Source organism: Mesoplodon mirus (genome assembly GCF_964341445.2).
Source record: "Mesoplodon mirus genome assembly, chromosome: 8".
NCBI classification, from domain to species: domain Eukaryota; kingdom Metazoa; phylum Chordata; class Mammalia; order Artiodactyla; family Ziphiidae; genus Mesoplodon; species Mesoplodon mirus.
In genome coordinates, this window is record NC_138984.1 from 124,329,312 (window position 1) to 124,617,669 (window position 288,358).

A 288,358-nucleotide genomic window follows, 5' to 3' on the forward strand; every position below is an offset into this window, starting at 1 on the left:
AGCAATAGCCCCTGAAGCTGTGCCTGACTCCATATTCTCTGCCCCGTCAGCAGTCTCGGGGCTGTGCTGGTGGGAGGCAGTGAGGGGCCACAGCTTTGTTGGTGGCCCGGTGTGAGTGGGGTTCTTCTGGCCTTTCTGCAGGAGTTGCCAGGCTGCCGCCTGTAAAGAAGAGGATGTGTCACCCATACCTTCCGCTGGAATTTCTCTCCGGACAGAGGTGAGGAAGGAAAAAAGCAGTGGGGGCCGGGACAGGAGGGGTATCTCAGGCAGGGCAATGGAAAGCTTCTGGAAGAGCGCCCGGGGCCAAGACCACCCTGGCTGGCCTGCAGGCACCAAGTTGGCCTGCGTGCTGTCGCTGGTGTGGCTCCACGGTCCTTCCTCTAGGCTTTCAAGCCCTTGTACATATTCAGTTTTATACCTGGAAAGGGTGGGAACAGTTCAGCAGCAGCTGGCCAGGGGCTCAGCTCACGTTTACTCACAGATGCCTCGGCACGGTCCCCAAGCTTTGCAATGAGGTCGCTCTTGCGTGGGGGGTGGGTTGATGGCTGTATGGGAGATGCTTCCCCACCTCTGACCAATTTCATAATTGTTTACCACTGGAGCAAGTGCCCTGATAGGGTTCTCCTCTGTATAACTCGTGGGTTCAGGTTTTTTTTTTCTTTTATGGTTCAAGTTAGATTTTATTCCTCTTTTATGTATTTATAGATATAAGCATGGAAATAATTCATTCCTATAAATACATCTGTGTGACGGGAAGAACTTTTTTCTGTTTTATTTTTAAATTTTATTTTTTAAAATTTTGAAATTTAATTTTATTTATTTTTTTATACAGCACATTATTATTAGTTATGTATTTTATGCATATACATGTACACAGTTCAATCCCAAACTCCCAACTCATCCCACCACCACCACCCCATGGCTTCCCACACTTGGTGTCCTTACGTGTGTTCCCTACCTCTGTGTCTCTATTTCTTCCCTGCAAACCAGTTCATCTGTACCATTTTTAGGCTCCACATATATGCATTAATATACAATATTTGTTTTCCTCTTTCTGACTTACTTCATTCTGTATGACAGTCTCTCGATCCATCAATGTCTCTACAAATGACCCAGTTTCATTCCTTTTTATGGCCGAGTAATATTCCATTTCATATATGTACCACATCTTTATCCATTCATCTGTCTGTGGGCATTTAGGATGCTTCCATTACCTGGCTATTGTAAATAGTGCTGCAATGAACATTGTGGTGAATGTGCCTTTTTGATTTACGGTTTTCTCTGGGTATATGCCCAGAAGTGGGATTGCTGGATCAGATGGTAATTGTATTTCTAATTTTTTTAAGGATACTCCATACTGTTCTCCATAGTGACTGTATCAATTTACATTCCCACCAATAGTGGAAGAGGGCTCCTTTTGTCCACACCCTCCCCAGAATTGGTTGTTTGTAGATTTTCTGATGATGCCGATTCTTACAGGTGTGAGGTGAAAACTCATTGTAGTTTTGATTTGTATTTCTCTAATAATTAGTGCTGTTGAGCAGCTTTTCATGTGCGTCTTAGCCATCTCTGTGTCTCCTTTGAAGAAACGTCTCTTTAGATCTTCTGCCCATTTTTTTTGGGTTGTTTGGTTTTTTTAATATTAAGCTGCATGAGCTGTTTATATATATTGGAGATTAAACCTCTGTCCATTGATTCGTCTGCAACGATTTTCTCCCATTCTGAGGGATGCTTTTTTCCATTCCCGCTTTTTTTAACAAAAAAAGGAAAGAAAGGAAAAGAAGCAGAACACTAATGTGCGTAAAATATGCCTTTTGAAATGGTCGTTTTGAAATATGGACGTCCTTTGAATATTTTGGTCGATATGTGACCCCAGGATTTGTTTTCAGGGCAGGTGTCATTTACAGGCCTGCAATGATTTTGAATATCAACTGACCATTAGCGTTGGGATTAAAGCTGCTGTTGTGTGAAACGGCCACAAGGTGGCAGCAGTTCACCCTTACCAAATCTGGTTACTAGGGCAAGAGAGCCTCAGTGGAAGTGGTGTTCTAGATTGGAGTTTAGAATGGAATGTGCCAGGAGAAAGCCCCTCACGTTTGTCTCACTACTTCTTGTTCGTGTTTTTAATTTAATTTTTTATTTTTTATTACAGCAAGTTTGATTACAATGTTTGGCTTGTTGTAGGTGTGGAAGATGTGGTTCTTATACACATATACAGATGTCTGTTCTTCCTGGGATCCTTTTCCCATGTACGTTATGACAGAATGTTGAGTAGTCCTCTCTTGGTATTCTGTAGGTCTTTGGTGATTATATATGTCACCTGTGTTTGTATATGTCTGTTAACCCTGATATCGTAATGAAACCAATCCTCACACCTACCCATTGGTGAACCATAAGTTTGTTTAATGAATCTGTGATTGCCCTTCTCCGTGGAAATATCTGCCCTGGTATCCATTTTTAGGTAACACCTATAACTGATATGATATGATATGTGTCTTTCACTTTCTGACTTACTACAAGTCACGTGATTACTTCTAGACTCATCTACGGTGCTGCAAATGGCATTGTGTCCTTTTTTCCCTTGGCTTCTCTTCTGCCTTAGCGAGGTCCATTTTCAACAATGTGATTCCTTGAGGATTGTGGATTAGCTGACCTGGGCAGCCTTACCCTGCCGGCCCGCCCTCCCCAGGTGTGCCTCGTTGAGGTCAATATAAAGAGCGCTCCAGGCAGCAATAGCCCCTGAAGCTGTGCCTGACTCCATATTCTCTGCCCAGTCAGCAGTCTCGGGGCTGTGCTGGTGGGAGGGAGTGAGGGGCCACAGCTTTGTGGGTGGCCCGGTGTGAGTGGGGTTCTGCTGGCCTTTCTGCAGGAGTTGCCAGGCTGCCGCCTGTAAAGAAGAGGTTGTGTCACCCATACCTTCCGCTGGAATTTCTCTCCGGACAGAGGTGAGGAAGGAAAAAAGCAGTGGGGGCCGGGACAGGAGGGGTTTCTCAGGCAGGGCAATGGAAAGCTTCTGGAAGAGCGCCCGGTGTCAGGACCACCCTGGCTGGCCTGCAGGCACCAAGTTGGCCTGCGTGCTGTCACTGGTGTGGCTCCATGGTCCTTCCTCTAGGCTTTCAAGCCCTTGTACATATTCAGGTGTTTTACCTGGAAAGGGTGGGAACAGTTCAGCAGCAGCTGGCCTGGGGCTCAGCTCACGTTTACTCACAGATGCCTCGGCACGGTCCCCCAGCTTTGCAATGAGGATGCTCCTTGCGTGGGGGTGAGTTGCTGGCTGTATGGGAGATGGTTCCCAACCTCTGACCAATTTCAGAATTGTTTACCGCTTGAGCAAGTGCCGTGATAGGGTTTTCCTCTGTGTAACTCGTGGGTACACTTTTTTTTTCTTTTATGGTTCAAGTTAGATTTTATTCCTCTTTTATGTATTTATAGATATAAGCATGGAAATAATTCATTCCTATAAATACATCTGTGTGACGGGAAGAACTTTTTTCTGTTTTATTTTTAAATTTTATTTTTTAAAATATTGAAATTTAATTTTATTTATTTTTTTTATACAGCACGTTATTATTAGTTATATATTTTATGTATATACATGTATACAGGTCAATCCCAAACTCCCAACTCATCCCACCACCACCACCTCATGGCTTCCCACACTTGGTGTCCATATGTTTGTTCTCTACCTCTGTGTCTCTATTTCTTCCCTGCAACCAGTTCATCTGTATCATTTTTAGGCTCCACATATATGCATTAATATACAATATTTGTTTTCCTCTTTCTGACTTACTTCATTCTGTATGACAGTCTCTCGATCCATCAATGTCTCTACAAATGACCCAGTTTCATTCCTTTTTATGGCCGAGTAATATTCCATTTCATATATGTACCACATCTTTATCCATTCATCTGTCTGTGGGCATTTGGTTTGCTTCCATTACCTGGCTATTGTAAATAGTGCTGCAACGAACATTGTGGTAAATGTGCCTTTTTGAAATACGGTTTTCTCTGGGTATATGCCCAGAAGTGGGATTGCTGGATCAGATGGTAATTCTATTTCTAGTTTTTTTAAGAAAACTCCATACTGTTCTCCATAGTGACTGTATCAATTTACATTACCACCAATAGTGGAAGAGGGCTCCTTTTGTCCACACCCTCCCCAGAATTGGTTGTTTGTAGATTTTCTGATGATGCCGATTCTAACAGGTGTGAGGTGAAATCTCATTGTAGTTTTGATTTGAATTTCTCTGATAATTAGTGCTGTTGAGCAGCTTTTCACGTGCGTCTTGGCCATCTCTGTGTCTCCTTTGAAGAAACGTCTCTTTAGATCTTCTGCCCATTTTTTTGGGTTGTTTGTTTTTTTTAATATTAAGCTGCATGAGCTGTTTATATATATTGGAGATTAAACCTCTGTCCATTGATTCGTTTTCAACGATTTTCGCCCATTCTGAGGGATGCCTTTTTCCATTCCCGTGTTTTTTAACAAAAAAAGGAAAGAAAGGAAAAGAAGCAGAACACTAATGTGCGTAAAATATGCCTTTTGAAACGGTCGTTTTGAAATATGGACGTCCTTTGAAATTTTTGGTCGATATGTGACCCCAGGATTTGTTTTCAGGGCAGGTGTCATTTACAGGCCTGCAATGATTTTGAATATCAACTGACCATTAGCATTGGGATTAAAGCTGCTGTTGTGTGAAACGGCCACAAGGTGGCTGCAGTTCACCCTTACCAAATCTGGTTACTAGAGCAAGAGAGCCTCAGTGGAAGTGGTGTTCTAGATTGGAGTTTAGAATGGAATGTGCCAGGAGAAAGCCCCTCACGTTTGTCTCACTACTTCTTGTTCGTGTTTTTAATTTAATTTCTTATTTTTTATTACAGCAATTTTGATTACAATGTTTGGCTTGTTGTAGGTGTGGAAGATGTGGTTCTTTTACACATATACAGATGTCTGTTCTTCCTGGGATCCTTTTCCCATGTATGTTATGACAGAATATTGAGTAGTCCTCTCTTGGTATTCTGTAGGTCTTTGGTGATTATATAAGTCACCTGTGTTTGTATATGTCTGTTAACCCCGATATCGTAATGAAACCAATCCTCACACCTTTCCATTGGTGAACCATAAGTCTGTTTAATGTATCTGTGATTGCCCTTCTCCGTGGAAATATCTGCCCTGGTATCCATTTTTATGTAACACCTATAAGTGATATGATATGATATGTGTCTTCCATTTTCTGACTTACTACAAGTCATGTGATTACTTCTAGACTCATCTACGGTGCTGCAAATGGCATTGTGTCCTTTTTTCCCTTGGCTTCTCTTCTGCCTTAGCGCGGTCCATTTTCAACAATGTGATTCCCTGAGGGTTGTGGATTAGCTGACCTGGGCAGCCTTACCCTGCCGGCCCGCCCTCCCCAGGTGTGCCTCGTTGAGGTCAATATAAACAGCGCTCCAGGCAGCAATAGCCCCTGAAGTTGTGCCTGACTCCATATTCTCTGCCCCGTCAGCAGTCTCGGGGCTGTGCTGGTGGGAGGCAGTGAGGGGCCACAGCTTTGTTGGTGGCCCGGTGTGAGTGGGGTTCTTCTGGCCTTTCTGCAGGAGTTGCCAGGCTGCCGCCTGTAAAGAAGAGGATGTGTCACCCATACCTTCCGCTGGAATTTCTCTCCGGACAGAGGTGAGGAAGGAAAAAAGCAGTGGGGGCCGGGACAGGAGGGGTATCTCAGGCAGGGCAATGGAAAGCTTCTGGAAGAGCGCCCGGGGCCAAGACCACCCTGGCTGGCCTGCAGGCACCAAGTTGGCCTGCGTGCTGTCGCTGGTGTGGCTCCACGGTCCTTCCTCTAGGCTTTCAAGCCCTTGTACATATTCAGTTTTTTACCTGGAAAGGGTGGGAACAGTTCAGCAGCAGCTGGCCAGGGGCTCAGCTCACGTTTACTCACAGATGCCTCGGCACGGTCCCCAAGCTTTGCAATGAGGTCGCTCTTGCGTGGGGGGTGGGTTGATGGCTGTATGGGAGATGCTTCCCCACCTCTGACCAATTTCATAATTGTTTACCACTGGAGCAAGTGCCCTGATAGGGTTCTCCTCTGTATAACTCGTGGGTTCAGGTTTTTTTTTTCTTTTATGGTTCAAGTTAGATTTTATTCCTCTTTTATGTATTTATAGATATAAGCATGGAAATAATTCATTCCTATAAATACATCTGTGTGACGGGAAGAACTTTTTTCTGTTTTATTTTTAAATTTTATTTTTTAAAATTTTGAAATTTAATTTTATTTATTTTTTTATACAGCACATTATTATTAGTTATGTATTTTATGCATATACATGTACACAGTTCAATCCCAAACTCCCAACTCATCCCACCACCACCACCCCATGGCTTCCCACACTTGGTGTCCTTACGTGTGTTCCCTACCTCTGTGTCTCTATTTCTTCCCTGCAAACCAGTTCATCTGTACCATTTTTAGGCTCCACATATATGCATTAATATACAATATTTGTTTTCCTCTTTCTGACTTACTTCATTCTGTATGACAGTCTCTCGATCCATCAATGTCTCTACAAATGACCCAGTTTCATTCCTTTTTATGGCCGAGTAATATTCCATTTCATATATGTACCACATCTTTATCCATTCATCTGTCTGTGGGCATTTAAGATGCTTCCATTACCTGGCTATTGTAAATAGTGCTGCAATGAACATTGTGGTGAATGTGCCTTTTTGATTTACGGTTTTCTCTGGGTATATGCCCAGAAGTGGGATTGCAGGATCAGATGGTAATTGTATTTCTAGTTTTTTTAAGGATACTCCATACTGTTCTCCATAGTGACTGTATCAATTTACATTCCCACCAATAGTGGAAGAGGGCTCCTTTTGTCCACACCCTCCCCAGAATTGGTTGTTTGTAGATTTTCTGATGATGCCGATTCTTACAGGTGTGAGGTGAAAACTCATTGTAGTTTTGATTTGTATTTCTCTAATAATTAGTGCTGTTGAGCAGCTTTTCATGTGCGTCTTAGCCATCTCTGTGTCTCCTTTGAAGAAACGTCTCTTTAGATCTTCTGCCCATTTTTTTTGGGTTGTTTGTTTTTTTTAATATTAAGCTGCATGAGCTGTTTATATATATTGGAGATTAAACCTCTGTCCATTGATTCGTCTGCAACGATTTTCTCCCATTCTGAGGGATGCTTTTTTCCATTCCCGCTTTTTTTAACAAAAAAAGGAAAGAAAGGAAAAGAAGCAGAACACTAATGTGCGTAAAATATGCCTTTTGAAACGGTCGTTTTGAAATATGGACGTCCTTTGAATATTTTGGTCGATATGTGACCCCAGGATTTGTTTTCAGGGCAGGTGTCATTTACAGGGCTGCAATGATTTTGAATATCAACTGACCATTAGCGTTGGGATTAAAGCTGCTGTTGTGTGAAACGGCCACAAGGTGGCAGCAGTTCACCCTTACCAAATCTGGTTACTAGGGCAAGAGAGCCTCAGTGGAAGTGGTGTTCTAGATTGGAGTTTAGAATGGAATGTGCCAGGAGAAAGCCCCTCACGTTTGTCTCACTACTTCTTGTTCGTGTTTTTAATTTAATTTTTTATTTTTTATTACAGCAAGTTTGATTACAATGTTTGGCTTGTTGTAGGTGTGGAAGATGTGGTTCTTTTACACATATACACATGTCTGTTCTTCCTGGGATCCTTTTCCCATGTACGTTATGACAGAATGTTGAGTAGTCCTCTCTTGGTATTCTGTAGGTCTTTGGTGATTATATATGTCACCTGTGTTTGTATATGTCTGTTAACCCCGATATTGTAATGAAACCAATCCTCACACCTTTCCATTGGTGAACCATAAGTTTGTTTAATCAATCTGTGATTGCCCTTCTCCGTGGAAATATCTGCCCTGGTATCCATTTTTAGGTAACACCTATAAGTGATATGATATGATATGTGTCTTTCACTTTCTGACTTACTACAAGTCACGTGATTACTTCTAGACTCATCTACGGTGCTGCAAATGGCATTGTGTCCTTTTTTCCCTTGGCTTCTCTTCTGCCCTAGCGAGGTCCATTTTCAACAATGTGATTCCTTGAGGGTTGTGGATTAGCTGACCTGGGCAGCCTTACCCTGCCGGCCCGCCCTCCCCAGGTGTGCCTCGTTGAGGTCAATCTAAACAGCGCTCCAGGCAGCAATAGCCCCTGAAGCTGTGCCTGACTCCATATTCTCTGCCCCGTCAGCAGTCTCAGGCTGTGCTGGTGGGAGGGAGTGAGGGGCCACAGCTTTGTGGGTGGCCCGGTGTGAGTGGGGTTCTTCTGGCCTTTCTGCAGGAGTTGCCAGGCCGCCGCCTGTAAAGAAGAGGTTGTGTCACCCATACCTTCCGCTGGAATTTCTCTCCGGACAGAGGTGAGGAAGGAAAAAAGCAGTGGGGGTCGGGACAGGAGGGGTATCTCAGGCAGTGCAGTGGAAAGCTTCTGGAAGAGTGCCCGGGGCCAGGACCACCCTGGGTGGCCTGCAGGCACCAAGTTGCACTGCGTGTTGTCACTGGTGTGGCTCCACGGTCCTTCCCCAAGGCTTTCAAGCCCTTGTACATATTCAGGTGTTTTACCTGGAAAGGGTGGGAACAGTTCAGCAGCAGCTGGCCTGGGGCTCAGCTCACGTTTACTCACAGATGCCTCGGCACGGTCCCCCAGCTTTGCATTGAGGATGCTCATTGCGTGGGGGTCAGTTGCTGGCTGTATGGGAGATGGTTCCCAACCTCTGACCAATTTCAGAATTGTTTACCGCCAGAGCAAGTGCCGTGATAGGGTTTTCCTCTGTGTAACTCTTGGGTTCACTTTTTTTTTCTTTTATGGTTCAAGTTAGATTTTATTCCTCTTTTATGTATTTATAGATATAAGCATGGAAATAATTCATTCCTATAAATACATCTGTGTGACGGGAAGAACTTTTTTCTGTTTTATTTTTAAATTTTATTTTTTAAAATTTTGAAATTTAATTTTATTTATTTTTTTATACACCACGTTATTATTAGTTATATATATTATGCATATACATGTATACAGGTCAATCCCAAACTCCCAACTCATCCCACCACCACCACCCCATGGCTTCCCACACTTGGTGTCCATACGTGTGTTCTCTACCTCTGTGTCTCTATTTCTTCCCTGCAAACCAGTTCATCTGTACCATTTTTAGGCTCCACATATATGCATTAATATACAATATTTGTTTTCCTCTTTCTGACTTACTTCATTCTGTATGACAGTCTCTCGATCCAACAATGTCTCTACAAATGACCCAGTTTCATTCCTTTTTATGGCCGAGTCATATTCCATTTTATATATGTACCATATCTTTATCCATTCATCTGTCTGTGGGCATTTAGGTTGCTTCCATTACCTGGCTATTGTAAATAGTGCTGCAACGAACATTGTGGTGAATGTGCCTTTTTGAAATACGGTTTTCTCTGGGTATATGCCCAGAAGTGGGATTGCTGGATCAGATGGTAATTCTATTTCTAGTTTTTTTAAGGAAAGTCCATACTGTTCTCCATAGTGCCTGTATCAATTTACATTCCCACCAATAGTGGAAGAGGGCTCCTTTTGTCCACACCCTAACCAGAATTGGTTGTTTGTAGATTTTCTGATGATGCCGATTCTTACAGGTGTGAGGTGAAACCTCATTGTAGTTTTGATTTGCATTTCTCTAATAATTAGTGCTGTTGAGCAGCTTTTCATGTGCGTCTTGGCCATCTCTGAGTCTCCTTTGAAGAAACGTCTCTTTAGATCTTCTGCCCATTTTTTTGGGGTTGTTTGTTTTTTTAATATTAAGCTGCATTGGCTGTTTATATATATTGGAGATTAAACCTCTGTCCATTGATTCGTCTGCAACGATTTTCGCCCATTCTGAGGGATGCTTTTTTCCATTCCCGTTTTTTTTTAACGAAAAAGGAAAGAAAGGAAAAGAAGCAGAACACTAATGTGCCTAAAATATGCCTTTTGAAACGGTCGTTTTGACATATGGACGTCCTTTGAATTTTTTGGTCGATATGTGACCCCAGGATTTATTTTCAGGGCAGGTGTCACTTACAGGCCTGCAATGATTTTGAATATCAACTGACCATTAGCGTTGGGATTAAAGATGCTGTTGTGTGAAAAGGACACAAGGTGGCAGCAGTTCACCCTTACCAAATCTGGTTACTAGGGCAAGAGAGCCTAAGTGGAAGTGGTGTTCTAGATTGGAGTTTAGAATGGAATGTACCAGGAGAAAGCCCCTCACGTTTGTCTCACTACTTCTTTTTCGTGTTTTTAATTTAAGTTTTTATTTTTTATTACAGCAAGTTTGATTACAATATTTGGCTTGTTGTAGGTGTGGAAGATGTGGTTCTTTTACACATATACACATGTCTGTTCTTCCTGGGATCCTTTTCCCATGTACGTTATGACAGAATGTTGAGTAGTCCTCTCTTGGTATTCTGTAGGTCTTTGGTGATTATATATGTCACCTGTGTTTGTATATGTCTGTTAACCCCCATATCGTAATGAAACCAATCCTCACACCTTTCCATTGGTGAACCATAAGTTTGTTTACTGAATCTGTGATTGCCCTTCTCCGTGGAAATATCTGCCCTGGTATCCATTTTTAGGTAACACCTATAACTGATATGATATGATATGTGTCTTTCACTTTCTGACTTACTACAAGTCACGTGATTACTTCTAGACTCATCTACGGTGCTGCAAATGGCATTGTGTCCTTTTTTCCATTGGCTTCTCTTCTGCCTTAGCGGGGTCCATTTTCAACAATGTGATTCCCTGAGGGTTGTGGATTAGCTGACCTGGGCAGCCTTACCCTGCTGGCCGGCCCTCCACACGTGTGACTCGTTGAGGTCAATATAAACAGCGCTGCAGGCAGCAATAGCCCCTGAAGCTGTGCCTGACTCCATATTCTCTGCCCCGTCAGCAGTCTCGGTGCTGTGCTGGTGGGAGGGAGTGAGGGGCCAAAGCTTTGTGGGTGGCCCGGTGTGAGTGGGGTTCTGCTGGCCTTTCTGCAGGAGTTGCCAGGCTGCCGCCTGTAAAGAAGAGGTGGTGTCACCCATACCTTCCGCTGGAATTTCTCTCCGGACAGAGGTGAGGAAGGAAAAAAGCAGTGGGGGCCGGGACAGGAGGGGTATCTCAGGAAGGGCAATGGAAAGCTTCTGGAAGAGCGCCAGGGTCCAGGACCACCCTGGCTGGCCTGCAGGCACCAAGTTGGCCTGCGTGCTGTCGCTGGTGTGGCTCCACAGTCCTTCCTCTAGGGTTTCAAGCCCTTGTACATATTCAGGTGTTTTACCTGGAAAGGGTGGGGACAGTTCAGCAGCAGCTGGCCTGGGGCTCAACTCACGTTTACTCAAAGATGCCTCGGCACGGTCCCCCAGCTTTGCAATAAGGACGCTCCTTGCGTGGGGGGTGGGTTGCTGGCTGTATGGGAGAGGGTTCCCCACCTCTGACCAATTTCAGAATTGTTTACCGCTGGAGCAAGTGCCGTGATAGGGTTTTCCTCTGTATAACTAGTGGGTTCACTTTTTTCTTCTTTTATCGTTCAAGTTAGATTTTATTCCTCTTTTATGTATTTATAGATATAAGCATGGAAATAATTCATTCCTATAAATACATCTGTGTGACGGGAAGAACTTTTTTCTGTTTTATTTTTAAATTTTATTTTTTTAAATTTTGAAATTTAATTTTATTTATTTTTTTTATACAGCACATTATTATTAGTTATGTATTTTATGCACATACATGTATACAGGTCAATCCCAAACTCCCAACTCATCCCACCACCACCACCCCATGGCTTCCCACACTTGGTGTCCATACGTTTGTTCTCTACCTCTATGTCTCTATTACTTCCCTGCAAACCAGTTCATCTGTACCATTTTTAGGCTCCACATATATGCATTAATATACAATATTTGTTTTCCTCTTTCTGACTTACTTCATTCTGTATGACAGTCTCTCGATCCATCGATGTCTCTAAAAATGACCCAGTTTCATTCCTTTTTATGGCCGAGTAATATTCCATTTTATATATGTACCACATCTTTATCCATTCATCTGTCTGTGGGCATTTAGGTTGCTTCCATTACCTGGCTATTGTAAATAGTGCTGCAACGAACATTGTGGTGAATGTGCCTTTTTGAAATACGGTTTTCTCTGGGTATATGCCCAGAAGTGCGATTGCTGGATCAGATGGTAATTCTATTTCAAGTTTTTTTAAGGAAACTCCATACTGTTCTCCATAGTGACTGTATCAATTTACATTCCCACCAATAGTGGAAGAGGGCTCCTTTTGTCCACAACCTCCCCAGAATTGGTTGTTTGTAGATTTTCTGATGATGCCGATTCTAACAGGTGTGAGGTGAAACCTCATTGTAGTTTTGATTTGCATTTCTCTAATAATTAGTGCTGTTGAGCAGCTTTTCATGTGCGTCTTGGCCATCTCTGTGTCTCCTTTGAAGAAACGTCTCTTTAGATCTTCTGCCCATTTTTTTGGGGTTGTTTGTTTTTTTTAATATTAAGCTGCATGAGCTGTTTATATATATTGGAGATTAAACCTCTGTCCATTTATTCGTCTGCAACGATTTTCGCCCATTCTGAGGGATGCCTTTTTCCATTCCCGTGTTTTTTAACAAAAAAGGAAAGAAAGGAAAAGAAGCAGAACACTAATGTGCGTAAAATATGCCTTTTGAAACGGTCGTTTTGAAATATGGACGTCCTTTGAATTTTTTGGTCGATATGTGACCCCAGGATTTGTTTTCAGGGCAGGTGTCATTTACAGGCCTGCAATGATTTTGAATATCAACTGACCATTAGCGCTGGGATTAAAGCTGCTGTTGTGTGAAACGGCCACAAGGTGGCAGCAGTTCACCCTTACCAAATCTGGTTACTAGGGCAAGAGAGCCTCAGTGGAAGTGGTGTTCTAGATTGGAGTTTAGAATGGAATGTGCCAGGAGAAAGCCCCTCACGTTTGTCTCACTACTTCTTGTTCGTGTTTTTCAATTAATTTTTTATTTTTTATTACAGCAAGTTTGATTACAATGTTTGGCTTGTTGTAGGTGTGGAAGATGTGGTTCTTTTACACATATACACATGTCTGTTCTTCCTGGGATCCTTCTCCCATGTACGTTATGACAGAATGTTGAGTAGTCCTCTCTTGGTATTTTGTAGGTCTTTGGTGATTATATATGTCACCTGTGTTTGTATATGTCTGTTAACCCCGATATCGTAATGAAACCAATCCTCACACCTTTCCATTGGTGAACCATAAGTTTGTTTAATGAATCTGTGATTGCCCTTCTCCGTGGAAATATCTGCCCTGGTATCCATTTTTAGGTAACACCTATAAGTGATATGATATGATATGTGTCTTTCACTTTCTGACTTACTACAAGTTACGTGATTACTTCTAGACTCATCTACGGTGCTGCAAATGGCATTGTGTCCTTTTTTCCCTTGGCTTCTCTTCTGCCTTAGTGGGGTCCATTTTCATCAATGTGATTCCCTGAGGGTTGTGGATTAGCTGACCTGGGCAGCCTTACACTGCCGGCCCGCCCTCCCCAGGTGTGCCTCGTTGAGGTCAATATAAACAGAGCTCCAGGCAGCAATAGCCCATGAAGCTGTGCCTGACTCCATATTCTCTGCCCCGTCAGCAGTCTCGGGGCTGTGCTGGTGGGAGGGAGTGAGGGGCCACAGCTTTGTGGGTGGCCCGGTGTGAGTGGGGTTCTGCTGGCCTTTCTGCAGGAGTTGCCAGGCTGCCTCCTATAAAGAAGAGGATGTGTCACCCATACCTTCCGCTGGAATTACTCTCCGGACAGAGGTGAGGAAGGAAAAAAGCAGTGGGGGCCGGGACAGGAGGGGTATCTCAGGCAGGGCAATGGAAAGCTTCTGGTAGAGCGCCAGGGTCCAGGACCACCCTGGCTGGCCGGCAGGCACCATGTTGGCCTGCGTGCTGTCGTTGGTGTGGCTCCACGGTGCTTCCTCTAGGCTTTCAAGCCCTTGTACATATTCAGGTGTTTTACCTGGAAAGGGTAGGGACAGTTCAGCAGCAGCTGGCCTGGGGCTCAGGTCACGTTTACTCACAGATGCCTCAGCACGGTCCTGGTCCCCCAGCTTTGCAATGAGGACGCTCCTTGCGTGGGGGGTGGGTTGCTGGCTGTATGGGAGATGGTTCCCCACCTGTGAAGAATTTCAGAATTGTTTACCGCTGGAGCAAGTGCCGTGGTAGGGTTTTCCTCTGTATAACTCGTGGGTTCACTTTTTTTTTCTTTTATCATTCAAGTTAGATTTTATTCTACTTTTATGTATTTATAGATATAAGCATGGAAATAATTCATTCCTATAAATACATCTGTGTGATGGGAAGAACTTTTTTCTGTTTTATTTTTAAATTTTATTTTTTTAAATTTTGAAATTTAAGTTTATTTATATTTTTTATACAGCACGTTATTATTAGTTATGTATTTTATGCATATACATGTATACAGGTCAATCCCAAACTCCCAACTCATCCCACCACCACCACCCCATGGCTTCCCACACTTGGTGTCCATACGTTTGTTCTCTACCTCTGTGTCTCTATTTCTTCCCTGCAAACCAGTTCATCTGTACCATTTTTAGGCTCCACATATATGCATTAATATACAATATTTGTTTTCCTCTTTCTGACTTACTTCATTCTGTATGACAGTCTCTCGATCCATCGATGTCTCTACAAATGACCCAGTTTCATTCCTTTTTATGGCCGAGTAATATTCCATTTTATATATGTACCACATCTTTATCCATTCATCTGTCTGTGGGCATTTAGGTTGCTTCCATTACCTGGCTATTGTAAATAGTGCTGCAACAAACATTGTGGTGAATGTGCCTTTTTGAAATACGGTTTTCTCTGGGTATATGCACAGAAGTGGGATTGCTGGATCAGATGGTAATTCTATTTCTAATTTTTTTAAGGAAACTCCATACTGTTCTCCATAGTGACTGTATCAATTTACATTCCCACCAATAGTGGAAGAGGGCTCCTTTTGTCCACACCCTCCCCAGAATTGGTTGTTTGTAGATTTCCTGATGATGCCGATGCTAACAGGTGTGAGGTGATACCTCATTGTAGTATTGATTTGCATTTCTCTAATAATTAGTGCTGTTGAGCAGCTTTTCACGTGCGTCTTGGCCATCTCTGTGTCTCCTTTGAAGAAACGTCTCTTTAGATATTCTGCCCATTTTTTTGGGTTGTTTGTTTTTTTAATATTAAGCTGCATGAGCTGTTTATATATATTGGAGATTAAACCTCTGTCCATTGATTCGTCTGCAAGGATTTTTGCCCATTCTGAGGGATGCCTTTTTCCATTCCCGTGTTTTTTAACAAAAATGGAAAGAAAGGAAAAGAAGCAGAACACTAATGTGCGTAAAATATGCCTTTTGAAACGGTCGTTTTGAAATATGGACGTCCATTGAATTTTTTGGTCGATATGTGACCCCAGGATTTGTTTTCAGGGCAGGTGTCATTTACAGGCCTGCAATGATTTTGAATATCAACTGACCATTAGCACTGGGATTAAAGCTGCTGTTGTGTGAAACGGCCACAATGTGGCAGCAGTTCTCCCTTACCAAATCTGGTTACTAGGGCATGAGAGCCTCAGTGGAAGTGGTGTTCTAGATTGGAATTTAGAATGGAATGTGCCAGGAGAAAGCCCCTCAAGTTTGTCTCACTACTTCTCGTTCGTGTTTTTAATTTAATTTTTTATTTTTTATTACAGCAAGTTTGATTACAATGTTTGGCTTGTTGTAGGTGTGGAAGATGTGGTTCTTTTACACATATACAGATGTCTGTTCTTCCTGGGATCCTTTTCCCATGTATGTTATGACAGAATATTGAGTAGTCCTCTCTTGGTATTCTGTAGGTCTTTGGTGATTATATATGTCACCTGTGTTTGTAGATGTCTGTTAACCCCGATATCGTAATGAAACCAATCCTCACACCTTCCTTTGGTGAACCATAAGTCTGTTTAATGAATCTGTGATTGCCCATCTCCGTGGAAATATCTGCCATGGTATCCATTTTTAGGTAACACCTATAAGTGATATGATATGATATGTGTCTTCCACTTTCTGACTTACTACAAGTCACGTGATTACTTCTAGACTCATCTACGGTGCTGCAAATGGCATTGTGTCCTTTTTTCCCTTGGCTTCTCTTCTGCCTTAGCGGGGTCCATATTCAACAATGTGATTCCCTGAGGGTTGTGGATTAGCTGACCTGGGCAGCCTTACCCTGCCGGCCCGCCCTCCCCAGGTGTGCCTCGTTGAGGTCAATATAAACAGAGCTCCAGGCAGCAATTACCCCTGAAGCTGTGCCTGATTCCATATTCTCTGCCCCGTCAGCAGTCTCGGGGCTGTGCTGGTGGGAGGGAGTGAGGGGCCACAGCTTTGTTGGTGGCCCGGTGTGAGTGGGGTTCTGCTGGCCTTTCTGCAGGAGTTGCCAGGCTGCCGCCTGTAAAGAAGAGGATGTGTCACACATACCTTCCGCTGGAATTTCTCTCCGGACAGAGGTGAGGAAGGAAAAAAGAAGTGGGGGCCGGGACAGGAGGGGTATCTCAGGCAGGGCAATGGAAAGCTTCTGGAAGAGCGCCCGGGGACAAGACCACCCTGGCTGGCCTGCAGGCACCAAGTTGGCCTGCGTGCTGTCGCTGGTGTGGCTCCACGGTCCTTCCACTAGGCTTTCAAGCCCTTGTACATATTCTGGTGTTTTACCTGGAAAGGGTGGGAACAGTTCAGCAGCAGCTGGCCTGGGGCTCAGCTCACGTTTACTCACAGATGCCTCGGCACGGTCCCCAAGTTTTGCAATGAGGTCGCTCCTTGCGTGGGGGGTGGGTTGATGGCTGTATGGGAGATGCTTCCCCACCTCTGACCAATTTCATAATTGTTTACGACTGGAGCAAGTGCCCTGATAGGGTTTTCCTCTGTATAACTCGTGGGTTCAGGTTTTTTTTTTTTCTTTTATGGTTCAAGTTAGATTTTATTCCTCTTTTATGTATTTATAGATATAAGCATGGAAATAATTCACTCCTATAAATACATCTGTGTGACGGGAAGAAGTTTATTCTGTTTTATTTTTAAATTTTATTTTTTTAAATTTTGAAATTTAATTTTATTTATATTTTTTATACAGCACGTTATTATTAGTTATGTATTTTATGCATATACATGTATACAGGTCAATCCCAAACTCCCAACTCATCCCACCACCACCACCCCATGGCTTCCCACACTTGGTGTCCATACGTTTGTTCTCTACCTCTGTGTCTCTATTTCTTCCCTGCAAACCAGTTCATCTGTACCATTTTTAGGCTCCACATATATGCATTAATATACAATATTTGTTTTCCTCTTTCTGACTTACTTCATTCTGTATGACAGTCTCTCGATCCATCGATGTCTCTACAAATGACCCAGTTTCATTCCTTTTTATGGCCGAGTAATATTCCATTTTATATATGTACCACATCTTTATCCATTCATCTGTCTGTGGGCATTTAGGTTGCTTCCATTACCTGGCTATTGTAAATAGTGCTGCAACAAACATTGTGGTGAATGTGCCTTTTTGAAATACGGTTTTCTCTGGGTATATGCACAGAAGTGGGATTGCTGGATCAGATGGTAATTCTATTTCTAATTTTTTTAAGGAAACTCCATACTGTTCTCCATAGTGACTGTATCAATTTACATTCCCACCAATAGTGGAAGAGGGCTCCTTTTGTCCACACCCTCCCCAGAATTGGTTGTTTGTAGATTTCCTGATGATGCCGATGCTAACAGGTGTGAGGTGATACCTCATTGTAGTATTGATTTGCATTTCTCTAATAATTAGTGCTGTTGAGCAGCTTTTCACGTGCGTCTTGGCCATCTCTGTGTCTCCTTTGAAGAAACGTCTCTTTAGATATTCTGCCCATTTTTTTGGGTTGTTTGTTTTTTTAATATTAAGCTGCATGAGCTGTTTATATATATTGGAGATTAAACCTTTGTCCATTGATTCGTCTGCAAGGATTTTTGCCCATTCTGAGGGATGCCTTTTTCCATTCCCGTGTTTTTTAACAAAAATGGAAAGAAAGGAAAAGAAGCAGAACACTAATGTGCGTAAAATATGCCTTTTGAAACGGTCGTTTTGAAATATGGACGTCCTTTGAATTTTTTGGTCGATATGTGACCCCAGGATTTGTTTTCAGGGCAGGTGTCATTTACAGGCCTGCAATGATTTTGAATATCAACTGACCATTAGCACTGGGATTAAAGCTGCTGTTGTGTGAAACGGCCACAATGTGGCAGCAGTTCTCCCTTACCAAATCTGGTTACTAGGGCAAGAGAGCCTCAGTGGAAGTGGTGTTCTAGATTGGAATTTAGAATGGAATGTGCCAGGAGAAAGCCCCTCAAGTTTGTCTCACTACTTCTCGTTCGTGTTTTTAATTTAATTTTTTATTTTTTATTACAGCAAGTTTGATTACAATGTTTGGCTTGTTGTAGGTGTGGAAGATGTGGTTCTTTTACACATATACAGATGTCTGTTCTTCCTGGGATCCTTTTCCCATGTATGTTATGACAGAATATTGAATAGTCCTCTCTTGGTATTCTGTAGGTCTTTGGTGATTATATATGTCACCTGTGTTTGTAGATGTCTGTTAACCCCGATATCGTAATGAAACCAATCCTCACACCTTCCATTGGTGAACCATAAGTCTGTTTAATGAATCTGTGATTGCCCATCTCCGTGGAAATATCTGCCATGGTATCCATTTTTAGGTAACACCTATAAGTGATATGATATGATATGTGTCTTCCACTTTCTGACTTACTACAAGTCACGTGATTACTTCTAGACTCATCTACGGTGCTGCAAATGGCATTGTGTCCTTTTTTCCCTTGGCTTCTCTTCTGCCTTAGCGGGGTCCATATTCAACAATGTGATTCCCTGAGGGTTGTGGATTAGCTGACCTGGGCAGCCTTACCCTGCCGGCCCGCCCTCCCCAGGTGTGCCTCGTTGAGGTCAATATAAACAGAGCTCCAGGCAGCAATTACCCCTGAAGCTGTGCCTGATTCCATATTCTCTGCCCCGTCAGCAGTCTCGGGGCTGTGCTGGTGGGAGGGAGTGAGGGGCCACAGCTTTGTTGGTGGCCCGGTGTGAGTGGGGTTCTGCTGGCCTTTCTGCAGGAGTTGCCAGGCTGCCGCCTGTAAAGAAGAGGATGTGTCACACATACCTTCCGCTGGAATTTCTCTCCGGACAGAGGTGAGGAAGGAAAAAAGCAGTGGGGGCCGGGACAGGAGGGGTATCTCAGGCAGGGCAATGGAAAGCTTCTGGAAGAGCGCCCGGGGTCAAGACCACCCTGGCTGGCCTGCAGGCACCAAGATGGCCTGCGTGCTGTCGCTGGTGTGGCTCCACGGTCCTTCCACTAGGCTTTCAAGCCCTTGTACATATTCTGGTGTTTTACCTGGAAAGGGTGGGAACAGTTCAGCAGCAGCTGGCCTGGGGCTCAGCTCACGTTTACTCACAGATGCCTCGGCACGGTCCCCAAGTTTTGCAATGAGGTCGCTCCTTGCGTGGGGGGTGGGTTGATGGCTGTATGGGAGATGCTTCCCCACCTCTGACCAATTTCATAATTGTTTACGACTGGAGCAAGTGCCCTGATAGGGTTTTCCTCTGTATAACTCGTGGGTTCAGGTTTTTTTTTTCTTTTATGGTTCAAGTTAGATTTTATTCCTCTTTTATGTATTTATAGATATAAGCATGGAAATAATTCACTCCTATAAATACATCTGTGTGACGGGAAGAAGTTTTTTCTGTTTTATTTTTAAATTTTATTTTTTTAAATTCTGAAATTTAATTTTATTTATTTTTTTATACAGCACATTATTATTAGTTATGTATTTTATGCATATACATGTACACAGGTCAATCCCAAACTCCCAACTCATCCCACCACCACCACCCCATGGCTTCCCACACTTGGTGTCCATACGTTTGTTCTCTACCTCTGTGTCTCTATTTCTTCCCTGCAAACCAGTTCATCTGTACCATATTTTAGGCTCCACATATATGCATTAATATACAATATTTGTTTTCCTCTTTCTGACTTACTTCATTCTGTATGACAGTCTCTCGATCCATCGATGTCTCTACAAATGACCCAGTTTCATTCCTTTTTATGGCCGAGTCATATTCCATTTTATATATGTACCACATCTTTATCCATTCATCTGTCTGTGGGCATTTAGGTTGCTTCCATTACCTGGCTATTGTAAATAGTGCTGCAACGAACATTGTGGTGAATGTGCCTTTTTGAAATTCGGTTTTCTCTGGGTATATGCCCAGAAGTGCGATTGCTGGATCAGATGGTTATTCTATTTCTAATTTTTTTAAGGAAACTCCATACTGTTCTACATAGTGACTGTATCAATTTACATTCCCACCAATAGTGGAAGAGGGCTCCTTTTGTCCACACCCTCCCCAGAATTGGTTGTTTGTAGATTTTCTGATGATGCCGATTCTAACCGGTGTGAGGTGATACCTCATTGTAGTTTTGATTTGCATTTCTCTAATAATTAGTGCTGTTGAGCAGCTTTTCATGTGCGTCTTGGCCATCTCTGTGTCTCCTTTGAAGAAACGTCTCTTTAGATCTTCTGCCCATTTTTTTGGGTTGTTTGTTTTTTTTAATATTAAGCTGCATGAGCTGTTTATATATATTGGAGATTAAACCTCTGTCCATTGATTCGTCTGCAACGATTTTCGCCCATTCTGAGGGATGCCTTTTTCCATTCCCGTGTTTTTTAACAAAAAAGGAAACAAAGGAAAAGAAGCAGAACACTAATGTGCGTAAAATATGCCTTTTGAAACGGTCGTTTTGAAATATGGACGTCCTTTGAATTTTTTGGTCGATATGTGACCCCAGGATTTGTGTTCAGGGCAGGTGTCATTTACAGGCCTGCAATGATTTTGAATATCAACTGACCATTAGCGTTGGGATTAAAGCTGCTGTTGTGTGAAACGGCCACAAGGTGGCAGCAGTTCACCCTTACCAAATCTGGTTACTAGGGCAAGAGAGCCTCAGTGGAAGTGGTGTTCTAGATTGGAGTTTAGAATGGAATGTGCCAGGAGAAAGCCCCTCACGTTTGTCTCACTACTTCTTGTTCGTGTTTTTAATTTAATTTTTTTATATTTTTTATTACAGCAAGTTTGATTACAATGTTTGGCTTGTTGTAGGTGTGGAAGATGTGGTTCTTTTACACATATACAGATGTCTGTTCTTCCTGGGATCCTTTTCCCATGTACGTTATAACAGAATGTTGAGTAGTCCTCTCTTGGTATTCTGTAGGTCTTTGGTGATTATATATGTCACCTGTGTTTGTATATGTCTGTTAACCCCGATATCGTAATGAAACCAATCCTCACACCTTTCCATTGGTGAACCATAAGTTTGTTTAATGAATCTGTGATTGCCCTTCTCCGTGGAAATATCTGCCCTGGTATCCATTTTTAGGTAACACCTATAAGTGATATGATATGATATGTGTCTTTCACTTTCTGACTTACTACAAGTCACGTGATTACTTCTAGACTCATCTACGGTGCTGCAAATTGCATTGTGTCCTTTTTTCCCTTGGCTTCTCTTCTGCCTTAGCGGGGTCCATTTTCAACAATGTGATTCCCTGAGGGTTGTGGATTAGCTGACCTGGGCAGCCTTACCCTGCCGGCCCGCCCTCCCCAGGTGTGCCTCGTTGAGGTCAATATAAACAGCGCTCCAGGCAGCAATAGCCCCTGAAGCTGTGCCTGACACCATATTCTCTGCCTCGTGAGCAGTCTCGGGGTTGTGCTGGTGGGAGGGAGTGAGGGGCCACAGCTTTGTGGGTGGCCCGGTGTGAGTGGGGTTCTGCTGGCCTTTCTGCAGGAGATGCCAGGCTGCCGCCTGTAAAGAAGAGGATGTGTCACCCATACCTTCAGATGGAATTTCTCTCCGGACAGAGGTGAGGAAGGAAAAAAGCAGTGGGGGCCGGGACAGGAGGGGTATCTCAGGCAGGGCAATGGAAAGCTTCTGGAAGAGCGCCAGGGTCCAGGACCACACTGGCTGGCCTGCAGTCACCAAGTTGCCCTGCGTGCTGTCACTGGTGTGGCTCCACAGTCCTTCCTCTAGGCTTTAAAGCCCTTGTACATATTCAGGTGTTTTACCTGGAAAGGTTGGGAACAGTTCAGCAGCAGCTGGCCTGGGGCTCAGCTCACGTTTACTCACAGATACCTCGGCACGGTCCCCCAGCTTTGCAATGAGGACGCTCCTTGCGTGGGGGGTGTGTTGCTGGCTGTATGAGAGATGGTTCCCACCTCTGACCAATTTCAGAATTGTTTACCGCTGGAGCAAGTGCCCAGATAGGGTTTTCCTCTGCAAAACTCGTGAGTTCAGGTTTTTTTTTTTCTTTTATGGTTCAAGTTATATTTTATTCCTCTTTTACGTATTTATAGATATAAGCATTGAAATAATTCATTCCTATAAATACATCTGTGTGACAGAAGAACTTTTTTCTGTTTTATTGTTAAATTCTATTTTTTTTAAATTTTAAAGATAATTTTATTTATGTTTTTATACAGCAGGTTTTTATTAGTTATGTATTTTATGCATATACATGTATACAGGTCAATCCCAATCTCCCAACTCATCCCACCACCACCACCCCATGGTTTCCCACACTTGGTGTCCATACGTTTGTTCTCTACCTCTGTGTCTCTATTTCTTCCCTGCAAACCAGTTCATCTGTACCATTTTTTTAGGTTCCACATTTATGCATTAATATACAATATTTGTTTTCCGCTTTCTGACTTACTTCATTCTGTATGACAGTCTCTCGATCCATCGATGTCTCTACAAATGACCCAGTTTCATTCCTTTTTATGGCCGAGTCATATTCCATTTTATATATGTACCACATCTTTACCCATTCATCTGTCTGTGGGCATTTAGGTTGCTTCCATTACCTGGCTATTGTAAATAGTGCTGCAACGAACATTGTGGTGAATGTGCCTTTTTGAAATACGGTTTTCTCTGGGTATATGCCCAGAAGTGGGATTGCTGGATCAGATGGTAATTCTATTTCTAGTTTTTTTAAGGAAATTCCACACTGTTCTCCATAGTGACTGTATCAATTTACATTCCCACCAATTGTGGAAGAGGGCTGCTTTTGTCCACACCCTCCCCAGAATTGGTTGTTTGTAGATTTTCTGATGATGCTGATTCTAACAGGTGTGAGGTGATACCTCATTGTAGATTGATTTGCATTTCTCTAATAATTAGTGCTGTTGAGCAGCTTTTCATGTGCGTCTTGGCCATCTCTGTGTCTCCTTTGAAGAAACGTCTCTTTAGTTCTTCTGCCCATTTTTGTATTGGGTTGTTTGTTTTTTTAATATTAAGCTGCATGAGCTGTTTATATATATTGGAGATTAAACCTCTGTCCATTGATTCGTTTGCAACGATTTTCGCCCATTCTGAGGGATGCCTTTTTCCATTCCCGTGTTTTTTAACAAAAAAAGGAAAGAAAGGAAAAGAAGCAGAACACTAATGTGCGTAAAATATGCCTTTTGAAACGGTCGTTTTGAAATATGGACGTCCTTTGAATTTTTTGGTCGATATGTGACCCCAGGATTTGTTTTCAGGGCAGGTGTCATTTACAGGCCTGCAATGATTTTGAATATCAACTGACCATTAGCACTGGGATTAAAGCTGCTGTTGTGTGAAACGGCCACAAGGTGGCAGCAGTTCTCCCTTACCAAATCTGGTTACTAGGGCAAGAGAGCCTCAGTGGAAGTGGTGTTCTAGATTGGAATTTAGAATGGAATGTGCCAGGAGAAAGCCCCTCAAGTTTGTCTCACTACTTCTTGTTCGTGTTTTTAATTTAAGTTTTTATATTTTTTATTACAGCAAGTTTGATTACAATGTTTGGCTTGTTGTAGGTGTGGAAGATGTGGTTCTTTTACACATATACAGATGTCTGTTCTTCCTGGGATCCTTTTCCCATGTATTTTATGACAGAGTTAAGTAGTCCTCTCTTGGTATTCTGTAGTTCTTTGGTGATTATATATGTCACCTGTGTTTGTATATGTGTGTTAACGCCGATATCATAATGAAACCAATCCTCACACCTTTCCATTGGTGAACCATAAGATTGTTTAATGAATCTGTGATTGCCCTTCTCCGTGGAAATATCTGCCCTGGTATCCATTTTTAGGTAACACCTATAAGTGATATGATATGATATGTGTCTTTCACTTTCTGACTTACTACAAGTCACGTGATTACTTCTAGACTCATCTACGGGGCTGCAAATGGCATTGTGTCCTTTTTTTCCTTGGCTCCTCTTCTGCCTTAGCGAGGTCCATTTTCAACAATGTGATTCCCTGAGGGTTGTGGATTAGCTGACCTGGGCAGCCTTACCCTGCCGGCCCGCCCTCCCCAGGTGTGCCTCGTTGAGGTCAATATAAACAGCGCTGCAGGCAGCAATAGCCCCTGAAGCTGTTCCTGACTCCATATTCTCTGCCCCATCAGCAGTCTCGGGGCTGTGCTGGTGGGAGGGAGAGAGGTGCCACAGCTTTGTTGGTGGCCCGGTGTGAGTGGGGTTCTGCTGGCCTTTCTGCAGGAGTTGCCAGGCTGCCGCCTGTAAAGAAGAGGTTGTGTCACCCATACCTTCCGCTGGAATTTCTCTCCGGACAGAGATGAGGAAGGAAAAAAGCAGTGGGGGCCGGGACAGGAGGGGTATCACAGGCAGGGCAATGGAAAGCTTCTGGAGGAGCGCCCGGGACCAGGACCAACCTGGCTGGCCTGCAGGCACCAAGTTGGCCTGCGTGCTGTCACTGGTGTGGCTCCACGGTCCTTCCTCGAGGCTTTCAAGCCCTTGTACATATTCAGGTGTTTTACCTGGAAAGGTTGGGAACCGTTCAGCAGCAGCTGGCCTGGGGCTCAGCTCACGTTTACTCACAGATGCCTCGGCACAGTCCCCCAGCTTTGCAATGAGGACGCTCCTTGCGTGGGGGGTGTTTTGCTGACTGTATGGGAGATGGTTCCCCACCTCTGACCAATTTCAGAATTCTTTACCGCTGGAGCAATTGTGCCCTGATAGGGTTTTCCTCTGTATAACTCGTGGGTTCAGGTTTTTTTTTCTTTTATGGTTCAAGTTAGATTTTATTCCTCTTTTATGTATTTATAGATATAAGCATGGAAATAATTCATTCCTATAAATACATCTGTGTGACGGGAAGAACTTTTTTCTGTTTTATTGTTAAATTCTATTTTTTTTAAATTTTGAAATATAATTTTATTTATTTTTTTTATACAGCACGTTATTATTTGTTATGTATTTTATGCATATATATGTATTCAGGTCAATCCCAATCTCCCAACTCATCCCACCACCACCACCCCATGGCTTCCCACACTTGTTGTCCATACGTTTGTTTTCTACCTCTGTGTCTCTATTTCTTCCCTGCAAACCAGTTCATCTGTACCATTTTTTAGGCTCCACATATATGCATTTATATACAATATTTGTTTTCCTCTTTCTGACTTACTTCATTCTGTATGACAGTCTCTCGATCCATCGATGTCTCTACAAATGACCCAGTTTCATTCCTTTTTATGGCCGAGTAATATTCCATTTTATATATGTACCACATCGTTATCCATTCATCTGTCTGTGGGCATTTAGGTTGCTTCCATTACCTGGCTATTGTAAATAGTGCTGCAATGAACATTGTGGTGAATGTGCCTTTTTGAAATAAGGTTTTCTCTGGGTATATGACCAGAAGTGGGATTGCTGGATCAGATGGTAATTCTATTTCTAGTTTTTTTAAGGAAACTCCATACTGTTCTCCATAGTGACTGTATCAAGTTACATTCCCACCAATAGTGGAAGAGGGCTCCTTTTGTCCACACCCTCCCCAGAATTTGTTGTTTGTAGATTTTCTGATGATGCCGATTCTAACAGGTGTGAGGTGATACCTCATTGTAGTTTTGATTTGCATTTCTCTAATAATTAGTGCTGTTGAGCAGCTTTTCATGTGCGTCTTGGCCATCTCTGTGTCTCCTTTGAAGAAACGTCTCTTTAGATCTTCTGCCCATTTTTGTATTGGGTTGTTTGTTTTTTTTAATATTAAGCTGCATGTGCTGTTTATATATATTGGAGATTATACCTGTGTCCATTGATTCGTCTGCAACAATTTTCGCCCATTCTGAGGGATGCCTTTTTCCATTCCCGTGTTTTTTAACAAAAAAGGAAAGAAAGGAAAAGAAGCAGAACACTAATGTGCGTAAAATATGCCTTTTGAAACGGTCGTTTTGAAATATGGACGTCCTTTGAATTTTTTGGTCGATATGTGACCCCAGGATTTGTTTTCAGGGCAGGTGTCATTTACAGGCCTGCAATGATTCTGAATATCAACTGACCATTAGTGCTGGGATTAAAGCTGCTGTTGTGTGAAACGGCCACAAGGTGGCAGCAGTTATCCCTTACCAAATCTGGTTACTAGGGCAAGAGAGCCTCAGTGGAAGTGGTGTTCTAGATTGGAATTTAGAATGGAATGTGCCAGGAGAAAGCCCCTCAAGTTTGTCTCACTACTTCTTGTTTGTGTTTTTAATTTAATTTTTTATTTTTTATTACAGGAAGTTTGATTACAATGTTTGGCTGGTTGTAGGTGTGGAAGATGTGGTTCTTTTACACATATACAGATGTCTGTTCTTCCTGGGATCCTTTTCCCATGTACGTTATGACAGAATGTTGAGTAGTCCTCTCTTGGTATTCTGTAGGTCTTTGGTGATTATATATGTCACCTGTGTTTGTATATGTGTGTTAACGCCGATATCGTAATGAAACCAATCCTCACACCTTTCCATTGGTGAACCATAAGTTTGTTTAATGAATCTGTGATTGCCCATCTCCGTGGAAATATCTGCCCTGGTATCCATTTTTAGGTAACACCTATAAGTGATATGATATGATATGTGTCTTTCACTTTCTGACTTACTACAAGTCACGTGATTATTTCTAGACTCATCTACGGTGCTGCAAATGGCACCGTGTCCTTTTTTCCCTTGGCTTCTCTTCTGCCTTAGCGAGGTCCATTTTCACCAATGTGATTTCCTGAGGGTTGTGGATTAGCTGACCTGGGTAGCCTTACCCTGCCGGCCCGCCCTCCCCTGGTGTGCCTCGTCAGGCTATATGCTGACACACCGGTCAGTGCCAGCGTATGGGTCACGAGTAGGCTATGGCTTGGGGGTAAGCTGTAGGGCTGGTGGTGGTTTTCCGTTCCGGACTAGGGTTAGGGTTAGGGAACGGCAAGGCTTAGGGCACAGGTGAGTGTACGGAAACGAGTGAGGGTCCGGCTACGTGCTGACGCACGGGTCAGTGCCAGCGTATGGGCCAGGATTAGGCTACGGCGTAGTGTAAGGTGTAGGGCTGGTGGTGGGTTTCTGTGATGGGCTAGGGTTAGGGTTAAGGAACGGCAAGGCTTAGGACACAGGTGATGGTACGGAAACGTGGGAGGGTCAGGCTAAGTGCTGACGCATGGCTCAGTGCCAGCGTACGGGCCAGGAGTTGGCTACAGCATAGGGTAGAGTGTAGGGCTGGTGGTGGGTTTCCGTTCGGGGCTAGGGTTAGGATAAGGGAACGGCAAGGCTTAGGGCACAAGTGAGGGTAGAGTAACATGGGAGTATCAGGCTATGTGCTGAAGCACAGGTCAGTGCCCGCGTACGGGCCAGGAGTAGGCTACGGCTTGGGGGTTAGGTATAGGGCTGGTGGTGTGTTTCCATTCAGGGCTAGGGTTAGGGTTAGGGAACGGCAAGGCTTAGGGCACAGGTGATGATATGGAAACGTGGGAGGGTCAGGCTACGTGCTGACGCATGGGTCAGTGCCAGCGTATGGGCAATGAGTAGGCTAAGGCTTGGGGGTAAGTTGTAAGGCTGGTGGTTGGTTTTCGTTCCGGGCTAGTGTTAGGGTTAGGGAACGGCAAGGCTTAGGGCCCACGTGAGGATACGGAAACGTGGGAAGGTCAGGCTCCGTGCTGACGCACGGGTCAGTGCCAGCGTACGGGCCAGGAGTAGGCTACGGCGTAAGGTAAGGTGTAGGGTTGGTGGTGGGTTTCCCTTCTGGGCTAGGGTTAGGGTTAGGGAACCGCAAGGCTTAGGGCACACTTGAGGGTACGGAAACGTGGGAGTTTCATTGCTACGTGGTGACGCACGCATCAGTGCCAGCGTACGGGCCAGGAGTAGGCTATGGCTTGGGGGTAAGGTGTAGGGCTGGTGGTGTGTTTCCGTTCCGGGCTATGGTTAGAGTTGGGGAACGTCAAGTCTTAGGGCACAGGTGAGGCTCCGGAAACGTGGGAGGGTCAGGCTACGTGCTGACGCACGGGTCAGTGCCAGCGTACGGGCCCGGAGTAGGCTACGGTGTAGGGTAAGGTGTAGGGCTGGTGGTGGGTTTCCGTTCCGGGCTAGGGTTAGAGTTAGGGAACCGCAAGGCTTAGGGCACAGGTGAGGGTACGGAAACGTGGGAGGGTCAGGCTATGTGCTGACGCACGGTTCAGTGCCAGCGTACGGGACAGGAATAGGCTACGGCTTGGGGGTAAGTTGTAGGGCTGTTGGTGGGTTTCCGTTCCGGGTTAGGGTTAGTGTTAGGGAACGTCAAGGCTTAGGGCACAGATGAGGGTGCGGAAATGTGGGAAGGTCAGGCTTCGTGCTGACGCACAGGTCAGTGCCAGCGTACGGGACAGGTGTAGGCTACGGCACAGGGTTAGATATAGGGCTGGTGGTGGGTTTCCGTTCCGGGCTAGGGTTAGGGTGAGGGAACTGCAAGGCTTAGGACACTGGTGAGGGTACGGAAACGTGGGAGGGTCAGGCTACGTGCTGATTCACGGGTCAGTGCCAGCGTATGGGCCAGGAGTAGGGTATGGCGTAGGGTATGGTTTAGGGCTGGTCGTGGTTTTCCGTTCCGGGCTAGGGTTAGGGTTAGGGAACTGCAAGGCTTAGGGCCCAGGTGATGGTACGGAAACGTGGGAGGTTCAGGCTACATGCTGACGCACGTGTCAGTGCCAGCGTACGGGCCAGCAGTAGGCTTCAGCTTGGGGTTAATGTTTAGGGCTTGTGGTGTGTTTCTGTCCCGTACTAGGGTTACGGTTAGGGAACGGCAAGGCTTAGGGCACAGGTGACGTTACGGTAACGTGGGAAGGTCAGGCTACATGCTGACGCAGAGGTCAGTGCCAGCGTATGGACCACGAGTAGGCTACGGCTTGGGGGTAAGGTGTAGGGCTTGTGGTGGGTTTCCATTCCGGGCTAGTGTTACGGTTAGGGAACGGCAAGGTTTAGGGCACATGTGAGGGTACGGCAACGTGGCAGGGTCAGGATACATTCTGAAGCACGGGTAAGTGCCAGCGTATGGACCAGGAGTAGGCTACGGCTTGGGGGTAAGTTGTAGGGCTGGTGGTGGGTTTCCGTTCCGGGCTACAGTTAGGGTTAGGGAACGGCAAAGCTTAGGGCACAGGTGATGGTACGGAAACGTGGGAGTGTCAGGCTACGTGCTGAAGCACAAGTCAGTGCCCGCGTATGGGCAAGGTGTAGGCTACGGCATAGGGTAATGTGTAGGGCTGGTGGTGGGTTTCCCTTCCGGGCTAAGGTTAGTGTTAGGGAATGGCAAGGCTTAGGGCCCAGGTGAGGGTACGGAAACGTGGGAGGGTCAAACTACATGCAGACGCACGGGTCAGTGCGAGCGTACGGGCGAGGAGTAGGCTACCCAGTAGGGAAAGGTTTAGGGATGGTGGTGGGTTTCCGTTCCGGGTTAGGGTTAGGGTTAGGGAACGGCAAGGCTTAGGGCACAGGTGAGGGTACGGAAACGTGGGAGGGTCAGGCTACGTGCTGACGCACGGGTCAGTGCCAGCGTACGGGCCAGGAGTAGGCTACGGCGTAGTGTAAGGTGTAGGGCTGGTGGTGGGTTTTCGTTCCGCACTACGGTTACTTTTAGGGAATGGCAAGGCTTAGGGCACATGTGAGGGTACGGAAACGTGGGAGGGTATGGCTATGTGCTGAAGCACGGGTCAGTGCCAGGGTACGGGCAAGGAGTAGGCTACGTCATAGGGTAAGGTGTAGGGCGGGTGGTGGGTTTCCGTTCTGGGCTAGGGTTAGGGTTAGGGAACGGCAAGGCTTAGGGCACAGGTGAGGGTACGGAAAAGTGGGAGGGTCAGGCTACGTGCTGACGCACGGGTCAGTGCCAGCGTACGGGCCAGGAGTAGGCTACGGCTTGTGGCTAAGTTTTAGGGATGGTGGTGGCTTTCCGTTCCAGTCTAGGGTTAGGGTTAGGGAACGGCAAGGCTTAGGGCACAGGTGAGGGTACGGTAATGTGGGAAGTTCAGGCTACGTGCTGACGCACAGGTCATTGCCAGCGTATGGACCAGTAGTAGGCTACGGCTTGGGGGTAAGTTTTAGGGCTGGTGGTGGGTTTCCGTTCAGGGCTAGGGTTAGGGTTAGGGAACGGCAAGGCTTAGGGCACAGGTGAGGGTACGGAAACGTCGGAGGGTCAGGCTACGTGCTGATGAAAGGGTCAGTGCCTGCGTACGGGCCAGGAATAGGCTACGGCGTAGGGAATGGTGTAGGGCTGGTGGTGGGTTTCCGTTCCGGGCTAGGGTTAGGGTTAGGGAATGGCAAGGCTTAGGGCACAGGTGATGGTCCGCAAACGTGGGAGGGTCAGGCTACGTGCTGACGCACGGGTCAGTGCCAGCATAAGGTCCAGGAATAGGCTACGGCTTTGGGGTAAGTTGTAGGGCTGGTGGTGTGTTTCCGTTCCGGGGTAGGGTTAGGGTTAGGGAACGGCAAGGCTTAGGGCACAGGTGAGGGTACGGAAACGTGGGAGGGTCAGGCTATGTGATGATGCACGGTTCAGTGCCAGCGTACTGGCCAGGAGTAAGCTACGGCTTGGGGGTTAGGTGTAGGGCTGGTGGTGGGTTTCCGTTCCGGGCTAGGGTTAGGCTTAGGGAACGGCAAGGCTTAGGGCACAGGTGAGCGTACGGAAACGTGGGAGGGTCAGGCTACATGCTGACGCACGGGTCAGTGCCAGCGTACAGGCCAGGTTTAGGCTACGGCGTAGGGAAAGGTTTAGGGCTAGTGGTGGGTTTCCGTTCCGGGCTAGGGTTAGGGTTAGGGAACGGCAAGGCTTAGGGCACAGGTGAGAGTAAGGAAACGTGGGAGGGTCAGGCTACGTGCTGACGCACGTGTCAGTGCCAGCGTACCGCCCAGGAGTAGGTTTCGGCTTGGTGGTTAGGTGTAGGGCTGATGGTGTGTTTCCGTTCCAGGCTAGGGTTAGTGTTAGGGAACAGCAAGTCTTAGGGCACAGGTGAGTGTACGGAAATGTGGGAGGGTCAGGCTACATGCTGACGCACGGGTCAGTGCCAGCGTACCGGCCAGGAGTAGCATACGGCTTGGGGGTTAGGTGTAGGGCTTGTGGTGTGTTTCCGTTCCGTATTAGGGTTAGTGAACGGAAAGGCTTAGGGCACAGGTGAGGGTACGGTAATGTGGGAAGTTCAGGCTACGTGCTGACGCACAGGTCATTGCCAGCGTATGGACCAGGAGTAGGCTACGGCTTCGGGGTAAGTTTTAGGGCTGGTGGTGGGTCTCCGTTCCGGGCTAGGGTTAGGGTTAGGGAATGGCAAGGCTTAGGGCACAGGTGATGGTCCGCAAACGTGGGAGGGTCAGGCTACGTGCTGACGCACGGGTCAGTGCCAGCATAAGGTCCAGGAATAGGCTATGGCTTTGGGGTAAGTTGTAGGGCTGGTGGTGGGTTTCCGTTCCGGGCTAGGCTTAGGGTTAGGGAACGGCAAGGCTTAGGGCACAGGTGAGGGTCCACAAACGTGGGAGTGTCAGGCTTCGTGCTGACGCACGGGTCGGTGCCAGCGTACGGGCCAGGAGTAGGCTACGGCTTGGGGGTAATGTGTAGGGCTGGTGGTGGGTTTCCGTTCCGGGCTAGGGTTAGGGTTAGGGAATGGCAAGGCTTAGGGCACAGGTGAGGTTACGGAAACGTGGGAGGGTCAGGCTACGTGATGATGCACGGGTCAGTGCCAGCGTACTGGCCAGGAGTAAGCTACGGCTTGGGGGTTAGTTGTAGGGCTGGTGGTGGGTTTCCGTTCTGGGCTAGGGTTAGGGTTAGGAAACGGCAAGTCTTAGGGCACAGGTGAGGGTACGGAAACGTTGGAGTGTCAGGCTACATGCTGACGCACGGGTCAGTGCCAGCGTACGGGCCAGGAATTGGCTATGGCTTGGGGGTAAGCTGTAGGGCTGGTGGTGTGTTTCCTTTCCGGACTAGGGTTAGGGTTAGGGAACGGCAAGTCTTAGGGCACAGGTGAGGGTACGGAAACGTGTGAGGGTCAGGCTACGTGCTGACGCATGTGTCAGTGCCAGCGTACGTGCCAGGAGTAGGCTACGGCGTAGGGCAAGGTGTAGGGCTGGTAGTGCGTTTCCGTTCCGGGCTAGGGTTAGGGTTAGGGAAAGGCAAGGCTTAGGGCCCAGGTGAGGGTACGGAAACGTGGGAGGGTCAGTCTACGTGCTGACGCACGGGTCAGTGCCAACGAACCGGCCAGGAGTAGGCTACGGCTTGGGGGTTAGGAGTAGGGCTGGTGGTGGGTTTCCGTTCCGTACTAGGGTTAGTGTTAGGGAACAGGAAGGCTTAGGGCACAGGTGACATTACGGTAACGTGGGAAGGTCAGGCTACGTGCTGACGCACAGGTCAGTGCCAGCGTATGGACCACGAGTAGGCTACGGCTTGGGGGTAAGGTGTAGGGCTTGTGGTGGTTTTCCGTTCCGGGCTAGGGTTAGGGTTAGGGAACGGCAAGGTTTAGGGCACATGTGAGGGTACGGCAACTTGGCAGGGTCAGGATACGTTCTAAAGCACGGGTCACTGCCAGCGTATGGACCAGGAGTAGGCTACGGCTTGGGGGTAAGTTATAGGGCTGGTGGTGGGTTTCCGTTCCAGGCTACAGTTAGGGTTAGGGAACGGCAAAGCTTAGGGCACAGGTGAGGGTACGGAAACGTGGGAGGGTCAGGCTACGTGATGACGCACGGGTCAGTGCCAGCGTACCGGCCAGGAGTAGGCTACGGCTTGGGGGTAAGGTGTAGGGCTGGTGGTGGGTTTCCGTTCATGGCTAGGGTTAGGGTTAGGGAACGGCAAGGCTTACAGCACAGGTGAGGGTTCCGAAACGTGAGAGGGTTAGGCTACGTTCTGACGCACGGGTCAGTGCCAGCGTACGGGCCAGGAGTATGCTACGGCGTAGGGTAAGGTGTAGGGCTGGTGGTGGGTTTCCTTTCATGGGCTAGGGTTAGGGTTAGGAAACGGCAAGGCTTAGGGCCCAGGTGAGGGTACGGAAACGTGGGAGGGTCAGACAACGTGCTGACGCATGGGTCAGTGCCAGCGTACGGGCCAGGTGTAGGCTACGGCGTAGGGAAAGGTTTAGGGCTAGTGGTGGGTTTCCGTTCCGGGCTAGGGTTAGGGTTAGGGAACGGCAAGGCTTAGGGCACAGGTGAGGGTACGGAAACGTGGGAGGGTCAGGCTACGTGCTGACGCACGGGTCAGTGCCAGCGTACCGGCCAGGAGTAGGCTACGGCTTGGAGGTTAGGTGTAGGGCTGATGGTGTGTTTCCGTTCCAGGCTAGGTTTAGTGTTAGGGAACAGCAAGTCTTAGGGCACAGGTGAGGGTACGGAAACGTGGGAGGTTCAGGCTACGTGCTGACGCACGGGTCAGTGCCAGCGTACCGGCCAGGAGTAGGCTACGGCTTGGGGGTTAGGTGTAGGGCTTGTGGTGTGTTTCCGTTCCGTACTAGGGTTAGGGTTAGGGAACGGCAAGGCTTAGGGCACAGGTGAGGGTACGGTAATGTGGGAAGTTCAGGCTACGTGCTGACGCACTGGTCAGTGCCAGCGTATGGACCAGGAGTAGGCTACGGCTTGGGGGTAAGGTTTAGGGCTGGTGGTGGGTTTCCGTTCCGGGCTAGGGTTAGGGTTAGGGAACGGCAAGGCTTAGGGCACAGGTGAGGGTACGGAAACGTGGGAGGGTCAGGCTACGTGCTGATGAAAGGGTCAGTGCCTGCGTACGGGCCAGGAATAGGCTACGGCGTAGGGAAAGGTGTAGGGCTGGTGGTGGGTTTCCGTTCCGGTCTAGGGTTAGGGTTAGGGAATGGCAAGGCTTAGGGCACAGGTGAGGGTCCGCAAACGTGGGAGGGTCAGACTACGTGCTGACGCACGGGTCAGTGCCAGCATAAGGTCCAGGAATAGGCTACGGCTTTGGGGTAAGTTTTAGGGCTCGTGGTGGGTTTCCGTTCTGGGCTAGGGTTAGGGATAGGGAACGGCAAGGCTTAGGGCACAGGTGAGGGTACGGAAACGTGGGAGTGTCAGGCTACGTGCTGATGAACGGGTCAGTGCCAGCGTACCAGCCAGGAGTAGGCTACGGCTTGGGGGTTACGTGTAGGGCTGGTGGTGGGTTTCCGTTCCGGGCTAGGGTTAGGGTTAGGGAATGGCAAGGCTTAGGGCACAGGTGAGTGTACGGATACGTGGGAGGGTCAGGCTACATGCTGAAGCACGGGTCAGTGCCAGCGTACGGGCCAGGAATAGGCTATGGATCGGGGGTAAGCTGTAGGGCTGGTGGTGGGCTTCCGTTCCGGACTAGGGTTAGGGTTAGGGAACGACAAGGCTTAGGGCACAGGTGAGGGTACGGAAACGTGTGAGGGTCAGGCTACGTGCTGACGCACTGGTCATTGCCACCGTACGGGCCAGGAGTAGGCTATGGTGTAGGGTAAGGTTTAGGGCTGCTGGTGGGTTTCCGTTCTTGGCTAGGGTTAGGGTGTGGGAACGGCAAGGCTTAGGGCACAGGTGAGGGTACGGAAATGTGGGAGGGTCAGTCTACGTGCTGACTCACGGGTCAGTGCCAGCGTACGGGCCAGGAGTAGGCTATGGCGTATGGTAAGGTGTAGGGCTGGTGGAGGGTTTCTGTTCCGGGCTAGGGTTAGGGTTAGGGAACGGCAATGCTTAGGGCACAGGTGAGGTTACGGAAACGTGGGAGGGTCAGGCTACATGCTGACACACGGGTCAGTGCCAGTGTACGGGCCAGGACTAGGCTACGGCATACGATAAGCTGTAGAGCTGGTGGTGAGATTCCGTGCCGGGGTAGGGTTAGGGTTAGGGAACGACAAGGCTTAGGGCACAGGTGAGCGTACGGTAACATGGGAGGGTCAGGCTACGTGCTGAAGCACAGGTCAGTGCCCGCGTACGGGCCAGGTGTAGGCTACGGCATAGAGTAAGGTGTAGGGCTGGTGGTGGGTTTCCATTCCGGGCTAGGGTTAGGGTTAGTGAATGGCAAGTCTTAGGGCACAGGTGAGGGTACGGAAACGTGGGAGGGTCAGTCTACTTGCTGATGAAAGGGTCAGTGCCTGCGTATGAGCCAGGAATAGGCTACGGCGTAGGGAAAGGTGTAGGGCTGGTGGTGGGTTTCGGTTCCTGGCTAGGGTTAGGGTTAGGGAACGGCAAGGCTTAGGGCACAGGTGAGTGTCCGCAAACGTGGGAGGGTCAGGCTTCGTGCTGACGCACGTGTCTGTGCCAGCGTACGGGCCAGGAGTAGGCTACGCCTTGGGGGTAAGTTGTAGGGCTGGTGGTGGGTTTCCGTTCCGGGCTACGGTTAGGGTTAGGGAACGGCAAGGCTTAGGGCACAGGTGAGTGTACGGAAACGTGGGAGGGTCAGGCTACGTGATGATGCACGGGTCAGTGCCAGCGTACTGGCCGGGCGTAAGCTACTGCTTGGGGGTTAGGTGTAGGGCTGGTGGTGTGTTTCCGTTCCGGACTAGTGTTAGGGTTAGGGAACGGCAAGACTTAGGGCACAGGTGAGGGTACGGTAATGTGGGAAGTTCAGGCTACGTGCTGACGCACAGGTCAGTGCCAGCGTATGGACCAGGAGTAGGCTACGGCTTGGGGGTAAGGTTTAGGGCTGGTGGTGGGTTTCCGTTCCGGGCTAGGGTTAGGGTTAGGGAACGGCAAGGCTTAGGGCACAGGTGAGGGTACGGAAACGTGGGAGGGTCAGGCTACGTGCTGATGAAAGTGTCAGTGCCTGCGTACCGGCCAGGAATAGGCTACGGCGTAGGGAAAGGTGTAGGGCTGGTGGTGGGTTTCCGTTCCGGTCTAGGGTTAGGGTTAGGGAATGGCAAGGCTTAGGGCACAGGTGAGGGTCCGCAAACGTGGGAGGGTCAGGCTACGTGCTGACGCACGGGTCAGTGCCAGCATAAGGTCCAGGAATAGGCTACGGCTTTGGGGTAAGTTTTAGGGCTGGTGGTGGGTTTCCGTTCCGGGCTAGGGTTAGGGATAGGGAACGGCAAGGCTTAGGGCACAGGTGAGGGTACGGAAACGTGGGAGGGTCAGGCTACGTGCTGATAAACGGGTCAGTGCCAGCGTACCAGCCAGGAGTAGGCTACGGCTTGGGGGTTAGTTGTAGGGCTGGTGGTGGGTTTCCGTTCCGGGCTAGAGTTAGGGTTAGGGAATGGCAAGGCTTAGGGCACAGGTCAGGGTACGGAAACGTGGGAGGGTCAGGCTACATGCTGAAGCACGGGTCAGTGTCAGCGTACGGGCCAGGAATAGGCTATGGATCGGGGGTAAGCTGTAGGGCTGGTGGTGGGCTTCCGTTCCGGACTAGGGTTAGGGTTAGGGAACGACAAGGCTTAGGGCACAGGTGAGGGTACGGAAACGTGTGAGGGTCAGTCTACGTGCTGACGCACTGGTCAGTGCCACCGTACGGGCCAGGAGTAGGCTATGGTGTAGGGTAAGGTTTAGGGCTGCTGGTGGGTTTCCGTTCTTGGCTAGGGTTAGGGTGAGGGAACCGCAAGGCTTAGGGCACAGGTGAGGGTACGGAAATGTGGGAGGGTCAGTCTACGTGCTGACTCACGGGTCAGTGCCAGCGTACGGGCCAGGAGTAGGCTACGGCGTATGGTAAGGTGTAGGGATTGTGGTGGGTTTCCGTTCCGGGCTAGGGTTAGGGTTAGGGAACGGCAAGGCTTAGGGCACAGGTGAGGGTACGGAAACGTGGGAGGGTCAGTCTATATGTTGACGCACGGTTCAGTGCCAGCGTACGGGCCAGGACTAGGCTACGGCATACGATAAGGTGTAGGGCTGGGGGTGGGATTCCGTGCCAGGCTCGGGTTAGGGTTAGGGTACGGCAAGGCTTAGGGCCCATGTGAGAGTACAGTAACATGGGAGGGTCAGGCTACGTGCTGAAGCACAGGTCAGTGCCCGCGTACGGGCCAGGTGTAGGCTACGGCATAGTGTAAGGTATAGGGCTGGTGGTGGGTTTCCGTTCAGGGCTAGGGTTAAGGTTAGGAAACGGCAAGGCTTAGGGCACAGGTGAGGTTACGGAAACGTGGGAGGGACAGGCTACGTGCTGACGCACGTGTCAGTGCCTGCATATGGGCCAGGAGTAGGCTACGGCGTGGTCGTAAGTTGTAGGGCTGTTGGTGGTTTTCTGTTCCGGGCTAGAGTTAGGGTTAGGGAACCTCAAGGCTTAGGGCACAGGTGAGGGTACGGAAACGTGGGAGGGTCAGGCTACGTGCTGACGCACGGCTCAGTGCCAGTGTACGGGCCAGGAATAGGCTATGGCGTAGGGTAGAGTGTAGGGCTGGTGGTGGGTTTCTGTTCCGGGCTAGGGTTAGGGTTAGGAAACGGCAAGGCTTAGGGCACAGGTGAGGGTACGGAAACGTGTCAGGGTCAGGCTACGTGCTGACGCACGTGTCAGTGCCAGCGTACCGGCCAGGAGTAGGCTACGGCTTGGGGGTAAGTTGTAGGGCTGGTGGTGGGTTTCCGTTCCGGGCTAGGGTTAGGGTTAGTGAACGGCAAGGCTTAGGGCACAGGTGAGTGTACAGAAACCTGGGAGGTTCAGGCTAAGTGCTGATGAAAGTGTCAGTGCCTGCGTACGAGCCAGGCATAGGCTACGTCGTAGGGAAAGGTGTAGGGCTGGTGGTGGGTTTCCGTTCCGGTCTAGGGTTAGGGTTACAGAACGGCAAGGCTTAGGGCACGTGTGAGGGTACAGAAACGTGGGAGGGTCAGGCTACTTGCTGATGCTAGGGTTACTGCCAACGAATGGGCCAGGAGTAGGCTACGGCTTGGGGGTAAGGTGTAGGGCTGGTGGTGGGTTTCCGTTCCGGGCTAGGGTTAGGGTTACAGAACGGCAAGTTTTAGGGCACAGGTGAGGGTACGGAAACGTGGGAGTGTCAGGCTACATGCTGACGCAAGGGTCAGTGCCACCGTACAGGCCAGGAGTAGGCTACGGCGTAGGTTAAGGTGTAGGGCTGGTGGTGGGTTTCCGTTCCGGGCTAGGGTTAGGGTTAGGGAACGGCAAGGCTTAGGGCACAGATGAGGTTACGGAAACGTGGGAGGGTCAGGCTACGTGCTGATGAAAGGGTCAGTGCCTGCGTACGGGCCAGGAATAGGCTACGGCTTGGGGTAAGGTGTAGGGCTGGTGGTGGGTTTCTGTTCCGGTCTAGGGTTAGGGTTAGGGAACGGCAATGCTTAGGGCACAGGTGAGGTTACGGAAACGTGGGTGGGTCAGGCTACATGCTGACACACGGGTCAGTGCCAGCGTACGGGCCAGGACTAGGCTACGGCATACGATAAGCTGTAGAGCTGGTGGTGAGATTCCGTGCCGGGCTAGGGTTAGGGTTAGGGAACGACAAGGCTTAGGGCACAGGTGAGCGTACGGTAACATGGGAGGGTCAGGCTACGTGCTGAAGCACAGGTCAGTGCCCGCGTACGGGCCAGGTGTAGGCTACGGCATAGAGTAAGGTGTAGGGCTGGTGGTGGGTTTCCGTTCCAGGCTAGGTTTAGTGTTAGGGAACAGCAAGTCTTAGGGCACAGGTGAGGGTACGGAAACGTGGGAGGGTCAGGCTACGTGCTGACGCACGGGTCAGTGCCAGCGTACCGGCCAGGAGTAGGCTACGGCTTGGGGGTTAGGTGTAGGGCTTGTGGTGTGTTTCCGTTCCGTACTAGGGTTAGGGTTAGGGAACGGCAAGGCTTAGGGCACAGGTGAGGGTACGGTAATGTGGGAAGTTCAGGCTACGTGCTGACGCACAGGTCAGTGCCAGCGTATGGACCAGGAGTAGGCTACGGCTTGGGGGTAAGGTTTAGGGCTGGTGGTGGGTTTCAGTTCCGGGCTAGGGTTAGGGTTAGGGAACGGCAAGGCTTAGGGCACAGGTGAGGGTACGGAAACGTGGGAGGGTCAGGCTACGTGCTGATGAAAGGGTCAGTGCCTGCGTACGGGCCAGGAATAGGCTACGGCGTAGGGAAAGGTGTAGGGCTGGTGGTGGGTTTCCGTTCCGGTCTAGGGTTAGGGTTAGGGAATGGCAAGGCTTAGGGCACAGGTGAGGGTCCGCAAACGTGGGAGGGTCAGGCTACGTGCTGACGCACTGGTCAGTGCCAGCATAAGGTCCAGGAATAGGCTACGGCTTTGGGGTAAGTTTTAGGGCTGGTGGTGGGTTTCCATTCCGGGCTAGGGTTAGGGATAGGGAACGGCAAGGCTTAGGGCACAGGTGAGGGTACGGAAACGTGGGAGGGTCAGGCTACGTGCTGATGAACGGGTCAGTGCCAGCGTACCAGCCAGGAGTAGGCTACGGCTTGGGGGTTAGGTGTAGGGCTGGTGGTGGGTTTCCATTCCGGGCTAGGGTTAGGGTTAGGGAATGGCAAGGCTTAGGGCACAGGTGAGGGTACGGAAACGTGGGAGGGTCAGGCTACATGCTGAAGCACGGATCAGTGCCAGCGTACGGGCCAGGAATAGGCTATGGATCGGGGGTAAGCTGTAGGGCTGGTGGTGGGCTTCCGTTCCGGACTAGGGTTAGGGTTAGGGAACGACAAGGCTTAGGGCACAGGTGAGGGTACGGAAACGTGTGAGGGTCAGGCTATGTGCTGACGCACTGGTCAGTGCCACCGTACGGGCCAGGAGTAGGCTATGGTGTAGGGTAATGTTTAGGGCTGCTGGTGGATTTCCGTTCTTGGCTAGGGTTAGGGTGAGGGAACGGCAAGGCTTAGGGCACAGGTGAGGGTACGGAAATGTGGGAGGGTCAGTCTACGTGCTGACTCACGGGTCAGTGCCAGCGTACGGGCCAGGAGTAGGCTACGGCGTATGGTAAGGTGTAGGGCTGGTGGTGGGTTTCTGTTCCGGGCTAGGGTTAGGGTTACGGAACGGCAATGCTTAGGGCACAGGTGAGGTTACGGAAACGTGGGAGGGTCAGGCTACATGCTGACACACGGGTCAGTGCCAGCGTACGGGCCAGGACTAGGCTACGGCCTACGATAAGCTGTAGAGCTGGTGGTGAGATTCCGTGCCGGGCTAGGGTTAGGGTTAGGGAACGACAAGGCTTAGGGCACAGGTGAGCGTACGATAACATGGGAGGGTGAGGCTACGTGCTGAAGCACAGGTCAGTGCCCGCGTACGGGCCAGGTGTAGGCTACGGCATAGAGTAAGGTGTAGGGCTGGTGGTGGGTTTCCGTTCCAGGCTAGGTTTAGTGTTAGGGAACAGCAAGTCTTAGGGCACAGGTGAGGGTACGGAAACGTGGGAGGGTCAGGCTACGTGCTGATGAACGGGTCAGTGCCAGCGTACCAGCCAGGAGTAGGCTACGGCTTGGGGGTTAGTTGTAGGGCTTGTGGTGTGTTTCCGTTCCGTACTAGGGTTAGGGTTAGGGAACGGCAAGGCTTAGGGCACAGGTGAGTGTACGGTAATGTGGGAAGTTCAGGCTACGTGCTGATGCACAGGTCAGTGCCAGCGTATGGACCAGGAGTAGGCTACGGCTTGGGGGTAAGGTTTAGGGCTGGTGGTGGGTTTCCGTTCCGGGCTAGGGTTAGGGTTAGGGAACGGCAAGGCTTAGGGCACAGGTGAGGGTACGGAAACGTGGGAGGGTCAGGCTACGTGCTGATGAACGGGTCAGTGCCAGCGTACCAGCCAGGAGTAGGCTACGGCTTGGGGGTTAGGTGTAGTGCTGGTGGTGGGTTTCCGCTCCGGGCTAGGGTTAGGGTTAGGGAATGGCAAGGCTTAGGGCACAGGTGAGGGTACGGAAACGTGGGAGGGTCAGGCTACATGCTGAAGCACGGGTCAGTGCCAGCGTACGGGCCAGGAATAGGCTATGGATCGGGGGTAAGCTCTAGGGCTGGTGGTGGGTTTCCGTTCCGGGCTACGATTAGGGGTAGGGAACGGCAAGGCTTAGGGCACAGGTGAGGGTACGGAAACGTGGGAGGGTCAGGCTACGTGATGATGCACGGGTCAGTGCCAGCGTACGGGCCAGGAGTAGGCTACGGCTTGTGGGTAAGATTTAGGGATGGTGGTGGGTTTCCGTTCAGGGCTAGGGTTAGGGAAATGGAATGGCAAGGCTTAGAGCAGAGGTGAGGGTACGGTAACATGGTAGGGTCAGGCAACGTGCGGAAGCACAGGCTATTACCTGCGTACTGGCCAGGTATAGGCTACGTCATAGGGTAAGGTGTAGGGCTGGTGGTGGGTTTCCGTTCCCGGATAGGGTTAGGTTTAGGGAACGGCAAGGCTTAGGGCACAGGTGAGGTTACGGAAACTTGGGAGGTTCAGGCTATGTGCTGACGCACGTGTCAGTGCCAGCATATGGGCCAGGAGTAGGCTACGGCGTGGTGGTAAGTTGTAGGGCTGGTGGTGGGTTTCTGTTCCAGGCTAGGGTTAGGGTTAGCGAACGTCAAGGATTAGGGCACAGGTGAGGGTACGGAAACTTGGGAGGGTCAGGCTACGTGCTGACGCAAGGATCAGTGCCAGCGTACCGGCCAGGAGTAGGCTACGGCTTGGGGGTTAGATATAGGGCTGGTGGCGGGTTTCCATTCAAGGCTAGGGTTATGGTTAGGGAACGGCAAGGCTTAGGGCAGAGTTGAGGGTACGGAAACGTGGGAGGGTCAGGCTACATGGTGACGCACGGGTCAGTGCCAGCGTACGGTGCAGGAGTAGGCTATGGTTTGGGCGTTAGATTTAGGGCTGGTGGTGGGTTTCCGTTCCGTACTAGGGTTAGGGTTAGGGAACGGCAAGCCTTAGGTCACAGGTGAGGGTACGGAAATGTGGTAAGGTCAGGCTAAGTGCTGACGCACATGTCAGTGCCTGTGTACGGGCCAGGAGTAGGCGACTGCGTAGGGTAAGGTGTAGGGCTGGTGGTGGGTTTGCGTTGCGGTCTAGGGTTAGGGTTAGGGAACGGCAAGGCTTAGGGCACAGGTGAGGGTACGGAAACGTGGGAGGGTCAGGCTACATGCTGACGCACGTGTCAGTGCCAGCATACGGGCCATAAGTAGGATATGGCTTGGAGGTTAGGTTCAGGGCTGGTGGTGGTTTTCCGTTCCGTACTAGGGTTAGGGTTAGGGAACAGCAAGGCTTACGGCACAGGTGTAGTTACGGAAATGTGGGAAGGTCAGGCTACGTGCTGACGCATGGGTCAGTGCCAGCGTTTGGGCCAGGAATAGGCTACGGCATAGGGTATGGTGTAGGGCTTGTGCTGGGTTTCCTTTCCGGGCTAGGGTTAGGGTTAGGGAACGTCAAGGCTTAGGGCACAGGTGAGGGTACGGAAACGTGGGAGGGTCAGGCTACGTGCTGACGCATGTGTCAGTGCCAGCGTAAGGGCCAGGAATAGGCTAAGGCGTAGGGTAGAGTTTAGGGCGGGTGGTGGGTTTCTGTTCTGGGCTAGGGTTAGTGTTAGGGAACGGCAAGGCTTAGGGCACAGGTGAGGGTAAGGAAAACTGTGAGGGTCAGGCTACGTGCTGACGCACGTGTCAGTGCCAGCATACCAGCCAGGATTAGGCTAAGGCTTCGGGGTTAGTTGTAGGGCTGATGGTGGGTTTCCATTCCGGGCTAGGGTTAGGGTTAGGGAACGGTAAGGCTTAGGGCACAGGTGAGTGTACGGAAACGTGGGAGGGTCAGGCTACATGCTGCCGCACGGGTCAGTGACAGCGTATGGGCCAGGAGTAGGCTATTGCTTGGGCGTTAGGTGTAGGGCTGGTGGAGTGTTTCCGTTCCATACTAGGTATAGGGTTAGGGAACAGCAAGGCTTAGGGCACAGGTGAGGGTACGGAAATGTGGGAAGGTCAGGCTACGTGCTGACGCACGGGTCAGTGCCAGCGTACGGGACAGGAGTAGGCTACGGCGTAGGGTAAGGTATAGGGCTGGTGGTGGGTTTCCGTTTCGGGCTAGGGTTAGGGTTAGGGAACGGCAAGGCTTAGGGAACTGGTGAGGGTACGGAAACCTGGGAGGGTCAGGCTACGTGCTGACGCATGGGTCAGTGCCAGCGTACGGGCCAGGAATAGGCTATGGCATACGTTATGGTGTAGGGCTGGTGGTGGGATTCCGTTCCGGGCTTGGGTTAGAGTTAGGGAAGGCCAAGGCTTAGGGCTTAGCTGAGGGTACGGAAAAGTGGGAGGGTCAGGCTACGTGCTGACGCACGGGTCAGTGCCTGTGTACGGGCCAGGAGTAGGCTATGGCATGGGGGTAAGTTTTAGGGCTGGTGGTGGGTTTCCATTCCGGGCTAGGGTTAGTGTTGCGGAACGGCAAGGTTTAGGGCCCAGCTGAGGGTATGGAAACGTGGGGTGTCAGTCTACATGCTGACGCACGGGTCAGTGCCAGCGTATGGGCCAGGAGTAGGCTACGGCGCAGGGAAAGGTTTAGGGCTGGTGGTGGGTTTCCTTTCCGGGCTAGGGTTAGGGTTAGGGAACGGCAAAGCTTAGGGCACAGGTGAGGGTACGGAAACGTGGGAGGGTCAGGCTACATGCTGACGCACGTGTCAGTGTCAGCGTACAGGCCAGGAGTAGGCTACGCCGTAGGGTAAGGTCTAGGGCTGGTGGTGGTTTTCCGTTCAGGGCTAGGGTTATGGTTAGGGAACGTCAAGGCTTAGGGCACAGGTGAGGGTACGGAAACGTGGGAGGGTCAGGCTACGTGCTTACGCATGGGTCATTGCCAGCATACGGGCCAGCAGTAGGCTACAGCGTAGGGTAAGGTATAGGGCTGGAGGTGGGTTTCCGTTCTGTGCTAGGGTTAGGGTTAGGGAATGGCAAGGCATAGGGCACAGGTGAGGGTACGGAAACGTGGGAGGGTCAGGCTACGTGCTGACGCACGGGTCAGTGCCAGCATACGGGCCAGGAGTAGGCTACAGCTTGGGGGTAAGTTGTAGGGCTGGTGGTGGGTTTCCGTTCAGGGCTAGGTTTAGGGTAAGGGAACGTCAAGGCTTAGGGCACAGGTGAGGGTACGGAAACGTGGCCGGGTCAGGCTACGTGCTGACGCACGGGTCAGTGCCAACGTACGGGGTAGGTGTAGGCTACGGCATAGGGTAGGGTGTAGGGCTGGAGGTGGGTTTCCGTTCTGTGCTTGGGTTAGGGTTAGGGAACGGCAAGGCATAGGGCACAGGTGAGGGTACGGAAACGTGGGAGGGTCAGGCTACGTGTTGACGCATGGGTCAGTGCCAGCTTACGGGCCAGGGGTAGGCTACGGTGTAGGGAATGGTCTAGGGCTGGTGGTGGGTTTCCGTTGCGGGCTAGGGTTAGGGTTAGGGAAAGGCAAGGTTTAGGGCACAGGTGAGGGTACGGAAAGGTGGGAGGGTCAGGCTACGTGCTGACGCACAGGTCAGTGCCAGTGTACGGACCAGGAGTAGGCTACGGCTTGGGGGTAAGTTGTAGGGCTGGTGGTGGGTTTCCGTTTCGGGCTACGGTTAGGGTTAGGCAACGGCAAGGCTTAGGGCACAGGTGAGGGTACCGAAACTTGGGAGGGTCAGGCTACGTACTGCCGCATGGGTCAGTGCCAGCGTACGGGCCCGGACTAGGCTATGGCTTGTGCGTTAGTTGTTGGGCTTGTGGTGGGTTTCCGTTCCGAGCTAGGGTTAGGGTTAGGGAACGGCAAGGTTTAGGGCCCAGGTGAGGGTATGGAAACTTGGGGGTGTCTGTCTACATGCTGACGCACGGGTCAGTGCCACCGTACGGGCCAGGAGTAGGCTACGGCGTAGGGAAAGGTTTAGGGCTGGTGGTGGGTTTCCGTTCCGGGCTAGGGTTAGGGTTAGGGAACGGCAAGACTTAGGGCACAGGTGTGGGTACGGAAACGTGGGAGGGTCAGGCTACGTGCTGATGAAAGGGTCAGTGCCTGCGTACGGGCCAGGAATAGGCTACGGCGTAGGGAAAGGTGTAGGGCTGGTGGTGGGTTTCCGTTCCGGGCTAGGGTTAGGGTTAGGTAACGGTAAGGCTTAGGGCACAGGTGAGTGTACGGAAACGTGGGAGGGTCAGGCTACGTGCTGCCGCACGGGTCAGTGCCAGCGTATGGGCCAGGAGTAGGCTATGGCTTGGGCGTTAGTTGTAGGGCTGGTGGAGGGTTTCCGTTCCATACTAGGGATAGGGTTAGGGAACAGCAAGGCTTAGGGCACAGGTGAGGGTACGGAAATTTGGGAGGGTCAGGCTACGTGCTGACGCACGGGTCAGTGCCAGCGTACGGGCCAGGAGTAGGCTATGGCTTGGGGGTTAGGTGTAGGGCTGTTGGTGTGTTTCCGTTCCGTACTAGGGTTAGAGTTAGGGAACGGCAAGGCTTAGGGCACAGGTGAGGGTACGGTAATGTGGGAAGTTCAGGCTACGTGCTGACGCACAGGTCAGTGCCAGCGTATGGACCAGGAGTAGGCTACGGCTTGGGGGTAAGGTGTAGGGCTGGTGGTTGGTTTCCGTTCTGGGCTAGGGTTAGGGATAGTGAACAGTAAGGCTTACGGCACAGGTGAGTGTACGGAAACGTGGGAGGATCAGGCTACGTGCTGAAGAAAGGGTCAGTGCCTGCGTACGGGCCAGGAATATGCTACGGCGTAGGAAAAGGTGTAGGGCTGGTGGTGGGTTTCCGTTCCGGGCTAGGGTTAGGGTTAGGGAATGCCAAGGCTTAGGGCACATGTGAGGGTCCACAAACGTGGGAGGGTCTGGCTACGTGCTGACACACAGGTCAGTGCCAGCGTAAGGTCCAGGAGTAGCCTACGGCTTGGGGGTAAGTTTTAGGGCTGGTGGTGGGTTTCCGTTCCTGGCTAGGATTAGGGTAAGGGAACGGCAAGGCTTAGGGCACAGGTGAGGGTACAGAAACGTGGGAGGGTCAGGCTATGTGCTGATGCATGGGTCAGTGCCAGCGTACCGGCTAGGAGTAGGCTACGGCTTGGGGGTTAGGTGTAGGGCTGGTGGTGGGTTTCCGTTCCGGGCTAGGGTTAGGGTTAGGGGACTGCAAGGCTTAGGGCACAGGTGAGGGTACGGAAACGTGGGAGGGTCAGCCTACATGTTTACGCAAGGGTCAGTGCCAGCGTACGGGCCAGGAATAATCTATGGCTTGGGGGTTAGGTGTAGGGCTGGTGGTGGGTTTCCGTTCCTGGCTAGGATTAGGGTAAGGGAACGGCAAGGCTTAGGGCACAGGTGAGGGTACAGAAACGTGGGAGGGTCAGGCTATGTGCTGATGCATGGGTCAGTGCCAGCGTACCGGCTACGAGTAGGCTACGGCTTGGGGGTTAGGTGTAGGGCTGGTGGTGGGTTTCTGTTCCAGACTAGGGTTAGGGTTAGGGAACGGCAAGGCTTAGGGCACAGGTGAGGGTACGGAAATGTGTGAGGGTCAGGCTACGTGCTGACGCACGGGTCAGTGCCAGCGTACGGGCCAGGTGTAGGCTACTGCGTAGGGTAAGGTGTAGGGCTGCTGGTGGATTTCCGTTCCTGGCTAGGGTTATGGTGAGGGAACGGCAAGGCTTAGGGCACAGGTGAGGGTACGGAAACGTGGGAGGGTCAGGCTACGTGCTGACTCACGGGTCAGTGCCAGCGTACGGGCCAGGATTGGGCTACGGCGTATGGTAAGGTTTAGGGCTTCTGGTGGGTTTCCGTTCCTGGCTAGGGTTAGGGTTAGGGAACGGCAAGGCTTAGGGCACAGGTGAGGGTACGGAAACGTGGGAGGGTCAGGCTACGTGCTGACGCACGTGTCAGTGCCAGCGTACGGGCCAGGAATAGGCTATGGCATACGTTAAGGTGTAGGGCTGGTGGTGGGATTCCGTTCCGGGCTTGGGTTAGAGTTAGGGAAGGCCAAGGCTTAGGGCTTAGCTGAGGGTACGGAAAAGTGGGAGGGTCAGGCTACGTGCTGACGCACGGGTCAGTGCCTGTGTACGGGCCAGGAGTAGGCTATGGCATGGGGGTAAGTTTTAGGGCTGGTGGTGGGTTTCCATTCCGGGCTAGGGTTAGTGTTGGGGAACGGCAAGGTTTAGGGCCCAGGTGAGGGTATGGAAACGTGGGGTGTCAGTCTACATGCTGACGCACGGGTCAGTGCCAGCGTATGGGCCAGGAGTAGGCTACGGCGTAGGGAAGGGTTTAGGGCTGGTGGTGGCTTTCTGTTCCGGGCTAGGGTTAGGGTTAGCTAACGGCAAAGCTTAGGGCACAGGTGAGGGTACGGAAACGTGGGAGGGTCAGGCTACATGCTGACGCACGTGTCAGTGTCAGCGTACAGGCCAGGAGTAGGCTACGCCGTAGGGTAAGGTCTAGGGCTGGTGGTGGTTTTCCGTTCTGGGCTAGGGTTATGGTTAGGGAACGTCAAGGCTTAGGGTACAGGTGAGGGTACGGAAACGTGGGAGGGTCAGGCTACGTGCTTACGCATGGGTCATTGCCAGCATACGGGCCAGCAGTAGGCTACAGCGTAGGGTAAGGTATAGGGCTGGAGGTGGGTTTCCGTTCTGTGCTAGGGTTAGGGTTAGGGAACGGCAAGGCATAGGGCACAGGTGAGGGTACGGAAACGTGGGAGGGTCAGGCTACGTGCTGATGCACGGGTCAGTGCCAGCATACGGGCCAGGAGTAGGCTACAGCTTGGGGGAAAGTTGTAGGGCTGGTGGTGGGTTTCCGTTCCGGGCTAGGGTTAGGGTAAGGGAACGTCAAGGCTTAGGGCACAGGTGAGGGTACGGAAACGTGGCCGGGTCAGGCTACGTGCTGACGCATGGGTCAGTGCCAACGTACGGGGTAGGTGTAGGCTACGGCATAGGGTAGGGTGTAGGGCTGGAGGTGGGTTTCCGTTCTGTGCTAGGGTTAGGGTTAGGGAACGGCAAGGCATAGGGCACAGGTGAGGGTACGGAAACGTGGGAGGGTCAGGCTACGTGCTGACGCATGGGTCAGTGCCAGCTTACGGGCCAGGGGTAGGCTACGGTGTAGGGAATGGTCTAGGGCTGGTGGTGGGTTTCCGTTCCGGGCTAGGGTTAGGGTTAGGGAAAGGCAAGGTTTAGGGCACAGGTGAGGGTACGGAAAGGTGGGAGGGTCAGGCTACGTGCTGACGCACAGGTCAGTGCCAGTGTACGGACCAGGAGTAGGCTACGGCTTGGGGGTAAGTTGTAGGGCTGGTGGTGGGTTTCCGTTTCGGGCTACGGTTAGGGTTAGGCAACGGCAAGGCTTAGGGCACAGGTGAGGGTACGGAAACGTTGGAGGGTTAGGCTACGTACTGCCGCATGGGTCAGTGCCAGGGTACGGGCCCAGACTAGGCTATGGCTTCTGCGTTAGTTGTTGGGCTTGTGGTGGGTTTCCGTTCCGGGCTAGGGTTAGGGTTAGGGAACGGCAAGGTTTAGGGCCCAGGTGAGGGTATGGAAACTTGGGGGTGTCTGTCTACATGCTGACGCACGGGTCAGTGCCACCGTACGGGCCAGGAGTAGGCTACGGCGTAGGGAAAGGTTTAGGGCTGGTGGTGGGTTTCCGTTCCGGGCTAGGGTTAGGGTTAGGGAACGGCAAGACTTAGGGCACAGGTGTGGGTACGGAAACGTGGGAGGGTCAGGCTACGTGCTGATGAAAGGGTCAGTGCCTGCGTACGGGCCAGGAATAGGCTACGGCGTAGGGAAAGGTGTAGGGCTGGTGGTGGGTTTCCGTTCCGGGCTAGGGTTAGGGTTAGGTAACGGTAAGGCTTAGGGCACAGGTGAGTGTACGGAAACGTGGGAGGGTCAGGCTACGTGCTGCCGCACGGGTCAGTGTCAGCGTACGGGCCAGGAGTAGGCTATGGCTTGGGCGTTAGTTGTAGGGCTGGTGGAGGGTTTCCGTTCCATACTAGGGATAGGGTTAGGGAACAGCAAGGCTTAGGGCACAGGTGAGGGTACGGAAATGTGGGAAGGTCAGGCTACGTGCAGACGCACGGGTCAGTGCCAGCGTACGGGACAGGAGTAGGCTACGGAGTAGGGTAAGGTATAGGGCTGGTGGTGGGTTTCCGTTTCGGGCTAGGGTTAGGGTTAGGGAACGGCAAGGCTTAGGGAACAGGTGAGGGTACGGAAACGTGGGTGGGTCAGGCTATGTGCTGACGCATGGGTCAGTGCCAGCGTTTGGGCCAGGAGTAGGCTACGGCGTAGGGTAAGGAGTAGGGCTGGTGGTGGGTTTCCATTCCGGGCTAGGGTTAGGGATACGGAACGGCAAGGCTTAGGGCACAGGTGAGGGTACAGAAACGTGGGAGTGTCAGGCTACCTTCTGACGCATGGGTCAGTGCCAGCGTACAGGCCAGCAATAGGCTACGGCGTAGGGTAAGGTCTAGGGCTCGCGGTGGGTTTCCGTTCCGGGCTAGGGTTAGGGTTAGGGAACGGCAAGGCTTAGGGCACAGGTGAGGATACGGAAACGTGGGAGGGTAAGGCTACGTGCTGACGCATGGTTCAGTGCCAGCGTACGGGCCAGCAGTAGGCTACGGCTTGGTGGTTAGGTGTAGGGCTGGTGGTGGGTTTCCGTTCCAGGCAAGGTTTAGTGTTAGGGAACAGCAAGGCTTAGGGCACAGGTGAGGGTACGGAAACGTGGGAGGGGCAGGCTTCGTGCTGACGCACGGGTCAGTGCCAGCGTACGGGCCAGCATTAGGCTATGGCTTGGGGGTTAGGTGTAGGGCTTGTGGTTTGTTTCCGTTCCACACTAGGGTTAGGGTTAGGGAACGGCAAGGCTTAGGGCACAGGTGAGGGTACGGTAATGTGGGAAGTTCAGGCTACGTGCTGACGCACAGGTCAGTGCCAGCGTAAGGTCCAGGAGTAGCCTACGGCTTGGGGGTAAGGTGTAGGGCTGGTGGTGGGTTTCCGTTCATGGCTAGGGTTAGGGTTAGGGAACGGCAAGGCTTAGGGCACAGGTGAGGGTACGGAAACGTGGGAGGTTCAGGCTACATGCTGACACACGGGTCAGTGCCAGCGTACGGGCCAGGAATAGGCTATGGCTTGGTGGTAAGCTGTAGGGCTGGTGGTGGGTTTCCGTTCCGGACTAGGGTTAGGGTTAGGGAACGGCAACGCTTAGGGCACAGGTGAGGGTACGGAAACGTGTGAGGGTCAGGCTACGTGCTGACGCACGGGTCAGTGCCAGCGTAAGGGCCAGGAGTAGGCTACGGCGTAGGGTAAGGTTTAGGGCTGCTGGTGGGTTTCCGTTCCTGGCTAGGGTTAGGGTGAGGGAACGGCAAGGCTTAGGGCACAGGTGAGGGTACGGTAATGTGGGAAGTTCAGGCTACGTGCTGACGCACAGGTCAGTGCCAGCGTATGGACCAGGAGTAAGCTACGGCTTGGGGGTAAGGTGTAGGGCTGGTGTTGGGTTTCCGTTCCGGGCTAGGGTTAGGGTTAGGGAACGGCAAGGCTTAGGGCACAGGTGAGGGTACGGAAACGTAGGAGGGTCAGGCTACGTGCTGATGAAAGGGTCAGTGCCTGCGTATGGGCCAGGAATTGGCTACGGCGTAGGGAAAGGTGTAGGGCTGGTGCTGGGTTTCCGTTCCGGGCTAGGGTTAGGGATAGGGAATGGCAAGGCTTAGGGCACAGGTGAGGGTCCGCAAACGTGGGAGGGTCAGGCTACGTGCTGACGCACGGGTCAGTGCCAGCGTACGGGCCAGGAGTAGGCTACGGCGTACGGTAAGGTTTAGGGCTGCTGGTGGGGTTCCGTTCCTGGCTAGGGATAGGGTGAGGGAACAGCAAGGCTTAGGGCACAGGTGAGGGTACGGAAACGTGGGAGGGTCAGGCTACGTGCTGACTCACGGGTCAGTGCCAGCGTACGGTCCAGGAGTAGGCTATGGCGTATGGTAAGGTGTAGGGCTTGTGGTGGGTTTCCATTCCGGGCTAGTGTTAGGGTTAGGGAACGGCAAGGCTTAGGGCACAGGTGAGGGTACGGAAACATGTGAGGGTCAGGCTACATGCTGACGCACGTGTCAGTGCCAGCGTACGGGCCAGGAATAGGCTACGGCATACGGTAATGTGTAGGGCTGGTGGTGGGATTCCGTTCCGGCTTGGGTTATGTTTAGGGAACGGCAAGGCTTAGGGCACAGGTGAGGGTACGGAAACGTGGGAGGGTCAGGCTTCATGCTGATGCACGTGTCAGTGCCAGCGTACCGGCCAGGAGTAGGCTACGGCATAGGGTAATGTGTAGGGCTGTTTCCCTTTAGGGCTACAGTTATGGTTAGGGAATGGCAAAGCGTAGGGCACAGGTGAGGTTACGGAAACGTGGGAGGGTCAGGCTACATGCTGATGCACGTGTCAGTGCCAGCGTACTGGCCAGGAGTAGGCTACGGCTTGGTGGTTAGGTTTAGGGTTGGTGGTGTGTTTCCGTTCCAGGCTAGGGTTAGTGTTAGGGAACAGCAAGGCTTAGGGCACAGGTGAGGGTACGGAAATGTGGGAGGGTCAGGCTACGTGCTGACGCATGGGTCAGTGCCAGCGTACGGGCCAGGAGTAGGCTATGGCTTGGGGGTTAGGTGTAGGGCTGGTGGTGTGTTTCCGTTCCGTACTAGGGTTAGCGTTAGGGAACGGCAAGGCTTAGGGCACAGGTGAGGGTACGGTAATGTGGGAAGTTCAGGCTACGTGCTGACGCACAGGTCAGTGCCAGCGTATGGACCAGGAGTAGGCTACGGCTTGGGGGTTAGGTGTAGGGCTGGTGGTTGGTTTCCGTTCCGGGCTAGGGTTAGGGATAGGGAACGGTAAGGCTTAGGGCACAGGTGAGTGTACGGAAACGTGGGAGGATCAGGCTACGTGCTGAAGAAAGGGTCAGTGCCTGCGTACGGGCCAGGAATAGGCTACGGCGTAGGAAAGGGTGTAGGGCTGGTGGTGGGTTTCCGTTCCGGGCTAGGGTTAGGGTTAGGGAATGCCAAGGCTTAGGGCACATGTGAGGGTCCACAAACGTGGGAGGGTCAGGCTACGTGCTGACACACAGGTCAGTGCCAGCGTAAGGTCCAGGAGTAGCCTACGGCTTGGGGGTAAGTTTTAGGGCTGGTGGTGGGTTTCCGTTCCTGGCTAGGATTAGGGTAAGGGAACGGCAAGGCTTAGGGCACAGGTGAGGGTACAGAAACGTGGGAGGGTCAGGCTATGTGCTGATGCATGGGTCAGTGCCAGCGTACCGGCTAGGAGTAGGCTACGGCTTGGGGGTTAGGTGTAGGGCTGGTGGTGGGTTTCCGTTCCGGGCTAGGGTTAGGGTTAGGGGACTGCAAGGCTTAGGGCACAGGTGAGGGTAGGGAAACGTGGGAGGGTCAGGCTACATGTTTACGCACGGGTCAGTGCCAGCGTACGGGCCAGGAATAATCTATGGTTTGGTGGTTAGGTTTAGGGCTGGTGGTGGGTTTCCGTTCCTGGCTAGGATTAGGGTAAGGGAACGGCAAGGCTTAGGGCACAGGTGAGGGTACAGAAACGTGGGAGGGTCAGGCTACATGCTGACGCACGTGTCAGTGTCAGCGTACAGGCCAGGAGTAGGCTACGCCGTAGGGTAAGGTCTAGGGCTGGTGGTGGTTTTCCGTTCTGGGCTAGGGTTATGGTTAGGGAACGTCAAGGCTTAGGGCACAGGTGAGGGTACGGAAACGTGGGAGGGTCAGGCTACGTGCTTACGCATGGGTCATTGCCTGCATACGGGCCAGCAGTAGGCTACAGCGTAGGGTAAGGTATAGGGCTGGAGGTGGGTTTCCGTTCTGTGCTAGGGTTAGGGTTAGGGAACGGCAAGGCATAGGGCACAGGTGAGGGTACGGAAACGTGGGAGGGTCAGGCTACGTGCTGACGCACATGTCAGTGCCAGCATACGGGCCAGGAGTAGGCTACAGCTTGGGGGTAAGTTGTAGGGCTGGTGGTGGGTTTCCGTTCCGGGCTAGGGTTAGGGTAAGGGAACGTCAAGGCTTAGGGCACAGGTGAGGGTACGGAAACGTGGCCGGGTCAGGCTACGTGCTGACGCACGGGTCAGTGCCAACGTACGGGATAGGTGTAGGCTACGGCATAGGGTAAGGTTTAGGGCTGGAGGTGGGTTTCCGTTCTGTGCTAGGGTTAGGGTTAGGGAACGGCAAGGCATAGGGCACAGGTGAGGGTACGGAAACGTGGGAGGGTCAGGCTACGTGCTGACGCATGGGTCAGTGCCAGCTTACGGGCCAGGGGTAGGCTACGGTGTAGGGAATGGTCTAGGGCTGGTGGTGGGTTTCCGTTCCGGGCTAGGGTTAGGGTTAGGGAAAGGCAAGGTTTAGGGCACAGGTGAGGGTACGGAAAGGTGGGAGGGTCAGGCTACGTGCTGACGCACAGGTCAGTGCCAGTGTACGGACCAGGAGTAGGCTACGGCTTGGGGGTAAGTTGTAGGGCTGGTGGTGGGTTTCCGTTTCGGGCTACGGTTAGGGTTAGGCAACGGCAAGGCTTAGGGCACAGGTGAGGGTACGGAAACGTGGGAGGGTCAGGCTACGTACTGCCGCATGGGTCAGTGCCAGCGTACGGGCCCAGACTAGGCTATGGCTTGTGCGTTAGTTGTTGGGCTGGTGGTGGGTTTCCGTTCCGGGCTAGGGTTAGGGTTAGGGAACGGCAAGGTTTAGGGCCCAGGTGAGGGTATGGAAACTTGGGGGTGTCTGTCTACATGCTGACGCACGGGTCAGTGCCACCGTACGGGCCAGGAGTAGGCTACGGCGTAGGGAAAGGTTTAGGGCTGGTGGTGGGTTTCCGTTCCGGGCTAGGGTTAGGGTTAGGGAACGGCAAGACTTAGGGCACAGGTGTGGGTACGGAAACGTGGGAGGGTCAGGCTACGTGCTGATGAAAGGGTCAGTGCCTGCGTACGGGCCAGGAATAGGCTACGGCGTAGGGAAAGGTGTAGGGCTGGTGGTGGGTTTCCGTTCCGGGCTAGGGTTAGGGTTAGGTAACGGTAAGGCTTAGGGCACAGGTGAGTGTACGGAAACGTGGGAGGGTCAGGCTACGTGCTGCCGCACGGGTCAGTGTCAGCGTACGGGCCAGGAGTAGGCTATGGCTTGGGCGTTAGTTGTAGGGCTGGTGGAGGGTTTCCGTTCCATACTAGGGATAGGGTTAGGGAACAGCAAGGCTTAGGGCACAGGTGAGGGTACGGAAATGTGGGAAGGTCAGGCTACGTGCAGACGCACGGGTCAGTGCCAGCGTACGGGACAGGAGTAGGCTACGGAGTAGGGTAAGGTATAGGGCTGGTGGTGGGTTTCCGTTTCGGGCTAGGGTTAGGGTTAGGGAACGGCAAGGCTTAGGGAACAGGTGAGGGTACGGAAACGTGGGTGGGTCAGGCTATGTGCTGACGCATGGGTCAGTGCCAGCGTTTGGGCCAGGAGTAGGCTACGGCGTAGGGTAAGGAGTAGGGCTGGTGGTGGGTTTCCATTCCGGGCTAGGGTTAGGGATACGGAACGGCAAGGCTTAGGGCACAGGTGAGGGTACAGAAACGTGGGAGTGTCAGGCTACCTTCTGACGCATGGGTCAGTGCCAGCGTACAGGCCAGCAATAGGCTACGGCGTAGGGTAAGGTCTAGGGCTCGCGGTGGGTTTCCGTTCCGGGCTAGGGTTAGGGTTAGGGAACGGCAAGGCTTAGGGCACAGGTGAGGATACGGAAACGTGGGAGGGTAAGGCTACGTGCTGACGCACGGGTCAGTGCCAGCGTACGGGCCAGGAGTAGGCTACGGCTTGGTGGTTAGGTGTAGGGCTGGTGGTGGGTTTCCGTTCCAGGCAAGGTTTAGTGTTAGGGAACAGCAAGGCTTAGGGCACAGGTGAGGGTACGGAAACGTGGGAGGGGCAGGCTTCGTGCTGACGCACGGGTCAGTGCCAGCGTACGGGCCAGCATTAGGCTATGGCTTGGGGGTTAGGTGTAGGGCTTGTGGTTTGTTTCCGTTCCACACTAGGGTTAGGGTTAGGGAACGGCAAGGCTTAGGGCACAGGTGAGGGTACGGTAATGTGGGAAGTTCAGGCTACGTGCTGACGCACAGGTCAGTGCCAGCGTAAGGTCCAGGAGTAGCCTACGGCTTGGGGGTAAGGTGTAGGGCTGGTGGTGGGTTTCCGTTCATGGCTAGGGTTAGGGTTAGGGAACGGCAAGGCTTAGGGCACAGGTGAGGGTACGGAAACGGGTGAGGGTCAGGTTATGTGTCGATGCACGGGTCAGTGCCAGCGTACCAGCCAGGAGTAGGCTATGGCTTGGGGGTTAGGTGTAGGTTTGGTGTTGGGTTTCCGTTCGGGGCTAGGGTTAGGGTTAGGGAACGGCAAGGCTTAGGGCACAGGTGAGGGTACGGAAACGTGGGAGGTTCAGGCTACATGCTGACACACGGGTCAGTGCCAGCGTACGGGCCAGGAATAGGCTATGGCTTGGTGGTAAGCTGTAGGGCTGGTGGTGGGTTTCCGTTCCGGACTAGGGTTAGGGTTAGGGAACGGCAACGCTTAGGGCACAGGTGAGGGTACGGAAACGTGTGAGGGTCAGGCTACGTGCTGACGCACGGGTCAGTGCCAGCGTAAGGGCCAGGAGTAGGCTACGGCGTAGGGTAAGGTTTAGGGCTGCTGGTGGGTTTCCGTTCCTGGCTAGGGTTAGGGTGAGGGAACGGCAAGGCTTAGGGCACAGGTGAGGGTACGGAAACGTGGGAGGGTCAGGCTTCATGCTGATGCACGTGTCAGTGCCAGCGTACCGGCCAGGAGTAGGCTACGGCGTAGGGTAATGTGTAGGGCTGTTTCCCTTTCGGGCTACAGTTAGGGTTAGGGGATGGCAAAGCGTAGGGCACAGGTGAGGTTACGGAAACGTGGGAGGGTCAGTCTACATGCTGATGCACGTGTCAGTGCCAGCGTACCGGCCAGGAGTAGGCTACGGCTTGTTGGTTAGGTGTAGGGTTGGTGGTGTGTTTCCGTTCCAGGCTAGGGTTAGTGTTAGGGTACAGCAAGGCTTAGGGCACAGGTGAGGGTACGGAAACGTGGGAGGGTCAGGCTACGTGCTGATGAAAGGGTCAGTGCCTGCGTACGGGCCAGGAATAGGCTATGGCGTAGGGAAAGGTGTAGGGCTGGTGGTGGGTTTCCGTTCCGGGCTAGGGTTAGGGTTAGGGAATGGCAAGGCTTAGGGCACATGTGAGGGTCCACAAACGTGGGAGGGTCAGGTTACGTGCTGACACACAGGTCAGTGCCAGCGTAAGGTCCAGGAGTAGCCTACGGCTTGGGGGTAAGTTGTAGGGCTGGTGGTGGGTTTCCGTTACTGGCTAGGATTAGGGTAAGGGAATGGCAAGTCTTAGGGCACAGGTGAGGGTACAGAAACGTGGGAGGGTCAGGCTATGTGCAGATGCATGGGTCAGTGCCAGCGTACCGTCTAGGAATAGGCTACGGCTTGTGGGTTAGGTGTAGGGCTGGTGGTGGGTTTCCGTTCCGGGCTAGGGTTAGGGTTAGGGAACTGCAAGGCTTAGGGCACAGGTGAGGGTACGGAAACGTGGGAGGGTCAGGCTACGTGCTGACGCACGGGTCAGTGCCAGCGTAAGGGCCAGGAGTAGGCTACGGCGTAGGGTAAGGTTTAGGGCTGCTGGTGGGTTTCCGTTCCTGGCTAGGGTTATGGTGAGGGAATGGCAAGGCTTAGGGCACAGGTGAGGGTACGGAAACATGGGAGGGTCAGGCTACGTGCTGACTCACGGGTCAGTGCCAGCGTACGGGCAATGATTGGGCTCCGGCGTATGGTAAGGTTTAGGGCTTCTGGTGGGTTTCCGTTCCTGGCTAGGGTTAGGGTTAGGGAACGGCAAGGCTTAGGGCACAGGTGAGGGTACGGAAACGTGGGAGGGTCAGGCTACGTGCTGACGCACGTGTCAGTGCCAGCATACGGGCCAGGAATAGGCTACGGCATATGTTAAGGTGTAGGGCTGTTGGTGGGATTCCGTTCCGGGCTTGGGTTAGAGTTAGGGAAGGCCAAGGCTTAGGGCTTAGCTGAGGGTACGGAAAAGTGGGAGGGTCAGGCTACGTGCTGACGCATGGGTCAGTGCCTGTGTATGGGCCAGGAGTAGGCTATGGCATAGGGGTAAGTTTTAGGGCTGGTGGTGGGTTTCCATTCCGGGCTAGGGTTAGTGTTGGGGAACGGCAAGGTTTAGGGCCCAGGTGAGGGTATGGAAACGTGGGGTGTCAGTCTACATGCTGATGCACGGGTCAGTGCCAGCGTACGGGCCAGGAGTAGGCTACGGCGTAGGGAAAGGTTTAGGGCTCTTGGTGGGTTTCCGTTCCGGGCTAGGGTTAGGGTTAGGGAACGGCAAAGCTTAGGGCACAGGTGAGGGTACGGAAACGTGGGAGGGTCAGGCTACATGCTGACGCACGTGTCAGTGTCAGCGTATAGGCCAGGAGTAGGCTAGGCCGTAGGGTAAGGTCTAGGGCTGGTGGTGGTTTTCCGTTCTGGGCTAGGGTTATGGTTAGGGAACGTCAAGGCTTAGGGCACAGGTGAGGGTACGGAAACGTGGGAGGGTCAGGCTACGTGCTTACGCATGGGGCAGTGCCAGCATACGGGCCAGCAGTAGGCTACAGCGTAGGGTAAGGTATAGGGCTGGAGGTGGGTTTCCGTTCTGTGCTAGGGTTAGGGTTAGGGAACGGCAAGGCATAGGGCACAGGTGAGGGTACGGAAACGTGGGAGGGTCAGGCTACGTGCTGACGCACGGGTCAGTGCCAGCATACGGGCCAGGAGTAGGCTACAGCTTGGGGGTAAGGTGTAGGGCTGGTGGTGGGTTTCCGTTCCGGGCTAGGGTTAGGGTAAGGGAACGTCAGGGCTTAGGGCACAGGTGAGGGTACGGAAACTTGGCCGGGTCAGGCTACGTGCTGACGCACGGGTCAGTGCCAAAGTACGGGGTAGGTGTAGGCTACGGCATAGGGTAAGGTGTAGGGCTGGAGGTGGGTTTCCGTTCTGTGCTAGGGTTAGGTTTAGGGAACGGCAAGGCATAGATCACAGGTGAGGGTACGGAAACGTGGGAGGGTCAGGCTACGTGCTGACGCATGGGTCAGTGCCAGCGTACGGGCCAGGTGTAGGCTACGGTGTAGGGAATGGTCTAGGGCTGGTGGTGGGTTTCCGTTGCGGGCTAGGGTTAGGGTTAGGGAAAGGCAAGGTTTAGGGCACAGGTGAGGGTACGGAAAGGTGGGAGGGTCAGGCTACGTGCTGACGCACGGGTCAGTGCCAGTGTACGGACCAGGAGTAGGCTACGTCTTGGGGGTAAGTTGTAGGACTGGTGGTGGTTTTCCGTTTCGGGCTAGGGTTAGGGTTAGGCAACGGCAAGGCTTAGGGCACAGGTGAGGGTACAGAAACGTGGGAGGGTCAGGCTACGTGCTGCCGCATGGGTCAGTGTCAGCGTACGGGCCCGGACTAGGCTATGGCTTGTGCGTTAGTTGTAGGGCTGGTGGTGGGTTTCCGTTCCGGGCTAGGGTTAGGGTTAGGTAACGGCAAGGTTTAGGGCCCAGGTGAGGGTATGGAAACTTGGGGTTGTCTGTCTACCTGCTGACACACGGGTCAGTGCCACTGTACGGGCCAGGAGTAGGCTACGGCGTAGGGAAAGGTTTAGGGCTGGTGGTGGGTTTCCGTTCCGGGCTAGGGTTAGGGTTAGGGAACGGCAAGGCTTAGGGCACAGGTGTGGGTACGGAAACGTGGGAGGGTCAGGCTACGTGCTGATGAAAGGGTCAGTGCCTGCGTACGGGCCAGGAATAGGCTACGGCGTAGGGATAGGTGTAGGGCTGGTGGTGGGTTTCCGTTCCGGGCTAGGGTTAGGGTTAGGGAACGGCAAGGCTTAGGGCACAGGTGAGTGTACGGAAACGTCGGAGGGTCATACTACATGCTGACGCACGTGTCAGTGCGAGCGTACGGGCGAGGAGTAGGCTACCCAGTAGGGAAAGGTTTAGGGCTGGTGGTGGGTTTCTGTTCCGGGCTAGGGTTAGGGTTAGGGAACGTCAAGGCTTAGGGCACAGGTGAGGGTACGGAAACGTGGGAGGTTTAGGCTACGTGCTGACGCACGGGTCAGTGCCAGCATATGGGCCAGGTGTAGGCTACGGCGTAGGTTAAGGTGTATGGCTGGTGGTGGGTTTCTGTTCCAGGCTAGGGTTAGTGTTAGGGAACAGCAAGGCTTAGGGCACAGGTGAGGGTACGGTAATGTTGGAAGGTCAGGCTACGTGCTGACACACAGTTCAGTTCCAGCGTATGGACCAGGAGTAGGCTACGGCTTGGGGGTAAGCTGTAGGGCTTGTGGTGCTTTTCCATTCCGGGCTAGGGTTAGGGTTAGGGAACGGCAAGGCTTAGGGCACAGGTGAGGGTACGGCAACGTGGCAGGGTCAGGATACGTTCTGACGCACGGGTCAGTGCCAGCGTATGGACCAGGAGTAGGCTACGCCTTGGGGGTAAGTTGTAGGGCTGGTGGTGGGTTTCTGTTCTGGGCTAGGGTTAGGGTTAGTGAACGGCAAGGCTTAGGGCACAGGTGAGGGTACGGAAACGTGGGAGTGTCAGGCTACGTGCTGATGAAAGTGTCAGTGCCAACGTACACGCCAGGAGTAGGCTACGGCGTAGGGTAATGTCTAGGGATGGTGGTGGGTTTCCGTTTCGGGCTAGGGTTAGGGTTAGGGAACGTCAAGGCTTGGGCACATGTGCGGGTACGGAAACGTGGGAGGGTCAGGCTACGTACTGATGCATGGGTCAGTGCCAGCGTACGGGCCAGGAGTAGGCTACGGTGTAGGGTAACGTGTAGGGCTGTTGGTGGGTTTTCATTGCGGGGTACGGTTAGGGTTAGGGAACGGCAAGGCTTAGGGCATAGGTGAGGGAACGGAAACGTGGGAGGGTCAGGCTACGTGCTGACGCACGGGTCAGTGCCAGCGTACGGGCAAGGAGTAGGCTACGGGGTAGGGTAAGATCTAGGGCTTGTCATGGGTTTCCGTTCCGGGCTAGGGTTAGTGTTAGGGAACGGCAAGGCTTAGGGCTCAGGTGAGGGTACAGAAAAGTTGGAGGTTCAGGCTACGTGCTAATGCACGTGTCAATGCTAGCGTACGGGCCAGGAGTAGGCTACTTCGTAGAGAAAGGTGTATGGCTGGTGGTGGGTTTCCTTTCTGGGCTAGGGTTAGGGATAGGGAACGGAAAGGCTTAGGGCACAGGTGAGGGTACGGAAACGTGGAAGGGTCAGGCTACGTGCTGACGCACGTGTCAGTGCCAGAATACGGGCCAGGAGTAGGCTACGGCCTGGGGGTAAGTTGTAGGGCTGGTGGGGCATTTCAGTTGGGGGCTAGGGTTAGGGTTAGGGAACGGCAAGGCTTAGGGCACAGGTGAGGGTACGGAAACGTGGGAGCGTCAGGCTACGTGCTGACGGATGGGCCAGTGCCAGCGTACAGGCCAGGAGTAGGCTATGTCGTAGGGTAAGGTCTAGGGCTGGTGGTGGGTTTCCGTTCCGGGCTAGGGTTAGGGTTAGGGAACGGCAAGGCTTTGGGCACAGGTGAGGGTACGGAAACGTGGGAGGGTCAGGCTACGTGCTGACGCACGGGTCAGTGCCAGCGTACCGGCCAGGTGTAGGCCACGGGTTGGGGGTTAGGTGTAGGGCTGGTGGTGGGTTTCCGTTCCGGGCTAGGGTTAGTGTAAGGGAACAGCAAGGCTTAGGGCACAGGTGTCGTTACGGTAATGTGGGAAGGTCAGGCTACGTGCTGACGCACAAATCAGTGCCCTCGTATGGACCAGGAGTAGGCTACGGCTTGGGGGTAAGGTGTAGGTCTTTTGGTGGGTTTCCGTTCCGGGCTAGGGTTAGGGTTAGGGAACGGCAAGGCTTAGGGCACAGGTGAGGGTACGGCAAAATGGCAGGGTCAGGATACGTGCTGATGAAAGTTTCAGTGCCTGCGTACGGGCCAGGAATTGGCTACGGCGTAGGGAATGGTATAGGGCTGGTGGTGGGTTTCCGTTCCGGGCTAGGGTTAGGGTTAGTTAACGGCAAGGCTTAGGAGTTGCCAGGCTGCCACCTGTAAAGAAGAGGATGCGTCACCCATAACGTCTGATGAAATTTCTCTCCGGGCTGAGGTGAGGAAGGAAAAAAAGGAGTGGCGGCCGGGATAGGAGGGGTATCTCAGGCAGGAAAATGGAAAGCTTCCAGAAGAGCGCCTGTGGCCAGGACCATCCTGGCTGGCCTGCAGGCACCAAGTGGGCCTGTGTGCTGTCGCTGGTGTGACTCCACTGCCCTTCCTCTAGGCTTTCAAGCCCTTGTACATATTCAGGTGTTTTACCTGGGAAGGGTGGGAACAGTTCAGCAGCAGCTGGCCTGGGGCTCAGCTCACGTTTACTCACAGAAGCCTCGGCACGGTCCCGCAGCTTTGCAATGAGGACCCTCCTTGCGTGGGGTGGGGCTGCTGGCTGTATTGGAAATGATTCTCCACATCTGACCAATTTCAGAATTGTTTACCGCTGGAGTAAGTGCCTTGATAGGGTTTTCCTCTGTATAACTGTTGGGTTCAGGTTATTTTTTTTTCTCCATTGTTTCAAGTTAAATTTTATTCCTCTTTTATGTATTTATACATATAAGCATGGAAATAAGTCATTCATATAAATACATCTGTGTGAATGCAAGAACATTTTTCTGTTTTATTTTTAAAAATTTTGAAATTTAAATTTATTTTCTTATACAGCAGGTTATTATTAGTTATGTATTTTATGCATTTACATGTATACAGGTCAATCCCAATCTCCCAACTCATCCCACCACCACCACCACCCCATGGCTTCCCCCTATTTGTGTCCATACGTTTGTTCTCTACCTGTGTGTCTCTATTTCTGCCCTGCAAACAAGTTCATCTGTACCACTTTTCTAGGTACCAAATATAGGCATTAATATACAATATTTGTTTTTCTGTTTCTGACTTACTCCACTCTGTATGACAGTCTCTAGATACATCGAGTTCTCTACAAATGACCCAGTTTCATTCCTTTATATGGTTGAGTAATACTCCATTTTATATATGTACCACATCTTTATCCGTTCTTCTGTCTGTGGGCATTTAGGTTGCTTCCATTACCTGGCTATTGTAAATAGTGCTGCAATGAACATTGTGGTGAATGTGCCTTTTTGATTTACGGTTTTCTCTGGGTATATGCCCAGAAGTGGGATTGCTGGATCAGATGGTAATTCTATTTCTAGTTTTTTTAAGGAACCTCCATACTGTTCTCCATAGTGACAGTATCAATTTACATTCCCACCAATAGTGGAAGAGGGTTCCTTTTGTCCACACCCTCCCCAGAATTTTTGTTTGTAGATTTTCTGATGATGCCGACTCTAATGGGTGTGACGTCATACCTTATTGTAGTTTTGATTTGCATTTCTCTAACAATTAGTGATGTTGAGCAGCTTTTCATGTGCGTCTTGGCCATCTCTGTGTCTTCTTTGAAGAAACGTCTATTTAGATCTTCTGCCCATTTTTGTATTGGGTTGTTTGTTTTAGTAATATTAAGCTGCATGTGCTGTTTATATATATTGGAGATTAAACATTTGTCCATTGATTCGTTTGCAACGCTTTTCGCCCATTCTGAGGGATGCCTTTTTCCATTCCCGTTTTTTTTAACAAAAAAGGAAAGAAAGGAAAAGAAACAGAACACTAATGTGCGTAAAATATGCCTTTTGAAATGGTCGTTTTGAAATATGGACGTCCTTTGAATTTTTTGGTCGATATGTGACCCCAGGATTTGTTTTCAGGGCAGGTGTCATTTACAGGCCTGCAATGATTTTGAATATCAACTGACCATTAGCGTTGGGATTAAAGCTGCTGATGTGTGAAACGGCCACAAGGTGGCAGCAGTTCACCCTTACCAAATATGGTTACTAGGGCAAGAGAGCCTCAGTGGAAGTGGTGTTCTAGATTGGAGTTTAGAATGGAATGTACCAGGAGAAAGCCCCTCACGTTTGTCTCACTACTTCTTGTTCGTGTTTTTAATTTAATTATTTTATTTATTATTACAGCAAGTTTGATTACAATGTTTGGCTAGTTGTAGGTGTGGAAGATGTGGTTCTTTTACACATATACAGATGTCTGTTCTTCCTGGGATCCTTTTCCCATGTACGTTATGACAGAATGTTGAGTAGTCCTCTCTTGGTATTCCGTAGGTCTTTGGTGATTATATATGTCACCTGCGTTTGTATATGTCTGTTAACCCCGATATCGTAATGAAACCAGTCCTCACACCTTTCCATTGGTGAACCATAAGTTTGTTTAATGAATCTGTGATTGCCCTTCTCCGTGGAAATATCTGCCCTGGTATCCATTTCTAGGTAACACCTATAAGTGATATGATATGATATGTGTCTTTCACTTTCTGACTTACTACATGTCACGTGATTACTTCTAGACTCATCTACGGTTCTGCAAATGGCATTGTGTCCTTTTTTCACTTGGCTTCTCTTCTGCCTTAGTGGGGTCCATTTTCAACAATGTGATTCCCTGAGGGTTGTAGATTAGCTGACCTGGGCAGCCTTACCCTGCCGGCCCGCCCTCCCCAGGTGTGCCTCGTTGAGGTCAATATAAACAGAGCTCCAGGCAGCAATAGCCCCTGAAGCTGTGCCTGACTCCATATTCTCTGCCCCGTCAGCAGTCTCGGGGCTGTGCTGGTGGGAGGGGGTGAGGGGCCACAGATTTGTGGGTGTCCCGGTGTGAGTGGGGCTCTGCTGGCCTTTCTGCAGGTGTTCCCATGCTGCCACCTGTAAAGAAGAGGATGTGTCACCCATACCTTCCACTGGAATTTCTCTCCGGACAGAGGTGAGGAACGAAAAAAGCATTGGGGGCCAGGACAGGAGGGGTATATCAGGTAGGGCAATGGAAAGCTTCTGGAAGAGGGCCCAGGGCCAGGACCACCCTGGCTGGCCTGCAGGCACCAAGTTGCCCTGCGTGCTGTCGCTGGTGTGTCTCCAAGGCCCTTCCTCTAGGCTTTCAAGCCCTTGTACATATTCAGGTGTTTTACCTGGGAAAGGTGGGAACAGTTCAGCAGCATCTGTACTGGGGCTCAACTCATGTTTCCTCACAGATGCCTCGGCACGTTCCCCCAGCTTTGCAATGAGGACACTCCTTGCGTGGGGGTTTGCTTGCTGGCTTTATGGGAGATGGTTCCCCACCTCTGACCAATTTCAGAATTGTTTACCACTTGAGCAAGTGCCTGATAGGATTTTCCCCTGTATAACTGGTGGGTTCAGGTTCTTTTTTACTTTTATGGTTCAAGTTAGATTTTTTTCCTCTTTTATGTATTTATAGATATAAGCATGGAAATTATGCATTCCTATAAATACATCTGTGTGAAGGGAAGAACATTTTTCTGTTTTATTTTTAAATTTTAGTTTTTAAAATTTTGAAATGTAATTTTATTTATTTTTTTATACAGCAGGTTATTATTAGTTATGTATTTTATGCATATACATGTATACAGGTCAATCCCAATCTCCCAACTCATCCCACCACCACCACCCCATGGCTTCCCACACTTGGTGTCCATACGTTTGTTCTCTACCTCTGTGTCTCTATTTCTTCCCTGCAAACCAGTTCATCTGTACCATTTTTTAGGTTCCACGTATATGCATTAATATACAATATTTGTTTTCCTCTTTCTGACTTACTTCATTCTGTATGACTTTCTCTAGATCCATCGATGTCTCTACAAATGACCCAGTATCATTCCTTTTTATGGCTGAGTAATATTCCATTTTATATATGTACCACATCTTTATCCATTCATCTCTCTGTGGGCATTTAGGTTGCTTCCATAACCTGGCTATTGTAAATAGTGCTGCAATGAACATTGTGGTGAATGTGCCTTTTTGATTTATGGTTTTCTCTGGGTATATGCCCAGAAGTGGGATTGCTGGATCAGATGGTAATTCTATTTCTAGTTTTTTTAAGGAAACTCCATACTGTTCTCCATAGTGACTGTATCAATTTACATTCCCACCAATAGTGGAAGAGGGCTCGTTTTGTCCACACCCTCCCCAGAATTTGTTGTTTGTAGATTTTCTGATGATGCCGATTCTAACAGGTGTGAGGTGATACCTCATTGTAGTTTTGATTTGCATTTCTCTAATAATTAGTGCTGTTGAGCAGCTTTTCATGTGCGTCTTGGCCATCTCTGTGTCTTCTTTGAAGAAACGTCTCTTTAGATCTTCTGCCCATTTTTGTATTGGGTTGTTGGTTTTTTTAATATTAAGATGCATGAGCTGTTTATATATATTGGAGATTAAACCTCTGTCCATTGATTCGTTTGCAACGATTTTCGCCCATTCAAAGGGATTCCTTTTTCAATTCCCGTTTTTTTAACAAAAAAGGAAAGAAAGGAAAAGAAGCAGAACACTAATGTGCGTAAAATATGCCTTTTGAAACGGTCGTTTTGAAATATGGACGTCCTTTGAATATTTTGGTCGATATGTGACCCCAGGATTTGTTTTCAGGGCAGGTGTCATTTACAGGCCTGCAATGATTTTGAATATTAATGGACCATTAGCGCTGGGATTAAAGCTGCTGTTGTGTGAAACGGCCACAAGGCGGCAGCAGTTCTCCCTTACCAAATCTGGTTTGTAGGGCAACAGAGCCTCAATGGATGTCGCGTTCTACATTGTAATTTAGAATGGAATGTGCCAGGAGAAATCCCCTCAAGTTTGTCTCACTACTTCTTGTTCGTGTTTTTAATTTAATATTTTTTTTTATTTTTTATTACAGCAAGTTTGATTACAATATTTGGCTTGTTGTAGGTGTGGAAGATGTGGTTCTTTTACACATATACAGATGTCTTTTCTTCCTGGGATCCTTTTCCCATGTACGTTATGACAGAATGTTGAGTAGTCCTCTCTTGGTATTCTGTAGGTCTTTGGTGATTATATATGTCACCTGTGTTTGTATATGTCTGTTAACCCTGATATCGTAATGAAACCAATCCTCACACCTTTCCATTGGTGAACCATAAGTTTGTTTAATGAATCTGTGATTGCCCTTCTCCGTGGAAATATCTGCCCTGGTATCCATTTTTAGGTAACACCTATAAGTGATATGATATGATATGTGTCTTTCACTTTCTGACTTACTACAAGTCACGTGATTACTTCTAGACTCATCTACTGGGCTGCAAATGGCATTGTGTCCTTTTTTCCCTTGGCTTCTCTTGTGCCTTAGCGGGATCCATTTTCAACAATGTGATTCCCTGAGGGTTGTGGATTAGCTGACCTGGGCAGCCTTACCCTGCCGGCCCGCCCTCCGCAGGTTTGCCTCGTTGAGGTCAATATAAACAGCGCTCCAGGCAGCAATAGCCCATGAAGCTCTGCCTGACTCCATATTCTCTGCCCCGTCAGCAGTCTCGGGGCTGTGCTGTTGGGAGGGAGTGAGGGGCCACAGCTTTGTGGATGGCCCGGTGTGAGTGGGGTTCTGCTGGCCTTTCTGCAGGAGTTGCCAGGCTGCCGCCTGTAAAGAAGAGGATGTGTCACCCATACCTTCCGCTGGAATTTCTCTCCGGACAGAGGTGAGGAAGGAAAAAAGCAGTGGGGTCCGGGACAGGAGGGGTATCTCAGGCAGGGCAATGGAAAGCTTCTGGAAGAGCGCCAGGGTCCAGGACCACCCTGGCTGGCCTGCAGGCACCAAGTTGGCCTGCGTGCTGTCGCTGGTGTGGCTCCACGGTCCTTCTTCTAGGCTTTCAAGCCCTTGTACATATTCAGGTGTTTTACCTGGAAAGGGTGGGAACAGTTCAGCAGCAGCTGGCCTGGGGCTCAGCTCACGTTTACTCACAGATGCCTCGGCACGGTCCCCCAGCTTTTCAATGAGGACGCTCCTTGCGTGGGGGGTGGGTTGCTGGCTGTATGGGAGATGGTTCCCCACCTCTGACCAATTTCAGAATTGTTTACCGCTGGAGCAAGTGCCGTGATAGGGTTTTCCTCTGTATAACTCGTGGGTTCAATTTTTTTTTTTCTTTTATGGTTCAAGTTTGATTTTATTCTTCTTTTATGTATTTATATATATAAGCATGGAAATAATTCATTCCTATAAATACATCTGTGTGACGGGAAGAACATTTTTCTGTTTTATTGTTAAATTTTATTTTTTAAAATTTTGAAATTTAATTTTATTTATTTTTTTATACAGCACGTTATTATTAGTTATGTATTTTATGCATATACATGTATAGAGGTCAATCCCAAACTCCCAACTCATCCCACCACCACCACCCCATGGCTTCCCACACTTGGTGTCCATACGTTTGTTCTCTACCTCTGTGTCTCTATTTCTTCCCTGCAAACCAGTTCATCTGTACCATTTTTAGGCTCCACATATATGCATTAATATACAATATTTGTTTTCCTCTTTCTGACTTACTTCATTCTGTATGACAGTCTCTCGATCCATCGGTGTCTCTACAAATGACCCAGTTTCATTCCTTTTTATGGCCGAGTAATATTCCATTTCATATATGTACCACATCTTTATCCATTCATCTGTCTGTGGGCATTTATGCTGCTTCCATTACCTGGCTATTGTAAATAGTGCTGCAATGAACATTGTGGTGAATGTGCCTTTTTGATTTACGGTTTTCTCTGGGTATATGCCCAGAAGTGGGATTGCTGGATCAGATGGTAATTCTATATCTAGTTTTTTTTAAGGAAACTCCATACTGTTCTCCATAGTGACTGTATCAATTTACATTCCCACCAATAGTGGAAGAGGGCTCCTTTTGTCCACACCCTCCCCAGAATTGGTTGTTTGTAGATTTTCTGATGATGCCGATTCTAAAAGGTGTGAGGTGATACCTCATTGTAGTTTTGATTTGCATTTCTCTAATAATTAGTGCTGTTGAGCAGCTTTTCATGTGCGTCTTGGCCATCTCTCTGTCTCCTTTGAAGAAACGTCTCTTTAGATCTTCTGCCCATTTTTGTATTGGGTTGTTTGTTTTTTTAATATTAAGCTGCATGAGCTGTTTATATATATTGGAGATTAAACCTCTGTCCATTGATTCGTCTGCAACGATTTTCGCCCATTCTGTGGGATGCCTTTTTCCATTCCCGTGTTTTTTAACAAAAAAGGAAAGAAAGGAAAAGAAGCAGAACACTAATGCGCGTAAAATATGCCTTTTGAAACGGTCGTTTTGAAATAAGGACGTCCTTTGAATTTTTTGGTCGATATGTGACCCCAGGATTTGTTTTCAGGGCAGGTGTCATTTACAGGTCTGCAATGATTTTCAATATCAACTGACCATTAGTGTTGGGATTAAAGCTGCTGTTGTGTGAAACGGCCACAAGGTGGCAGCAGTTCACCCTTACCAAATCTGGTTACTAGGGCAAGAGAGCCTCAGTGGAAGTGGTGTTCTAGATTGGAGTTTAGAATGGAATGTGCCAGGAGAAAGCCCCTCACGTTTGTCTCACTACTTCTTGTTCGTGTTTTTAATTTAAGTTTTTTTATTTTTTATTACAGCAAGTTTGATTAAAATGTTTGGCTTGTTGTAGGTATGGAAGATGTGGTTCTTTTACACATATACAGATGTCTGTTCTTCCTGGGATCCTTTTCCCATGTACGTTATGACAGAATGTTGAGTAGTCCTCTCTTGGTATTCTGTAGGTCTTTGGTGATTATATATGTCACCTGTGATTGTATATGTCTGTTAACCCCGATATCGTAATGAAACCAATCCTCACACCTTCCCATTGGTGAACCATAAGTTTGTTTAATGAATCTGTGATTGCCCTTCTCCGTGGAAATATCTGCCCTGGTATCCATTTTTAGGTAACACCAATAAGTGATATGATATGATATGTGTCTTTCACTTTCTGACTTACTACAAGTCACGTGATTACTTCTAGACTCATCTACTGGGCTGCAAATGGCATTGTGTCCTTTTTTCCCTTGGCTTCTCTTCTGCCTTTGCGGGGTCCATTTTCAACAATGTGATTCCCTGAGGGTTGTGGATTAGCTGACCTGGGCAGCCTTACCCTGCCGGCCTGCCCTCCCCAGGTGTGCCTCGTTTAGGTCAATATAAACAGCGCTCCAGGCAGCAGTAGCCTCTGAAGCTGTGCCTGACTCCATATTCTCTGCCCCGTCAGCAGTCTCGGGGCTGTGCTGGTGGGAGGGAGTGAGGGGCCACAGCTTTGTGGGTGGCCCGGTGTGAGTGGGGTTCTGCTGGCCTTTCTGCAGGAGTTGCCAGGCTGCCGCCTGTAAAGAAGAGGATGTGTCACCCATACCTTCCGCTGGAATTTCTCTCCGGACAGAGGTGAGGAAGGAAAAAAGCAGTAGGGGCCGGGACAGGATGGGTATCTCAGGCAGGGCAATGGAAAGCTTCTGGAAGAGTGCCGGGGCCAGGACCACGCTGGCTGGCCTGCAGGCACCAAGTTGGCCTGTGTGCTGTCGCTGGTGTGGCTCCACGGTCCTTCCTGTAGGCTTTCAAGCCCTTGTACATATTCAGGTGTTTTACCTGGAAAGGGTGGGAACAGTTCAGCAGCAGCTGGCCTGGGGCTCAGCTCACGTTTACTCACAGATGCCTCGGCGCGGTCCCCCAGCTTTGCAATGAGGACGCTCCTTGCGTGGGGGGTGGGTTGCTGGCTGTATGGGAGATGGTTCCCCACCTCTGACCAATTTCAGAATTGTTTACCACTGGAGCAAGTGCCCTGATAGGGTTTTCCTCTGTATAACTCCTGGGTTCAGGTTTTTTTTTTTCTTTTTTGGTTCAAGTTAGATTTTATTCCCCTTTTATGTATTTATAGATATAAGCATGGAAATAATTCTTTCCTATAAATACATCTGTGTGATGGGAAGAATTTTTTCTGTTTTATTTTTAAATTTTATTTTTTAAAATTTTGAAATTTAATTTTATTTTTTTTTTATACAGTACGTTATTATTAGTTATGTATTTTATGTATATACACGTATACAGGTCAATCCCAAACTCCCAACTCATCCCAACACCACCACCCCATGGCTTCCCACACTTGGTGTCCATACGTTTGTTCTCTACCTCAGTGTCTCTATTTCTTCCCTGCAAACCAGTTCATCTGTACCATTTTTAGGCTCCACATATATGCATTAATATACAATATTTGTTTTCCTCTTTCTGACTTACTTCATTCTGTATGACAGTCTCTCGATCCATCGATGTCTCTACAAATGACCCAGTTTCATTCCTTTATGTGGTTGAGTAATACTCCATTTTATATATGTACCACATCTTTATCCATTCATTTGTCTGTGGGCATTTAGGTTGCTTCCATTACCTGGCTATTGTAAATAGTGCTGCAACGAACATTGTGGTGAATGTGCCTTTTTGAAATACGGTTTTCTCTGGGTATATGCCCAGAAGTGGGATTGCTGGATCAGATGGTAATTCTATTTCTAGTTTTTTTAAGGAAACTCCATACTGTTCTCCATAGCGACTGTATCAATTTACATTCCCACCAATAGTGGAAGAGGGCTCCTTTTGTCCACACCCTCCCCAGAATTGGTTGTTTGTAGATTTTCTGATGATGCCGATTCTAAAAGGTGTGAGGTGATACCTCATTGTAGTTTTGATTTGCATTTCTCTAATAATTAGTGCTGTTGAGCAGCTTTTCATGTGCGTCTTGGCCATCTCTCTGTCTCCTTTGAAGAAACGTCTCTTTAGATCTTCTGCCCATTTTTGTATTGGGTTGTTTGTTTTTTTAATATTAAGCTGCATGAGCTGTTTATATATATTGGAGATTAAACCTCTCTCCATTGATTCGTCTGCAACGATTTTCGCCCATTCTGTGGGATGCCTTTTTCCATTCCCGTGTTTTTTAACAAAAAAGGAAAGAAAGGAAAAGAAGCAGAACACTAATGCGCGTAAAATATGCCTTTTGAAACGGTCGTTTTGAAATAAGGACGTCCTTTGAATTTTTTGGTCGATATGTGACCCCAGGATTTGTTTTCAGGGCAGGTGTCATTTACAGGTCTGCAATGATTTTCAATATCAACTGACCATTAGTGTTGGGATTAAAGCTGCTGTTGTGTGAAACGGCCACAAGGTGGCAGCAGTTCACCCTTACCAAATCTGGTTACTAGGGCAAGAGAGCCTCAGTGGAAGTGGTGTTCTAGATTGGAGTTTAGAATGGAATGTGCCAGGAGAAAGCCCCTCACGTTTGTCTCACTACTTCTTGTTCGTGTTTTTAATTTAAGTTTTTTTTATTTTTTATTACAGCAAGTTTGATTAAAATGTTTGGCTTGTTGTAGGTATGGAAGATGTGGTTCTTTTACACATATACAGATGTCTGTTCTTCCTGGGATCCTTTTCCCATGTACGTTATGACAGAATGTTGAGTAGTCCTCTCTTGGTATTCTGTAGGTCTTTGGTGATTATATATGTCACCTGTGATTGTATATGTCTGTTAACCCCGATATCGTAATGAAACCAATCCTCACACCTTCCCATTGGTGAACCATAAGTTTGTTTAATGAATCTGTGATTGCCCTTCTCCGTGGAAATATCTGCCCTGGTATCCATTTTTAGGTAACACCAATAAGTGATATGATATGATATGTGTCTTTCACTTTCTGACTTACTACAAGTCACGTGATTACTTCTAGACTCATCTACTGGGCTGCAAATGGCATTGTGTCCTTTTTTCCCTTGGCTTCTCTTCTGCCTTTGCGGGGTCCATTTTCAACAATGTGATTCCCTGAGGGTTGTGGATTAGCTGACCTGGGCAGCCTTACCCTGCCGGCCTGCCCTCCCCAGGTGTGCCTCGTTTAGGTCAATATAAACAGCGCTCCAGGCAGCAATAGCCCCTGAAGCTGTGCCTGACTCCATATTCTCTGCCCCGTCAGCAGTCTCGGGGCTGTGCTGGTGGGAGGGAGTGAGGGGCCACAGCTTTGTGGGTGGCCCGGTGTGAGTGGGGTTCTGCTGGCCTTTCTGCAGGAGTTGCCAGGCTGCCGCCTGTAAAGAAGAGGATGTGTCACCCATACCTTCCGCTGGAATTTCTCTCCGGACAGAGGTGAGGAAGGAAAAAAGCAGTAGGGGCCGGGACAGGATGGGTATCTCAGGCAGGGCAATGGAAAGCTTCTGGAAGAGCGCCGGGGCCAGGACCACGCTGGCTGGCCTGCAGGCACCAAGTTGGCCTGTGTGCTGTCGCTGGTGTGGCTCCACGGTCCTTCCTGTAGGCTTTCAAGCCCTTGTACATATTCAGGTGATTTACCTGGAAAGGGTGGGAACAGTTCAGCAGCAGCTGGCCTGGGGCTCAGCTCACGTTTACTCACAGATGCCTCGGCGCGGTCCCCCAGCTTTGCAATGAGGACGCTCCTTGCGTGGGGGGTGGGTTGCTGGCTGTATGGGAGATGGTTCCCCACCTCTGACCAATTTCAGAATTGTTTACCACTGGAGCAAGTGCCCTGATAGGGTTTTCCTCTGTATAACTCCTGGGTTCAGGTTTTTTTTTTTCTTTTTTGGTTCAAGTTAGATTTTATTCCCCTTTTATGTATTTATAGATATAAGCATGGAAATAATTCTTTCCTATAAATACATCTGTGTGATGGGAAGAATTTTTTCTGTTTTATTTTTAAATTTTATTTTTTAAAATTTTGAAATTTAATTTTATTTATTTTTTTATACAGTACGTTATTATTAGTTATGTATTTTATGTATATACACGTATACAGGTCAATCCCAAACTCCCAACTCATCCCAACACCACCACCCCATGGCTTCCCACACTTGGTGTCCATACGTTTGTTCTCTACCTCAGTGTCTCTATTTCTTCCCTGCAAACCAGTTCATCTGTACCATTTTTAGGCTCCACATATATGCATTAATATACAATATTTGTTTTCCTCTTTCTGACTTACTTCATTCTGTATGACAGTCTCTCGATCCATCGATGTCTCTACAAATGACCCAGTTTCATTCCTTTTTATGGCCGATTAATATTCCATTTTATATATGTACCACATCTTTATCCATTCATCTGTCTGTGGGCATTTAGGTTGCTTCCATTACCTGGCTATTGTAAATAGTGCTGCAACGAACATTGTGGTGAATGTGCCTTTTTGAAATACGGTTTTCTCTGGGTATATGCCCAGAAGTGGGATTGCTGGATCAGATGGTAATTCTATTTCTAGTTTTTTTAAGGAAACTCCATACTGTTCTCCATAGTGACTGTATCAATTTACATTCCCACCAATAGTGGAAGAGGGCTCCTTTTGTCCACACCCTCCCCAGAATTGGTTGTTTGTAGATTTTCTGATGATGCCGATTCTAACAGGTGTGAGGAGATACCTCATTGTAGTTTTGATTTGCATTTCTCTAATAATTATTGCTGTTGAGCAGCTTTTCATGTGCGTCTTGGCCATCTCTGTGTCTCCTTTGAAAAAACGTCTCTTTAGATCTTCTGCCCATTTTTTTGGGGTTGTTTGTTTTTTTAATATTAAGCTGCATGAGCTGTTTATATATATTGGAGATTAAACCTCTCTCCATTGATTCGTCTGCAACGATTTTCGCCCATTCTGAGGGATACCTTTTTCCATTCCCGTTTTTTTTAACAAAAAAGGAAAGAAAGGAAAAGAAGCAGAACACTAATGTGCGTAAAATATGCCTTTTGAAACGGTCGTTTTGAAATATGGACGTCCTTTGAATTTTTTGGTCGATATGTGACCCCAGTATTTGTTTTCAGGGCAGGTGTCATTTACAGGCCTGCAATGATTTTGAATATCAACTGACCATTAGCGTTGGGATTAAAGCTGCTGTTGTGTGAAACGGCCACAAGGTGGCAGCAGTTCACCCTTACCAAATCTGGTTACTAGGGCAAGAGAGCCTCAGTGGAAGTGGTGTTCTAGATTGGAGATTAGAATGGAATGTGCCAGGAGAAAGCCCCTCACGTTTGTCTCACTATTTCTTGTTCGTGTTTTTAATTTAATTTTTTATTTTTTATTACAGCAAGTTTGATTACAATGTTTGGCTTGTTGTAGGTGTGGAAGATGTGGTTCTTTTACACATATACAGATGACTGTTCTTCTTAGGATCCTTTTCCCATGTACGTTATGACAGAATGTTGAGTAGTCCTCTCTTGGTATTCTGTAGGTCTTTGGTGATTATATATGTCACCTGTGTTTGTATATGTCTGTTAACCCCGATATCGTAATGAAACCAATCCTCACACCTTTCCATTGGGGAACCATAAGTTTGTTTAATGAATCTGTGATTGCCCTTCTCCGTGGAAATATCTGCCCTGGTATCCATTTTTAGGTAACACCTACAAGTGATATGATATGATATGTGTCTTTCACTTTCTGACTTACTACAAGTCACGTGATTACTTCTAGACTCATCTACGGTGCTGCAAATGGCATTGTGTCCTTTTTTCCCTTGGCTTCTCTTCTGCCTTAGCGGGGTCCATTTTCAACAATGTGATTCCCTGAGGGTTGTGGATTAGCTGACCTGGGCAGCCTTACCCTGCCGGCCTGCCCTCCCCAGGTATGCCTCGTTGAGATCAATATAAACAGAGCTCCAGGCAGCAATAGCGCCTGAAGCTGTGCCTGACTCCATATTCTCTGCCCCGTCAGCAGTCTCGGGGCTGTGCTGGTGGGAGGGAGTGAGGGGCCACAGCTTTGTGGGTGGCCCGGTGTGAGTGGGGTTCTGCGGGCCTTTCTGCAGGAGTTGCCAGGCTGCCGCCTGTAAAGAAGAGGATGTGTCACCCATACCTTTCGCTGGAATTTCTCTCCGGACAGAGGTGAGGAAGGAAAAAAGCAGTGAGGTCCGGGACAGGAGGGGTATCTCAGGCAGGGCAATGGAAAGCTTCTGGAAGAGCGCCCGGGGCCAGGACCACGCTGGCTGGCCTGCAGGCACCAAGTTGGCCTGCGTGCTGTCGCTGGTGTGGCTCCACGGTCCTTCCTCTAGGCTTTCAAGCCCTTGTACATATTCAGGTGTTTTACCTGGAAAGGGTGGGAACAGATCAGAAGCAGCTGGCCTGGGGCTCAGCTCACGTTTACTCACAGATGCCTCGGCACGGTCCCCCAGCTTTTCAATGAGGACGCTCCTTGTGTGGGGGTTGGGTGGCTGGCTGTATGGGAGATGGTTCCCCACCTCTGACCAATTTCAGAATTGTTTACCGCTGGAGCAAGTGCCGTGATAGGTTTTTCCTCTGTATAACTCGTGGGTTCAATTTTTTTTTCTTTTTTGGTTCAAGTTAGATTTTATTCCTCTTTTATGTATTTATAAATATAAGCATGGAAATAATTCATTCCTATAAATACATCTGTGTGACGGGAAGAATTTTTTCTGTTTTATTTTTAAATTTTATTTTTTAAAATTTTGAAATTTAATTTTATTTATGTTTTTATACAGTACGTTATTATTAGTTATGTATTTTATGCATATACATGTATACAGGTCAATCCCAATCTCCCAAATCATCCCACCACCACCACCCCATGGATTCCCAACCTTGGTGTCCATATGTTTGTTCTCTACCTCTGTGTCTCTATTTCTTCCCTGCAAACCAGTTCATCTGTACCATTTTTAGGCTCCACATATATGCATTAATATACAATATTTGTTTTCCTCTTTCTGACTTACTTCATTCTGTATGACAGTCTCTCGATCCATCGATGTCTCTACAAATGACCCAGTTTCATTCCTTTATGTGGTTGAGTAATACTCCATTTTATATATGTACCACATCTTTATCCATTCATTTGTCTGTGGGCATTTAGGTTGCTTCCATTACCTGGCTATTGTAAATTGTGCTGCAACGAACATTGTGGTGAATGTGCCTTTTTCAAATACGGTTTTCTCTGGGTATATGCCCAGAAGTGGGATTGCTGGATCAGATGGTAATTCTATTTCTAATTTTTTTAAGGAAACTCCATACTGTTCTCCATAGTGACTGTATCAATTTACATTCCCACCAATAGTGGAAGAGGGCTCCTTTTGTCCACACCCTCTCCAGAATTGGTTGTTTGTAGATTTTCTGATGATGCCGATTCTAACAGGTGTGAGGTGATACCTCATTGTAGTTTTGCTTTGCATTTCTCTAATAATTAGTGCTGTTGAGCAGCTTTTTATGTGCGTCTTGGACATCTCTGTGTGTCCTTTGAAGAAACGTCTCTTTAGATCTTCTTACCATTTTTTTTGGGATGTTTGTTTTTTTAATATTAAGCTGCATGAGCTGTTTATATATATTGGAGATTAAACCTGTGTCCATTGATTCGTTTGCAACGATTTTCACCCATCCTGAGGGATGCCTTTTTCCATTCCCGTTTTTTTTAACAAAAAAGGAAAGAAAGGAAAAGAAGCAGAACACTAATGTGCGTAAAATATGCCTTTTGAAACGGTCGTTTTGAAATATGGACGTCCTTTGAATTTTCTGGTCGATATGTGACCCCAGGATTTGTTTTCATGGCAGGTGTCATTTACAGGCCTGCAATGATTTTGAATATCAACTGACCATTAGCGTTGGGATTAAAGCTGCTGTTGTGTGAAACGGCCACAAGGTGGCAGCAGTTCACCCTTACCAAATCTGGTTACTAGGGCAAGAGAGCCTCAGTGGAAGTGGTGTTCTAGATTGGAGTTTAGAATGGAATGTACCAGGAGAAAGCCCCTCACGTTTGTCTCACTACTTCTTGTTCGTGTTTTTAATTTAAGTTTTTATTTTTTATTACAGCAAGTTTGATTACAATGTTTGGCTTGTTGTAGGTGTGGAAGATGTGGTTCTTTTACACATATACAGATGACTGTTCTTCTTGGGATCCTTTTCCCATGTACATTATGACAGAATGTTGAGTAGTCCTCTCTTGGTATTCTGTAGGTCTTTGGTGATTATATATGTCACCTGTGTTTGTATATGTCTGTTAACCCCGATATCGTAATGAAACCAATCCTCACAACTTTCCATTGGTGAACCATAAGTTTGTTTAATGAATCTGTGATTGCCCTTCTCCGTGGAAATATCTGCCCTGGTATCCATTTTTAGGTAACACCTATAAGTGATATGATATGATATGTGTCTTTCACTTTCTGACTTACTACAAGTCACGTGATTACTTCTAGACTCATCTACGGTGCTGCAAATGGCATTGTGTCCTTTTTTCCCTTGGCTTCTCTTCTGCCTTAGCGGGGTCCATTTTCAACAATGTGATTCCCTGAGGGTTGTGGATTAGCTGACCTGGGCAGCCTTACCCTGCCGGCCCGCCCTCCCCAGGTGTGCCTCGTTGAGGTCAATATAAACAGCGCTCCAGGCAGCAATAGCCCCTGAAGCTGTGCCTGACTCCATATTCTCTGCCCCGTCAGCAGTCTCGGGGCTGTGCTGGTGGGAGGGAGTGAGGGGCCACAGCTTTGTGGGTGGCCCGGTGTGAGTGGGGTTCTGCTGGCCTTTCTGCAGGAGTTGCCAGGCTGCCGCCTGTAAAGAAGAGGATTTGTCACCCATACCTTCCGATGGAATTTCTCTCCGGACAGAGGTGAGGAAGGAAAAAAGCAGTGGGGTCCGGGACAGGAGGGGTATCTCAGGCAGGGCAATGGAAAGCTTCTGGAAGAGCACCAGGGTCCAGGACCACGCTGGCTGGCCTGCAGGCACCAAGTTGGCCTGCGTGCTGTCACTTGTGTGGCTCCAAGGTCCTTCCTCTAGGCTTTCAAGCCCTTGTACATATTCAGGTGTTTTACCTGGAAAGGGTGGGAACAGTTCAGCAGCAGCTGGCCTGGGGCTCAGCTCACGTTTACTCACAGATGCCTCGGCACGGTCCCCCAGCTTTGCAATGAGGACGCTCCTTGCGTCGGGGGTGGGTTGCTGGCTGTATGGGAGATGGTTCCCCACCTCTGACCAATTTCAGAATTGTTTACCACTGGAGCAAGTGCCCTGATAGGGTTTTCCTCTGTATAACTCCTGGGTTCAGGTTTTTTTTTTCTTTTATGGTTCAAGTTAGATTTTATTCCCCTTTTATGTATTTATAGATATAAGCATGGAAATAATTCTTTCCTATAAATACATCTGTGTGATGGGAAGAATTTTTTCTGTTTTATTTTTAAATTTTATTTTTTAAAATTTTGAAATTAAATTTTATTTATTTTTTTATACAGCACCTTATTATTAGTTATGTATTTTATCTATATACATGTATACAGGTCAATCCCAAACTCCCAACTCATCCCACCACCACCACCCCATGGCTTCCCACACTTGGTGTCCATACGTTTGTTCTCTACCTCTGTGTCTCTATTTCTTCCCTGCAAACCAGTTCATCTGTACCATTTTTAGGCTCCACATATATGCATTAATATACAATATTTGTTTTCCTCTTTCTGACTTACTTCATTCTGTATGACAGTCTCTCGATCCATCGATGTCTCTACAAATGACCCAGTTTCATTCCTTTTTATGGCCGAGTCATATTCCATTTTATATATGTACCACATCTTTTTCCATTCATCTGTCTGTCGGCATTTAGGTTGCTTCCATTACCTGGCTATTGTAAATAGTGCTGCAACGAACATTGTGGTGAATGTGCCTTTTTGAAATACAGTTTTCTCTGGGTATATGCCCAGAAGTGGGATTGCTGGATCAGATGGTAATTCTATTTCTAGTTTTTTTAAGGAAACTCCATACTGTTCTCCATAGTGACTGTATCAATTTACATTCCCAGCAATAGTGGAAGAGGGCTCCTTTTGTCCACACCCTCCCCAGAATTGGTTGTTTGTAGATTTTCTGATGATGCCGATTCTAACAGGTGTGAGGTGATACCTCATTGTAGTTTTGATTTGCATTTCTCTAATAATTAGTGCTGTTGAGCAGCTTTTCTTGTGCGTCTTGGCCATCTCTGTGTCTCCTTTGAAGAAACGTCTCTTTAGATCTTCTGCCCATTTTTTTTTGGGTGGTTTGTTTTTTTTAATATTAAGGTGCATGAGCTGTTTATATATATTGGAGATTAAACCTGTGTCCATTGATTCGTTTGCAACGATTTTCACCCATCCTGAGGGATGCCTTTTTCCATTCCCGTTTTTTTTAACAAAAAAGGAAAGAAAGGAAAAGAAGCAGAACAATAATGTGCGTAAAATATGCCTTTTGAAACGGTCGTTTTGAAATATGGACATCCTTTGAATTTTTTGGTCGATATGTGACCCCAGGATTTGTTTTCAGGGCAGGTGTCATTTACAGGCCTGCAATGATTTTGAATATCAACTGACCTTTAGCGTTGGGATTAAAGCTGCTGTTGTGTGAAACGGCCACAAGGTGGCAGCTGTTCAACCTTACCAAATCTGGTTACTAGGGCAAGAGAGCCTCAGTGGAAGTGGTGTTCCAGATTGGAGTTTAGAATGGAATGTACCAGGAGAAAGCCCCTCACGTTTGTCTCACTACTTCTTGTTCGTGTTTTTAATTTAAGTTTTTATTTTTTATTACAGCAAGTTTGATTACAATGTTTGGCTTGTTGTAGGTGTGGAAGATGTGGTTCTTTTACACATATACAGATGACTGTTCTTCTTGGGATCCTTTTCCCATGTACGTTATGACAGAATGTTGAGTAGCCCTCTCTTGGTATTCTGTAGGTCTTTGGTGATTATATATGTCACCTGTGTTTGTATATGTCTGTTAACCCCGATATCGTAATGAAACCAATCCTCACACCTTTCCATTGGTGAACCATAAGTTTGTTTAATGAATCTGTGATTGCCCTTCTCCGTGGAAATATCTGCCCGGGTATCCATTTTTAGGTAACACCTATAAGTGATATGATATGATATGTGTCTTTCACTTTCTGACTTACTACAAGTCACGTGATTACTTCTAGACTCATCTACGGTGCTGCAAATGGCATTGTGTCCTTTTATCCCTTGGCTTCTCTTCTGCCTTAGCGGGGTCCATTTTCAACAATGTGATTCCCTGAGGGTTGTGGATTAGCTGACCTGGGCAGCCTTACCCTGCCGGCCCACCCTCCCCAGGTGTGCCTCATTGAGGTCAATATAAACAGCACTCCAGGCAGCAATAGCCCCTGAAGCTGTGCCTGACTCCATATTCTCTGCCCCGTCAGCAGTCTCCGGGCTGTGCTGGTGGGAGGGAGTGAGGGGCCACAGCTTTGTGGGTGGCCCGGTGTGAGTGGGGTTCTGCTGGCCTTTCTGCAGGAGTTGCCAGGCTGCCGCCTGTAAAGAAGAGGATGTGTCACCCATACCTTCTGCTGGAATTTCTCTCCGGACAGAGGTGAGGAAGGAAAAAAGCAGTGAGGTCCGGGACAGGAGGGGTATCTCAGGCAGGGCAATGGAAAGCTTCTGGAAGAGCGCCCGGGGCCAGGACCACGCTGGCTGGCCTGCAGGCACCAAGTTGGCCTGCGTGCTGTCACTGGTGTGGCTCCACGGTCCTTCCTCTAGGCTTTCAAGCCCTTGTACATATTCAGGTGTTTTACCTGGAAAGGGTGGGAACAGATCAGAAGCAGCTGGCCTGGGGCTCAGCTCACGTTTACTCACAGATGCCTCGGCACGGTCCCCCAGCTTTTCAGTGAGGACGCTCCTTGTGTGGGGGGTGGGTGGCTGGCTGTATGGGAGATGGTTCCCCACCTCTGACCAATTTCAGAATTGTTTACCGCTGGAGCAAGTGCCCTGATAGGTTTTTCCTCTGTAAAACTCGTGGGTCAATTTTTTTTTCTTTTTTGGTTCAAGTTAGATTTTATTCCTCTTTTATGTATTTATAAATATAAGCATGGAAATAATTCATTCCTATAAATACATCTGTGTGACGGGAAGAATTTTTTCTGTTTTATTTTTAAATTTTATTTTTTAAAATTTTGAAATTTAATTTTATTTATGTTTTTATACAGCACGTTATTATTAGTTATGTATTTTATGAATATACATGTATACAGGTCAATCCCAATCTCCCAAATCATCCCACCACCACCACCCCATGGATTCCCACACTTGGTGTCCATACGTTTGTTCTCTACCTCTGTGTCTCTATTTCTTCCCTGCAAACCAGTTCATCTGTACCATTTTTAGGCTCCACATATATGCATTAATATACAATATTTGTTTTCCTCTTTCTGACTTACTTCATTCTGTATGACAGTCTCTCGATACATCGATGTCTCTACAAATGACCCAGTTTCATTCCATTTTATGGCCGAGTCATATTCCATTTTATATATGTACCACATCTTTATCCATTCATCTGTCTGTGGGCATTTAGGTTGCTTCCATTACCTGGCTATTGTAAATAGTGCTGCAACGAACATTGTGGTGAATGTGCCTTTTTGAAATACGGTTTTCTCTGGGTATGTGCCCAGAAGTGGGATTGCTGGATCAGATGGTAATTCTATTTCTAGTTTTTTTAAGGAAACTCCATACTGTTCTCCATAGTGACTGTATCAATTTACATTCCCACCAATAGTGGAAGAGGGCTCCGTTTGTCCACACCCTCCCCAGAATTGGTTGTTTGTAGATTTTCTGATGATGCTGATTCTAACAGCTGTGAGGTGATACCTCATTGTAGTTTTGATTTGCATTTCTCTAATAATTAGTGCTGTTGAGCAGCTTTTCATGTGCGTCTTGGCCATCTCTGTGTCTCCTTTGAAGAAACGTCTCTTTAGATCTTCTGCCCATTTTTTTGGGGTTGTTTGTTTTTTTAATATTAAGCTGCATGAGCTGTTTATATATATTGGAGATTAAACCTGTGTCCATTGATTCGTTTGCAACGATTTTCACCCATCCTGAGGGATGCCTTTTTCCATTCCCATTTTTTTTAACAAAAAAGGAAAGAAAGGAAAAGAAGCAGAACACTAATGTGCGTAAAATATGCCTTTTGAAACGGTCGTTTTGAAATATGGACGTCCTTTGAATTTTTTGGTCGATATGTGACCCCAGGATTTGTTTTCAGGGCAGGTGTCATTTACAGGCCTGCAATGATTTTGAATATCAACTGACCATTAGCGTTGGGATTAAAGCTGCTGTTGTGTGAAACGGCCACAAGGTGGCAGCAGTTCACCCTTACCAAATCTGGTTACTAGGGCAAGAGAGCCTCAGTGGAAGTGGTGTTCTACATTGGAGTTTAGAATGGAATGTACCAGGAGAAAGCCCCTCACGTTTGTCTCACTACTTCTTGTTCGTGTTTTTAATTTAAGTTTTTATTTTTTATTACAGCAAGTTTGATTACAATGTTTGGCTTGTTGTAGGTGTGGAAGATGTGGTTCTTTTACACATATACAGATGACTGTTCTTCTTGGGATCCTTTTCCCATGTACGTTATGACCGAATGTTGAGTAGTCCTCTCTTGGTATTCTGTAGGTCTTTGGTGATTATATATGTCACCTGTGTTTGTATATGTCTGTTAACCCCGATATCGTAATGAAACCAATCCTCACACCTTTCCATTGGTGAACCATAAGTTTGTTTAATGAATCTGTGATTGCCCTTCTCCGTGGAAATATCTGCCCTGGTATCCATTTTTAGGTAACACCTACAAGTGATATGATATGATATGTGTCTTTCACTTTCTGACTTACTACAAGTCACGTGATTACTTCTAGACTCATCTACGGTGCTGCAAATGGCATTGTGTCCTTTTTTCCCTTGGCTTCTCTTCTGCCTTAGCGGGGTCCATTTTCAACAATGTGATTCCCTGAGGGTTATGGATTAGCTGACCTGGGCAGCCTTACCCTGCCGGCCCGCCCTCCCCAGGTGTGCCTCGTTGAGGTCAATATAAACAGCGCTCCAGGCAGCAATAGGCCCTGAAGCTGTGCCTGACTCCATATTCGCTGCCCCGTCAGCAGTCTCGGGGCTGTGCTGGTGGGAGGGAGTGAGGGGCCACAGCTTTGTGGGTGGCCCGGTGTGAGTGGTGTTCTGCTGGCCTTTCTGCAGGAGTTACCAGGCTGCCGCCTGTAAAGAAGAGGATGTGTCACCCATACCTTCCGCTGGAATTTCTCTCCGGACAGAGGTGAGGAAGGAAAAAAGCAGTGGGGTCCGGGACAGGAGGGGTATCTCAGGCAGGGCAATGGAAAGCTTCTGGAATAGCACCAGGGTCCAGGACAATGCTGGCTGGCCTGCAGGCACCAAGTTGGCCTGCGTGCTGTCACTGGTGTGGCTCCACGGTCCTTCCTCTAGGCTTTCAAGCCCTTGTACATATTCAGGTGTTTTACCTGGAAAGGGTGGGAACAGTTCAGCAGCAGCTGGCCTGGGGCTCAGCTCACGTTTACTCACAGATGCCTCGGCACGGTCCCCCAGCTTTGCAATGAGGACGCTCCTTGCGTGGGGTGTGGGTTGCTGGCTGTATGGGAGATGGTTCCCCACCTCTGACCAATTTCAGAATTGTTTACCGCTGGAGCAAGTGCCCTGATAGGGTTTTCCTCTGTATAACTCCTGGGTTCAGGTTTTTTTTTTCTTTTTTGGTTCAAGTTAGATTTTATTCCCCTTTTATGTATTTATAGATATAAGCATGGAAATAATTCTTTCCTATAAATACATCTGTGTGATGGGAAGAATTTTTTCTGTTTTATTTTTAAATTTTATTTTTTAAAATTTTGAAATTTAATTTTATTTATTTTTTTATACAGCACGTTATTATTAGTTATGTATTTTATGTATATACATGTATACAGGTCAATCCCAAACTCCCAACTCATCCCACCACCACCACCCCATGGCTTCCCACACTTGGTGTCCATACGTTTGTTCTCTACCTCTGTGTCTCTATTTGTTCCCTGCAAACCAGGTCATCTGTACCATTTTTAGGCTCCACATATATGCATTAATATACAATATTTGTTTTCCTCTTTCTGACTTACTTCATTCTGTATGACAGTCTCTCGATCCATCGATGTCTCTACAAATGACCCAGTTTCATTCCTTTTTATGGCCGAGTCATATTCCATTTTATATATGTACCACATCTTTTTCCATTCATCTGTCTGTGGGCATTTAGGTTGCTTCCATTACCTGGCTATTGTAAATAGTGTTGCAACGAACATTGTGGTGAATGTGCCTTTTTGAAATACGGTTTTCTCTGGGTATATGCCCAGAAGTGGGATTGCTGGATCAGATGGTAATTCTATTTCTAGTTTTTTTAAGGAAACTCCATACTGTTCTCCATAGTGTCTGTATCAATTTACATTCCCACCAATAGTGGAAGAGGGCTCCTTTTGTCCACACCCTCCCCAGAATTGGTTGTTTGTAGATTTTCTGATGATGCCGATTCTAACAGGTGTGAGGTGATACCTCATTGTAGTTTTGATTTGCATTTCTCTAATAATTAGTGCTGTTGAGCAGCTTTTCATGTGCGTCTTGGCCATCTCTGTGTCTCCTTTGAAGAAACGTCTCTTTAGATCTTCTGCCCATTTTTTTTGGGTTGTTTGTTTTTTTAATATTAAGCTGCATGAGCTGTTTATATATATTGGAGATTAAACCTGTGTCCATTGATTCGTTTGCAACGATTTTCACCCATCCTGAGGGATGCCTTTTTCCATTCCCGTTTTTTTTAACAAAAAAGGAAAGAAAGGAAAAGAAGCAGAACACTAATGTGCGTAAAATATGCCTTTTGAAACGGTCGTTTTGAAATATGGACGTCCTTTGAATTTTTTGGTCGATATGTGACCCCAGGATTTGTTTTCAGGGCAGGTGTCATTTACAGGCCTGCAATGATTTTGAATATCAACTGACCATTAGCATTGGGATTAAAGCTGCTGTTGTGTGAAACGGCCACAAGGTGGCAGCAGTTCACCCTTACCAAATCTGGTTACTAGGGCAAGAGAGCCTCAGTGGAAGTGGTGTTCTAGATTGGAGTTTAGAATGGAATGTACCAGGAGAAAGCCCCTCACGTTTGTCTCACTACTTCTTGTTCGTGTTTTTAATTTAAGTTTTTATTTTTTATTACAGCAAGTTTGATTACAATGTTTGGCTTGTTGTAGGTGTGGAAGATGTGGTTCTTTTACACATATACAGATGACTGTTCTTCTTGGGATCCTTTTCCCATGTACGTTATGACAGAATGTTGAGTAGTCCTCTCTTGGTATTCTGTAGGTCTTTGGTGATTATATATGTCACCTGTGTTTGTATATGTCTGTTAACCCCGATATCGTAATGAAACCAATCCTCACACCTTTCCATTGGTGAACCATAAGTTTGTTTAATGAATCTGTGATTGCCCTTCTCCGTGGAAATATCTGCCCTGGTATCCATTTTTAGGTAACACCTATAAGTGATATGATATGATATGTGTCTTTCATTTTCTGACTTACTACAAGTCACGTGATTACTTCTAGACTCATCTACGGTGCTGCAAATGGCATTGTGTCCTTTTTTCCCTTGGCTTCTCTTCTGCCTTAGCGGGGTCCATTTTCAACAATGTGATTCCCTGAGGGTTGTGGATTAGCTGACCTGGGCAGCCTTACCCTGCCGGCCCGCCCTCCCCAGCTGTGCCTCGTTGAGGTCAATATAAACAGAGCTCCAGGCAGCAATAGCCCCTGAAGCTGTGCCTGACTCCATATTCTCTGCCCCGTCAGCAGTCTCGGGGCTGTGCTGGTGGGAGGGAGTGAGGGGCCACAGCTTTGTGGGTGGCCCGGTGTGAGTGGGGTTCTGCTGGCCTTTCTGCAGGAGTTGCCAGGCTGCCGCCTGTAAAGAAGAGGATGTGTCACCCATACCTTCCACTGGAATTTCTCTTCGGACACAGGTGAGGAAGGAAAAAAGCAGTGAGGTCCGGGACAGGAGGGGTATCTCAGGCAGGGCAATGGAAAGCTTCTGGAAGAGCGCCAGGGTCCAGGACCACGCTGGCTGGCCTGCAGGCACCAAGTTGGCCTGCGTGCTGTCGCTGGTGTGGCTCCACGGTCCTTCCTCTAGGCTTTCAAGCCCTTGTACATATTCAGGTGTTTTACCTGGAAAGGGTGGGAACAGATCAGAAGCAGCGGGCCTGGGGCTCAGCTCACGTTTACTCACAGATGCCTCGGCACGGTCCCCCAGCTTTTCAATGAGGACGCTCCTTGTGTGGGGGGTGGGTGGCTGGCTGTATGGGAGATGGTTCCCCACCTCTGACCAATTTCAGAATTGTTTACCGCTGGAGCAAGTGCCGTGATAGGTTTTTCCTCTGTATAACTCGTGGGTTCAATTTTTTTTTCTTTTTTGGTTCAAGTTAGATTTTATTCCTCTTTTATGTATTTATAAATATAAGCATGGAAATAATTCATCCTATAAATACATCTGTGTGACGGGAAGAATTTTTTCTGTTTTATTTTTAAATTTTATTTTTTAAAATTTTGAAATTTAATTTTATTTATGTTTTTATACAGCACGTTATTATTAGTTATGTATTTTATGCATATACATGTATACAGGTCAATGCAAATCTCCCAACTCATCCCACCACCACCACCCCATGGTTTCCCACACTTGGTGTCCATACGTTTGTTCTCTACCTCTGTGTCTCTATTTCTTCCCTGCAAACCAGTTCATCTGTACCATTTTTTTAGGTTCCACATATATGCATTAATATACAATATTTGTTTTCCGCTTTCTGACTTACTTCATTCTGTATGACAGACTCTCGATCCATCGATGTCTCTACAAATGACCCAGTTTCATTCCTTTTTATGGCCGAGTAATATTCCATTTTATATATGTACCACATCTTTATCCATTCATCTGTCTGTGGGCATTAAGGTTGCTTCCATTACATGGCTATTGTAAATAGTGCTGCAACGAACATTGTGGTGAATGTGCCTTTTTGAAATACGGTTTTCTCTGGGTATATGCCCAGAAGTGGGATTCCTGGATCAGATGGTAATTCTATTTCTAATTTTTTTAAGGAAACTCCATACTGTTCTCCATAGTGACTGTATCAATTTACATTCCCACCAATAGTGGAAGAGGGCTCCTTTTGTCCACACCCTCCCCAGAATTGGTTGTTTGTAGATTTTCTGATGATGCCGATTCTAACAGGTGTGAGGTGATACCTCATTGTAGTTTTGATTTGCATTTCTCTAATAATTAGTGCTGTTGAGCAGCTTTTCATGTGCGTCTTGGCCATCTCTGTGTCTCCTTTGAAGAAACGTCTCTTTAGATCTTCTGCCCATTTTTTTTGGGTTGTTTGTTTTTTTAATATTAAGCTGCATGAGCTGTTTATATATATTGGAGATTAAACCTCTGTCCATTGATTCGTCTGCAACGATTTTCGCCCATTCTGAGGGATGCCTTTTTCCATTCCCGTGTTTTTTAACAAAAAAGGAAAGAAAGTAAAAGAAGCAGAACACTGATGTGCGTAAACTATGCCATTTGAAACGGTCGTTTTGAAATATGGACGTCCTTTGAATTTTTTGGTCGATATGTGACCCAGGATTTGTTTTCAGGGCAGGTGTCATTTACAGGCCTGCAATGATTTTGAATATCAACTGACCATTAGCGCTGGGATTAAAGCTGCTGTTGTGTGAAACGGCCACAAGGTGGCAGCAGTTCACCCTTACCAAATCTGGTTACTAGGGCAAGAGAGCCTCAGTGGAAGTGGTGTTCTAGATTGGAGTTTAGAATGGAATGTGCCAGGAGAAAGCCCCTCACGTTTGTCTCACTACTTCTTGTTCGTGTTTTTAATTTAATTTTTTATTTTTTATTACAGCAAGTTTGATTACAATGTTTGGATTGTTGTAGGTGTGGAAGATGTGGTTCTTTTACACATATACAGATGACTGTTCTTCCTGGGATCCTTTTCCCATATACGTTATGACAGAATGTTGAGTAGTCCTCTCTTGGTATTCTGTAGGTCTTTGGTGATTATATATGTCACCTGTGTTTGTATATGTCTGTTAACCCCGATATCGTAATGAAACCAATCCTCACACCTTTCCATTGGTGAACCATAAGTTTGTTTAATGAATCTGTGATTGCCCTTCTCCGTGGAAATATCTGCCCTGGTATCCATTTTTAGGTAACACCTATAAGTGATATGATATGATATGTGTCTTTCACTTTCTGACTTACTACAAGTCACGTGATTACTTCTAGACTCATCTACGGTGCTGCAAATGGCATTGTGTCCTTTTTTTCCTTGGCATCACTTCTGCCTTAGCGGGGTCCATTTTCAACAATGTGATTCCCTGAGGGTTGTGGATTAGCTGACCTGGGCAGCCTTACCCTGCCGGCCCGCCCTCCCCAGCTGTGCCTCGTTGAGGTCAATATAAACAGAGCTCCAGGCAGCAATAGCCCCTGAAGCTGTGCCTGACTCCATATTCTCTGCCCCGTCAGCAGTCTCGGGGCTGTGCTGGGGGGAGGGAGTGAGGGGCCACAGCTTTGTGGGTGGCCCGGTTTGAGTGGGGTTCTGCTGGCCTTTTTGCAGGAGTTGCCAGGCTGCCGCCTGTAAAGAAGAGGATGTGTCACCCATACCTTCCGCTGGAATTTCTCTGCGGACAGAGGTGAGGAAGGAAAAAAGCAGTGGGGGCCGGGACAGGAGGGGAATCTCACGCAGGGCAATGGAAAGCTTCTGGAAGATCGCCAGGGTCCAGGACCACCCTGGCTGGCCTGCAGGCACCAAGTTGGCCTGCGTGCTGTCGCTGGTGTGGCTCCACGGTCCTTCCTCTAGGCTTTCAAGCCCTTGTATATATTCAGGTATTTTACCTGGAAAGGGTGGGGACAGTTCAGCAGCAGCTGGCCTGGGGCTCAGCTCACGTTTACTCACAGATGCCTCGGCACGGTCCCCCAGCTTTTCAATGAGGACGCTCCTTGCGTGTTGGGTGGGTTGCTGGCTGTATGGGAGATGGTTCCCCACCTCTGACCAATTTCAGAATTGTTTACCGCTGGAGCAATTGTGCCCTGATAGGGTTTTCCTCTGTATAACTCGTGGGTTCAGTTTTTTTTTCTTTTATGGTTCAAGTTAGATTTTATTCCTCTTTTATGTATTTATAGATATAAGCATTGTAATAATTCATTCCTATAAATACATCTGTGTGACACAAGAAATTTTTTCTGTTTTATTGTTAAATTCTATTTTTTTTAAATTTTGAAATATAATTTTATTTATGTTTTTATACAGCAGGTTTTTATTAGTTATGTATATTATGCATATATATGTATAAAGGTCAATCCAAATCTCCCAACTCATCCCACCACCACCACCCCATGGTTTCCCACACTTGGTGTCCATACGTTTGTTCTCTACCTCTGTGTCTCTATTTCTTCCCTGCAAACCAGTTCATCTGTACCATTTTTTTAGGTTCCACATATATGCATTAATATACAATATTTGTTTTCCTCTTTCTGACTTACTTCATTCTGTATGACAGACTCTCGATCCATCGATGTCTCTACAAATGACCCAGTTTCATTCCTTTTTATGGCCGAGTAATATTCCATTTTATATATGTACCACATCTTTATCCATTCATCTGTCTGTGGGCATTTAGGTTGCTTCCATTACCTGGCTATTGTAAATAGTGCTGCAATGAACATTGTGGTGAATGTGCCTTTTTGAAATACGGTTTTCTCTGGGTATATGCCCAGAAGTGGGATTGCTGGATCAGATGGTAATTCTATTTCTAGTTTTTTTAAGGAAACTCCATACTGTTCTCCATAGTGACTGTATCAAGTTACATTCCCACCAATAGTGGAAGAGGGCTCCTTTTGTCCACACCCTCCCCAGAATTGGTTGTTTGTAGATTTTCTGATGATGCCGATTCTAACAGGTGTGAGGTGATACCTCATTGTAGTTTTGATTTGCATTTCTCTAATAATTAGTGCTGTTGAGCAGCTTTTCATGTGCGTCTTGGCCATCTCTGTGTCTCCTTTGAAGAAACGTCTCTTTAGATCTTCTGCCCATTTTTGTATTGGGTTGTTTGTTTTTTTAATATTAAGCTGCATGAGCTGTTTATATATATTGGAGATTAAACCTCTGTCCATTGATTCGTTTGCAACGATTTTCGCCCATTCTGAGGGATGCCTTTTTCCATTCCCGTGTTTTTTAACAAAAAAGGAAAGAAAGGAAAAGAAGCAGAACACTAATGTGCCTAAAATATGCCTTTTCAAATGGTCTTTTTGAAATATGGACGTGCTTTGAATTTTTTGGTCGATATGTGACCCCAGGATTTGTTTTCAGGGCAGGTGTCATTTACAGGCCTGCAATGATTTTGAATATCAACTGACCATTAGCACTGGGATTAAAGCTGCTGTTGTGTGAAACGGCCACAAGGTGGCAGCAGTTCTCCCTTACCAAATCTGGTTACTAGGGCAAGAGAGCCTCAGTGGAAGTGGTGTTCTAGATTCGAATTTAGAATGCAATGTGCCAGGAGAAAGCCCCTCAAGTTTGTCTCACTACTTCTTGTTCGTGTTTTTAATTTAATTTTTTATATTTTTTATTACAGCAAGTTTGATTACAATGTTTGGCTTATTGTAGGTGTGGAAGATGTGGTTCTTTTACACATATACAGATGTCTGTTCTTCCTGGGATCCTTTTCCCATGTACGTTATGACAGAGTTGAGTAGTCCTCTCTTGGTATTCTGTAGGTCTTTGGTGATTATATATGTCACCTGTGTTTGTATATGTGTGTTAACGCCGATATCGTAATGAAACCAATCCTCACACCTTCCCATTGGTGAACCATAAGTTTGTTTAATGAATCTGTGATTGCCCTTCTCCGTGGAAATATCTGCCCTGCTATCCATTTTTAGGTAACACCTATAAGTGATATGATATGATATGTGTCTTTCACTTTCTGACTTACTACAGGTCACGTGATTACTTCTAGACTCATCTACGGTGCTGCAAATGGCATATTGTCCTTTTTTTCCTTGGCTCCTCTTCTGCCTTAGCGAGGTCCATTTTCAACAATGTGATTCCCTGAGGGTTGTGGATTAGCTGACCTGGGCAGCCTTACCCTGCCGGCCCGCCCTCCCCAGGTGTGCCTCATTGAGGTCAATATAAACAGAGCTCCAGGCAGCAATAGCCCCTGAAGCTGTGCCTGACTCCATATTCTCTGCCCCATCAGCAGTCTCGGGGCTGTGCTGGTGGGAGGGAGAATGGTGCCACAGCTTTGTGGGTGGCCCGGTGTGAGTGGGGTTCTGCTGGCCTTTCTGCAGGAGTTGCCAGGCTGCCGCCTGTAAAAAAGAGGATGTGTCACCCATACCTTCCGCTGGAATTTCTCTCCGGACAGAGATGAGGAAGGAAAAAAGCAGTGGGGGCCGGGACAGGAGGGGTATCTCAGGCAGGGCAATGGAAAGCTTCTGGAGGAGCGCCCGGGTCCAGGACCACCCTGGCTGGCCTGCAGGCACCAAGTTGGCCTGCGTGCTGTAGCTGGTGTGGCTCCACGGTCCTTCCTCTAGGCTTTCAAGCCCTTGTACATATTCAGGTGTTTTACCTGGAAAGGTTGGGAACAGTTCAGCAGCAGCTGGCCTGGGGCTCAGCTCACGTTTACTCACAGATGCCTCGGCACGGTCCCCCAGCTTTTCAATGAGGACGCTCCTTGTGTGGGGGGTGGGTTGCTGGCTGTATGGGAGATGGTTACCCACCTCTGACCAATTTCAGAATTGTTTACCGCTGGAGCAATTGTGCCCTGATAGGGTTTTCCTCTGTATAACTCGTGGGTTCAGTTTTTTTTTTCTTTTATGGTTCAAGTTAGATTTTATTCCTCTTTTATATATTTATAGATATAAGCATTGTAATAATTCATTCCTATAAATACATCTGTGTGACACAAGAAATTTTTTCTGTTTTATTGTTAAATTCTATGTTTTTTAAATTTTGAAATATAATTTTATTTATGTTTTTATACAGCAGGTTTTTATTAGTTATGTATTTTATTCATATATATGTATACAGGTCAATCCAAATCTCCCAACTCATCCCACCACCACCACCCCATGGTTTCCCACTCTTGGTGTCCATACGTTTGTTCTCTACCTCTGTGTCTCTATTTCTTCCCTGCAAACCAGTTCATCTGTACCATTTTTTTAGGTTCCACATATATGCATTAATATACAATATTTGTTTTCCGCTTTCTGACTTACTTCATTCTGTATGACAGTCTCTCGATCCATCCATGTCTCTACAAATGACCCAGGTTCATTCCTTTTTATGGCCGAGTAATATTCCATTTTATATATGTACCACATCTTTATCCATTCATCTGTCTGTGGGCATTTAGGTTGCTTCCATTACCTGGCTATTGTAAATAGTGCTGCAATGAACATTGTGGTGAATGTGCCTTTTTGATTTACGGTTTTCTCTGGGTATATGCCCAGAAGTGGGATTGCTGGATCAGATGGTAATTCTATTTCTAGTTTTTTTAAGGAAACTCCATACTGTTCTCCATAGTGACTGTATCAATTTACATTCCCACCAATAGTGGAAGAGGGCTCCTTTTGTCCACACCCTCCCTAGAATTTGTTGTTTGTAGATTTTCTGATGATGCCGATTCTAACAGGTGTGAGGTGATACCTCATTGTAGTTTTGATTTGCATTTCTCTAATAATTACTGCTGTTGAGCAGCTTTTCATGTGCGTCTTGGCCATCTCTGTGTCTCCTTTGAAGAAACGTCTCTTTAGATCTTCTGCCCATTTTTGTATTGGGTTGTTTGTTTTTTTTAATATTAAGCTGCATGAGCTGTTTATATATATTGGAGATTAAACCTCTGTCCATTGATTCGTTTGCAACGATTTTCGCCCATTCTGAGGGATGCCTTTTTCCATTCCCGTGTTTTTTAACAAAAAAGGAAAGAAAGGAAAAGAAGCAGAACACTAATGTGCCTAAAATATGCCTTTTCAAATGGTCTTTTTGAAATATGGACGTGCTTTGAATTTTTTGGTCGATATGTGACCCCAGGATTTGTTTTCAGGGCAGGTGTCATTTACAGGCCTGCAATGATTTTGAATATCAACTGACCATTAGCACTGGGATTAAAGCTGCTGTTGTGTGAAACGGCCACAAGGTGGCTGCAGTTCTCCCTTACCAAATCTGGTTACTAGGGCAAGAGAGCCTCAGTGGAAGTGGTGTTCTAGATTGGAGTTTAGAATGGAATGTGCCAGGAGAAAGCCCCTCACGTTTGTCTCACTACTTCTTGTTCGTGTATTTAATTTAATTTAATATTTTTTATTACAGCAAGTTTGATTACAATGTTTGGCTTGTTGTAGGTGTGGAAGATGTGGTTCTTTTACACATATACAGATGACTGTTCTTCCTGGGATCCTTTTCCCATGTACGTTATGACAGAATGTTGAGTAGTCCTCTCTTGGTATTCTGTAGGTCTTTGGTGATTCTATATGTCACCTGTGTTTGTATATGTCTGTTAACCCCGATATCGTAATGAAACCAATCCTCACACCTTTCCATTGGTGAACCATAAGTTTGTTTAATGAATCTGTGATTGCCCTTCTCCGTGGAAATATCTGCCCTGGTATCCATTTTTAGGTAACAACTATAAGTGATATGATATATGTGTCTTTCACTTTCTGACTTACTACATGTCTCGTGATTACTTCTAGACTCATCTTCAGTGCTGCAAATGGCATTGTGTCCTTTTTTTCCTTGGCTTCTATTCTGCCTTAACGAGGTCTATTTTCAACAATGTGATTCCCTGAGGGTTGTGGATTAGCTGACCTGGGCAGCCTTACGCTGCCGGCCCGCCCTCCCCAGGTGTGCCTCGTTGCGGTCAATATAAAGAGCGCTCCAGGCAGCAATAGCCCCTGAAGCTGTGCCTGACTCCATATTCTCTGCCCCGTCAGCAGTCTCGGGGCTGTGCTGGTGGGAGGGAGTGAGGGGCCACAGCTTTGTGAGTGGCCCGGTGTGTGTGGGACTCTGCTGGCCTTTCTGCAGGAGTTGCCAGGCTGCCAACTGTAAAGAAGAGGATGTGTCACCGATACTTCCGCTGGAATTTCTCTCCGGACACAGCTGAGGAAGGAAAAAAGCAGTGTGGGCCGGGACAGGAGGGGTATCTCAGGCAGGGAAATGGAAAGATTCTGGAAGAGCGCCCGGGGCCAAGACCACCATGGCTGGCCTGCAGGCACCATGTTGGCCTGCGTGCTGTCGCTGGTGTGGCTCGACGGCCCTTCCTCTAGGCTTTCAAGCCCTTGTACATATTCAGGTGTTTTACCTGGAAAGGGTGGGAACAGTTCAGCAGCAGCTGGCCTGGGGCTCAGCTCACGTTTACTCACAGATGCCTCGGCACGGTCCCCCAGCTTTGCAATGAGGACGCTCCTTGCGTGGGGGGTGGGTTGCTGGCTGTATGGGAGATTGTTTCCCACCTCTGACCAATTTCAGAATTGTTTACCACTGGAGCAAGTGCGCTGATAGTGTTTTCCTCTGTATAACTCATGGAATCAGGTGTTTTTTCCTTTTATGGTTCAAGTTAGATTTTATTCCTCTTTTATATATTTATAGATATAAGCATGGAAATAATTCATTCCTATAAATACATCTGTGTGACGGGAAGAAGTTTTTTCTCTTTTATTTTTAAATTTTATTTTTTTAAAATTTTGAAATTTTATTTATTTTTTTTATACAGCACGTTATTATTAGTTATGTATTTTATGCATATACATGTATACAGGTCAATCCCAATCTCCCAACTCATCCCACCACCACCACCCCATGTCTTCCCACCCTTGGTGTCCATACGTTTGTTCTCTACCTCTGTGTCTCTATTTCTTCCCTGCAAACCAGTTCATCTGTACCATTTTTTAGGTTCCACATATATGCATTAATATACAGTAGTTGTTTTCCTCTTTCTGACTTACTTCATTCTGTATGACAGTCTCTCGATCCATCAATGTCTCTACAAATGAACCAGTTTCATTCCTTTTTATGGCCGAGTAATATTTCATTTTATATATGTACCACATCTTTATCCATTCATCTGTCTGTGGGCATTTAGGTTGCTTCCATTACCTGGCTATTGTAAATAGTGCTGCAACGAACATTGTGGTGAATGTGCCTTTTTGATTTACGGTTTTCTCTGGGTATATGCCCAGAAGTGGGATTGCTGGATCAGATGGTAATTCTATTTCTAGTTTTTTTAAGGAAACTCCATACTGTTCTCCATAGTGACTGTATCAATTTACATTCCCACCAATAGTGGAAGAGGGCTCCTTTTGTCCACACCCTCCCCAGAATTGGTTGTTTGTAGATTTTCTGATGATGTCGATTCTAACAGGTGTGAGGTGATACCTCATTGTAGTTTTGATTTGCATTTCTCTAATAATTAGTGCTGTTGAGCAGCTTTTCATGTGCGTCTTGGCCATCTCTGTGTCTCCTTTGAAGAAACGTCTCTTTAGATCTTCTGCCCATTTTTTTTGGGTTGTTTGTTTTTTTAATATTAAGCTGCATGAGCTGCTTATATATATTGGAGATTAAACCTGTGTCCATTGATTCGTTTGCAACGATTTTCACCCATCCTGAGGGATGCCTTTTTCCATTCCCGTTTTTTTTAACAAAAAAGGAAAGAAAGGAAAAGAAGCAGAACACTAATGTGCATAAAATATGCCTTTTGAAACGGTCGTTTTGAAATATGGACGTCCTTTGAATTTTTTGGGCGATATGTCACCCCAGGATTTGTTTTCAGGGCAGGTGTCATTTACAGGCCTGCAATGATTTTGAATATCAACTGACCATTAGCGTTGGGATTAAAGCTGCTGTTGTGTGAAACGGTCACAAGGTGGCAGCAGTTCACCCTTACCAAATCTGGTTACTAGGGCAAGAGAGCCTCAGTGGAAGTGGTGTTCTAGATTGGAGTTTAGAATGGAATGTACCAGGAGAAAGCCCCTCACGTTTGTCTCACTACTTCTTGTTCGTGTTTTTAATTTAAGTTTTTATTTTTTATTACAGCATTTTGATTACAATGTTTGGCTTGTTGTAGGTGTGGAAGATGTGGTTATTTTACACATATACAGATGACTGTTCTTCTTGGGATCCTTTTCCCATGTACGTTATGACAGAATGTTGAGTAGTCCTCTCTTGGTATTCTGTAGGTCTTTGGTGATTATATATGTCACCTGTGTTTGTATATGTCTGTTAACCCCGATATCGTAATGAAACCAATCCTCACACCTTTCCATTGGTGAACCATAAGTTTGTTTAATGAATCTGTGATTGCCCTTCTCCGTGGAAATATCTGCCCTGGTATCCATTTTTAGGTAACACCTCTAAGTGATATGATATGATATGTGTCTTTCAATTTCTGACTTACTACATGTCACGTGATTACTTCTAGACTCATCTACGGGGCTGCAAATGGCATTGTGTCCTTTTTTCCCTTAGCTTCTATTCTGCCTTAGTGGGGTCCATTTTCAACAATGTGATTCCCTGAGGGTTGTGGATTAGCTGACCTGGGCAGCCTTACCCTGCCGGCCTGCCCTCCCCAGGTGTGCCTCGTTGAGGTCAATATAAACAGCGCTCCAGGCAGCAATAGCCCCTGAAGCTGTGCCTGACTCCATATTCTCTGCCCCGTCAGCAGTCTCGGGGCTGTGCTGGTGGGAGGGAGTGAGGGGCCACAGCTTTGTGAGTGGCCCGGTGTGAGTGGGATTCTGCTGGCCTTTCTGCAGGAGTTGCCAGGCTTCCAAATGTAAAGAAGAGGATGTGTCACCCATACTTCCGCTGGAATTTCTCTCCGGACAGAGGTGAGGAAGGAAAAAAGCAGTGGGGGCCGGGACAGGAGGGTTATCTCAGGCAGGGCAATGGAAAGCTTCCGGAAGAGCGCCCGGGGACAAGACCACCCTGGCTGGCCTGCAGACACCAAGTTGGCCTGCGTGCTGTCGCTGGTGTGGCTCGACGGCCCTTCCTCTAGGCTTTCAAGCCCTTGTACATATTCAGGTGTTTTACCTGGGAAGGGTGGGAACAGTTCAGCAGCAGCTGGCCTGGGGCTCAGCTCACGTTTACTCACAGATGCCTCGGCAAGGTCCCCCAGCTTTGCAATGAGGACGCTCCTTGCGTGGGGGGTGGGTTGCTGGCTGTATGGGAGATAGTTTCCAACCTCTGACCAATTTCAGAATTGTTTACCGCTGGAGCAAGTGCTCTGATAGGGTTTTCCTCTGTATAACTCATGGGTTCAGGTTTTTTTTTCTTTTATGGTTCAAGTTAGATTTTATTCCTCTTTTATATATTTATAGATATAAGCATGGAAATAATTCATTCCTATAAATACATCTGTGTGACGGGAAGAACTTTTTTCTGTTTTATTTTTAAATTTTATTTTTTAAAATTTTGAAATTTAATTTTATTTTTTTATACAGCACGTTATTATTAGTTATGTATTTTATGCATATACATGTATACAGGTCAATCCCAATCTCCCAACTCATCCCACCACCACCACCCCATGGCTTCCCACCCTTGCTGTACATACGTTTGTTCTCTACCTCTGTGTCTCTATTTCTTCCCTGAAAACCAGTTCATCTGTACCATTTTTTAGGTTCCACATATATGCATTAATATACAGTATTTGGTTTCCTCTTTCTGACTTACTTCATTCTGTATGACAGTCTCTCGATCCATCGACGTCTCTACAAATGACCCAGTTTCATTCCTTTTTATGGCCGAGTAATATTTCATTTTATATATGTACCACATCTTTATCCATTCATCTGTCTGTGGGCATTTAGGTTGCTTCCATTACCTGGCTATTGTAAATAGTGCTGCAACGAACATTGTGGTGAATGTGCCTTTTTGATTTACGGTTTTCTCTGGGTATATGCCCAGAAGTGGGATTGCTGGATCAGATGGTAATTCTATTTCTAGTTTTTTAAGGAAACTCCATACTGTTCTCCATAGTGACTGTATAAATTTACATTCCCACCAATAGTGGAAGAGGGCTCCTTTTGTCCACACCCTCCCCAGAATTGGTTGTTTGTAGATTTTCTGATGATGCTGATTCTAACAGGTGTGAGGTGATACCTCATTGTAGTTTTGATTTGCATTTCTCTAATAATTAGTGCTGTTGAGCAGCTTTTCATGTGCGTCTTGGCCATCTCTGTGTCTTCTTTGAAGAAACGTCTCTTTAGATCTTCTGCCCATTTTTGTATTGGGTTGTTTGTTTTTTTAATGTTAGGCTGCATGAGCTGTTTATATATATTGGAGATTAAACCTCTGTCCATTGATTCGTTTGCAACGATTTTTGCCCATTCTGAGGGATGCCTTTTTCCATTCCCGTTTTTTCTAACAAAAAAGGAAAGAAAGGAAAAGAAGCAGAACACTAATGTGCGTAAAATATGCCTTTTGAAACGGTCGTTTTGAAATATGGACGTCCTTTGAATTTTTTGGTCGATATGTGACCCCAGGATTTGTTTTCAGGGCAGGTGTCATTTACAGGCCTGCAATGATTTTGAATATCAACTGACCATTAGCGTTGGGATTAAAGCTGCTGTTGTGTGAAACGGCCACAAGGTGGCAGCAGTTCACCCTTACCAAATCTGGTTACTAGGGCAAGAGAGCCTCAGTGGAAGTGGTGTTCTAGATTGGAGTTTAGAATGGAATGTGCCAGGAGAAAGCCCCTCACGTTTGTCTCACTACTTCTTGTTCGTATTTTTAATTTAAGTTTTTATTTTTTATTACAGCAAGTTTGATTACAATGTTTGGCTTGTTGTAGGTGTGGAAGATGTGGTTCTTTTACACATATACAGATGACTGTTCTTCTTGGGATCCTTTTCCCATGTACGTTATGACAGAATGTTGAGTAGTCCTCTCTTGGTATTCTGTAGGTCTTTGGTGATTATATATGTCACCTGTGTTTGTATATGTCTGTTAACCCCGATATCGTAATGAAACCAATCCTCACACCTTTCCATTGGTGAACCATAAGTTTGTTTAATGAATCTGTGATTGCCCTTCTCCGTGGAAATATCTGCCCTGGTATCCATTTTTAGGTAACACCTCTAAGTGATATGATATGATATGTGTCTTTCACTTTCTGACTTACTACAAGTCACGTGATTACTTCTAGACTCATCTACGGTGCTGCAAATGGCATTGTGTCCTTTTTTCCCTTGGCTTCTCTTCTGCCTTAGCGGGGTCCATTTTCAACAATGTGATTCCCTGAGGGTTGTGGATTAGCTGACCTGGGCAGCCTTACCCTGCCGGCCCGCCCTCCCCAGGTGTGCCTCGTTGAGGTCAATATAAACAGAGCTCCAGGCAGCAATAGCCCCTGAAGCTGTGCCTGACTCCATATTCTCTGCCCCGTCAGCAGTCTCGGGGCTGTGCTGGTGGGAGGGAGTGAGGGGCCACAGCTTTGTGGGTGGCCCGGTGTGAGTGGGGTTCTGCTGGCCTTTCTGCAGGAGTTGCCAGACTGCCGCCTGTAAAGAAGAGGATGTGTCACCCATACCTTCCGCTGGAATTTCTCTCCGGACAGAGGTGAGGAAGGAAAAAAGCAGTGGGGGCCGGGACAGGAGGGGTATCTCAGGCAGGGCAATGGAAAGCTTCTGGAAGAGCGCCAGGGTCCAAGACCACGCTGGCTGGCCTGCAGGCACCAAGTTGGCCTGCGTGCTGTCGCTGGTGTGGCTCCACGGTCCTTCCTCTAGGCTTTCAAGCCCTTGTACATATTCAGGTGTTTTACCTGGAAAGGGTGGGAACAGTTCAGCAGCAGCTGGCCTGGGGCTCAGCTCACGTTTACTCACAGATGCCTCGGCACGGTCCCCCAGCTTTGCAATGAGGACGCTCCTTGCGTGGGGGTTGGTTTGCTGGCTGTATGGGAGATGGTTCCCCACATCTGACCAATTTCAGAATTGTTTACCACTGGAGCAAGTGCCGTGATAGGGTTTTCCTCTGTATAACTCGTGGGTTCACTTTTTTTTTCTTTTATGTTTCAAGTTAGATGTTATTCCTCTTTTATGTATTTATAGATATAAGCATGGAAATAATTCATTCCTATAAATACATCTGTGTGACGGGAAGAACTTTTTTCTGTTTTATTTTTAAATTTTATTTTTTAAAATTTTGAAATTTTATTTATTTTTTTATACAGCACGTTATTATTAGTTATGTATTTTATGCATATACATGTATACAGGTCAATCCCAAACTCCCAACTCATCCCACCACCACCACCCCATGGCTTCCCACACTTGGTGTCCATACGTTTGTTCTCTACCTCTGTGTCTCTATTTCTTCCCTGCAAACCAGTTCATCTGTACCATTTTTAGGCTCCACATATATGCATTAATATACAATATTTGTTTTCCTCTTTGTGACTTACTTCATTCTGTATGACAGTCTCTCAATCCATCGATGTCTCTACAGATGACCCAGTTTCATTCCTTTTTATGGCCGAGTAATATTCAATTTTATATATGTACCACATCTTTATCCATTCATCTGTCTGTGGGCATTTAGGTTGCTTCCATTACCTGGCTATTGTAAATAGTGCTGCAACGAACATTGTGGTGAATGTGCCTTTTTGAAATACGGTTTTCTCTGGGTATATGCCCAGAAGTGGGATTGCTGGATCAGATGGTAATTCTATTTCTAGTTTTTTAAGGAAACTCCATACTGTTCTCCATAGTGACTGTATCAATTTACATTCCCACCAATAGTGGAAGAGGGCTCCTTTTGTCCACACCCTCCCCAGAATTGGTTGTTTGTAGATTTTCTGATGATGCCGATTCTAACAGGTGTGAGGTGATACCTCATTGTAGTTTTGATTTGCATTTCTCTAATAATTAGTGCTGTTGAGCAGCTTTTCATGTGCGTCTTGGCCATCTCTGTGTCACCTTTGAGGAAACGTCTCTTTAGATCTTCTGCCCATTTTTTTTCGGTTGTTTGTTTTTTTAATATTAAGCTGCATGAGCTGTTTTTATATATTGGAGATTAAACCTGTGTCCATTGATTCGTCTGCAACGATTTTCGCCCATTCTGAGGGATGCCTTTTTCCATTCCCGTGTTTTTTAACAAAAAAGGAAAGAAAGGAAAAGAAGCAGAACACTAATGTGCGTAAAATATGCCTTTTGAAACGGTCGTTTTGAAATATGGACGTGCTTTGAAATTTTTGGTCGATATGTGACCCCAGGATTTGTTTTCAGGGCAGGTGTCATTTACAGGCCTGCAATGATTTTGAATATCAACTGACCATTAGCGTTGGGATTAAAGCTGCTGTTGTGTGAAACGGCCACAAGGTGGCAGCAGTTCACCCTTACCAAATCTGGTTACTAGGGCAAGAGAGCCTCAGTGGAAGTGGTGTTCTAGATTGGAGTTTAGAATGGAATGTACCAGGAGAAAGCCCCTCACGTTTGTCACACTACTTCTTGTTCGTGTTTTTAATTTAAGTTTTTATTTTTTATTACAGCATTTTGATTACAATGTTTGGCTTGTTGTAGGTGTGGAAGATGTGGTTCTTTTACACATATACAGATGACTGTTCTTCTTGGGATCCTTTTCCCATGTAGGTTAAGACAGAATGTTGAGTAGTCCTCTCTTGGTATTCTGTAGGTCTTTGGTGATTATATATGTCACCTGTGTTTGTATATGTCTGTTAACCCCGATATCGTAATGAAACCAATCCTCACACCTTTCCATTGGTGAACCATAAGTTTGTTTAATGAATCTGTGATTGCCCTTCTCCGTGGAAATATCTGCCCTGGTATCCATTTTTAGGTAACACCTATAAGTGATATGATATGATATGTGTCTTTCACTTTCTGACTTACTACAAGTCACGTGATTACTTCTAGACTCATCTACGGTGCTGCAAATGGCATTGTGTCCTTTTTTCCCTTGGCTTCTCTTCTGCCTTAGCGGGGTCCATTTTCAACAATGTGATTCCCTGAGGGTTGTGGATTAGCTGACCTGGGCAGCCTTACCCTGCCGGCCCGCCCTCCCCAGGTGTGCCTCGTTGAGGTCAATATAAACAGAGCTCCAGGCAGCAATAGCCCCTGAAGCTGTGCCTGACTCCATATTCTCTGCCCCGTCAGCAGTCTCGGGGCTGTGCTGGTGGGAGGGAGTGAGGGGCCACAGCTTTGTGGGTGGCCCGGTGTGAGTGGGGTTCTGCTGGCCTTTCTGCAGGAGTTGCCAGACTGCCGCCTGTAAAGAAGAGGATGTGTCACCCATACCTTCCGCTGGAATTTCTCTCCGGACAGAGGTGAGGAAGGAAAAAAGCAGTGGGGGCCGGGACAGGAGGGGTATCTCAGGCAGGGCAATGGAAAGCTTCTGGAAGAGCGCCAGGGTCCAAGACCACGCTGGCTGGCCTGCAGGCACCAAGTTGGCCTGCGTGCTGTCGCTGGTGTGGCTCCACGGTCCTTCCTCTAGGCTTTCAAGCCCTTGTACATATTCAGGTGTTTTACCTGGAAAGGGTGGGAACAGTTCAGCAGCAGCTGGCCTGGGGCTCAGCTCACGTTTACTCACAGATGCCTCGGCACGGTCCCCCAGCTTTGCAATGAGGACGCTCCTTGCGTGGGGGTTGGTTTGCTGGCTGTATGGGAGATGGTTCCCCACATCTGACCAATTTCAGAATTGTTTACCACTGGAGCAAGTGCCGTGATAGGGTTTTCCTCTGTATAACTCGTGGGTTCACTTTTTTTTTCTTTTATGTTTCAAGTTAGATGTTATTCCTCTTTTATGTATTTATAGATATAAGCATGGAAATAATTCATTCCTATAAATACATCTGTGTGACGGGAAGAACTTTTTTCTGTTTTATTTTTAAATTTTATTTTTTAAAATTTTGAAATTTTATTTATTTTTTTATACAGCACGTTATTATTAGTTATGTATTTTATGCATATACATGTATACAGGTCAATCCCAAACTCCCAACTCATCCCACCACCACCACCCCATGGCTTCCCACACTTGGTGTCCATACGTTTGTTCTCTACCTCTGTGTCTCTATTTCTTCCCTGCAAACCAGTTCATCTGTACCATTTTTAGGCTCCACATATATGCATTAATATACAATATTTGTTTTCCTCTTTGTGACTTACTTCATTCTGTATGACAGTCTCTCAATCCATCGATGTCTCTACAGATGACCCAGTTTCATTCCTTTTTATGGCTGAGTAATATTCAATTTTATATATGTACCACATCTTTATCCATTCATCTGTCTGTGGGCATTTAGGTTGCTTCCATTACCTGGCTATTGTAAATAGTGCTGCAACGAACATTGTGGTGAATGTGCCTTTTTGAAATACGGTTTTCTCTGGGTATATGCCCAGAAGTGGGATTGCTGGATCAGATGGTAATTCTATTTCTAGTTTTTTAAGGAAACTCCATACTGTTCTCCATAGTGACTGTATCAATTTACATTCCCACCAATAGTGGAAGAGGGCTCCTTTTGTCCACACCCTCCCCAGAATTGGTTGTTTGTAGATTTTCTGATGATGCCGATTCTAACAGGTGTGAGGTGATACCTCATTGTAGTTTTGATTTGCATTTCTCTAATAATTAGTGCTGTTGAGCAGCTTTTCATGTGCGTCTTGGCCATCTCTGTGTCTCCTTTGAGGAAACGTCTCTTTAGATCTTCTGCCCATTTTTTTTGGGTTGTTTGTTTTTTTAATATTAAGCTGCATGAGCTGTTTTTATATATTGGAGATTAAACCTGTGTCCATTGATTCGTCTGCAACGATTTTCGCCCATTCTGAGGGATGCCTTTTTCCATTCCCGTGTTTTTTAACAAAAAAGGAAAGAAAGGAAAAGAAGCAGAACACTAATGTGCGTAAAATATGCCGTTTGAAACGGTCGTTTTGAAATATGGACGTCCTTTGAAATTTTTGGTCGATATGTGACCCCAGGATTTGTTTTCAGGGCAGGTGTCATTTACAGGCCTGCAATGATTTTGAATATCAACTGACCATTAGCGTTGGGATTAAAGCTGCTGTTGTGTGAAACGGCCACAAGGTGGCAGCAGTTCACCCTTACCAAATCTGGTTACTAGGGCAAGAGAGCCTCAGTGGAAGTGGTGTTCTAGATTGGAGTTTAGAATGGAATGTACCAGGAGAAAGCCCCTCACGTTTGTCACACTACTTCTTGTTCGTGTTTTTAATTTAAGTTTTTATTTTTTATTACAGCATTTTGATTACAATGTTTGGCTTGTTGTAGGTGTGGAAGATGTGGTTCTTTTACACATATACAGATGACTGTTCTTCTTGGGATCCTTTTCCCATGTAGGTTAAGACAGAATGTTGAGTAGTCCTCTCTTGGTATTCTGTAGGTCTTTGGTGATTATATATGTCACCTGTGTTTGTATATGTCTGTTAACCCCGATATCGTAATGAAACCAATCCTCACACCTTTCCATTGGTGAACCATAAGTTTGTTTAATGAATCTGTGATTGCCCTTCTCCGTGGAAATATCTGCCCTGGTATCCATTTTTAGGTAACACCTATAAGTGATATGATATGATATGTGTCTTTCACTTTCTGACTTACTACAAGTCACGTGATTACTTCTAGACTCATCTACGGTGCTGCAAATGGCATTGTGTCCTTTTTTCCCTTGGCTTCTCTTCTGCCTTAGCGGGGTCCATTTTCAACAATGTGATTCCCTGAGGGTTGTGGATTAGCTGACCTGGGCAGCCTTACCCTGCCGGCCCGCCCTCCCCAGGTGTGCCTCGTTGAGGTCAATATAAACAGAGCTCCAGGCAGCAATAGCCCCTGAAGCTGTGCCTGACTCCATATTCTCTGCCCCGTCAGCAGTCTCGGGGCTGTGCTGGTGGGAGGGAGTGAGGGGCCACAGCTTTGTGGGTGGCCCGGTGTGAGTGGGGTTCTGCTGGCCTTTCTGCAGGAGTTGCCAGACTGCCGCCTGTAAAGAAGAGGATGTGTCACCCATACCTTCCGCTGGAATTTCTCTCCGGACAGAGGTGAGGAAGGAAAAAAGCAGTGGGGGCCGGGACAGGAGGGGTATCTCAGGCAGGGCAATGGAAAGCTTCTGGAAGAGCGCCAGGGTCCAAGACCACGCTGGCTGGCCTGCAGGCACCAAGTTGGCCTGCGTGCTGTCGCTGGTGTGGCTCCACGGTCCTTCCTCTAGGCTTTCAAGCCCTTGTACATATTCAGGTGTTTTACCTGGAAAGGGTGGGAACAGTTCAGCAGCAGCTGGCCTGGGGCTCAGCTCACGTTTACTCACAGATGCCTCGGCACGGTCCCCCAGCTTTGCAATGAGGACGCTCCTTGCGTGGGGGTTGGTTTGCTGGCTGTATGGGAGATGGTTCCCCACATCTGACCAATTTCAGAATTGTTTACCACTGGAGCAAGTGCCGTGATAGGGTTTTCCTCTGTATAACTCGTGGGTTCACTTTTTTTTTCTTTTATGTTTCGTTAGATGTTATTCCTCTTTTATGTATTTATAGATATAAGCATGGAAATAATTCATTCCTATAAATACATCTGTGTGACGGGAAGAACTTTTTTCTGTTTTATTTTTAAATTTTATTTTTTAAAATTTTGAAATTTTATTTATTTTTTTATACAGCACGTTATTATTAGTTATGTATTTTATGCATATACATGTATACAGGTCAATCCCAAACTCCCAACTCATCCCACCACCACCACCCCATGGCTTCCCACACTTGGTGTCCATACGTTTGTTCTCTACCTCTGTGTCTCTATTTCTTCCCTGCAAACCAGTTCATCTGTACCATTTTTAGGCTCCACATATATGCATTAATATACAATATTTGTTTTCCTCTTTGTGACTTACTTCATTCTGTATGACAGTCTCTCAATCCATCGATGTCTCTACAGATGACCCAGTTTCATTCCTTTTTATGGCCGAGTAATATTCAATTTTATATATGTACCACATCTTTATCCATTCATCTGTCTGTGGGCATTTAGGTTGCTTCCATTACCTGGCTATTGTAAATAGTGCTGCAACGAACATTGTGGTGAATGTGCCTTTTTGAAATACGGTTTTCTCTGGGTATATGCCCAGAAGTGGGATTGCTGGATCAGATGGTAATTCTATTTCTAGTTTTTTAAGGAAACTCCATACTGTTCTCCATAGTGACTGTATCAATTTACATTCCCACCAATAGTGGAAGAGGGCTCCTTTTGTCCACACCCTCCCCAGAATTGGTTGTTTGTAGATTTTCTGATGATGCCGATTCTAACAGGTGTGAGGTGATACCTCATTGTAGTTTTGATTTGCATTTCTCTAATAATTAGTGCTGTTGAGCAGCTTTTCATGTGCGTCTTGGCCATCTCTGTGTCTCCTTTGAGGAAACGTCTCTTTAGATCTTCTGCCCATTTTTTTTGGGTTGTTTGTTTTTTTAATATTAAGCTGCATGAGCTGTTTTTATATATTGGAGATTAAACCTGTGTCCATTGATTCGTCTGCAACGATTTTCGCCCATTCTGAGGGATGCCTTTTTCCATTCCCGTGTTTTTTAACAAAAAAGGAAAGAAAGGAAAAGAAGCAGAACACTAATGTGCGTAAAATATGCCTTTTGAAACGGTCGTTTTGAAATATGGACGTCCTTTGAAATTTTTGGTCGATATGTGACCCCAGGATTTGTTTTCAGGGCAGGTGTCATTTACAGGCCTGCAATGATTTTGAATATCAACTGACCATTAGCGTTGGGATTAAAGCTGCTGTTGTGTGAAACGGCCACAAGGTGGCAGCAGTTCACCCTTACCAAATCTGGTTACTAGGGCAAGAGAGCCTCAGTGGAAGTGGTGTTCTAGATTGGAGTTTAGAATGGAATGTACCAGGAGAAAGCCCCTCACGTTTGTCACACTACTTCTTGTTCGTGTTTTTAATTTAAGTTTTTATTTTTTATTACAGCATTTTGATTACAATGTTTGGCTTGTTGTAGGTGTGGAAGATGTGGTTCTTTTACACATATACAGATGACTGTTCTTCTTGGGATCCTTTTCCCATGTAGGTTAAGACAGAATGTTGAGTAGTCCTCTCTTGGTATTCTGTAGGTCTTTGGTGATTATATATGTCACCTGTGTTTGTATATGTCTGTTAACCCCGATATCGTAATGAAACCAATCCTCACACCTTTCCATTGGTGAACCATAAGTTTGTTTAATGAATCTGTGATTGCCCTTCTCCGTGGAAATATCTGCCCTGGTATCCATTTTTAGGTAACACCTCTAAGTGATATGATATGATATGTGTCTTTCAATTTCTGACTTACTACATGTCACGTGATTACTTCTAGACTCATCTACGGGGCTGCAAATGGCATTGTGTCCTTTTTTCCCTTAGCTTCTATTCTGCCTTAGTGGGGTCCATTTTCAACAATGTGATTCCCTGAGGGTTGTGGATTAGCTGACCTGGGCAGCCTTACCCTGCCGGCCTGCCCTCCCCAGGTGTGCCTCGTTGAGGTCAATATAAACAGCGCTCCAGGCAGCAATAGCCCCTGAAGCTGTGCCTGACTCCATATTCTCTGCCCCGTCAGCAGTCTCGGGGCTGTGCTGGTGGGAGGGAGTGAGGGGCCATAGCTTTGTGAGTGGCCCGGTGTGAGTGGGATTCTGCTGGCCTTTCTGCAGGAGTTGCCAGGCTGGCAACTGTAAAGAAGAGGATGTGTCACCCATACTTCCGCTGGAATTTCTCTCCGGACAGAGGTGAGGAAGGAAAAAAGCTGTGGGGGCCGGGACAGGAGGGTTATCTCAGGCAGGGCAATGGAAAGCTTCCGGAAGAGCGCCCGGGTACAAGACCACACTGGCTGGCCTGCAGGCACCATGTTGGCCTGCGTGCTGTCGCTGGTGTGGCTCGACGGCCCTTCCTCTAGGCTTTCAAGCCCTTGTACATATTCAGGTGTTTTACCTGGAAAGGGTGGGAACAGTTCAGCAGCAGCTGGCCTGGGGCTCAGCTCACGTTTACTCACAGATGCCTCGGCAAGGTCCCCCAGCTTTGCAATGAGGACGCTCCTTGCGTGGGGGGTGGGTTGCTGGCTGTATGGGAGATGGTTTCCAACCTCTGACCAATTTCAGAATTGTTTACCGCTGGAGCAAGTGCGCTGATAGGGTTTTCCTCTGTATAACTCATGGGTTCAGGTTTTTTTTCTTTTATGGTTCAAGTTAGATTTTATTCCTCTTTTATATATTTATAGATATAAGCATGGAAATAATTCATTCCTATAAATACATCTGTGTGACGGGAAGAACTTTTTTCTGTTTTATTTTTAAATTTTATTTTTTAAAATTTTGAAATTTAATTTTATTTTTTTTATACAGCACGTTATTATTAGTTATGTATTTTATGCATATACATGTGTACAGGTCAATCCCAATCTCCCAACTCATCCCACCACCACCACCCCATGGCTTCCCACCCTTGGTGTACATACGTTTGTTCTCTACCTCTGTGTCTCTATTTCTTCCCTGCAAACCAGTTCATCTATACCATTTTTTAGGTGCCACATATATGCATTAATATACAGTATTTGGTTTCCTCTTTCTGACTTACTTCATTCTGTATGACAGTCTCTCGATCCATCGACGTCTCTACAAATGACCCAGTTTCATTCCTTTTTATGGCCGAGTAATATTTCATTTTATATATGTACCACATCTTTATCCATTCATCTGTCTGTGGGCATTTAGGTTGCTTCCATTACCTGGCTATTGTAAATAGTGCTGCAACGAACATTGTGGTGAATGTGCCTTTTTGATTTACGGTTTTCTCTGGGTATATGCCCAGAAGTGGGATTGCTGGATCAGATGGTAATTCTATTTCTAGTTTTTTAAGGAAACTCCATACTGTTCTCCATAGTGACTGTATAAATTTACATTCCCACCAATAGTGGAAGAGGGCTCCTTTTGTCCACACCCTCCCCAGAATTGGTTGTTTGTAGATTTTCTGATGATGCTGATTCTAACAGGTGTGAGGTGATACCTCATTGTACTTTTGATTTGCATTTCTCTAATAATTAGTGCTGTTGAGCAGCTTTTCATGTGCGTCTTGGCCATCTCTGTGTCTCCTTTGAAGAAACGTCTCTTTAGATCTTCTGCCCATTTTTTTGGGGTTGTTTGTTTTTTTTAATATTAAGCTGCATGAGCTGTTTATATATATTGGAGATTAAACCTGTGTCCATTGATTCGTTTGCAACGATTTTCACCCATCCTGAGGGATGCCTTTTTCCATTCCCGTTTTTTTTAACAAAAAAGGAAAGAAAGGAAAAGAAGCAGAACACTAATGTGCGTAAAATATGCCTTTTGAAATGGTCGTTTTGAAATATGGACGTCCTTTGAACATTTTGGTCGATATGTGACCCCAGGATTTTTTTTCAGGGCAGGTGTCATTTACAGGACTGCAATGATTTTGAATATCAACTGACCATTAGCGTTGGGATTAAAGCTGCTGTTGTGTGAAACGGCCACAAGGTGGCAGCAGTTCACCCTTACCAAATCTGGTTACTAGGGCAAGAGAGCCTCAGTGGAAGTGGTGTTCTAGATTGGAGTTTAGAATGGAATGTACCAGGAGAAAGCCCCTCATGTTTGTCACACTACTTCTTGTTCGTGTTTTTAATTTAAGTTTTTATTTTTTATTACAGCATTTTGATTACAATGTTTGGCTTGTTGTAGGTGTGGAAGATGTGGTTCTTTTACACATATACAGATGACTGTTCTTCTTGGGATCCTTTTCCCATGTACGTTATGACAGAATGTTGAGTAGTCCTCTCTTGGTATTCTGTAGGTCTTTGGTGATTATATATGTCACCTGTGTTTGTATATGTCTGTTAACCCCGATATCGTAATGAAACCAATCCTCACACCTTTCCATTGGTGAACCATAAGTTTGTTTAATGAATCTGTGATTGCCCTTCTCCGTGGAAATATCTGCCCTGGTATCCATTTTTAGGTAACACCTCTAAGTGATATGATATGATATGTGTCTTTCAATTTCTGACTTACTACATGTCACGTGATTACTTCTAGACTCATCTACGGGGCTGCAAATGGCATTGTGTCCTTTTTTCCCTTAGCTTCTATTCTGCCTTAGTGGGGTCCATTTTCAACAATGTGATTCCCTGAGGGTTGTGGATTAGCTGACCTGGGCAGCCTTACCCTGCCGGCCTGCCCTCCCCAGGTGTGCCTCGTTGAGGTCAATATAAACAGCACTCCAGGCAGCAATAGCCCCTGAAGCTGTGCCTGACTCCATATTCTCGGCCCCGTCAGCAGTCTCGGGGCTGTGCTGGTGGGAGGGAGTGAGGGGCCACAGCTTTGTGAGTGGCCCGGTGTGAGTGGGATTCTGCTGGCCTTTCTGCAGGAGTTGCCAGGCTGGCAACTGTAAAGAAGAGGATGTGTCACCCATACTTCCGCTGGAATTTCTCTCCGGACAGAGGTGAGGAAGGAAAAAAGCTGTGGGGGCCGGGACAGGAGGGTTATCTCAGGCAGGGCAATGGAAAGCTTCCGGAAGAGCGCCCGGGTACAAGACCACCCTGGCTGGCCTGCAGGCACCATGTTGGCCTGCGTGCTGTCGCTGGTGTGGCTCGACGGCCCTTCCTCTAGGCTTTCAAGCCCTTGTACATATTCAGGTGTTTTACCTGGAAAGGGTGGGAACAGTTCAGCAGCAGCTGGCCTGGGGCTCAGCTCACGTTTACTCACAGATGCCTCGGCAAGGTCCCCCAGCTTTGCAATGAGGACGCTCCTTGCGTGGGGGGTGGGTTGCTGGCTGTATGGGAGATGGTTTCCAACCTCTGACCAATTTCAGAATTGTTTACCGCTGGAGCAAGTGCGCTGATAGGGTTTTCCTCTGTATAACTCATGGGTTCAGGTTTTTTTTCTTTTATGGTTCAAGTTAGATTTTATTCCTCTTTTATATATTTATAGATATAAGCATGGAAATAATTCATTCCTATAAATACATCTGTGTGACGGGAAGAACTTTTTTCTGTTTTATTTTTAAATTTTATTTTTTAAAATTTTGAAATTTAATTTTATTTTTTTTATACAGCACGTTATTATTAGTTATGTATTTTATGCATATACATGTGTACAGGTCAATCCCAATCTCCCAACTCATCCCACCACCACCACCCCATGGCTTCCCACCCTTGGTGTACATACGTTTGTTCTCTACCTCTGTGTCTCTATTTCTTCCCTGCAAACCAGTTCATCTATACCATTTTTTAGGTGCCACATATATGCATTAATATACAGTATTTGGTTTCCTCTTTCTGACTTACTTCATTCTGTATGACAGTCTCTCGATCCATCGACGTCTCTACAAATGACCCAGTTTCATTCCTTTTTATGGCCGAGTAATATTTCATTTTATATATGTACCACATCTTTATCCATTCATCTGTCTGTGGGCATTTAGGTTGCTTCCAATACCTGGCTATTGTAAATAGTGCTGCAACGAACATTGTGGTGAATGTGCCTTTTTGATTTACGGTTTTCTCTGGGTATATGCCCAGAAGTGGGATTGCTGGATCAGATGGTAATTCTATTTCTAGTTTTTTAAGGAAACTCCATACTGTTCTCCATAGTGACTGTATCAATTTACATTCCCACCAATAGTGGAAGAGGGCTCCTTTTGTCCACACCCTCCCCAGAATTGGTTGTTTGTAGATTTTCTGATGATGCTGATTCTAACAGGTGTGAGGTGATACCTCATTGTAGTTTTGATTTGCATTTCTCTAATAATTAGTGCTGTTGAGCAGCTTTTCATGTGCGTCTTGGCCATCTCTGTGTCTTCTTTGAAGAAACGTCTCTTTAGATCTTCTGCCCATTTTTGTATTGGGTTGTTTGTTTTTTTAATATTAGGCTGCATGAGCTGTTTATATATATTGGAGATTAAACCTCTGTCCATTGATTCGTTTGCAACGATTTTTGCCCATTCTGAGGGATGCCTTTTTCCATTCCCGTTTTTTCTAACAAAAAAGGAAAGAAAGGAAAAGAAGCAGAACACTAATGTGCGTAAAATATGCCGTTTGAAACGGTCGTTTTGAAATATGGACGTCCTTTGAATTTTTTGGTCGATATGTGACCCCAGGATTTGTTTTCAGGGCAGGTGTCATTTACAGGCCTGCAATGATTTTGAATATCAACTGACCATTAGCGCTGGGATTAAAGCTGCTGTTGTGTGAAACGGCCACAAGGTGGCAGCAGTTCACCCTTACCAAATCTGGTTACTAGGGCAAGAGAGCCTCAGTGGAAGTGGTGTTCTAGATTGGAGTTTAGAATGGAATGTGCCAGGAGAAAGCCCCTCACGTTTGTCTCACTACTTCTTGTTCGTATTTTTAATTTAAGTTTTTATTTTTTATTACAGCAAGTTTGATTACAATGTTTGGCTTGTTGTAGGTGTGGAAGATGTGGTTCTTTTACACATATACAGATGACTGTTCTTCTTGGGATCCTTTTCCCATGTACGTTATGACAGAATGTTGAGTAGTCCTCTCTTGGTATTCTGTAGGTCTTTGGTGATTATATATGTCACCTGTGTTTGTATATGTCAACCCCGATATCGTAATGAAACCAATCCTCACACCTTTCCATTGGTGAACCATAAGTTTGTTTAATGAATCTGTGATTGCCCTTCTCCGTGGAAATATCTGCCCTGGTATCCATTTTTAGGTAACACCTATAAGTGATATGATATGATATGTGTCTTTCACTTTCTGACTTACTACAAGTCACGTGATTACTTCTAGACTCATCTACGGTGCTGCAAATGGCATTGTGTCCTTTTTTCCCTTGGCTTCTCTTCTGCCTTAGCGGGGTCCATTTTCAACAATGTGATTCCCTGAGGGTTGTGGATTAGCTGACCTGGGCAGCCTTACCCTGCCGGCCCGCCCTCCCCAGGTGTGCCTCGTTGAGGTCAATATAAACAGAGCTCCAGGCAGCAATAGCCCCTGAAGCTGTGCCTGACTCCATATTCTCTGCCCTGTCAGCAGTCTCGGGGCTGTGCTGGTGGGAGGGCGTGAGGGGCCACAGCTTTGTGGGTGGCCCGGTGTGAGTGGGGTTCTGCTGGCCTTTCTGCAGGAGTTGCCAGACTGCCGCCTGTAAAGAAGAGGATGTGTCACCCATACCTTCCGCTGGAATTTCTCTCCGGACAGAGGTGAGGAAGGAAAAAAGCTGTGGGGGCCGGGACAGGAGGGTTATCTCAGGCAGGGCAATGGAAAGCTTCCGGAAGAGCGCCCGGGGACAAGACCACCCTGGCTGGCCTGCAGGCACCATGTTGGCCTGCGTGCTGTCGCTGGTGTGGCTCGACGGCCCTTCCTCTAGGCTTTCAAGCCCTTGTACATATTCAGGTGTTTTACCTGGAAAGGGTGGGAACAGTTCAGCAGCAGCTGGCCTGGGGCTCAGCTCACGTTTACTCACAGATGCCTCGGCAAGGTCCCCCAGCTTTGCAATGAGGACGCTCCTTGCGTGGGGGGTGGGTTGCTGGCTGTATGGGAGATGGTTTCCAACCTCTGACCAATTTCAGAATTGTTTACCGCTGGAGCAAGTGCGCTGATAGGGTTTTCCTCTGTATAACTCATGGGTTCAGGTTTTTTTTCTTTTATGGTTCAAGTTAGATTTTATTCCTCTTTTATATATTTATAGATATAAGCATGGAAATAATTCATTCCTATAAATACATCTGTGTGACGGGAAGAACTTTTTTCTGTTTTATTTTTAAATTTTATTTTTTAAAATTTTGAAATTTAATTTTATTTTTTTTATACAGCACGTTATTATTAGTTATGTATTTTATGCATATACATGTGTACAGGTCAATCCCAATCTCCCAACTCATCCCACCACCACCACCCCATGGCTTCCCACCCTTGGTGTACATACGTTTGTTCTCTACCTCTGTGTCTCTATTTCGTCCCTGCAAACCAGTTCATCTATACCATTTTTTAGGTGCCACATATATGCATTAATATACAGTATTTGGTTTCCTCTTTCTGACTTACTTCATTCTGTATGACAGTCTCTCGATCCATCGACGTCTCTACAAATGACCCAGTTTCATTCCTTTTTATGGCCGAGTAATATTTCATTTTATATATGTACCACATCTTTATCCATTCATCTGTCTGTGGGCATTTAGGTTGCTTCCATTACCTGGCTATTGTAAATAGTGCTGCAACGAACATTGTGGTGAATGTGCCTTTTTGATTTACGGTTTTCTCTGGGTATATGCCCAGAAGTGGGATTGCTGGATCAGATGGTAATTCTATTTCTAGTTTTTTAAGGAAACTCCATACTGTTCTCCATAGTGACTGTATCAATTTACATTCCCACCAATAATGGAAGAGGGCTCCTTTTGTCCACACCCTCCCCAGAATTGGTTGTTTGTAGATTTTCTGATGATGCTGATTCTAACAGGTGTGAGGTGATACCTCATTGTAGTTTTGATTTGCATTTCTCTAATAATTAGTGCTGTTGAGCAGCTTTTCATGTGCGTCTTGGCCATCTCTGTGTCTTCTTTGAAGAAACGTCTCTTTAGATCTTCTGCCCATTTTTGTATTGGGTTGTTTGTTTTTTTAATATTAGGCTGCATGAGCTGTTTATATATATTGGAGATTAAACCTCTGTCCATTGATTCGTTTGCAACGATTTTTGCCCATTCTGAGGGATGCCTTTTTCCATTCCCGTTTTTTCTAACAAAAAAGGAAAGAAAGGAAAAGAAGCAGAACACTAATGTGCGTAAAATATGCCGTTTGAAACGGTCGTTTTGAAATATGGACGTCCTTTGAATTTTTTGGTCGATATGTGACCCCAGGATTTGTTTTCAGGGCAGGTGTCATTTACAGGCCTGCAATGATTTTGAATATCAACTGACCATTAGCGCTGGGATTAAAGCTGCTGTTGTGTGAAACGGCCACAAGGTGGCAGCAGTTCACCCTTACCAAATCTGGTTACTAGGGCAAGAGAGCCTCAGTGGAAGTGGTGTTCTAGATTGGAGTTTAGAATGGAATGTACCAGGAGAAAGCCCCTCACGTTTGTCTCACTACTTCTTGTTCGTGTTTTTAATTTAAGTTTTTATTTTTTATTACAGCAAGTTTGATTACAATGTTTGGCTTGTTGTAGGTGTGGAAGATGTGGTTCTTTTACACATATACAGATGACTGTTCTTCTTGGGATCCTTTTCCCATGTACGTTATGACAGAATGTTGAGTAGTCCTCTCTTGGTATTCTGTAGGTCTTTGGTGATTATATATGTCACCTGTGTTTGTATATGTCTGTTAACCCCGATATCGTAATGAAACCAATCCTCACACCTTTCCATTGGTGAACCATAAGTTTGTTTAATGAATCTGTGATTGCCCTTCTCCGTGGAAATATCTGCCCTGGTATCCATTTTTAGGTAACACCTATAAGTGATATGATATGATATGTGTCTTTCACTTGCTGACTTACTACAAGTCACGTGATTACTTCTAGACTCATCTACGGTGCTGCAAATGGCATTGTGTCCTTTTTTCCCTTGGCTTCTCTTCTGCCTTAGCGGGGTCCATTTTCAACAATGTGATTCCCTGAGGGTTGTGGATTAGCTGACCTGGGCAGCCTTACCCTGCCGGCCCGCCCTCCCCAGGTGTGCCTCGTTGAGGTCAATATAAACAGAGCTCCAGGCAGCAATAGCCCCTGAAGCTGTGCCTGACTCCATATTCTCTGCCCCGTCAGCAGTCTCGGGGCTGTGCTGGTGGGAGGGAGTGAGGGGCCACAGCTTTGTGGGAGGCCCGGGGTGAGTGGGGTTCTGCTGGCCTTTCTGCAGGAGTTGCCAGACTGCCGCCTGTAAAGAAGAGGATGTGTCACCCATACCTCCTGCTGGAATTTCTCTCCGGACAGAGGTGAGGAAGGAAAAAAGCAGTGGGGGCCGGGACAGGAGGGGTATCTCAGGCAGGGCAATGGAAAGCTTCTGGAAGAGCGCCAGGGTCCAGGACCACGCTGGCTGGCCTGCAGGCACCAAGTTGGACTTCGTGCTGTCGCTAGTGTGGCTCCACGTTCCTTCCTCTAGGCTTTCAAGCCCTTGTACATATTCAGGTGTTTTACCTGGAAAGGGTGGGAACAGTTCAGCAGCAGCTGGCCTGGGGCTCAGCTCACGTTTACTCACAGATGCCTCGGCTCGGTCCCCCAGCTTTGCAATGAGGACGCTCCTTGTGTGGGGGGTGGGTGGCTGGCTGTATGGGAGATGGTTCCCCACCTCTGACCAATTTCAGAATTGTTTACCGCTGGAGCAAGTGCCATGATAGGTTTATCCTCTGTATAACTCGTGGGTTCAATTTTTTTTTTCTTTTTTGGTTCAAGTTAGATTTTATTCCTCTTTTATGTATTTATAAATATGAGCATGGAAATAATTCATTCCTATAAATACATCTGTGTGACGGGAAGAATTTTTTCTGTTTTATTTTTAAATTTTATTTTTTAAAATTTTGAAATTTAATTTTATTTATGTTTTTATACAGCACGTTATTATTAGTTATGTATTTTATGCATATACATGTATACAGGGCAATCCCAATCTCCCAACTCATCCCACCACCACCACCCCATGGATTCCCACCCTTGGTGTCCATACGTTTGTTCTCTACCTCTGTGTCTCTATTTCTTCCCTGCAAACCAGTTCATCTGTACCATTTTTAGGCTCCACATATATGCATGAATATACAATATTTGTTTTCCTCTTTCTGACTTACTTCATTCTGTATGACAGTCTCTCGATCCATCGATGTCTCTACAGATGACCCAGTTTCATTCCTTTTTATGGCCGAGTAATATTCCATTTTATATATGTACCACATCTTTATTCATTCATCTGTCTGTGGGCATTTAGGTTGCTTCCATTACCTGGCTATTGTAAATAGTGCTGCAACGAACATTGTGGTGAATGTGCCTTTTTGAAATACGGTTTTCTCTGGGTATATGCCCAGAAGTGGGATTGCTGGATCAGATGGTAATTCTATTTCTAGTTTTTTTAAGGAAACTCCATACTGTTCTCCATAGTGACTGTATCAATTTACATTCCCACCAATAGTGGAAGAGGGCTCCTTTTGTCCACACCCTCCCCAGAATTGGTTGTTTGTAGATTTTCTGATGATGCCGATTCTAACAGGTGTGAGGTGATACCTCATTGTAGTTTTGATTTGCATTTCTCTAATAATTAGTGCTGTTGAGCAGCTTTTCATGTGCGTCTTGGCCATCTCTGTGTCTCCTTTGAAGAAACGTCTCTTTAGATCTTCTGCCCATTTTTTTTGGGTTGTTTGTTTTTTTAATATTAAGCTGCATGAGCTGTTTTTATATATTGGAGATTAAACCTGTGTCCATTGATTCGTCTGCAACGATTTTCGCCCATTCTGAGGGATGCCTTTTTCCATTCCCGTGTTTTTTAACAAAAAAGGAAAGAAAGGAAAAGAAGCAGAACACTAATGTGCGTAAAATATGCCTTTTGAAACGGTCGTTTTGAAATATGGACGTCCTTTGAAATTTTTGGTCGATATGTGACCCCAGGATTTGTTTTCAGGGCAGGTGTCATTTACAGGCCTGCAATGATTTTGAATATCAACTGACCATTAGCGTTGGGATTAAAGCTGCTGTTGTGTGAAACGGCCACAAGGTGGCAGCAGTTCACCCTTACCAAATCTGGTTACTAGGGCAAGAGAGCCTCAGTGGAAGTGGTGTTCTAGATTGGAGTTTAGAATGGAATGTACCAGGAGAAAGCCCCTCACGTTTGTCTCACTACTTCTTGTTCGTGTTTTTAATTTAAGTTTTTATTTTTTATTACAGCAAGTTTGATTACAATGTTTGGCTTGTTGTAGGTGTGGAAGATGTGGTTCTTTTACACATATACAGATGACTGTTCTTCTTGGGATCCTTTTCCCATGTACGTTATGACAGAATGTTGAGTAGTCCTCTCTTGGTATTCTGTAGGTCTTTGGTGATTATATATGTCACCTGTGTTTGTATATGTCTGTTAACCCCGATATCGTAATGAAACCAATCCTCACACCTTTCCATTGGTGAACCATAAGTTTGTTTAATGAATCTGTGATTGCCCTTCTCCGTGGAAATATCTGCCCTGGTATCCATTTTTAGGTAACACCTATAAGTGATATGATATGATATGTGTCTTTCACTTTCTGACTTACTACAAGTCACGTGATTACTTCTAGACTCATCTACGGTGCTGCAAATGGCATTGTGTCCTTTTTTCCCTTGGCTTCTCTTCTGCCTTAGCGGGGTCCATTTTCAACAATGTGATTCCCTGAGGGTTGTGGATTAGCTGACCTGGGCAGCCTTACCCTGCCGGCCCGCCCTCCCCAGGTGTGCCTCGTTGAGGTCAATATAAACAGAGCTCCAGGCAGCAATAGCCCCTGAAGCTGTGCCTGACTCCATATTCTCTGCCCCGTCAGCAGTCTCGGGGCTGTGCTGGTGGGAGGGAGTGAGGGGCCACAGCTTTGTGGGAGGCCCGGGGTGAGTGGGGTTCTGCTGGCCTTTCTGCAGGAGTTGCCAGACTGCCGCCTGTAAAGAAGAGGATGTGTCACCCATACCTCCTGCTGGAATTTCTCTCCGGACAGAGGTGAGGAAGGAAAAAAGCAGTGGGGGCCGGGACAGGAGGGGTATCTCAGGCAGGGCAATGGAAAGCTTCTGGAAGAGCGCCAGGGTCCAAGACCACGCTGGCTGGCCTGCAGGCACCAAGTTGGACTTCGTGCTGTCGCTAGTGTGGCTCCACGGTCCTTCCTCTAGGCTTTCAAGCCCTTGTACATATTCAGGTGTTTTACCTGGAAAGGGTGGGAACAGTTCAGCAGCAGCTGGCCTGGGGCTCAGCTCACGTTTACTCACAGATGCCTCGGCTCGGTCCCCCAGCTTTGCAATGAGGACGCTCCTTGTGTGGGGGGTGGGTGGCTGGCTGTATGGGAGATGGTTCCCCACATCTGAAAAATTTCAGAATTGTTTACCGCTGGAGCAAGTGCCATGATAGGTTTATCCTCTGTATAACTCGTGGGTTCAATTTTTTTTTCTTTTTTGGTTCAAGTTAGATTTTATTCCTCTTTTATGTATTTATAAATATGAGCATGGAAATAATTCATTCCTATAAATACATCTGTGTGACGGGAAGAATTTTTTCTGTTTTATTTTTAAATTTTATTTTTTAAAATTTTGAAATTTAATTTTATTTATGTTTTTATACAGCACGTTATTATTAGTTATGTATTTTATGCATATACATGTATACAGGGCAATCCCAATCTCCCAACTCATCCCACCACCACCACCCCATGGATTCCCACCCTTGGTGTCCATACGTTTGTTCTCTACCTCTGTGTCTCTATTTCTTCCCTGCAAACCAGTTCATCTGTACCATTTTTAGGCTCCACATATATGCATGAATATACAATATTTGTTTTCCTCTTTCACACTTACTTCATTCTGTATGACAGTCTCTCGATCCATCGATGTCTCTACAAATGACCCAGTTTCATTCCTTTTTATGGCCGAGTAATATTCCATTTTATATATGTACCACATCTTTATCCATTCATCTGTCTGTGGGCATTTAGGTTGCTTCCATTACCTGGCTATTGTAAATAGTGCTGCAACGAACATTGTGGTGAATGTGCCTTTTTGAAATACGGTTTTCTCTGGGTATATGCCCAGAAGTGGGATTGCTGGATCAGATGGTAATTCTATTTCTAGTTTTTTTAAGGAAACTCCATACTGTTCTCCATAGTGACTGTATCAATTTACATTCCCACCAGTAGTGGAAGAGGGCTCCTTTTGTCCACACCCTCCCCAGAATTGGTTGTTTGTAGATTTTCTGATGATGCCGATTCTAACAGGTGTGAGGTGATACCTCATTGTAGTTTTGATTTGCATTTCTCTAATAATTAGTGCTGTTGAGCAGCTTTTCATGTGCGTCTTGGCCATCTCTGTGTCTCCTTTGAAGAAACGTCTCTTTAGATCTTCTGCCCATTTTATTTTGGGTTGTTTGTTTTTTTTAATATTAAGCTGCATGAGCTATTTATATATATTGGAGATTAAACCTGTGTCCATTGATTCGTTTGCAACGATTTTCACCCATCCTGAGGGATGCCTTTTTTCATTCCCGTTTTTTTTAACAAAAAAGGAAAGAAAGGAAAAGAAGCAGAACACTAATGTGCGTAAAATATGCCTTTTGAAACGGTCGTTTTGAAATATGGACGTCCTTTGAAATTTTTGGTCGATATGTGACCCCAGGATTTGTTTTCAGGGCAGGTGTCATTTACAGGCCTGCAATGATTTTGAATATCAACTGACCATTAGCGTTGGGATTAAAGCTGCTGTTGTGTGAAACGGCCACAAGGTGGCAGCAGTTCACCCTTACCAAATCTGGTTACTAGGGCAAGAGAGCCTCAGTGGAAGTGGTGTTCTAGGTTGGAGTTTAGAATGGAATGTACCAGGAGAAAACCCCTCACGTTTGTCTCACTACTTCTTGTTCGTGTTTTTAATTTAAGTTTTTATTTTTTATTACAGCAAGTTTGATTACAATGTTTGGCTTGTTGTAGGTGTGGAAGATGGGGTTCTTTTACACATATACAGATGACTGTTCTTCTTGGGATCCTTTTCCCATGTACGTTATGACAGAATGTTGAGTAGTCCTCTCTTGGTATTCTGTAGGTCTTTGGTGATTATATATGTCACCTGTGTTTGTATATGTCTGTTAACCCCGATATCGTAATGAAACCTATCCTCACACCTTTCCATTGGTGAACCATAAGTTTGTTTAATGAATCTGTGATTGCCCTTCTCCATGGAAATATCTGCCCTGGTATCCATTTTTAGGTAACACCTATAAGTGATATGATATGATATGTGTCTTTCACTTTCTGACTTACTACAAGTCACGTGATTACTTCTAGACTCATCTACGGTGCTGCAAATGGCATTGTGTCCTTTTTTCCCTTGGCTTCTCTTCTGCCTTAGCGGGGTCCATTTTCAACAATGTGATTCCCTGAGGGTTGTGGATTAGCTGACCTGGGCAGCCTTACCCTGCCGGCCCGCCCTCCCCAGGTGTGCCTCGTTGAGGTCAATATAAACAGAGCTCCAGGCAGCAATAGCCCCTGAAGCTGTGCCTGACTCCATATTCTCTGCCCCATCAGCAGTCTCGGGGCTATGCTCGTGGGAGGGAGTGAGGGGCCACAGCTTTGTGGGTGGCCCGGTGTGAGTGGGGTTCTGCTGGCCTTTCTGCAGGAGTTGCCAGGCTGCCGCCTGTAAAGAAGAGGATGTGTCACCCATACCTTCCGCTGGAATTTCTCTCCGGACAGAGGTGAGGAAGGAAAAAATCAGTGGGGGCCGGGACAGCAGGGGTATCTCAGGCAGGGCAATGGAAAGCTTCTGGAAGAGCGCCAGGGTCCAGGACCACGCTGGCTGGCCTGCAGGCACCAAGTTGGCCTGCGTGCTGTCGCTGGTGTGGCTCCACGGTCCTTCCTCTAGGCTTTCAAGCCCTTGTACATATTCAGGTGTTTTACCTGGAAAGGGTGGGAACAGTTCAGCAGCAGCTGGCCTGGGGCTCAGCTCACGTTTACTCACAGAGGCCTCGGCACTGTCCACCAGCTTTGCAATGAGGACGCTCCTTGCGTTGGGGGTGGGTTGCTGGCTGTATGGGAGATGGTTCCCCACCTCTGACCAATTTCAGAATTGTTTACCACTGGAGCAAGTGCCCTGATAGGGTTTTCCTCTGTATAACTCCTGGGTTGAGGTTTTTTTTTTCTTTTATGGTTCAAGTTAGATTTTATTCCCCTTTTATGTATTTATAGATATAAGCATGGAAATAATTCATTCCTATAAATACATCTGTGTGACGGGAAGAATTTTTTCTGTTTTATTTTTAAATTTTATTTTTTAAAATTTTGAAATTTAATATTATTTATGTTTTTATACAGCACGTTATTATTAGTTATGTATTTTATGCATATACATGTATACAGGTCAATCCCAAACTCCCAACTCATCCCACCACCACCACCCCATGGCTTCCCACACTTGGTGTCCATACGTTTGTTCTCTACCTCTGTGTCTCTATTTCTTCCCTGCAAACCCGTTCATCTGTACCATTTTTAGGCTCCACATATATGCATTAATATACAATATTTGTTTTCCTCATTCTGACTTCATTCTGTATGACAGTCTCTCGATCCATCGATGTCTCTACAAATGACCCAGTTTCATTCCTTTTTATGGCCGAGTCATATTCCATTTTATATATGTACCACATCTTTATCCATTCATCTGTCTGTGGGCATTTAGGTTGCTTCCATTACCTGGCTATTGTAAATAGTGCTGCAACGAACATTGTGGTGAATGTGCCTTTTTGAAATACGGTTTTCTCTGGGTATATGCCCAGAAGTGGGATTGCTGGATCAGATGGTAATTCTATTTCTAGTTTTTTTAAGGAAACTCCATACTGTTCTCCATAGTGACTGTATCAATTTACATTCCCACCAATAGTGGAAGAGGGCTCCTTTTGTTCACACCCTCCCCAGAATTGGTTGTTTGTAGATTTTCTGATGATGCCGATTCTAACAGGTGTGAGGTGATACCTCATTGTAGTTTTGATTTGCATTTCTCTAATAATTAGTGCTGTTGAGCAGCTTTTCATGGGCGTCTTGGCCATCTCTGTGTCTCCTTTGAAGAAACGTCTCTTTAGATCTTCTGCCCATTTTATTTTGGGTTGTTTTTTTTTTTAATATTAAGCTGCATGAGCTATTTATATATATTGGAGATTAAACCTGTGTCCATTGATTCGTTTGCAACGATTTTCACCCATCCTGAGGGATGCCTTTTTTCATTCCCGTTTTTTTTAACAAAAAAGGAAAGAAAGGAAAAGAAGCAGAACACTAATGTGCGTAAAATATGCCTTTTGAAACGGTCGTTTTGAAATATGGACGTCCTTTGAAATTTTTGGTCGATATGTGACCCCAGGATTTGTTTTCAGGGCAGGTGTCATTTACAGGACTGCAATGATTTTGAATATCAACTGACCATTAGCGTTGGGATTAAAGCTGCTGTTGTGTGAAACGGCCACAAGGTGGCAGCAGTTCACCCTTACCAAATCTGGTTACTAGGGCAAGAGAGCCTCAGTGGAAGTGGTGTTCTAGGTTGGAGTTTAGAATGGAATGTACCAGGAGAAAACCCCTCACGTTTGTCTCACTACTTCTTGTTCGTGTTTTTAATTTAAGTTTTTATTTTTTATTACAGCAAGTTTGATTACAATGTTTGGCTTGTTGTAGGTGTGGAAGATGGGGTTCTTTTACACATATACAGATGACTGTTCTTCTTGGGATCCTTTTCCCATGTACGTTATGACAGAATGTTGAGTAGTCCTCTCTTGGTATTCTGTAGGTCTTTGGTGATTATATATGTCACCTGTGTTTGTATATGTCTGTTAACCCCGATATCGTAATGAAACCAATCCTCACACCTTTCCATTGGTGAACCATAAGTTTGTTTAATGAATCTGTGATTGCCCTTCTCCGTGGAAATATCTGCCCTGGTATCCATTTTTAGGTAACACCTATAAGTGATATGATATGATATGTGTCTTTCACTTTCTGACTTACTACAAGTCACGTGATTACTTCTAGACTCATCTACGGTGCTGCAAATGGCATTGTGTCCTTTTTTCCCTTGGCTTCTCTTCTGCCTTAGCGGGGTCCATTTTCAACAATGTGATTCCCTGAGGGTTGTGGATTAGCTGACCTGGGCAGCCTTACCCTGCCGGCCCGCCCTCCCCAGGTGTGCCTCGTTGAGGTCAATATAAACAGAGCTCCAGGCAGCAATAGCCCCTGAAGCTGTGCCTGACTCCATATTCTCTGCCCCATCAGCAGTCTCGGGGCTGTCCTCGTGGGAGGGAGTGAGGGGCCACAGCTTTGTGGGTGGCCCGGTGTGAGTGGGGTTCTGCTGGCCTTTCTGCAGGAGTTGCCAGGCTGCCGCCTGTAAAGAAGAGGATGTGTCACCCATACCTTCCGCTGGAATTTCTCTCCGGACAGAGGTGAGGAAGGAAAAAAGCAGTGGGGGCCGGGACAGGAGGGGTATCTCAGGCAGGGCAATGGAAAGCTTCTGGAAGAGCGCCAGGGTCCAGGACCACGCTGGCTGGCCTGCAGGCACCAAGTTGGCCTGCGTGCTGTCGCTGGTGTGGCTCCACGGTCCTTCCTCTAGGCTTTCAAGCCCTTGTACATATTCAGGTGTTTTACCTGGAAAGGGTGGGAACAGTTCAGCAGCAGCTGGCCTGGGGCTCAGCTCACGTTTACTCACAGAGGCCTCGGCACTGTCCACCAGCTTTGCAATGAGGACGCTCCTTGCGTTGGGGGTGGGTTGCTGGCTGTATGGGAGATGGTTTCCCACCTCTGACCAATTTCAGAATTGTTTACCACTGGAGCAAGTGCCCTGATAGGGTTTTCCTCTGTATAACTCCTGGGTTGAGGTTTTTTTTTTCTTTTATGGTTCAAGTTAGATTTTATTCCCCTTTTATGTATTTATAGATATAAGCATGGAAATAATTCTTTCCTATAAATACATCTGTGTGACGGGAAGAATTTTTTCTGTTTTATTTTTAAATTTTATTTTTTAAAATTTTGAAATTTAATATTATTTATGTTTTTATACAGCACGTTATTATTAGTTATGTATTTTATGCATATACATGTATACAGGTCAATCCCAAACTCCCAACTCATCCCACCACCACCACCCCATGGCTTCCCACACTTGGTGTCCATACGTTTGTTCTCTACCTCTGTGTCTCTATTTCTTCCCTGCAAGCCAGTTCATCTGTACCATTTTTAGGCTCCACATATATGCATTAATATACAATATTTGTTTTCCTCATTCTGACTTACTTCATTCTGTATGACAGTCTCTCGATCCATCGATGTCTCTACAAATGACCCAGTTTCATTCCTTTTTATGGCCGAGTCATATTCCATTTTATATATGTACCACATCTTTATCCATTCATCTGTCTGTGGGCATTTAGGTTGCTTCCATTACCTGGCTATTGTAAATAGTGCTGCAACGAACATTGTGGTGAATGTGCCTTTTTGAAATACGGTTTTCTCTGGGTATATGCCCAGAAGTGGGATTGCTGGATCAGATGGTAATTCTATTTCTAGTTTTTTTAAGGAAACTCCATACTGTTCTCCATAGTGACTGTATCAATTTACATTCCCACCAATAGTGGAAGAGGGTTCCTTTTGTCCACACCCTCCCCAGAATTGGTTGTTTGTAGATTTTCTGATGATGCCGATTCTAACAGGTGTGAGGTGATACCTCATTGTAGTTTTGATTTGCATTTCTCTAATAATTAGTGCTGTTGAGCAGCTTTTCATGTGCGTCTTGGCCATCTCTGTGTCTCCTTTGAAGAAACGTCTCTTTAGATCTTCTGCCCAATTTTTGTGGGGTTGTTTGTTTTTTTAATATTAAGCTGCATGAGCTGTTTATATATATTGGAGATTAATCCTGTGTCCATTGATTCGTTTGCAACGATTTTCACCCATCCTGAGGGATGCCTTTTTCCATTCCCGTTTTTTTTAACAAAAAAGGAAAGAAAGGAAAAGAAGCAGAACACTAATGTGCGTAAAATATGCCTTTTGAAACGGTCGTTTTGAAATATGGACGTCCTTTGAATTTTTTGGTCGATATGTGACCCCAGGATTTGTTTTCAGGGCAGGTGTCATTTACAGGCCTGCAATGATTTTGAATATCAACTGACCATTAGCGTTGGGATTAAAGCTGCTGTTGTGTGAAACGGCCACAAGGTGGCAGCAGTTCACCCTTACCAAATCTGGTTACTAGGGCAAGAGAGCCTCAGTGGAAGTGGTGTTCTAGATTCGAATTTAGAATGGAATGTGCCAGGAGAAAGCCCCTCACGTTTGTCTCACTACATCTTGTTCTTGTTTTTAATTTAATTTTTTTTATTTTTTATTAAGGCAAGTTTGATTACAATGTTTGGCTTGTTGTAGGTGTGGAAGATGTGGTTCTTTTACACATATACAGATGACTGTACTTCTTGGGATCCTTTTCCCATGTACGTTATGATAGAATGTTGAGTAGTCCTCTCTTGGTATTCTGTAGGTCTTTGGTGATTATATATGTCACCTGTGTTTGTATATGTCTGTTAACCCCGATATCATAATGAAACCAATCCTCACACCTTTCCATTGGTGAACCATAAGTTTGTTTAATGAATCTGTGATTGCCCTTCTCCGTGGAAATATCTGCCCTGGTATCCATTTTTAGGTAACACCTATAAGTGATATGATATGATATGTGTCTTTCACTTTCTGACTTACTACAAGTCACGTGATTACTTCTAGACTCATCTACGGTGCTGCAAATGGCATTGTGTCCTTTTTTCCCTTGGCTTCTCTTCTGCCTTAGCGGGGTCCATTTTCAACAATGTGATTCCCTGAGGGTTGTGGATTAGGTGACATGGGCAGCCTTACACTGCCGGCCCGCCCTCCCCAGGTGTGCCTCGTTGAGGTCAATATAAACAGAGCCCCAGGCAGCAATAGCCCGTGAAGCTGTGCCTGACTCCATATTCTCTGCCCCGTCAGCAGTCTCGGGGCTGTGCTGGTGGGAGGGAGTGAGGGGCCACAGCTTTGTGGGTGGCCCGGTGTGAGTGGGGTTCTGCTGGCCTTTCTGCAGGAGTTGCCAGGCTGCCGCCTGTAAAGAAGAGGATGTGTCACCCATACCTTCCGCTGGAATTTCTCTCCGGACAGAGGTGAGGAAGGAAAAAAGCAGTGGGGTCCGGGACAGGAGGGGTATCTCAGGCAGGGCAATGGAAAGCTTCTGGAAGAGCTCCAGGGTCCAGGACCACGCTGGCTGGCCTGCAGGCACCAAGTTGGCCTGCGTGCTGTCGCTGGTGTGGCTCCACGGTCCTTCCTCTAGGCTTTCAAGCACTTGTACATATTCAGGTGTTTTACCTGGAAAGGGTGGGAACAGATCAGCAGCAGCTGGCCTGGGGCTCAGCTCACGTTTACTCACAGATGCCTCGGCACGGTCCCCCAGCTGTTCAATGAGGACGCTCCTTGTCTGGGGGGTGGGTGGCTGGCTGTATGGGAGATGGTTCCCCATCTCTGACGAATTTCAGAATTGTTTACCGCTGGAGCAAGTGCCGTGATAGGGTTTTCCTCTGTGTAACTCGTGGGTTCAATTTTTTTTTCTTTTTTGGTTCAAGTTAGATTTTATTCCTCTTTTATGTATTTATAAATATAAGCATGGAAATAATTCATTCCTATAAATACATCTGTGTGACGGGAAGAATTTTTTCTGTTTTATTTTTAAATTTTATTTTTTAAAATTTTGAAATTTAATTTTATTTATGTTTTTATACAGCACGTTATTATTAGTTATGTATTTTATGCATATACATGTATACAGGTCAATCCCAATCTCCCAACTCATCCCACCACCACCACCCCATGGATTCCCACACTTGGTGTCCATACGTTTGTTCTCTACCTCTGTGTCTCTATTTCTTCCCTGCAAACCAGTTCATCTGTACCATTTTTAGGCTCCACATATATGCATTAATATACAATATTTGTTTTCCTCTTTCTGACTTACTTCATTCTGTATGACAGTCTCTCGATCCATCGATGTCTCTACAAATGACTCAGTTTCATTCCTTTTTATGGCCGAGTTATATTCCATTTTATATATGTACCACATCTTTATCCATTCATCTGTCTGTGGGCATTTAGGTTGCTTCCATTACCTGGCTATTGTAAATAGTGCTGCAACGAACATTGTGGTGAATGTGCCTTTTTGAAATACGGTTTTCTCTGGGTATATGCCCAGAAGTGGGATTGCTGGATCAGATGGTAATTCTATTTCTAGTTTTTTTAAGGAAACTCCATACTGTTCTCCATAGTGACTGTATCAATTTACATTCCCACCAATAGTGGAAGAGGGCTCCTTTTGTCCACACCCTCCCCAGAATTGGTTGTTTGTAGATTTTCTGATGATGCCGATTCTAACAGGTGTGAGGTGATACCTCATTGGAGTTTTGATTTGCATTTCTCTAATAATTAGTGCTGTTGAGCAGCTTTTCATGTGCGTCTTGGCCATCTCTGTGTCTCCTTTGAAGAAACGTCTCTTTAGATCTTCTGCCCATTTTTTTTGGGTTGTTTGTTTTTTTAATATTAAGCTGCATGAGCTGTTTTTATATATTGGAGATTAAACCTCTGTCCATTGATTCGTCTGCAACGATTTTCGCCCATTCTGAGGGATGCCTTTTTCCATTCCCGTGTTTTTTAACAAAAAAGGAAAGAAAGGAAAAGAAGCAGAACACTAATGTGCGTAAAATATGCCTTTTGAAACGGTCGTTTTGAAATATGGACGTCCTTTGAAATTTTTGGTCGATATGTGACCCCAGGATTTGTTTTCAGGGCAGGTGTCATTTACAGGCCTGCAATGATTTTGAATATCAACTGACCATTAGCGCTGGGATTAAAGCTGCTGTTGTGTGAAACGGCCACAAGGTGGCAGCAGTTCACCCTTACCAAATCTGGTTACTAGGGCAACAGAGCCTCAGTGGAAGTGGTGTTCTAGATGGGAATTTAGAACGGAATATGCCAGGAGAAAGCCCCTCAAGTTTGTCTCACTACTTCTTTTTCGTGTTTTTAATTTAATTTTTTATTTTTTATTACAGCAAATTTGATTACAATGTATGGCTTGTTGTAGGTGTGGAAGATGTGGTTCTTTTACACATATACAGATGTCTGTTCTTCCTGGGATCCTTTTCCCATGTACGTTATGACAGAATGTTGAGTAGTCCACTCTTGGTATTCTGTAGGTCTTTGGTGATTATATATGTCACCTGTGTTTGTATATGTGTGTTAACCCCGATATCGTAATGAAACCAATCCTCACACCTTTCCATTGGTGAACCATAAGTTTGTTTAGTGAATCTGTGATTGCCCTTCTCCGTGGAAATATCTGCCCGGGTATCCACTTTTAGGTAACACCTATAAGTGATATGATATGATATGTGTCTTTCACTTTCTGACTTACTACAAGTCACGTGATTACTTCTAGACTCATCTACGGTGCTGCAAATGGCATTGTGTCCTTTTTTCCCTTGGCTTCTATTCTGCCTTAGCGAGGTCCATTTTCAACAATGTGATTCCCTGAGGGTTGTGGTTTAGCTGACCTGGGCAGCCTTACCCTGCCGGCCCGCCCTCCCCAGGTGTGCCTCGTTGAGGTCATTATAAACAGAGCTCCAGGCAGCCATAGCCCCTGAAGCTGTGCCTTACTCCATATTATCTGCCCCTTCAACAGTCTCGGGGCTGTGCTGGTGGGAGGGAGTGAGGGGCCACAGCTGTGTGGGTGGCCCGGTGTGAGTGGGGCTCTGCTGGCCTTTCTGCAGGAGTTGCCAGGCTGCCGCTTGTAAAGAAGAGGATGTGTCAAGCAAACCTTCTGCTGGAATTTCTCTCCGGACTGAGTTGAGGAAGGAAAAAAGCAGTGGGTGCCGGGAGAGGAGGGGTATATCAGGCAGGGCAATGGAAAGCTTCCAGAAGAGCGTCCAGGGCCAGGACCATCCTGGCTGGACTGCAGGCACCAAGTTGGCCTGCGTGCTGTTGCTGGTGTGGCTCGACGGCCCTTCCTCTAGGCTTTCAAGCCCTTGTACATATTCAGGTGTTTTACCTGGGAAGGGTGGGAACAGTTCAGCAGCAGCTGGCCTGGGGCTCAGCTCACGTTTACTCACAGATGCCTCGGCACGGTCCCCCAGCTTTGCAATGAGGACGCCCCTTGCGTGGGAGGTGGGTTGCTGGCTGTATGGGAGATGGTTCCCCACCTCTGACCAATTTCAGAATTGTTTACCGCTGGAGCAAGTGCCCTGATAGGTTTTTCCTGTGAATAACTCGTGGGTTCACTTTTTTTTTTCTTGTATGGTTCAAATTACGTTTTATTCCTCTTTTATATATTTATAGATATAAGCATGGAAATAATTCATTCCTATAAATACATCTGTGTGATGGGAAGAACTTTTTTCTTTTATTTTTAAATTTTATTTTTTAAAATTTTGAAATTTAATTTTATTTATATTTTTTATACAGCACGTTATTATTAGTTATGTATTTTATGCATATACATGTATTCAGGTCAATCCCAATCTCCCAACTCATCCCACCACCACCACCCCATGGCTTCCCATACTTGGTGTCCATACGTTTGTTCTCTACCTCTGTGTCTCTATTTCTTCCCTGCAAACCAGTTCATCTGTACCATTTTTTAGGCTCCACATATATGCATTAATATACAATATTTGTTTTCCTCTTTCTGACTTACTTCATTCTGTATGACAGTCTCTCGATCCATCGATGTCTCTACAAATGACCCAGTTTCATTCCTTTTTATGGCCGAGTAATATTCCATTTTATATACGTACCACACTTTATCCATTCATCTGTCTGTGGGCATTTAGGTTGCTTCCATTACCTGGCTATTGTAAATAGTGCTGCAACGAACATTGTGGTGAATGTGCCTTTTTGATTTACGGTTTTCTCTGGGTATATGCACAGAAGTGGGATTGCTGGATCAGATGGTAATTCTATTTCTAGTTTTTTTTAAGGAAACTCCATACTGTTCTCCATAGTGACTGTATCAATTTACATTCCCACCAATAGTGGAAGAGGGCTCCTTTTGTCCACACCCACCCCAGAATTAGTTGTTTGTAGATTTTCTGATGATGCCGATTCTAACAGGTGTGAGGTGATACCTCATTGTAGTTTTGATTTGCATTTCTCTAATAATTAGTGCTGTTGAGCAGCTTTTCATGTGCGTCTTGGCCATGTCTGTGTCTCCTTTGAAGAAACGTCTCTTTAGATCTTCTGCCCATTTTTGTATCGGTTGTTTTTTTTTTAATATTAAGCTGCATGAGCTGTTTAATTATATTGGAGATTAAACCTCTGTCCATTGATTCGTCTGCAACGATTTTTGCCCATTCTGAGGGATGCCTTTTTCCATTCCCGTTTTTTTTTTAACAAAAAAGGAAAGAAAGGAAAAAAAGCAGAACACTAATGTGCGTAAAATATGCCTTTTGAAATGGTCGTTTTGAAATATGGACGTCCTTTGAATTTTTTGGTCGATATGTGACCCCAGGATTTGTTTTCAGGGCAGGTGTCATTTACAGGCCTGCAATGATTTTGAATATCAACTGACCATTAGCACTGGGATTAAAGCTGATGTTGTGTGAAATGGCCACAAGGTGGCAGCAGTTCACCCTTACCAAATCTGGTTACTAGGGCAAGAGAGCCTCAGTGGAAGTGGTGTTCTAGATTGGAGTTTAGAATGGAATGTGTCAGGAGAAAGCCCCTCACGTTTGTCTCACTACTTCTTGTTCGTGTTTTTAATTTAATTTTTTATTTTTTATTACAGCAAGTTTGATTACAATGTTTGGCTTGTTGTAGCTGTGGAAGATGTGGTTCTTTTACACATATACAGATGACTGTTCTTCCTGGGATCCTTTTCCCATGTATGTTATGACAGAATGTTGAGTAGTCCTCTCTTGGTATTCTGTAGGTCTTTGGTGATTATATATGTCACCTGTGTTTGTATATGTGTGTTAACCCCGATATCGTAATGAAACCAATCCTCAAACCTTTCCATTGGTGAACCATAAGTTTGTTTAATGAATCTGTGATTGCCCTTCTCCGTGGAAATATCTGCCCTGGTATCCATTTTTAGGTAACACCTATAAGTGATATGATATGATATGTGTCTTTCACTTTCTGACTTACTACAAGTCACGTGATTACTTCTAGACTCATCTACGTTGCTGCAAATGGCATTGTGTCCTTTTTTCCCTTGGCTTCTCTTCTGCCTTAGCGAGGTCCATTTTCAACAATGTGATTCCCTGAGGGTTGTGGATTAGCTGACCTGGGCAACATTACCCTGCCGGCCCGCCCTCCCCAGGTGTGCCTTGTTGAGGTCAATATAAACAGAGCTCCAGGCAGCAATAGCCCCTGAAGCTGTGCCTGACTCCATATTCTCTGCCCCGTCAGCAGTCTCGGGGCTGTGCTGGTGGGAGGGAGTGAGGGGCCACAGCTTTGTGTGTGGCCTGGTGTGAGTGGGGCTCTGCTGGCCTTTCTGCAGGAGTTGCCAGGCTGCCGCCTGTAAAGAAGAGGATGGGTCACCCATACCTTCCGCTGGAATTTCTCTCCGGACAGAGGTGAGAAAGGAAAAAAGCAGTGGGGGCCAGGACAGGAGGGGTATCTCAGGCAGGGCAATGGAAAGCTTCTGGAAGAGATCCCGGGGCCACGACCACCGTGGCTGGCCTGCAGGCAGCAAGTTGGCCTGCGTGCTGTCGCTGGTGTGGCTCCACGGTCCTTCCTCTAGGCTTTCAAGCCCTTGTACATATTCAGGTGTTTTACCTGGGAATGGTGGGAACAGTTCAGCAGCAGCTGGCCTGGGGCTCAGCTCACGTTTACTCACAGATGCCTCGGCACTGTCCCCCAGCTTTGCAATGAGGACGCTCCTTGCGTGTGGGGTGGGTTGCTGGCTGTATGGGAGATGGTTCCCCACCTCTGACCAATTTCAGAATTGTTTACCGCTGGAGCAAGTGCCCAGATAGGATTTTCCTCTGTAAAACTCGTGAGTTCAGGTTTTTTTTTTTTTTTTCTTTTATGGTTCAAGTTAGATTTTATTCCTCTTTTATGTATTTATAGATATAAGCATGGAAATAATTCATTCCTATAAATACATCTGTGTGACGGGAAGAACTTTTTTCTGTTTTATTTTTAAATTTTATTTTTTAAAATTTTGAAATTTTATTTATTTTTTTATACAGCACGTTATTATTAGTTATGTATTTTATGCATATACATGTATACAGGTCAATCCCAATCTCCCAACTCATCCCACCACCCCATGGCTTCCCACACTTGCTGTCCATACGTTTGTTCTCTACCTCTGTGTCTCTATTTCTTCCCTGCAAACCAGTTCATCTGTACCATTTTTAGGCTCCACATATATGCATTAATATACAATATTTGTTTTCCTCTTTCTGACTTACTTCATTCTGTATGACAGTCTCTCGATCCATCGATGTCTCTACAGATGGCCCAGTTTCATTCCTTTTTATGGCCGAGTAATATTCCATTTTATATATGTACCACATCTTTATCCATTCATCTGTCTGTGGGCATTTAGGTTGCTTCCATTACCTGGCTATTGTAAATAGTGCTGCAACGAACATTGTGGTGAATGTGCCTTTTTGAAATACGGTTTTCTCTGGGTATATGCCCAGAAGTGGGATTGCTGGATCAGATGGTAATTCTATTTCTAGTTTTTTTAAGGAAACTCCATACTGTTCTCCATAGTGACTGTATCAATTTACATTCCCACCAATAGTGGAAGAGGGCTCCTTTTGTCCACACCCTCCCCAGAATTGGTTGTTTGTAGATTTTCTGATGATGCCGATTCTAACAGGTGTGAGGTGATACCTCATTGGAGTTTTGATTTGCATTTCTCTAATAATTAGTGCTGTTGAGCAGCTTTTCATGTGCGTCTTGGCCATCTCTGTGTCTCCTTTGAAGAAACGTCTCTTTAGATCTTCTGCCCATTTTTTTTGGGTTGTTTGTTTTTTTAATATTAAGCTGCATGAGCTGTTTATATATATTGGAGATTAAACCTCTGTCCATTGATTCGTCTGCAACGATTTTCGCCCATTCTGAGGGATGCCTTTTTCCATTCCCGTGTTTTTTAACAAAAAAGGAAAGAAAGGAAAAGAAGCAGAACACTAATGTGCGTAAAATATGCCTTTTGAAACGGTCGTTTTGAAATATGGACGTCCTTTGAAGTTTTTGGTCGATATGTGACCCCAGGATTTGTTTTCAGGGCAGGTGTCATTTACAGGCCTGCAATGATTTTGAATATCAACTGACCATTAGCGCTGGGATTAAAGCTGCTGTTGTGTGAAACGGCCACAAGGTGGCAGCAGTTCACCCTTACCAAATCTGGTTACTAGGGCAAGAGAGCCTCAGTGGAAGTGGTGTTCTAGATTGGAGTTTAGAATGGAATGTGCAAGGAGAAAGCCCCTCACGTTTGTCTCACTACTTCTTGTTCGTGTTTTTAATTTAATTTTTTATTTTTTATTACAGCAAGTTTGATTACAATGTTTGGCTTGTTGTAGGTGTGGAAGATGTGGTTCTTTTACACATATACAGATGACTGTTCTTCTTGGGATCCTTTTCCCATGTACGTTATGACAGAATGTTGAGTAGTCCTCTCTTGGTAGTCTGTAGGTCTTTGGTGATTATATATGTCACCTGTGTTTGTATATGTCTGTTATCCCTGATATCGTAATGAAACCAATCCTCACACCTTTCCATTGGTGAACCATAAGTTTGTTTAATGAATCTGTGATTGCCCTTCTCCGTGGAAATATCTGCCCTGGTATCCATTTTTAGGTAACACCTATAAGTGATATGATATATGTGTCTTTCACTTTCTGAGTTACTACAAGTCACGTGATTACTTCTAGACTCATCTACGGTGCTGCAAATGGCATTGTGTCCTTTTTTCCCTTGGCTTCTCTTCTGCCTTAGCGGGGTCCATTTTCAAAAATGTGATTCCCTGAGGGTTGTGGATTAGCTGACCTGGGCAGCCTTACCCTGCCGGCCCGCCCTCCCCAGGTGTGCCTCGTTGAGGTCAATATAAACAGAGCTCCAGGCAGCAATAGCCCCTGAAGCTGTGCCTGACTCCATATTCTCTGCCCCATCAGCAGTCTCGGGGCTGTGCTGGTGGGAGGGAGTGAGGGGCCACAGCTTTGTGGGTGGCCCGGTGTGAGTGGGGTTCTGGTGGCCTTTCTGCAGGAGTTGCCAGGCTGCCGCCTGTAAAGAAGAGGATGTGTCACCCATACCTTCTGCTGGAATTTCTCTCCGGACAGAGGTGAGGAAGGAAAAAAGCAGTGGGGGCCGGGACAGGAGGGGTATCTCAGGCAGGGCAATGGAAAGCTTCTGGAAGAGCGCCAGGGTCCAGGACCACGCTGGCTGGCCTGCAGGCACCAAGTTGGCCTGCGTGCTGTCGCTGGTGTGGCTCCACGGTCCTTCCTCTAGGCTTTCAAGCCCTTGTACATATTCAGGTGTTTTACCTGGAAAGGGTGGGAACAGTTCAGCAGCAGCTGGCCTGGGGCTCAGCTCACGTTTACTCACAGATGCCTCGGCACAGTCCCCCAGCTTTGCAAAGAGGACGCTCCTTGCGTGGGGGGTGGGTTGCTGGCTGTATGGGAGATGGTTCCCCACATCTGACCAATTTCAGAATTGTTTACCACTGGAGCAAGTGCCGTGATAGGGTTTTCCTCTGTATAACTAGTGGGTTCACTTTTTTTTTGTTTTATGTTTCAAGTTAGATGTTATTCCTCTTTTATGTATTTATAGATATAAGCATGGAAATAATTCATTCCTATAAATACATCTGTGTGACGGGAAGAATTTTTTATGTTTTATTTTTAAATTTTATTTTTTAAAATTTTGAAATTTTAGTTTATTTATGTTTTTATACAGCACGTTATTATTAGTTATGTATTTTATGCATATACATGTATACAGGTCAATCCCAATCTCCCAACTCATCCCACCACCACCACCCCATGGCTTCCCACACTTGGTGTCCATACGTTTGTTCTCTACCTCTGTGTCTCTATTTCTTCCCTGCAAACCAGTTAATCTGTACCATTTTTAGGCTCCACATATATGCATTAATATACAATATTTGTTTTCCTCTTTCTGAATTACTTCATTCTGTATGAGAGTCTCTCGATCCATCGATGTCTCTACAAATGACCCAGTTTCATTCCTTTTTATGGCCGAGTCATATTCCATTTTATATATGTACCACATCTTTATCCATTCATCTGTCTGTGGGCATTTAGGTTGCTTCCATTACCTGGCTATTGTAAATAGTGCTGCAACGAACATTGTGGTGAATGTGCCTTTTTGAAATACGGTTTTCTCTGGGTATATGCCCAGAAGAGGGATTGCCTGATCAGATGGTAATTCTATTTCTAGTTTTTTTAAGGAAACTCCATACTGTTCTCCATAGTGACTGTATCAAATTACATCCCCAGCAATAGTGGAAGAGGGCTCCTTTTGTGCACACCCTCCCCAGAATTGGTTGTTTGTAGATTTTCTGATGATGCCGATTCTAACAGGTGTGAGGTGATACCTCATTGTAGTTTTCTCCTGAATATATTCAGGAGAAAACGCATACGCCCTTTTTGGCCAAGTGCATCATTGTCGAAGTTGTGCCCCTCTTCCTGTGCTTTACAGGCAATTCTAACGTACCTCTTGAAATCTGTTTCCTGCTATTCTGCCTCGCATTCAAGTCCGCCTCGTTGCCTTCCCTCAACAGATTTTTGGACGATAGTTGGCCTTGATTACTCTGCCAGTTTGTGAATTGCTGTGCCCCTGAGCTCCATTTTTCAACTCGTTTTTTTGTGAGCTGAACGCAAGTCCAAACATTTGGTTCAGGACCTATACTGGTTCCCGGTGGGTGGCTGAGACTTTGGTGAATTCTTCTTCCTGCCGGGAAATTAGAGTGACATGTGCCCATCCAAATGCCTAACAGCTACTCTCTCATTGGTTCTCCCTCTTCCCTTTCCTCCTCTGCCAAATGGGCAACCTGTGTGAACCAGGAGCTTAAAGGGGCTGTCTCTCCAAGTTGGGAGATTGATAGTAAAGCTGTTGGAAAGTCAAACCGGAGCACCAGGAGAGGGACTCTTCGTTGAGTTTTAGAAACCTTTCGTATTCACAGTGTGTCCATTCTCTAGGTTTCCTGTACATGTTATAGCTGTAGTAATATTCCCTTCAACCTGGAGAGGTGGGACCCATGGAATGGTTGCCATGCATTATTGCTTTAAAGGGTCTGCATTTGCTCACCCAATCTCACCAATCCTCTCAGTCCCAAGTGTCCAGCCTCATGCCACATCCAGCTGTCATCGTAGATAGGGTCATTCCAGGTTGCATCAGAGACCCTGAAGGAATTGTAAAGAATTTCCCTGTTTCTTTGTTCTGTTTTTGAAATTCCTTTTTAGAGTGGGTTTGAGCTGATTCTCGCTGCCATGTTTATGCCAGTCTAGACACACTTGATTCCCTTACGGAGACATATCAATACATAGGTTTTAAGATTCTTACTAGTCAGATCTATTCCTCTGTGGGAAATATGGGGTTTTGAGTCCCTTTCACTGAGGAAGGTGTAGGTCTTGTCTATTCCATAGTTGGTTTTTGGAACAGTACCTGTGCTTATATCAAACTCTGGTTTGATGCATCACCCCACCTCTCCTTCCCCCTTAAGCAGGCATAAGAGTGTTTTCTAAATGTGAGACTCTGTTCTCTTTCCTAACTCAGTTCATGTGTAGCCATGTTTACAGGATCTTCCTAAGTGATATCTTATGATAAGTTTCTTTTTCTGTGTGACTTCTTTCACTTAGAATCATCGTACCTGAATCCACTCATTTTGCTGCTACTGGTCTTATGACATTGATTTCATGGCGGAGGGATATTCCATCGTATGTAATTTCCACAATGTTTTGAACCCTTTTTATATTTCCTGGGATATTTCAGGTGTACCCAGGTTGAGGTTCTTGTAAGCAGTGCAGCCCTCAATTTGGGGGTGGCTCTGTCTTATGGATTTTCAGTTTTCCCAAGGTATATTCCCTAGACTGGAAGTGCCCTTGGCTCTGTAGCTCTGTTGTTTACTTGTTTTAGGGAGCACAATGCACTCCTCCAGTGAGGCAGTTGGCAACTTACATCCCGCCCATCAGCATAACAAGGCTCCCTGTTCTCCAGGGCCTGTCTTGCCTTTCTGGTTTTTACAAATTTTGTGGATGTCCCTTTTGACCGGTGGGAAGTGATACTTCTTTGTAGTGCAGATTTGCATTGCCCGCTTGCTTGCTTGGCCAAAAAGGGCGTATGCGTTTTCTCCTGAATATATTCAGGAGAAAACGCATACGCCCTTTTTGGCCAAGTGCATCATTGTCGAAGTTGTGCCCCTCTTCCTGTGCTTTACAGGTGATTCCAACGTACCTCTTGAAATCTGTTTCCTGCTATTCTGCCTCGCATTCAAGTCCGCCTCGTTGCCTTCCCTCAACAGATTTTTGGACGATTGTTGGCCTTGATTACTCTGCCTGTTTGTGAATTACTGTGCCCCTGAGCTCCATTTTCAAACTCGTTTTTTGTGAGCTGAACGCAAGTCCAAACTTTTGGTTCAGGACCTATACTGGTTCCCGGTGGGTGGCTGAGACTTTGGTTAATTCTTCTTCCTGCCGGGAAATTAGAGTGACATGTGCCCATCCAAATGCCTAACAGCGACACTCTCATTGGTTCTCCCTCTTCCCTTTCATCCTCTGCCAAATGGGCAACCTGTGTGAACCAGGAGCTTAAAGGGGCTGTCTCTCCAAGTTGGGAGATTGATAGTAAAGCAGTTGGAAAGTCAAACCGGAGCACCAGGAGAGGGACTCTTCGTTGAGTTTTAGAAACCTTTCGTATTCACAGTGTGTCCATTCTCTAGATTTCCCGTACATGTTAAAGCTGTAGTAATATTCCCTTCAACCTGGAGAGTTGGGAATCATGGAATGGGTGCCATGCATTATTGCTATAAAGGGTCTGCATTTGCTCACCCAATGTCTCCAATCCTCTCAGTCCCAAGTGTCCAGCCTCATGCCGCATCCAGCTGTCATTGTAGATAGGGTCATTCCAGGTTGCATCAGAGACCCTGAAGGAATTGTAAAGAATTTCCCTGTTTCTTTGTTCTGTTTTTGAAATTCCTTTTTAGAGTGGGTTTGAGCTGATTCTCGCTGCCATGTTTATGCCAGTCTAGACACACTTGATTCCCTTACGGAGACATATCAATACATAGGTTTTAAGATTCTTACTAGTCAGATCTATTCCTCTGCGGGAAATATGGGGTTTTGAGTCCCTTTCACTGAGGAAGGTGTAGGTCTTGTCTATTCCATAGTTGGTTTTTGGAACAGTACCTGTGCTTATATCAAACTCTGGTTTGATGCATCACCCCACCTCTCCTTCCCCCTTAAGCAGGCATAAGAGTGTTTTCTAAATGTGAGACTCTGTTCTCTTTCCTAACTCAGTTCATGTGTTGCCATGTTTACAGGATCTTCCTAAGTGATATCTTATGATAAGTTTCTTTTTCTGTGTGACTTCTTTCACTTAGAATCATCGTACCTGAATCCACTCATTTTGCTGCTACTGGTCTTATGACATTGATTTCAAGGCTGAGGGATATTCCATCGTACGTAAGTTCCACAATGTTTGGAACCATTTTTATATTTCCTGGGATATTTCAGGTGTACCCAGGTTGAGGTTCTTGTAAGCAGTGCAGCCCTCAATTTGGGGGTGGCTCTGTCTTATGGATTTTCAGTTTTCCCAAGGTATATTCCCTAGACTGGAAGTGCCCTTGGCTCTGTAGCTCTGTTGTTTACTTGTTTTAGGGAACACAATGCACTCCTCCGGTGAGGCAGTTGGCAACTTACATCCCGCCCATCAGCATAACAAGGCTCCCTGTTCTCCAGGGCCTGTCTTGCCTTTCTGGTTTTTACACATTTTGTGGATGTCCCTTTTGACCGTTGGGAAGTGATACTTCTTTGTAGTGCAGATTTGCATTGCCCGCTTGCTTGCTTGGCCAAAAAGGGCGTATGTGTTTTCTCCTGAATATATTCAGGAGAAAACGCATACGCCCTTTTTGGCCAAGTGCATCATTGTCGAAGTTGTGCCCCTCTTCCTGTGCTTTACAGGCGATTCTAACGTACCTCTTGAAATCTGTTTCCTGCTATTCTACCTCGCATTCAAGTCCGCCTCGTTGCCTTCCCTCAACAGATTTTTGGACGATAGTTGGCCTTGATTACTCTGCCAGTTTGTGAATTGCTGTGCCCCTGAGCTCCATTTTTCAACTCGTTTTTTGTGAGCTGAACGCAAGTCCAAACATTTGGTTCAGGACCTATACTGGTTCCCGGTGGGTGGCTGAGACTTTGGTGAATTCTTCTTCCTGCCGGGAAATTAGAGTGACATGTGCCCATCCAAATGCCTAACAGCTACTCTCTCATTGGTTCTCCCTCTTCCCTTTCATCCTCTGCCAAATGGGCAACCTGTGTGAACCAGGAGCTTAAAGGGGCTGTCTCTCCAAGTTGGGAGATTGATAGTAAAGCTGTTGGAAAGTCAAACCGGAGCACCAGGAGAGGGACTCTTCGTTGAGTTTTAGAAACCTTTCGTATTCACAGTGTGTCCATTCTCTAGGTTTCCCGTACATGTTATAGCTGTAGTAATATTCCCTTCAACCTGGAGAGGTGGGACCCATGGAATGGTTGCCATGCATTATTGCTTTAAAGGGTCTGCATTTGCTCACCCAATCTCACCAATCCTCTCAGTCCCAAGTGTCCAGCCTCATGCCACATCCAGCTGTCATCCTAGATAGGGTCATTCCAGGTTGCATCAGAGACCCTGAAGGAATTGTAAAGAATTTCCCTCTTTCTTTGTTCTGTTTTTGAAATGCCTTTTTAGAGTGGGTTTGAGCTGATTCTCGCTGCCATGTTTATGCCAGTCTAGACACACTTGATTCCCTTACGGAGACATATCAATACATAGGTTTTAAGATTCTTACTAGTCAGATCTATTCCTCTGCGGGAAATATGGGGTTTTGAGTCCCTTTCACTGAGGAAGGTGTAGGTCTTGTCTATTCCATAGTTGGTTTTTGGAACAGTACCTGTGCTTATATCAAACTCTGGTTTGATGCATCACCCCACCTCTCCTTCCCCCTTAAGCAGGCATAAGAGTGTTTTCTAAATGTGAGACTCTGTTCTCTTGCCTAACTCAGTTCATGTGTAGCCATGTTTACAGGATCTTCCTAAGTGATATCTTATGATAAGTTTCTTTTCCTATGTGACTTCTTTCCCTTAGAATCATCGTACCTGAATCCACTCATTTTGCTGCTACGGGTCTTATGACATTGATTTCGTGGCTGAGGGATATTCCATCGTACGTAAGTTCCACAATGTTTGGAACCATTTTTATATTTCCTGGGATATTTCAGGTGTACCCAGGTTGAGGTTCTTGTAAGCAGTGCAGCCCTCAATTTGGGGGTGGCTCTGTCTTATGGATTTTCAGTTTTCCCAAGGTATATTCCCTAGACTGGAAGTGCCCTTGGCTCTGTAGCTCTGTTGTTTACTTGTTTTAGGGAACACAATGCACTCCTCCAGTGAGGCAGTTGGCAACTTACATCCCACCCATCAGCATAACAAGGCTCCCTGTTCTCCAGGGCCTGTCTTGCCTTTCTGGTTTTTACACATTTTGTGGATGTCCCTTTTGACCGGTGGGAAGTGATACTTCTTTGTAGTGCAGATTTGCATTGCCCGCTTGCTTGCTTGGCCAAAAAGGGCGTATGCGTTTTCTCCTGAATATATTCAGGAGAAAACGCATACGCCCTTTTTGGCCAAGTGCATCATTGTCGAAGTTGTGCCCCTCTTCCTGTGCTTTACAGGCGATTCTAACGTACCTCTTGAAATCTGTTTCCTGCTATTCTGCCTCGCATTCAAGTCCGCCTCGTTGCCTTCCCTCAACAGATTTTTGGACGATAGTTGGCCTTGATTACTCTGCCAGTTTGTGAATTGCTGTGCCCCTGAGCTCCATTTTTCAACTCGTTTTTTGTGAGCTGAACGCAAGTCCAAACATTTGGTTCAGGACCTATACTGGTTCCCGGTGGGTGGCTGAGACTTTGGTGAATTCTTCTTCCTGCCGGGAAATTAGAGTGACATGTGCCCATCCAAATGCCTAACAGCTACTCTCTCATTGGTTCTCCCTCTTCCCTTTCCTCCTCTGCCAAATGGGCAACCTGTGTGAACCAGGAGCTTAAAGGGGCTGTCTCTCCAAGTTGGGAGATTGATAGTAAAGCTGTTGGAAAGTCAAACCGGAGCACCAGGAGAGGGACTCTTCGTTGAGTTTTAGAAACCTTTCGTATTCACAGTGTGTCCATTCTCTAGGTCTCCCGTACATTTTATAGCTGTAGTAATATTCCCTTCAACCTGGAGAGGTGGGACCCATGGAATGGTTGCCATGCATTATTGCTTTAAAGGGTCTGCATTTGCTCACCCAATCTCACCAATCCTCTCAGTCCCAAGTGTCCAGCCTCATGCCACATCCAGCTGTCATCGTAGATAGGGTCATTCCAGGTTGCATCAGAGACCCTGAAGGAATTGTAAAGAATTTCCCTGTTTCTTTGTTCTGTTTTTGAAATTCCTTTTTAGAGTGGGTTTGAGCTGATTCTCGCTGCCATGTTTATGCCAGTCTAGACACACTTGATTCCCTTACGGAGACATATCAATACATAGGTTTTAAGATTCTTACTAGTCAGATCTATTCCTCTGCGGGAAATATGGGGTTTTGAGTCCCTTTCACTGAGGAAGGTGTAGGTCTTGTCTATTCCATAGTTGGTTTTTGGAACAGTACCTGTGCTTATATCAAACTCTGGTTTGATGCATCACCCCACCTCTCCTTCCCCCTTAAGCAGGCATAAGAGTGTTTTCTAAATGTGAGACTCTGTTCTCTTGCCTAACTCAGTTCATGTGTTGCCATGTTTACAGGATCTTCCTAAGTGATATCTTATGATAAGTTTCTTTTTCTGTGTGACTTCTTTCACTTAGAATCATCGTACCTGAATCCACTCATTTTGCTGCTACTGGTCTTATGACATTGATTTCATGGCTGAGGGATATTCCATCGTACGTAAGTTCCACAATGTTTGGAACCATTTTTATATTTCCTGGGATATTTCAGGTGTACCCAGGTTGAGGTTCTTGTAAGCAGTGCAGCCCTCAATTTGGGGGTGGCTCTGTCTTATGGATTTTCAGTTTTCCCAAGGTATATTCCCTAGACTGGAAGTGCCCTTGGCTCTGTAGCTCTGTTGTTTACTTGTTTTAGGGAACACAATGCACTCCTCCGGTGAGGCAGTTGGCAACTTACATCCCGCCCATCAGCATAACAAGGCTCCCTGTTCTCCAGGGCCTGTCTTGCCTTTCTGGTTTTTACACATTTTGTGGATGTCCCTTTTGACCGTTGGGAAGTGATACTTCTTTGTAGTGCAGATTTGCATTGCCCGCTTGCTTGCTTGGCCAAAAAGGGCGTATGCGTTTTCTCCTGAATATATTCAGGAGAAAACGCATACGCCCTTTTTGGCCAAGTGCATCACTGTCGAAGTTGTGCCCCTCTTCCTGTGCTTTACAGGCGATTCTAACGTACCTCTTGAAATCTGTTTCCTGCTATTCTGCCTCGCATTCAAGTCCGCCTCGTTGCCTTCCCTCAACAGATTTTTGGACGATAGTTGGCCTTGATTACTCTGCCAGTTTGTGAATTGCTGTGCCCCTGAGCTCCATTTTTCAACTCGTTTTTTGTGAGCTGAACGCAAGTCCAAACATTTGGTTCAGGACCTATACTGGTTCCCGGTGGGTGGCTGAGACTTTGGTGAATTCTTCTTCCTGCCGGGAAATTAGAGTGACATGTGCCCATCCAAATGCCTAACAGCTACTCTCTCATTGGTTCTCCCTCTTCCCTTTCCTCCTCTGCCAAATGGGCAACCTGTGTGAACCAGGAGCTTAAAGGGGCTGTCTCTCCAAGTTGGGAGATTGATAGTAAAGCTGTTGGAAAGTCAAACCGGAGCACCAGGAGAGGGACTCTTCGTTGAGTTTTAGAAACCTTTCGTATTCACAGTGTGTCCATTCTCTAGGTTTCCCGTACATGTTATAGCTGTAGTAATATTCCCTTCAACCTGGAGAGGTGGGACCCATGGAATGGTTGCCATGCATTATTGCTTTAAAGGGTCTGCATTTGCTCACCCAATCTCACCAATCCTCTCAGTCCCAAGTGTCCAGCCTCATGCCACATCCAGCTGTCATCGTAGATAGGGTCATTCCAGGTTGCATCAGAGACCCTGAAGGAATTGTAAAGAATTTCCCTGTTTCTTTGTTCTGTTTTTGAAATTCCTTTTTAGAGTGGGTTTGAGCTGATTCTCGCTGCCATGTTTATGCCAGTCTAGACACACTTGATTCCCTTACGGAGACATATCAATACATAGGTTTTAAGATTCTTACTAGTCAGATCTATTCCTCTGCGGGAAATATGGGGTTTTGAGTCCCTTTCACTGAGGAAGGTGTAGGTCTTGTCTATTCCATAGTTGGTTTTTGGAACAGTACCTGTGCTTATATCAAACTCTGGTTTGATGCATCACCCCACCTCTCCTTCCCCCTTAAGCAGGCATAAGAGTGTTTTCTAAATGTGAGACTCTGTTCTCTTGCCTAACTCAGTTCATGTGTTGCCATGTTTACAGGATCTTCCTAAGTGATATCTTATGATAAGTTTCTTTTTCTGTGTGACTTCTTTCACTTAGAATCATCGTACCTGAATCCACTCATTTTGCTGCTACTGGTCTTATGACATTGATTTCATGGCTGAGGGATATTCCATCGTACGTAAGTTCCACAATGTTTGGAACCATTTTTATATTTCCTGGGATATTTCAGGTGTACCCAGGTTGAGGTTCTTGTAAGCAGTGCAGCCCTCAATTTGGGGGTGGCTCTGTCTTATGGATTTTCAGTTTTCCCAAGGTATATTCCCTAGACTGGAAGTGCCCTTGGCTCTGTAGCTCTGTTGTTTACTTGTTTTAGGGAACACAATGCACTCCTCCGGTGAGGCAGTTGGCAACTTACATCCCGCCCATCAGCATAACAAGGCTCCCTGTTCTCCAGGGCCTGTCTTGCCTTTCTGGTTTTTACACATTTTGTGGATGTCCCTTTTGACCGTTGGGAAGTGATACTTCTTTGTAGTGCAGATTTGCATTGCCCGCTTGCTTGCTTGGCCAAAAAGGGCGTATGCGTTTTCTCCTGAATATATTCAGGAGAAAACGCATACGCCCTTTTTGGCCAAGTGCATCATTGTCGAAGTTGTGCCCCTCTTCCTGTGCTTTACAGGCGATTCTAACGTACCTCTTGAAATCTGTTTCCTGCTATTCTGCCTCGCATTCAAGTCCGCCTCGTTGCCTTCCCTCAACAGATTTTTGGACGATAGTTGGCCTTGATTACTCTGCCAGTTTGTGAATTGCTGTGCCCCTGAGCTCCATTTTTCAACTCGTTTTTTGTGAGCTGAACGCAAGTCCAAACATTTGGTTCAGGACCTATACTGGTTCCCGGTGGGTGGCTGAGACTTTGGTGAATTCTTCTTCCTGCCGGGAAATTAGAGTGACATGTGCCCATCCAAATGCCTAACAGCTACTCTCTCATTGGTTCTCCCTCTTCCCTTTCCTCCTCTGCCAAATGGGCAACCTGTGTGAACCAGGAGCTTAAAGGGGCTGTCTCTCCAAGTTGGGAGATTGATAGTAAAGCTGTTGGAAAGTCAAACCGGAGCACCAGGAGAGGGACTCTTCGTTGAGTTTTAGAAACCTTTCGTATTCACAGTGTGTCCATTCTCTAGATTTCCCGTACATGTTAAAGCTGTAGTAATATTCCCTTCAACCTGGAGAGTTGGGAATCATGGAATGGGTGCCATGCATTATTGCTATAAAGGGTCTGCATTTGCTCACCCAATCTCACCAATCCTCTCAGTCCCAAGTGTCCAGCCTCATGCCACATCCAGATGTCATTGTAGATAGGGTCATTCCAGGTTGCATCAGAGACCCTGAAGGAATTGTAAAGAATTTCCCTGTTTCTTTGTTCTGTTTTTGAAATTCCTTTTTAGAGTGGGTTTGAGCTGATTCTCGCTGCCATGTTTATGCCAGTCTAGACACACTTGATTCCCTTACGGAGACATATCAATACATAGGTTTTAAGATTCTTACTAGTTAGATCTATTCCTCTGCGGGAAATATGGGGTTTTGAGTCCCTTTCACTGAGGAAGGTGTAGGTCTTGTCTATTCCATAGTTGGTTTTTGGAACAGTACCTGTGCTTATATCAAACTCTGGTTTGATGCATCACCCCACCTCTCCTTCCCCCTTAAGCAGGCATAAGAGTGTTTTCTAAATGTGAGACTCTGTTCTCTTTCCTAACTCAGTTCATGTGTAGCCATGTTTACAGGATCTTCCTAAGTGATATCTTATGATAAGTTTCTTTTTCTGTGTGACTTCTTTCACTTAGAATCATCGTACCTGAATCCACTCATTTTGCTGCTACTGGTCTTATGACATTGATTTCATGGCTGAGGGATATTCCATCGTACGTAAGTTCCACAATGTTTTGAACCATTTTTATATTTCCTGGGATATTTCAGGTGTACCCAGGTTGAGGTTCTTGTAAGCAGTGCAGCCCTCAATTTGGGGGTGGCTCTGTCTTATGGATTTTCAGTTTTCCAAAGGTATATTCCCTAGACTGGAAGTGCCCTTGGCTCTGTAGCTCTGTTGTTTACTTGTTTTAGGGAGCACAATGCACTCCTCCAGTGAGGCAGTTGGCAACTTACATCCCGCCCATCAGCATAACAAGGCTCCCATTTTGCCACGGCCTGTCTTGCCTTTCTGGTTTTTACACATTGTGTGGATGTCCCTTTTGACTCGTGGGAAGTGATACTTCTTTGTAGTGCAGATTTGCATTGCCCGCTTGCTTGCTTGGCCAAAAGGGCGTATGCGTGTTCTCCTGAATATATTCAGGAGAACACGCATACGCCCTTTTTGGCCAAGTGCATCATTGTCGAAGTTGTGCCCCTCTTCCTGTGCTTTACAGGCGATTCTAACGTACCTCTTGAAATCTGTTTCCTGCTATTCTGCCTCGCATTCAAGTCCGCCTCGTTGCCTTCCCTCAACAGATTTTTGGACGATAGTTGGCCTTGATTACTCTGCCAGTTTGTGAATTGCTGTGCCCCTGAGCTCCATTTTTCAACTCGTTTTTTGTGAGCTGAACGCAAGTCCAAACATTTGGTTCAGGACCTATACTGGTTCCCGGTGGGTGGCTGAGACTTTGGTTAATTCTTCATCCTGCCGGGAAATTAGAGTGACATGTGCCCATCCAAATGCCTAACAGCTACTCTCTCATTGGTTCTCCCTCTTCCCTTTCTTCCTCTGCCAAATGGGCAACCTGTGTGAACCAGGAGCTTAAAGGGGCTGTCTCTCCAAGTTGGGAGATTGATAGTTAAGCTGTTGGAAAGTCAAACCGGAGCACCAGGAGAGGGACTCTTCGTTGAGTTTTAGAAACCTTTCGTATTCACAGTGTGTCCATTCTCTAGGTTTCCCGTACATGTTAAAGCTGTAGTAATATTCCCTTCAACCTGGAGAGTTGGGACCCATGGAATGGTTGCCATGCATTATTGCTTTAAAGGGTCTGCATTTGCTCACCCAATCTCACCAATCCTCTCAGTCCCAAGTGTCCAGCCTCATGCCACATCCAGATGTCATCGTAGATAGTGTCATTCCAGGTTGCATCAGAGACCCTGAAGGAATTGTAAAGAATTTCCCTGTTTCTTTGTTCTGTTTTTGAAATTCCTTTTTAGAGTGGGTTTGAGCTGATTCTCGCTGCCATGTTTATGCCAGTCTAGACACACTTGATTCCCTTACGGAGACATATCAATACATAGGTTTTAAGATTCTTACTAGTCAGATCTATTCCTCTGCGGGAAATATGGGGTTTTGAGTCCCTTTCACTGAGGAAGGTGTAGGTCTTGTCTATTCCATAGTTGGTTTTTGGAACAGTACCTGTGCTTATATCAAACTCTGGTTTGATGCATCACCCCACCTCTCCTTCCCCCTTAAGCAGGCATAAGAGTGTTTTCTAAATGTGAGACTCTGTTCTCTTGCCTAACTCAGTTCATGTGTTGCCATGTTTACAGGATCTTCCTAAGTGATATCTTATGATAAGTTTCTTTTTCTGTGTGACTTCTTTCACTTAGAATCATCGTACCTGAATCCACTCATTTTGCTGCTACTGGTCTTATGACATTGATTTCATGGCTGAGGGATATTCCATCGTACGTAAGTTCCACAATGTTTGGAACCATTTTTATATTTCCTGGGATATTTCAGGTGTACCCAGGTTGAGGTTCTTGTAAGCAGTGCAGCCCTCAATTTGGGGGTGGCTCTGTCTTATGGATTTTCAGTTTTCCCAAGGTATATTCCCTAGACTGGAAGTGCCCTTGGCTCTGTAGCTCTGTTGTTTACTTGTTTTAGGGAACACAATGCACTCCTCCAGTGAGGCAGTTGGCAACTTACATCCCGCCCATCAGCATAACAAGGCTCCCTGTTCTCCAGGGCCTGTCTTGCCTTTCTGGTTTTTACACATTTTGTGGATGTCCCTTTTGACCGTTGGGAAGTGATACTTCTTTGTAGTGCAGATTTGCATTGCCCGCTTGCTTGCTTGGCCAAAAAGGGTGTATGCGTTTTCTCCTGAATATATTCAGGAGAAAACGCATACGCCCTTTTTGGCCAAGCGCATCATTGTCGAAGTTGTGCCCCTCTTCCTGTGCTTTACAGGCGATTCTAACGTACCTCTTGAAATCTGTTTCCTGCTATTCTGCCTCGCATTCAAGTCCGCCTCGTTGCCTTCCCTCAACAGATTTTTGGACGATAGTTGGCCTTGATTACTCTGCCAGTTTGTGAATTGCTGTGCCCCTGAGCTCCATTTTTCAACTCGTTTTTTGTGAGCTGAACGCAAGTCCAAACATTTGGTTCAGGACCTATACTGGTTCCCGGTGGGTGGCTGAGACTTTGGTTAATTCTTCTTCCTGCTGGGAAATTAGAGTGACATGTGCCCATCCAAATGCCTAACAGCTACTCTCTCATTGGTTCTCCCTCTTCCCTTTCCTCCTCTGCCAAATAGGCAACCTGTGTGAACCAGGAGCTTAAAGGGGCTGTCTCTCCAAGTTGGGTGATTGATAGTAAAGCTGTTGGAAAGTCAAACCGGAGCACCAGGAGAGGGACTCTTCGTTGAGTTTTAGAAACCTTTCGTATTCACAGTGTGTCCATTCTCTAGGTTTCCCGTACATGTTATAGCTGTAGTAATATTCCCTTCAACCTGGAGAGTTGGGAATCATGGAATGGGTGCCATGCATTATTGCTTTAAAGGGTCTGCATTTGCTCACCCAATCTCACCAATCCTCTCAGTCCCAAGTGTCCAGCCTCATGCCACATCCAGCTGTCATCGTAGATAGGGTCATTCCAGGTTGCATCAGAGACCCTGAAGGAATTGTAAAGAATTTCCCTGTTTCTTTGTTCTGTTTTTGAAATTCCTTTTTAGAGTGTGTTTGAGCTGATTCTCGCTGCCATGTTTATGCCAGTCTAGACACACTTGATTCCCTTACGGAGACATATCAATACATAGGTTTTAAGATTCTTACTAGTCAGATCTATTCCTCTGCGGGAAATATGGGGTTTTGAGTCCCTTTCACTGAGGAAGGTGTAGGTCTTGTCTATTCCATAGTTGGTTTTTGGAACAGTACCTGTGCTTATATCAAACTCTGGTTTGATGCATCACCCCACCTCTCCTTCCCCCTTAAGCAGGCATAAGAGTGTTTTCTAAATGTGAGACTCTGTTCTCTTTCCTAACTCAGTTCATGTGTTGCCATGTTTACAGGATCTTCCTAAGTGATATCTTATGATAAGTTTCTTTTTCTGTGTGACTTCTTTCACTTAGAATCATCGTACCTGAATCCACTCATTTTGCTGCTACTGGTCTTATGACATTGATTTCATGGCTGAGGGATATTCCATCGTACGTAAGTTCCACAATGTTTTGAACCCTTTTTATATTTCCTGGGATATTTCAGGTGAACCCAGGTTGAGGTTCTTGTAAGCAGTGCAGCCCTCAATTTGGGGGTGGCTCTGTCTTATGGATTTTCAGTTTTCCCAAGGTATATTCCCTAGACTGGAAGTGCCCTTGGCTCTGTAGCTCTGTTGTTTACTTGTTTTAGGGAACACAATGCACTCCTCCAGTGAGGCAGTTGGCAACTTACATCCCGCCCATCAGCATAACAAGGCTCCCTGTTCTCCAGGGCCTGTCTTGCCTTTCTGGTTTTTACACATTTTGTGGATGTCCCTTTTGACCGGTGGGAAGTGATACTTCTTTGTAGTGCAGATTTGCATTGCCCGCTTGCTTGCTTGGCCAAAAAGGGTGTATGCGTTTTCTCCTGAATATATTCAGGAGAAAACGCATACGCCCTTTTTGGCCAAGCGCATCATTGTCGAAGTTGTGCCCCTCTTCCTGTGCTTTACAGGCGATTCTAACGTACCTCTTGAAATCTGTTTCCTGCTATTCTGCCTCGCATTCAAGTCCGCCTCGTTGCCTTCCCTCAACAGATTTTTGGACGATAGTTGGCCTTGATTACTCTGCCAGTTTGTGAATTGCTGTGCCCCTGAGCTCCATTTTTCAACTCGTTTTTTGTGAGCTGAACGCAAGTCCAAACATTTGGTTCAGGACCTATACTGGTTCCCGGTGGGTGGCTGAGACTTTGGTTAATTCTTCTTCCTGCTGGGAAATTAGAGTGACATGTGCCCATCCAAATGCCTAACAGCTACTCTCTCATTGGTTCTCCCTCTTCCCTTTCCTCCTCTGCCAAATAGGCAACCTGTGTGAACCAGGAGCTTAAAGGGGCTGTCTCTCCAAGTTGGGTGATTGATAGTAAAGCTGTTGGAAAGTCAAACCGGAGCACCAGGAGAGGGACTCTTCGTTGAGTTTTAGAAACCTTTCGTATTCACAGTGTGTCCATTCTCTAGGTTTCCCGTACATGTTATAGCTGTAGTAATATTCCCTTCAACCTGGAGAGGTGGGACCCATGGAATGGTTGCCATGCATTATTGCTTTAAAGGGTCTGCATTTGCTCACCCAATCTCACCAATCCTCTCAGTCCCAAGTGTCCAGCCTCATGCCACATCCAGCTGTAATCGTAGATAGGGTCATTCCAGGTTGCATCAGAGACCCTGAAGGAATTGTAAAGAATTTCCCTGTTTCTTTGTTCTGTTTTTGAAATTCCTTTTTAGAGTGGGTTTGAGCTGATTCTCGCTGCCATGTTTATGCCAGTCTAGACACACTTGATTCCCTTACGGAGACATATCAATACATAGGTTTTAAGATTCTTACTAGTCAGATCTATTCCTCTGCGGGAAATATGGGATTTTGAGTCCCTTTCACTGAAGAAGGTGTAGGTCTTGTCTATTCCATAGTTGGTTTTTGGAACAGTACCTGTGCTTATATCAAACTCTGGTTTGATGCATCACCCCACCTCTCCTTCCCCCTTAAGCAGGCATAAGAGTGTTTTCTAAATGTGAGACTCTGTTCTCTTTCCTAACTCAGTTCATGTGTTGCCATGTTTACAGGATCTTCCTAAGTGATATCTTATGATAAGTTTCTTTTTCTGTGTGACTTCTTTCACTTAGAATCATCGTACCTGAATCCACTCATTTTGCTGCTACTGGTCTTATGACATTGATTTCATGGCTGAGGGATATTCCATCGTACGTAAGTTCCACAATGTTTGGAACCATTTTTATATTTCCTGGGATATTTCAGGTGAACCCAGGTTGAGGTTCTTGTAAGCAGTGCAGCCCTCAATTTGGGGGTGGCTCTGTCTTATGGATTTTCAGTTTTCCCAAGGTATATTCCCTAGACTGGAAGTGCCCTTGGCTCTGTAGCTCTGTTGTTTACTTGTTTTAGGGAACACAATGCACTCCTCCAGTGAGGCAGTTGGCAACTTACATCCCGCCCATCAGCATAACAAGGCTCCCTGTTCTCCAGGGCCTGTCTTGCCTTTCTGGTTTTTACACATTTTGTGGATGTCCCTTTTGACCGGTGGGAAGTGATACTTCTTTGTAGTGCAGATTTGCATTGCCCGCTTGCTTGCTTGGCCAAAAAGGGCGTATGCGTTTTCTCCTGAATATATTCAGGAGAAAACGCATACGCCCTTTTTGGCCAAGTGCATCATTGTCGAAGTTGTGCCCCTCTTCCTGTGCTTTACAGGCGATTCTAACGTACCTCTTGAAATCTGTTTCCTGCTATTCTGCCTCGCATTCAAGTCCGCCTCGTTGCCTTCCCTCAACAGATTTTTGGACGATAGTTGGCCTTGATTACTCTGCCAGTTTGTGAATTGCTGTGCCCCTGAGCTCCATTTTTCAACTCGTTTTTTGTGAGCTGAACGCAAGTCCAAACATTTGGTTCAGGACCTATACTGGTTCCCGGTGGGTGGCTGAGACTTTGGTGAATTCTTCTTCCTGCCGGGAAATTAGAGTGACATGTGCCCATCCAAATGCCTAACAGCTACTCTCTCATTGGTTCTCCCTCTTCCCTTTCCTCCTCTGCCAAATGGGCAACCTGTGTGAACCAGGAGCTTAAAGGGGCTGTCTCTCCAAGTTGGGAGATTGATAGTAAACCTGTTGGAAAGTCAAACCGGAGCACCAGGAGAGGGACTCTTCGTTGAGTTTTAGAAACCTTTCGTATTCACAGTGTGTCCATTCTCTAGGTTTCCCGTACATGTTATAGCTGTAGTAATATTCCCTTCAACCTGGAGAGGTGGGACCCATGGAATGGTTGCCATGCATTATTGCTTTAAAGGGTCTGCATTTGCTCACCCAATCTCACCAATCCTCTCAGTCCCAAGTGTCCAGCCTCATGCCACATCCAGCTGTCATCGTAGATAGGGTCATTCCAGGTTGCATCAGAGACCCTGAAGGAATTGTAAAGAATTTCCCTGTTTCTTTGTTCTGTTTTTGAAATTCCTTTTTAGAGTGGGTTTGAGCTGATTCTCGCTGCCATGTTTATGCCAGTCTAGACACACTTGATTCCCTTACGGAGACATATCAATACATAGGTTTTAAGATTCTTACTAGTCAGATCTATTCCTCTGCGGGAAATATGGGGTTTTGAGTCCCTTTCACTGAGGAAGGTGTAGGTCTTGTCTATTCCATAGTTGGTTTTTGGAACAGTACCTGTGCTTATATCAAACTCTGGTTTGATGCATCACCCCACCTCTCCTTCCCCCTTAAGCAGGCATAAGAGTGTTTTCTAAATGTGAGACTCTGTTCTCTTTCCTAACTCAGTTCATGTGTTGCCATGTTTACAGGATCTTCCTAAGTGATATCTTATGATAAGTTTCTTTTTCTGTGTGACTTCTTTCACTTAGAATCATCGTACCTGAATCCACTCATTTTGCTGCTACTGGTCTTATGACATTGATTTCATGGCTGAGGGATATTCCATCGTACGTAAGTTCCACAATGTTTGGAACCCTTTTTATATTTCCTGGGATATTTCAGGTGTACCCAGGTTGAGGTTCTTGTAAGCAGTGCAGCCCTCAATTTGGGGGTGGCTCTGTCTTATGGATTTTCAGTTTTCCCAAGGTATATTCCCTAGACTGGAAGTGCCCTTGGCTCTGTAGCTCTGTTGTTTACTTGTTTTAGGGAACACAATGCACTCCTCCAGTGAGGCAGTTGGCAACTTACATCCCGCCCATCAGCATAACAAGGCTCCCTGTTCTCCAGGGCCTGTCTTGCCTTTCTGGTTTTTACACATTTTGTGGATGTCCCTTTTGACCGGTGGGAAGTGATACTTCTTTGTAGTGCAGATTTGCATTGCCCGCTTGCTTGCTTGGCCAAAAAGGGCGTATGCGTTTTCTCCTGAATATATTCAGGAGAAAACGCATACGCCCTTTTTGGCCAAGTGCATCATTGTCGAAGTTGTGCCCCTCTTCCTGTGCTTTACAGGCGATTCTAACGTACCTCTTGAAATCTGTTTCCTGCTGTTCTGCCTCGCATTCAAGTCCACCTCGTTGCCTTCCCTCAACAGATTTTTGGACGATAGTTGGCCTTGATTACTCTGCCAGTTTGTGAATTGCTGTGCCCCTGAGCTCCATTTTTCAACTCGTTTTTTGTGAGCTGAACGCAAGTCCAAACATTTGGTTCAGGACCTATACTGGTTCCCGGTGGGTGGCTGAGACTTTGGTGAATTCTTCTTCCTGCCGGGAAATTAGAGTGACATGTGCCCATCCAAATGCCTAACAGCTACTCTCTCATTGGTTCTCCCTCTTCCCTTTCCTCCTCTGCCAAATGGGCAACCTGTGTGAACCAGGAGCTTAAAGGGGCTGTCTCTCCAAGTTGGGAGATTGATAGTAAAGCTGTTGGAAAGTCAAACCGGAGCACCAGGAGAGGGACTCTTCGTTGAGTTTTAGAAACCTTTCGTATTCACAGTGTGTCCATTCTCTAGGTTTCCCGTACATGTTATAGCTGTAGTAATATTCCCTTCAACCTGGAGAGGTGGGACCCATGGAATGGTTGCCATGCATTATTGCTTTAAAGGGTCTGCATTTGCTCACCCAATCTCACCAATCCTCTCAGTCCCAAGTGTCCAGCCTCATGCCACATCCAGCTGTCATCGTAGATAGGGTCATTCCAGGTTGCATCAGAGACCCTGAAGGAATTGTAAAGAATTTCCCTCTTTCTTTGTTCTGTTTTTGAAATTCCTTTTTAGAGTGGGTTTGAGCTGATTCTCGCTGCCATGTTTATGCCAGTCTAGACACACTTGATTCCCTTACGGAGACATATCAATACATAGGTTTTAAGATTCTTACTAGTCAGATCTATTCCTCTGCGGGAAATATGGGGTTTTGAGTCCCTTTCACTGAGGAAGGTGTAGGTCTTGTCTATTCCATAGTTGGTTTTTGGAACAGTACCTGTGCTTATATCAAACTCTGGTTTGATGCATCACCCCACCTCTCCTTCCCCCTTAAGCAGGCATAAGAGTGTTTTCTAAATGTGAGACTCTGTTCTCTTGCCTAACTCAGTTCATGTGTTGCCATGTTTACAGGATCTTCCTAAGTGATATCTTATGATAAGTTTCTTTTTCTGTGTGACTTCTTTCACTTAGAATCATCGTACCTGAATCCACTCATTTTGCTGCTACTGGTCTTATGACATTGATTTCATGGCTGAGGGATATTCCATCGTACGTAAGTTCCACAATGTTTGGAACCATTTTTATATTTCCTGGGATATTTCAGGTGTACCCAGGTTGAGGTTCTTGTAAGCAGTGCAGCCCTCAATTTGGGGGTGGCTCTGTCTTATGGATTTTCAGTTTTCCCAAGGTATATTCCCTAGACTGGAAGTGCCCTTGGCTCTGTAGCTCTGTTGTTTACTTGTTTTAGGGAACACAATGCACTCCTCCAGTGAGGCAGTTGGCAACTTACATCCCGCCCATCAGCATAACAAGGCTCCCTGTTCTCCAGGGCCTGTCTTGCCTTTCTGGTTTTTACACATTTTGTGGATGTCCCTTTTGACCGGTGGGAAGTGATACTTCTTTGTAGTGCAGATTTGCATTGCCCGCTTGCTTGCTTGGCCAAAAAGGGCGTATGCGTTTTCTCCTGAATATATTCAGGAGAAAACGCATACGCCCTTTTTGGCCAAGTGCATCATTGTCGAAGTTGTGCCCCTCTTCCTGTGCTTTACAGGCGATTCTAACGTACCTCTTGAAATCTGTTTCCTGCTATTCTGCCTCGCATTCAAGTCCGCCTCGTTGCCTTCCCTCAACAGATTTTTGGACGATAGTTGGCCTTGATTACTCTGCCAGTTTGTGAATTGCTGTGCCCCTGAGCTCCATTTTTCAACTCGTTTTTTGTGAGCTGAACGCAAGTCCAAACATTTGGTTCAGGACCTATACTGGTTCCCGGTGGGTGGCTGAGACTTTGGTGAATTCTTCTTCCTGCCGGGAAATTAGAGTGACATGTGCCCATCCAAATGCCTAACAGCTACTCTCTCATTGGTTCTCCCTCTTCCCTTTCCTCCTCTGCCAAATGGGCAACCTGTGTGAACCAGGAGCTTAAAGGGGCTGTCTCTCCAAGTTGGGAGATTGATAGTAAAGCTGTTGGAAAGTCAAACCGTAGCACCAGGAGAGGGACTCTTCGTTGAGTTTTAGAAACCTTTCGTATTCACAGTGTGTCCATTCTCTAGGTTTCCCGTACATGTTATAGCTGTAGTAATATTCCCTTCAACCTGGAGAGGTGGGACCCATGGAATGGTTGCCATGCATTATTGCTTTAAAGGGTCTGCATTTGCTCACCCAATCTCACCAATCCTCTCAGTCCCAAGTGTCCAGCCTCATGCCACATCCAGCTGTCATCGTAGATAGGGTCATTCCAGGTTGCATCAGAGACCCTGAAGGAATTGTAAAGAATTTCCCTGTTTCTTTGTTCTGTTTTTGAAATTCCTTTTTAGAGTGGGTTTGAGCTGATTCTCGCTGCCATGTTTATGCCAGTCTAGACACACTTGATTCCCTTACGGAGACATATCAATACATAGGTTTTAAGATTCTTACTAGTCAGATCTATTCCTCTGCGGGAAATATGGGGTTTTGAGTCCCTTTCACTGAGGAAGGTGTAGGTCTTGTCTATTCCATAGTTGGTTTTTGGAACAGTACCTGTGCTTATATCAAACTCTGGTTTGATGCATCACCCCACCTCTCCTTCCCCCTTAAGCAGGCATAAGAGTGTTTTCTAAATGTGAGACTCTGTTCTCTTTCCTAACTCAGTTCATGTGTTGCCATGTTTACAGGATCTTCCTAAGTGATATCTTATGATAAGTTTCTTTTTCTGTGTGACTTCTTTCACTTAGAATCATCGTACCTGAATCCACTCATTTTGCTGCTACTGGTCTTATGACATTGATTTCATGGCTGAGGGATATTCCATCGTACGTAAGTTCCACAATGTTTGGAACCATTTTTATATTTCCTGGGATATTTCAGGTGTACCCAGGTTGAGGTTCTTGTAAGCAGTGCAGCCCTCAATTTGGGGGTGGCTCTGTCTTATGGATTTTCAGTTTTCCCAAGGTATATTCCCTAGACTGGAAGTGCCCTTGGCTCTGTAGCTCTGTTGTTTACTTGTTTTAGGGAACACAATGCACTCCTCCAGTGAGGCAGTTGGCAACTTACATCCCGCCCATCAGCATAACAAGGCTCCCTGTTCTCCAGGGCCTGTCTTGCCTTTCTGGTTTTTACACATTTTGTGGATGTCCCTTTTGACCGGTGGGAAGTGATACTTCTTTGTAGTGCAGATTTGCATTGCCCGCTTGCTTGCTTGGCCAAAAAGGGCGTATGCGTTTTCTCCTGAATATATTCAGGAGAAAACGCATACGCCCTTTTTGGCCAAGTGCATCATTGTCGAAGTTGTGCCCCTCTTCCTGTGCTTTACAGGCGATTCTAACGTACCTCTTGAAATCTGTTTCCTGCTATTCTGCCTCGCATTCAAGTCCGCCTCGTTGCCTTCCCTCAACAGATTTTTGGACGATAGTTGGCCTTGATTACTCTGCCAGTTTGTGAATTGCTGTGCCCCTGAGCTCCATTTTTCAACTCGTTTTTTGTGAGCTGAACGCAAGTCCAAACATTTGGTTCCGGACCTATACTGGTTCCCGGTGGGTGGCTGAGACTTTGGTTAATTCTTCTTCCTGCCGGGAAATTAGAGTGACATGTGCCCATCCAAATGCCTAACAGCTACTCTCTCATTGGTTCTCCCTCTTCCCTTTCCTCCTCTGCCAAATGGGCAACCTGTGTGAACCAGGAGCTTAAAGGGGCTGTCTCTCCAAGTTGGGAGATTGATAGTAAAGCTTTTGGAAAGTCAAACCGGAGCACCAGGAGAGGGACTCTTCGTTGAGTTTTAGAAACCTTTCGTATTCACAGTGTGTCCATTCTCTAGGTTTCCCGTACATGTTATAGCTGTAGTAATATTCCCTTCAACCTGGAGAGGTGGGACCCATGGAATGGTTGCCATGCATTATTGCTTTAAAGGGTCTGCATTTGCTCACCCAATCTCACCAATCCTCTCAGTCCCAAGTGTCCAGCCTCATGCCACATCCAGCTGTCATCGTAGATAGGGTCATTCCAGGTTGCATCAGAGACCCTGAAGGAATTGTAAAGAATTTCCCTGTTTCTTTGTTCTGTTTTTGAAATTCCTTTTTAGAGTGGGTTTGAGCTGATTCTCGCTGCCATGTTTAGGCCAGTCTAGACACACTTGATTCCCTTACGGAGACATATCAATACATAGGTTTTAAGATTCTTACTAGTCAGATCTATTCCTCTGCGGGAAATATGGGGTTTTGAGTCCCTTTCACTGAGGAAGGTGTAGGTCTTGTCTATTCCATAGTTGGTTTTTGGAACAGTACCTGTGCTTATATCAAACTCTGGTTTGATGCATCACCCCACCTCTCCTTCCCCCTTAAGCAGGCATAAGAGTGTTTTCTAAATGTGAGACTCTGTTCTCTTTCCTAACTCAGTTCATGTGTTGCCATGTTTACAGGATCTTCCTAAGTGATATCTTATGATAAGTTTCTTTTTCTGTGTGACTTCTTTCCCTTAGAATCATCGTACCTGAATCCACTCATTTTGCTGCTACTGGTCTTATGACATTGATTTCATGGCTGAGGGATATTCCATCGTACGTAAGTTCCACAATGTTTGGAACCCTTTTTATATTTCCTGGGATATTTCAGGTGTACCCAGGTTGAGGTTCTTGTAAGCAGTGCAGCCCTCAATTTGGGGGTGGCTCTGTCTTATGGATTTTCAGTTTTCCCAAGGTATATTCCCTAGACTGGAAGTGCCCTTGGCTCTGTAGCTCTGTTGTTTACTTGTTTTAGGGAACACAATGCACTCCTCCAGTGAGGCAGTTGGCAACTTACATCCCGCCCATCAGCATAACAAGGCTCCCTGTTCTCCAGGGCCTGTCTTGCCTTTCTGGTTTTTACACATTTTGTGGATGTCCCTTTTGACCGGTGGGAAGTGATACTTCTTTGTAGTGCAGATTTGCATTGCCCGCTTGCTTGCTTGGCCAAAAAGGGCGTATGCGTTTTCTCCTGAATATATTCAGGAGAAAACGCATACGCCCTTTTTGGCCAAGTGCATCATTGTCGAAGTTGTGCCCCTCTTCCTGTGCTTTACAGGCGATTCTAACGTACCTCTTGAAATCTGTTTCCTGCTGTTCTGCCTCGCATTCAAGTCCGCCTCGTTGCCTTCCCTCAACAGATTTTTGGACGATAGTTGGCCTTGATTACTCTGCCAGTTTGTGAATTGCTGTGCCCCTGAGCTCCATTTTTCAACTCGTTTTTTGTGAGCTGAACGCAAGTCCAAACATTTGGTTCCGGACCTATACTGGTTCCCGGTGGGTGGCTGAGACTTTGGTGAATTCTTCTTCCTGCCGGGAAATTAGAGTGACATGTGCCCATCCAAATGCCTAACAGCTACTCTCTCATTGGTTCTCCCTCTTCCCTTTCCTCCTCTGCCAAATGGGCAACCTGTGTGAACCAGGAGCTTAAAGGGGCTGTCTCTCCAAGTTGGGAGATTGATAGTAAAGCTGTTGGAAAGTCAAACCGGAGCACCAGGAGAGGGACTCTTCGTTGAGTTTTAGAAACCTTTCGTATTCACAGTGTGTCCATTCTCTAGGTTTCCCGTACATGTTATAGCTGTAGTAATATTCCCTTCAACCTGGAGAGGTGGGACCCATGGAATGGTTGCCATGCATTATTGCTTTAAAGGGTCTGCATTTGCTCACCCAATCTCACCAATCCTCTCAGTCCCAAGTGTCCAGCCTCATGCCACATCCAGCTGTCATCGTAGATAGGGTCATTCCAGGTTGCATCAGAGACCCTGAAGGAATTGTAAAGAATTTCCCTGTTTCTTTGTTCTGTTTTTGAAATTCCTTTTTAGAGTGGGTTTGAGCTGATTCTCGCTGCCATGTTTATGCCAGTCTAGACACACTTGATTCCCTTACGGAGACATATCAATACATAGGTTTTAAGATTCTTACTAGTCAGATCTATTCCTCTGCGGGAAATATGGGGTTTTGAGTCCCTTTCACTGAGGAAGGTGTAGGTCTTGTCTATTCCATAGTTGGTTTTTGGAACAGTACCTGTGCTTATATCAAACTCTGGTTTGATGCATCACCCCACCTCTCCTTCCCCCTTAAGCAGGCATAAGAGTGTTTTCTAAATGTGAGACTCTGTTCTCTTTCCTAACTCAGTTCATGTGTTGCCATGTTTACAGGATCTTCCTAAGTGATATCTTATGATAAGTTTCTTTTTCTGTGTGACTTCTTTCACTTAGAATCATCGTACCTGAATCCACTCATTTTGCTGCTACTGGTCTTATGACATTGATTTCATGGCTGAGGGATATTCCATCGTACGTAAGTTCCACAATGTTTGGAACCATTTTTATATTTCCTGGGATATTTCAGGTGTACCCAGGTTGAGGTTCTTGTAAGCAGTGCAGCCCTCAATTTGGGGGTGGCTCTGTCTTATGGATTTTCAGTTTTCCCAAGGTATATTCCCTAGACTGGAAGTGCCCTTGGCTCTGTAGCTCTGTTGTTTACTTGTTTTAGGGAACACAATGCACTCCTCCAGTGAGGCAGTTGGCAACTTACATCCCGCCCATCAGCATAACAAGGCTCCCTGTTCTCCAGGGCCTGTCTTGCCTTTCTGGTTTTTACACATTTTGTGGATGTCCCTTTTGACCGGTGGGAAGTGATACTTCTTTGTAGTGCAGATTTGCATTGCCCGCTTGCTTGCTTGGCCAAAAAGGGCGTATGCGTTTTCTCCTGAATATATTCAGGAGAAAACGCATACGCCCTTTTTGGCCAAGTGCATCATTGTCGAAGTTGTGCCCCTCTTCCTGTGCTTTACAGGCGATTCTAACGTACCTCTTGAAATCTGTTTCCTGCTATTCTGCCTCGCATTCAAGTCCGCCTCGTTGCCTTCCCTCAACAGATTTTTGGACGATAGTTGGCCTTGATTACTCTGCCAGTTTGTGAATTGCTGTGCCCCTGAGCTCCATTTTTCAACTCGTTTTTTGTGAGCTGAACGCAAGTCCAAACATTTGGTTCCGGACCTATACTGGTTCCCGGTGGGTGGCTGAGACTTTGGTTAATTCTTCTTCCTGCCGGGAAATTAGAGTGACATGTGCCCATCCAAATGCCTAACAGCTACTCTCTCATTGGTTCTCCCTCTTCCCTTTCCTCCTCTGCCAAATGGGCAACCTGTGTGAACCAGGAGCTTAAAGGGGCTGTCTCTCCAAGTTGGGAGATTGATAGTAAAGCTTTTGGAAAGTCAAACCGGAGCACCAGGAGAGGGACTCTTCGTTGAGTTTTAGAAACCTTTCGTATTCACAGTGTGTCCATTCTCTAGGTTTCCCGTACATGTTATAGCTGTAGTAATATTCCCTTCAACCTGGAGAGGTGGGACCCATGGAATGGTTGCCATGCATTATTGCTTTAAAGGGTCTGCATTTGCTCACCCAATCTCACCAATCCTCTCAGTCCCAAGTGTCCAGCCTCATGCCACATCCAGCTGTCATCGTAGATAGGGTCATTCCAGGTTGCATCAGAGACCCTGAAGGAATTGTAAAGAATTTCCCTGTTTCTTTGTTCTGTTTTTGAAATTCCTTTTTAGAGTGGGTTTGAGCTGATTCTCGCTGCCATGTTTAGGCCAGTCTAGACACACTTGATTCCCTTACGGAGACATATCAATACATAGGTTTTAAGATTCTTACTAGTCAGATCTATTCCTCTGCGGGAAATATGGGGTTTTGAGTCCCTTTCACTGAGGAAGGTGTAGGTCTTGTCTATTCCATAGTTGGTTTTTGGAACAGTACCTGTGCTTATATCAAACTCTGGTTTGATGCATCACCCCACCTCTCCTTCCCCCTTAAGCAGGCATAAGAGTGTTTTCTAAATGTGAGACTCTGTTCTCTTTCCTAACTCAGTTCATGTGTTGCCATGTTTACAGGATCTTCCTAAGTGATATCTTATGATAAGTTTCTTTTTCTGTGTGACTTCTTTCCCTTAGAATCATCGTACCTGAATCCACTCATTTTGCTGCTACTGGTCTTATGACATTGATTTCATGGCTGAGGGATATTCCATCGTACGTAAGTTCCACAATGTTTGGAACCCTTTTTATATTTCCTGGGATATTTCAGGTGTACCCAGGTTGAGGTTCTTGTAAGCAGTGCAGCCCTCAATTTGGGGGTGGCTCTGTCTTATGGATTTTCAGTTTTCCCAAGGTATATTCCCTAGACTGGAAGTGCCCTTGGCTCTGTAGCTCTGTTGTTTACTTGTTTTAGGGAACACAATGCACTCCTCCAGTGAGGCAGTTGGCAACTTACATCCCGCCCATCAGCATAACAAGGCTCCCTGTTCTCCAGGGCCTGTCTTGCCTTTCTGGTTTTTACACATTTTGTGGATGTCCCTTTTGACCGGTGGGAAGTGATACTTCTTTGTAGTGCAGATTTGCATTGCCCGCTTGCTTGCTTGGCCAAAAAGGGCGTATGCGTTTTCTCCTGAATATATTCAGGAGAAAACGCATACGCCCTTTTTGGCCAAGTGCATCATTGTCGAAGTTGTGCCCCTCTTCCTGTGCTTTACAGGCGATTCTAACGTACCTCTTGAAATCTGTTTCCTGCTGTTCTGCCTCGCATTCAAGTCCGCCTCGTTGCCTTCCCTCAACAGATTTTTGGACGATAGTTGGCCTTGATTACTCTGCCAGTTTGTGAATTGCTGTGCCCCTGAGCTCCATTTTTCAACTCGTTTTTTGTGAGCTGAACGCAAGTCCAAACATTTGGTTCCGGACCTATACTGGTTCCCGGTGGGTGGCTGAGACTTTGGTGAATTCTTCTTCCTGCCGGGAAATTAGAGTGACATGTGCCCATCCAAATGCCTAACAGCTACTCTCTCATTGGTTCTCCCTCTTCCCTTTCCTCCTCTGCCAAATGGGCAACCTGTGTGAACCAGGAGCTTAAAGGGGCTGTCTCTCCAAGTTGGGAGATTGATAGTAAAGCTGTTGGAAAGTCAAACCGGAGCACCAGGAGAGGGACTCTTCGTTGAGTTTTAGAAACCTTTCGTATTCACAGTGTGTCCATTCTCTAGGTTTCCCGTACATGTTATAGCTGTAGTAATATTCCCTTCAACCTGGAGAGGTGGGACCCATGGAATGGTTGCCATGCATTATTGCTTTAAAGGGTCTGCATTTGCTCACCCAATCTCACCAATCCTCTCAGTCCCAAGTGTCCAGCCTCATGCCACATCCAGCTGTCATCGTAGATAGGGTCATTCCAGGTTGCATCAGAGACCCTGAAGGAATTGTAAAGAATTTCCCTGTTTCTTTGTTCTGTTTTTGAAATTCCTTTTTAGAGTGGGTTTGAGCTGATTCTCGCTGCCATGTTTATGCCAGTCTAGACACACTTGATTCCCTTACGGAGACATATCAATACATAGGTTTTAAGATTCTTACTAGTCAGATCTATTCCTCTGCGGGAAATATGGGGTTTTGAGTCCCTTTCACTGAGGAAGGTGTAGGTCTTGTCTATTCCATAGTTGGTTTTTGGAACAGTACCTGTGCTTATATCAAACTCTGGTTTGATGCATCACCCCACCTCTCCTTCCACCTTAAGCAGGCATAAGAGTGTTTTCTAAATGTGAGACTCTGTTCTCTTTCCTAACTCAGTTCATGTGTTGCCATGTTTACAGGATCTTCCTAAGTGATATCTTATGATAAGTTTCTTTTTCTGTGTGACTTCTTTCCCTTAGAATCATCGTACCTGAATCCACTCATTTTGCTGCTACTGGTCTTATGACATTGATTTCATGGCTGAGGGATATTCCATCGTACGTAAGTTCCACAATGTTTGGAACCCTTTTTATATTTCCTGGGATATTTCAGGTGTACCCAGGTTGAGGTTCTTGTAAGCAGTGCAGCCCTCAATTTGGGGGTGGCTCTGTCTTATGGATTTTCAGTTTTCCCAAGGTATATTCCCTAGACTGGAAGTGCCCTTGGCTCTGTAGCTCTGTTGTTTACTTGTTTTAGGGAACACAATGCACTCCTCCAGTGAGGCAGTTGGCAACTTACATCCCGCCCATCAGCATAACAAGGCTCCCTGTTCTCCAGGGCCTGTCTTGCCTTTCTGGTTTTTACACATTTTGTGGATGTCCCTTTTGACCGTTGGGAAGTGATACTTCTTTGTAGTGCAGATTTGCATTGCCCGCTTGCTTGCTTGGCCAAAAAGGGCGTATGCGTTTTCTCCTGAATATATTCAGGAGAAAACGCATACGCCCTTTTTGGCCAAGTGCATCATTGTCGAAGTTGTGCCCCTCTTCCTGTGCTTTACAGGCGATTCTAACGTACCTCTTGAAATCTGTTTCCTGCTATTCTGCCTCGCATTCAAGTCCGCCTCGTTGCCTTCCCTCAACAGATTTTTGGACGATAGTTGGCCTTGATTACTCTGCCAGTTTGTGAATTGCTGTGCCCCTGAGCTCCATTTTTCAACTCGTTTTTTGTGAGCTGAACGCAAGTCCAAACATTTGGTTCCGGACCTATACTGGTTCCCGGTGGGTGGCTGAGACTTTGGTTAATTCTTCTTCCTGCCGGGAAATTAGAGTGACATGTGCCCATCCAAATGCCTAACAGCTACTCTCTCATTGGTTCTCCCTCTTCCCTTTCCTCCTCTGCCAAATGGGCAACCTGTGTGAACCAGGAGCTTAAAGGGGCTGTCTCTCCAAGTTGGGAGATTGATAGTAAAGCTTTTGGAAAGTCAAACCGGAGCACCAGGAGAGGGACTCTTCGTTGAGTTTTAGAAACCTTTCGTATTCACAGTGTGTCCATTCTCTAGGTTTCCCGTACATGTTATAGCTGTAGTAATATTCCCTTCAACCTGGAGAGGTGGGACCCATGGAATGGTTGCCATGCATTATTGCTTTAAAGGGTCTGCATTTGCTCACCCAATCTCACCAATCCTCTCAGTCCCAAGTGTCCAGCCTCATGCCACATCCAGCTGTCATCGTAGATAGGGTCATTCCAGGTTGCATCAGAGACCCTGAAGGAATTGTAAAGAATTTCCCTGTTTCTTTGTTCTGTTTTTGAAATTCCTTTTTAGAGTGGGTTTGAGCTGATTCTCGCTGCCATGTTTAGGCCAGTCTAGACACACTTGATTCCCTTACGGAGACATATCAATACATAGGTTTTAAGATTCTTACTAGTCAGATCTATTCCTCTGCGGGAAATATGGGGTTTTGAGTCCCTTTCACTGAGGAAGGTGTAGGTCTTGTCTATTCCATAGTTGGTTTTTGGAACAGTACCTGTGCTTATATCAAACTCTGGTTTGATGCATCACCCCACCTCTCCTTCCCCCTTAAGCAGGCATAAGAGTGTTTTCTAAATGTGAGACTCTGTTCTCTTTCCTAACTCAGTTCATGTGTTGCCATGTTTACAGGATCTTCCTAAGTGATATCTTATGATAAGTTTCTTTTTCTGTGTGACTTCTTTCCCTTAGAATCATCGTACCTGAATCCACTCATTTTGCTGCTACTGGTCTTATGACATTGATTTCATGGCTGAGGGATATTCCATCGTACGTAAGTTCCACAATGTTTGGAACCCTTTTTATATTTCCTGGGATATTTCAGGTGTACCCAGGTTGAGGTTCTTGTAAGCAGTGCAGCCCTCAATTTGGGGGTGGCTCTGTCTTATGGATTTTCAGTTTTCCCAAGGTATATTCCCTAGACTGGAAGTGCCCTTGGCTCTGTAGCTCTGTTGTTTACTTGTTTTAGGGAACACAATGCACTCCTCCAGTGAGGCAGTTGGCAACTTACATCCCGCCCATCAGCATAACAAGGCTCCCTGTTCTCCAGGGCCTGTCTTGCCTTTCTGGTTTTTACACATTTTGTGGATGTCCCTTTTGACCGGTGGGAAGTGATACTTCTTTGTAGTGCAGATTTGCATTGCCCGCTTGCTTGCTTGGCCAAAAAGGGCGTATGCGTTTTCTCCTGAATATATTCAGGAGAAAACGCATACGCCCTTTTTGGCCAAGTGCATCATTGTCGAAGTTGTGCCCCTCTTCCTGTGCTTTACAGGCGATTCTAACGTACCTCTTGAAATCTGTTTCCTGCTGTTCTGCCTCGCATTCAAGTCCGCCTCGTTGCCTTCCCTCAACAGATTTTTGGACGATAGTTGGCCTTGATTACTCTGCCAGTTTGTGAATTGCTGTGCCCCTGAGCTCCATTTTTCAACTCGTTTTTTGTGAGCTGAACGCAAGTCCAAACATTTGGTTCCGGACCTATACTGGTTCCCGGTGGGTGGCTGAGACTTTGGTGAATTCTTCTTCCTGCCGGGAAATTAGAGTGACATGTGCCCATCCAAATGCCTAACAGCTACTCTCTCATTGGTTCTCCCTCTTCCCTTTCCTCCTCTGCCAAATGGGCAACCTGTGTGAACCAGGAGCTTAAAGGGGCTGTCTCTCCAAGTTGGGAGATTGATAGTAAAGCTGTTGGAAAGTCAAACCGGAGCACCAGGAGAGGGACTCTTCGTTGAGTTTTAGAAACCTTTCGTATTCACAGTGTGTCCATTCTCTAGGTTTCCCGTACATGTTATAGCTGTAGTAATATTCCCTTCAACCTGGAGAGGTGGGACCCATGGAATGGTTGCCATGCATTATTGCTTTAAAGGGTCTGCATTTGCTCACCCAATCTCACCAATCCTCTCAGTCCCAAGTGTCCAGCCTCATGCCACATCCAGCTGTCATCGTAGATAGGGTCATTCCAGGTTGCATCAGAGACCCTGAAGGAATTGTAAAGAATTTCCCTGTTTCTTTGTTCTGTTTTTGAAATTCCTTTTTAGAGTGGGTTTGAGCTGATTCTCGCTGCCATGTTTATGCCAGTCTAGACACACTTGATTCCCTTACGGAGACATATCAATACATAGGTTTTAAGATTCTTACTAGTCAGATCTATTCCTCTGCGGGAAATATGGGGTTTTGAGTCCCTTTCACTGAGGAAGGTGTAGGTCTTGTCTATTCCATAGTTGGTTTTTGGAACAGTACCTGTGCTTATATCAAACTCTGGTTTGATGCATCACCCCACCTCTCCTTCCACCTTAAGCAGGCATAAGAGTGTTTTCTAAATGTGAGACTCTGTTCTCTTTCCTAACTCAGTTCATGTGTTGCCATGTTTACAGGATCTTCCTAAGTGATATCTTATGATAAGTTTCTTTTTCTGTGTGACTTCTTTCCCTTAGAATCATCGTACCTGAATCCACTCATTTTGCTGCTACTGGTCTTATGACATTGATTTCATGGCTGAGGGATATTCCATCGTACGTAAGTTCCACAATGTTTGGAACCCTTTTTATATTTCCTGGGATATTTCAGGTGTACCCAGGTTGAGGTTCTTGTAAGCAGTGCAGCCCTCAATTTGGGGGTGGCTCTGTCTTATGGATTTTCAGTTTTCCCAAGGTATATTCCCTAGACTGGAAGTGCCCTTGGCTCTGTAGCTCTGTTGTTTACTTGTTTTAGGGAACACAATGCACTCCTCCAGTGAGGCAGTTGGCAACTTACATCCCGCCCATCAGCATAACAAGGCTCCCTGTTCTCCAGGGCCTGTCTTGCCTTTCTGGTTTTTACACATTTTGTGGATGTCCCTTTTGACCGTTGGGAAGTGATACTTCTTTGTAGTGCAGATTTGCATTGCCCGCTTGCTTGCTTGGCCAAAAAGGGCGTATGCGTTTTCTCCTGAATATATTCAGGAGAAAACGCATACGCCCTTTTTGGCCAAGTGCATCATTGTCGAAGTTGTGCCCCTCTTCCTGTGCTTTACAGGCGATTCTAACGTACCTCTTGAAATCTGTTTCCTGCTATTCTGCCTCGCATTCAAGTCCGCCTCGTTGCCTTCCCTCAACAGATTTTTGGACGATAGTTGGCCTTGATTACTCTGCCAGTTTGTGAATTGCTGTGCCCCTGAGCTCCATTTTTCAACTCGTTTTTTGTGAGCTGAACGCAAGTCCAAACATTTGGTTCAGGACCTATACTGGTTCCCGGTGGGTGGCTGAGACTTTGGTGAATTCTTCTTCCTGCCGGGAAATTAGAGTGACATGTGCCCATCCAAATGCCTAACAGCTACTCTCTCATTGGTTCTCCCTCTTCCCTTTCCTCCTCTGCCAAATGGGCAACCTGTGTGAACCAGGAGCTTAAAGGGGCTGTCTCTCCAAGTTGGGAGATTGATAGTAAAGCTGTTGGAAAGTCAAACCGGAGCACCAGGAGAGGGACTCTTCGTTGAGTTTTAGAAACCTTTCGTATTCACAGTGTGTCCATTCTCTAGGTTTCCCGTACATGTTATAGCTGTAGTAATATTCCCTTCAACCTGGAGAGGTGGGACCCATGGAATGGTTGCCATGCATTATTGCTTTAAAGGGTCTGCATTTGCTCACCCAATCTCACCAATCCTCTCAGTCCCAAGTGTCCAGCCTCATGCCACATCCAGCTGTCATCGTAGATAGGGTCATTCCAGGTTGCATCAGAGACCCTGAAGGAATTGTAAAGAATTTCCCTGTTTCTTTGTTCTGTTTTTGAAATTCCTTTTTAGAGTGGGTTTGAGCTGATTCTCGCTGCCATGTTTATGCCAGTCTAGACACACTTGATTCCCTTACGGAGACATATCAATACATAGGTTTTAAGATTCTTACTAGTCAGATCTATTCCTCTGCGGGAAATATGGGGTTTTGAGTCCCTTTCACTGAGGAAGGTGTAGGTCTTGTCTATTCCATAGTTGGTTTTTGGAACAGTACCTGTGCTTATATCAAACTCTGGTTTGATGCATCACCCCACCTCTCCTTCCCCCTTAAGCAGGCATAAGAGTGTTTTCTAAATGTGAGACTCTGTTCTCTTTCCTAACTCAGTTCATGTGTTGCCATGTTTACAGGATCTTCCTAAGTGATATCTTATGATAAGTTTCTTTTTCTGTGTGACTTCTTTCACTTAGAATCATCGTACCTGAATCCACTCATTTTGCTGCTACTGGTCTTATGACATTGATTTCATGGCTGAGGGATATTCCATCGTACGTAAGTTCCACAATGTTTGGAACCATTTTTATATTTCCTGGGATATTTCAGGTGTACCCAGGTTGAGGTTCTTGTAAGCAGTGCAGCCCTCAATTTGGGGGTGGCTCTGTCTTATGGATTTTCAGTTTTCCCAAGGTATATTCCCTAGACTGGAAGTGCCCTTGGCTCTGTAGCTCTGTTGTTTACTTGTTTTAGGGAACACAATGCACTCCTCCAGTGAGGCAGTTGGCAACTTACATCCCGCCCATCAGCATAACAAGGCTCCCTGTTCTCCAGGGCCTGTCTTGCCTTTCTGGTTTTTACACATTTTGTGGATGTCCCTTTTGACCGGTGGGAAGTGATACTTCTTTGTAGTGCAGATTTGCATTGCCCGCTTGCTTGCTTGGCCAAAAAGGGCGTATGCGTTTTCTCCTGAATATATTCAGGAGAAAACGCATACGCCCTTTTTGGCCAAGTGCATCATTGTCGAAGTTGTGCCCCTCTTCCTGTGCTTTACAGGCGATTCTAACGTACCTCTTGAAATCTGTTTCCTGCTATTCTGCCTCGCATTCAAGTCCGCCTCGTTGCCTTCCCTCAACAGATTTTTGGACGATAGTTGGCCTTGATTACTCTGCCAGTTTGTGAATTGCTGTGCCCCTGAGCTCCATTTTTCAACTCGTTTTTTGTGAGCTGAACGCAAGTCCAAACATTTGGTTCAGGACCTATACTGGTTCCCGGTGGGTGGCTGAGACTTTGGTGAATTCTTCTTCCTGCCGGGAAATTAGAGTGACATGTGCCCATCCAAATGCCTAACAGCTACTCTCTCATTGGTTCTCCCTCTTCCCTTTCCTCCTCTGCCAAATGGGCAACCTGTGTGAACCAGGAGCTTAAAGGGGCTGTCTCTCCAAGTTGGGAGATTGATAGTAAAGCTGTTGGAAAGTCAAACCGGAGCACCAGGAGAGGGACTCTTCGTTGAGTTTTAGAAACCTTTCGTATTCACAGTGTGTCCATTCTCTAGGTTTCCCGTACATGTTATAGCTGTAGTAATATTCCCTTCAACCTGGAGAGGTGGGACCCATGGAATGGTTGCCATGCATTATTGCTTTAAAGGGTCTGCATTTGCTCACCCAATCTCACCAATCCTCTCAGTCCCAAGTGTCCAGCCTCATGCCACATCCAGCTGTCATCGTAGATAGGGTCATTCCAGGTTGCATCAGAGACCCTGAAGGAATTGTAAAGAATTTCCCTGTTTCTTTGTTCTGTTTTTGAAATTCCTTTTTAGAGTGGGTTTGAGCTGATTCTCGCTGCCATGTTTATGCCAGTCTAGACACACTTGATTCCCTTACGGAGACATATCAATACATAGGTTTTAAGATTCTTACTAGTCAGATCTATTCCTCTGCGGGAAATATGGGGTTTTGAGTCCCTTTCACTGAGGAAGGTGTAGGTCTTGTCTATTCCATAGTTGGTTTTTGGAACAGTACCTGTGCTTATATCAAACTCTGGTTTGATGCATCACCCCACCTCTCCTTCCCCCTTAAGCAGGCATAAGAGTGTTTTCTAAATGTGAGACTCTGTTCTCTTTCCTAACTCAGTTCATGTGTTGCCATGTTTACAGGATCTTCCTAAGTGATATCTTATGATAAGTTTCTTTTTCTGTGTGACTTCTTTCACTTAGAATCATCGTACCTGAATCCACTCATTTTGCTGCTACTGGTCTTATGACATTGATTTCATGGCTGAGGGATATTCCATCGTACATAAGTTCCACAATGTTTGGAACCATTTTTATATTTCCTGGGATATTTCAGGTGTACCCAGGTTGAGGTTCTTGTAAGCAGTGCAGCCCTCAATTTGGGGGTGGCTCTGTCTTATGGATTTTCAGTTTTCCCAAGGTATATTCCCTAGACTGGAAGTGCCCTTGGCTCTGTAGCTCTGTTGTTTACTTGTTTTAGGGAACACAATGCACTCCTCCAGTGAGGCAGTTGGCAACTTACATCCCGCCCATCAGCATAACAAGGCTCCCTGTTCTCCAGGGCCTGTCTTGCCTTTCTGGTTTTTACACATTTTGTGGATGTCCCTTTTGACCGGTGGGAAGTGATACTTCTTTGTAGTGCAGATTTGCATTGCCCGCTTGCTTGCTTGGCCAAAAAGGGCGTATGCGTTTTCTCCTGAATATATTCAGGAGAAAACGCATACGCCCTTTTTGGCCAAGTGCATCATTGTCGAAGTTGTGCCCCTCTTCCTGTGCTTTACAGGCGATTCTAACGTACCTCTTGAAATCTGTTTCCTGCTATTCTGCCTCGCATTCAAGTCCGCCTCGTTGCCTTCCCTCAACAGATTTTTGGACGATAGTTGGCCTTGATTACTCTGCCAGTTTGTGAATTGCTGTGCCCCTGAGCTCCATTTTTCAACTCGTTTTTTGTGAGCTGAACGCAAGTCCAAACATTTGGTTCAGGACCTATACTGGTTCCCGGTGGGTGGCTGAGACTTTGGTGAATTCTTCTTCCTGCCGGGAAATTAGAGTGACATGTGCCCATCCAAATGCCTAACAGCTACTCTCTCATTGGTTCTCCCTCTTCCCTTTCCTCCTCTGCCAAATGGGCAACCTGTGTGAACCAGGAGCTTAAAGGGGCTGTCTCTCCAAGTTGGGAGATTGATAGTAAAGCTGTTGGAAAGTCAAACCGGAGCACCAGGAGAGGGACTCTTCGTTGAGTTTTAGAAACCTTTCGTATTCACAGTGTGTCCATTCTCTAGGTTTCCCGTACATGTTATAGCTGTAGTAATATTCCCTTCAACCTGGAGAGGTGGGACCCATGGAATGGTTGCCATGCATTATTGCTTTAAAGGGTCTGCATTTGCTCACCCAATCTCACCAATCCTCTCAGTCCCAAGTGTCCAGCCTCATGCCACATCCAGCTGTCATCGTAGATAGGGTCATTCCAGGTTGCATCAGAGACCCTGAAGGAATTGTAAAGAATTTCCCTGTTTCTTTGTTCTGTTTTTGAAATTCCTTTTTAGAGTGGGTTTGAGCTGATTCTCGCTGCCATGTTTATGCCAGTCTAGACACACTTGATTCCCTTACGGAGACATATCAATACATAGGTTTTAAGATTCTTACTAGTCAGATCTATTCCTCTGCGGGAAATATGGGGTTTTGAGTCCCTTTCACTGAGGAAGGTGTAGGTCTTGTCTATTCCATAGTTGGTTTTTGGAACAGTACCTGTGCTTATATCAAACTCTGGTTTGATGCATCACCCCACCTCTCCTTCCCCCTTAAGCAGGCATAAGAGTGTTTTCTAAATGTGAGACTCTGTTCTCTTTCCTAACTCAGTTCATGTGTTGCCATGTTTACAGGATCTTCCTAAGTGATATCTTATGATAAGTTTCTTTTTCTGTGTGACTTCTTTCACTTAGAATCATCGTACCTGAATCCACTCATTTTGCTGCTACTGGTCTTATGACATTGATTTCATGGCTGAGGGATATTCCATCGTACGTAAGTTCCACAATGTTTGGAACCATTTTTATATTTCCTGGGATATTTCAGGTGTACCCAGGTTGAGGTTCTTGTAAGCAGTGCAGCCCTCAATTTGGGGGTGGCTCTGTCTTATGGATTTTCAGTTTTCCCAAGGTATATTCCCTAGACTGGAAGTGCCCTTGGCTCTGTAGCTCTGTTGTTTACTTGTTTTAGGGAACACAATGCACTCCTCCAGTGAGGCAGTTGGCAACTTACATCCCGCCCATCAGCATAACAAGGCTCCCTGTTCTCCAGGGCCTGTCTTGCCTTTCTGGTTTTTACACATTTTGTGGATGTCCCTTTTGACCGGTGGGAAGTGATACTTCTTTGTAGTGCAGATTTGCATTGCCCGCTTGCTTGCTTGGCCAAAAAGGGCGTATGCGTTTTCTCCTGAATATATTCAGGAGAAAACGCATACGCCCTTTTTGGCCAAGTGCATCATTGTCGAAGTTGTGCCCCTCTTCCTGTGCTTTACAGGCGATTCTAACGTACCTCTTGAAATCTGTTTCCTGCGATTCTGCCTCGCATTCAAGTCCGCCTCGTTGCCTTCCCTCAACAGATTTTTGGACGATAGTTGGCCTTGATTACTCTGCCAGTTTGTGAATTGCTGTGCCCCTGAGCTCCATTTTTCAACTCGTTTTTTGTGAGCTGAACGCAAGTCCAAACATTTGGTTCAGGACCTATACTGGTTCCCAGTGGGTGGCTGAGACTTTGGTGAATTCTTCTTCCTGCCGGGAAATTAGAGTGACATGTGCCCATCCAAATGCCTAACAGCTACTCTCTCATTGGTTCTCCCTCTTCCCTTTCCTCCTCTGCCAAATGGGCAACCTGTGTGAACCAGGAGCTTAAAGGGGCTGTCTCTCCAAGTTGGGAGATTGATAGTAAAGCTGTTGGAAAGTCAAACCGGAGCACCAGGAGAGGGACTCTTCGTTGAGTTTTAGAAACCTTTCGTATTCACAGTGTGTCCATTCTCTAGGTTTCCCGTAAATGTTATAGCTGTAGTAATATTCCCTTCAACCTGGAGAGGTGGGACCCATGGAATGGTGGCCATGCATTATTGCTTTAAAGGGTCTGCATTTGCTCACCCAATCTCACCAATCCTCTCAGTCCCAAGTGTCCAGCCTCATGCCACATCCAGCTGTCATCGTAGATAGGGTCATTCCAGGTTGCATCAGAGACCCTGAAGGAATTGTAAAGAATTTCCCTGTTTCTTTGTTCTGTATTTGAAATTCCTTTTTAGAGTGGGTTTGAGCTGATTCTCGCTGCCATGTTTATGCCAGTCTAGACACACTTGATTCCCTTACGGAGACATATCAATACATAGGTTTTAAGATTCTTACTAGTCAGATCTATTCCTCTGCGGGAAATATGGGGTTTTGAGTCCCTTTCACTGAGGAAGGTGTAGGTCTTGTCTATTCCATAGTTGGTTTTTGGAACAGTACCTGTGCTTATATCAAACTCTGGTTTGATGCATCACCCCACCTCTCCTTCCCCCTTAAGCAGGCATAAGAGTGTTTTCTAAATGTGAGACTCTGTTCTCTTTCCTAACTCAGTTCATGTGTTGCCATGTTTACAGGATCTTCCTAAGTGATATCTTATGATAAGTTTCTTTTTCTGTGTGACTTCTTTCACTTAGAATCATCGTACCTGAATCCACTCATTTTGCTGCTACTGGTCTTATGACATTGATTTCATGGCTGAGGGATATTCCATCGTACGTAAGTTCCACAATGTTTTGAACCCTTTTTATATTTCCTGGGATATTTCAGGTGTACCCAGGTTGAGGTTCTTGTAAGCAGTGCAGCCCTCAATTTGGGGGTGGCTCTGTCTTATGGATTTTCAGTTTTCCCAAGGTATATTCCCTAGACTGGAAGTGCCCTTGGCTCTGTAGCTCTGTTGTTTACTTGTTTTAGGGAACACAATGCACTCCTCCAGTGAGGCAGTTGGCAACTTACATCCCGCCCATCAGCATAACAAGGCTCCCTGTTCTCCAGGGCCTGTCTTGCCTTTCTGGTTTTTACACATTTTGTGGATGTCCCTTTTGACCGGTGGGAAGTGATACTTCTTTGTAGTGCAGATTTGCATTGCCCGCTTGCTTGCTTGGCCTAAAAGGGCGTATGCGTTTTCTCCTGAATATATTCAGGAGAAAACGCATACGCCCTTTTTGGCCAAGTGCATCATTGTCGAAGTTGTGCCCCTCTTCCTGTGTTTTACAGGCGATTCTAACGTACCTCTTGAAATCTGTTTCCTGCTATTCTGCCTCGCATTCAAGTCCGCCTCGTTGCCTTCCCTCAACAGATTTTTGGACGATAGTTGGCCTTGATTACTCTGCCAGTTTGTGAATTGCTGTGCCCCTGAGCTCCATTTTTCAACTCGTTTTTTGTGAGCTGAACGCAAGTCCAAACATTTGGTTCAGGACCTATACTGGTTCCCGGTGGGTGGCTGAGACTTTGGTGAATTCTTCTTCCTGCCGGGAAATTAGAGTGACATGTGCCCATCCAAATGCCTAACAGCTACTCTCTCATTGGTTCTCCCTCTTCCCTTTCCTCCTCTGCCAAATGGGCAACCTGTGTGAACCAGGAGCTTAAAGGGGCTGTCTCTCCAAGTTGGGAGATTGATAGTTAAGCTGTTGGAAAGTCAAACCGGAGCACCAGGAGAGGGACTCTTCGTTGAGTTTTAGAAACCTTTCATATTCACAGTGTGTCCATTCTCTAGGTTTCCCGTACATGTTATAGCTGTAGTAATATTCCCTTCAACCTGGAGAGGTGGGACCCATGGAATGGTGGCCATGCATTATTGCTTTAAAGGGTCTGCATTTGCTCACCCAATCTCACCAATCCTCTCAGTCCCAAGTGTCCAGCCTCATGCCACATCCAGCTGTCATCGTAGATAGGGTCATTCCAGGTTGCATCAGAGACCCTGAAGGAATTGTAAAGAATTTCCCTGTTTCTTTGTTCTGTTTTTGAAATTCCTTTTTAGAGTGGGTTTGAGCTGATTCTCGCTGCCATGTTTATGCCAGTCTAGACACACTTGATTCCCTTACGGAGACATATCAATACATAGGTTTTAAGATTCTTACTAGTCAGATCTATTCCTCTGCGGGAAATATGGGGTTTTGAGTCCCTTTCACTGAGGAAGGTGTAGGTCTTGTCTATTCCATAGTTGGTTTTTGGAACAGTACCTGTGCTTATATCAAACTCTGGTTTGATGCATCACCCCACCTCTCCTTCCCCCTTAAGCAGGCATAAGAGTGTTTTCTAAATGTGAGACTCTGTTCTCTTTCCTAACTCAGTTCATGTGTTGCCATGTTTACAGGATCTTCCTAAGTGATATCTTATGATAAGTTTCTTTTTCTGTGTGACTTCTTTCACTTAGAATCATCGTACCTGAATCCACTCATTTTGCTGCTACTGGTCTTATGACATTGATTTCATGGCTGAGGGATATTCCATCGTACGTAAGTTCCACAATGTTTGGAACCATTTTTATATTTCCTGGGATATTTCAGGTGTACCCAGGTTGAGGTTCTTGTAAGCAGTGCAGCCCTCAATTTGGGGGTGGCTCTGTCTTATGGATTTTCAGTTTTCCCAAGGTATATTCCCTAGACTGGAAGTGCCCTTGGCTCTGTAGCTCTGTTGTTTACTTGTTTTAGGGAACACAATGCACTCCTCCAGTGAGGCAGTTGGCAACTTACATCCCGCCCATCAGCATAACAAGGCTCCCTGTTCTCCAGGGCCTGTCTTGCCTTTCTGGTTTTTACACATTTTGTGGATGTCCCTTTTGACCGTTGGGAAGTGATACTTCTTTGTAGTGCAGATTTGCATTGCCCGCTTGCTTGCTTGGCCAAAAAGGGCGTATGCGTTTTCTCCTGAATATATTCAGGAGAAAACGCATACGCCCTTTTTGGCCAAGTGCATCATTGTCGAAGTTGTGCCCCTCTTCCTGTGCTTTACAGGCGATTCTAACGTACCTCTTGAAATCTGTTTCCTGCTATTCTGCCTCGCATTCAAGTCCGCCTCGTTGCCTTCCCTCAACAGATTTTTGGACGATAGTTGGCCTTGATTACTCTGCCAGTTTGTGAATTGCTGTGCCCCTGAGCTCCATTTTTCAACTCGTTTTTTGTGAGCTGAACGCAAGTCCAAACATTTGGTTCAGGACCTATACTGGTTCCCGGTGGGTGGCTGAGACTTTGGTGAATTCTTCTTCCTGCCGGGAAATTAGAGTGACATGTGCCCATCCAAATGCCTAACAGCTACTCTCTCATTGGTTCTCCCTCTTCCCTTTCCTCCTCTGCCAAATGGGCAACCTGTGTGAACCAGGAGCTTAAAGGGGCTGTCTCTCCAAGTTGGGAGATTGATAGTAAAGCTGTTGGAAAGTCAAACCGGAGCACCAGGAGAGGGACTCTTCGTTGAGTTTTAGAAACCTTTCGTATTCACAGTGTGTCCATTCTCTAGGTTTCCCGTACATGTTATAGCTGTAGTAATATTCCCTTCAACCTGGAGAGGTGGGACCCATGGAATGGTTGCCATGCATTATTGCTTTAAAGGGTCTGCATTTGCTCACCCAATCTCACCAATCCTCTCAGTCCCAAGTGTCCAGCCTCATGCCACATCCAGCTGTCATCGTAGATAGGGTCATTCCAGGTTGCATCAGAGACCCTGAAGGAATTGTAAAGAATTTCCCTGTTTCTTTGTTCTGTTTTTGAAATTCCTTTTTAGAGTGTGTTTGAGCTGATTCTCGCTGCCATGTTTATGCCAGTCTAGACACACTTGATTCCCTTACGGAGACATATCAATACATAGGTTTTAAGATTCTTACTAGTCAGATCTATTCCTCTGCGGGAAATATGGGGTTTTGAGTCCCTTTCACTGAGGAAGGTGTAGGTCTTGTCTATTCCATAGTTGGTTTTTGGAACAGTACCTGTGCTTATATCAAACTCTGGTTTGATGCATCACCCCACCTCTCCTTCCCCCTTAAGCAGGCATAAGAGTGTTTTCTAAATGTGAGACTCTGTTCTCTTTCCTAACTCAGTTCATGTGTTGCCATGTTTACAGGATCTTCCTAAGTGATATCTTATGATAAGTTTCTTTTTCTGTGTGACTTCTTTCACTTAGAATCATCGTACCTGAATCCACTCATTTTGCTGCTACTGGTCTTATGACATTGATTTCATGGCTGAGGGATATTCCATCGTACGTAAGTTCCACAATGTTTTGAACCATTTTTACATTTCCTGGGATATTTCAGGTGTACCCAGGTTGAGGTTCTTGTAAGCAGTGCAGCCCTCAATTTGGGGGTGGCTCTGTCTTATGGATTTTCAGTTTTCCCAAGGTATATTCCCTAGACTGGAAGTGCCCTTGGCTCTGTAGCTCTGTTGTTTACTTGTTTTAGGGAACACAATGCACTCCTCCAGTGAGGCAGTTGGCAACTTACATCCCGCCCATCAGCATAACAAGGCTCCCTGTTCTCCAGGGCCTGTCTTGCCTTTCTGGTTTTTACACATTTTGTGGATGTCCCTTTTGACCGGTGGGAAGTGATACTTCTTTGTAGTGCAGATTTGCATTGCCCGCTTGCTTGCTTGGCCAAAAAGGGCGTATGCGTTTTCTCCTGAATATATTCAGGAGAAAACGCATACGCCCTTTTTGGCCAAGTGCATCATTGTCGAAGTTGTGCCCCTCTTCCTGTGCTTTACAGGCGATTCTAACGTACCTCTTGAAATCTGTTTCCTGCGATTCTGCCTCGCATTCAAGTCCGCCTCGTTGCCTTCCCTCAACAGATTTTTGGACGATAGTTGGCCTTGATTACTCTGCCAGTTTGTGAATTGCTGTGCCCCTGAGCTCCATTTTTCAACTCGTTTTTTGTGAGCTGAACGCAAGTCCAAACATTTGGTTCAGGACCTATACTGGTTCCCGGTGGGTGGCTGAGACTTTGGTGAATTCTTCTTCCTGCCGGGAAATTAGAGTGACATGTGCCCATCCAAATGCCTAACAGCTACTCTCTCATTGGTTCTCCCTCTTCCCTTTCCTCCTCTGCCAAATGGGCAACCTGTGTGAACCAGGAGCTTAAAGGGGCTGTCTCTCCAAGTTGGGAGATTGATAGTAAAGCTGTTGGAAAGTCAAACCGGAGCACCAGGAGAGGGACTCTTCGTTGAGTTTTAGAAACCTTTCGTATTCACAGTGTGTCCATTCTCTAGGTTTCCCGTACATGTTATAGCTGTAGTAATATTCCCTTCAACCTGGAGAGGTGGGACCCATGGAATGGTTGCCATGCATTATTGCTTTAAAGGGTCTGCATTTGCTCACCCAATCTCACCAATCCTCTCAGTCCCAAGTGTCCAGCCTCATGCCACATCCAGCTGTCATCGTAGATAGGGTCATTCCAGGTTGCATCAGAGACCCTGAAGGAATTGTAAAGAATTTCCCTGTTTCTTTGTTCTGTTTTTGAAATTCCTTTTTAGAGTGGGTTTGAGCTGATTCTCGCTGCCATGTTTATGCCAGTCTAGACACACTTGATTCCCTTACGGAGACATATCAATACATAGGTTTTAAGATTCTTACTAGTCAGATCTATTCCTCTGCGGGAAATATGGGGTTTTGAGTCCCTTTCACTGAGGAAGGTGTAGGTCTTGTCTATTCCATAGTTGGTTTTTGGAACAGTACCTGTGCTTATATCAAACTCTGGTTTGATGCATCACCCCACCTCTCCTTCCCCCTTAAGCAGGCATAAGAGTGTTTTCTAAATGTGAGACTCTGTTCTCTTTCCTAACTCAGTTCATGTGTTGCCATGTTTACAGGATCTTCCTAAGTGATATCTTATGATAAGTTTCTTTTTCTGTGTGACTTCTTTCACTTAGAATCATCGTACCTGAATCCACTCATTTTGCTGCTACTGGTCTTATGACATTGATTTCATGGCTGAGGGATATTCCATCGTACGTAAGTTCCACAATGTTTTGAACCATTTTTATATTTCCTGGGATATTTCAGGTGTACCCAGGTTGAGGTTCTTGTAAGCAGTGCAGCCCTCAATTTGGGGGTGGCTCTGTCTTATGGATTTTCAGTTTTCCCAAGGTATATTCCCTAGACTGGAAGTGCCCTTGGCTCTGTAGCTCTGTTGTTTACTTGTTTTAGGGAACACAATGCACTCCTCCAGGGAGGCAGTTGGCAGCTTACATCCCGCCCATCAGCATAACAAGGCTCCCTGTTCTCCAGGGCCTGTCTTGCCTTTCTGGTTTTTACACATTTTGTGGATGTCCCTTTTGACCGGTGGGAAGTGATACTTCTTTGTAGTGCAGATTTGCATTGCCCGCTTGCTTGCTTGGCCAAAAAGGGCGTATGCGTTTTCTCCTGAATATATTCAGGAGAAAACGCATACGCCCTTTTTGGCCAAGTGCATCATTGTCGAAGTTGTGCCCCTCTTCCTGTGCTTTACAGGCGATTCTAACATACCTCTTGAAATCTGTTTCCTGCTATTCTGCCTCGCATTCAAGTCCGCCTCGTTGCCTTCCCTCAACAGATTTTTGGACGATAGTTGGCCTTGATTACTCTGCCAGTTTGTGAATTGCTGTGCCCCTGAGCTCCATTTTTCAACTCGTTTTTTGTGAGCTGAACGCAAGTCCAAACATTTGGTTCAGGACCTATACTGGTTCCCGGTGGGTGGCTGAGACTTTGGTGAATTCTTCTTCCTGCCGGGAAATTAGAGTGACATGTGCCCATCCAAATGCCTAACAGCTACTCTCTCATTGGTTCTCCCTCTTCCCTTTCCTCCTCTGCCAAATGGGCAACCTGTGTGAACCAGGAGCTTAAAGGGGCTGTCTCTCCAAGTTGGGAGATTGATAGTAAAGCTGTTGGAAAGTCAAACCGGAGCACCAGGAGAGGGACTCTTCGTTGAGTTTTAGAAACCTTTCGTATTCACAGTGTGTCCATTCTCTAGGTTTCCCGTACATGTTATAGCTGTAGTAATATTCCCTTCAACCTGGAGAGGTGGGACCCATGGAATGGTTGCCATGCATTATTGCTTTAAAGGGTCTGCATTTGCTCACCCAATCTCACCAATCCTCTCAGTCCCAAGTGTCCAGCCTCATGCCACATCCAGCTGTCATCGTAGATAGGGTCATTCCAGGTTGCATCAGAGACCCTGAAGGAATTGTAAAGAATTTCCCTGTTTCTTTGTTCTGTTTTTGAAATTCCTTTTTAGAGTGGGTTTGAGCTGATTCTCGCTGCCATGTTTATGCCAGTCTAGACACACTTGATTCCCTTACGGAGACATATCAATACATAGGTTTTAAGATTCTTACTAGTCAGATCTATTCCTCTGCGGGAAATATGGGGTTTTGAGTCCCTTTCACTGAGGAAGGTGTAGGTCTTGTCTATTCCATAGTTGGTTTTTGGAACAGTACCTGTGCTTATATCAAACTCTGGTTTGATGCATCACCCCACCTCTCCTTCCCCCTTAAGCAGGCATAAGAGTGTTTTCTAAATGTGAGACTCTGTTCTCTTTCCTAACTCAGTTCATGTGTTGCCATTTTTACAGGATCTTCCTAAGTGATATCTTATGATAAGTTTCTTTTTCTGTGTGACTTCTTTCACTTAGAATCATCGTACCTGAATCCACTCATTTTGCTGCTACTGGTCTTATGACATTGATTTCATGGCTGAGGGATATTCCATCGTACGTAAGTTCCACAATGTTTTGAACCCTTTTTATATTTCCTGGGATATTTCAGGTGTACCCAGGTTGAGGTTCTTGTAAGCAGTGCAGCCCTCAATTTGGGGGTGGCTCTGTCTTATGGATTTTCAGTTTTCCCAAGGTATATTCCCTAGACTGGAAGTGCCCTTGGCTCTGTAGCTCTGTTGTTTACTTGTTTTAGGGAACACAATGCACTCCTCCAGTGAGGCAGTTGGCAACTTACATCCCGCCCATCAGCATAACAAGGCTCCCTGTTCTCCAGGGCCTGTCTTGCCTTTCTGGTTTTTACACATTTTGTGGATGTCCCTTTTGACCGGTGGGAAGTGATACTTCTTTGTAGTGCAGATTTGCATTGCCCGCTTGCTTGCTTGGCCAAAAAGGGCGTATGCGTTTTCTCCTGAATATATTCAGGAGAAAACGCATACGCCCTTTTTGGCCAAGTGCATCATTGTCGAAGTTGTGCCCCTCTTCCTGTGCTTTACAGGCGATTCTAACGTACCTCTTGAAATCTGTTTCCTGCTATTCTGCCTCGCATTCAAGTCCGCCTCGTTGCCTTCCCTCAACAGATTTTTGGACGATAGTTGGCCTTGATTACTCTGCCAGTTTGTGAATTGCTGTGCCCCTGAGCTCCATTTTTCAACTCGTTTTTTGTGAGCTGAACGCAAGTCCAAACATTTGGTTCAGGACCTATACTGGTTCCCGGTGGGTGGCTGAGACTTTGGTGAATTCTTCTTCCTGCCGGGAAATTAGAGTGACTTGTGCCCATCCAAATGCCTAACAGCTACTCTCTCATTGGTTCTCCCTCTTCCCTTTCCTCCTCTGCCAAATGGGCAACCTGTGTGAACCAGGAGCTTAAAGGGGCTGTCTCTCCAAGTTGGGAGATTGATAGTAAAGCTGTTGGAAAGTCAAACCGGAGCACCAGGAGAGGGACTCTTCGTTGAGTTTTAGAAACCTTTCGTATTCACAGTGTGTCCATTCTCTAGGTTTCCCGTACATGTTATAGCTGTAGTAATATTCCCTTCAACCTGGAGAGGTGGGACCCATGGAATGGTGGCCATGCATTATTGCTTTAAAGGGTCTGCATTTGCTCACCCAATCTCACCAATCCTCTCAGTCCCAAGTGTCCAGCCTCATGCCACATCCAGCTGTCATCGTAGATAGGGTCATTCCAGGTTGCATCAGAGACCCTGAAGGAATTGTAAAGAATTTCCCTGTTTCTTTGTTCTGTTTTTGAAATTCCTTTTTAGAGTGGGTTTGAGCTGATTCTCGCTGCCATGTTTATGCCAGTCTAGACACACTTGATTCCCTTACGGAGACATATCAATACATAGGTTTTAAGATTCTTACTAGTCAGATCTATTCCTCTGCGGGAAATATGGGGTTTTGAGTCCCTTTCACTGAGGAAGGTGTAGGTCTTGTCTATTCCATAGTTGGTTTTTGGAACAGTACCTGTGCTTATATCAAACTCTGGTTTGATGCATCACCCCACCTCTCCTTCCCCCTTAAGCAGGCATAAGAGTGTTTTCTAAATGTGAGACTCTGTTCTCTTTCCTAACTCAGTTCATGTGTTGCCATGTTTACAGGATCTTCCTAAGTGATATCTTATGATAAGTTTCTTTTTCTGTGTGACTTCTTTCACTTAGAATCATCGTACCTGAATCCACTCATTTTGCTGCTACTGGTCTTATGACATTGATTTCATGGCTGAGGGATATTCCATCGTACGTAAGTTCCACAATGTTTTGAACCCTTTTTACATTTCCTGGGATATTTCAGGTGTACCCAGGTTGAGGTTCTTGTAAGCAGTGCAGCCCTCAATTTGGGGGTGGCTCTGTCTTATGGATTTTCAGTTTTCCCAAGGTATATTCCCTAGACTGGAAGTGCCCTTGGCTCTGTAGCTCTGTTGTTTACTTGTTTTAGGGAACACAATGCACTCCTCCAGTGAGGCAGTTGGCAACTTACATCCCGCCCATCAGCATAACAAGGCTCCCTGTTCTCCAGGGCCTGTCTTGCCTTTCTGGTTTTTACACATTTTGTGGATGTCCCTTTTGACCGGTGGGAAGTGATACTTCTTTGTAGTGCAGATTTGCATTGCCCGCTTGCTTGCTTGGCCAAAAAGGGCGTATGCGTTTTCTCCTGAATATATTCAGGAGAAAACGCATACGCCCTTTTTGGCCAAGTGCATCATTGTCGAAGTTGTGCCCCTCTTCCTGTGCTTTACAGGCGATTCTAACGTACCTCTTGAAATCTGTTTCCTGCGATTCTGCCTCGCATTCAAGTCCGCCTCGTTGCCTTCCCTCAACAGATTTTTGGACGATAGTTGGCCTTGATTACTCTGCCAGTTTGTGAATTGCTGTGCCCCTGAGCTCCATTTTTCAACTCGTTTTTTGTGAGCTGAACGCAAGTCCAAACATTTGGTTCAGGACCTATACTGGTTCCCGGTGGGTGGCTGAGACTTTGGTGAATTCTTCTTCCTGCCGGGAAATTAGAGTGACATGTGCCCATCCAAATGCCTAACAGCTACTCTCTCATTGGTTCTCCCTCTTCCCTTTCCTCCTCTGCCAAATGGGCAACCTGTGTGAACCAGGAGCTTAAAGGGGCTGTCTCTCCAAGTTGGGAGATTGATAGTAAAGCTGTTGGAAAGTCAAACCGGAGCACCAGGAGAGGGTCTCTTCGTTGAGTTTTAGAAACCTTTCGTATTCACAGTGTGTCCATTCTCTAGGTTTCCCGTACATGTTATAGCTGTAGTAATATTCCCTTCAACCTGGAGAGGTGGGACCCATGGAATGGTTGCCATGCATTATTGCTTTAAAGGGTCTGCATTTGCTCACCCAATCTCACCAATCCTCTCAGTCCCAAGTGTCCAGCCTCATGCCACATCCAGCTGTCATCGTAGATAGGGTCATTCCAGGTTGCATCAGAGACCCTGAAGGAATTGTAAAGAATTTCCCTGTTTCTTTGTTCTGTTTTTGAAATGCCTTTTTAGAGTGGGTTTGAGCTGATTCTCGCTGCCATGTTTATGCCAGTCTAGACACACTTGATTCCCTTACGGAGACATATCAATACATAGGTTTTAAGATTCTTACTAGTCAGATCTATTCCTCTGCGGGAAATATGGGGTTTTGAGTCCCTTTCACTGAGGAAGGTGTAGGTCTTGTCTATTCCATAGTTGGTTTTTGGAACAGTACCTGTGCTTATATCAAACTCTGGTTTGATGCATCACCCCACCTCTCCTTCCCCCTTAAGCAGGCATAAGAGTGTTTTCTAAATGTGAGACTCTGTTCTCTTTCCTAACTCAGTTCATGTGTTGCCATGTTTACAGGATCTTCCTAAGTGATATCTTATGATAAGTTTCTTTTTCTGTGTGACTTCTTTCACTTAGAATCATCGTACCTGAATCCACTCATTTTGCTGCTACTGGACTTATGACATTGATTTCATGGCTGAGGGATATTCCATCGTACGTAAGTTCCACAATGTTTTGAACCATTTTTACATTTCCTGGGATATTTCAGGTGTACCCAGGTTGAGGTTCTTGTAAGCAGTGCAGCCCTCAATTTGGGGGTGGCTCTGTCTTATGGATTTTCAGTTTTCCCAAGGTATATTCCCTAGACTGGAAGTGCCCTTGGCTCTGTAGCTCTGTTGTTTACTTGTTTTAGGGAACACAATGCACTCCTCCAGTGAGGCAGTTGGCAACTTACATCCCGCCCATCAGCATAACAAGGCTCCCTGTTCTCCAGGGCCTGTCTTGCCTTTCTGGTTTTTACACATTTTGTGGATGTCCCTTTTGACCGGTGGGAAGTGATACTTCTTTGTAGTGCAGATTTGCATTGCCCGCTTGCTTGCTTGGCCAAAAAGGGCGTATGCGTTTTCTCCTGAATATATTCAGGAGAAAACGCATACGCCCTTTTTGGCCAAGTGCATCATTGTCGAAGTTGTGCCCCTCTTCCTGTGCTTTACAGGCGATTCTAACGTACCTCTTGAAATCTGTTTCCTGCTATTCTGCCTCGCATTCAAGTCCGCCTCGTTGCCTTCCCTCAACAGATTTTTGGACGATAGTTGGCCTTGATTACTCTGCCAGTTTGTGAATTGCTGTGCCCCTGAGCTCCATTTTTCAACTCGTTTTTTGTGAGCTGAACGCAAGTCCAAACATTTGGTTCAGGACCTATACTGGTTCCCGGTGGGTGGCTGAGACTTTGGTGAATTCTTCTTCCTGCCAGGAAATTAGAGTGACATGTGCCCATCCAAATGCCTAACAGCTACTCTCTCATTGGTTCTCCCTCTTCCCTTTCCTCCTCTGCCAAATGGGCAACCTGTGTGAACCAGGAGCTTAAAGGGGCTGTCTCTCCAAGTTGGGAGATTGATAGTAAAGCTGTTGGAAAGTCAAACCGGAGCACCAGGAGAGGGACTCTTCGTTGAGTTTTAGAAACCTTTCGTATTCACAGTGTGTCCATTCTCTAGGTTTCCCGTACATGTTATAGCTGTAGTAATATTCCCTTCAACCTGGAGAGGTGGGACCCATGGAATGGTTGCCATGCATTATTGCTTTAAAGGGTCTGCATTTGCTCACCCAATCTCACCAATCCTCTCAGTCCCAAGTGTCCAGCCTCATGCCACATCCAGCTGTCATCGTAGATAGGGTCATTCCAGGTTGCATCAGAGACCCTGAAGGAATTGTAAAGAATTTCCCTGTTTCTTTGTTCTGTTTTTGAAATTCCTTTTTAGAGTGGGTTTGAGCTGATTCTCGCTGCCATGTTTATGCCAGTCTAGACACACTTGATTCCCTTACAGAGACATATCAATACATAGGTTTTAAGATTCTTACTAGTCAGATCTATTCCTCTGCGGGAAATATGGGGTTTTGAGTCCCTTTCACTGAGGAAGGTGTAGGTCTTGTCTATTCCATAGTTGGTTTTTGGAACAGTACCTGTGCTTATATCAAACTCTGGTTTGATGCATCACCCCACCTCTCCTTCCCCCTTAAGCAGGCATAAGAGTGTTTTCTAAATGTGAGACTCTGTTCTCTTTCCTAACTCAGTTCATGTGTTGCCATGTTTACAGGATCTTCCTAAGTGATATCTTATGATAAGTTTCTTTTTCTGTGTGACTTCTTTCACTTAGAATCATCGTACCTGAATCCACTCATTTTGCTGCTAGTGGTCTTATGACATTGATTTCATGGCTGAGGGATATTCCATCGTACGTAAGTTCCACAATGATTTGAACCATTTTTATATTTCCTGGGATATTTCAGGTGTACCCAGGTTGAGGTTCTTGTAAGCAGTGCAGCCCTCAATTTGGGGGTGGCTCTGTCTTATGGATTTTCAGTTTTCCCAAGGTATATTCCCTAGACTGGAAGTGCCCTTGGCTCTGTAGCTCTGTTGTTTACTTGTTTTAGGGAACACAATGCACTCCTCCAGTGAGGCAGTTGGCAACTTACATCCCGCCCATCAGCATAACAAGGCTCCCTGTTCTCCAGGGCCTGTCTTGCCTTTCTGGTTTTTACACATTTTGTGGATGTCCCTTTTGACTGGTGGGAAGTGATACTTCTTTGTAGTGCAGATTTGCATTGCCCGCTTGCTTGCTTGGCCAAAAAGGGCGTATGCGTTTTCTCCTGAATATATTCAGGAGAAAACGCATACGCCCTTTTTGGCCAAGTGCATCATTGTCGAAGTTGTGCCCCTCTTCCTGTGCTTTACAGGCGATTCTAACGTACCTCTTGAAATCTGTTTCCTGCTATTCTGCCTCGCATTCAAGTCCGCCTCGTTGCCTTCCCTCAACAGATTTTTGGACGATAGTTGGCCTTGATTACTCTGCCAGTTTGTGAATTGCTGTGCCCCTGAGCTCCATTTTTCAACTCGTTTTTTGTGAGCTGAACGCAAGTCCAAACATTTGGTTCAGGACCTATACTGGTTCCCGGTGGGTGGCTGAGACTTTGGTGAATTCTTCTTCCTGCCGGGAAATTAGAGTGACATATGCCCATCCAAATGCCTAACAGCTACTCTCTCATTGGTTCTCCCTCTTCCCTTTCCTCCTCTGCCAAATGGGCAATCTGTGTGAACCAGGAGCTTAAAGGGGCTGTCTCTCCAATTTGGGAGATTGATAGTAAAGCTGTTGGAAAGTCAAACCAGAGCACCAGGAGAGGGACTCTTCGTTGAGTTTTAGAAACCTTTCGTATTCACAGTGTGTCCATTCTCTAGGTTTCCCGTACATGTTATAGCTGTAGTAATATTCCCTTCAATCTGGAGAGGTGGGACCCATGGAATGGTTGCCATGCATTATTGCTTTAAAGGGTCTGCATTTGCTCACCCAATCTCACCAATCCTCTCAGTCCCAAGTGTCCAGCCTCATGCCACATCCAGCTGTCATCGTAGATAGGGTCATTCCAGGTTGCATCAGAGACCCTGAAGGAATTGTAAAGAATTTCCCTGTTTCTTTGTTCTGTTTTTGAAATTCCTTTTTAGAGTGGGTTTGAGCTGATTCTCGCTGCCATGTTTATGCCAGTCTAGACACACTTGATTCCCTTACGGAGACATATCAATACATAGGTTTTAAGATTCTTACTAGTCAGATCTATTCCTCTGCGGGAAATATGGGGTTTTGAGTCCCTTTCACTGAGGAAGGTGTAGGTCTTGTCTATTCCATAGTTGGTTTTTGGAACAGTACCTGTGCTTATATCAAACTCTGGTTTGATGCATCACCCCACCTCTCCTTCCCCCTTAAGCAGGCATAAGAGTGTTTTCTAAATGTGAGACTCTGTTCTCTTTCCTAACTCAGTTCATGTGTTGCCATGTTTACAGGATCTTCCTAAGTGATATCTTATGATAAGTTTCTTTTTCTGTGTGACTTCTTTCACTTAGAATCATCGTACCTGAATCCACTCATTTTGCTGCTACTGGTCTTATGACATTGATTTCATGGCTGAGGGATATTCCATCGTACGTAAGTTCCACAATGTTTTGAACCCTTTTTATATTTCCTGGGATATTTCAGGTGTACCCAGGTTGAGGTTCTTGTAAGCAGTGCAGCCCTCAATTTGGGGGTGGCTCTGTCTTATGGATTTTCAATTTTCCCAAGGTATATTCCCTAGACTGGAAGTGCCCTTGGCTCTGTAGCTCTGTTGTTTACTTGTTTTAGGGAACACAATGCACTCCTCCAGTGAGGCAGTTGGCAACTTACATCCCGCCCATCAGCATAACAAGGCTCCCTGTTCTCCAGGGCCTGTCTTGCCTTTCTGGTTTTTACACATTTTGTGGATGTCCCTTTTGACCGTTGGGAAGTGATACTTCTTTGTAGTGCAGATTTGCATTGCCCGCTTGCTTGCTTGGCCAAAAAGGGCGTATGCGTTTTCTCCTGAATATATTCAGGAGAAAACGCATACGCCCTTTTTGGCCAAGTGCATCATTGGCGAAGTTGTGCCCCTCTTCCTGTGCTTTACAGGCGATTCTAACGTACCTCTTGAAATCTGTTTCCTGCTATTCTGCCTCGCATTCAAGTCCGCCTCGTTGCCTTCCCTCAACAGATTTTTGGACGATAGTTGGCCTTGATTACTCTGCCAGTTTGTGAATTGCTGTGCCCCTGAGCTCCATTTTACAACTCGTTTTTTGTGAGCTGAACGCAAGTCCAAACATTTGGTTCAGGACCTATACTGGTTCCCGGTGGGTGGCTGAGACTCTGGTGAATTCTTCTTCCTGCCGGGAAATTAGAGTGACATGTGCCCATCCAAATGCCTAACAGCTACTCTCTCATTGGTTCTCCCTCTTCCCTTTCCTCCTCTGCCAAATGGGCAACCTGTGTGAACCAGGAGCTTAAAGGGGCTGTCTCTCCAAGTTGGGAGATTGATAGTAAAGCTGTTGGAATGTCAAACCGGAGCACCAGGAGAGGGACTCTTCGTTGAGTTTTAGAAACCTTTCGTATTCACAGTGTGTCCATTCTCTAGGTTTCCCGTACATGTTATAGCTGTAGTAATATTCCCTTCAACCTGGAGAGGTGGGACCCATGGAATGGTTGCCATGCATTATTGCTTTAAAGGGTCTGCATTTGTTCACCCAATCTCACCAATCCTCTCAGTCCCAAGTGTCCAGCCTCATGCCACATCCAGCTGTCATCGTAGATAGGGTCATTCCAGGTTGCATCAGAGACCCTGAAGGAATTGTAAAGAATTTCCCTGTTTCTTTGTTCTGTTTTTGAAATTCCTTTTTAGAGTGGGTTTGAGCTGATTCTCGCTGCCATGTTTATGCCAGTCTAGACACACTTGATTCCCTTACGGAGACATATCAATACATAGGTTTTAAGATTCTTACTAGTCAGATCTATTCCTCTGCGGGAAATATGGGGTTTTGAGTCCCTTTCACTGAGGAAGGTGTAGGTCTTGTCTATTCCATAGTTGGTTTTTGGAACAGTACCTGTGCTTATATCAAACTCTGGTTTGATGCATCACCCCACCTCTCCTTCCCCCTTAAGCAGGCATAAGAGTGTTTTCTAAATGTGAGACTCTGTTCTCTTTCCTAACTCAGTTCATGTGTTGCCATGTTTACAGGATCTTCCTAAGTGATATCTTATGATAAGTTTCTTTTTCTGTGTGACTTCTTTCACTTAGAATCATCGTACCTGAATCCACTCATTTTGCTGCTACTGGTCTTATGACATTGATTTCATGGCTGAGGGATATTCCATCGTACGTAAGTTCCACAATGTTTTGAACCCTTTTTATATTTCCTGGGATATTTCAGGTGTACCCAGGTTGAGGTTCTTGTAAGCAGTGCAGCCCTCAATTTGGGGGTGGCTGTGTCTTATGGATTTTCAGTTTTCCCAAGGTATATTCCCTAGACTGGAAGTGCCCTTGGCTCTGTAGCTCTGTTGTTTACTTGTTTTAGGGAACACAATGCACTCCTCCAGGGAGGCAGTTGGCAGCTTACATCCCGCCCATCAGCATAACAAGGCTCCCTGTTCTCCAGGGCCTGTCTTGCCTTTCTGGTTTTTACACATTTTGTGGATGTCCCTTTTGACCGTTGGGAAGTGATACTTCTTTGTAGTGCAGATTTGCATTGCCCGCTTGCTTGCTTGGCCAAAAAGGGCGTATGCGTTTTCTCCTGAATATATTCAGGAGAAAACGCATACGCCCTTTTTGGCCAAGTGCATCATTGTCGAAGTTGTGCCCCTCTTCCTGTGCTTTACAGGCGATTCTAACGTACCTCTTGAAATCTGTTTCCTGCTATTCTGCCTCGCATTCAAGTCCGCCTCGTTGCCTTCCCTCAACAGATTTTTGGACGATAGTTGGCCTTGATTACTCTGCCGGTTTGTGAATTGCTGTGCCCCTGAGCTCCATTTTTCAACTCGTTTTTTGTGAGCTGAACGCAAGTCCAAACATTTGGTTCAGGACCTATACTGGTTCCCGCTGGGTGGCTGAGACTTTGGTGAATTCTTCTTCCTGCCGGGAAATTAGAGTGACATGTGCCCATCCAAATGCCTAACAGCTAGTCTCTCATTGGTTCTCCCTCTTCCCTTTCCTCCTCTGCCAAATGGGCAACCTGTGTGAACCAGGAGCTTAAAGGGGCTGTCTCTCCAAGTTGGGAGATTGATAGTAAAGCTGTTGGAAAGTCAAACCGGAGCACCAGGAGAGGGACTCTTCGTTGAGTTTTAGAAACCTTTCGTATTCACAGTGTGTCCATTCTCTAGGTTTCCCGTACATGTTATAGCTGTAGTAATATTCCCTTCAACCTGGAGAGGTGGGACCCATGGAATGGTTGCCATGCATTATTGCTTTAAAGGGTCTGCATTTGCTCACCCAATCTCACCAATCCTCTCAGTCCCAAGTGTCCAGCCTCATGCCACATCCAGCTGTCATCGTAGATAGGGTCATTCCAGGTTGCATCAGAGACCCTGAAGGAATTGTAAAGAATTTCCCTGTTTCTTTGTTCTGTTTTTGAAATTCCTTTTTAGAGTGGGTTTGAGCTGATTCTCGCTGCCATGTTTATGCCAGTCTAGACACACTTGATTCCCTTACGGAGACATATCAATACATAGGTTTTAAGATTCTTACTAGTCAGATCTATTCCTCTGCGGGAAATATGGGGTTTTGAGTCCCTTTCACTGAGGAAGGTGTAGGTCTTGTCTATTCCATAGTTGGTTTTTGGAACAGTACCTGTGCTTATATCAAACTCTGGTTTGATGCATCACCCCACCTCTCCTTCCCCCTTAAGCAGGCATAAGAGTGTTTTCTAAATGTGAGACTCTGTTCTCTTTCCTAACTCAGTTCATGTGTTGCCATGTTTACAGGATCTTCCTAAGTGATATCTTATGATAAGTTTCTTTTTCTGTGTGACTTCTTTCACTTAGAATCATCGTACCTGAATCCACTCATTTTGCTGCTACTGGTCTTATGACATTGATTTCATGGCTGAGGGATATTCCATCGTACGTAAGTTCCACAATGTTTTGAACCATTTTTATATTTCCTGGGATATTTCAGGTGTACCCAGGTTGAGGTTCTTGTAAGCAGTGCAGCCCTCAATTTGGGGGTGGCTCTGTCTTATGGATTTTCAATTTTCCCAAGGTATATTCCCTAGACTGGAAGTGCCCTTGGCTCTGTAGCTCTGTTGTTTACTTGTTTTAGGGAACACAATGCACTCCTCCAGGGAGGCAGTTGGCAGCTTACATCCCGCCCATCAGCATAACAAGGCTCCCTGTTCTCCAGGGCCTGTCTTGCCTTTCTGGTTTTTACACATTTTGTGGATGTCCCTTTTGACCGGTGGGAAGTGATACTTCTTTGTAGTGCAGATTTGCATTGCCCGCTTGCTTGCTTGGCCAAAAAGGGCGTATGCGTTTTCTCCTGAATATATTCAGGAGAAAACGCATACGCCCTTTTTGGCCAAGTGCATCATTGTCGAAGTTGTGCCCCTCTTCCTGTGCTTTACAGGCGATTCTAACGTACCTCTTGAAATCTGTTTCCTGCTATTCTGCCTCGCATTCAAGTCCGCCTCGTTGCCTTCCCTCAACAGATTTTTGGACGATAGTTGGCCTTGATTACTCTGCCGGTTTGTGAATTGCTGTGCCCCTGAGCTCCATTTTTCAACTCGTTTTTTGTGAGCTGAACGCAAGTCCAAACATTTGGTTCAGGACCTATACTGGTTCCCGCTGGGTGGCTGAGACTTTGGTGAATTCTTCTTCCTGCCGGGAAATTAGAGTGACATGTGCCCATCCAAATGCCTAACAGCTACTCTCTCATTGGTTCTCCCTCTTCCCTTTCATCCTCTGCCAAATGGGCAACCTGTGTGAACCAGGAGCTTAAAGGGGCTGTCTCTCCAAGTTGGGAGATTGATAGTAAAGCTTTTGGAAAGTCAAACCGGAGCACCAGGAGAGGGACTCTTCGTTGAGTTTTAGAAACCTTTCGTATTCACAGTGTGTCCATTCTCTAGGTTTCCCGTACATGTTATAGCTGTAGTAATATTCCCTTCAACCTGGAGAGGTGGGACCCATGGAATGGTTGCCATGCATTATTGCTTTAAAGGGTCTGCATTTGTTCACCCAATCTCACCAATCCTCTCAGTCCCAAGTGTCCAGCCTCATGCCACATCCAGCTGTCATCGTAGATAGGGTCATTCCAGGTTGCATCAGAGACCCTGAAGGAATTGTAAAGAATTTCCCTGTTTCTTTGTTCTGTTTTTGAAATTCCTTTTTAGAGTGGGTTTGAGCTGATTCTCGCTGCCATGTTTATGCCAGTCTAGACACACTTGATTCCCTTACGGAGACATATCAATACATAGTTTTTAAGATTCTTACTAGTCAGATCTATTCCTCTGCGGGAAATATGGGGTTTTGAGTCCCTTTCACTGAGGAAGGTGTAGGTCTTGTCTATTCCATAGTTGGTTTTTGGAACAGTACCTGTGCTTATATCAAACTCTGGTTTGATGCATCACCCCACCTCTCCTTCCCCCTTAAGCAGGCATAAGAGTGTTTTCTAAATGTGAGACTCTGTTCTCTTTCCTAACTCAGTTCATGTGTTGCCATGTTTACAGGATCTTCCTAAGTGATATCTTATGATAAGTTTCTTTTTCTGTGTGACTTCTTTCACTTAGAATCATCGTACCTGAATCCACTCATTTTGCTGCTACTGGTCTTATGACATTGATTTCATGGCTGAGGGATATTCCATCGTACGTAAGTTCCACAATGTTTTGAACCATTTTTATATTTCCTGGGATATTTCAGGTGTACCCAGGTTGAGGTTCTTGTAAGCAGTGCAGCCCTCAATTTGGGGGTGGCTCTGTCTTATGGATTTTCAGTTTTCCCAAGGTATATTCCCTAGACTGGAAGTGCCCTTGGCTCTGTAGCTCTGTTGTTTACTTGTTTTAGGGAACACAATGCACTCCTCCAGTGAGGCAGTTGGCAACTTACATCCCGCCCATCAGCATAACAAGGCTCCCTGTTCTCCAGGGCCTGTCTTGCCTTTCTGGTTTTTACACATTTTGTGGATGTCCCTTTTGACCGTTGGGAAGTGATACTTCTTTGTAGTGCAGATTTGCATTGCCCGCTTGCTTGCTTGGCCAAAAAGGGCGTATGCGTTTTCTCCTGAATATATTCAGGAGAAAACGCATACGCCCTTTTTGGCCAAGTGCATCATTGTCGAAGTTGTGCCCCTCTTCCTGTGCTTTACAGGCGATTCTAACGTACCTCTTGAAATCTGTTTCCTGCTATTCTGCCTCGCATTCAAGTCCGCCTCGTTGCCTTCCCTCAACAGATTTTTGGACGATAGTTGGCCTTGATTACTCTGCCAGTTTGTGAATTGCTGTGCCCCTGAGCTCCATTTTTCAACTCGTTTTTTGTGAGCTGAACGCAAGTCCAAACATTTGGTTCAGGACCTATACTGGTTCCCGGTGGGTGGCTGAGACTCTGGTGAATTCTTCTTCCTGCCGGGAAATTAGAGTGACATGTGCCCATCCAAATGCCTAACAGCTACTCTCTCATTGGTTCTCCCTCTTCCCTTTCCTCCTCTGCCAAATGGGCAACCTGTGTGAACCAGGAGCTTAAAGGGGCTGTCTCTCCAAGTTGGGAGAATGATAGTAAAGCTGTTGGAAAGTCAAACCGGAGCACCAGGAGAGGGACTCTTCGTTGAGTTTTAGAAACCTTTCGTATTCACAGTGTGTCCATTCTCTAGGTTTCCCGTACATGTTATAGCTGTAGTAATATTCCCTTCAACCTGGAGAGGTGGGACCCATGGAATGGTTGCCATGCATTATTGCTTTAAAGGGTCTGCATTTGCTCACCCAATCTCACCAATCCTCTCAGTCCCAAGTGTCCAGCCTCATGCCACATCCAGCTGTCATCGTAGATAGGGTCATTCCAGGTTGCATCAGAGACCCTGAAGGAATTGTAAAGAATTTCCCTGTTTCTTTGTTCTGTTTTTGAAATTCCTTTTTAGAGTGGGTTTGAGCTGATTCTCGCTGCCATGTTTATGCCAGTCTAGACACACTTGATTCCCTTATGGAGACATATCAATACATAGGTTTTAAGATTCTTACTAGTCAGATCTATTCCTCTGCGGGAAATATGGGGTTTTGAGTCCCTTTCACTGAGGAAGGTGTAGGTCTTGTCTATTCCATAGTTGGTTTTTGGAACAGTACCTCTGCTTATATCAAACTCTGGTTTGATGCATCACCCCACCTCTCCTTCCCCCTTAAGCAGGCATAAGAGTGTTTTCTAAATGTGAGACTCTGTTCTCTTTCCTAACTCAGTTCATGTGTTGCCATGTTTACAGGATCTTCCTAAGTGATATCTTATGATAAGTTTCTTTTTCTGTGTGACTTCTTTCACTTAGAATCATCGTACCTGAATCCACTCATTTTGCTGCTACTGGTCTTATGACATTGATTTCATGGCTGAGGGATATTCCATCGTACGTAAGTTCCACAATGTTTTGAACCATTTTTATATTTCCTGGGATATTTCAGGTGTACCCAGGTTGAGGTTCTTGTAAGCAGTGCAGCCCTCAATTTGGGGGTGGCTCTGTCTTATGGATTTTCAGTTTTCCCAAGGTATATTCCCTAGACTGGAAGTGCCCTTGGCTCTGTAGCTCTGTTGTTTACTTGTTTTAGGGAACACAATGCACTCCTCCAGTGAGGCAGTTGGCAACTTACATCCCGCCCATCAGCATAACAAGGCTCCCTGTTCTCCAGGGCCTGTCTTGCCTTTCTGGTTTTTACACATTTTGTGGATGTCCCTTTTGACCGTTGGGAAGTGATACTTCTTTGTAGTGCAGATTTGCATTGCCCGCTTGCTTGCTTGGCCAAAAAGGGCGTATGCGTTTTCTCCTGAATATATTCAGGAGAAAACGCATACGCCCTTTTTGGCCAAGTGCATCATTGTCGAAGTTGTGCCCCTCTTCCTGTGCTTTACAGGCGATTCTAACGTACCTCTTGAAATCTGTTTCCTGCTATTCTGCCTCGCATTCAAGTCCGCCTCGTTGCCTTCCCTCAACAGATTTTTGGACGATAGTTGGCCTTGATTACTCTGCCAGTTTGTGAATTGCTGTGCCCCTGAGCTCCATTTTTCAACTCGTTTTTTGTGAGCTGAACGCAAGTCCAAACATTTGGTTCAGGACCTATACTGGTTCCCGGTGGGTGGCTGAGACTTTGGTGAATTCTTCTCACTGCCGGGAAATTAGAGTGACTTGTGCCCATCCAAATGCCTAACAGCTACTCTCTCATTGGTTCTCCCTCTTCCCTTTCCTCCTCTGCCAAATGGGCAACCTGTGTGAACCAGGAGCTTAAAGGGGCTGTCTCTCCAAGTTGGGAGATTGATAGTAAAGCTGTTGGAAAGTCAAACCGGAGCACCAGGAGAGGGACTCTTCGTTGAGTTTTAGAAACCTTTCGTATTCACAGTGTGTCCATTCTCTAGGTTTCCCGTACATGTTATAGCTGTAGTAATATTCCCTTCAACCTGGAGAGGTGGGACCCATGGAATGGTGGCCATGCATTATTGCTTTAAAGGGTCTGCATTTGCTCACCCAATCTCACCAATCCTCTCAGTCCCAAGTGTCCAGCCTCATGCCACATCCAGCTGTCATCGTAGATAGGGTCATTCCAGGTTGCATCAGAGGCCCTGAAGGAATTGTAAAGAATTTCCCTGTTTCTTTGTTCTGTTTTTGAAATTCCTTTTTAGAGTGGGTTTGAGCTGATTCTCGCTGCCATGTTTATGCCAGTCTAGACACACTTGATTCCCTTACGGAGACATATCAATACATAGGTTTTAAGATTCTTACTAGTCAGATCTATTCCTCTGCGGGAAATATGGGGTTTTGAGTCCCTTTCACTGAGGAAGGTGTAGGTCTTGTCTATTCCATAGTTGGTTTTTGGAACAGTACCTGTGCTTATATCAAACTCTGGTTTGATGCATCACCCCACCTCTCCTTCCCCCTTAAGCAGGCATAAGAGTGTTTTCTAAATGTGAGACTCTGTTCTCTTTCCTAACTCAGTTCATGTGTTGCCATGTTTACAGGATCTTCCTAAGTGATATCTTATGATAAGTTTCTTTTTCTGTGTGACTTCTTTCACTTAGAATCATCGTACCTGAATCCACTCATTTTGCTGCTACTGGTCTTATGACATTGATTTCATGGCTGAGGGATATTCCATCGTACGTAAGTTCCACAATGTTTTGAACCATTTTTATATTTCCTGGGATATTTCAGGTGTACCCAGGTTGAGGTTCTTGTAAGCAGTGCAGCCCTCAATTTGGGGGTGGCTCTGTCTTATGGATTTTCAGTTTTCCCAAGGTATATTCCCTAGACTGGAAGTGCCCTTGGCTCTGTAGCTCTGTTGTTTACTTGTTTTAGGGAACACAATGCACTCCTCCAGTGAGGCAGTTGGCAACTTACATCCCGCCCATCAGCATAACAAGGCTCCCTGTTCTCCAGGGCCTGTCTTGCCTTTCTGGTTTTTACACATTTTGTGGATGTCCCTTTTGGCCGTTGGGAAGTGATACTTCTTTGTAGTGCAGATTTGCATTGCCCGCTTGCTTGCTTGGCCAAAAAGGGCGTATGCGTTTTCTCCTGAATATATTCAGGAGAAAACGCATACGCCCTTTTTGGCCAAGTGCATCATTGTCGAAGTTGTGCCCCTCTTCCTGTGCTTTACAGGCAATTCTAACGTACCTCTTGAAATCTGTTTCCTGCTATTCTGCCTCGCATTCAAGTCCGCCTCGTTGCCTTCCCTCAACAGATTTTTGGACGATAGTTGGCCTTGATTACTCTGCCAGTTTGTGAATTGCTGTGCCCCTGAGCTCCATTTTTCAACTCGTTTTTTGTGAGCTGAACGCAAGTCCAAACTTTTGGTTCAGGACCTATACTGGTTCCCGGTGGGTGGCTGAGACTCTGGTGAATTCTTCTTCCTGCCGGGAAATTAGAGTGACATGTGCCCATCCAAATGCCTAACAGCTACTCTCTCATTGGTTCTCCCTCTTCCCTTTCCTCCTCTGCCAAATGGGCAACCTGTGTGAACCAGGAGCTTAAAGGGGCTGTCTCTCCAAGTTGGGAGATAGATAGTAAAGCTGTTGGAAAGTCAAACCGGAGCACCAGGAGAGGGACTCTTCGTTGAATTTTAGAAACCTTTCGTATTCACAGTGTGTCCATTCTCTAGGTTTCCCGTACATGTTATAGCTGTAGTAATATTCCCTTCAACCTGGAGAGGTGGGACCCATGGAATGGTGGCCATGCATTATTGCTTTAAAGGGTCTGCATTTGCTCACCCAATCTCACCAATCCTCTCAGTCCCAAGTGTCCAGCCTCATGCCACATCCAGCTGTCATCGTAGATAGGGTCATTCCAGGTTGCATCAGAGACCCTGAAGGAATTGTAAAGAATTTCCCTGTTTCTTTGTTCTGTTTTTGAAATTCCTTTTTAGAGTGGGTTTGAGCTGATTCTCGCTGCCATGTTTATGCCAGTCTAGACACACTTGATTCCCTTACGGAGACATATCAATACATAGGTTTTAAGATTCTTACTAGTCAGATCTATTCCTCTGCGGGAAATATGGGGTTTTGAGTCCCTTTCACTGAGGAAGGTGTAGGTCTTGTCTATTCCATAGTTGGTTTTTGGAACAGTACCTGTGCTTATATCAAACTCTGGTTTGATGCATCACCCCACCTCTCCTTCCCCCTTAAGCAGGCATAAGAGTGTTTTCTAAATGTGAGACTCTGTTCTCTTTCCTAACTCAGTTCATGTGTTGCCATGTTTACAGGATCTTCCTAAGTGATATCTTATGATAAGTTTCTTTTTCTGTGTGACTTCTTTCACTTAGAATCATCGTACCTGAATCCACTCATTTTGCTGCTACTGGTCTTATGACATTGATTTCAAGGCTGAGGGATATTCCATCGTACGTAAGTTCCACAATGTTTGGAACCATTTTTATATTTCCTGGGATATTTCAGGTGTACGCAGGTTGAGGTTCTTGTAAGCAGTGCAGCCCTCAATTTGGGGGTGGCTCTGTCTTATGGATTTTCAGTTTTCCCAAGGTATATTCCCTAGACTGGAAGTGCCCTTGGCTCTGTAGCTCTGTTGTTTACTTGTTTTAGGGAACACAATGCACTCCTCCAGTGAGGCAGTTGGCAACTTACATCCCGCCCATCAGCATAACAAGGCTCCCTGTTCTCCAGGGCCTGTCTTGCCTTTCTGGTTTTTACACATTTTGTGGATGTCCCTTTTGACCGTTGGGAAGTGATACTTCTTTGTAGTGCAGATTTGCATTGCCCGCTTGCTTGCTTGGCCAAAAAGGGCGTATGCGTTTTCTCCTGAATATATTCAGGAGAAAACGCATACGCCCTTTTTGGCCAAGTGCATCATTGTCGAAGTTGTGCCCCTCTTCCTGTGCTTTACAGGCGATTCTAACGTACCTCTTGAAATCTGTTTCCTGCTATTCTGCCTCGCATTCAAGTCCGCCTCGTTGCCTTCCCTCAACAGATTTTTGGACGATAGTTGGCCTTGATTACTCTGCCAGTTTGTGAATTGCTGTGCCCCTGAGCTCCATTTTTCAACTCGTTTTTTGTGAGCTGAACGCAAGTCCAAACATTTGGTTCAGGACCTATACTGGTTCCCGGTGGGTGGCTGAGACTTTGGTGAATTCTTCTTCCTGCCGGGAAATTAGAGTGACATGTGCCCATCCAAATGCCTAACAGCTACTCTCTCATTGGTTCTCCCTCTTCCCTTTCCTCCTCTGCCAAATGGGCAACCTGTGTGAACCAGGAGCTTAAAGGGGCTGTCTCTCCAAGTTGGGAGATTGATAGTAAAGCTGTTGGAAAGTCAAACCGGAGCACCAGGAGAGGGACTCTTCGTTGAGTTTTAGAAACCTTTCGTATTCACAGTGTGTCCATTCTCTAGGTTTCCCGTACATGTTATAGCTGTAGTAATATTCCCTTCAACCTGGAGAGGTGGGACCCATGGAATGGTGGCCATGCATTATTGCTTTAAAGGGTCTGCATTTGCTCACCCAATCTCACCAATCCTCTCAGTCCCAAGTGTCCAGCCTCATGCCACATCCAGCTGTCATCGTAGATAGGGTCATTCCAGGTTGCATCAGAGACCCTGAAGGAATTGTAAAGAATTTCCCTGTTTCTTTGTTCTGTTTTTGAAATTCCTTTTTAGAGTGGGTTTGAGCTGATTCTCGCTGCCATGTTTATGCCAGTCTAGACACACTTGATTCCCTTACGGAGACATATCAATACATAGGTTTTAAGATTCTTACTAGTCAGATCTATTCCTCTGCGGGAAATATGGGGTTTTGAGTCCCTTTCACTGAGGAAGGTGTAGGTCTTGTCTATTCCATAGTTGGTTTTTGGAACAGTACCTGTGCTTATATCAAACTCTGGTTTGATGCATCACCCCACCTCTCCTTCCCCCTTAAGCAGGCATAAGAGTGTTTTCTAAATGTGAGACTCTGTTCTCTTTCCTAACTCAGTTCATGTGTTGCCATGTTTACAGGATCTTCCTAAGTGATATCTTATGATAAGTTTCTTTTTCTGTGTGACTTCTTTCACTTAGAATCATCGTACCTGAATCCACTCATTTTGCTGCTACTGGTCTTATGACATTGATTTCATGGCTGAGGGATATTCCATCGTACGTAAGTTCCACAATGTTTTGAACCATTTTTATATTTCCTGGGATATTTCAGGTGTACCCAGGTTGAGGTTCTTGTAAGCAGTGCAGCCCTCAATTTGGGGGTGGCTCTGTCTTATGGATTTTCAGTTTTCCCAAGGTATATTCCCTAGACTGGAAGTGCCCTTGGCTCTGTAGCTCTGTTGTTTACTTGTTTTAGGGAACACAATGCACTCCTCCAGGGAGGCAGTTGGCAGCTTACATCCCGCCCATCAGCATAACAAGGCTCCCTGTTCTCCAGGGCCTGTCTTGCCTTTCTGGTTTTTACACATTTTGTGGATGTCCCTTTTGACCGTTGGGAAGTGATACTTCTTTGTAGTGCAGATTTGCATTGCCCGCTTGCTTGCTTGGCCAAAAAGGGCGTATGCGTTTTCTCCTGAATATATTCAGGAGAAAACGCATATGCCCTTTTTGGCCAAGTGCATCATTGTCGAAGTTGTGCCCCTCTTCCTGTGCTTTACAGGCGATTCTAACGTACCTCTTGAAATCTGTTTCCTGCTATTCTGCCTCGCATTCAAGTCCGCCTCGTTGCCTTCCCTCAACAGACTTTTGGACGATAGTTGGCCTTGATTACTCTGCCAGTTTGTGAATTGCTGTGCCCCTGAGCTCCATTTTTCAACTCGTTTTTTTGTGAGCTGAACGCAAGTCCAAACATTTGGTTCAGGACCTATACTGGTTCCCGGTGGGTGGCTGAGACTCTGCTGAATTCTTCTTCCTGCCGGGAAATTAGAGTGACATGTGCCCATCCAAATGCCTAACAGCTACTCTCTCATTGGTTCTCCCTCTTCCCTTTCCTCCTCTGCCAAATGGGCAACCTGTGTGAACCAGGAGCTTAAAGGGGCTGTCTCTCCAAGTTGGGAGATTGATAGTAAAGCTGTTGGAAAGTCAAACCGGAGCACCAGGTGAGGGACTCTTCGTTGAGTTTTAGAAACCTTTCGTATTCACAGTGTGTCCATTCTCTAGGTTTCCCGTACATGTTATAGCTGTAGTAATATTCCCTTCAACCTGGAGAGGTGGGACCCATGGAATGGTTGCCATGCATTATTGCTTTAAAGGGTCTGCATTTGCTCACCCAATCTCACCAATCCTCTCAGTCCCAAGTGTCCAGCCTCATGCCACATCCAGCTGTCATCGTAGATAGGGTCATTCCAGGTTGCATCAGAGACCCTGAAGGAATTGTAAAGAATTTCCCTGTTTCTTTGTTCTGTTTTTGAAATTCCTTTTTAGAGTGGGTTTGAGCTGATTCTCGCTGCCATGTTTATGCCAGTCTAGACACACTTGATTCCCTTACGGAGACATATCAAACATTGGTTTTAAGATTCTTACTAGTCAGATCTATTCCTCTGCGGGGAATATGGGGTTTTGAGTCCCTTTCACTGAGGAAGGTGTAGGTCTTGTCTATTCCATAGTTGGTTTTTGGAACAGTACCTCTGCTTATATCAAACTCTGGTTTGATGCATCACCCCACCTCTCCTTCCCCCTTAAGCAGGCATAAGAGTGTTTTCTAAATGTGAGACTCTGTTCTCTTTCCTAACTCAGTTCATGTGTTGCCATGTTTACAGGATCTTCCTAAGTGATATCTTATGATAAGTTTCTTTTTCTGTGTGACTTCTTTCACTTAGAATCATCGTACCTGAATCCACTCATTTTGCTGCTACTGGTCTTATGACATTGATTTCATGGCTGAGGGATATTCCATCGTACGTAAGTTCCACAATGATTTGAACCATTTTTATATTTCCTGGGATATTTCAGGTGTACCCAGGTTGAGGTTCTTGTAAGCAGTGCAGCCCTCAATTTGGGGGTGGCTGTGTCTTATGGATCTTCAGTTTTCCCAAGGTATATTCCCTAGACTGGAAGTGCCCTTGGCTCTGTAGCTCTGTTGTTTACTTGTTTTAGGGAACACAATGCACTCCTCCAGGGAGGCAGTTGGCAGCTTACATCCCGCCCATCAGCATAACAAGGCTCCCTGTTCTCCAGGGCCTGTCTTGCCTTTCTGGTTTTTACACATTTTGTGGATGTCCCTTTTGACCGTTGGGAAGTGATACTTCTTTGTAGTGCAGATTTGCATTGCCCGCTTGCTTGCTTGGCCAAAAAGGGCGTATGCGTTTTCTCCTGAATATATTCAGGAGAAAACGCATATGCCCTTTTTGGCCAAGTGCATCATTGTCGAAGTTGTGCCCCTCTTCCTGTGCTTTACAGGCGATTCTAACGTACCTCTTGAAATCTGTTTCCTGCTATTCTGCCTCGCATTCAAGTCCGCCTCGTTGCCTTCCCTCAACAGACTTTTGGACGATAGTTGGCCTTGATTACTCTGCCAGTTTGTGAATTGCTGTGCCCCTGAGCTCCATTTTTCAACTCGTTTTTTTGTGAGCTGAACGCAAGTCCAAACATTTGGTTCAGGACCTATACTGGTTCCCGGTGGGTGGCTGAGACTCTGCTGAATTCTTCTTCCTGCCGGGAAATTAGAGTGACATGTGCCCATCCAAATGCCTAACAGCTACTCTCTCATTGGTTCTCCCTCTTCCCTTTCCTCCTCTGCCAAATGGGCAACCTGTGTGAACCAGGAGCTTAAAGGGGCTGTCTCTCCAAGTTGGGAGATTGATAGTAAAGCTGTTGGAAAGTCAAACCGGAGCACCAGGTGAGGGACTCTTCGTTGAGTTTTAGAAACCTTTCGTATTCACAGTGTGTCCATTCTCTAGGTTTCCCGTACATGTTATAGCTGTAGTAATATTCCCTTCAACCTGGAGAGGTGGGACCCATGGAATGGTTGCCATGCATTATTGCTTTAAAGGGTCTGCATTTGCTCACCCAATCTCACCAATCCTCTCAGTCCCAAGTGTCCAGCCTCATGCCACATCCAGCTGTCATCGTAGATAGGGTCATTCCAGGTTGCATCAGAGACCCTGAAGGAATTGTAAAGAATTTCCCTGTTTCTTTGTTCTGTTTTTGAAATTCCTTTTTAGAGTGGGTTTGAGCTGATTCTCGCTGCCATGTTTATGCCAGTCTAGACACACTTGATTCCCTTACGGAGACATATCAAACATTGGTTTTAAGATTCTTACTAGTCAGATCTATTCCTCTGCGGGGAATATGGGGTTTTGAGTCCCTTTCACTGAGGAAGGTGTAGGTCTTGTCTATTCCATAGTTGGTTTTTGGAACAGTACCTCTGCTTATATCAAACTCTGGTTTGATGCATCACCCCACCTCTCCTTCCCCCTTAAGCAGGCATAAGAGTGTTTTCTAAATGTGAGACTCTGTTCTCTTTCCTAACTCAGTTCATGTGTTGCCATGTTTACAGGATCTTCCTAAGTGATATCTTATGATAAGTTTCTTTTTCTGTGTGACTTCTTTCACTTAGAATCATCGTACCTGAATCCACTCATTTTGCTGCTACTGGTCTTATGACATTGATTTCATGGCTGAGGGATATTCCATCGTACGTAAGTTCCACAATGATTTGAACCATTTTTATATTTCCTGGGATATTTCAGGTGTACCCAGGTTGAGGTTCTTGTAAGCAGTGCAGCCCTCAATTTGGGGGTGGCTGTGTCTTATGGATCTTCAGTTTTCCCAAGGTATATTCCCTAGACTGGAAGTGCCCTTGGCTCTGTAGCTCTGTTGTTTACTTGTTTTAGGGAACACAATGCACTCCTCCAGGGAGGCAGTTGGCAGCTTACATCCCGCCCATCAGCATAACAAGGCTCCCTGTTCTCCAGGGCCTGTCTTGCCTTTCTGGTTTTTACACATTTTGTGGATGTCCCTTTTGACCGTTGGGAAGTGATACTTCTTTGTAGTGCAGATTTGCATTGCCCGCTTGCTTGCTTGGCCAAAAAGGGCGTATGCGTTTTCTCCTGAATATATTCAGGAGAAAACGCATACGCCCTTTTTGGCCAAGTGCATCATTGTCGAAGTTGTGCCCCTCTTCCTGTGCTTTACAGGCGATTCTAACGTACCTCTTGAAATCTGTTTCCTGCTATTCTGCCTCGCATTCAAGTCCGCCTCGTTGCCTTCCCTCAACAGATTTTTGGACGATAGTTGGCCTTGATTACTCTGCCAGTTTGTGAATTGCTGTGCCCCTGAGCTCCATTTTTCAACTCGTTTTTTTGTGAGCTGAACGCAAGTCCAAACATTTGGTTCAGGACCTATACTGGTTCCCGGTGGGTGGCTGAGACTCTGGTGAATTCTTCTTCCTGCCGGGAAATTAGAGTGACATGTGCCCATCCAAATGCCTAACAGCTACTCTCTCATTGGTTCTCCCTCTTCCCTTTCCTCCTCTGCCAAATGGGCAACCTGTGTGAACCAGGAGCTTAAAGGGGCTATCTCTCCAAGTTGGGAGATTGATAGTAAAGCTGTTGGAAAGTCAAACTGGAGCACCAGGAGAGGGACTCTTCGTTGAGTTTTAGAAACCTTTCGTATTCACAGTGTGTCAATTCTCTAGGTTTCCCATACATGTTATAGCTGTAGTAATATTCCCTTCAACCTGGAGAGGTGGGACCCATGGAATGGTTGCCATGCATTATTGCTTTAAAGGGTCTGCATTTGCTCACCCAATCTCACCAATCCTCTCAGTCCCAAGTGTCCAGCCTCATGCCACATCCAGCTGTCATCGTAGATAGGGTCATTCCAGGTTGCATCAGAGACCCTGAAGGAATTGTAAAGAATTTCCCTGTTTCTTTGTTCTGTTTTTGAAATTCCTTTTTAGAGTGGGTTTGAGCTGATTCTCGCTGCCATGTTTATGCCAGTCTAGACACACTTGATTCCCTTACGGAGACATATCAATACATAGGTTTTAAGATTCTTACTAGTCAGATCTATTCCTCTGCAGGAAATATGGGGTTTTGAGTCCCTTTCACTGAGGAAGGTGTAGGTCTTGTCTATTCCATAGTTGGTTTTTGGAACAGTACCTGTGCTTATATCAAACTCTGGTTTGATGCATCACCCCACCTCTCCTTCCCCCTTAAGCAGGCATAAGAGTGTTTTCTAAATGTGAGACTCTGTTCTCTTTCCTAACTCAGTTCATGTGTTGCCATGTTTACAGGATCTTCCTAAGTGATATCTTATGATAAGTTTCTTTTTCTGTGTGACTTCTTTCACTTAGAATCATCGTACCTGAATCCACTCATTTTGCTGCTACTGGTCTTATGACATTGATTTCATGGCTGAGGGATATTCCATCGTACGTAAGTTCCACAATGATTTGAACCATTTTTATATTTCCTGGGATATTTCAGGTGTACCCAGGTTGAGGTTCTTGTAAGCAGTGCAGCCCTCAATTTGGGGGTGGCTGTGTCTTATGGATCTTCAGTTCTCCCAAGGTATATTCCCTAGACTGGAAGTGCCCTTGGCTCTGTAGCTCTGTTGTTTACTTGTTTTAGGGAACACAATGCACTCCTCCAGGGAGGCAGTTGGCAGCTTACATCCCGCCCATCAGCATAACAAGGCTCCCTGTTCTCCAGGGCCTGTCTTGCCTTTCTGGTTTTTACACATTTTGTGGATGTCCCTTTTGACCGTTGGGAAGTGATACTTCTTTGTAGTGCAGATTTGCATTGCCCGCTTGCTTGCTTGGCCAAAAAGGGCGTATGCGTTTTCTCCTGAATATATTCAGGAGAAAACGCATACGCCCTTTTTGGCCAAGTGCATCATTGTCGAAGTTGTGCCCCTCTTCCTGTGCTTTACAGGCGATTCTAATGTACCTCTTGAAATCTGTTTCCTGCTATTCTGCCTCGCATTCAAGTCCGCCTCGTTGCCTTCCCTCAACAGATTTTTGGACGATAGTTGGCCTTGATTACTCTGCCAGTTTGTGAATTGCTGTGCCCCTGAGCTCCATTTTTCAACTCGTTTTTTTGTGAGCTGAACGCAAGTCCAAACATTTGGTTCAGGACCTATACTGGTTCCCGGTGGGTGGCTGAGACTCTGGTGAATTCTTCTTCCTGCCGGGAAATTAGAGTGACATGTGCCCATCCAAATGCCTAACAGCTACTCTCTCATTGGTTCTCCCTCTTCCCTTTCCTCCTCTGCCAAATGGGCAACCTGTGTGAACCAGGAGCTTAAAGGGGCTGTCTCTCCAAGTTGGGAGATTGATAGTAAAGCTGTTGGAAAGTCAAACCGGAGCACCAGGAGAGGGACTCTTCGTTGAGTTTTAGAAACCTTTCGTAATCACAGTGTGTCCATTCTCTAGGTTTCCCGTACATGTTATAGCTGTAGTAATATTCCCTTCAACCTGGAGAGGTGGGACCCATGGAATGGTTGCCATGCATTATTGCTTTAAAGGGTCTGCATTTGCTCACCCAATCTCACCAATCCTCTCAGTCCCAAGTGTCCAGCCTCATGCCACATCCAGCTGTCATCGTAGATAGGGTCATTCCAGGTTGCATCAGAGACCCTGAAGGAATTGTAAAGAATTTCCCTGTTTCTTTGTTCTGTTTTTGAAATTCCTTTTTAGAGTGGGTTTGAGCTGATTCTCGCTGCCATGTTTATGCCAGTCTAGACACACTTGATTCCCTTACGGAGACATATCAATACATAGGTTTTAAGATTCTTACTAGTCAGATCTATTCCTCTGCGGGGAATATGGGGTTTTGAATCCCTTTCACTGAGGAAGGTGTAGGTCTTGTCTATTCCATAGTTGATTTTTGGAAGAGTACCTCTGCTTATATCAAACTCTGGTTTGATGCATCACCCCACCTCTCCTTCCCCCTTAAGCAGGCATAAGAGTGTTTTCTAAATGTGAGACTCTGTTCTCTTTCCTAACTCAGTTCATGTGTTGCCATGTTTACAGGATCTTCCTAAGTGATATCTTATGATAAGTTTCTTTTTCTGTGTGACTTCTTTCACTTAGAATCATCGTACCTGAATCCACTCATTTTGCTGCTACTGGTCTTATGACATTGATTTCATGGCTGAGGGATATTCCATCGTACGTAAGTTCCACAATGATTTGAACCATTTTTATATTTCCTGGGATATTTCAGGTGTACCCAGGTTGAGGTTCTTGTAAGCAGTGCAGCCCTCAATTTGGGGGTGGCTGTGTCTTATGGATCTTCAGTTTTCCCAAGGTATATTCCCTAGACTGGAAGTGCCCTTGGCTCTGTAGCTCTGTTGTTTACTTGTTTTAGGGAACACAATGCACTCCTCCAGGGAGGCAGTTGGCAGCTTACATCCCGCCCATCAGCATAACAAGGCTCCCTGTTCTCCAGGGCCTGTCTTGCCTTTCTGGTTTTTACACATTTTGTGGATGTCCCTTTTGACCGTTGGGAAGTGATACTTCTTTGTAGTGCAGATTTGCATTGCCCGCTTGCTTGCTTGGCCAAAAAGGGCGTATGCGTTTTCTCCTGAATATATTCAGGAGAAAACGCATACGCCCTTTTTGGCCAAGTGCATCATTGTCGAAGTTGTGCCCCTCTTCCTGTGCTTTACAGGCGATTCTAACGTACCTCTTGAAATCTGTTTCCTGCTATTCTGCCTCGCATTCAAGTCCGCCTCGTTGCCTTCCCTCAACAGATTTTTGGACGATAGTTGGCCTTGATTACTCTGCCAGTTTGTGAATTGCTGTGCCCCTGAGCTCCATTTTTCAACTCGTTTTTTGTGAGCTGAACGCAAGTCCAAACATTTGGTTCAGGACCTATACTGGTTCCCGGTGGGTGGCTGAGACTTTGGTGAATTCTTCTTCCTGCCGGGAAATTAGAGTGACATGTGCCCATCCAAATGCCTAACAGCTACTCTCTCATTGGTTCTCCCTCTTCCCTTTCCTCCTCTGCCAAATGGGCAACCTGTGTGAACCAGGAGCTTAAAGGGGCTGTCTCTCCAAGTTGGGAGATTGATAGTAAAGCTGTTGGAAAGTCAAACCGGAGCACCAGGAGAGGGACTCTTCGTTGAGTTTTAGAAACCTTTCGTATTCACAGTGTGTCCATTCTCTAGGTTTCCCGTACATGTTTTAGCTCTAGTAATATTCCCTTCAACCTGGAGAGGTGGGACCCATGGAATGGTGGCCATGCATTATTGCTTTAAAGGGTCTGCATTTGCTCACCCAATCTCACCAATCCTCTCAGTCCCAAGTGTCCAGCCTCATGCCACATCCAGCTGTCATCGTAGATAGGGTCATTCCAGGTTGCATCAGAGACCCTGAAGGAATTGTAAAGAATTTCCCTGTTTCTTTGTTCTGTTTTTGAAATTCCTTTTTAGAGTGGGTTTGAGCTGATTCTCGCTGCCATGTTTATGCCAGTCTAGACACACTTGATTCCCTTACGGAGACATATCAATACATAGGTTTTAAGATTCTTACTAGTCAGATCTATTCCTCTGCGGGAAATATGGGGTTTTGAGTCCCTTTCACTGAGGAAGGTGTAGGTCTTGTCTATTCCATAGTTGGTTTTTGGAACAGTACCTGTGCTTATATCAAACTCTGGTTTGATGCATCACCCCACCTCTCCTTCCCCCTTAAGCAGGCATAAGAGTGTTTTCTAAATGTGAGACTCTGTTCTCTTTCCTAACTCAGTTCATGTGTTGCCATTTTTACAGGATCTTCCTAAGTGATATCTTATGATAAGTTTCTTTTTCTGTGTGACTTCTTTCACTTAGAATCATCGTACCTGAATCCACTCATTTTGCTGCTACTGGTCTTATGACATTGATTTCGTGGCTGAGGGATATTCCATCGTACGTAAGTTCCACAATGTTTTGAACCATTTTTATATTTCCTGGGATATTTCAGGTGTACCCAGGTTGAGGTTGTGTAAGCAGTGCAGCCCTCAATTTGGGGGTGGCTCTGTCTTATGGATTTTCAGTTTTCCCAAGGTATATTCCCTAGACTGGAAGTGCCCTTGGCTCTGTAGCTCTGTTGTTTACATGTTTTAGGGAACACAATGCACTCCTCGAGTGAGGCAGTTGGCAACTTACATCCCGCCCATCAGCATAACAAGGCTCCCTGTTCTCCAGGGCCTGTCTTGCCTTTCTCGTTTTTACACATTTTGTGGATGTCCCTTTTGACCGTTGGGAAGTGATACTTCTTTGTAGTGCAGATTTGCATTGCCCGCTTGCTTGCTTGGCCAAAAAGGGCGTATGCGTTTTCTCCTGAATATATTCAGGAGAAAACGCATACGCCCTTTTTGGCCAAGTGCATCATTGTCGAAGTTGTGCCCCTCTTCCTGTGCTTTACAGGCGATTCTAACGTACCTCTTGAAATCTGTTTCCTGCTATTCTGCCTCGCATTCAAGTCCGCCTCGTTGCCTTCCCTCAACAGATTTTTGGACGATAGTTGGCCTTGATTACTCTGCCAGTTTGTGAATTGCTGTGCCCCTGAGCTCCATTTTTCAACTCGTTTTTTGTGAGCTGAACGCAAGTCCAAACATTTGGTTCAGGACCTATACTGGTTCCCGGTGGGTGGCTGAGACTTTGGTGAATTCTTCTTCCTGCCGGGAAATTAGAGTGACTTGTGCCCATCCAAATGCCTAACAGCTACTCTCTCATTGGTTCTCCCTCTTCCCTTTCCTCCTCTGCCAAATGGGCAACCTGTGTGAACCAGGAGCTTAAAGGGCCTGTCTCTCCAAGTTGGGAGATTGATAGTAAAGCTGTTGGAAAGTCAAACCGGAGCACCAGGAGAGGGACTCTTCGTTGAGTTTTAGAAACCTTTCGTATTCACAGTGTGTCCATTCTCTAGGTTTCCCGTACATGTTATAGCTGTAGTAATATTCCCTTCAACCTGGAGAGGTGGGACCCATGGAATGGTTGCCATGCATTATTGCTTTAAAGGGTCTGCATTTGCTCACCCAATCTCACCAATCCTCTCAGTCCCAAGTGTCCAGCCTCATGCCACATCCAGCTGTCATCGTAGATAGGGTCATTCCAGGTTGCATCAGAGACCCTGAAGGAATTGTAAAGAATTTCCCTGTTTCTTTGTTCTGTTTTTGAAATTCCTTTTTAGAGTGGGTTTGAGCTGATTCTCGCTGCCATGTTTATGCCAGTCTAGACACACTTGATTCCCTTACGGAGACATATCAATACATAGGTTTTAAGATTCTTACTAGTCAGATCTATTCCTCTGCGGGAAATATGGGGTTTTGAGTCCCTTTCACTGAGGAAGGTGTAGGTCTTGTCTATTCCATAGTTGGGTTTTGGAACAGTACCTGTGCTTATATCAAACTCTGGTTTGATGCATCACCCCACCTCTCCTTCCCCCTTAAGCAGGCATAAGAGTGTTTTCTAAATGTGAGACTCTGTTCTCTTTCCTAACTCAGTTCATGTGTTGCCATGTTTACAGGATCTTCCTAAGTGATATCTTATGATAAGTTTCTTTTTCTGTGTGACTTCTTTCACTTAGAATCATCGTACCTGAATCCACTCATTTTGCTGCTACTGGTCTTATGACATTGATTTCGTGGCTGAGGGATATTCCATCGTACGTAAGTTCCACAATGTTTTGAACCATTTTTATATTTCCTGGGATATTTCAGGTGTACCCAGGTTGAGGTTGTGTAAGCAGTGCAGCCCTCAATTTGGGGGTGGCTCTGTCTTATGGATTTTCAGTTTTCCCAAGGTATATTCCCTAGACTGGAAGTGCCCTTGGCTCTGTAGCTCTGTTGTTTACATGTTTTAGGGAACACAATGCACTCCTCGAGTGAGGCAGTTGGCAACTTACATCCCGCCCATCAGCATAACAAGGCTCCCTGTTCTCCAGGGCCTGTCTTGCCTTTCTCGTTTTTACACATTTTGTGGATGTCCCTTTTGACCGTTGGGAAGTGATACTTCTTTGTAGTGCAGATTTGCATTGCCCGCTTGCTTGCTTGGCCAAAAAGGGCGTATGCGTTTTCTCCTGAATATATTCAGGAGAAAACGCATACGCCCTTTTTGGCCAAGTGCATCATTGTCGAAGTTGTGCCCCTCTTCCTGTGCTTTACAGGCGATTCTAACGTACCTCTTGAAATCTGTTTCCTGCTATTCTGCCTCGCATTCAAGTCCGCCTCGTTGCCTTCCCTCAACAGATTTTTGGACGATAGTTGGCCTTGATTACTCTGCCAGTTTGTGAATTGCTGTGCCCCTGAGCTCCATTTTTCAACTCGTTTTTTGTGAGCTGAACGCAAGTCCAAACATTTGGTTCAGGACCTATACTGGTTCCCGGTGGGTGGCTGAGACTTTGGTGAATTCTTCTTCCTGCCGGGAAATTAGAGTGACTTGTGCCCATCCAAATGCCTAACAGCTACTCTCTCATTGGTTCTCCCTCTTCCCTTTCCTCCTCTGCCAAATGGGCAACCTGTGTGAACCAGGAGCTTAAAGGGCCTGTCTCTCCAAGTTGGGAGATTGATAGTAAAGCTGTTGGAAAGTCAAACCGGAGCACCAGGAGAGGGACTCTTCGTTGAGTTTTAGAAACCTTTCGTATTCACAGTGTGTCCATTCTCTAGGTTTCCCGTACATGTTATAGCTGTAGTAATATTCCCTTCAACCTGGAGAGGTGGGACCCATGGAATGGTTGCCATGCATTATTGCTTTAAAGGGTCTGCATTTGCTCACCCAATCTCACCAATCCTCTCAGTCCCAAGTGTCCAGCCTCATGCCACATCCAGCTGTCATCGTAGATAGGGTCATTCCAGGTTGCATCAGAGACCCTGAAGGAATTGTAAAGAATTTCCCTGTTTCTTTGTTCTGTTTTTGAAATTCCTTTTTAGAGTGGGTTTGAGCTGATTCTCGCTGCCATGTTTATGCCAGTCTAGACACACTTGATTCCCTTACGGAGACATATCAATACATAGGTTTTAAGATTCTTACTAGTCAGATCTATTCCTCTGCGGGAAATATGGGGTTTTGAGTCCCTTTCACTGAGGAAGGTGTAGGTCTTGTCTATTCCATAGTTGGTTTTTGGAACAGTACCTGTGCTTATATCAAACTCTGGTTTGATGCATCACCCCACCACTCCTTCCCCCTTAAGCAGGCATAAGAGTGTTTTCTAAATGTGAGACTCTGTTCTCTTTCCTAACTCAGTTCATGTGTTGCCATGTTTACAGGATCTTCCTAAGTGATATCTTATGATAAGTTTCTTTTTCTGTGTGACTTCTTTCACTTAGAATCATCGTACCTGAATCCACTCATTTTGCTGCTACTGGTCTTATGACATTGATTTCATGGCTGAGGGATATTCCATCGTACGTAAGTTCCACAATGTTTTGAACCCTTTTTATATTTCCTGGGATGTTTCAGGTGTACCCAGGTTGAGGTTCTTGTAAGCAGTGCAGCCCTCAATTTGGGGGTGGCTCTGTCTTATGGATCTTCAGTTTTCCCAAGGTATATTCCCTAGACTGGAAGTGCCCTTGGCTCTGTAGCTCTGTTGTTTACTTGTTTTAGGGAACACAATGCACTCCTCCAGTGAGGCAGTTGGCAACTTACATCCCGCCCATCAGCATAACAAGGCTCCCTGTTCTCCAGGGCCTGTCTTGCCTTTCTGGTTTTTACACATTTTGTGGATGTCCCTTTTGACCGTTGGGAAGTGATACTTCTTTGTAGTGCAGATTTGCATTGCCCGCTTGCTTGCTTGGCCAAAAAGGGCGTATGCGTTTTCTCCTGAATATATTCAGGAGAAAACGCATACGCCCTTTTTGGCCAAGTGCATCATTGTCGAAGTTGTGCCCCTCTTCCTGTGCTTTACAGGCGATTCTAACGTACCTCTTGAAATCTGTTTCCTGCTATTCTGCCTCGCATTCAAGTCCGCCTCGTTGCCTTCCCTCAACAGACTTTTGGACGATAGTTGGCCTTGATTACTCTGCCAGTTTGTGAATTGCTGTGCCCCTGAGCTCCATTTTTCAACTCGTTTTTTTGTGAGCTGAACGCAAGTCCAAACATTTGGTTCAGGACCTATACTGGTTCCCGGTGGGTGGCTGAGACTCTGGTGAATTCTTCTTCCTGCCGGGAAATTAGAGTGACATGTGCCCATCCAAATGCCTAACAGCTACTCTCTCATTGGTTCTCCCTCTTCCCTTTCCTCCTCTGCCAAATGGGCAACCTGTGTGAACCAGGAGCTTAAAGGGGCTGTCTCTCCAAGTTGGGAGATTGATAGTAAAGCTGTTGGAAAGTCAAACCGGAGCACCAGGAGAGGGACTCTTCGTTGAGTTTTAGAAACCTTTCGTATTCACAGTGTGTCCATTCTCTAGGTTTCCCGTACATGTTATAGCTGTAGTAATATTCCCTTCAACCTGGAGAGGTGGGACCCATGGAATGGTTGCCATGCATTATTGCTTTAAAGGGTCTGCATTTGCTCACCCAATCTCACCAATCCTCTCAGTCCCAAGTGTCCAGCCTCATGCCACATCCAGCTGTCATCGTAGATAGGGTCATTCCAGGTTGCATCAGAGACCCTGAAGGAATTGTAAAGAATTTCCCTGTTTCTTTGTTCTGTTTTTGAAATTCCTTTTTAGAGTGGGTTTGAGCTGATTCTCGCTGCCATGCTTATGCCAGTCTAGACACACTTGATTCCCTTACGGAGACATATCAATACATAGGTTTTAAGATTCTTACTAGTCAGATCTATTCCTCTGCGGGAAATATGGGGTTTTGAGTCCCTTTCACTGAGGAAGGTGTAGGTCTTGTCTATTCCATAGTTGGTTTTTGGAACAGTACCTGTGCTTATATCAAACTCTGGTTTGATGCATCACCCCACCTCTCCTTCCCCCTTAAGCAGGCATAAGAGTGTTTTCTAAATGTGAGACTCTGTTCTCTTTCCTAACTCAGTTCATGTGTTGCCATGTTTACAGGATCTTCCTAAGTGATATCTTATGATAAGTTTCTTTTTCTGTGTGACTTCTTTCACTTAGAATCATCGTACCTGAATCCACTCATTTTGCTGCTACTGGTCTTATGACATTGATTTCATGGCTGAGGGATATTCCATCGTACGTAAGTTCCACAATGATTTGAACCATTTTTATATTTCCTGGGATATTTCAGGTGTACCCAGGTTGAGGTTCTTGTAAGCAGTGCAGCCCTCAATTTGGGGGTGGCTGTGTCTTATGGATCTTCAGTTCTCCCAAGGTATATTCCCTAGACTGGAAGTGCCCTTGGCTCTGTAGCTCTGTTGTTTACTTGTTTTAGGGAACACAATGCACTCCTCCAGGGAGGCAGTTGGCAGCTTACATCCCGCCCATCAGCATAACAAGGCTCCCTGTTCTCCAGGGCCTGTCTTGCCTTTCTGGTTTTTACACATTTTGTGGATGTCCCTTTTGACCGTTGGGAAGTGATACTTCTTTGTAGTGCAGATTTGCATTGCCCGCTTGCTTGCTTGGCCAAAAAGGGCGTATGCGTTTTCTCCTGAATATATTCAGGAGAAAACGCATACGCCCTTTTTGGCCAAGTGCATCATTGTCGAAGTTGTGCCCCTCTTCCTGTGCTTTACAGGCGATTCTAACGTACCTCTTGAAATCTGTTTCCTGCTATTCTGCCTCGCATTCAAGTCCGCCTCGTTGCCTTCCCTCAACAGATTTTTGGACGATAGTTGGCCTTGATTACTCTGCCAGTTTGTGAATTGCTGTGCCCCTGAGCTCCATTTTTCAAATCGTTTTTTGTGAGCTGAACGCAAGTCCAAACATTTGGTTCAGGACCTATACTGGTTCCCGGTGGGTGGCTGAGACTTTGGTGAATTCTTCTACCTGCCGGGAAATTAGAGTGACATGTGCCCATCCAAATGCCTAACAGCTACTCTCTCATTGGTTCTCCCTCTTCCCTTTCCTCCTCTGCCAAATGGGCAACCTGTGTGAACCAGGAGCTTAAAGGGGCTGTCTCTCCAAGTTGGGAGATTGATAGTAAAGCTGTTGGAAAGTCAAACCGGAGCACCAGGAGAGGGACTCTTCGTTGAGTTTTAGAAACCTTTCGTATTCACAGTGTGTCCATTCTCTAGGTTTCCCGTACATGTTTTAGCTGTAGTAATATTCCCTTCAACCTGGAGAGGTGGGACCCATGGAATGGTGGCCATGCATTATTGCTTTAAAGGGTCTGCATTTGCTCACCCAATCTCACCAATCCTCTCAGTCCCAAGTGTCCAGCCTCATGCCACATCCAGCTGTCATCGTAGATAGGGTCATTCCAGGTTGCATCAGAGACCCTGAAGGAATTGTAAAGAATTTCCCTGTTTCTTTGTTCTGTTTTTGAAATTCCTTTTTAGAGTGGGTTTGAGCTGATTCTCGCTGCCATGTTTATGCCAGTCTAGACACACTTGATTCCCTTACGGAGACATATCAATACATAGGTTTTAAGATTCTTACTAGTCAGATCTATTCCTCTGCGGGAAATATGGGGTTTTGAGTCCCTTTCACTGAGGAAGGTGTAGGTCTTGTCTATTCCATAGTTGGTTTTTGGAACAGTACCTGTGCTTATATCAAACTCTGGTTTGATGCATCACCCCACCTCTCCTTCCCCCTTAAGCAGGCATAAGAGTGTTTTCTAAATGTGAGACTCTGTTCTCTTTCCTAACTCAGTTCATGTGTTGCCATGTTTACAGGATCTTCCTAAGTGATATCTTATGATAAGTTTCTTTTTCTGTGTGACTTCTTTCACTTAGAATCATCGTACCTGAATCCACTCATTTTGCTGCTACTGGTCTTATGACATTGATTTCGTGGCTGAGGGATATTCCATCGTACGTAAGTTCCACAATGTTTTGAACCATTTTTATATTTCCTGGGATATTTCAGGTGTACCCAGGTTGAGGTTCTTGTAAGCAGTGCAGCCCTCAATTTGGGGGTGGCTCTGTCTTATGGATTTTCAGTTTTCCCAAGGTATATTCCCTAGACTGGAAGTGCCCTTGGCTCTGTAGCTCTGTTGTTTACTTGTTTTAGGGAACACAATGCACTCCTCCAGTGAGGCAGTTGGCAACTTACATCCCGCCCATCAGCATAACAAGGCTCCCTGTTCTCCAGGGCCTGTCTTGCCTTTCTGGTTTTTACACATTTTGTGGATGTCCCTTTTGACCGTTGGGAAGTGATACTTCTTTGTAGTGCAGATTTGCATTGCCCGCTTGCTTGCTTGGCCAAAAAGGGTGTATGCGTTTTCTCCTGAATATATTCAGGAGAAAACGCATACGCCCTTTTTGGCCAAGTGCATCATTGTCGAAGTTGTGCCCCTCTTCCTGTGCTTTACAGGCGATTCTAACGTACCTCTTGAAATCTGTTTCCTGCTATTCTGCCTCGCATTCAATTCCGCCTCGTTGCCTACCCTCAACAGATTTTTGGACGATAGTTGGCCTTGATTACTCTGCCAGTTTGTGAATTGCTGTGCCCCTGAGCTCCATTTTTCAACTCGTTTTTTGTGAGCTGAACGCAAGTCCAAACATTTGGTTCAGGACCTATACTGGTTCCCGGTGGGTGGCTGAGACTTTGGTGAATTCTTCTTCCTGCCGGGAAATTAGAGTGACTTGTGCCCATCCAAATGCCTAACAGCTACTCTCTCATTGGTTCTCCCTCTTCCCTTTCCTCCTCTGCCAAATGGGCAACCTGTGTGAACCAGGAGCTTAAAGGGGCTGTCTCTCCAAGTTGGGAGATTGATAGTAAAGCTGTTGGAAAGTCAAACCGGAGCACCAGGAGAGGGACTCTTCGTTGAGTTTTAGAAACCTTTCGTATTCACAGTGTGTCCATTCTCTAGGTTTCCCGTACATGTTATAGCTGTAGTAATATTCCCTTCAACCTGGAGAGGTGGGACCCATGGAATGGTTTCCATGCATTATTGCTTTAAAGGGTCTGCATTTGCTCACCCAATCTCACCAATCCTCTCAGTCCCAAGTGTCCAGCCTCATGCCACATCCAGCTGTCATCGTAGATAGGGTCATTCCAGGTTGCATCAGAGACCCTGAAGGAATTGTAAAGAATTTCCCTGTTTCTTTGTTCTGTTTTTGAAATTCCTTTTTAGAGTGGGTTTGAGCTGATTCTCGCTGCCATGTTTATGCCAGTCTAGACACACTTGATTCCCTTACGGAGACATATCAATACATAGGTTTTAAGATTCTTACTAGTCAGATCTATTCCTCTGCGGGAAATATGGGGTTTTGAGTCCCTTTCACTGAGGAAGGTGTAGGTCTTGTCTATTCCATAGTTGGTTTTTGGAACAGTACCTGTGCTTATATCAAACTCTGGTTTGATGCATCACCCCACCTCTCCTTCCCCCTTAAGCAGGCATAAGAGTGTTTTCTAAATGTGAGACTCTGTTCTCTTTCCTAACTCAGTTCATGTGTTGCCATGTTTACAGGATCTTCCTAAGTGATATCTTATGATAAGTTTCTTTTTCTGTGTGACTTCTTTCACTTAGAATCATCGTACCTGAATCCACTCATTTTGCTGCTACTGGTCTTATGACATTGATTTCATGGCTGAGGGATATTCCATCGTACGTAAGTTCCACAATGTTTTGAACCATTTTTATATTTCCTGGGATATTTCAGGTGTACCCAGGTTGAGGTTCTTGTAAGCAGTGCAGCCCTCAATTTGGGGGTGGCTGTGTCTTATGGATCTTCAGTTTTCCCAAGGTATATTCCCTAGACTGGAAGTGCCCTTGGCTCTGTAGCTCTGTTGTTTACTTGTTTTAGGGAACACAATGCACTCCTCCAGGGAGGCAGTTGGCAGCTTACATCCCGCCCATCAGCATAACAAGGCTCCCTGTTCTCCAGGGCCTGTCTTGCCTTTCTGGTTTTTACACATTTTGTGGATGTCCCTTTTGACCGTTGGGAAGTGATACTTCTTTGTAGTGCAGATTTGCATTGCCCGCTTGCTTGCTTGGCCAAAAAGGGCGTATGCGTTTTCTCCTGAATATATTCAGGAGAAAACGCATACGCCCTTTTTGGCCAAGTGCATCATTGTCGAAGTTGTGCCCCTCTTCCTGTGCTTTACAGGCGATTCTAACGTACCTCTTGAAATCTGTTTCCTGCTATTCTGCCTCGCATTCAAGTCCGCCTCGTTGCCTTCCCTCAACAGATTTTTGGACGATAGTTGGCCTTGATTACTCTGCCAGTTTGTGAATTGCTGTGCCCCTGAGCTCCATTTTTCAACTCGTTTTTTGTGAGCTGAACGCAAGTCCAAACATTTGGTTCAGGACCTATACTGGTTCCCGGTGGGTGGCTGAGACTTTGGTGAATTCTTCTTCCTGCCGGGAAATTAGAGTGACATGTGCCCATCCAAATGCCTAACAGCTACTCTCTCATTGGTTCTCCCTCTTCCCTTTCCTCCTCTGCCAAATGGGCAACCTGTGTGAACCAGGAGCTTAAAGGGGCTGTCTCTCCAAGTTGGGAGATTGATAGTAAAGCTGTTGGAAAGTCAAACCGGAGCACCAGGAGAGGGACTCTTCGTTGAGTTTTAGAAACCTTTCGTATTCACAGTGTGTCCATTCTCTAGGTTTCCCGTACATGTTATAGCTGTAGTAATATTCCCTTCAACCTGGAGAGGTGGGACCCATGGAATGGTGGCCATGCATTATTGCTTTAAAGGGTCTGCATTTGCTCACCCAATCTCACCAATCCTCTCAGTCCCAAGTGTCCAGCCTCATGCCACATCCAGCTGTCATCGTAGATAGGGTCATTCCAGGTTGCATCAGAGACCCTGAAGGAATTGTAAAGAATTTCCCTGTTTCTTTGTTCTGTTTTTGAAATTCCTTTTTAGAGTGGGTTTGAGCTGATTCTCGCTGCCATGTTTATGCCAGTCTAGACACACTTGATTCCCTTACGGAGACATATCAATACATAGGTTTTAAGATTCTTACTAGTCAGATCTATTCCTCTGCGGGGAATATGGGGTTTTGAGTCCCTTTCACTGAGGAAGGTGTAGGTCTTGTCTATTCCATAGTTGGTTTTTGGAACAGTACCTGTGCTTATATCAAACTCTGGTTTGATGCATCACCCCACCTCTCCTTCCCCCTTCAGCAGGCATAAGAGTGTTTTCTAAATGTGAGACTCTGTTCTCTTTCCTAACTCAGTTCATGTGTTGCCATGTTTACAGGATCTTCCTAAGTGATATCTTATGATAAGTTTCTTTTTCTGTGTGACTTCTTTCACTTAGAATCATCGTACCTGAATCCACTCATTTTGCTGCTACTGGTCTTATGACATTGATTTCATGGCTGAGGGATATTCCATCGTACGTAAGTTCCACAATGTTTTGAACCATTTTTATATTTCCTGGGATATTTCAGGTGTACCCAGGTTGAGGTTCTTGTAAGCAGTGCAGCCCTCAATTTGGGGGTGGCTCTGTCTTATGGATCTTCAGTTTTCCCAAGGTATATTCCCTAGACTGGAAGTGCCCTTGGCTCTGTAGCTCTGTTGTTTACTTGTTTTAGGGAACACAATGCACTCCTCCAGTGAGGCAGTTGGCAACTTACATCCCGCCCATCAGCATAACAAGGCTCCCTGTTCTCCAGGGCCTGTCTTGCCTTTCTGGTTTTTACACATTTTGTGGATGTCCCTTTTGACCGTTGGGAAGTGATACTTCTTTGTAGTGCAGATTTGCATTGCCCGCTTGCTTGCTTGGCCAAAAAGGGCGTATGCGTTTTCTCCTGAATATATTCAGGAGAAAACGCATATGCCCTTTTTGGCCAAGTGCATCATTGTCGAAGTTGTGCCCCTCTTCCTGTGCTTTACAGGCGATTCTAACGTACCTCTTGAAATCTGTTTCCTGCTATTCTGCCTCGCATTCAAGTCCGCCTCGTTGCCTTCCCTCAACAGACTTTTGGACGATAGTTGGCCTTGATTACTCTGCCAGTTTGTGAATTGCTGTGCCCCTGAGCTCCATTTTTCAACTCGTTTTTTTGTGAGCTGAACGCAAGTCCAAACATTTGGTTCAGGACCTATACTGGTTCCCGGTGGGTGGCTGAGACTCTGGTGAATTCTTCTTCCTGCCGGGAAATTAGAGTGACATGTGCCCATCCAAATGCCTAACAGCTACTCTCTCATTGGTTCTCCCTCTTCCCTTTCCTCCTCTGCCAAATGGGCAACCTGTGTGAACCAGGAGCTTAAAGGGGCTGTCTCTCCAAGTTGGGAGATTGATAGTAAAGCTGTTGGAAAGTCAAACCGGAGCACCAGGTGAGGGACTCTTCGTTGAGTTTTAGAAACCTTTCGTATTCACAGTGTGTCCATTCTCTAGGTTTCCCGTACATGTTATAGCTGTAGTAATATTCCCTTCAACCTGGAGAGGTGGGACCCATGGAATGGTTGCCATGCATTATTGCTTTAAAGGGTCTGCATTTGCTCACCCAATCTCACCAATCCTCTCAGTCCCAAGTGTCCAGCCTCATGCCACATCCAGCTGTCATCGTAGATAGGGTCATTCCAGGTTGCATCAGAGACCCTGAAGGAATTGTAAAGAATTTCCCTGTTTCTTTGTTCTGTTTTTGAAATTCCTTTTTAGAGTGGGTTTGAGCTGATTCTCGCTGCCATGTTTATGCCAGTCTAGACACACTTGATTCCCTTACGGAGACATATCAATACATAGGTTTTAAGATTCTTACTAGTCAGATCTATTCCTCTGCGGGGAATATGGGGTTTTGAGTCCCTTTCACTGAGGAAGGTGTAGGTCTTGTCTATTCCATAGTTGGTTTTTGGAACAGTACCTGTGCTTATATCAAACTCTGGTTTGATGCATCACCCCACCTCTCCTTCCCCCTTAAGCAGGCATAAGAGTGTTTTCTAAATGTGAGACTCTGTTCTCTTTCCTAACTCAGTTCATGTGTTGCCATGTTTACAGGATCTTCCTAAGTGATATCTTATGATAAGTTTCTTTTTCTGTGTGACTTCTTTCACTTAGAATCATCGTACCTGAATCCACTCATTTTGCTGCTACTGGTCTTATGACATTGATTTCATGGCTGAGGGATATTCCATCGTACGTAAGTTCCACAATGATTTGAACCATTTTTATATTTTCTGGGATATTTCAGGTGTACCCAGGTTGAGGTTCTTGTAAGCAGTGCAGCCCTCAATTTGGGGGTGGCTGTGTCTTATGGATCTTCAGTTTTCCCAAGGTATATTCCCTAGACTGGAAGTGCCCTTGGCTCTGTAGCTCTGTTGTTTACTTGTTTTAGGGAACACAATGCACTCCTCCAGGGAGGCAGTTGGCAGCTTACATCCCGCCCATCAGCATAACAAGGCTCCCTGTTCTCCAGGGCCTGTCTTGCCTTTCTGGTTTTTACACATTTTGTGGATGTCCCTTTTGACCATTGGGAAGTGATACTTCTTTGTAGTGCAGATTTGCATTGCCCGCTTGCTTGCTTGGCCAAAAAGGGCGTATGCGTTTTCTCCTGAATATATTCAGGAGAAAACGCATACGCCCTTTTTGGCCAAGTGCATCATTGTCGAAGTTGTGCCCCTCTTCCTGTGCTTTACAGGCGATTCTAACGTACCTCTTGAAATCTGTTTCCTGCTATTCTGCCTCGCATTCAAGTCCGCCTCGTTGCCTTCCCTCAACAGATTTTTGGACGATAGTTGGCCTTGATTACTCTGCCAGTTTGTGAATTGCTGTGCCCCTGAGCTCCATTTTTCAACTCGTTTTTTGTGAGCTGAACGCAAGTCCAAACATTTGGTTCCGGACCTATACTGGTTCCCGGTGGGTGGCTGAGACTTTGGTGAATTCTTCTTCCTGCCGGGAAATTAGAGTGACATGTGCCCATCCAAATGCCTAACAGCTACTCTCTCATTGGTTCTCCCTCTTCCCTTTCCTCCTCTGCCAAATGGGCAACCTGTGTGAACCAGGAGCTTAAAGGGGCTGTCTCTCCAAGTTGGGAGATTGATAGTAAAGCTGTTGGAAAGTCAAACCGGAGCACCAGGAGAGGGACTCTTCGTTGAGTTTTAGAAACCTTTCGTATTCACAGTGTGTCCATTCTCTAGGTTTCCCGTACATGTTATAGCTGTAGTAATATTCCCTTCAACCTGGAGAGGTGGGACCCATGGAATGGTGGCCATGCATTATTGCTTTAAAGGGTCTGCATTTGCTCACCCAATCTCACCAATCCTCTCAGTCCCAAGTGTCCAGCCTCATGCCACATCCAGCTGTCATCGTAGATAGGGTCATTCCAGGTTGCATCAGAGACCCTGAAGGAATTGTAAAGAATTTCCCTGTTTCTTTGTTCTGTTTTTGAAATTCCTTTTTAGAGTGGGTTTGAGCTGATTCTCGCTGCCATGTTTATGCCAGTCTAGACACACTTGATTCCCTTACGGAGACATATCAATACATAGGTTTTAAGATTCTTACTAGTCAGATCTATTCCTCTGCGGGGAATATGGGGTTTTGAGTCCCTTTCACTGAGGAAGGTGTAGGTCTTGTCTATTCCATAGTTGGTTTTTGGAACAGTACCTGTGCTTATATCAAACTCTGGTTTGATGCATCACCCCACCTCTCCTTCCCCCTTAAGCAGGCATAAGAGTGTTTTCTAAATGTGAGACTCTGTTCTCTTTCCTAACTCAGTTCATGTGTTGCCATGTTTACAGGATCTTCCTAAGTGATATCTTATGATAAGTTTCTTTTTCTGTGTGACTTCTTTCACTTAGAATCATCGTACCTGAATCCACTCATTTTGCTGCTACTGGTCTTATGACATTGATTTCATGGCTGAGGGATATTCCATCGTACGTAAGTTCCACAATGTTTTGAACCATTTTTATATTTCCTGGGATATTTCAGGTGTACCCAGGTTGAGGTTCTTGTAAACAGTGCAGCCCTCAATTTGGGGGTGGCTCTGTCTTATGGATCTTCAGTTTTCCCAAGGTATATTCCCTAGACTGGAAGTGCCCTTGGCTCTGTAGCTCTGTTGTTTACTTGTTTTAGGGAACACAATGCACTCCTCCAGTGAGGCAGTTGGCAACTTACATCCCGCCCATCAGCATAACAAGGCTCCCTGTTCTCCAGGGCCTGTCTTGCCTTTCTGGTTTTTACACATTTTGTGGATGTCCCTTTTGACCGTTGGGAAGTGATACTTCTTTGTAGTGCAGATTTGCATTGCCCGCTTGCTTGCTTGGCCAAAAAGGGCGTATGCGTTTTCTCCTGAATATATTCAGGAGAAAACGCATATGCCCTTTTTGGCCAAGTGCATCATTCTCGAAGTTGTGCCCCTCTTCCTGTGCTTTACAGGCGATTCTAACGTACCTCTTGAAATCTGTTTCCTGCTATTCTGCCTCGCATTCAAGTCCGCCTCGTTGCCTTCCCTCAACAGACTTTTGGACGATAGTTGGCCTTGATTACTCTGCCAGTTTGTGAATTGCTGTGCCCCTGAGCTCCATTTTTCAACTCGTTTTTTTGTGAGCTGAACGCAAGTCCAAACATTTGGTTCAGGACCTATACTGGTTCCCGGTGGGTGGCTGAGACTCTGGTGAATTCTTCTTCCTGCCGGGAAATTAGAGTGACATGTGCCCATCCAAATGCCTAACAGCTACTCTCTCATTGGTTCTCCCTCTTCCCTTTCCTCCTCTGCCAAATGGGCAACCTGTGTGAACCAGGAGCTTAAAGGGGCTGTCTCTCCAAGTTGGGAGATTGATAGTAAAGCTGTTGGAAAGTCAAACCGGAGCACCAGGTGAGGGACTTTTCGTTGAGTTTTAGAAACCTTTCGTATTCACAGTGTGTCCATTCTCTAGGTTTCCCGTACATGTTATAGCTGTAGTAATATTCCCTTCAACCTGGAGAGGTGGGACCCATGGAATGGTTGCCATGCATTATTGCTTTAAAGGGTCTGCATTTGCTCACCCAATCTCACCAATCCTCTCAGTCCCAAGTGTCCAGCCTCATGCCACATCCAGCTGTCATCGTAGATAGGGTCATTCCAGGTTGCATCAGAGACCCTGAAGGAATTGTAAAGAATTTCCCTGTTTCTTTGTTCTGTTTTTGAAATTCCTTTTTAGAGTGGGTTTGAGCTGATTCTCGCTGCCATGTTTATGCCAGTCTAGACACACTTGATTCCCTTACGGAGACATATCAATACATAGGTTTTAAGATTCTTACTAGTCAGATCTATTCCTCTGCGGGGAATATGGGGTTTTGAGTCCCTTTCACTGAGGAAGGTGTAGGTCTTGTCTATTCCATAGTTGGTTTTTGGAACAGTACCTGTGCTTATATCAAACTCTGGTTTGATGCATCACCCCACCTCTCCTTCCCCCTTAAGCAGGCATAAGAGTGTTTTCTAAATGTGAGACTCTGTTCTCTTTCCTAACTCAGTTCATGTGTTGCCATGTTTACAGGATCTTCCTAAGTGATATCTTATGATAAGTTTCTTTTTCTGTGTGACTTCTTTCACTTAGAATCATCGTACCTGAATCCACTCATTTTGCTGCTACTGGTCTTATGACATTGATTTCATGGCTGAGGGATATTCCATCGTACGTAAGTTCCACAATGATTTGAACCATTTTTATATTTCCTGGGATATTTCAGGTGTACCCTGGTTGAGGTTCTTGTAAGCAGTGCAGCCCTCAATTTGGGGGTGGCTGTGTCTTATGGATCTTCAGTTTTCCCAAGGTATATTCCCTAGACTGGAAGTGCCCTTGGCTCTGTAGCTCTGTTGTTTACTTGTTTTAGGGAACACAATGCACTCCTCCAGGGAGGCAGTTGGCAGCTTACATCCCGCCCATCAGCATAACAAGGCTCCCTGTTCTCCAGGGCCTGTCTTGCCTTTCTGGTTTTTACACATTTTGTGGATGTCCCTTTTGACCATTGGGAAGTGATACTTCTTTGTAGTGCAGATTTGCATTGCCCGCTTGCTTGCTTGGCCAAAAAGGGCGTATGCGTTTTCTCCTGAATATATTCAGGAGAAAACGCATACGCCCTTTTTGGCCAAGTGCATCATTGTCGAAGTTGTGCCCCTCTTCCTGTGCTTTACAGGCGATTCTAACGTACCTCTTGAAATCTGTTTCCTGCTATTCTGCCTCGCATTCAAGTCCGCTTCGTTGCCTTCCCTCAACAGATTTTTGGACGATAGTTGGCCTTGATTACTCTGCCAGTTTGTGAATTGCTGTGCCCCTGAGCTCCATTTTTCAACTCGTTTTTTGTGAGCTGAACGCAAGTCCAAACATTTGGTTCAGGACCTATACTGGTTCCCGGTGGGTGGCTGAGACTTTGGTGAATTCTTCTTCCTGCCGGGAAATTAGAGTGACATGTGCCCATCCAAATGCCTAACAGCTACTCTCTCATTGGTTCTCCCTCTTCCCTTTCCTCCTCTGCCAAATGGGCAACCTGTGTGAACCAGGAGCTTAAAGGGGCTGTCTCTCCAAGTTGGGAGATTGATAGTAAAGCTGTTGGAAAGTCAAACCGGAGCACCAGGTGAGGGACTTTTCGTTGAGATTTAGAAACCTTTCGTATTCACAGTGTGTCCATTCTCTAGGTTTCCCGTACATGTTATAGCTGTAGTAATATTCCCTTCAACCTGGAGAGGTGGGACCCATGGAATGGTTGCCATGCATTATTGCTTTAAAGGGTCTGCATTTGCTCACCCAATCTCACCAATCCTCTCAGTCCCAAGTGTCCAGCCTCATGCCACATCCAGCTGTCATCGTAGATAGGGTCATTCCAGGTTGCATCAGAGACCCTGAAGGAATTGTAAAGAATTTCCCTGTTTCTTTGTTCTGTTTTTGAAATTCCTTTTTAGAGTGGGTTTGAGCTGATTCTCGCTGCCATGTTTATGCCAGTCTAGACACACTTGATTCCCTTACGGAGACATATCAATACATAGGTTTTAAGATTCTTACTAGTCAGATCTATTCCTCTGCGGGGAATATGGGGTTTTGAGTCCCTTTCACTGAGGAAGGTGTAGGTCTTGTCTATTCCATAGTTGGTTTTTGGAACAGTACCTGTGCTTATATCAAACTCTGGTTTGATGCATCACCCCACCTCTCCTTCCCCCTTAAGCAGGCATAAGAGTGTTTTCTAAATGTGAGACTCTGTTCTCTTTCCTAACTCAGTTCATGTGTTGCCATGTTTACAGGATCTTCCTAAGTGATATCTTATGATAAGTTTCTTTTTCTGTGTGACTTCTTTCACTTAGAATCATCGTACCTGAATCCACTCATTTTGCTGCTACTGGTCTTATGACATTGATTTCATGGCTGAGGGATATTCCATCGTACGTAAGTTCCACAATGATTTGAACCATTTTTATATTTCCTGGGATATTTCAGGTGTACCCTGGTTGAGGTTCTTGTAAGCAGTGCAGCCCTCAATTTGGGGGTGGCTGTGTCTTATGGATCTTCAGTTTTCCCAAGGTATATTCCCTAGACTGGAAGTGCCCTTGGCTCTGTAGCTCTGTTGTTTACTTGTTTTAGGGAACACAATGCACTCCTCCAGGGAGGCAGTTGGCAGCTTACATCCCGCCCATCAGCATAACAAGGCTCCCTGTTCTCCAGGGCCTGTCTTGCCTTTCTGGTTTTTACACATTTTGTGGATGTCCCTTTTGACCATTGGGAAGTGATACTTCTTTGTAGTGCAGATTTGCATTGCCCGCTTGCTTGCTTGGCCAAAAAGGGCGTATGCGTTTTCTCCTGAATATATTCAGGAGAAAACGCATACGCCCTTTTTGGCCAAGTGCATCATTGTCGAAGTTGTGCCCCTCTTCCTGTGCTTTACAGGCGATTCTAACGTACCTCTTGAAATCTGTTTCCTGCTATTCTGCCTCGCATTCAAGTCCGCCTCGTTGCCTTCCCTCAACAGATTTTTGGACGATAGTTGGCCTTGATTACTCTGCCAGTTTGTGAATTGCTGTGCCCCTGAGCTCCATTTTTCAACTCGTTTTTTGTGAGCTGAACGCAAGTCCAAACATTTGGTTCAGGACCTATACTGGTTCCCGGTGGGTGGCTGAGACTTTGGTGAATTCTTCTTCCTGCCGGGAAATTAGAGTGACATGTGCCCATCCAAATGCCTAACAGCTACTCTCTCATTGGTTCTCCCTCTTCCCTTTCCTCCTCTGCCAAATGGGCAACCTGTGTGAACCAGGAGCTTAAAGGGGCTGTCTCTCCAAGTTGGGAGATTGATAGTAAAGCTGTTGGAAAGTCAAACCGGAGCACCAGGAGAGGGACTCTTCGTTGAGTTTTAGAAACCTTTCGTATTCACAGTGTGTCCATTCTCTAGGTTTCCCGTACATGTTATAGCTGTAGTAATATTCCCTTCAACCTGGAGAGGTGGGACCCATGGAATGGTGGCCATGCATTATTGCTTTAAAGGGTCTGCATTTGCTCACCCAATCTCACCAATCCTCTCAGTCCCAAGTGTCCAGCCTCATGCCACATCCAGCTGTCATCGTAGATAGGGTCATTCCAGGTTGCATCAGAGACCCTGAAGGAATTGTAAAGAATTTCCCTCTTTCTTTGTTCTGTTTTTGAAATTCCTTTTTAGAGTGGGTTTGAGCTGATTCTCGCTGCCATGTTTATGCCAGTCTAGACACACTTGATTCCCTTACGGAGACATATCAATACATAGGTTTTAAGATTCTTACTAGTCAGATCTATTCCTCTGCGGGGAATATGGGGTTTTGAGTCCCTTTCACTGAGGAAGGTGTAGGTCTTGTCTATTCCATAGTTGGTTTTTGGAACAGTACCTGTGCTTATATCAAACTCTGGTTTGATGCATCACCCCACCTCTCCTTCCCCCTTAAGCAGGCATAAGAGTGTTTTCTAAATGTGAGACTCTGTTCTCTTTCCTAACTCAGTTCATGTGTTGCCATGTTTACAGGATCTTCCTAAGTGATATCTTATGATAAGTTTCTTTTTCTGTGTGACTTCTTTCACTTAGAATCATCGTACCTGAATCCACTCATTTTGCTGCTACTGGTCTTATGACATTGATTTCATGGCTGAGGGATATTCCATCGTACGTAAGTTCCACAATGTTTTGAACCATTTTTATATTTCCTGGGATATTTCAGGTGTACCCAGGTTGAGGTTCTTGTAAGCAGTGCAGCCCTCAATTTGGGGGTGGCTCTGTCTTATGGATCTTCAGTTTTCCCAAGGTATATTCCCTAGACTGGAAGTGCCCTTGGCTCTGTAGCTCTGTTGTTTACTTGTTTTAGGGAACACAATGCACTCCTCCAGTGAGGCAGTTGGCAACTTACATCCCACCCATCAGCATAACAAGGCTCCCTGTTCTCCAGGGCCTGTCTTGCCTTTCTGGTTTTTACACATTTTGTGGATGTCCCTTTTGACCGTTGGGAAGTGATACTTCTTTGTAGTGCAGATTTGCATTGCCCGCTTGCTTGCTTGGCCAAAAAGGGCGTATGCGTTTTCTCCTGAATATATTCAGGAGAAAACGCATATGCCCTTTTTGGCCAAGTGCATCATTGTCGAAGTTGTGCCCCTCTTCCTGTGCTTTACAGGCGATTCTAACGTACCTCTTGAAATCTGTTTCCTGCTATTCTGCCTCGCATTCAAGTCCGCCTCGTTGCCTTCCCTCAACAGACTTTTGGACGATAGTTGGCCTTGATTACTCTGCCAGTTTGTGAATTGCTGTGCCCCTGAGCTCCATTTTTCAACTCGTTTTTTTGTGAGCTAAACGCAAGTCCAAACATTTGGTTCAGGACCTATACTGGTTCCCGGTGGGTGGCTGAGACTCTGGTGAATTCTTCTTCCTGCCGGGAAATTAGAGTGACATGTGCCCATCCAAATGCCTAACAGCTACTCTCTCATTGGTTCTCCCTCTTCCCTTTCCTCCTCTGCCAAATGGGCAACCTGTGTGAACCAGGAGCTTAAAGGGGCTGTCTCTCCAAGTTGGGAGATTGATAGTAAAGCTGTTGGAAAGTCAAACCGGAGCACCAGGTGAGGGACTCTTCGTTGAGTTTTAGAAACCTTTCGTATTCACAGTGTGTCCATTCTCTAGGTTTCCCGTACATGTTATAGCTGTAGTAATATTCCCTTCAACCTGGAGAGGTGGGACCCATGGAATGGTTGCCATGCATTATTGCTTTAAAGGGTCTGCATTTGCTCACCCAATCTCACCAATCCTCTCAGTCCCAAGTGTCCAGCCTCATGCCACATCCAGCTGTCATCGTAGATAGGGTCATTCCAGGTTGCATCAGAGACCCTGAAGGAATTGTAAAGAATTTCCCTGTTTCTTTGTTCTGTTTTTGAAATTCCTTTTTAGAGTGGGTTTGAGCTGATTCTCGCTGCCATGTTTATGCCAGTCTAGACACACTTGATTCCCTTACGGAGACATATCAATACATAGGTTTTAAGATTCTTACTAGTCAGATCTATTCCTCTGCGGGGAATATGGGGTTTTGAGTCCCTTTCACTGAGGAAGGTGTAGGTCTTGTCTATTCCATAGTTGGTTTTTGGAACAGTACCTGTGCTTATATCAAACTCTGGTTTGATGCATCACCCCACCTCTCCTTCCCCCTTAAGCAGGCATAAGAGTGTTTTCTAAATGTGAGACTCTGTTCTCTTTCCTAACTCAGTTCATGTGTTGCCATGTTTACAGGATCTTCCTAAGTGATATCTTATGATAAGTTTCTTTTTCTGTGTGACTTCTTTCACTTAGAATCATCGTACCTGAATCCACTCATTTTGCTGCTACTGGTCTTATGACATTGATTTCATGGCTGAGGGATATTCCATCGTACGTAAGTTCCACAATGATTTGAACCATTTTTATATTTCCTGGGATATTTCAGGTGTACCCAGGTTGAGGTTCTTGTAAGCAGTGCAGCCCTCAATTTGGGGGTGGCTGTGTCTTATGGATCTTCAGTTTTCCCAAGGTATATTCCCTAGACTGGAAGTGCCCTTGGCTCTGTAGCTCTGTTGTTTACTTGTTTTAGGGAACACAATGCACTCCTCCAGGGAGGCAGTTGGCAGCTTACATCCCGCCCATCAGCATAACAAGGCTCCCTGTTCTCCAGGGCCTGTCTTGCCTTTCTGGTTTTTACACATTTTGTGGATGTCCCTTTTGACCATTGGGAAGTGATACTTCTTTGTAGTGCAGATTTGCATTGCCCGCTTGCTTGCTTGGCCAAAAAGGGCGTATGCGTTTTCTCCTGAATATATTCAGGAGAAAACGCATACGCCCTTTTTGGCCAAGTGCATCATTGTCGAAGTTGTGCCCCTCTTCCTGTGCTTTACAGGCGATTCTAACGTACCTCTTGAAATCTGTTTCCTGCTATTCTGCCTCGCATTCAAGTCCGCCTCGTTGCCTTCCCTCAACAGATTTTTGGACGATAGTTGGCCTTGATTACTCTGCCAGTTTGTGAATTGCTGTGCCCCTGAGCTCCATTTTTCAACTCGTTTTTTGTGAGCTGAACGCAAGTCCAAACATTTGGTTCAGGACCTATACTGGTTCCCGGTGGGTGGCTGAGACTTTGGTGAATTCTTCTTCCTGCCGGGAAATTAGAGTGACATGTGCCCATCCAAATGCCTAACAGCTACTCTCTCATTGGTTCTCCCTCTTCCCTTTCCTCCTCTGCCAAATGGGCAACCTGTGTGAACCAGGAGCTTAAAGGGGCTGTCTCTCCAAGTTGGGAGATTGATAGTAAAGCTGTTGGAAAGTCAAACCGGAGCACCAGGAGAGGGACTCTTCGTTGAGTTTTAGAAACCTTTCGTATTCACAGTGTGTCCATTCTCTAGGTTTCCCGTACATGTTATAGCTGTAGTAATATTCCCTTCAACCTGGAGAGGTGGGACCCATGGAATGGTGGCCATGCATTATTGCTTTAAAGGGTCTGCATTTGCTCACCCAATCTCACCAATCCTCTCAGTCCCAAGTGTCCAGCCTCATGCCACATCCAGCTGTCATCGTAGATAGGGTCATTCCAGGTTGCATCAGAGACCCTGAAGGAATTGTAAAGAATTTCCCTGTTTCTTTGTTCTGTTTTTGAAATTCCTTTTTAGAGTGGGTTTGAGCTGATTCTCGCTGCCATGTTTATGCCAGTCTAGACACACTTGATTCCCTTACGGAGACATATCAATACATAGGTTTTAAGATTCTTACTAGTCAGATCTATTCCTCTGCGGGGAATATGGGGTTTTGAGTCCCTTTCACTGAGGAAGGTGTAGGTCTTGTCTATTCCATAGTTGGTTTTTGGAACAGTACCTGTGCTTATATCAAACTCTGGTTTGATGCATCACCCCACCTCTCCTTCCCCCTTAAGCAGGCATAAGAGTGTTTTCTAAATGTGAGACTCTGTTCTCTTTCCTAACTCAGTTCATGTGTTGCCATGTTTACAGGATCTTCCTAAGTGATATCTTATGATAAGTTTCTTTTTCTGTGTGACTTCTTTCACTTAGAATCATCGTACCTGAATCCACTCATTTTGCTGCTACTGGTCTTATGACATTGATTTCATGGCTGAGGGATATTCCATCGTACGTAAGTTCCACAATGTTTTGAACCATTTTTATATTTCCTGGGATATTTCAGGTGTACCCAGGTTGAGGTTCTTGTAAGCAGTGCAGCCCTCAATTTGGGGGTGGCTCTGTCTTATGGATCTTCAGTTTTCCCAAGGTATATTCCCTAGACTGGAAGTGCCCTTGGCTCTGTAGCTCTGTTGTTTACTTGTTTTAGGGAACACAATGCACTCCTCCAGTGAGGCAGTTGGCAACTTACATCCCACCCATCAGCATAACAAGGCTCCCTGTTCTCCAGGGCCTGTCTTGCCTTTCTGGTTTTTACACATTTTGTGGATGTCCCTTTTGACCGTTGGGAAGTGATACTTCTTTGTAGTGCAGATTTGCATTGCCCGCTTGCTTGCTTGGCCAAAAAGGGCGTATGCGTTTTCTCCTGAATATATTCAGGAGAAAACGCATATGCCCTTTTTGGCCAAGTGCATCATTGTCGAAGTTGTGCCCCTCTTCCTGTGCTTTACAGGCGATTCTAACGTACCTCTTGAAATCTGTTTCCTGCTATTCTGCCTCGCATTCAAGTCCGCCTCGTTGCCTTCCCTCAACAGACTTTTGGACGATAGTTGGCCTTGATTACTCTGCCAGTTTGTGAATTGCTGTGCCCCTGAGCTCCATTTTTCAACTCGTTTTTTTGTGAGCTGAACGCAAGTCCAAACATTTGGTTCAGGACCTATACTGGTTCCCGGTGGGTGGCTGAGACTCTGGTGAATTCTTCTTCCTGCCGGGAAATTAGAGTGACATGTGCCCATCCAAATGCCTAACAGCTACTCTCTCATTGGTTCTCCCTCTTCCCTTTCCTCCTCTGCCAAATGGGCAACCTGTGTGAACCAGGAGCTTAAAGGGGCTGTCTCTCCAAGTTGGGAGATTGATAGTAAAGCTGTTGGAAAGTCAAACCGGAGCACCAGGTGAGGGACTTTTCGTTGAGTTTTAGAAACCTTTCGTATTCACAGTGTGTCCATTCTCTAGGTTTCCCGTACATGTTATAGCTGTAGTAATATTCCCTTCAACCTGGAGAGGTGGGACCCATGGAATGGTTGCCATGCATTATTGCTTTAAAGGGTCTGCATTTGCTCACCCAATCTCACCAATCCTCTCAGTCCCAAGTGTCCAGCCTCATGCCACATCCAGCTGTCATCGTAGATAGGGTCATTCCAGGTTGCATCAGAGACCCTGAAGGAATTGTAAAGAATTTCCCTGTTTCTTTGTTCTGTTTTTGAAATTCCTTTTTAGAGTGAGTTTGAGCTGATTCTCGCTGCCATGTTTATGCCAGTCTAGACACACTTGATTCCCTTACGGAGACATATCAATACATAGGTTTTAAGATTCTTACTAGTCAGATCTATTCCTCTGCGGGGAATATGGGGTTTTGAGTCCCTTTCACTGAGGAAGGTGTAGGTCTTGTCTATTCCATAGTTGGTTTTTGGAACAGTACCTGTGCTTATATCAAACTCTGGTTTGATGCATCACCCCACCTCTCCTTCCCCCTTAAGCAGGCATAAGAGTGTTTTCTAAATGTGAGACTCTGTTCTCTTTCCTAACTCAGTTCATGTGTTGCCATGTTTACAGGATCTTCCTAAGTGATATCTTATGATAAGTTTCTTTTTCTGTGTGACTTCTTTCACTTAGAATCATCGTACCTGAATCCACTCATTTTGCTGCTACTGGTCTTATGACATTGATTTCATGGCTGAGGGATATTCCATCGTACGTAAGTTCCACAATGATTTGAACCATTTTTATATTTCCTGGGATATTTCAGGTGTACCCTGGTTGAGGTTCTTGTAAGCAGTGCAGCCCTCAATTTGGGGGTGGCTGTGTCTTATGGATCTTCAGTTTTCCCAAGGTATATTCCCTAGACTGGAAGTGCCCTTGGCTCTGTAGCTCTGTTGTTTACTTGTTTTAGGGAACACAATGCACTCCTCCAGGGAGGCAGTTGGCAGCTTACATCCCGCCCATCAGCATAACAAGGCTCCCTGTTCTCCAGGGCCTGTCTTGCCTTTCTGGTTTTTACACATTTTGTGGATGTCCCTTTTGACCATTGGGAAGTGATACTTCTTTGTAGTGCAGATTTGCATTGCCCGCTTGCTTGCTTGGCCAAAAAGGGCGTATGCGTTTTCTCCTGAATATATTCAGGAGAAAACGCATACGCCCTTTTTGGCCAAGTGCATCATTGTCGAAGTTGTGCCCCTCTTCCTGTGCTTTACAGGCGATTCTAACGTACCTCTTGAAATCTGTTTCCTGCTATTCTGCCTCGCATTCAAGTCCGCCTCGTTGCCTTCCCTCAACAGACTTTTGGACGATAGTTGGCCTTGATTACTCTGCCAGTTTGTGAATTGCTGTGCCCCTGAGCTCCATTTTTCAACTCGTTTTTTTGTGAGCTGAACGCAAGTCCAAACATTTGGTTCAGGACCTATACTGGTTCCCGGTGGGTGGCTGAGACTTTGGTGAATTCTTCTTCCTGCCGGGAAATTAGAGTGACATGTGCCCATCCAAATGCCTAACAGCTACTCTCTCATTGGTTCTCCCTCTTCCCTTTCCTCCTCTGCCAAATGGGCAACCTGTGTGAACCAGGAGCTTAAAGGGGCTGTCTCTCCAAGTTGGGAGATTGATAGTAAAGCTGTTGGAAAGTCAAACCGGAGCACCAGGTGAGGGACTTTTCGTTGAGATTTAGAAACCTTTCGTATTCACAGTGTGTCCATTCTCTAGGTTTCCCGTACATGTTATAGCTGTAGTAATATTCCCTTCAACCTGGAGAGGTGGGACCCATGGAATGGTTGCCATGCATTATTGCTTTAAAGGGTCTGCATTTGCTCACCCAATCTCACCAATCCTCTCAGTCCCAAGTGTCCAGCCTCATGCCACATCCAGCTGTCATCGTAGATAGGGTCATTCCAGGTTGCATCAGAGACCCTGAAGGAATTGTAAAGAATTTCCCTGTTTCTTTGTTCTGTTTTTGAAATTCCTTTTTAGAGTGGGTTTGAGCTGATTCTCGCTGCCATGTTTATGCCAGTCTAGACACACTTGATTCCCTTACGGAGACATATCAATACATAGGTTTTAAGATTCTTACTAGTCAGATCTATTCCTCTGCGGGGAATATGGGGTTTTGAGTCCCTTTCACTGAGGAAGGTGTAGGTCTTGTCTATTCCATAGTTGGTTTTTGGAACAGTACCTGTGCTTATATCAAACTCTGGTTTGATGCATCACCCCACCTCTCCTTCCCCCTTAAGCAGGCATAAGAGTGTTTTCTAAATGTGAGACTCTGTTCTCTTTCCTAACTCAGTTCATGTGTTGCCATGTTTACAGGATCTTCCTAAGTGATATCTTATGATAAGTTTCTTTTTCTGTGTGACTTCTTTCCCTTAGAATCATCGTACCTGAATCCACTCATTTTGCTGCTACTGGTCTTATGACATTGATTTCATGGCTGAGGGATATTCCATCGTACGTAAGTTCCACAATGATTTGAACCATTTTTATATTTCCTGGGATATTTCAGGTGTACCCAGGTTGAGGTTCTTGTAAGCAGTGCAGCCCTCAATTTGGGGGTGGCTGTGTCTTATGGATCTTCAGTTTTCCCAAGGTATATTCCCTAGACTGGAAGTGCCCTTGGCTCTGTAGCTCTGTTGTTTACTTGTTTTAGGGAACACAATGCACTCCTCCAGGGAGGCAGTTGGCAGCTTACATCCCGCCCATCAGCATAACAAGGCTCCCTGTTCTCCAGGGCCTGTCTTGCCTTTCTGGTTTTTACACATTTTGTGGATGTCCCTTTTGACCGTTGGGAAGTGATACTTCTTTGTAGTGCAGATTTGCATTGCCCGCTTGCTTGCTTGGCCAAAAAGGGCGTATGCGTTTTCTCCTGAATATATTCAGGAGAAAACGCATACGCCCTTTTTGGCCAAGTGCATCATTGTCGAAGTTGTGCCCCTCTTCCTGTGCTTTACAGGCGATTCTAACGTACCTCTTGAAATCTGTTTCCTGCTATTCTGCCTCGCATTCAAGTCCGCCTCGTTGCCTTCCCTCAACAGACTTTTGGACGATAGTTGGCCTTGATTACTCTGCCAGTTTGTGAATTGCTGTGCCCCTGAGCTCCATTTTTCAACTCGTTTTTTTGTGAGCTGAACGCAAGTCCAAACATTTGGTTCAGGACCTATACTGGTTCCCGGTGGGTGGCTGAGACTCTGGTGAATTCTTCTTCATGCCGGGAAATTAGAGTGACATGTGCCCATCCAAATGCCTAACAGCTACTCTCTCATTGGTTCTCCCTCTTCCCTTTCCTCCTCTGCCAAATGGGCAACCTGTGTGAACCAGGAGCTTAAAGGGGCTGTCTCTCCAAGTTGGGAGATTGATAGTAAAGCTGTTGGAAAGTCAAACCGGAGCACCAGGAGAGGGACTCTTCGTTGAGTTTTAGAAACCTTTCGTATTCACAGTGTGTCCATTCTCTAGGTTTCCCGTACATGTTATAGCTGTAGTAATATTCCCTTCAACCTGGAGAGGTGGGACCCATGGAATGGTTGCCATGCATTATTGCTTTAAAGGGTCTGCATTTGCTCACCCAATCTCACCAATCCTCTCAGTCCCAAGTGTCCAGCCTCATGCCACATCCAGCTGTCATCGTAGATAGGGTCATTCCAGGTTGCATCAGAGACCCTGAAGGAATTGTAAAGAATTTCCCTGTTTCTTTGTTCTGTTTTTGAAATTCCTTTTTAGAGTGGGTTTGAGCTGATTCTCGCTGCCATGTTTATGCCAGTCTAGACACACTTGATTCCCTTACGGAGACATATCAATACATAGGTTTTAAGATTCTTACTAGTCAGATCTATTCCTCTGCGGGGAATATGGGGTTTTGAGTCCCTTTCACTGAGGAAGGTGTAGGTCTTGTCTATTCCATAGTTGGTTTTTGGAACAGTACCTGTGCTTATATCAAACTCTGGTTTGATGCATCACCCCACCTCTCCTTCCCCCTTAAGCAGGCATAAGAGTGTTTTCTAAATGTGAGACTCTGTTCTCTTTCCTAACTCAGTTCATGTGTTGCCATGTTTACAGGATCTTCCTAAGTGATATCTTATGATAAGTTTCTTTTTCTGTGTGACTTCTTTCACTTAGAATCATCGTACCTGAATCCACTCATTTTGCTGCTACTGGTCTTATGACATTGATTTCATGGCTGAGGGATATTCCATCGTACGTAAGTTCCACAATGATTTGAACCATTTTTATATTTCCTGGGATATTTCAGGTGTACCCAGGTTGAGGTTCTTGTAAGCAGTGCAGCCCTCAATTTGGGGGTGGCTGTGTCTTATGGATCTTCAGTTTTCCCAAGGTATATTCCCTAGACTGGAAGTGCCCTTGGCTCTGTAGCTCTGTTGTTTACTTGTTTTAGGGAACACAATGCACTCCTCCAGGGAGGCAGTTGGCAGCTTACATCCCGCCCATCAGCATAACAAGGCTCCCTGTTCTCCAGGGCCTGTCTTGCCTTTCTGGTTTTTACACATTTTGTGGATGTCCCTTTTGACCGTTGGGAAGTGATACTTCTTTGTAGTGCAGATTTGCATTGCCCGCTTGCTTGCTTGGCCAAAAAGGGCGTATGCGTTTTCTCCTGAATATATTCAGGAGAAAACGCATACGCCCTTTTTGGCCAAGTGCATCATTGTCGAAGTTGTGCCCCTCTTCCTGTGCTTTACAGGCGATTCTAAGGTACCTCTTGAAATCTGTTTCCTGCTATTCTGCCTCGCATTCAAGTCCGCCTCGTTGCCTTCCCTCAACAGATTTTTGGACGATAGTTGGCCTTGATTACTCTGCCAGTTTGTGAATTGCTGTGCCCCTGAGCTCCATTTTTCAACTCGTTTTTTTGTGAGCTGAACGCAAGTCCAAACATTTGGTTCAGGACCTATACTGGTTCCCGGTGGGTGTCTGAGACTCTGGTGAATTCTTCTTCCTGCCGGGAAATTAGAGTGACATGTGCCCATCCAAATGCCTAACAGCTACTCTCTCATTGGTTCTCCCTCTTCCCTTTCCTCCTCTGCCAAATGGGCAACCTGTGTGAACCAGGAGCTTAAAGGGGCTGTCTCTCCAAGTTGGGAGATTGATAGTAAAGCTGTTGGAAAGTCAAACCGGAGCACCAGGAGAGGGACTCTTCGTTGAGTTTTAGAAACCTTTCGTATTCACAGTGTGTCCATTCTCTAGGTTTCCCGTACATGTTATAGCTGTAGTAATATTCCCTTCAACCTGGAGAGGTGGGACCCATGGAATGGTTGCCATGCATTATTGCTTTAATGGGTCTGCATTTGCTCACCCAATCTCACCAATCCTCTCAGTCCCAAGTGTCCAGCCTCATGCCACATCCAGCTGTCATCGTAGATAGGGTCATTCCAGGTTGCATCAGAGACCCTGAAGGAATTGTAAAGAATTTCCCTGTTTCTTTGTTCTGTTTTTGAAATTCCTTTTTAGAGTGGGTTTGAGCTGATTCTCGCTGCCATGTTTATGCCAGTCTAGACACACTTGATTCCCTTACGGAGACATATCAATACATAGGTTTTAAGATTCTTACTAGTCAGATCTATTCCTCTGCGGGGAATATGGGGTTTTGAGTCCCTTTCACTGAGGAAGGTGTAGGTCTTGTCTATTCCATAGTTGGTTTTTGGAACAGTACCTGTGCTTATATCAAACTCTGGTTTGATGCATCACCCCACCTCTCCTTCCCCCTTAAGCAGGCATAAGAGTGTTTTCTAAATGTGAGACTCTGTTCTCTTTCCTAACTCAGTTCATGTGTTGCCATGTTTACAGGATCTTCCTAAGTGATATCTTATGATAAGTTTCTTTTTCTGTGTGACTTCTTTCACTTAGAATCATCGTACCTGAATCCACTCATTTTGCTGCTACTGGTCTTATGACATTGATTTCATGGCTGAGGGATATTCCATCGTACGTAAGTTCCACAATGATTTGAACCATTTTTATATTTCCTGGGATATTTCAGGTGTACCCAGGTTGAGGTTCTTGTAAGCAGTGCAGCCCTCAATTTGGGGGTGGCTGTGTCTTATGGATCTTCAGTTCTCCCAAGGTATATTCCCTAGACTGGAAGTGCCCTTGGCTCTGTAGCTCTGTTGTTTACTTGTTTTAGGGAACACAATGCACTCCTCCAGGGAGGCAGTTGGCAGCTTACATCCCGCCCATCAGCATAACAAGGCTCCCTGTTCTCCAGGGCCTGTCTTGCCTTTCTGGTTTTTACACATTTTGTGGATGTCCCTTTTGACCGTTGGGAAGTGATACTTCTTTGTAGTGCAGATTTGCATTGCCCGCTTGCTTGCTTGGCCAAAAAGGGCGTATGCGTTTTCTCCTGAATATATTCAGGAGAAAACGCATACGCCCTTTTTGGCCAAGTGCATCATTGTCGAAGTTGTGCCCCTCTTCCTGTGCTTTACAGGCGATTCTAATGTACCTCTTGAAATCTGTTTCCTGCTATTCTGCCTCGCATTCAAGTCCGCCTCGTTGCCTTCCCTCAACAGATTTTTGGACGATAGTTGGCCTTGATTACTCTGCCAGTTTGTGAATTGCTGTGCCCCTGAGCTCCATTTTTCAACTCGTTTTTTTGTGAGCTGAACGCAAGTCCAAACATTTGGTTCAGGACCTATACTGGTTCCCGGTGGGTGGCTGAGACTCTGGTGAATTCTTCTTCCTGCCGGGAAATTAGAGTGACATGTGCCCATCCAAATGCCTAACAGCTACTCTCTCATTGGTTCTCCCTCTTCCCTTTCCTCCTCTGCCAAATGGGCAACCTGTGTGAACCAGGAGCTTAAAGGGGCTGTCTCTCCAAGTTGGGAGATTGATAGTAAAGCTGTTGGAAAGTCAAACCGGAGCACCAGGTGAGGGACTCTTCGTTGAGTTTTAGAAACCTTTCGTATTCACAGTGTGTCCATTCTCTAGGTTTCCCGTACATGTTATAGCTGTAGTAATATTCCCTTCAACCTGGAGAGGTGGGACCCATGGAATGGTTGTCATGCATTATTGCTTTAATGGGTCTGCATTTGCTCACCCAATCTCACCAATCCTCTCAGTCCCAAGTGTCCAGCCTCATGCCACATCCAGCTGTCATCGTAGATAGGGTCATTCCAGGTTGCATCAGAGACCCTGAAGGAATTGTAAAGAATTTCCCTGTTTCTTTGTTCTGTTTTTGAAATTCCTTTTTAGAGTGGGTTTGAGCTGATTCTCGCTGCCATGTTTATGCCAGTCTAGACACACTTGATTCCCTTACGGAGACATATCAATACATAGGTTTTAAGATTCTTACTAGTCAGATCTATTCCTCTGCGGGAAATATGGGGTTTTGAGTCCCTTTCACTGAGGAAGGTGTAGGTCTTGTCTATTCCATAGTTGGTTTTTGGAACAGTACCTGTGCTTATATCAAACTCTGGTTTGATGCATCACCCCACCTCTCCTTCCCCCTTAAGCAGGCATAAGAGTGTTTTCTAAATGTGAGACTCTGTTCTCTTTCCTAACTCAGTTCATGTGTTGCCATGTTTACAGGATCTTCCTAAGTGATATCTTATGATAAGTTTCTTTTTCTGTGTGACTTCTTTCACTTAGAATCATCGTACCTGAATCCACTCATTTTGCTGCTACTGGTCTTATGACATTGATTTCATGGCTGAGGGATATTCCATCGTACGTAAGTTCCACAATGATTTGAACCATTTTTATATTTCCTGGGATATTTCAGGTGTACCCAGGTTGAGTTTCTTGTAAGCAGTGCAGCCCTCAATTTGGGGGTGGCTGTGTCTTATGGATCTTCAGTTTTCCCAAGGTATATTCCCTAGACTGGAAGTGCCCTTGGCTCTGTAGCTCTGTTGTTTACTTGTTTTAGGGAACACAATGCACTCCTCCAGGGAGGCAGTTGGCAGCTTACATCCCGCCCATCAGCATAACAAGGCTCCCTGTTCTCCAGGGCCTGTCTTGCCTTTCTGCTTTTTACACATTTTGTGGATGTCCCTTTTGACCGTTGGGAAGTGATACTTCTTTGTAGTGCAGATTTGCATTGCCCGCTTGCTTGCTTGGCCAAAAAGGGCGTATGCGTTTTCTCCTGAATATATTCAGGAGAAAACACATACGCCCTTTTTGGCCAAGTGCATCATTGTCGAAGTTGTGCCCCTCTTCCTGTGCTTTACAGGCGATTCTAACGTACCTCTTGAAATCTGTTTCCTGCTATTCTGCCTCGCATTCAAGTCCGCCTCGTTGCCTTCCCTCAACAGATTTTTGGACGATAGTTGGCCTTGATTACTCTGCCAGTTTGTGAATTGTTGTGCTCCTGAGATCCATTTTTCAACTCGTTTTTTTGTGAGCTGAACGCAAGTCCAAACATTTGGTTCGGGACCTATACTGGTTCCCGGTGGGTGGCTGAGACTCTGGTGAATTCTGCTTCCTGACGGGAAATTAGAGTGACATGTGCCCATCCAAATGCCTAACAGCTACTCTCTCATTGGTTCTCCCTCTTCCCTTTCCTCCTCTGCCAAATGGGCAACCTGTGTGAACCAGGAGCTTAAAGGGGCTGTCTCTCCAAGTTGGGAGATTGATAGTAAAGCTGTTGGAAAGTCAAACCGGAGCACCAGGAGAGGGACTCTTCGTTGAGTTTTAGAAACCTTTCGTATTCACAGTGTGTCCATTCTCTAGGTTTCCCGTACATGTTATAGCTGTAGTAATATTCCCTTCAACCTGGAGAGGTGGGACCCATGGAATGGTTGCCATGCATTATTGCTTTAAAGGGTCTGCATTTGCTCACCCAATCTCACCAATCCTCTCAGTCCCAAGTGTCCAGCCTCATGCCACATCCAGCTGTCATCGTAGATAGGGTCATTCCAGGTTGCATCAGAGACCCTGAAGGAATTGTAAAGAATTTCCCTGTTTCTTTGTTCTGTTTTTGAAATTCCTTTTTAGAGTGGGTTTGAGCTGATTCTCGCTGCCATGTTTATGCCAGTCTAGACACACTTGATTCCCTTACGGAGACATATCAATACATAGGTTTTAAGATTCTTACTAGTCAGATCTATTCCTCTGCGGGAAATATGGGGTTTTGAGTCCCTTTCACTGAGGAAGGTGTAGGTCTTGTCTATTCCATAGTTGGGTTTTGGAACAGTACCTGTGCTTATATCAAACTCTGGTTTGATGCATCACCCCACCTCTCCTTCCCCCTTAAGCAGGCATAAGAGTGTTTTCTAAATGTGAGACTCTGTTCTCTTTCCTAACTCAGTTCATGTGTTGCCATGTTTACAGGATCTTCCTAAGTGATATCTTATGATAAGTTTCTTTTTCTGTGTGACTTCTTTCACTTAGAATCATCGTACCTGAATCCACTCATTTTGCTGCTACTGGTCTTATGACATTGATTTCATGGCTGAGGGATATTCCATCGTACGTAAGTTCCACAATGTTTTGAACCCTTTTTATATTTCCTGGGATATTTCAGGTGTACCCAGGTTGAGGTTCTTGTAAGCAGTGCAGCCCTCAATTTGGGGGTGGCTCTGTCTTATGGATCTTCAGTTTTCCCAAGGTATATTCCCTAGACTGGAAGTGCCCTTGGCTCTGTAGCTCTGTTGTTTACTTGTTTTAGGGAACACAATGCACTCCTCCAGGGAGGCAGTTGGCAGCTTACATCCCGCCCATCAGCATAACAAGGCTCCCTGTTCTCCAGGGCCTGTCTTGCCTTTCTGGTTTTTACACATTTTGTGGATGTCCCTTTTGACCGTTGGGAAGTGATACTTCTTTGTAGTGCAGATTTGCATTGCCCGCTTGCTTGCTTGGCCAAAAAGGGCGTATGCGTTTTCTCCTGAATATATTCAGGAGAAAACGCATACGCCCTTTTTGGCCAAGTGCATCATTGTCGAAGTTGTGCCCCTCTTCCTGTGCTTTACAGGCGATTCTAACGTACCTCTTGAAATCTGTTTCCTGCTATTCTGCCTCGCATTCAAGTCCGCCTCGTTGCCTTCCCTCAACAGATTTTTGGACGATAGTTGGCGTTGATTACTCTGCCAGTTTGTGAATTGCTGTGCCCCTGAGCTCCATTTTTCAACTCGTTTTTTTGTGACCTGAACGCAAGTCCAAACATTTGGTTCGGGACCTATACTGGTTCCCGGTGGGTGGCTGAGACTTTGGTGAATTCTTCTTCCTGCCGGGAAATTAGAGTGACATGTGCCCATCCAAATGCCTAACAGCTACTCTCTCATTGGTTCTCCCTCTTCCCTTTCCTCCTCTGCCAAATGGGCAACCTGTGTGAACCAGGAGCTTAAAGGGGCTGTCTCTCCAAGTTGGGAGATTGATAGTAAAGCTGTTGGAAAGTCAAACCGGAGCACCAGGAGAGGGACTCTTCGTTGAGTTTTAGAAACCTTTCGTATTCACAGTGTGTCCATTCTCTAGGTTTCCCGTACATGTTATAGCTTTAGTAATATTCCCTTCAACCTGGAGAGGTGGGACCCATGGAATGGTGGCCATGCATTATTGCTTTAAAGGGTCTGCATTTGCTCACCCAATCTCACCAATCCTCTCAGTCCCAAGTGTCCAGCCTCATGCCACATCCAGCTGTCATCGTAGATAGGGTCATTCCAGGTTGCATCAGAGACCCTGAAGGAATTGTAAAGAATTTCCCTGTTTCTTTGTTCTGTTTTTGAAATTCCTTTTTAGAGTGGGTTTGAGCTGATTCTCGCTGCCATGTTTATGCCAGTCTAGACACACTTGATTCCCTTACGGAGACATATCAATACATAGGTTTTAAGATTCTTACTAGTCAGATCTATTCCTCTGCGGGAAATATGGGGTTTTGAGTCCCTTTCACTGAGGAAGGTGTAGGTCTTGTCTATTCCATAGTTGGTTTTTGGAACAGTACCTGTGCTTATATCAAACTCTGGTTTGATGCATCACCCCACCTCTCCTTCCCCCTTAAGCAGGCATAAGAGTGTTTTCTAAATGTGAGACTCTGTTCTCTTTCCTAACTCAGTTCATGTGTTGCCATGTTTACAGGATCTTCCTAAGTGATATCTTATGATAAGTTTCTTTTTCTGTGTGACTTCTTTCACTTAGAATCATCGTACCTGAATCCACTCATTTTGCTGCTACTGGTCTTATGACATTGATTTCATGGCTGAGGGATATTCCATCGCACGTAAGTTCCACAATGTTTTGAACCATTTTTATATTTCCTGGGATATTTCAGGTGTACCCAGGTTGAGGTTCTTGTAAGCAGTGTAGCCCTCAATTTGGGGGTGGCTCTGTCTTATGGATTTTCAGTTTTCCCAAGGTATATTCCCTAGACTGGAAGTGCCCTTGACTCTGTAGCTCTGTTGTTTACTTGTTTTAGGGAACACAATGCACTCCTCCAGGGAGGCAGTTGGCAACTTACATCCCGCCCATCAGCATAACAAGGCTCCCTGTTCTCCAGGGCCTGTCTTGCCTTTCTGGTTTTTACACATTTTGTGGATGTCCCTTTTGACCGTTGGGAAGTGATACTTCTTTGTAGTGCAGATTTGCATTGCCCGCTTGCTTGCTGGGCCAAAAAGGGCGTATGCGTTTTCTCCTGAATATATTCAGGAGAAAACGCATACGCCCTTTTTGGCCAAGTGCATCATTGTCGAAGTTGTGCCCCTCTTCCTGTGCTTTACAGGCGATTCTAACGTACCTCTTGAAATCTGTTTCCTGCTATTCTGCCTCGCATTCATGTCCGCCTCGTTGCCTTCCCTCAACAGATTTTTGGACGATAGTTGGCCTTGATTACTCTGCCAGTTTGTGAATTGCTGTGCCCCTGAGCTCCATTTTTCAACTCGTTTTTTGTGAGCTGAACGCAAGTCCAAACATTTGGTTCAGGACCTATACTGGTTCCCGGTGGGTGGCTGAGACTTTGGTGAATTCTTCTTCCTGCCGGGAAATTAGAGTGACATGTGCCCATCCAAATGCCTAACAGCTACTCTCTCATTGGTTCTCCCTCTTCCCTTTCCTCCTCTGCCAAATGGGCAACCTGTGTGAACCAGGAGCTTAAAGGGGCTGTCTCTCCAAGTTGGGAGATTGATAGTAAAGCTGTTGGAAAGTCAAACCGGAGCACCAGGAGAGGGACTCTTCGTTGAGTTTTAGAAACCTTTCGTATTCACAGTGTGTCCATTCTCTAGGTTTCCCGTACATGTTATAGCTGTAGTAATATTCCCTTCAACCTGGAGAGGTGGGACCCATGGAATGGTTGCCATGCATTATTGCTTTAATGGGTCTGCATTTGCTCACCCAATCTCACCAATCCTCTCAGTCCCAAGTGTCCAGCCTCATGCCACATCCAGCTGTCATCGTAGATAGGGTCATTCCAGGTTGCATCAGAGACCCTGAAGGAATTGTAAAGAATTTCCCTGTTTCTTTGTTCTGTTTTTGAAATTCCTTTTTAGAGTGGGTTTGAGCTGATTCTCGCTGCCATGTTTATGCCAGTCTAGACACACTTGATTCCCTTACGGAGACATATCAATACATAGGTTTTAAGATTCTTACTAGTCAGATCTATTCCTCTGCGGGAAATATGGGGTTTTGAGTCCCTTTCACTGAGGAAGGTGTAGGTCTTGTCTATTCCATAGTTGGGTTTTGGAACAGTACCTGTGCTTATATCAAACTCTGGTTTGATGCATCACCCCACCTCTCCTTCCCCCTTAAGCAGGCATAAGTGTGTTTTCTAAATGTGAGACTCTGTTCTCTTTCCTAACTCAGTTCATGTGTTGCCATGTTTACAGGATCTTCCTAAGTGATATCTTATGATAAGTTTCTTTTTCTGTGTGACTTCTTTCACTTAGAATCATCGTACCTGAATCCACTCATTTTGCTGCTACTGGTCTTATGACATTGATTTCATGGCTGAGGGATATTCCATCGCACGTAAGTTCCACAATGTTTTGAACCATTTTTATATTTCCTGGGATATTTCAGGTGTACCCAGGTTGAGGTTCTTGTAAGCAGTGCAGCCCTCAATTTGGGGGTGGCTCTGTCTTATGGATTTTCAGTTTTCCCAAGGTATATTCCCCAGACTGGAAGTGCCCTTGGCTCTGTAGCTCTGTTGTTTACTTGTTTTAGGGAACACAATGCACTCCTCCAGGGAGGCAGTTGGCAGCTTACATCCCGCCCATCAGCATAACAAGGCTCCCTGTTCTCCAGGGCCTGTCTTGCCTTTCTGGTTTTTACACATTTTGTGGATGTCCCTTTTGACCGTTGGGAAGTGATACTTCTTTGTAGTGCAGATTTGCATTGCCCGCTTGCTTGCTGGGCCAAAAAGGGCGTATGCGTTTTCTCCTGAATATATTCAGGAGAAAACGCATACGCCCTTTTTGGCCAAGTGCATCATTGTCGAAGTTGTGCCCCTCTTCCTGTGCTTTACAGGCGATTCTAACGTACCTCTTGAAATCTGTTTCCTGCTATTCTGCCTCGCATTCATGTCCGCCTCGTTGCCTTCCCTCAACAGATTTTTGGACGATAGTTGGCCTTGATTACTCTGCCAGTTTGTGAATTGCTGTGCCCCTGAGCTCCATTTTTCAACTCGTTTTTTGTGAGCTGAACGCAAGTCCAAACATTTGGTTCAGGACCTATACTGGTTCCCGGTGGGTGGCTGAGACTTTGGTGAATTCTTCTTCCTGCCGGGAAATTAGAGTGACATGTGCCCATCCAAATGCCTAACAGCTACTCTCTCATTGGTTCTCCCTCTTCCCTTTCCTCCTCTGCCAAATGGGCAACCTGTGTGAACCAGGAGCTTAAAGGGGCTGTCTCTCCAAGTTGGGAGATTGATAGTAAAGCTGTTGGAAAGTCAAACCGGAGCACCAGGAGAGGGACTCTTCGTTGAGTTTTAGAAACCTTTCGTATTCACAGTGTGTCCATTCTCTAGGTTTCCCGTACATGTTATAGCTGTAGTAATATTCCCTTCAACCTGGAGAGGTGGGACCCATGGAATGGTTGCCATGCATTATTGCTTTAAAGGGTCTGCATTTGCTCACCCAATCTCACCAATCCTCTCAGTCCCAAGTGTCCAGCCTCATGCCACATCCAGCTGTCATCGTAGATAGGGTCATTCCAGGTTGCATCAGAGACCCTGAAGGAATTGTAAAGAATTTCCCTGTTTCTTTGTTCTGTTTTTGAAATTCCTTTTTAGAGTGGGTTTGAGCTGATTCTCGCTGCCATGTTTATGCCAGTCTAGACACACTTGATTCCCTTACGGAGACATATCAATACATAGGTTTTAAGATTCTTACTAGTCAGATCTATTCCTCTGCGGGAAATATGGGGTTTTGAGTCCCTTTCACTGAGGAAGGTGTAGGTCTTGTCTATTCCATAGTTGGGTTTTGGAACAGTACCTGTGCTTATATCAAACTCTGGTTTGATGCATCACCCCACCTCTCCTTCCCCCTTAAGCAGGCATAAGAGTGTTTTCTAAATGTGAGACTCTGTTCTCTTGCCTAACTCAGTTCATGTGTAGCCATGTTTACAGGATCTTCCTAAGTGATATCTTATGATAAGTTTCTTTTTCTGTGTGACTTCTTTCACTTAGAATCATCGTACCTGAATCCACTCATTTTGCTGCTACTGGTCTTATGACATTGATTTCGTGGCTGAGGGATATTCCATCGTACGTAAGTTCCACAATGTTTTGAACCCTTTTTATATTTCCTGGGATATTTCAGGTGTACCCAGGTTGAGGTTCTTGTAAGCAGTGCAGCCCTCAATTTGGGGGTGGCTCTGTCTTATGGATCTTCAGTTTTCCCAAGGTATATTCCCTAGACTGGAAGTGCCCTTGGCTCTGTAGCTCTGTTGTTTACTTGTTTTAGGGAACACAATGCACTCCTCCAGGGAGGCAGTTGGCAGCTTACATCCCGCCCATCAGCATAACAAGGCTCCCTGTTCTCCAGGGCCTGTCTTGCCTTTCTGGTTTTTACACATTTTGTGGATGTCCCTTTTGACCGGTGGGAAGTGATACTTCTTTGTAGTGCAGATTTGCATTGCCCGCTTGCTTGCTTGGCCAAAAAGGGCGTATGCGTTTTCTCCTGAATATATTCAGGAGAAAACGCATACGCCCTTTTTGGCCAAGTGCATCATTGTCGAAGTTGTGCCCCTCTTCCTGTGCTTTACAGGCGATTCTAACGTACCTCTTGAAATCTGTTTCCTGCTATTCTGCCTCACATTCAAGTCCGCCTCGTTGCCTTCCCTCAACAGATTTTTGGACGATAGTTGGCCTTGATTACTCTGCCAGTTTGTGAATTGCTGTGCCCCTGAGCTCCATTTTTCAACTCGTTTTTTGTGAGCTGAACGCAAGTCCAAACATTTGGTTCAGGACCTATACTGGTTCCCGGTGGGTGGCTGAGACTTTGGTGAATTCTTCTTCCTGCCGGGAAATTAGAGTGACATGTGCCCATCCAAATGCCTAACAGCTACTCTCTCATTGGTTCTCCCTCTTCCCTTTCCTCCTCTGCCAAATGGGCAACCTGTGTGAACCAGGAGCTTAAAGGGGCTGTCTCTCCAAGTTGGGAGATTGATAGTAAAGCTGTTGGAAAGTCAAACCGGAGCACCAGGAGAGGGACTCTTCGTTGAGTTTTAGAAACCTTTCGTATTCACAGTGTGTCCATTCTCTAGGTTTCCCGTACATGTTATAGCTGTAGTAATATTCCCTTCAACCTGGAGAGGTGGGACCCATGGAATGGTTGCCATGCATTATTGCTTTAAAGGGTCTGCATTTGCTCACCCAATCTCACCAATCCTCTCAGTCCCAAGTGTCCAGCCTCATGCCACATCCAGCTGTCATCGTAGATAGGGTCATTCCAGGTTGCATCAGAGACCCTGAAGGAATTGTAAAGAATTTCCCTGTTTCTTTGTTCTGTTTTTGAAATTCCTTTTTAGAGTGGGTTTGAGCTGATTCTCGCTGCCATGTTTATGCCAGTCTAGACACACTTGATTCCCTTACGGAGACATATCAATACATAGGTTTTAAGATTCTTACTAGTCAGATCTATTCCTCTGCGGGAAATATGGGGTTTTGAGTCCCTTTCACTGAGGAAGGTGTAGGTCTTGTCTATTCCATAGTTGGGTTTTGGAACAGTACCTGTGCTTATATCAAACTCTGGTTTGATGCATCACCCCACCTCTCCTTCCCCCTTAAGCAGGCATAAGAGTGTTTTCTAAATGTGAGACTCTGTTCTCTTTCCTAACTCAGTTCATGTGTTGCCATGTTTACAGGATCTTCCTAAGTGATATCTTATGATAAGTTTCTTTTTCTGTGTGACTTCTTTCACTTAGAATCATCGTACCTGAATCCACTCATTTTGCTGCTACTGGTCTTATGACATTGATTTCGTGGCTGAGGGATATTCCATCGTACGTAAGTTCCACAATGTTTTGAACCCTTTTTATATTTCCTGGGATATTTCAGGTGTACCCAGGTTGAGGTTCTTGTAAGCAGTGCAGCCCTCAATTTGGGGGTGGCTGTGTCTTATGGATCTTCAGTTTTCCCAAGGTATATTCCCTAGACTGGAAGTGCCCTTGGCTCTGTAGCTCTGTTGTTTACTTGTTTTAGGGAACACAATGCACTCCTCCAGGGAGGCAGTTGGCAGCTTACATCCCGCCCATCAGCATAACAAGGCTCCCTGTTCTCCAGGGCCTGTCTTGCCTTTCTGGTTTTTACATATTTTGTGGATGTCCCTTTTGACCGGTGGAAAGTGATACTTCTTTGTAGTGCAGATTTGCATTGCCCGCTTGCTTGCTTGGCCAAAAAGGGCGTATGCGTTTTCTCCTGAATATATTCAGGAGAAAACGCATACGCCCTTTTTGGCAAAGTGCATCATTGTCGAAGTTGTGCCCCTCTTCCTGTGCTTTACAGGCGATTCTAACGTACCTCTTGAAATCTGTTTCCTGCTATTCTGCCTCACATTCAAGTCCGCCTCGTTGCCTTCCCTCAACAGATTTTTGGACGATACTTGGCCTTGATTACTCTGCCAGTTTGTGAATTGCTGTGCCCCTGAGCTCCATTTTTCAACTCGTTTTTTGTGAGCTGAACGCAAGTCCAAACATTTGGTTCAGGACCTATACTGGTTCCCGGTGGGTGGCTGAGACTTTGGTGAATTCTTCTTCCTGCCGGGAAATTAGAGTGACATGTGCCCATCCAAATGCCTAACAGCTACTCTCTCATTGGTTCTCCCTCTTCCCTTTCCTCCTCTGCCAAATGGGCAACCTGTGTGAACCAGGAGCTTAAAGGGGCTGTCTCTCCAAGTTGGGAGATTGATAGTAAAGCTGTTGGAAAGTCAAACCGGAGCACCAGGAGAGGGACTCTTCGTTGAGTTTTAGAAACCTTTCGTATTCACAGTGTGTCCATTCTCTAGGTTTCCCGTACATGTTATAGCTGTAGTAATATTCCCTTCAACCTGGAGAGGTGGGACCCATGGAATGGTTGCCATGCATTATTGCTTTAAAGGGTCTGCATTTGCTCACCCAATCTCACCAATCCTCTCAGTCCCAAGTGTCCAGCCTCATGCCACATCCAGCTGTCATCGTAGATAGGGTCATTCCAGGTTGCATCAGAGACCCTGAAGGAATTGTAAAGAATTTCCCTGTTTCTTTGTTCTGTTTTTGAAATTCCTTTTTAGAGTGGGTTTGAGCTGATTCTCGCTGCCATGTTTATGCCAGTCTAGACACACTTGATTCCCTTACGGAGACATATCAATACATAGGTTTTAAGATTCTTACTAGTCAGATCTATTCCTCTGCGGGAAATATGGGGTTTTGAGTCCCTTTCACTGAGGAAGGTGTAGGTCTTGTCTATTCCATAGTTGGGTTTTGGAACAGTACCTGTGCTTATTGCAAACTCTGGTTTGATGCATCACCCCACCTCTCCTTCCCCCTTAAGCAGGCATAAGAGTGTTTTCTAAATGTGAGACTCTGTTCTCTTGCCTAACTCAGTTCATGTGTTGCCATGTTTACAGGATCTTCCTAAGTGATATCTTATGATAAGTTTCTTTTTCTGTGTGACTTCTTTCACTTAGAATCATCGTACCTGAATCCACTCATTTTGCTGCTACTGGTCTTATGACATTGATTTCGTGGCTGAGGGATATTCCATCGTACGTAAGTTCCACAATGTTTTGAACCCTTTTTATATTTCCTGGGATATTTCAGGTGTACCCAGGTTGAGGTTCTTGTAAGCAGTGCAGCCCTCAATTTGGGGGTGGCTGTGTCTTATGGATCTTCAGTTTTCCCAAGGTATATTCCCTAGACTGGAAGTGCCCTTGGCTCTGTAGCTCTGTTGTTTACTTGTTTTAGGGAACACAATGCACTCCTCCAGGGAGGCAGTTGGCAGCTTACATCCCGCCCATCAGCATAACAAGGCTCCCTGTTCTCCAGGGCCTGTCTTGCCTTTCTGGTTTTTACACATTTTGTGGATGTCCCTTTTGACCGGTGGAAAGTGATACTTCTTTGTAGTGCAGATTTGCATTGCCCGCTTGCTTGCTTGGCCAAAAAGGGCGTATGCGTTTTCTCCTGAATATATTCAGGAGAAAACGCATACGCCCTTTTTGGCCAAGTGCATCATTGTCGAAGTTGTGCCCCTCTTCCTGTGCTTTACAGGCGATTCTAACGTACCTCTTGAAATCTGTTTCCTGCTATTCTGCCTCACATTCAAGTCCGCCTCGTTGCCTTCCCTCAACAGATTTTTGGACGATAGTTGGCCTTGATTACTCTGCCAGTTTGTGAATTGCTGTGCCCCTGAGCTCCATTTTTCAACTCGTTTTTTGTGAGCTGAACGCAAGTCCAAACATTTGGTTCAGGACCTATACTGGTTCCCGGTGGGTGGCTGAGACTTTGGTGAATTCTTCTTCCTGCCGGGAAATTAGAGTGACATGTGCCCATCCAAATGCCTAACAGCTACTCTCTCATTGGTTCTCCCTCTTCCCTTTCCTCCTCTGCCAAATGGGCAACCTGTGTGAACCAGGAGCTTAAAGGGGCTGTCTCTCCAAGTTGGGAGATTGATAGTAAAGCTGTTGGAAAGTCAAACCGGAGCACCAGGAGAGGGACTCTTCGTTGAGTTTTAGAAACCTTTCGTATTCACAGTGTGTCCATTCTCTAGGTTTCCCGTACATGTTATAGCTGTAGTAATATTCCCTTCAACCTGGAGAGGTGGGACCCATGGAATGGTTGCCATGCATTATTGCTTTAAAGGGTCTGCATTTGCTCACCCAATCTCACCAATCCTCTCAGTCCCAAGTGTCCAGCCTCATGCCACATCCAGCTGTCATCGTAGATAGGGTCATTCCAGGTTGCATCAGAGACCCTGAAGGAATTGTAAAGAATTTCCCTGTTTCTTTGTTCTGTTTTTGAAATTCCTTTTTAGAGTGGGTTTGAGCTGATTCTCGCTGCCATGTTTATGCCAGTCTAGACACACTTGATTCCCTTACGGAGACATATCAATACATAGGTTTTAAGATTCTTACTAGTCAGATCTATTCCTCTGCGGGAAATATGGGGTTTTGAGTCCCTTTCACTGAGGAAGGTGTAGGTCTTGTCTATTCCATAGTTGGGTTTTGGAACAGTACCTGTGCTTATATCAAACTCTGGTTTGATGCATCACCCCACCTCTCCTTCCCCCTTAAGCAGGCATAAGAGTGTTTTCTAAATGTGAGACTCTGTTCTCTTTCCTAACTCAGTTCATGTGTTGCCATGTTTACAGGATCTTCCTAAGTGATATCTTATGATAAGTTTCTTTTTCTGTGTGACTTCTTTCACTTAGAATCATCGTACCTGAATCCACTCATTTTGCTGCTACTGGTCTTATGACATTGATTTCATGGCTGAGGGATATTCCATCGTACGTAAGTTCCACAATGTTTTGAACCCTTTTTATATTTCCTGGGATATTTCAGGTGTACCCAGGTTGAGGTTCTTGTAAGCAGTGCAGCCCTCAATTTGGGGGTGGCTGTGTCTTATGGATCTTCAGTTTTCCCAAGGTATATTCCCTAGACTGGAAGTGCCCTTGGCTCTGTAGCTCTGTTGTTTACTTGTTTTAGGGAACACAATGCACTCCTCCAGGGAGGCAGTTGGCAGCTTACATCCCGCCCATCAGCATAACAAGGCTCCCTGTTCTCCAGGGCCTGTCTTGCCTTTCTGGTTTTTACACATTTTGTGGATGTCCCTTTTGACCGTTGGGAAGTGATACTTCTTTGTAGTGCAGATTTGCATTGCCCGCTTGCTTGCTTGGCCAAAAAGGGCGTATGCGTTTTCTCCTGAATATATTCAGGAGAAAACGCATACGCCCTTTTTGGCCAAGTGCATCATTGTCGAAGTTGTGCCCCTCTTCCTGTGCTTTACAGGCGATTCTAACGTACCTCTTGAAATCTGTTTCCTGCTATTCTGCCTCGCATTCATGTCCGCCTCGTTGCCTTCCCTCAACAGATTTTTGGACGATAGTTGGCCTTGATTACTCTGCCAGTTTGTGAATTGCTGTGCCCCTGAGCTCCATTTTTCAACTCGTTTTTTGTGAGCTGAACGCAAGTCCAAACATTTGGTTCAGGACCTATACTGGTTCCCGGTGGGTGGCTGAGACTTTGGTGAATTCTTCTTCCTGCCGGGAAATTAGAGTGACATGTGCCCATCCAAATGCCTAACAGCTACTCTCTCATTGGTTCTCCCTCTTCCCTTTCCTCCTCTGCCAAATGGGCAACCTGTGTGAACCAGGAGCTTAAAGGGGCTGTCTCTCCAAGTTGGGAGATTGATAGTAAAGCTGTTGGAAAGTCAAACCGGAGCACCAGGAGAGGGACTCTTCGTTGAGTTTTAGAAACCTTTCGTATTCACAGTGTGTCCATTCTCTAGGTTTCCCGTACATGTTATAGCTGTAGTAATATTCCCTTCAACCTGGAGAGGTGGGACCCATGGAATGGTTGCCATGCATTATTGCTTTAAAGGGTCTGCATTTGCTCACCCAATCTCACCAATCCTCTCAGTCCCAAGTGTCCAGCCTCATGCCACATCCAGCTGTCATCGTAGATAGGGTCATTCCAGGTTGCATCAGAGACCCTGAAGGAATTGTAAAGAATTTCCCTGTTTCTTTGTTCTGTTTTTGAAATTCCTTTTTAGAGTGGGTTTGAGCTGATTCTCGCTGCCATGTTTATGCCAGTCTAGACACACTTGATTCCCTTACGGAGACATATCAATACATAGGTTTTAAGATTCTTACTAGTCAGATCTATTCCTCTGCGGGAAATATGGGGTTTTGAGTCCCTTTCACTGAGGAAAGTGTAGGTCTTGTCTATTCCATAGTTGGGTTTTGGAAGAGTACCTGTGCTTATATCAAACTCTGGTTTGATGCATCACCCCACCACTCCTTCCCCCTTAAGCAGGCATAAGAGTGTTTTCTAAATGTGAGACTCTGTTCTCTTTCCTAACTCAGTTCATGTGTTGCCATGTTTACAGGATCTTCCTAAGTGATATCTTATGATAAGTTTCTTTTTCTGTGTGACTTCTTTCACTTAGAATCATCGTACCTGAATCCACTCATTTTGCTGCTACTGGTCTTATGACATTGATTTCATGGCTGAGGGATATTCCATCGTACGTAAGTTCCACAATGTTTTGAACCCTTTTTATATTTCCTGGGATATTTCAGGTGTACCCAGGTTGAGGTTCTTGTAAGCAGTGCAGCCCTCAATTTGGGGGTGGCTCTGTCTTATGGATCTTCAGTTTTCCCAAGGTATATTCCCTAGACTGGAAGTGCCCTTGGCTCTGTAGCTCTGTTGTTTACTTGTTTTAGGGAACACAATGCACTCCTCCAGGGAGGCAGTTGGCAGCTTACATCCCGCCCATCAGCATAACAAGGCTCCCTGTTCTCCAGGGCCTGTCTTGCCTTTCTGGTTTTTACACATTTTGTGGATGTCCCTTTTGACCGTTGGGAAGTGATACTTCTTTGTAGTGCAGATTTGCATTGCCCGCTTGCTTGCTTGGCCAAAAAGGGCGTATGCGTTTTCTCCTGAATATATTCAGGAGAAAACGCATACGCCCTTTTTGGCCAAGTGCATCATTGTCGAAGTTGTGCCCCTCTTCCTGTGCTTTACAGGCGATTCTAACGTACCTCTTGAAATCTGTTTCCTGCTATTCTGCCTCGCATTCATGTCCGCCTCGTTGCCTTCCCTCAACAGATTTTTGGACGATAGTTGGCCTTGATTACTCTGCCAGTTTGTGAATTGCTGTGCCCCTGAGCTCCATTTTTCAACTCGTTTTTTGTGAGCTGAACGCAAGTCCAAACATTTGGTTCAGGACCTATACTGGTTCCCGGTGGGTGGCTGAGACTTTGGTGAATTCTTCTTCCTGCCGGGAAATTAGAGTGACATGTGCCCATCCAAATGCCTAACAGCTACTCTCTCATTGGTTCTCCCTCTTCCCTTTCCTCCTCTGCCAAATGGGCAACCTGTGTGAACCAGGAGCTTAAAGGGGCTGTCTCTCCAAGTTGGGAGATTGATAGTAAAGATGTTGGAAAGTCAAACCGGAGCACCAGGAGAGGGACTCTTCGTTGAGTTTTAGAAACCTTTCGTATTCACAGTGTGTCCATTCTCTAGGTTTCCCGTACATGTTATAGCTGTAGTAATATTCCCTTCAACCTGGAGAGGTGGGACCCATGGAATGGTGGCCATGCATTATTGCTTTAAAGGGTCTGCATTTGCTCACCCAATCTCACCAATCCTCTCAGTCCCAAGTGTCCAGCCTCATGCCACATCCAGCTGTCATCGTAGATAGGGTCATTCCAGGTTGCATCAGAGACCCTGAAGGAATTGTAAAGAATTTCCCTGTTTCTTTGTTCTGTTTTTGAAATTCCTTTTTAGAGTGGGTTTGAGCTGATTCTCGCTGCCATGTTTATGCCAGCCTAGACACACTTGATTCCCTTACGGAGACATATCAATACATAGGTTTTAAGATTCTTACTAGTCAGATCTATTCCTCTGCGGGAAATATGGGGTTTTGAGTCCCTTTCACTGAGGAAGGTGTAGGTCTTGTCTATTCCATAGTTGGGTTTTGGAACAGTACCTGTGCTTATATCAAACTCTGGTTTGATGCATCACCCCACCACTCCTTCCCCCTTAAGCAGGCATAAGAGTGTTTTCTAAATGTGAGACTCTGTTCTCTTTCCTAACTCAGTTCATGTGTTGCCATGTTTACAGGATCTTCCTAAGTGATATCTTATGATAAGTTTCTTTTTCTGTGTGACTTCTTTCACTTAGAATCATCGTACCTGAATCCACTCATTTTGCTGCTACTGGTCTTATGACATTGATTTCGTGGCTGAGGGATATTCCATCGTACGTAAGTTCCACAATGTTTTGAACCCTTTTTATATTTCCTGGGATATTTCAGGTGTACCCAGGTTGAGGTTCTTGTAAGCAGTGCAGCCCTCAATTTGGGGGTGGCTCTGTCTTATGGATCTTCAGTTTTCCCAAGGTATATTCCCTAGACTGGAAGTGCCCTTGGCTCTGTAGCTCTGTTGTTTACTTGTTTTAGGGAACACAATGCACTCCTCCAGGGAGGCAGTTGGCAGCTTACATCCCGCACATCAGCATAACAAGGCTCCCTGTTCTCCAGGGCCTGTCTTGCCTTTCTGGTTTTTACACATTTTGTGGATGTCCCTTTTGACCGTTGGGAAGTGATACTTCTTTGTAGTGCAGATTTGCATTGCCCGCTTGCTTGCTTGGCCAAAAAGGGCGTATGCGTTTTCTCCTGAATATATTCAGGAGAAAACGCATACGCCCTTTTTGGCCAAGTGCATCATTGTCGAAGTTGTGCCCCTCTTCCTGTGCTTTACAGGCGATTCTAACGTACCTCTTGAAATCTGTTTCCTGCTATTCTGCCTCGCATTCATGTCCGCCTCGTTGCCTTCCCTCAACAGATTTTTGGACGATAGTTGGCCTTGATTACTCTGCCAGTTTGTGAATTGCTGTGCCCCTGAGCTCCATTTTTCAACTCGTTTTTTGTGAGCTGAACGCAAGTCCAAACATTTGGTTCAGGACCTATACTGGTTCCCGGTGGGTGGCTGAGACTTTGGTGAATTCTTCTTCCTGCCGGGAAATTAGAGTGACATGTGCCCATCCAAATGCCTAACAGCTACTCTCTCATTGGTTCTCCCTCTTCCCTTTCCTCCTCTGCCAAATGGGCAACCTGTGTGAACCAGGAGCTTAAAGGGGCTGTCTCTCCAAGTTGGGAGATTGATAGTAAAGCTGTTGGAAAGTCAAACCGGAGCACCAGGAGAGGGACTCTTCGTTGAGTTTTAGAAACCTTTCGTATTCACAGTGTGTCCATTCTCTAGGTTTCCCGTACATGTTATAGCTGTAGTAATATTCCCTTCAACCTGGAGAGGTGGGACCCATGGAATGGTTGCCATGCATTATTGCTTTAAAGGGTCTGCATTTGCTCACCCAATCTCACCAATCCTCTCAGTTCCAAGTGTCCAGCCTCATGCCACATCCAGCTGTCATCGTAGATAGGGTCATTCCGGGTTGCATCAGAGACCCTGAAGGAATTGTAAAGAATTTCCCTGTTTCTTTGTTCTGTTTTTGAAATTCCTTTTTAGAGTGGGTTTGAGCTGATTCTCGCTGCCATGTTTATGCCAGTCTAGACACACTTGATTCCCTTACGGAGACATATCAATACATAGGTTTTAAGATTCTTACTAGTCAGATCTATTCCTCTGCGGGAAATATGGGGTTTTGAGTCCCTTTCACTGAGGAAGGTGTAGGTCTTGTCTATTCCATAGTTGGGTTTTGGAAGAGTACCTGTGCTTATATCAAACTCTGGTTTGATGCATCACCCCACCACTCCTTCCCCCTTAAGCAGGCATAAGAGTGTTTTCTAAATGTGAGACTCTGTTCTCTTTCCTAACTCAGTTCATGTGTTGCCATGTTTACAGGATCTTCCTAAGTGATATCTTATGATAAGTTTCTTTTTCTGTGTGACTTCTTTCACTTAGAATCATCGTACCTGAATCCACTCATTTTGCTGCTACTGGTCTTATGACATTGATTTCATGGCTGAGGGATATTCCATCGTACGTAAGTTCCACAATGTTTTGAACCCTTTTTATATTTCCTGGGATATTTCAGGTGTACCCAGGTTGAGGTTCTTGTAAGCAGTGCAGCCCTCAATTTGGGGGTGGCTCTGTCTTATGGATCTTCAGTTTTCCCAAGGTATATTCCCTAGACTGGAAGTGCCCTTGGCTCTGTAGCTCTGTTGTTTACTTGTTTTAGGGAACACAATGCACTCCTCCAGGGAGGCAGTTGGCAGCTTACATCCCGCCCATCAGCATAACAAGGCTCCCTGTTCTCCAGGGCCTGTCTTGCCTTTCTGGTTTTTACACATTTTGTGGATGTCCCTTTTGACCGTTGGGAAGTGATACTTCTTTGTAGTGCAGATTTGCATTGCCCGCTTGCTTGCTTGGCCAAAAAGGTCGTATGCGTTTTCTCCTGAATATATTCAGGAGAAAACGCATACGCCCTTTTTGGCCAAGTGCATCATTGTCGAAGTTGTGCCCCTCTTCCTGTGCTTTACAGGCGATTCTAACGTACCTCTTGAAATCTGTTTCCTGCTATTCTGCCTCGCATTCATGTCCGCCTCGTTGCCTTCCCTCAACAGATTTTTGGACGATAGTTGGCCTTGATTACTCTGCCAGTTTGTGAATTGCTGTGCCCCTGAGCTCCATTTTTCAACTCGTTTTTTGTGAGCTGAACGCAAGTCCAAACATTTGGTTCAGGACCTATACTGGTTCCCGGTGGGTGGCTGAGACTTTGGTGAATTCTTCTTCCTGCCTGGAAATTAGAGTGACATGTGCCCATCCAAATGCCTAACAGCTACTCTCTCATTGGTTCTCCCTCTTCCCTTTCCTCCTCTGCCAAATGGGCAACCTGTGTGAACCAGGAGCTTAAAGGGGCTGTCTCTCCAAGTTGGGAGATTGATAGTAAAGCTGTTGGAAAGTCAAACCGGAGCACCAGGAGAGGGACTCTTCGTTGAGTTTTAGAAACCTTTCGTATTCACAGTGTGTCCATTCTCTAGGTTTCCCGTACATGTTATAGCTGTAGTAATATTCCCTTCAACCTGGAGAGGTGGGACCCATGGAATGGTGGCCATGCATTATTGCTTTAAAGGGTCTGCATTTGCTCACCCAATCTCACCAATCCTCTCAGTCCCAAGTGTCCAGCCTCATGCCACATCCAGCTGTCATCGTAGATAGGGTCATTCCGGGTTGCATCAGAGACCCTGAAGGAATTGTAAAGAATTTCCCTGTTTCTTTGTTCTGTTTTTGAAATTCCTTTTTAGAGTGGGTTTGAGCTGATTCTCGCTGCCATGTTTATGCCAGTCTAGACACACTTGATTCCCTTACGGAGACATATCAATACATAGGTTTTAAGATTCTTACTAGTCAGATCTATTCCTCTGCGGGAAATATGGGGTTTTGAGTCCCTTTCACTGAGGAAGGTGTAGGTCTTGTCTATTCCATAGTTGGGTTTTGGAAGAGTACCTGTGCTTATATCAAACTCTGGTTTGATGCATCACCCCACCACTCCTTCCCCCTTAAGCAGGCATAAGAGTGTTTTCTAAATGTGAGACTCTGTTCTCTTTCCTAACTCAGTTCATGTGTTGCCATGTTTACAGGATCTTCCTAAGTGATATCTTATGATAAGTTTCTTTTTCTGTGTGACTTCTTTCACTTAGAATCATCGTACCTGAATCCACTCATTTTGCTGCTACTGGTCTTATGACATTGATTTCGTGGCTGAGGGATATTCCATCGTACGTAAGTTCCACAATGTTTTGAACCCTTTTTATATTTCCTGGGATATTTCAGGTGTACCCAGGTTGAGGTTCTTGTAAGCAGTGCAGCCCTCAATTTGGGGGTGGCTCTGTCTTATGGATCTTCAGTTTTCCCAAGGTATATTCCCTAGACTGGAAGTGCCCTTGGCTCTGTAGCTCTGTTGTTTACTTGTTTTAGGGAACACAATGCACTCCTCCAGGGAGGCAGTTGGCAGCTTACATCCCGCCCATCAGCATAACAAGGCTCCCTGTTCTCCAGGGCCTGTCTTGCCTTTCTGGTTTTTACACATTTTGTGGATGTCCCTTTTGACCGTTGGGAAGTGATACTTCTTTGTAGTGCAGATTTGCATTGCCCGCTTGCTTGCTTGGCCAAAAAGGGCGTATGCGTTTTCTCCTGAATATATTCAGGAGAAAACGCATACGCCCTTTTTGGCCAAGTGCATCATTGTCGAAGTTGTGCCCCTCTTCCTGTGCTTTACAGGCGATTCTAACGTACCTCTTGAAATCTGTTTCCTGCTATTCTGCCTCGCATTCATGTCCGCCTCGTTGCCTTCCCTCAACAGATTTTTGGACGATAGTTGGCCTTGATTACTCTGCCAGTTTGTGAATTGCTGTGCCCCTGAGCTCCATTTTTCAACTCGTTTTTTGTGAGCTGAACGCAAGTCCAAACATTTGGTTCAGGACCTATACTGGTTCCCGGTGGGTGGCTGAGACTTTGGTGAATTCTTCTTCCTGCCGGGAAATTAGAGTGACATGTGCCCATCCAAATGCCTAACAGCTACTCTCTCATTGGTTCTCCCTCTTCCCTTTCCTCCTCTGCCAAATGGGCAACCTGTGTGAACCAGGAGCTTAAAGGGGCTGTCTCTCCAAGTTGGGAGATTGATAGTAAAGCTGTTGGAAAGTCAAACCGGAGCACCAGGAGAGGGACTCTTCGTTGAGTTTTAGAAACCTTTCGTATTCACAGTGTGTCCATTCTCTAGGTTTCCCGTACATGTTATAGCTGTAGTAATATTCCCTTCAACCTGGAGAGGTGGGACCCATGGAATGGTTGCCATGCATTATTGCTTTAAAGGGTCTGCATTTGCTCACCCAATCTCACCAATCCTCTCAGTCCCAAGTGTCCAGCCTCATGCCACATCCAGCTGTCATCGTAGATAGGGTCATTCCAGGTTGCATCAGAGACCCTGAAGGAATTGTAAAGAATTTCCCTGTTTCTTTGTTCTGTTTTTGAAATTCCTTTTTAGAGTGGGTTTGAGCTGATTCTCGCTGCCATGTTTATGCCAGTCTAGACACACTTGATTCCCTTACGGAGACATATCAATACATAGGTTTTAAGATTCTTACTAGTCAGATCTATTCCTCTGCGGGAAATATGGGGTTTTGAGTCCCTTTCACTGAGGAAGGTGTAGGTCTTGTCTATTCCATAGTTGGGTTTTGGAACAGTACCTGTGCTTATATCAAACTCTGGTTTGATGCATCACCCCACCACTCCTTCCCCCTTAAGCAGGCATAAGAGTGTTTTCTAAATGTGAGACTCTGTTCTCTTTCCTAACTCAGTTCATGTGTTGCCATGTTTACAGGATCTTCCTAAGTGATATCTTATGATAAGTTTCTTTTTCTGTGTGACTTCTTTCACTTAGAATCATCGTACCTGAATCCACTCATTTTGCTGCTACTGGTCTTATGACATTGATTTCATGGCTGAGGGATATTCCATCGTACGTAATTTCCACAATGTTTTGAACCCTTTTTATATTTCCTGGGATATTTCAGGTGTACCCAGGTTGAGGTTCTTGTAAGCAGTGCAGCCCTCAATTTGGGGGTGGCTCTGTCTTATGGATCTTCAGTTTTCCCAAGGTATATTCCCTAGACTGGAAGTGCCCTTGGCTCTGTAGCTCTGTTGTTTACTTGTTTTAGGGAACACAATGCACTCCTCCAGGGAGGCAGTTGGCAGCTTACATCCCGCCCATCAGCATAACAAGGCTCCCTGTTCTCCAGGGCCTGTCTTGCCTTTCTGGTTTTTACACATTTTGTGGATGTCCCTTTTGACCGTTGGGAAGTGATACTTCTTTGTAGTGCAGATTTGCATTGCCCGCTTGCTTGCTTGGCCAAAAAGGGCGTATGCGTTTTCTCCTGAATATATTCAGGAGAAAACGCATACGCCCTTTTTGGCCAAGTGCATCATTGTCGAAGTTGTGCCCCTCTTCCTGTGCTTTACAGGCGATTCTAACGTACCTCTTGAAATCTGTTTCCTGCTATTCTGCCTCGCATTCATGTCCGCCTCGTTGCCTTCCCTCAACAGATTTTTGGACGATAGTTGGCCTTGATTACTCTGCCAGTTTGTGAATTGCTGTGCCCCTGAGCTCCATTTTTCAACTCGTTTTTTGTGAGCTGAACGCAAGTCCAAACATTTGGTTCAGGACCTATACTGGTTCCCGGTGGGTGGCTGAGACTTTGGTGAATTCTTCTTCCTGCCGGGAAATTAGAGTGACATGTGCCCATCCAAATGCCTAACAGCTACTCTCTCATTGGTTCTCCCTCTTCCCTTTCCTCCTCTGCCAAATGGGCAACCTGTGTGAACCAGGAGCTTAAAGGGGCTGTCTCTCCAAGTTGGGAGATTGATAGTAAAGCTGTTGGAAAGTCAAACCGGAGCACCAGGAGAGGGACTCTTCGTTGAGTTTTAGAAACCTTTCGTATTCACAGTGTGTCCATTCTCTAGGTTTCCCGTACATGTTATAGCTGTAGTAATATTCCCTTCAACCTGGAGAGGTGAGACCCATGGAATGGTGGCCATGCATTATTGCTTTAAAGGGTCTGCATTTGCTCACCCAATCTCACCAATCCTCTCAGTCCCAAGTGTCCAGCCTCATGCCACATCCAGCTGTCATCGTAGATAGGGTCATTCCAGGTTGCATCAGTGACCCTGAAGGAATTGTAAAGAATTTCCCTGTTTCTTTGTTCTGTTTTTGAAATTCCTTTTTAGAGTGGGTTTGAGCTGATTCTCGCTGCCATGTTTATGCCAGTCTAGACACACTTGATTCCCTTACGGAGACATATCAATACATAGGTTTTAAGATTCTTACTAGTCAGATCTATTCCTCTGCGGGAAATATGGGGTTTTGAGTCCCTTTCACTGAGGAAGGTGTAGGTCTTGTCTATTCCATAGTTGGTTTTTGGAACAGTACCTGTGCTTATATCAAACTCTGGTTTGATGCATCACCCCACCTCTCCTTCCCCCTTAAGCAGGCATAAGAGTGTTTTCTAAATGTGAGACTCTGTTCTCTTTCCTAACTCAGTTCATGTGTTGCCATGTTTACAGGATCTTCCTAAGTGATATCTTATGATAAGTTTCTTTTTCTGTGTGACTTCTTTCACTTAGAATCATCGTACCTGAATCCACTCATTTTGCTGCTACTGGTCTTATGACATTGATTTCATGGCTGAGGGATATTCCATCGTACGTAAGTTCCACAATGTTTTGAACCCTTTTTATATTTCCTGGGATATTTCAGGTGTACCCAGGTTGAGGTTCTTGTAAGCAGTGCAGCCCTCAATTTGGGGGTGGCTGTGTCTTATGGATCTTCAGTTTTCCCAAGGTATATTCCCTAGACTGGAAGTGCCCTTGGCTCTGTAGCTCTGTTGTTTACTTGTTTTAGGGAACACAATGCACTCCTCCAGGGAGGCAGTTGGCAGCTTACATCCCGCCCATCAGCATAACAAGGCTCCCTGTTCTCTAGGGCCTGTCTTGCCTTTCTGGTTTTTACACATTTTGTGGATGTCCCTTTTGACCGTTGGGAAGTGATACTTCTTTGTAGTGCAGATTTGCATTGCCCGCTTGCTTGCTTGGCCAAAAAGGGCGTATGCGTTTTCTCCTGAATATATTCAGGAGAAAACGCATACGCCCTTTTTGGCAGAGTGCATCATTGTCGAAGTTGTGCCCCTCTTCCTGTGCTTTACAGGCGATTCTAACGTACCTCTTGAAATCTGTTTCCTGCTATTCTGCCTCGCATTCATGTCCGCCTCGTTGCCTTCCCTCAACAGATTTTTGGACGATAGTTGGCCTTGATTACTCTGCCAGTTTGTGAATTGCTGTGCCCCTGAGCTCCATTTTTCAACTCGTTTTTTGTGAGCTGAACGCAAGTCCAAACATTTGGTTCAGGATCTATACTGGTTCCCGGTGGGTGGCTGAGACTTTGGTGAATTCTTCTTCCTGCCGGGAAATTAGAGTGACATGTGCCCATCCAAATGCCTAACAGCTACTCTCTCATTGGTTCTCCCTCTTCCCTTTCCTCCTCTGCCAAATGGGCAACCTGTGTGAACCAGGAGCTTAAAGGGGCTGTCTCTCCAAGTTGGGAGATTGATAGTAAAGCTGTTGGAAAGTCAAACCGGAGCACCAGGAGAGGGACTCTTCGTTGAGTTTTAGAAACCTTTCGTATTCACAGTGTGTCCATTCTCTAGGTTTCCCGTACATGTTATAGCTGTAGTAATATTCCCTTCAACCTGGAGAGGTGGGACCCATGGAATGGTTGCCATGCATTATTGCTTTAAAGGGTCTGCATTTGCTCACCCAATCTCACCAATCCTCTCAGTCCCAAGTGTCCAGCCTCATGCCACATCCAGCTGTCATCGTAGATAGGGTCATTCCAGGTTGCATCAGAGACCCTGAAGGAATTGTAAAGAATTTCCCTGTTTCTTTGTTCTGTTTTTGAAATTCCTTTTTAGAGTGGGTTTGAGCTGATTCTCGCTGCCATGTTTATGCCAGCCTAGACACACTTGATTCCCTTACGGAGACATATCAATACATAGGTTTTAAGATTCTTACTAGTCAGATCTATTCCTCTGCGGGAAATATGGGGTTTTGAGTCCCTTTCACTGAGGAAGGTGTAGGTCTTGTCTATTCCATAGTTGGGTTTTGGAACAGTACCTGTGCTTATATCAAACTCTGGTTTGATGCATCACCCCACCACTCCTTCCCCCTTAAGCAGGCATAAGAGTGTTTTCTAAATGTGAGACTCTGTTCTCTTTCCTAACTCAGTTCATGTGTTGCCATGTTTACAGGATCTTCCTAAGTGATATCTTATGATAAGTTTCTTTTTCTGTGTGACTTCTTTCACTTAGAATCATCGTACCTGAATCCACTCATTTTGCTGCTACTGGTCTTATGACATTGATTTCGTGGCTGAGGGATATTCCATCGTACGTAAGTTCCACAATGTTTTGAACCCTTTTTATATTTCCTGGGATATTTCAGGTGTACCCAGGTTGAGGTTCTTGTAAGCAGTGCAGCCCTCAATTTGGGGGTGGCTGTGTCTTATGGATCTTCAGTTTTCCCAAGGTATATTCCCTAGACTGGAAGTGCCCTTGGCTCTGTAGCTCTGTTGTTTACTTGTTTTAGGGAACACAATGCACTCCTCCAGGGAGGCAGTTGGCAGCTTACATCCCGCCCATCAGCATAACAAGGCTCCCTGTTCTCCATGGCCTGTCTTGCCTTTCTGGTTTTTACACATTTTGTGGATGTCCCTTTTGACCGTTGGGAAGTGATACTTCTTTGTAGTGCAGATTTGCATTGCCCGCTTGCTTGCTTGGCCAAAAAGGGCGTATGCGTTTTCTCCTGAATATATTCAGGAGAAAACGCATACGCCCTTTTTGGCCAAGTGCATCATTGTCGAAGTTGTGCCCCTCTTCCTGTGCTTTACAGGCGATTCTAACGTACCTCTTGAAATCTGTTTCCTGCTATTCTGCCTCGCATTCATGTCCGCCTCGTTGCCTTCCCTCAACAGATTTTTGGACGATAGTTGGCCTTGATTACTCTGCCAGTTTGTGAATTGCTGTGCCCCTGAGCTCCATTTTTCAACTCGTTTTTTGTGAGCTGAACGCAAGTCCAAACATTTGGTTCAGGACCTATACTGGTTCCCGGTGGGTGGCTGAGACTTTGGTGAATTCTTCTTCCTGCCGGGAAATTAGAGTGACATGTGCCCATCCAAATGCCTAACAGCTACTCTCTCATTGGTTCTCCCTCTTCCCTTTCCTCCTCTGCCAAATGGGCAACCTGTGTGAACCAGGAGCTTAAAGGGGCTGTCTCTCCAAGTTGGGAGATTGATAGTAAAGATGTTGGAAAGTCAAACCGGAGCACCAGGAGAGGGACTCTTCGTTGAGTTTTAGAAACCTTTCGTATTCACAGTGTGTCCATTCTCTAGGTTTCCCGTACATGTTATAGCTGTAGTAATATTCCCTTCAACCTGGAGAGGTGGGACCCATGGAATGGTGGCCATGCATTATTGCTTTAAAGGGTCTGCATTTGCTCACCCAATCTCACCAATCCTCTCAGTCCCAAGTGTCCAGCCTCATGCCACATCCAGCTGTCATCGTAGATAGGGTCATTCCAGGTTGCATCAGAGACCCTGAAGGAATTGTAAAGAATTTCCCTGTTTCTTTGTTCTGTTTTTGAAATTCCTTTTTAGAGTGGGTTTGAGCTGATTCTCGCTGCCATGTTTATGCCAGCCTAGACACACTTGATTCCCTTACGGAGACATATCAATACATAGGTTTTAAGATTCTTACTAGTCAGATCTATTCCTCTGCGGGAAATATGGGGTTTTGAGTCCCTTTCACTGAGGAAGGTGTAGGTCTTGTCTATTCCATAGTTGGGTTTTGGAACAGTACCTGTGCTTATATCAAACTCTGGTTTGATGCATCACCCCACCACTCCTTCCCCCTTAAGCAGGCATAAGAGTGTTTTCTAAATGTGAGACTCTGTTCTCTTTCCTAACTCAGTTCATGTGTTGCCATGTTTACAGGATCTTCCTAAGTGATATCTTATGATAAGTTTCTTTTTCTGTGTGACTTCTTTCACTTAGAATCATCGTACCTGAATCCACTCATTTTGCTGCTACTGGTCTTATGACATTGATTTCGTGGCTGAGGGATATTCCATCGTACGTAAGTTCCACAATGTTTTGAACCCTTTTTATATTTCCTGGGATATTTCAGGTGTACCCAGGTTGAGGTTCTTGTAAGCAGTGCAGCCCTCAATTTGGGGGTGGCTCTGTCTTATGGATCTTCAGTTTTCCCAAGGTATATTCCCTAGACTGGAAGTGCCCTTGGCTCTGTAGCTCTGTTGTTTACTTGTTTTAGGGAACACAATGCACTCCTCCAGGGAGGCAGTTGGCAGCTTACATCCCGCACATCAGCATAACAAGGCTCCCTGTTCTCCAGGGCCTGTCTTGCCTTTCTGGTTTTTACACATTTTGTGGATGTCCCTTTTGACCGTTGGGAAGTGATACTTCTTTGTAGTGCAGATTTGCATTGCCCGCTTGCTTGCTTGGCCAAAAAGGGCGTATGCGTTTTCTCCTGAATATATTCAGGAGAAAACGCATACGCCCTTTTTGGCCAAGTGCATCATTGTCGAAGTTGTGCCCCTCTTCCTGTGCTTTACAGGCGATTCTAACGTACCTCTTGAAATCTGTTTCCTGCTATTCTGCCTCGCATTCATGTCCGCCTCGTTGCCTTCCCTCAACAGATTTTTGGACGATAGTTGGCCTTGATTACTCTGCCAGTTTGTGAATTGCTGTGCCCCTGAGCTCCATTTTTCAACTCGTTTTTTGTGAGCTGAACGCAAGTCCAAACATTTGGTTCAGGACCTATACTGGTTCCCGGTGGGTGGCTGAGACTTTGGTGAATTCTTCTTCCTGCCGGGAAATTAGAGTGACATGTGCCCATCCAAATGCCTAACAGCTACTCTCTCATTGGTTCTCCCTCTTCCCTTTCCTCCTCTGCCAAATGGGCAACCTGTGTGAACCAGGAGCTTAAAGGGGCTGTCTCTCCAAGTTGGGAGATTGATAGTAAAGCTGTTGGAAAGTCAAACCGGAGCACCAGGAGAGGGACTCTTCGTTGAGTTTTAGAAACCTTTCGTATTCACAGTGTGTCCATTCTCTAGGTTTCCCGTACATGTTATAGCTGTAGTAATATTCCCTTCAACCTGGAGAGGTGGGACCCATGGAATGGTTGCCATGCATTATTGCTTTAAAGGGTCTGCATTTGCTCACCCAATCTCACCAATCCTCTCAGTTCCAAGTGTCCAGCCTCATGCCACATCCAGCTGTCATCGTAGATAGGGTCATTCCGGGTTGCATCAGAGACCCTGAAGGAATTGTAAAGAATTTCCCTGTTTCTTTGTTCTGTTTTTGAAATTCCTTTTTAGAGTGGGTTTGAGCTGATTCTCGCTGCCATGTTTATGCCAGTCTAGACACACTTGATTCCCTTACGGAGACATATCAATACATAGGTTTTAAGATTCTTACTAGTCAGATCTATTCCTCTGCGGGAAATATGGGGTTTTGAGTCCCTTTCACTGAGGAAGGTGTAGGTCTTGTCTATTCCATAGTTGGGTTTTGGAAGAGTACCTGTGCTTATATCAAACTCTGGTTTGATGCATCACCCCACCACTCCTTCCCCCTTAAGCAGGCATAAGAGTGTTTTCTAAATGTGAGACTCTGTTCTCTTTCCTAACTCAGTTCATGTGTTGCCATGTTTACAGGATCTTCCTAAGTGATATCTTATGATAAGTTTCTTTTTCTGTGTGACTTCTTTCACTTAGAATCATCGTACCTGAATCCACTCATTTTGCTGCTACTGGTCTTATGACATTGATTTCATGGCTGAGGGATATTCCATCGTACGTAAGTTCCACAATGTTTTGAACCCTTTTTATATTTCCTGGGATATTTCAGGTGTACCCAGGTTGAGGTTCTTGTAAGCAGTGCAGCCCTCAATTTGGGGGTGGCTCTGTCTTATGGATCTTCAGTTTTCCCAAGGTATATTCCCTAGACTGGAAGTGCCCTTGGCTCTGTAGCTCTGTTGTTTACTTGTTTTAGGGAACACAATGCACTCCTCCAGGGAGGCAGTTGGCAGCTTACATCCCGCCCATCAGCATAACAAGGCTCCCTGTTCTCCAGGGCCTGTCTTGCCTTTCTGGTTTTTACACATTTTGTGGATGTCCCTTTTGACCGTTGGGAAGTGATACTTCTTTGTAGTGCAGATTTGCATTGCCCGCTTGCTTGCTTGGCCAAAAAGGTCGTATGCGTTTTCTCCTGAATATATTCAGGAGAAAACGCATACGCCCTTTTTGGCCAAGTGCATCATTGTCGAAGTTGTGCCCCTCTTCCTGTGCTTTACAGGCGATTCTAACGTACCTCTTGAAATCTGTTTCCTGCTATTCTGCCTCGCATTCATGTCCGCCTCGTTGCCTTCCCTCAACAGATTTTTGGACGATAGTTGGCCTTGATTACTCTGCCAGTTTGTGAATTGCTGTGCCCCTGAGCTCCATTTTTCAACTCGTTTTTTGTGAGCTGAACGCAAGTCCAAACATTTGGTTCAGGACCTATACTGGTTCCCGGTGGGTGGCTGAGACTTTGGTGAATTCTTCTTCCTGCCTGGAAATTAGAGTGACATGTGCCCATCCAAATGCCTAACAGCTACTCTCTCATTGGTTCTCCCTCTTCCCTTTCCTCCTCTGCCAAATGGGCAACCTGTGTGAACCAGGAGCTTAAAGGGGCTGTCTCTCCAAGTTGGGAGATTGATAGTAAAGCTGTTGGAAAGTCAAACCGGAGCACCAGGAGAGGGACTCTTCGTTGAGTTTTAGAAACCTTTCGTATTCACAGTGTGTCCATTCTCTAGGTTTCCCGTACATGTTATAGCTGTAGTAATATTCCCTTCAACCTGGAGAGGTGGGACCCATGGAATGGTGGCCATGCATTATTGCTTTAAAGGGTCTGCATTTGCTCACCCAATCTCACCAATCCTCTCAGTCCCAAGTGTCCAGCCTCATGCCACATCCAGCTGTCATCGTAGATAGGGTCATTCCGGGTTGCATCAGAGACCCTGAAGGAATTGTAAAGAATTTCCCTGTTTCTTTGTTCTGTTTTTGAAATTCCTTTTTAGAGTGGGTTTGAGCTGATTCTCGCTGCCATGTTTATGCCAGTCTAGACACACTTGATTCCCTTACGGAGACATATCAATACATAGGTTTTAAGATTCTTACTAGTCAGATCTATTCCTCTGCGGGAAATATGGGGTTTTGAGTCCCTTTCACTGAGGAAGGTGTAGGTCTTGTCTATTCCATAGTTGGGTTTTGGAAGAGTACCTGTGCTTATATCAAACTCTGGTTTGATGCATCACCCCACCACTCCTTCCCCCTTAAGCAGGCATAAGAGTGTTTTCTAAATGTGAGACTCTGTTCTCTTTCCTAACTCAGTTCATGTGTTGCCATGTTTACAGGATCTTCCTAAGTGATATCTTATGATAAGTTTCTTTTTCTGTGTGACTTCTTTCACTTAGAATCATCGTACCTGAATCCACTCATTTTGCTGCTACTGGTCTTATGACATTGATTTCGTGGCTGAGGGATATTCCATCGTACGTAAGTTCCACAATGTTTTGAACCCTTTTTATATTTCCTGGGATATTTCAGGTGTACCCAGGTTGAGGTTCTTGTAAGCAGTGCAGCCCTCAATTTGGGGGTGGCTCTGTCTTATGGATCTTCAGTTTTCCCAAGGTATATTCCCTAGACTGGAAGTGCCCTTGGCTCTGTAGCTCTGTTGTTTACTTGTTTTAGGGAACACAATGCACTCCTCCAGGGAGGCAGTTGGCAGCTTACATCCCGCCCATCAGCATAACAAGGCTCCCTGTTCTCCAGGGCCTGTCTTGCCTTTCTGGTTTTTACACATTTTGTGGATGTCCCTTTTGACCGTTGGGAAGTGATACTTCTTTGTAGTGCAGATTTGCATTGCCCGCTTGCTTGCTTGGCCAAAAAGGGCGTATGCGTTTTCTCCTGAATATATTCAGGAGAAAACGCATACGCCCTTTTTGGCCAAGTGCATCATTGTCGAAGTTGTGCCCCTCTTCCTGTGCTTTACAGGCGATTCTAACGTACCTCTTGAAATCTGTTTCCTGCTATTCTGCCTCGCATTCATGTCCGCCTCGTTGCCTTCCCTCAACAGATTTTTGGACGATAGTTGGCCTTGATTACTCTGCCAGTTTGTGAATTGCTGTGCCCCTGAGCTCCATTTTTCAACTCGTTTTTTGTGAGCTGAACGCAAGTCCAAACATTTGGTTCAGGACCTATACTGGTTCCCGGTGGGTGGCTGAGACTTTGGTGAATTCTTCTTCCTGCCGGGAAATTAGAGTGACATGTGCCCATCCAAATGCCTAACAGCTACTCTCTCATTGGTTCTCCCTCTTCCCTTTCCTCCTCTGCCAAATGGGCAACCTGTGTGAACCAGGAGCTTAAAGGGGCTGTCTCTCCAAGTTGGGAGATTGATAGTAAAGCTGTTGGAAAGTCAAACCGGAGCACCAGGAGAGGGACTCTTCGTTGAGTTTTAGAAACCTTTCGTATTCACAGTGTGTCCATTCTCTAGGTTTCCCGTACATGTTATAGCTGTAGTAATATTCCCTTCAACCTGGAGAGGTGGGACCCATGGAATGGTTGCCATGCATTATTGCTTTAAAGGGTCTGCATTTGCTCACCCAATCTCACCAATCCTCTCAGTCCCAAGTGTCCAGCCTCATGCCACATCCAGCTGTCATCGTAGATAGGGTCATTCCAGGTTGCATCAGAGACCCTGAAGGAATTGTAAAGAATTTCCCTGTTTCTTTGTTCTGTTTTTGAAATTCCTTTTTAGAGTGGGTTTGAGCTGATTCTCGCTGCCATGTTTATGCCAGTCTAGACACACTTGATTCCCTTACGGAGACATATCAATACATAGGTTTTAAGATTCTTACTAGTCAGATCTATTCCTCTGCGGGAAATATGGGGTTTTGAGTCCCTTTCACTGAGGAAGGTGTAGGTCTTGTCTATTCCATAGTTGGGTTTTGGAACAGTACCTGTGCTTATATCAAACTCTGGTTTGATGCATCACCCCACCACTCCTTCCCCCTTAAGCAGGCATAAGAGTGTTTTCTAAATGTGAGACTCTGTTCTCTTTCCTAACTCAGTTCATGTGTTGCCATGTTTACAGGATCTTCCTAAGTGATATCTTATGATAAGTTTCTTTTTCTGTGTGACTTCTTTCACTTAGAATCATCGTACCTGAATCCACTCATTTTGCTGCTACTGGTCTTATGACATTGATTTCATGGCTGAGGGATATTCCATCGTACGTAATTTCCACAATGTTTTGAACCCTTTTTATATTTCCTGGGATATTTCAGGTGTACCCAGGTTGAGGTTCTTGTAAGCAGTGCAGCCCTCAATTTGGGGGTGGCTCTGTCTTATGGATCTTCAGTTTTCCCAAGGTATATTCCCTAGACTGGAAGTGCCCTTGGCTCTGTAGCTCTGTTGTTTACTTGTTTTAGGGAACACAATGCACTCCTCCAGGGAGGCAGTTGGCAGCTTACATCCCGCCCATCAGCATAACAAGGCTCCCTGTTCTCCAGGGCCTGTCTTGCCTTTCTGGTTTTTACACATTTTGTGGATGTCCCTTTTGACCGTTGGGAAGTGATACTTCTTTGTAGTGCAGATTTGCATTGCCCGCTTGCTTGCTTGGCCAAAAAGGGCGTATGCGTTTTCTCCTGAATATATTCAGGAGAAAACGCATACGCCCTTTTTGGCCAAGTGCATCATTGTCGAAGTTGTGCCCCTCTTCCTGTGCTTTACAGGCGATTCTAACGTACCTCTTGAAATCTGTTTCCTGCTATTCTGCCTCGCATTCATGTCCGCCTCGTTGCCTTCCCTCAACAGATTTTTGGACGATAGTTGGCCTTGATTACTCTGCCAGTTTGTGAATTGCTGTGCCCCTGAGCTCCATTTTTCAACTCGTTTTTTGTGAGCTGAACGCAAGTCCAAACATTTGGTTCAGGACCTATACTGGTTCCCGGTGGGTGGCTGAGACTTTGGTGAATTCTTCTTCCTGCCGGGAAATTAGAGTGACATGTGCCCATCCAAATGCCTAACAGCTACTCTCTCATTGGTTCTCCCTCTTCCCTTTCCTCCTCTGCCAAATGGGCAACCTGTGTGAACCAGGAGCTTAAAGGGGCTGTCTCTCCAAGTTGGGAGATTGATAGTAAAGCTGTTGGAAAGTCAAACCGGAGCACCAGGAGAGGGACTCTTCGTTGAGTTTTAGAAACCTTTCGTATTCACAGTGTGTCCATTCTCTAGGTTTCCCGTACATGTTATAGCTGTAGTAATATTCCCTTCAACCTGGAGAGGTGGGACCCATGGAATGGTGGCCATGCATTATTGCTTTAAAGGGTCTGCATTTGCTCACCCAATCTCACCAATCCTCTCAGTCCCAAGTGTCCAGCCTCATGCCACATCCAGCTGTCATCGTAGATAGGGTCATTCCAGGTTGCATCAGTGACCCTGAAGGAATTGTAAAGAATTTCCCTGTTTCTTTGTTCTGTTTTTGAAATTCCTTTTTAGAGTGGGTTTGAGCTGATTCTCGCTGCCATGTTTATGCCAGTCTAGACACACTTGATTCCCTTACGGAGACATATCAATACATAGGTTTTAAGATTCTTACTAGTCAGATCTATTCCTCTGCGGGAAATATGGGGTTTTGAGTCCCTTTCACTGAGGAAGGTGTAGGTCTTGTCTATTCCATAGTTGGTTTTTGGAACAGTACCTGTGCTTATATCAAACTCTGGTTTGATGCATCACCCCACCTCTCCTTCCCCCTTAAGCAGGCATAAGAGTGTTTTCTAAATGTGAGACTCTGTTCTCTTTCCTAACTCAGTTCATGTGTTGCCATGTTTACAGGATCTTCCTAAGTGATATCTTATGATAAGTTTCTTTTTCTGTGTGACTTCTTTCACTTAGAATCATCGTACCTGAATCCACTCATTTTGCTGCTACTGGTCTTATGACATTGATTTCATGGCTGAGGGATATTCCATCGTACGTAAGTTCCACAATGTTTTGAACCCTTTTTATATTTCCTGGGATATTTCAGGTGTACCCAGGTTGAGGTTCTTGTAAGCAGTGCAGCCCTCAATTTGGGGGTGGCTGTGTCTTATGGATCTTCAGTTTTCCCAAGGTATATTCCCTAGACTGGAAGTGCCCTTGGCTCTGTAGCTCTGTTGTTTACTTGTTTTAGGGAACACAATGCACTCCTCCAGGGAGGCAGTTGGCAGCTTACATCCCGCCCATCAGCATAACAAGGCTCCCTGTTCTCTAGGGCCTGTCTTGCCTTTCTGGTTTTTACACATTTTGTGGATGTCCCTTTTGACCGTTGGGAAGTGATACTTCTTTGTAGTGCAGATTTGCATTGCCCGCTTGCTTGCTTGGCCAAAAAGGGCGTATGCGTTTTCTCCTGAATATATTCAGGAGAAAACGCATACGCCCTTTTTGGCAGAGTGCATCATTGTCGAAGTTGTGCCCCTCTTCCTGTGCTTTACAGGCGATTCTAACGTACCTCTTGAAATCTGTTTCCTGCTATTCTGCCTCGCATTCATGTCCGCCTCGTTGCCTTCCCTCAACAGATTTTTGGACGATAGTTGGCCTTGATTACTCTGCCAGTTTGTGAATTGCTGTGCCCCTGAGCTCCATTTTTCAACTCGTTTTTTGTGAGCTGAACGCAAGTCCAAACATTTGGTTCAGGATCTATACTGGTTCCCGGTGGGTGGCTGAGACTTTGGTGAATTCTTCTTCCTGCCGGGAAATTAGAGTGACATGTGCCCATCCAAATGCCTAACAGCTACTCTCTCATTGGTTCTCCCTCTTCCCTTTCCTCCTCTGCCAAATGGGCAACCTGTGTGAACCAGGAGCTTAAAGGGGCTGTCTCTCCAAGTTGGGAGATTGATAGTAAAGCTGTTGGAAAGTCAAACCGGAGCACCAGGAGAGGGACTCTTCGTTGAGTTTTAGAAACCTTTCGTATTCACAGTGTGTCCATTCTCTAGGTTTCCCGTACATGTTATAGCTGTAGTAATATTCCCTTCAACCTGGAGAGGTGGGACCCATGGAATGGTTGCCATGCATTATTGCTTTAAAGGGTCTGCATTTGCTCACCCAATCTCACCAATCCTCTCAGTCCCAAGTGTCCAGCCTCATGCCACATCCAGCTGTCATCGTAGATAGGGTCATTCCAGGTTGCATCAGAGACCCTGAAGGAATTGTAAAGAATTTCCCTGTTTCTTTGTTCTGTTTTTGAAATTCCTTTTTAGAGTGGGTTTGAGCTGATTCTCGCTGCCATGTTTATGCCAGCCTAGACACACTTGATTCCCTTACGGAGACATATCAATACATAGGTTTTAAGATTCTTACTAGTCAGATCTATTCCTCTGCGGGAAATATGGGGTTTTGAGTCCCTTTCACTGAGGAAGGTGTAGGTCTTGTCTATTCCATAGTTGGGTTTTGGAACAGTACCTGTGCTTATATCAAACTCTGGTTTGATGCATCACCCCACCACTCCTTCCCCCTTAAGCAGGCATAAGAGTGTTTTCTAAATGTGAGACTCTGTTCTCTTTCCTAACTCAGTTCATGTGTTGCCATGTTTACAGGATCTTCCTAAGTGATATCTTATGATAAGTTTCTTTTTCTGTGTGACTTCTTTCACTTAGAATCATCGTACCTGAATCCACTCATTTTGCTGCTACTGGTCTTATGACATTGATTTCGTGGCTGAGGGATATTCCATCGTACGTAAGTTCCACAATGTTTTGAACCCTTTTTATATTTCCTGGGATATTTCAGGTGTACCCAGGTTGAGGTTCTTGTAAGCAGTGCAGCCCTCAATTTGGGGGTGGCTGTGTCTTATGGATCTTCAGTTTTCCCAAGGTATATTCCCTAGACTGGAAGTGCCCTTGGCTCTGTAGCTCTGTTGTTTACTTGTTTTAGGGAACACAATGCACTCCTCCAGGGAGGCAGTTGGCAGCTTACATCCCGCCCATCAGCATAACAAGGCTCCCTGTTCTCCATGGCCTGTCTTGCCTTTCTGGTTTTTACACATTTTGTGGATGTCCCTTTTGACCGTTGGGAAGTGATACTTCTTTGTAGTGCAGATTTGCATTGCCCGCTTGCTTGCTTGGCCAAAAAGGGCGTATGCGTTTTCTCCTGAATATATTCAGGAGAAAACGCATACGCCCTTTTTGGCCAAGTGCATCATTGTCGAAGTTGTGCCCCTCTTCCTGTGCTTTACAGGCGATTCTAACGTACCTCTTGAAATCTGTTTCCTGCTATTCTGCCTCGCATTCATGTCCGCCTCGTTGCCTTCCCTCAACAGATTTTTGGACGATAGTTGGCCTTGATTACTCTGCCAGTTTGTGAATTGCTGTGCCCCTGAGCTCCATTTTTCAACTCGTTTTTTGTGAGCTGAACGCAAGTCCAAACATTTGGTTCAGGACCTATACTGGTTCCCGGTGGGTGGCTGAGACTTTGGTGAATTCTTCTTCCTGCCGGGAAATTAGAGTGACATGTGCCCATCCAAATGCCTAACAGCTACTCTCTCATTGGTTCTCCCTCTTCCCTTTCCTCCTCTGCCAAATGGGCAACCTGTGTGAACCAGGAGCTTAAAGGGGCTGTCTCTCCAAGTTGGGAGATTGATAGTAAAGCTGTTGGAAAGTCAAACCGGAGCACCAGGAGAGGGACTCTTCGTTGAGTTTTAGAAACCTTTCGTATTCACAGTGTGTCCATTCTCTAGGTTTCCCGTACATGTTATAGCTGTAGTAATATTCCCTTCAACCTGGAGAGGTGGGACCCATGGAATGGTGGCCATGCATTATTGCTTTAAAGGGTCTGCATTTGCTCACCCAATCTCACCAATCCTCTCAGTCCCAAGTGTCCAGCCTCATGCCACATCCAGCTGTCATCGTAGATAGGGTCATTCCAGGTTGCATCAGTGACCCTGAAGGAATTGTAAAGAATTTCCCTGTTTCTTTGTTCTGTTTTTGAAATTCCTTTTTAGAGTGGGTTTGAGCTGATTCTCGCTGCCATGTTTATGCCAGTCTAGACACACTTGATTCCCTTACGGAGACATATCAATACATAGGTTTTAAGATTCTTACTAGTCAGATCTATTCCTCTGCGGGAAATATGGGGTTTTGAGTCCCTTTCACTGAGGAAGGTGTAGGTCTTGTCTATTCCATAGTTGGTTTTTGGAACAGTACCTGTGCTTATATCAAACTCTGGTTTGATGCATCACCCCACCTCTCCTTCCCCCTTAAGCAGGCATAAGAGTGTTTTCTAAATGTGAGACTCTGTTCTCTTTCCTAACTCAGTTCATGTGTTGCCATGTTTACAGGATCTTCCTAAGTGATATCTTATGATAAGTTTCTTTTTCTGTGTGACTTCTTTCACTTAGAATCATCGTACCTGAATCCACTCATTTTGCTGCTACTGGTCTTATGACATTGATTTCATGGCTGAGGGATATTCCATCGTACGTAAGTTCCACAATGTTTTGAACCCTTTTTATATTTCCTGGGATATTTCAGGTGTACCCAGGTTGAGGTTCTTGTAAGCAGTGCAGCCCTCAATTTGGGGGTGGCTCTGTCTTATGGATCTTCAGTTTTCCCAAGGTATATTCCCTAGACTGGAAGTGCCCTTGGCTCTGTAGCTCTGTTGTTTACTTGTTTTAGGGAACACAATGCACTCCTCCAGGGAGGCAGTTGGCAGCTTACATCCCGCCCATCAGCATAACAAGGCTCCCTGTTCTCTAGGGCCTGTCTTGCCTTTCTGGTTTTTACACATTTTGTGGATGTCCCTTTTGACCGTTGGGAAGTGATACTTCTTTGTAGTGCAGATTTGCATTGCCCGCTTGCTTGCTTGGCCAAAAAGGGCGTATGCGTTTTCTCCTGAATATATTCAGGAGAAAACGCATACGCCCTTTTTGGCAGAGTGCATCATTGTCGAAGTTGTGCCCCTCTTCCTGTGCTTTACAGGCGATTCTAACGTACCTCTTGAAATCTGTTTCCTGCTATTCTGCCTCGCATTCATGTCCGCCTCGTTGCCTTCCCTCAACAGATTTTTGGACGATAGTTGGCCTTGATTACTCTGCCAGTTTGTGAATTGCTGTGCCCCTGAGCTCCATTTTTCAACTCGTTTTTTGTGAGCTGAACGCAAGTCCAAACATTTGGTTCCGGACCTATACTGGTTCCCGGTGGGTGGCTGAGACTTTGGTGAATTCTTCTTCCTGCCGGGAAATTAGAGTGACATGTGCCCATCCAAATGCCTAACAGCTACTCTCTCATTGGTTCTCCCTCTTCCCTTTCCTCCTCTGCCAAATGGGCAACCTGTGTGAACCAGGAGCTTAAAGGGGCTGTCTCTCCAAGTTGGGAGATTGATAGTAAAGCTGTTGGAAAGTCAAACCGGAGCACCAGGAGAGGGACTCTTCGTTGAGTTTTAGAAACCTTTCGTATTCACAGTGTGTCCATTCTCTAGGTTTCCCGTACATGTTATAGCTGTAGTAATATTCCCTTCAACCTGGAGAGGTGGGACCCATGGAATGGTTGCCATGCATTATTGCTTTAAAGGGTCTGCATTTGCTCACCCAATCTCACCAATCCTCTCAGTCCCAAGTGTCCAGCCTCATGCCACATCCAGCTGTCATCGTAGATAGGGTCATTCCAGGTTGCATCAGAGACCCTGAAGGAATTGTAAAGAATTTCCCTGTTTCTTTGTTCTGTTTTTGAAATTCCTTTTTAGAGTGGGTTTGAGCTGATTCTCGCTGCCATGTTTATGCCAGTCTAGACACACTTGATTCCCTTACGGAGACATATCAATACATAGGTTTTAAGATTCTTACTAGTCAGATCTATTCCTCTGCGGGAAATATGGGGTTTTGAGTCCCTTTCACTGAGGAAGGTGTAGGTCTTGTCTATTCCATAGTTGGGTTTTGGAACAGTACCTGTGCTTATATCAAACTCTGGTTTGATGCATCACCCCACCTCTCCTTCCCCCTTAAGCAGGCATAAGAGTGTTTTCTAAATGTGAGACTCTGTTCTCTTTCCTAACTCAGTTCATGTGTTGCCATGTTTACAGAATCTTCCTAAGTGATATCTTATGATAAGTTTCTTTTTCTGTGTGACTTCTTTCACTTAGAATCATCGTACCTGAATCCACTCATTTTGCTGCTACTGGTCTTATGACATTGATTTCGTGGCTGAGGGATATTCCATCGTACGTAAGTTCCACAATGTTTTGAACCCTTTTTATATTTCCTGGGATATTTCAGGTGTACCCAGGTTGAGGTTCTTGTAAGCAGTGCAGCCCTCAATTTGGGGGTGGCTGTGTCTTATGGATCTTCAGTTTTCCCAAGGTATATTCCCTAGACTGGAAGTGCCCTTGGCTCTGTAGCTCTGTTGTTTACTTGTTTTAGGGAACACAATGCACTCCTCCAGGGAGGCAGTTGGCAGCTTACATCCCGCCCATCAGCATAACAAGGCTCCCTGTTCTCCATGGCCTGTCTTGCCTTTCTGGTTTTTACACATTTTGTGGATGTCCCTTTTGACCGTTGGGAAGTGATACTTCTTTGTAGTGCAGATTTGCATTGCCCGCTTGCTTGCTTGGCCAAAAAGGGCGTATGCGTTTTCTCCTGAATATATTCAGGAGAAAACGCATACGCCCTTTTTGGCCAACTGCATCATTGTCGAAGTTGTGCCCCTCTTCCTGTGCTTTACAGGCGATTCTAACGTACCTCTTGAAATCTGTTTCCTGCTATTCTGCCTCGCATTCATGTCCGCCTCGTTGCCTTCCCTCAACAGATTTTTGGACGATAGTTGGCCTTGATTACTCTGCCAGTTTGTGAATTGCTGTGCCCCTGAGCTCCATTTTTCAACTCGTTTTTTGTGAGCTGAACGCAAGTCCAAACATTTGGTTCAGGACCTATACTGGTTCCCGGTGGGTGGCTGAGACTTTGGTGAATTCTTCTTCCTGCCGGGAAATTAGAGTGACATGTGCCCATCCAAATGCCTAACAGCTACTCTCTCATTGGTTCTCCCTCTTCCCTTTCCTCCTCTGCCAAATGGGCAACCTGTGTGAACCAGGAGCTTAAAGGGGCTGTCTCTCCAAGTTGGGAGATTGATAGTAAAGCTGTTGGAAAGTCAAACCGGAGCACCAGGAGAGGGACTCTTCGTTGAGTTTTAGAAACCTTTCGTATTCACAGTGTGTCCATTCTCTAGGTTTCCCGTACATGTTATAGCTGTAGTAATATTCCCTTCAACCTGGAGAGGTGGGACCCATGGAATGGTTGCCATGCATTATTGCTTTAAAGGGTCTGCATTTGCTCACCCAATCTCACCAATCCTCTCAGTCCCAAGTGTCCAGCCTCATGCCACATCCAGCTGTCATCGTAGATAGGGTCATTCCAGGTTGCATCAGAGACCCTGAAGGAATTGTAAAGAATTTCCCTGTTTCTTTGTTCTGTTTTTGAAATTCCTTTTTAGAGTGGGTTTGAGCTGATTCTCGCTGCCATGTTTATGCCAGTCTAGACACACTTGATTCCCTTACGGAGACATATCAATACATAGGTTTTAAGATTCTTACTAGTCAGATCTATTCCTCTGCGGGAAATATGGGGTTTTGAGTCCCTTTCACTGAGGAAGGTGTAGGTCTTGTCTATTCCATAGTTGGTTTTTGGAACAGTACCTGTGCTTATATCAAACTCTGGTTTGATGCATCACCCCACCTCTCCTTCCCCCTTAAGCAGGCATAAGAGTGTTTTCTAAATGTGAGACTCTGTTCTCTTTCCTAACTCAGTTCATGTGTTGCCATGTTTACAGGATCTTCCTAAGTGATATCTTATGATAAGTTTCTTTTTCTGTGTGACTTCTTTCACTTAGAATCATCGTACCTGAATCCACTCATTTTGCTGCTACTGGTCTTATGACATTGATTTCATGGCTGAGGGATATTCCATCGTACGTAAGTTCCACAATGTTTTGAACCCTTTTTATATTTCCTGGGATATTTCAGGTGTACCCAGGTTGAGGTTCTTGTAAGCAGTGCAGCCCTCAATTTGGGGGTGGCTCTGTCTTATGGATCTTCAGTTTTCCCAAGGTATATTCCCTAGACTGGAAGTGCCCTTGGCTCTGTAGCTCTGTTGTTTACTTGTTTTAGGGAACACAATGCACTCCTCCAGGGAGGCAGTTGGCAGCTTACATCCCGCCCATCAGCATAACAAGGCTCCCTGTTCTCCAGGGCCTGTCTTGCCTTTCTGGTTTTTACACATTTTGTGGATGTCCCTTTTGACCGTTGGGAAGTGATACTTCTTTGTAGTGCAGATTTGCATTGCCCGCTTGCTTGCTTGGCCAAAAAGGGCGTATGCGTTTTCTCCTGAATATATTCAGGAGAAAACGCATACGCCCTTTTTGGCCAAGTGCATCATTGTCGAAGTTGTGCCCCTCTTCCTGTGCTTTACAGGCGATTCTAACGTACCTCTTGAAATCTGTTTCCTGCTATTCTGCCTCGCATTCAAGTCCGCCTCGTTGCCTTCCCTCAACAGATTTTTGGACGATAGTTGGCCTTGATTACTCTGCCAGTTTGTGAATTGCTGTGCCCCTGAGCTCCATTTTTCAACTCGTTTTTTGTGAGCTGAACGCAAGTCCAAACATTTGGTTCCGGACCTATACTGGTTCCCGGTGGGTGGCTGAGACTTTGGTGAATTCTTCTTCCTGCCGGGAAATTAGAGTGACATGTGCCCATCCAAATGCCTAACAGCTACTCTCTCATTGGTTCTCCCTCTTCCCTTTCCTCCTCTGCCAAATGGGCAACCTGTGTGAACCAGGAGCTTAAAGGGGCTGTCTCTCCAAGTTGGGAGATTGATAGTAAAGCTGTTGGAAAGTCAAACCGGAGCACCAGGAGAGGGACTCTTCGTTGAGTTTTAGAAACCTTTCGTATTCACAGTGTGTCCATTCTCTAGGTTTCCCGTACATGTTATAGCTGTAGTAATATTCCCTTCAACCTGGAGAGGTGGGACCCATGGAATGGTTGCCATGCATTATTGCTTTAAAGGGTCTGCATTTGCTCACCCAATCTCACCAATCCTCTCAGTCCCAAGTGTCCAGCCTCATGCCACATCCAGCTGTCATCGTAGATAGGGTCATTCCAGGTTGCATCAGAGACCCTGAAGGAATTGTAAAGAATTTCCCTGTTTCTTTGTTCTGTTTTTGAAATTCCTTTTTAGAGTGGGTTTGAGCTGATTCTCGCTGCCATGTTTATGCCAGTCTAGACACACTTGATTCCCTTACGGAGACATATCAATACATAGGTTTTAAGATTCTTACTAGTCAGATCTATTCCTCTGCGGGAAATATGGGGTTTTGAGTCCCTTTCACTGAGGAAGGTGTAGGTCTTTTCTATTCCATAGTTGGGTTTTGGAAGAGTACCTGTGCTTATATCAAACTCTGGTTTGATGCATCACCCCACCACTCCTTCCCCCTTAAGCAGGCATAAGAGTGTTTTCTAAATGTGAGACTCTGTTCTCTTTCCTAACTCAGTTCATGTGTTGCCATGTTTACAGGATCTTCCTAAGTGATATCTTATGATAAGTTTCTTTTTCTGTGTGACTTCTTTCACTTAGAATCATCGTACCTGAATCCACTCATTTTGCTGCTACTGGTCTTATGACATTGATTTCATGGCTGAGGGATATTCCATCGTACGTAAGTTCCACAATGTTTTGAACCCTTTTTATATTTCCTGGGATATTTCAGGTGTACCCAGGTTGAGGTTCTTGTAAGCAGTGCAGCCCTCAATTTGGGGGTGGCTCTGTCTTATGGATCTTCAGTTTTCCCAAGGTATATTCCCTAGACTGGAAGTGCCCTTGGCTCTGTAGCTCTGTTGTTTACTTGTTTTAGGGAACACAATGCACTCCTCCAGGGAGGCAGTTGGCAGCTTACATCCCGCCCATCAGCATAACAAGGCTCCCTGTTCTCCAGGGCCTGTCTTGCCTTTCTGGTTTTTACACATTTTGTGGATGTCCCTTTTGACCGTTGGGAAGTGATACTTCTTTGTAGTGCAGATTTGCATTGCCCGCTTGCTTGCTTGGCCAAAAAGGGCGTATGCGTTTTCTCCTGAATATATTCAGGAGAAAACGCATACGCCCTTTTTGGCCAAGTGCATCATTGTCGAAGTTGTGCCCCTCTTCCTGTGCTTTACAGGCGATTCTAACGTACCTCTTGAAATCTGTTTCCTGCTATTCTGCCTCGCATTCAAGTCCGCCTCGTTGCCTTCCCTCAACAGATTTTTGGACGATAGTTGGCCTTGATTACTCTGCCAGTTTGTGAATTGCTGTGCCCCTGAGCTCCATTTTTCAACTCGTTTTTTGTGAGCTGAACGCAAGTCCAAACATTTGGTTCCGGACCTATACTGGTTCCCGGTGGGTGGCTGAGACTTTGGTGAATTCTTCTTCCTGCCGGGAAATTAGAGTGACATGTGCCCATCCAAATGCCTAACAGCTACTCTCTCATTGGTTCTCCCTCTTCCCTTTCCTCCTCTGCCAAATGGGCAACCTGTGTGAACCAGGAGCTTAAAGGGGCTGTCTCTCCAAGTTGGGAGATTGATAGTAAAGATGTTGGAAAGTCAAACCGGAGCACCAGGAGAGGGACTCTTCGTTGAGTTTTAGAAACCTTTCGTATTCACAGTGTGTCCATTCTCTAGGTTTCCCGTACATGTTATAGCTGTAGTAATATTCCCTTCAACCTGGAGAGGTGGGACCCATGGAATGGTTGCCATGCATTATTGCTTTAAAGGGTCTGCATTTGCTCACCCAATCTCACCAATCCTCTCAGTCCCAAGTGTCCAGCCTCATGCCACATCCAGCTGTCATCGTAGATAGGGTCATTCCAGGTTGCATCAGAGACCCTGAAGGAATTGTAAAGAATTTCCCTGTTTCTTTGTTCTGTTTTTGAAATTCCTTTTTAGAGTGGGTTTGAGCTGATTCTCGCTGCCATGTTTATGCCAGTCTAGACACACTTGATTCCCTTACGGAGACATATCAATACATAGGTTTTAAGATTCTTACTACTCAGATCTATTCCTCTGCGGGAAATATGGGGTTTTGAGTCCCTTTCACTGAGGAAGGTGTAGGTCTTTTCTATTCCATAGTTGGGTTTTGGAAGAGTACCTGTGCTTATATCAAACTCTGGTTTGATGCATCACCCCACCACTCCTTCCCCCTTAAGCAGGCATAAGAGTGTTTTCTAAATGTGAGACTCTGTTCTCTTTCCTAACTCAGTTCATGTGTTGCCATGTTTACAGGATCTTCCTAAGTGATATCTTATGATAAGTTTCTTTTTCTGTGTGACTTCTTTCACTTAGAATCATCGTACCTGAATCCACTCATTTTGCTGCTACTGGTCTTATGACATTGATTTCATGGCTGAGGGATATTCCATCGTACGTAAGTTCCACAATGTTTTGAACCCTTTTTATATTTCCTGGGATATTTCAGGTGTACCCAGGTTGAGGTTCTTGTAAGCAGTGCAGCCCTCAATTTGGGGGTGGCTGTGTCTTATGGATCTTCAGTTTTCCCAAGGTATATTCCCTAGACTGGAAGTGCCCTTGGCTCTGTAGCTCTGTTGTTTACTTGTTTTAGGGAACACAATGCACTCCTCCAGGGAGGCAGTTGGCAGCTTACATCCCGCCCATCAGCATAACAAGGCTCCCTGTTCTCTAGGGCCTGTCTTGCCTTTCTGGTTTTTACACATTTTGTGGATGTCCCTTTTGACCGTTGGGAAGTGATACTTCTTTGTAGTGCAGATTTGCATTGCCCGCTTGCTTGCTTGGCCAAAAAGGGCGTATGCGTTTTCTCCTGAATATATTCAGGAGAAAACGCATACGCCCTTTTTGGCCAAGTGCATCATTGTCGAAGTTGTGCCCCTCTTCCTGTGCTTTACAGGCGATTCTAACGTACCTCTTGAAATCTGTTTCCTGCTATTCTGCCTCGCATTCATGTCCGCCTCGTTGCCTTCCCTCAACAGATTTTTGGACGATAGTTGGCCTTGATTACTCTGCCAGTTTGTGAATTGCTGTGCCCCTGAGCTCCATTTTTCAACTCGTTTTTTGTGAGCTGAACGCAAGTCCAAACATTTGGTTCAGGACCTATACTGGTTCCCGGTGGGTGGCTGAGACTTTGGTGAATTCTTCTTCCTGCCGGGAAATTAGAGTGACATGTGCCCATCCAAATGCCTAACAGCTACTCTCTCATTGGTTCTCCCTCTTCCCTTTCCTCCTCTGCCAAATGGGCAACCTGTGTGAACCAGGAGCTTAAAGGGGCTGTCTCTCCAAGTTGGGAGATTGATAGTAAAGCTGTTGGAAAGTCAAACCGGAGCACCAGGAGAGGGACTCTTCGTTGAGTTTTAGAAACCTTTCGTATTCACAGTGTGTCCATTCTCTAGGTTTCCCGTACATGTTATAGCTGTAGTAATATTCCCTTCAACCTGGAGAGGTGGGACCCATGGAATGGTTGCCATGCATTATTGCTTTAAAGGGTCTGCATTTGCTCACCCAATCTCACCAATCCTCTCAGTCCCAAGTGTCCAGCCTCATGCCACATCCAGCTGTCATCGTAGATAGGGTCATTCCAGGTTGCATCAGAGACCCTGAAGGAATTGTAAAGAATTTCCCTGTTTCTTTGTTCTGTTTTTGAAATTCCTTTTTAGAGTGGGTTTGAGCTGATTCTCGCTGCCATGTTTATGCCAGTCTAGACACACTTGATTCCCTTACGGAGACATATCAATACATAGGTTTTAAGATTCTTACTAGTCAGATCTATTCCTCTGCGGGAAATATGGGGTTTTGAGTCCCTTTCACTGAGGAAGGTGTAGGTCTTGTCTATTCCATAGTTGGGTTTTGGAACAGTACCTGTGCTTATATCAAACTCTGGTTTGATGCATCACCCCACCTCTCCTTCCCCCTTAAGCAGGCATAAGAGTGTTTTCTAAATGTGAGACTCTGTTCTCTTTCCTAACTCAGTTCATGTGTTGCCATGTTTACAGAATCTTCCTAAGTGATATCTTATGATAAGTTTCTTTTTCTGTGTGACTTCTTTCACTTAGAATCATCGTACCTGAATCCACTCATTTTGCTGCTACTGGTCTTATGACATTGATTTCGTGGCTGAGGGATATTCCATCGTACGTAAGTTCCACAATGTTTTGAACCCTTTTTATATTTCCTGGGATATTTCAGGTGTACCCAGGTTGAGGTTCTTGTAAGCAGTGCAGCCCTCAATTTGGGGGTGGCTGTGTCTTATGGATCTTCAGTTTTCCCAAGGTATATTCCCTAGACTGGAAGTGCCCTTGGCTCTGTAGCTCTGTTGTTTACTTGTTTTAGGGAACACAATGCACTCCTCCAGGGAGGCAGTTGGCAGCTTACATCCCGCCCATCAGCATAACAAGGCTCCCTGTTCTCCATGGCCTGTCTTGCCTTTCTGGTTTTTACACATTTTGTGGATGTCCCTTTTGACCGTTGGGAAGTGATACTGCTTTGTAGTGCAGATTTGCATTGCCCGCTTGCTTGCTTGGCCAAAAAGGGCGTATGCGTTTTCTCCTGAATATATTCAGGAGAAAACGCATACGCCCTTTTTGGCCAAGTGCATCATTGTCGAAGTTGTGCCCCTCTTCCTGTGCTTTACAGGCGATTCTAACGTACCTCTTGAAATCTGTTTCCTGCTATTCTGCCTCGCATTCAAGTCCGCCTCGTTGCCTTCCCTCAACAGATTTTTGGACGATAGTTGGCCTTGATTACTCTGCCAGTTTGTGAATTGCTGTGCCCCTGAGCTCCATTTTTCAACTCGTTTTTTGTGAGCTGAACGCAAGTCCAAACATTTGGTTCAGGACCTATACTGGTTCCCGGTGGGTGGCTGAGACTTTGGTGAATTCTTCTTCCTGCCGGGAAATTAGAGTGACATGTGCCCATCCAAATGCCTAACAGCTACTCTCTCATTGGTTCTCCCTCTTCCCTTTCCTCCTCTGCCAAATGGGCAACCTGTGTGAACCAGGAGCTTAAAGGGGCTGTCTCTCCAAGTTGGGAGATTGATAGTAAAGCTGTTGGAAAGTCAAACCGGAGCACCAGGAGAGGGACTCTTCGTTGAGTTTTAGAAACCTTTCGTATTCACAGTGTGTCCATTCTCTAGGTTTCCCGTACATGTTATAGCTGTAGTAATATTCCCTTCAACCTGGAGAGGTGGGACCCATGGAATGGTGGCCATGCATTATTGCTTTAAAGGGTCTGCATTTGCTCACCCAATCTCACCAATCCTCTCAGTCCCAAGTGTCCAGCCTCATGCCACATCCAGCTGTCATCGTAGATAGGGTCATTCCAGGTTGCATCAGAGACCCTGAAGGAATTGTAAAGAATTTCCCTGTTTCTTTGTTCTGTTTTTGAAATTCCTTTTTAGAGTGGGTTTGAGCTGATTCTCGCTGCCATGTTTATGCCAGTCTAGACACACTTGATTCCCTTACGGAGACATATCAATACATAGGTTTTAAGATTCTTACTAGTCAGATCTATTCCTCTGCGGGAAATATGGGGTTTTGAGTCCCTTTCACTGAGGAAGGTGTAGGTCTTGTCTATTCCATAGTTGGTTTTTGGAACAGTACCTGTGCTTATATCAAACTCTGGTTTGATGCATCACCCCACCTCTCCTTCCCCCTTAAGCAGGCATAAGAGTGTTTTCTAAATGTGAGACTCTGTTCTCTTTCCTAACTCAGTTCATGTGTTGCCATGTTTACAGGATCTTCCTAAGTGATATCTTATGATAAGTTTCTTTTTCTGTGTGACTTCTTTCACTTAGAATCATCGTACCTGAATCCACTCATTTTGCTGCTACTGGTCTTATGACATTGATTTCATGGCTGAGGGATATTCCATCGTACGTAAGTTCCACAATGTTTTGAACCCTTTTTATATTTCCTGGGATATTTCAGGTGTACCCAGGTTGAGGTTCTTGTAAGCAGTGCAGCCCTCAATTTGGGGGTGGCTGTGTCTTATGGATCTTCAGTTTTCCCAAGGTATATTCCCTAGACTGGAAGTGCCCTTGGCTCTGTAGCTCTGTTGTTTACTTGTTTTAGGGAACACAATGCACTCCTCCAGGGAGGCAGTTGGCAGCTTACATCCCGCCCATCAGCATAACAAGGCTCCCTGTTCTCCAGGGCCTGTCTTGCCTTTCTGGTTTTTACACATTTTGTGGATGTCCCTTTTGACCGTTGGGAAGTGATACTTCTTTGTAGTGCAGATTTGCATTGCCCGCTTGCTTGCTTGGCCAAAAAGGGCGTATGCGTTTTCTCCTGAATATATTCAGGAGAAAACGCATACGCCCTTTTTGGCCAAGTGCATCATTGTCGAAGTTGTGCCCCTCTTCCTGTGCTTTACAGGCGATTCTAACGTACCTCTTGAAATCTGTTTCCTGCTATTCTGCCTCGCATTCAAGTCCGCCTCGTTGCCTTCCCTCAACAGATTTTTGGACGATAGTTGGCCTTGATTACTCTGCCAGTTTGTGAATTGCTGTGCCCCTGAGCTCCATTTTTCAACTCGTTTTTTGTGAGCTGAACGCAAGTCCAAACATTTGGTTCCGGACCTATACTGGTTCCCGGTGGGTGGCTGAGACTTTGGTGAATTCTTCTTCCTGCCGGGAAATTAGAGTGACATGTGCCCATCCAAATGCCTAACAGCTACTCTCTCATTGGTTCTCCCTCTTCCCTTTCCTCCTCTGCCAAATGGGCAACCTGTGTGAACCAGGAGCTTAAAGGGGCTGTCTCTCCAAGTTGGGAGATTGATAGTAAAGCTGTTGGAAAGTCAAACCGGAGCACCAGGAGAGGGACTCTTCGTTGAGTTTTAGAAACCTTTCGTATTCACAGTGTGTCCATTCTCTAGGTTTCCCGTACATGTTATAGCTGTAGTAATATTCCCTTCAACCTGGAGAGGTGGGACCCATGGAATGGTTGCCATGCATTATTGCTTTAAAGGGTCTGCATTTGCTCACCCAATCTCACCAATCCTCTCAGTCCCAAGTGTCCAGCCTCATGCCACATCCAGCTGTCATCGTAGATAGGGTCATTCCAGGTTGCATCAGAGACCCTGAAGGAATTGTAAAGAATTTCCCTGTTTCTTTGTTCTGTTTTTGAAATTCCTTTTTAGAGTGGGTTTGAGCTGATTCTCGCTGCCATGTTTATGCC